At 36.4% G+C, this 288,358-nt stretch overlaps 3 protein-coding genes across 3 annotated transcripts; 2 read left to right on the top strand and 1 right to left on the bottom strand.

The window, feature by feature from the left end:
* Positions 1–161,947: 161,947 nt before the first annotated feature.
* LOC145679352 (uncharacterized) lies at positions 161,948–162,562 on the bottom strand. Its single transcript, XM_081749936.1, has one exon. It carries the CDS (start codon positions 162,560–162,562, stop codon positions 161,948–161,950), a length of 615 nt encoding a protein of 204 aa, XP_081606062.1.
* Positions 162,563–255,979: 93,417 nt separating this feature from the next.
* On the top strand, positions 255,980–257,629 carry LOC145679351 (uncharacterized). The gene has a single exon (XM_081749935.1). It carries the CDS (start codon positions 255,980–255,982, stop codon positions 257,627–257,629), a length of 1,650 nt encoding a protein of 549 aa, XP_081606061.1.
* A 244-nt stretch (positions 257,630–257,873) lies between these two features.
* On the top strand, positions 257,874–262,380 carry LOC145679350 (uncharacterized). Its single transcript, XM_081749934.1, has 4 exons — positions 257,874–259,595; positions 259,800–260,326; positions 260,415–261,127; positions 261,824–262,380. Exons 1-4 carry the CDS (start codon positions 257,874–257,876, stop codon positions 262,378–262,380), a joined length of 3,519 nt encoding a protein of 1,172 aa, XP_081606060.1.
* The last annotated feature ends 25,978 nt before the right edge of the window (positions 262,381–288,358 follow it).

Below are 288,358 nucleotides of genomic sequence, written 5' to 3'. Positions count from 1 at the left end.
AAGTGAGGGGCAATTTGAATAACGAGTGGGGTAATATGAATAACCAACGAAATAAACAAGTCTTATAGAAATAATGTGTAAACTATTTAATAGTTAGATTGCAATTTCTACGGTAGTTGAAATATGCTAGTTTTGAATGAAAAGAAGTAGGCCTACATAAATTGTAAATATGCGTCACCTATAGCTATCTTTTTGAATGTAGGCATACACTAAAAAAAATGTTCAGAACACTGTCTAAGGCAAAGAGCCGTAATTGGTTAATTCATCTTCCATCGTTCGTATTTAACGACAACGACAACAGATAAACTGTTTTCGACCTTCTGCACCGACACAGACTTCGTAGAACTATGTCTTACAACGCTGGCAACGAATACAGTCTCCCTTTCTAGCAGAACGTTCTGAATAGTAATTAAGAAGGCAAGAACAGCAATTCCTTGTTTGACTTTCATTGCCTGCAGCCATCTTTAGACTTAGGCCTACATTTTTGTCACTGGAAGGGGTAGAGGATATCAGTTTCTTTCGAGCATTCATTTGTTTTTTTCTTGGAAGGTTCTGTATTAGCACTCTGTTTTCTTGTAGTGTCATTGGATATTGTTGCACCCGATGCTTGCGTCTTTCCTCGGAGGTGTTTTATTCTCATTGCCCTAATATTTTCAGAAGTTGAGTGGCATGATTTTCCTGCGACACGACGTCTCTTCTGCACACAAACTTTTTCTGGGCTGGGAAGCACTTGTTGTATGGATTGGTCTAATTTCACTGCTATTCAAATTGCCCCGTTTTGAATTATCCAAATTGCCCCGCAGTCGACGAATACTCCATTCAGAACGTGGTATGAAAACTGCTGATTAGTTGACGCCAATATACAGTATATCAATGCCCCACATGCTACTGATACTATTATAATCCAGAGCGGTTTCATTTTATCTAGTTAATAAGAAGGAAAACTTAAGGAAACAACGTTGAAAATTATAACGACCTAAAAATACACACATTCGTACTTACCTTGCAGCAAACAAAAAATCGTATAAGCCTTCAGAACCGAAGGAATAGTTTGTATTTCTGAGAGCGACTTCTACAAACCACCACCTACAAATCCACCGCAGATTCACTAACATGGCGAGCCGCGTTTCCACTCCAGCTGGCAAAATGCTTAACATTATTCAAATTCCCCGCCTATTCGAATTACCCCGCTGTACCCTATATATATATATATATATATATATATATATATATCTGGGTCATGCTATTTGAAAAGGTGTTTTTGAGGGTTTGAAAAACGAAATTTTCACAGTGTTCAAAATCATGTAAAAAAGTAAATCTCTACTTTTTTATGCTCATGTAAAAAGTCAATCAGCAACAGGCCTCAACGATCGATAAAAAATGGTTGAAAGAACCTTGCCGGCTGACAGTCGAGTCTTGGTTTTCACTAGTGCTGTTTCCCCTTTCCTCCGCCACTCCTTATTAGCTTATTTGAATTCAGGAGTGTAGTTGTGAACCCATGATTCGTCGCAGGTGAGATCCGACTCAAAAATGAATCACCTTCTTTCGCAAACCTTGCTTTAAGCCTCTGATAGACCTCCAAACGTCTCAACTTCAGATTTTCGGTCAAAAGGTCCATCTGTAACACACTTTACGTAACTGTAGGTCGTTGTTGATGATTGCTTGACAGCTCCCATAGCTGATTCCGATTTGTTCTGCAATTGCTAATACTGTTACTCGTCGATCGTCATCAATAATGACTTTAACGTCACGAATGTTTTCATCCGTAATGCTGGTCCGAGGATGGCGATCGTGTTGCTGATTTTTCACACGTTCTCGTCCTTCCTTGAACTTTTTATGCCAGGCATACACACGCGTCCTTGACAATGTTTGATCCCCGAACTGTGCAGTCAATCTCTGGCAAATTTCTGCCGCTGTAACTCCTTCACGAGCAAGAAATTTTATAATTATGCGTTGCAGAGTGGAGGGGTGCACCTATTGCTCCGACATCATGAGCGGTAACGACGAAATGGCGGGAAATATCTAACAGCACGCTCTCTCTACTCCCAGCGGTCTTGCCTAAACATAACAGAAGCGACCGGCCAGTGTGGAAGGCCGAGTGCCCTCACCTTCATCTGCATATCAAAATGCAGATGAGTGCACATTTCCCTATCAATATGTTAATTTAGGATAATCTGTGAATATATTAATTGCTGATTAATTAGCATTCATTTAGCATATCATGTAACTATTATGAATATTATTGGGTAAACACAGAGCGTAATACGATATTATTAACATGCTTTTGATTATATATTTTATTCATGTATGTACTTTTATTCCTTCATAGTTTATGAATATCATTAAATTTTTCGTGCATCTCATTAATGGGAAATTGAATGTATATAATTACATGCGTTATTGGATTTACATATCCTGCATACATATTCTGCATAAAGAATATAGAAGAAATCATATTATATTTAGTTACTTCAAATATAGAAGTTTGAACTTCGTGTTACAGAGAGAGCTGATCTATCTTTTTCTCCCAAGATGCACTGCGTATTTGAAAACTTGTACTTTATTTTGACTATTTTTATGTGTAAATTATTAATATTACCGTATTACGCTCATAAGTTCTTGGAAAGACCGTTAAAATTCATGACTTTATTTGTCATCGTGTTTCCCGACGTACAAGACATTTAGATCTTGTGGTATTGTCAAAATTTACCTATAACAACAGATGTTTCCATCTCTCTCTTTCTTGGCATGATGGCTGCCGGATCTTAGCAGACGTATATAGGGAGGCCAATGGAAAAAAGATTCCCTACGCGTACTATGAGTGATCATCTGTAAATATTGATATAATTACATTCTGTATATATTATGTTACCTTTTTGTGTGTATAATAATGTGTTGCTATTCTTTGTGTAATTATTACAAGTGAAATAAGTTTGTGTATCATATTCCTGCCATAGACTGTTGTTTTGGACATTAGTTTTCGAAGTTGCCGCTTGTCTCTATGAGGGCAGCACCTATCAGGACTGAGTAGCTCTTCACAAGAGAGCTTTGGCGGTCCCAAGTGTTCCTTGTAGTCAGACCACCCACAGTTTAGCCTCCAGCTATCAAAACTCTTTGTGGCTATTCTGGGAAGAGCGAGTCCCTGAATTTCCTGGAATTCGCGGAGGTTACTAGGTTTTGGTGGACATTGTGATGTTAAGTTGATTCTAAAGTTCGAAAGTGTTTGGATGTCAGAACCCAGAGCGGTGAGACGTTTCGTTCTCCCAGGAGCTCTGATGTTTTAAGTACATGGTCACCCATGTATCGCGAAGTCGGGTGTGATAGTATACTTATTATGTGATAGTGGTTCTCACAAGCCAGTGTGTGAGATGTATCTTGCAGTGAAATAGAAACAGTGAAATTTATTTCAATTATCAAACACTTCATTGTTCAAGTATTTAATTTACCAATTTTACTATCAGACACCTGAACTGTGGTTATGTTGGCCATGCCTGTGCAAGCAATTTCAGTTTAACAGTATAGCTGTGAACTTACTTTCAATAGTGCAGTGGCACTAAAGTAACATTCCTGTCATGGAATACTGTAGTATATATCAACGGATCTCAGCCGAGATCTAGTGGCCTGTCTCAGTAAACGACACGGCCCCTCCTGAACTTTTAACAAGGAGAATACCAAATAAAGTGGTAATAACTTTTATACTAACGAATTTCTGTGTCAGTTGTGACATGTTTTTAACGTCTCCAGTTGATTACATCATCACCGTCAAGGGACATTCAGATTCCCAGTAACATAAATGTCAGAACTAAGTGTATCCTGCTTGTGATTACCATCACAACACCTTTTCAAGTCCCTTCCAGTAAGCAGAGACTATCGAAGAAGTGGACATTAAGTCATCAGATTACCAACATGGAATTGTGTCAAAACTTCTAAATTGAGTTTAAATTTGTATTATTTTTATTTATTTTTTTTATTTATCCTCTCTACTCCTCCTCTCTGTATAGAGACAGTGAGAGACTATAAACTCATAACAATGAGGAGAATTTTTCTGTATGCTTAACAGCTTATTATTTTAAGAGGTCAGCCAGATCTCCAGTGTGTACAAAATAATCTGTGTCCAAGTATAATGATATATATATATATATATATATATATATATATATATATATATATATATCAGTGTGAATGGTGCACCAGTGAAAGTAATTTTCAAGTAAGTGAGCGTTATGTAAAATGATATATGTGTGTGTATACTTCAGTCATCTGGCTATTCAAGCTGGAGAATAAATCTCTATCTTTAACCAGTAGCAAGAGGGTGTCTATTTTCCTGAATGGTGAGTACCCTATTGCTAATCCAAATGTTTTTATTCCAGGATTGAGAGTTAACTGAACATTTTCCCCTTTCTCTAGTACTACTGACCACTTTCCTGAATGGGGCCCAGGAAAGCTTCATGCCCAGTGAACCAAAGAGACACAGCTATGAGTGTAAAGGGTACATAACAGGCTGCTACCTGTTGGTTTGAAATCTTTTCTTTTTTTATTTTTTTACCTCATTAAATGTTTGAGAACCCTTTACAAGTAGCTGCTGAGACCATAGCTGTCGTCAGAAATCCCTGAGATATATTTTGTAATTAAAACCCTGAGATGTGGCGGCTCCAGCAGGAGATCACCTTAAACACTCCTAGTAGGGATTTACATATGTAAGAGCAGTTCATTAGTATTTTCATTTATATTTACATAAAATTTGAATATCCCTCGTCACTCCACCACCTTTTTATTGTATTGTGTATTGGTGCTTTTGCCTTGTGTGCATAGTTTATATCTATTGCTCTTTGCACCTCACACCAGTCCTAGCAACTGTTGATGTTCAGGAACAAAAATCCCGTTTTTATCCCCCCCCTCGTAATTGTTTATTATAAGGAGAAGAAATACGATTGCGCATTCAAAATATAGTTAGTTAAGAGGCCTCATTGTGACGAAATTAAACTTCCGCTAATTTTACAGATTTTGTGTAATATCTTGAAAATGGATAAAATTAATAAAAAGGTGGAAGCTCATTGTACTAGACAATATTATTTTGCATGAAATACCGTTATCATGACTCACCTATGTACTTTAGTTTTGCAGCCATTATTTATCGTGAAAATAAATGTCGTAACTATAAAATGTTCGCAAAGCGAAAGCAGATAGGTGAGTCGTGATAACGGTATCTCATTTAAAATACTCTTGTCTAATATACTGCTTTTCCACTTTTCGATTAATTTTATCTATTTTGAAGATAATACAGATCACATTCCCTCCGTGCACGCAGTAATGAACGGAGGTGACATTACTTTATTAGCACGGAGGTGACAAATTCAGCCATTATGGCACGATTAAGATATACACCTAAGGTTAGATTCTGTTTACCCTTATTTTCAGCATTAATTCTTAAAGAGTAACATTATTATTCAACTAAATTAAATCATCATCTATAAATACCTTCTTATAATTTCGAACGGAGTTGACAGCTTGTGTTGAACCAAATTATAACAAGTGCGATTTCAGACTAATGAAAAGGAACAATCACCACCAACAAACTTACCTCGCTTAACTGGCGCCTTCCTTGGAAAGTTCCATAAACTAGCAAGTCCTGAGACTATGACAAAAATGAAGTTGAGAAATATGGCGGACATATATGTTTTTTAAAATACATTAGCACGGAGGTGACAAAAAAAAACTGGATACAGAAAAGAATGCTACTTTTAATAGCATAAAAAAAGCTTTAGCTTATAAATTTATTTCCATCTATTCATTGATATTCATAGGTTAAATAAGTCGTCTAATACTTGGCGAATAAAAGATAGTACTTTAATAATTTCGAATCATTCAAGTAAAACTGTAAATGGTTACAGCGCACGGAGGTGACATATCACCTATTTTGACATCAATATTTTTAAATGAAATTATAAAAATATTACTGAGTTCATTATTAATTTCAAGTTACCTTTGCAATGTATGTACTTATACAATTTCAACGTGTTTTGATTTCTACCTGCCCCTGAGCATATCAATTACATTAAAAATCCCATTTCAAATAGAATGACCCATATATATATATATATGTAAATGATCGAAAATGGTCACTATCAGTGTCGAATTTATAGTTTTCTGGATCCCTTAGATGAACAGTGGTACTTTCGATCCCGTTTAAATCCAAATTCAAACCCACAACTTGGGGAGGGGGAAGAAGAGATATTTAAAAGTCATCGAAAATAACCTATATTCGTGCTGAATCCACATTTTTTCAGGTCGCTGAGATGAACGGTGGCACTTCCGATGCCATAGCCCGGAACATGGTGGTGGGGGAAATATATATATGTATATATATAAATGGTCAAAAATGACAGATACTACTGTTGAATCTATAGTTCTTGCGGTCGCCGAAATGAACAGTGACACTTCTGATTCTGTTTAAGTAAATTTTCAGCCTTGACACTTGGGGGATGAGGAGGGATGACATAACATTAAAATGATCCAAAATGAGCAATATCAGTGTGCATTTAAATTATTTATTTCAACCCAGCGAAGAGGGTAATATATGCTAGTATGAACTAAGTCTGAAATAGCAAAACTATTCATGGCTTTGGATTGAATATTGTAACAAAAGAAACACTGATCAAAGATTCAACACACACTTTATTTTAAACTATAATATGTTACAGTTTCGGATATCTAACATATCCTTCATCAGACACTACATAGACACTATTAGACACTATATAGTATCTATATAAATGTATAGTGTTATTAGAGTCTATATAGTGTCTGATGAAGGATATGTTAAATATCTGAAACTGCAACACATTATAGTTTAAAATACAGTGTGTGTGTTGAAGCTTTGGTAAGTGTTTCTTTTGTTATAAGTCTGAAATGACCAAAATTGGACTTGGATCCCTGGTGCACCAAATGCCCCAAATTATATGTAACAACAACGCAGACAAGAACATCGTTTGACAGATTACCTATTATGATGCATTTTCTCATTGATTTTGGCCAGTTTAGGCCCTATTTTAGTTTAAAGCTGGAAATGAATTTTATCCTACTTACTGTAAAACTAATAAGAAATTTAACCTTATGATGCCCACCTAGGGTCCGTGCGGACCCCGGGCTTCAATATGTTCATGTATCTTCTCTGTTTGTGTCACATCCTTGTCTACGACTCAGGACATCTCCGTTTAGGATGTTTTCAATTCACTTACAAAATTTACTTCTTGTACGCTTTTGTATTTAGAAATTATTAGAACATTTAAGAATCAAAACGTATCTAGCACACCAGGGGTCCGTGCGGACCCCACGGTTTTCCATGCTCTGATAACCCGCAGAGAGATAAATATATGGAGAAATATATGTTTTCAACAAGTAGATCATGAACGAGGCAGTAAAAGATCTTGTAAAACCATGGTTAAATAAAGGAAGAAGTACGAAGAGTGATCAGAAAGTAAGGTTACAAATCCTGCAGTGAAACGTGTATAAATCATATCATACAACTAATACATCCAACAGTTAGTACATACATTAGATTACTTTTAGACAAAGTCTCCATATTGGATAAGGCACTTGTCGCTTTATGGGATGAGTATGAAGATTCTCTCCGGGTAAAAATTCTGTCCTTGCGTGTTCAGCCACGTTGCTAGGAAGTGTTGCATGTTCTACTCCGAAGCAAAGTAAAGTCCTCCTAGATGCTGCTGCCGGCATTAGATGCCGTAGCATAATCCTTCTCTTGTCCTGAATCAGATACAACACTGAGCTGTGTTGAAATCTGTTGACGCAGTGCTGGGTCGGCCACTGCGCTCCTCATCGGTGACATTTCCTCTACCAGCCGCAAACTTTCTACAACATTCTTCGACATGCTGACGAGACATTACCGTTTCTCCGTAAACGCGTACTAGCTGTCGGTGAATTTCAGCCGCGGTTACATGCTTCGCACACGGAAATCGAATATCTGATAACTAGGGCTTGGAATTTGAAGACCTAAAAAATGTCTAAAACGGACCTATAAAAAGACCTAAAAATATCTAGAAAAGGACCAAAAAACTGGAAAAAAGGACGTAAAAATGAGACCCAACTTAATTAGAACTACATATTTAATGAATACAATGCTCAAGAAATACAAGCTTCTGGTAGGTTAACAGTCTGTCCTTCTTCCACAAACTGAAGTACAAACTAAAATAAGAAAACTTCCCCACCGTCACCCTTCCTTTCTGGAGGACATTGTTTTTCCTCCTTATTTGACTTATGATTGTTGTAGATCTGGTCTTATCAGTCCAGTCGTTAAAGAATGTCTTATCTTTAAATTTTTGTTACTAAAGAAAAGATGTTTAAGAGGTGGTGGTGATTCGAGTTAATGGCCAGGAAATTTATTGTGGAAAGATGAAGTGCAAAAAAAAGACGTTAAGACCTATGAAAAGCTCAAAAAAGAAGAATAAATTTTTAAAAAAGCCGAAAAGGGACAAATAAAATCCAACAGTTTCTGGCCTACAATGACCCAAAATGAACATATATTATGTCAAGCTTCGTCTTCGGGCACTCTTTAAAAAAAAATAATTAAAAAGGATTTTTCCTCAACTTCCGGGCGCTACTGATAACACTTTTTCGGGAGACCAGGTTTCCAAACGAGTTGTCGTTTCTGTTTAGCTGCAACTAGCGCTGTAGGTGGCGAGTGGCTGGTACTCTTCTCATTTGTCAACTCCATGACTTTTGAGGAAAACGTCATTTCCACTTCCTGTTCAGCTAGCTGGTTACAAACAAACCAGCTTTGAGCGGGTTATATGAAGTTTACATGGTACTCGCCTCTGAAAATGATTTATTTCGTTTCAGGATATAACTATAACAGTTTCAGAGGTACATGGAGAGGAGTTTTTTTTTGGGGGGGGGGGTCGCAAGAATGAAATTAGAAACATGGTACTATATAATATATTAAAGAGAAATAATAACAAAGCCGCATTGTACAACAAGCGATATAATGATTAATTATTTATTAGGCGAACAGATATATATCAATCTTTTTGAAGGACACTATATCTCCTTGCATATTCTAAATTAAAATACACATATTTTTAGCTAAAGCTCCCTTGTTCTCTCTTTTTGGTTTGTTTGTTTGTTTGTTTGTGACATTTTTAGGCTAATATATATTAATACTCAGAACATTGTAAAATCGTTTCTAAGTAAACTAATAATTGAATCACACATTTAAAGGCATACTATAATCTTCGAACAGTGCCTGACCCAGCATGGAGTATGATTCTCGCCTACCTCCGCTCTTTCCGATCCTCACCAGCGTAAGTTCGATAACAATATTTTACCCTTGTAGTTACATATATGTCATATGTGTAAAAATTTGAAACTCTTGATACAATTGAGATTTGTATGCAATGGATGATTTTAAAATTGGCAAATCGGCGTTACACATATATGTAAGACAACCGCATTTAAGTGAACACAAGCTAACCTAACCGTACCTTTACCGCATATGTATGTTGGTAAGAGTATAGTACAAGCAATATATTAAGTTTAAACCAGACTTGTTAATTTGTCTTATCTTGTTTGACATAAACTATAATTGCTCCATCCTATCGATCCACACTAAGTACGCATAAAAAATACAGGATTTTTTTTTTATATTTATGTCTAATCTACGAAAACAGTTCTGTGCAAGAAAATTATTTATGTAGAGGGAGAACATAGAAACAGCGTTAAAAATGTATCATGGTTACTAAGAAATTGAAATGCAAACGCTTTTCGTACCTTTCTTTCCACGCATACCCACCTTCTCTGATCAGCCTGCTCCCTCCAGATGAATCTTTACATGCGCTCGAGCTTCAAGCTGACCTTAATCACCATAGATGTATTATTAACGTGAAGTGACCACCGAGCGTAATTTGGTACGTGTTTTCGTTATGAGTTTTAATACATGTATATTCTGGCATGTTACAAATCTGTACGCTGTTTGTGGCAGACGCAAAGAAAACATAACATTAGAATATTAAATAGGATAGTTAGAGAGTTATACTTTTTAAATAATTATTTCTGGTGACGCATTTCAATTTTACCAGTGCCAAGCCTGTTATGGACCCCCTTAACGAAAGAATGAACAATAAATTAAGAAATTATTTCAACGAAGAGTTATAAGTTTTTAAGATCAAGTATTTTTTTTTAAAAAAATCAAGTTTTTCTTCCATAATAAACAATTTCACTGAAGCTAAAAAAAACAATTTATCAAAAGTATATAGCATAACAATTTTCAATAATTTTCATTAAACTCAATCTAAAATTATTACTAAGGGACGCTCATGTACTTGCTTGGGATTCTCACTTACTTGTGTCCAGTAAGTTATTGGAGATTGCAGTAATTAAAATGTAGAGTAATTTTGTTTCATACTGAAATAAATATAGGCTTCCTATACGCATAGAGTAAATATATTTACTGCTATTCGTGAAAAATGTTGCCTTTTTTCCCATAATTTTAAGTTCCTCTTTCACAAGACTCACAGGTGCTACATACAACGCCATTGAAACTGCCTTAGCAACCACCGTAGAACCAATATGGCTGCGCCCAGTAAATTTTACAGCAGACGATTTCATCAGCGTATTTCTTTACACCTCTCATTTCTCTATAACACACAAAACTCCAGAAATATAGGTCTTTTATGCTTAGTTTCTGATCCTAACTGGTATAACCATGGACAACTATTTGACAGGCACCGAGCTCACCGAAGACTTGCTTTTTCAGAGAACAAGAGTTGGTAAAATGAGAAAGTGCAAAAGGGTCATCCCTAGTAAAATGGTTAAAACTCAGAAAAAGGTCACTCTTGTCCTTTGATGGAGAGTTGACCCTTTCGAGCTATATTCCAAAGAATAATAGATCGGTCCTGCTATTGTCTTGAGTGCATCATGATAAGACGGTAGTTGCCAGAAAGAAAAAAACGAATTTCATAATAACGTATGATGAAACTAAGTCGGGTGTGAATACACTCGACCGTCTCTACAATTATGCATGCAAAAGAAATGTGAGGCATCGGTTTATGGTTCTCTTTCTCTCAGTAATTCATTGTATCATAAAAGGCTTTGATGATGTTTTTGCAGCCGAAGTTCCCACAATATCATGCTGCCAGAACTCAAAAGAGAAGAATATTTTTGAAGAAACATTGTCAGCAATTGGTGAATAAGGAAAGCCAGAGGTATTTTGAAAATCCTCAGGAGTTACAAAGTAATGTCCAAGAAGCTATTACTGCGACTGATCAGTGAAGTATATAAAATGGCGATCTGGAACGACCCAGGACAAGAAGCATTAATGCATATGTACTAATTGTGGTTATCCAGCTTTTCGGGAACATTTGAAAAATGTGAGTAACATATATCCTGCTGAACTCTGAAGTAAAGTATGTTACAGTGCAGTCCATGTTAAGAAAAGTGAAAGGGCAGTACGTAAATATGTCACTAGAATATATTGTAGTACAGAAATGTTTCACTATATATATATATATATATATATATATATATATATATATATATATATATATATATATATAGTGTGACTATTTTAACCGTAAATAAAAGTAAGCAACTGTATTTAACAATATAATAAAACGAAAGATAATGAAAAATGTGTTTACTAATAATATTATTGGTTGGGGCCCAGGTTGCTATTAATGTAAACTTTGAAAGGTTGTCATCACAAGGTTGATTTTAGCATATCACAAAAGTCCCGATGAAACTGATCAATCGATTTATTTTCGTGAACTATTAAAAACAATATTGTACCATTTAGAGATACGGTGTTAAAGGTCACTGATTAATTTGTACAAAGTATTTTAGTTATTCCGATTAACACCTTGACTGCCACCATATCTATTGACCGTTATCACCTGTGCACCGTGGGCAAGCAACAATCCGCCAGAAATACTATGTTTACGCCTTTCTTTTGGCCCCATAAATGTATAAATTTCTTTGTGTATGGTTTTGCATATATGCAGTGTGGGCATTAAATTTTGACTTCTACGAAATATGTATTGCATACACACATTTAATGCAATATATTGTTTGTTTATGGAACTCCATACACATTGCAGTCAACGTGTTAAGCGCCAAACCACTTTGTTGAATATTGATATACAAACTATTTAAAGATATTTCGAAGGATAACAATGTTTTTAAAATGTGATGTCTGTGGTACAACGCTTGTGTGGGACTGGGAAAGAGGTCCCATGGATTTGTAACTCTATCACAAAGATAACTATTCCTCAGTAGTGGTAGTTCGACGTTCTCGGGACAAAAACTCTGTACGGGATCTGGACAATGAGTATTGTGTTTGAGTACACACAGATGTACGTGTAGGAACAATGTATGTGTAATAAATTATGATAATTCACATGTCGGCTTTCTTGAAGAAAATCGTATGATTGTTTAGGAAAGCCCAGATGTGTGTGGTTTTTCTTTTAATGTGTTCAAAATTCTCGGATAATAGGTGTATGAACTTGAGGAAATGCCAGTGTTCATGTGGGAACAATGTATGGAATTTAACACAGATGTTTGTATGAGTAATAAATTAGGGTCATTGACATGGCGGTTTCATTTATTCTTTGTTCGCAGAGAAGTAACTGGAATGATTACGTGAATGGATGCACTACACAGGAGAAACTTATTTAGGGAGCGCAGGTGTATCTTAATTTTTCTATTGTTGACAGGAATTTTGTTGGAATGATTACGTGACTGGATGCACGTACAAAGGAATTGAATGTTTTCATTATATTCAAGAAAGTAGCTGGAATGACTGGCCACATAAAAAAATTCCAGGAACTTCTGATAATAGGGTGGATGTCAACAAAGAAGATAAAATATTTAAAAAAAATTGTAGGCAATGCAATTATATGTAGTGAGTGAGTGGGGATTGCTCCTAACTGCTAGTTGGAAGAACAACGTGTTTTTGAAGTATTGTAGTATTGGTTATTGATATTTTTATTGATAGCTGAATAAAATATGCAGATTATGTCTAGAGAACAAATTGATAGAATAGATGATTAAAATCAAATAAATTATATTAATTTGTATACATTTATGTTTAAATTTGCATGAATAATAAGCACTTTTTGGTTGTTAGGAGATAGGAAAATATACCATGATAAAAGGTAGCTATTTCTGTTGTAGCTTGTTTGAGCTTCACGGCAGGAGGTGGAGTTTGTTAACTTGAATAGCAAGACTCCAGAAATGAAAGACGAGAGACAGAGATTTTTTTTATAATATTTTATTCCGCCCAGAAACTTGTAGGAACCAATAATAAAAGGAAAGAGGATTGCTTAGGTTAGAACGAGGAGCGAATGATAATTTGTTTCCCATTGCGTGAAGGAGGTCCTTTTGGGGTAAAGGAACCCTTTTCAATTGGCCTGTCCCCTGTCAACCAGCTTGTTTTAAGGCCCTGCTACCTAAGGTTAGGAATCCTTACAAGGTGGTAGACCTTTCTTTACCTGGGGTTTATTTTTATTTGCAGGGGTAATAAATCTTTACCTGAGGTGAGTGTTATTTTCTTCTTTGCAGGTACAAGATTTCTTTAACATATTTTTGCATAAATTAGTTTAATTTTTAATAATTAGAATAATGAATTAATTATTCATGAATGTTAATTAATTGGTAATGATGACTTTTCGTGTTTAACGTTTATTTCAGGGGTGTATCATGATATGTACAGTATAGACTAGTATATATTGTACATACATATATTAAATATTGTGGGAGGAAACGGATACAACTCTAAGAAAAGTATTTCAAGTCTTTATATGGTGATTTCAGTGGATGATACGGAATTTTAGAGTAGACTGTCACCTTTTCATTGATGATTGGGTATAATCGTGTGCGAAACTCTGTCTAATCACAACATAGATGTGTATATGAGTACATCTTCTCAATGGATGTATGTATGCATGTTCTTCTTAATATGTGGACAGGAATATATATACAACGTTGCATGCATAATATTTTCCGTATGCTTTGAGTGATGCATATTATAACTTTGAATGTAATGTTGGGTTGCATAACTTCTATGGTGTAATGTTGGGTTGCATAACTTTCGCTTTTCTGTTTGCATTGTAGAATTATATACTGTGACTTTTTATACATGTAAGTGTTCTAACCTTGCCTTGAATGTAATGCTGAGCATAATCCTTGCATAACCTTTTTGATGTAATGCTGGGTTGCATAACCTCTCCTTTGTTGTAATATTGAGCTCCATAACCTGTACCTTTACTTTGTATTGAAGACTTGTATATTGTAATTTTTATACATGTAAGTGTTTGAAAAATTGACTTTTTATACATGTAAGTGGTTTAACCATGTCTTGATTGTATTGTTGGGGTTCTATAAACTCTATTTTGCTTGTAATGTTAGGTGATAACCTTAAATTTCTTGTTTGTAATGTACGCTTATATATTGTGATTCTTTACCTATGTAAGTGTTTTCACCATACGTTGTTTGTATTATTGGGATGTGTGTTGTGAGTTTTACATATGTAAGTGTTTGATAGACATGTTTTAGTTGTATCATAAACGTATATAATATCAGTGTACTATAAATCGTTTGCTTTTTTATATCTTTTTAACTGAAGTCTTTCATTTCCGCGTTCCTGTAGAAGACATTATGACGTTATTGATTATAACAGGGTTTGCAGCTCATGTTGGTTTACCGTAAGAAAATTTTGTGTATAACATAAATAACCTTTGTGAAGCATACATATTCCTTTTTTATCCTATATAGAATACACATACTTATTGATAAGACACCAATATTTTGAATAAAGATTTTGAGCGCCACATAAAGTATTATTAAACCAGGTACCTAAATTTAATTGTATGATTGGTAAATACATTATATAACGCAGTATATGTATTCTTCCTTTATCTTATACAGAATACACATACTTATTGATATGATACCTATAATTGTTCACATAGATGGTCATCATTTTAAATAAAACATGTAATTGAAATTTGTGTCAATTGTTTATCAGCATTAATTCTTGTTGTTTAGTGATACACATGGCACGGTATGTTATTGATTACAGAGATTATTTACATATATTTAGATTATTCATAAAATTTTGGGTATTCACTCTAATAAAATAATTATATATTTACAGTGTTCTTTAAATAAGGCATTCACAATATTAACATACTTACATTATTTACAAATTTACAATACCAATATTTAAAACATACTATTTACATATTCATATTTTCAATATTTACATATTTTACATATATACACGTGGGGAAGTGCCAATTGTCGGGTGTTGTGAAAATATTTATGATATTTGGCACTGTAACATATCCGAGAATATTATGACTATGTCAGTATGTTAGGATCACGAGGACACGCTGTTTCCTTTTGCATTCACACATTTGTTATTTACATAAGATTATCCAAATATTTACAACACAATCATACGACACGCCTAATTCTTTGATAACCATAAGGCAATGTTCTAAAGTCAGTCAAACTGTTAGGATCAAGTCGTTGTCTTTTATTGTCTGCCTTTTGGTGTCTCTTAGTTTCGGGCCTGAACAAACCCCGGTTTTCTAACAATTCTCCCTAGATTGTTTAACTGCTTTTTGTTAACTTTATCGCGAACTAGATTAAAAAAATTATCAAAATTAATTTCTTAGCACGTGCGATGCTATAAAGTTATTCCGACAATTTTAAATACATAATCTACTTTTCCCGTCCCAATGTCTTTCAAACGGTACGCGCAATTTTTCGGGCCTAATCCTATAAATGCATTTACTTCCCACACTTCTGGAACTTCGTTAGTTAATTCATCCAGATAGGAACCCAAAGAAAACGTAGGTTCCTTATTACGCGGCTGTCCAAAATAATACTATCGGTGTCGCAGTACAGCACGCAGTCAGTCCCTTCTGTTGTCAATAATTCATTAAATTTTAGACGTGCCCACGAGGTGATAAACGCGGCAAGAACAACATTTGAGAACTTCCACTGTTTGTTTTTGTTCTACGTTACAATAAGGTGGCGCTCACCAATAAGTAATACAGTTCGCACCTCGTATTGCGGTGCCCATAGATAAGTCAAAAAATTTTTCGGAGTATCAACAATCACAGATTGCGATAAATCCATTCGCTGTCACCATTTACCAACAATAAATTGAGGAATATTTTGGAAATATACCTCAATCCCAGGTTCAATTCAATGTTTTTTCGTTTAACTGAATACCTTCATAGGCATAATGTATTTTTGTCTTCTTTTCTTTTGAAAGAAGCAGGGAATCCTTAAGATTTCTGCTTCAATTGAAGAAAGGAATTCACATAGTTTTTCAACAGACCATCTGAATCCCCTTTTTCAGGATCCATGAGTTCGAATTCCCAAATTTCACTTACTTGCAGATTTTTGTATCCGTGCTGTAAACCTACATGGAGGTCAGGGGTACAGTACGTGTCGGTTAAGTCACGCTCGGAATGGCTATGCACGTAATTATCAATTCTTTTTTCATACACGTACAGCACAACCCAAACAAAAGCCAACCGTTAGGCGAATATGGTAAAATTGAAAAATATAAGTCATTTGGAGGCAAGATAATGCATTTTACTCATCCATTAATATTTTCCACTTTTGGAAAGTCCGGCCCCTTGTATATTTTTGGCTTACCTACAGGCATCGGTTTACGTGCCATCACCCAAGGGTATAACGATGTTACATCATAATACGCCACGGTCTCTTCGCTGGCATATTCGTACAAAGCATTAAAACATTCGGTACGTCCGCCATGAAAACTATGCTTGGCTATCAGGTAGTCAACAAAATCCTTACACTGAGTTTGAATCAACTCTTGTAAGGTTTTATCGGAATTCATCCAAAGGTCCCAATCGCATTCCGACATTTGAACAACATTAAGATTTAATTGTTTCAGAAATGTTATTTTCGTTCCGGTTCGAAAAGTGTATTTGTTCGGGGTTCAAATTCATCGAAATTATACCTCCGAAATCGTTTTTCCAAACAATTTCCGGAATGGTGAATATCATTACCCCTGGTACGTTCTAAGTACCGTAACCAGTACATTACCTTCAAGCTTTGCCGGTCACAGTGATCAAGCCCATAAGGTGGAATAATTCGAATAATTTCTTTAGGTAAATATAAGGTACGATAGGTCAGTGTGGCCAAACTAGCGATAGTGGGTGCAGCGATAAAACATTGAATGCCATTCGTTTTTCCCTCAATTAAGTTTGAAAATTTAATTACAGCCTCTGCTAAAATTTTGACATTTCAACAATATGCCACCATCTCGTTTTGGAGATCATACTGCTCGTCACTTGCAGCACATTCTTCGTGCCAAACGATAAGTTGTTATCTCTCTTCCGTGCTCCGTGAATCAAGGTCAAAATATTCCAAAGCGTGAACAGGATCTACATAATTTTGATTTTTTAAAGTGTTAAATAAATATGAGAAATCTACCTGCAGGAACTTGTGTCTGCAGGGAAAACTGTCGGTTTAATTGCTAATTTGATCAATGAGTTTGTTAGTATTCTTCCGTATCCTAGCACTAGTTCTTCACCAGAATGTCTAAGGTATGGTGCTGGAACAAATGAATATTTTCGTCTTGTTAATAGTACATCGAAACATTATACTTATTTTGGACTATCAGGGAAGGAAGTTACCATTGAATATATGCGCACCAATGGAATTGATGACCCTGAAAAATATATTCATTCATTATTTGAATTTGTAAGGGAGCATGCGTTAAATGACGTCGATGATTACATGTATATTGGCATAACAATAGAAAGTTCTGGTTCCAAGCTCAAGAAAGCAATATACATGTCGTGGCGTCAAAAGTCGCAATTGAGCCCTGAGGTTCTGTTTCAGACTATTGAAAATGTTTTAAATAGTAATGGAAACTTTATATGGTGAAAAAGTAACTTTCAAAATTTATATTGATTCGTGTAAAGGTAGGGGTCGAACCAGGGGCTCGGCAAAATATACTAATCTTGTAACACACAAGAAACAGTGTACTATCAGAACGGAGAGAATGTGTATTGTCTTCCCAAGAGGATGCATCAAAGAAAATTTTGATTTTGTCCAGCGAAGGACGCTATGAATTAATTGCTAACATTAGAATTCTTTTCGACAAACAAGGATATTGTCAGTATTGTTTGGAAGGATATCATCATGCAGAATATCATAAGTGTAACTTCAAATGCACAATGTGCGAGAAGTATCATAAGGATTCTGATTATGATTATATTAAACGCGAGGGTGATAATTGTAATAGACTGTATCTTCAGAAGAATGTTTTGACAAAACGGTAATTGCTCCCGGTAAAATTTTATGCGAAACAAAGAGAATCTGTGCCCAATCCGGTAATATGGTTGGGATGCGAAGTCGTAAGTCTGAACATGAATGTGCTGAACGTTATTATAAAACGTGTTATAAACATGTGAACGATGACCGTATTTGTTTTGTTCAGGCTGCTACTTTCCAGCACGTAGCCACCTTTCTGTACATCATCTCTAACGTAGAAACGATTATGCCTCCTAAAAATGAACAGGGAGAACAAGAACACCACGTGAATTTCGTAAATTGTATTCATGCCTGTTACAAGTGTAAGGATACAAAGCTGACAGTCTCTGCTTTGTATGCGGAGATAAAAATGGGTACCGTTAGTATGATTTCCAGCACATTGATGGATTTGTTAATCATGTATTAATAAGTCGACCAATGTTTAAAAAAATATTGTACTTTCCCATAATGTGAGTAATTATGATATACAGTTCTGTGCTAAAACTTTCATAATGACCCATTATCATACATCTGAAATAATAATGTCAGGGCAAAAAATTGTTCAAATGCGTTTAGGAAAAATATATTGACTTCCGTGATATGTATTTGTAGATGGGAGTTGAGTTGTCAAAACTAACTAAAACTTTAGATCTATAGGAAAATTTAAAGAAGAGAGATTTCTCACATTTATTTAACACTTTGGAAAATCAAACTTAGGTAGGTCCGGTTCACGCTTTGGAATATTTTGACTTTGATTCGTAGAGCAAAGAAGTGAGAAAACAACTTATCGCCAGGCACGAAGAATGTGCTGCAAGTGGCGAGCAGTATGATCTGCAAAACGAGATGGTGGCATATTGTTGAAATGTCAAAATTTTAACAGTGGCTGTAATTAAATTTTCAAACTTAATTGAGGGGAAAACGAATGGCATTCAATGTTTTATCGTTGCACCCACTATCGCTAGTTTGGCTATACTGAGCTATCGTACCTTATATTTACCTAAAGAAATTATTCCAATTATTCCACCTTATGGGTTTGATCACTGTGACCTGCAAAGCTTGAAGGTAATGTACTGGTTACGGCACTTAAGACGTACGAGTGGTAATGAAATTCACCATTCCGGAAATGGATTCGAAAAGCGATTTCGGAGGTGTAATTTCGATGAATTTGAACCCCGAACAAATACACTTTTCGAACCGGAACGAAAATAACATTTCTGAAACAATTAAATCTTAATGTTGTTCCAATGTCTAAATGCGATTGGGACCTTTGGATGAATTCCGATAAAACCTTACAAGAGTTGATTCAAACTCAGTGTAAGGATTTTGTTGACTACCTGATACCCAAGCATAGTTTTCATGGCAGACGTACCGAATGGTTTAATGCTTTGTACGAATGTGCCAGCGAAGAGACCGTGGCGTATTATGATGTAACATCGTTATACTCTTGGATGATGGCACGTAAACCGATGCCTGTAGGTAAGCCAAAAATATACAAGGGGCCGGACTTTCCAAAAGTGGAAAATATTAATGGATGAGTAAAATGCATTATCTTGCCTCCAAATGACTTATATTTTTCAATTTTACCATATTCGCCTAACGGTTGGCTTTTGTTTGGGATGTGCTGTACGTGTATGAAAAAAGAATTGATAATTACGTGCATAGCCATTCCGAGAGTGACTTAACGGACACGTACTGTACCCCTGACCTCCATGTAGGTTTACAGCACGGATACAAACATCTGTAAGTAATTCAAATTTGGGAATTCAAACTCATGGATCCTGAAGAAAAGAATTCAAATGGTCTGTTTAGAAAGTATGTGAAACCTTTCTTCAAATGAAGCAGGAATCTTCAGGATTCCCTGCTTCTTGTAAAAGCAAAGAAGAAAATGAAATACATTACAGAATATTATGCCTATGAAGGTATTCACCTAAGAAAATATTTAATTGAACCCGGGATTGAGGTATATATCTAAAATATTCCTCAATTCATTACATGGTAAATGGTGACAGCAAACGAATTTATCGCAATCGGTGATTGTTGATACTCCGAAAAAATTTTTGACTTATCTATGGGCACGGCAATACGAGGTGCGAACTGTATTGCGTATTGGAGAGAGGCATCTCATTGTAACGTATAAAACATTGAGAACAAAAACAAACTGTGCAAGTTCTCAAATGTTGCCCTTGCCGCGTTTATCACTTTATATGCACGTCTTAAACTTTATGAACTATTGACAACAGTAGGACCTGACTGCGTGCTGTACTGCGACACCTATAGTATTATGTTTGTACAGCCGCGTAATGAGAAAAAATCATATCACAAATATACTCAAATGAAATATATATTAAGATTAAATTATTATTAAACGCAAAAACAAAATTCAACATTAGGAAATGAAATCGACATAGATAGGTACATTATCGAGTTAAATATAAGTTTAGAGATAAAATAAGAAAAAATTACGACGCAATAAGTTGGAATATATATAAATAAGATTCTTCGTTTTCTTATTGAGATTACATACCATCTATCAAACGTTGTTCACATTTACATTAGTTATAACTTCAGAAGGAACGAAGATCTTGACTAACTCCATCCAACGATTCTTAGTATATTTCGAGGGTCACCATAACTTAATTTCATCAATATGGCGTAGTCCCAAAATTTTTCCGGTTCTTACATCCATCAGTTCAAAAACTTTAGTGTTAACTTGTTTCGTACATAATTAGGGTCCAGCAAACAAATCACAAAATTTATAGATCTTCTCTAATGATGCATCACTTTGTGGTGAAGTTTTACCAAAACCAAATCATTAGGTCGAATCTTAATTTTCCCCAATTGTCGTTCTTCTATTTTCTGATTTCTGGAATTAAATTTTTATGCTCTTTGAAAATGTATCATGCTTCCAAGATGGGAATAATCTCCTTCACTATTTCCACTGAGTTGAATACGAAAATGTTGTTCAATTGGCTTCACATAATCAGTACCATTATCAATATTAGCAGGCGCTACTCCCAATGTGTCAGACACAGAATAATTTAAAAAGTAGGTAATCTCCGTAACATATTTGATCCAATCTGAATGTTTATTACGGCAATAATGTCGGAATAGCATCACAAAATTTCTATGTACATTTTCCACAACTGAGCTACTATGATGATAAGATGTGACGAAATGTACCTTAATACCAGCAGCAGTATTCATAGCACGAAGAAACAAATTACTTCAAAATTTTCCACCATTATCGCATAATATATGTTCTACAGGGCCACAATGTGGTATATATATTCAAAATGCGATTAACAATTGCTGAAAAAGTTGCTTTACGTAAAGGATAAGCTACTATATATCTAGTAAAGACGTCCATTACAGTAAGAAGGAAACTTTCAAAGTGCAAGCTCTCGGTATAGGTCCATACAAATCTATAGAGATGAACGAATGGGGTCGTTCAGACATTATTGGTATCATTGGTTTATATATAGATCGATAATTGTGTTTAATCTTCATGCATTCCTCGCAATCGTTGATATAGTTTTTAATTTGTGATCTAATTGACTTCCAATAAAAGGATATGCTAATTAAAGAATACACCTTTAAATATCCAGTGTCCGAAATCATCATGATAAGCCTTCAAGATATGAGGAACCAATTGTGGAGGAACACAAATTTTAGTCCTATTTTCATATTTAAAATCCTTAATTACCAACACATCATTTGACATTAGATAAAGAGAATTCCAGGAACGAGGACACGCACAATTTCTTGAACATGATGTCAAATGTATGATTTTTGCATATTGCTAATAATTTCTTTGGGATTTTCGCAATTCATCCACAGAGATATTAGATATTTCTTCTTGTAAGATTTTAGAAACATTTATTGATAATGTACGGTGATTTTCACTGGGAAGCAACCTGGGTAGAGTGTCCACTGGAACGTTATCAACTCCTTTTATATGCCGAATTTCAAAATCAAAGTACTGTAATTCCAAAGACCATCTTAACAGACGACTATTATATGACATACAGAACTCTGATCAGTAATGACAGTAAAATGGCATCCACTAAGGTATGGAGCACATTTTTGCAAAGAGAAACGTACTGCAAGCAATTCGATTTCTGTAATAGTGTACCCTTTCTCAGCGTTCTTTAGTGACCGGCTTACATAATGTATTACATTTGGTTCATTAGTGGAAACGTCTGGCTGCCAAAGTATTCTAGAAATTCCAGAAAGTGCACCATCACATTGAACAAAAAAGGGCGATCATAATCGGGATGATTCAACCGAATATTTTTCATAATACATCCTTTCAGTCGTTGAAAATTTTGTTCCTGTGAGTTTCCCCATCGCCATAATACTCCTTTCTTTGTAATTAAAAATAAAGGTTCTGCCATTTTTGCAAATTTAGGAATAGATCTTCTGAACCAATTGAATAGACCTAGAACTTGTGGTCTTTCTTTTACATTAGCGGGAGTAGGTAGATCTCTAATAGCTTGCATCTTCTGGTCATTGTAACATATTCCAGTTGCATCAATAGAATATCCTAAGAACTGAATTGATTTTCTGAAAAATATTGATTTTTCTATATTCACAGTTAGACCTGCATTTTCTAATCGTCCAAGGACCATATCTAAACTTTTCAAATAATCCTTTGGAGTCTTCCCCATGATCAAAATATCTTCAGCATAATAAATGACATTACTTCGCAAGTCTTGTCCTAGTACCCGATTCAAACATGAGGCCAAAGCGGCACACCCATTAATTAACCCAAAACAACACGATTGTATTCGCACAGTTTTCCTTCTAATAAAAACGCAGTATAGGGTTTTGAACTTTCCTCTAGTTCGATTTGATTGTAAGCCATGACAAGATCTAAATTCCCAAACATGTATTGCCTTGAAGACAACTAAGGATTTCATTTATAGGGGGTAACTCACTTACTGTAATTTAATATGTGAATTTAGCTTTCGGAGATCCATAACTATTCTCAGCTTGCCGTCCTTTTTCGGAACTACATGGACACGGAAGGATTTAAATGGACTCTCTGTGAAGGTCGTATTATGACCTGTGCTAGCATATCTGATATTTGTTTACGTATGTTCTCTCGGAACGATACGGTATAATATACGGTTTTGTTACAATGGGGTCTGTGGAATCCACTTCAATTTTATACACGAAATCTTTACAACATCCAGGTTTAAATGAGAAAGCTTTCCTATGTTTATAGAGAATATTCCTAAATAATTCTCCAATACCAATTCTCTATCAACAAAATTTAATAAATTTATAATGCCATCCACACATTTGTAACATAAATGATCCTCATTTTCTCCTAAAAGTGGTTCCTGTACAATTTTGTTAACAATTTACTTCCAAACTATTAGATTTAATATCGATAACATTATTCACAAAAGGTTGACACTGGCAAGCTATGCTGTTGCTTGCAGGGATGAGTTACGGAATTATCACGTCATCTAAGGTACGTATAGCGAACGTTTTATTTTCAAAATCTAAAAGAACACGTAGTTATGTTAAGAAATCTAAAACAATTAACACCTTTTCATTTAATTCATTAATAACTAATATTGGTGTTATAATTTTGTAATCTTGTATACTGATTCAATTTGTGTTTTTCCCATCACCCTCTTTTTATGCTTGGCGGTATAGTCAACTAATATCAGATTGTCTACCCTTTGCACTCTCAGATTAGAATAGTCTTTAGTAATTTCACGCCAAAACGAATAAGATAAAAGTGACACTGTAGCTCCAGTATCAATAAATGCTTTAAAGGAACACCATTAATTTTAATAGGTATTCTGGCCGTACAAAAAGTTTTTAGAAAAACAAAATCACTTTCGATAGCATTATTCCCTCTACTTCATCATCAAACATCCAAAAACAGTTGGCGATAAAAATATATTGATACATAGTATTCGTATCTATATTTTTTAAATTAGTCTCACAATCTGAAAAAGATTCAGGTACATTTAACGCTGACGTGGTTTTGACCCCCTCCGCGCCAGCCAAATCTAGTTTAAATTCCGATGTTCCATAGCTTCAATTAAATCTTGCGTGCTTTGTTGTCTATTAAATGTTGTTGGCACACTTTGATCTCTATTACCATAATTTCTGCCACCTACGAATTGATTCTGAAAAGTCATACGAGTATTATTATTTTTGTTGTGATTCCGACTATTTCTGAAATTCCAATTACCATTTCTACGATTAGATTGTATCATATTATCGGTAGCATTTCTACTATTTGTTCTATTGTTCGAATGATTGTTATTATTACTATTTCCATGTTGTACGTTAAGATTGTGAATAGAGGCATAATCAAAATGACTACGGCCAAAACTACCCTGTCCTCTGTCTTGCCCTCTGTTGCTATTTTGAATTAAAAACTGACTTTCAAAATTTTGTACAAGCATAATTAAATGATTAAAGTTAATACACTGTGCTGATATTAACATTTGCTGTAATCTAAAAGGCAATAGAATACGTATTGAAGCAATTATTCTGGTCTCAGGATGATTAGGATTGAGATATTTTAATTCGTTATAGGTTGAAATTACAAATTCGGTGATACTTTTATGCAACTTAGGATTAAAAGGTCTGGTACGAAGTAATGCGTCCCTATTGGCTAATATGAAATAGTTTTCATAATTGGACAACAGTGTTTCCTTAAAATCTAAATATTTATTAATCTTATTCCTAATAGTTTCAAACTACGTTAGGCACGGAGGCCATAAGATGTGTGGTAAAATTTTCAAAAACTGAATCACGCTTACACTCATTAATTCGCATTCGTCTTCCAACTTCTCAAGAAATACTCTAGCAAACCTCTGGCAAACCACTGAATTTTGTTAAAGATTTGATCCCACTAAATTTTATGGATTTACCTGTTTTGTGGTACTAAAAGTTTACAGGACTTCCTGACACACCTTTACTTCTATGTTATAAACACTTTGATCTGCTTTCCCTCTCCGTACTGTCTTCATGGTAGTCTGAAGTATCACTATCTTCTAAAATCCTTCTAGGAGGGTGTACATTTTCCACTCTCATAAAAACGGGATGACCATCATTCCTGGGCCCACCATCACGTTCTTCATTCATGCGTATATACACTTCCTTCACGTTCTTCATTAATGCGTATATACACTTCCTTAAGGGAATTGATTTCACCGTTTATCTCACGAATATAATTAGCATGTTCATTCGTGATCATTTCAATGGCTTCGATCGAATCCTGGCTCTCGGTGAACCTCCGAGACATTTGTCCCATTTTATTATCGTACTGCTCAAACTTCGCATCTATTTGATGATTCATCTGGATCAACTGCTCCTGTATTCCGACTAACTTAGTATCAAATTGCTGCTGTTGTTTGTCCAACTTGCTATCAAGAAGTTGATGTAACTGTTTATTTTGTTGAGACAATTCATCCTTAAGTTGTTGTAACTGTATATTTTGTTGAGATATTTGTTGCGATAGTTCTTTGAATAGATCAACCATACTTTCAGTATGATTTTTTCCGGTCTCACTCATACTGTTATCAACCACTTCGTTTTCGATATCACTCATCTTGACACGTCTATCTTTTTTTGTGCCACTTCTTAGAATAGTATAATTAATATTTGGCTCAATTGTGGTCGTTTTACTAAAACTTCTGAACGATACACAAGGTTTCTCGGCGTTTCGGCACCATAAAATATAATATACTTTTGTTATTTTTGTTTTAGTCCTGATTCTAACATTATATTATCTTATAGCCACAATGAATAAACTAAATTGACATAATGCAAAATGTCATTTATTTTATACTTTCTTATTATAAACTTTGTGATCCTTAAAAAGTAGATATTATGTCTAACCTTGCTTCTGTTTCTATTGTAACATATGTGTACGTTGTCTTGGTGTTTTTTTAGGAAAATATAAACAAAACATACATCGACTTATAACAAGAAATATTTCCTTTTCTTCTGCTTTTTAACCTAGCTGGCTAGTGAATATTTATAGAAAAGGTCACATAATTTGCATAATTTGAAAAACAACTTATCGTTGTACTACCTGGGTGAACTAACTAACGATGTTCCAGAAGGGATGGAAATTAATCCATTTATAGGATTAGGTCTGAAAAATTGCGCGTACCGTTTGAAAGAAATTCGGACGGGAAAAGTACATTATATACTTAAAATTGGGGGAATAACTTTAAATCATCGTACCCGCCAAGAAATTAATTTTGATCATTTCTATAATCAAGTTCGGGATAAAGTTAACAAAAAGCAGTTAAACAATCCAGGGAGAATTGTTAGAAAACCGGGGTTTGTTCAGGCCCGAAACTAAGACACACCAAAAGGCTGACAATAAAAGACAACGAATTGATCCTAACAGTTTGACTGACCTTAGAACATTGCCATATGGTTATTAAAGAATTAGGCGTGTCGAATGTTTGGCATTACTTGTATGATTGTGTTGTAAATATTTGTATAATCTTATGTAAATAACAAATGTGTGAATGCAAAAGGAAACAGCGTGTCCTCGTGATCCTAACATACTGACATAGTCATAATATTCTCGGATATGTTACAGTGCCAAATTTCATAAATATTTTCACAACACCCGACAATTGGCACTTCCCCATGTGTATATATGTAAATATTGTAAATATGAATATGTAATAAATATACTCCATAGTTCTGGATAATCACAATTACATTTTAAAACATTTTTCTGACCAGAACAAAATGAATTATTTAATAACTATACGATTTTTGTTACAGTTTCAAGGACCTAACGTCCTCTTCATCAGACATTGAGAAAAGACAGAAGACAGCAAATCTTATATCTTCCTCAGCCGTTAGTTAGCATTTTCGTTTATATAATTTTATTTTATTTTATTTTATTTTTTTTGTTAAAATAAAAACGTTTTATTGTTAAGAAAAAATTTTACATATGCTATATTACATTTTTCAGTAGGGTTTCATATAATCTCAAAAATATTGTACATAGATGATTATTAGAAAACAAATTTTGTTTTAATTCTAACAGTCAAATTTAATTTTTTTCCTAATCATTGTATTATAAACAATGTGTATTTAATTTTCTAACGGTGCATGTTGAACATCTTGTACACGTGTACTATTCTGAGCTTCTCATGTATAATTGTTGACAATTCTCAACCAAACTTACAATACGGTAATTTTTTTTTTATTTCAAAACATTTTAGGATTTATTTTAAATAAAAAATTTCATCCATTTTGTGTGTGAATGGGAATGAATTTAAAACACTTATTGCATTGCCTCTTTGAATGGCAAGGCTTACCCGTTGGAACAAGAAATGTTTGCTTCTAGGGTCTCCTGATTTATTAATTAAAGCTGACCCCAAATTTGTCAAAAATTTACTTGTTTCTTTACTAAAAACACCCATGGTTTCAGCAGCAAAAGCAATGAAAAAATGATCTTCTTTTAATTTTGAATATTTCGAATGCTTTCGTTTACTAGCTGCCTCGGCTGCACTTCCTGCTTCCTCACTGGTTAATGTTATGTATGAGGGTGCGAAAGTGTCTACGCATGTAACATCCCACACTAGACTTTGGCCTCTTTTCCAGGGAATTAAAGTAGTTCCGTCTGGTCTTTTGCCATCATCCCGTAACATTCCTGTTGGTTCCAAAATGCTAGGAATGTCTATGCTGGCGAGAGCTCGCTTTACTATTTGGTTTAATTCTCCGTGGCGTGAAAATCTCCCACTGCTTCTAATGCAACTCAATGCATGAAGACCTTTAGCATCCATTTGATTTTGACATACACACGTGAATTCATGACAAATATTTATGCCAAGGCGTAAGGCTACACTTATTTGAAAGATATTATTTTCCATAAATGTTCCTATGTTTTTTGAGGGTGTAGCTTGCAACCATGCTCCGGACTCTTTCTTGTGAAGCGCTTTAAGACGGGCAGTATCAATAGGATTTTCTGAAACTATTTCCCTTTCTCTTATCTGATTTAATAGTATGTCATCCCATTTCCTTTGTACTCCTTTTGTCTCTGGGATTTCGTTATAAGTGTCTTTCCATATCTCTAGTGCCTCGGTCAAATGGGCAATTTTCACTTCATCAACTGTGTTATGTAAAATGTTGGAGACGAGTGAAACTGCTCCATGGCACGAAGACAAAAAAGCAGGAAAACTCAAATCAGATACTTTTCGTATGCTTAAACCACCTAATCGTATGGGTAAACTTGCTTGCCTCCACTGACTTTCGTTTAATGTATAATTAATAATTGATTCTAAACCCCTTTTCAGTAAGTTGTCTAGCTGAAGGACAACATATGGCATGGTCCACGTTGGAGTGGTGCGTAGAAAATATGTCAGTTTTGGAATGCCTAAACAGTTTTTTAGAAGAAAATAAGCTATATGTGCAGGCAACTGTTTCAATTTGTCCATTATTATTTTCATACTATTTAAATGTTCTTCAAATTTTTGAACATAGCCATCCTCGTGGAGTGGTGTCCCTAGTAATGACAGCTCATGGGTTTGTATTGTCCGTATTCCAGGCAACAATGTCTGAAACTTGGCTTCAGTGACAGGATCAACTTTTCCCGATACGAAAAATAATTCACACTTGCATGGATTTACTCGTAAACCTATCTTTTCAGATTCACTGATTAAAATATTTAGGTCCTGTATTACTGTTTCTGGTGAACCTCCCAAAGTTCCATCATCTAGGTAAAACAAGTTTAATTCTGAAGAAAAACTGCGCACTATTGGATGGATGGCCAAACTAAAAATCATCGGACCTGTAGGATCACCTTGTTGACATCCTACCTGCGACGTAATTGTTTTGTCTCCATAAAATAATAGGGATGGATTAGCATAGCTTTCCCACAAATATGGATATAATTCAGGTACAACCATCTTCACTTCTTTCAATATAGAATCCCTTTCGACCGAGTTAAAAGCGTTTTTGTAATCTATTTTTAAGATCACCTTGTTTGTACTTTCGTTGGTTTTGATATATGTCCTAGTAGCATGTATGATTGCCTCATTTCCTTTTTTGGTTGCGAAGCCGAGCTGATGAGGTTGTAAATGAATATTGCATTTGCTATAAACTAATGATACAGCTAACTTAGAAGACAATCTTCTGAGAACACATCCTACTGCAATGGGCCTAATTCCACCATCTTTTTTTCTTAGTGCACACAAATTAGCTCCAAAAAGAAATTTGCATACATCCTGATCCACTTTTCCATTTAAAATTAGATTTACCAGTTTCGTGATCGAATTAAGTAAAATATATGCTGAATCACCAGCGGATTTAGAAGTTAAGTCCTTTAGATGTTGTGGTGTCAGTCCATCTATTCCTGACGCAGAACCACTAGGGAAACTACGAATTGCCTTTAAAACCATCTCAGAATTAACATTTATGCATGAGTCTATTTCTTCAGGAGGGTCCGGCATTTCAAGCATCCTGGATGGAGTGGGATGTTTGGTTTCGAGAATGCTGTACGTTTCTTCGTTTATAGGAGCTAAACTATCGTCTGAAGCTAACAATCTTAGCGCCCCTCTTGTATCGAACTCAAATATTTTGGATATTATTCTATTCGTTACATCTGTGTTTTTATTTTTCTTCCCTGGAAGAGACAAGGGGTCTGTAGAGGTGACTTCGTTTAAATTTTGTTTAATAATTTTTGTTACTGACACTGAGCTTCTATTTTTGGGGAGACATAAATTACAAAATGCGAAAGTGAATAAGTTTTTCCATGAGGAAAAATCATTCTTGTTAATACAATCATCTATTTTAGATGCCAGTTTGCCTGAGACAACATTACGCGCTCCTTTTGGGATTCTTTTTATCACCCACGTGCTTGATTTTAACCTTGTGAGTTCTTGTACAAAATCTTCGGTATTTGTTTGGTGCTCCTGTGTAGCATGTTTTCTTGCCCTGTGTATATTTAGCCCTTTTTTGGTTGGAAATGCTTTTCCGCACTCCAAACATATTTGATGCTCGGTATTACTTAAAGGAATGTGTTGGAAAAAGTCTATTTGATTCAAATTGTTCTCCATTTATAATACTAACGTATAAAAAATATCCGTTACTTTTTCTCCCATTGTTGAGAGATTATAAAGAAAAACTCGTAACGTTCACTAATGAAACAGAGATCACATTTTTGTTTTTTACACTAAAACCACTGAACCAAATTAAAAACGCATTTTTCTTTTCTATCACTTCTAATAATTTCTCCCATTGCTCATGTATATTTATACCACTTGTCCAGTTCATTAAGTTCTCCTCTTGTTATTTCTTTATTCTTCTCGCTTCCTAGATTATTAGGATTATTAGTGATTACCGTGCCACGTATATCACTAAACAACAAGAATAAATGCTAATAAACAATTGACACAAATTTCAATTACATGTTTTATTTAAAATGAGGACCATCTATGTAAACAATTATAGGTATCTTATCAATAAGTATGTGTATTCTGTATACGATAAAAGAAGAATACATATACTGCGTCATACAAGGTATTTACCAATCATACAATTAAATTTAGTTACCTGGTTTAATAATACTTTATGTGGCTCTCAAACCTTTATACAAAATATTGGTATCTGATCAATAAGTATGTTTATTCTATATAGGATAAAAGAGGAATACGAATGCTTCACATAAGGTTATTTATGTTACACACAAAATTTTTCTACGATAAATCAGCATGAGCTGCAAACCCTGTTAAAATCAATGACGTCACAATGTCTTCTACAGGAACAAAGAAATAAATTATTTACAAAAATTAAAGACTTCAATTAAAAATATATAAATTAGCAAATGAATTATACTATATTGATATTATATGTGTTTAAAATACAACTAAGACATGTCTAACAAACACTTACATATGTAAAACTCACAATATACATCCCAACAATACAAACAAGGCATGATTAAATAACTTACATACATAAAGAAACACAATATATAAGCGTACATTACAAACAAAAGATTTAAGGTTATCACCTAACATTACAACCAAAATAGAGGTTATGCAACCCCAAAAAATACAATCAAGACATGGTTAAAACACTTGCATGTAGGAAAAGGCCAGAATATACAAGTCTACAATACAAACCAAAAGGTACAGGTTATGCAACCCAATATTACAGCAAAAGAGAGATTATGCAACCCAGCATTACATCAAAGAGGTTATGCAATTATTATGCCCAGCATTACATTGAAGGCAAGGTTAAAATTTCTAAGTAGACAAACTATTTTTCGTCTATTTATCAATTTTATACTATAGTACAGACGTGTTCAAATTACACTGTTCTACAAAAAAAAATTAAAATATCTATTTCTGGGTAACAAATAGTGATTCTGAAAGGATTTTCACTCCTGAATTCAAAACTGGTTTTAGTTTTTCTGCATCAGGGATAGTTTTGTAGTAATCAGCACGTAATGTTTGTGTTTGTAAAGCATTACTATATATTGTTGACAATATATATATTACATAGAATTGTAGGTATGCGAAACAGCTGTCGACCGTACATAATATTTTACTTTTTTCTTTTGTACTGAGTGTCTTTCTTATCTCTAATGATACACCAGCAATAGTCTGGCAGCATGGTGGGCATTCACTTCCCTTCATAGCGTTTTTCAATGGTGGATATATCTTTATGAAATCTTTCTTCGTGTTCATCGGAAATGTCACAGCAATTACTTGGGAAGTAATCCAGATGTGAGTCCGTGATATGCACCTTCAAGGACAATTTGCACCCTAAATCCAGATAAGCTGCAAGCATTTCATCCACCATCTCCTTGTATTTAGGGTCCTGTCTTCTCCCAAGGAGGTTTTGGGTTACTTTCGTAAAACTCATCCATGCGCGCTTTTCTTTCTCTGTGAGACATGCCTCAAAACCTCTATCTTTCTGCAGTTCTCGTATCTGCGGACCTACAAACACGCCCTCTCTTATTTTTGCAGCTGGCAGTCGAGGAAATTTGTCAGCAAGATATGCAAAAGCTGGCCCATTGGGATCCATTGCCTTCACAAGCTGTTTAATAAGTCCAAGTTTTATATGTAGGGGTGAAACAAGAACATTTCTAGGATCTACAAGACTATCCCGTTGCACATTCCTTTCCCCAACTGTCCAATTGCGTTTAGGCCACTCCTTTTTCACATAGTAGGAAGATCGTTCCCGACTATCCCATTCACAGAAAAATCATGCATACTTCGTGTAACCTTGTTGCATCCCTAATAATAATGCTATTACCTTGAAGTCACAAAACAACTTCCACTTAAGTTCACTGTACTTAATTAAGGTCAATATCTTTCTGAAAATTTCATAACTCTCTTTGGTAAAAGTGGCATATGCAACTGGGATAGAAGGCAGTTTATTCCCGATATGCAGCAATACACCTTTTAAGCTATTCTTCGAAGCGTCCAAAAATAATCTCCATTCACCAGGTTCGTATGTTATATGCAAGGCTGTCATTAATCCATGAACATCATTGCAGAATGTCACAGAACTATCACTGGCAAAATAAGACACAAAAACACGTTCTCTGTTCCTGAAGGTCATGTTGGTTGTTTCGTGGAGAAGGTTATATTCCTGTAACCTGGAGCCTAACAATTCTGCTTTCTGTTTACTGAGTCATAAATCTCGCACTAAATCATTTAAATCATCCTGCTGTAATACACGTGGCGTGGGCGTACTCATGCCATGATACGGGGGATCCCTTCGATCCCTTCTTTTACCCGGAGAAGATGTAAGTTCTGTAGTGCTACTTTTTTCACTATCACTCATCTCTTCTATATCTGTGGGCTTTAAAAGAACTGGTAAAGCTTCAGAATGTGCCACAGGTCGTCTTGCTGACGGCAGATCCGGATAAACAATATGTTCCTTTGATTTGCTTTCGCGAATCCCTGAATTTTGGTTAAGCAGAAATAACAGTCTGTCCCTTGGTTCCCTCCAGACCATCGGTACAGCAAATAATGAAACATTTTTTCCTTGCCCCCACTTAATTAATTTACAATAACATGTAGCACAACAAATATTAGGTGACCACTTCTTATCAAAATCACCAGCTCCGACGCCAAAATACTGCTTATATGCTCTCTTGATGATGGGTATGATTTTCTTCCTGTTCCTCACGAAGGTGAACTTGCCACAAACATAATAGAAGTTGTTAGCTGCATACTTACAACTATGAGTGCGAGGCATTTTTTTTTACTTCACTTAAACACAAACAAAATGAATCCACAGCATTCAGTTTACACACAGTAAGTAGTACTAACGCCCGATAAAATACCAGATTCACACGCTCAGTTTAACTCACAAACTACTCCCAACATCACATTGCAACAACAAAACACTGTCGAGTAAGTTTTGCCAACCTCTGAAAAATTAAAGCTGTCAATGTTGCAAGGTCTTACTTTCCAAATTCCCTTTTGTCACCATATACTGTGTTTGGCATTTGTATGAATATATATGTAGTACATGAATGCTTGAATTACTCGCAAACTATCTCTGACGGATCAAATCGGATGTCTCATTTGAACTTCCATGTCACATTCCTTTCATAGTACAAAATTTCATTTCAGAAATACAACTCTTGTAAAACAGTGTTATTAGACTCACGCTCGAAAAATGCAAAATTGATGTAGTAGTCCTAATTTCAGAGTTCTAGAACATTTAATTTAATTGTTAAACCACCAATATAGGATCCTTCATTTGCTTACTGTACAGTTGAAGTGGTGATATCACCGTTGAACAGCAGATGGTATTAGTGAGAGGGGGATTCTGAAAGTGGTGTTTCAGTTTTAAATAGTTATTGTGGTTCCTATCAACAAGTTACAGCCTGAAGTGTTGTGGTTGCTGTCGCAAGAAGTTAACGACACTCAAAGCGTTCAACAGTTCGAATGGGCCACTTTAAAATGATCGCGACGTGTTTCGTGTACCAATTTTTTATTGAGTGTAATCCTGTAATTGCAGCATAATGGGAAAAACAAAAGATCTTTCTCCGCGTAAAATGGAAGTTAACAAAATACTTCTGGTGGAAATAAGATATACACGGCAATACATTGCTAGTACAGTTGGGATAGAACAAAAATCTGTGAGTAGAATTTCTGTTGAAATGAACAAGAACCAAAATAGGGTTGGGAAGTGTGGGCGAAAACCAAAGCTATCGCTAAGAGGTATCAGAAAACTAAAAAGATTGGCTCTGGGAAACAGAAGTGCAACTTCTAATAGACTTAAGCATAAAAATGGCTGAGTATGGCGCAGACATTTGGACTGAAAGTGTTCGAAGGATTCTTTGTGCCGAGGGAATAAAAGCACACTGCCAAGAAAGAAAATAAAAATTAGAATCTACTCCAATCATGGCAAAGACATGCCTCGAATGGGCATGAGACCTAGAATATTGGACTGCTGACGATTGGAGAATAGTTTGTTTCAGTGATGAATCATGTGTCTTTGTGTCTGATGAATGTTCACAATATGTACGACGTTGATCTGGTAGGAATTCAAGTTGGAATGTCTTTAATAAACCCTGAAGCATTCTACTTCAGTCATGGTCTGAGGTGTGATCTCTGTCTTCGGGCCTAGAAGAATGTATAGGTATATAGTAGAGAGGACAGTGAAGCACGACCAATACCTACAAGTTCATCAAGAAGAACTGCTTTCCCAGTCAGCACTCTGGTTTGATAACGTACAATTCATCTTTATGCATGATGGAGCCCATGCTACCGGGCCAAAGCTGTGACAAAATTCTTCGAGGACAACGAAATTAATATTCTTCCGTGGCTAGGCACTAGTCCAGATATGAACCCGATTGAAAACTTTTGGAGCTTCATGGAAGAAAAGCTAGAGAAGCACATTAGAACCAAACTTCAATTGATCAAGGAGATCAACAATTTGTGGTATCACGATGCTGAATTGAAGGCAAAATGTGCTAAACTCGTACATAGGATGCCACAAAGGATAAAAGACTTAATAAAGAATAAGGGATTTCATAAGAAATAGTAATCTTTGTGTGGGAGATCATTTTCTTGTTTGTTTTCCATTTCATTTTTTTGTTTCCAATTTGGATATACACACTTTATACTAAGAGAAGTAATTGAAGTAATTGAAAAGAAAAGCAAGTTTCTACATATTAAAACTTGTACAAAAATGGATTTTTCCTGATAGTTATTAAATTATTTTGAATATTTACATCAACACCTAGAGATTAGGATCTACTGTAGTTGCTGAGAAGTTATAGGTGTATTTTCAGGAAGGATTACTATACGAACTGCAAAGACTAATGAAAGACAGCAATTTAAAAATCATTTCCATTAGATAATTGTAATATTCAAACAAGACAGTACTGGAAAAATATTACTGAGTTTCATCCCCTTCCAGCAGCTCCAGAATATGAAAAAATACCACCTTTTCCTATTAACCTGCCACTAGAAGATTATTTCAGAAAATATATCCCCGAAACCATACTTGAACCAATGTGGTTATGTACTAATCAGAGAAACTTATCTGGCACCGGAAGCTACTGAATTGTACAGTGTAAGAAGTCAAAACTTTTTTTCCCATTAGTATTATTATTTCCTACCAGAAATATCCGAGAATTCGAATGTATGAGGAAACGAAATCAATGGTTCATGTTGTTGCTGGCAACATGCAAAGGGATAACTATTTCATACTTATTAAACAGTTCAAATTACGTGACAGCAAGTACGGTATGTTTTGATAAGCTATTCGCTTTTCTTACAAACATTCAGTTTATTTACATAGAAAAACGGTACCTTAAAGAAAAATGATAAATTAACGTATTTAAAAAAAAGTCTTGAAAGTGAATTAAAATTTAATTTTGTTCTGTGTTAACTTAAGAATCTCTGGGGAAGGATCCTAAATATCTCATTCCCCTCGGTACGACCTCAGAAATTCGTAATTTTATTTGTCCCATTAGTTTATTTCATTACAAGAAATTGAGATAAAAAGAAATGTAGACGACATTGAAAGAATGAGTTATATGCTACTATATTCCTGTATGTTCAATTGCAGTTCATTCCTTGATTCTGTTTCAAGCGCAGGGGTGTAGCCAGCAGGTTTGTGTAGGGGGGCCGTCGTTTTTGAGGGGGGGCAGCTACAATGTATAAAGCCAGAAAAAAAATGTTGCTGCTAGTGTTTTTGAGGCCTGAAAGAAAGGAAAATTTTGGTTTTCTTAAGGAAAACTAAAAACACTATTTTAGCTTATTATTATTATTATTATTATTATTATTATTATTATTATTATTATTATTATTATTATTATTATTATTATTATTATTATTATTATCCATAAATTATATTCAAGATAGTTTTTATTATGCTTAATCAAGAACTACTGCCCGGGACCAAACGCTATACTTTTGTGCATAACTATAAAGGTAACCAAGAAAGTTCTGTCCCTTTTCGTGGAAGTCTGTGTTCAATTGGACCTCACACCGTGAGTTGGATGCGAGTGGAGATAAGGCGAACGTCACTTGTTGGTGTGGGTATATCCAACATACTACCTGGTTGTGGCAATTCAGACACACCGTGAACTTGCGTAAAGACAGAGGGAACATGGGACATCCACAGAGCGTCATAAGAGCATATATGCTGAACGAGTTCAAATGGAGGTCAAACGCCGCCGTAGCGGGACAGAAGATATGCCAGGCCTTTGGTGAGGGTGTCGTGACAACGCGGACATTGCAGCGATGGTTTAACAAGTTTAAGAACGATGACGAAACTCCCGAAAACACCACGTGCCAGAAGACCAACACATGTACAAAGAGGAACTGGGACTACAATTCAGTGTGTGGAGAAACCACTCGGCAGCACATCCATCAACTTGTGAAGCACTACAAGTTGGGTCAATGGGTCTCACATATTTTAACTCCGGGCCAGAAGGCAACGCGGCAGTCGCCTGTGTTTATTTACTGTTTCGGAGCCATTTCTGGACAGGGCGTTGACATGTGATAAAAAGTGTGTCCTATACGAAGCTCCACGGCGCCGTCATCATTAGTTAGCATCCTATGAACCGATTTCAAAACAGCCGAAACCAGCACTGTGCCAGAATAAGGTCCTTCTCTGTTTGGTGCATCGTGCATCGGGAACTGCTACCAGCTGGTCAGAGTATCAATGCAACTGTGTAATGTCAGCAGTTGAGCTGTGCTCAACAAAAACTCAAAACTCTGGAGCCATCGCTTCTGAATTGCAAATGGGTCTTCGTTTACGGGACTATGCTAAGTCCCACGTGGCTAAGATGACTCAGGACACCATTTTCCGCCTTGGATGGGAAACAATATTGCAACCACTATATTCCCCGGGTATTGCACCGTCCGATTATCACCTGTTCCATTCTTTGAACAATCGCCTTAGAGGACGCCAGTTCAAATCCCTAGTAAAAGTCCAAAATGCACCTGATACCTTCTTCGTTTCACGGCCCACCAAGTTCTACCGCGATGGATTCCATGGCCTTCCAGAACGTTTTCAGAAGGTCGTCGGTGCTGATGGGGACTATTTTTGATCTTCCAGGTTAGGTGACATATGAATGTTCGAAGGTGGTGGGTGAAAAAGCAACAAAACTTTTCTTGGTTACCTTTATATTTATAAATTTAAGACCTTGTATACAGAACCTATCTACACAAGATTGATTTTCTTTGAAATTTCACTTAATTTCTTTACGGTTTCCTGACAAAAATATTTATTATTCGTGACTAAAAAAAAAAAAAAACAATTATTTTATTACACTGAGTAGAAATAAAAGAGAGAGCGAATGAAATTCAAATTGAATAAAAGTATTGTTTCTCACCAAATTTTCCATCCTCTATGTATTTTAAAACACTTGTTAAAGCATATAAAAATATACTGTACTTACAAATCAGTTTAGTACCTTTGTTTTATGGCTGTATTTGTAGCACCTTGTTAAAACGTTTATCTTCATACTGTTAAATATAAATCGCAGAAAATTGTGTAATCTGCTGTCACAAAAAAAGTAGTATATTTTTCGATCGGTATAAGGAAGAGCTACTATACCATTTTTCGATCGGTATGGAAAAAAACAATATTTCTCCTTACTATTTTACCATAAATTATTAATTGTCAATAAACTTTGTTACTTTTAAAATAATGAAGCGAGATAATTTTACTATGATGTTTTAAAAGCTGATCATTTGGGGGGGGCAGGAAACCATTTGGGGGGTCCCCCCTTGGCTACACCCCTGTTCAAGCGTCACATTACTGGAAATTAGTCAACTACAGCTGTCAACGCTGTATGTTCAAATCTTCATTTAAACGTCAGGAGACCACAGTTCCTGCGCTCCGCTGCTCGCGCATCCCTTCTGTAATATACACATAGCAGCCTATCACGCTTATAGCTCTGTTATGAACTTTTTGTGATGATGAAATGCATATACGCAAGGGGCGAGTAGAAACGAAACGACACTATAATAGTATTCTAAATATTATTAAATACCTTAAGGAGCAAAAAACAGCGCACGATATTTGGTAGTTCATGTGCTCTTGTGAACTGCATAAAAAGACACCACTGTATTAGTCATCAGAAACATGTGCAACATTAATAGGGCGCAGATTCAGAAAGATATCACCACTCAGTGATCTAAATGACTATTCTATCAGGCCTTACTTCCATATTGTGATCTCCGGGAAGTATATCAGATGTGGCCAACTGCCAAGCAGACCGGAATGGAATTCTGATGAAGGCACAGTTATTGTGTTGAAACCGTTACGTGATTGTGTTATATATATGGGGGTTGGTGGGTTGTTATCTGTATGTATCTGTAAGTAGCAATAAGACAAAGAAAGATAAAGCGTATTTTAACATAACGTAATATTCTGAAATTTCAAATTATGTTCCTGTTGAATGAGAATTGATTACAATTATCTGAAGCGAGCGCACATAGGCATTTGTTTATATATGAGATCGTAGGTCAGCTTTAGAGCTACGAAAGTATTTCTCTGTTTACATTGTGGAAGTCTCGTTTGTGTTTTATAGTTTGTTGTTAAATCTGGACATTGCCTGTTACTCCCAGCCTGCGCCATATGGGACTTTGTGGTGGACAAACACCGTTTCCTGTTTTCTTTTCTTTTAGTTCTCCCGTTTCTTCCCACTTACTTCATTCTACCATCTCATCTCACTGCCCTTCTTAGTCTCGGTGCATAATCATGGAACGTTATTTAAAAAAAAAAAAAAAAAAGTGACGTGTCGTTTTGAGTCCAAGATAAGTCTTCCACTTCCAAAGCGGTAACCGTAGCCATTACTTACAATCGAGGAATATCATCTTCTGGCAAATGCAGTGGAAGCTCCTAAGGCAAGGCCAGCGCGAGGGGGGGTCGAGCCGTGCCACCGCCGAGGGCGGCACGTCTAATGGGCGGCAAAATTTGAAAAAGAAAATAATACTATTAAAATATAATGCTTCGTAATAGGCCCACATGGAACATAAAATTGTGTTCCCTGAGAATGTAATTAAACTTACTTCACTCACATTCAGGAAATTACTCAATCAGGAAATTCAGAGCACTCCCCTCCATTTTCATTTATCAAACTACTAGCCACAGGTATCTTGTTCAAGATTTCCCTTGCAGCAGCGTAGATAAGATTTTCAGCTAGGGCGGATAAGATTGTCAAGTGTCTTTTATATTTTTTCTATTCAGCAATATTCTAACGCTCGACTCCAAGTACCCAAAAGGTACACTCCCACTTGAGACATGCCGTTCTAGCCTACAGCACCTAGAGACATTTAGGTTCTAGCAGCGAGTTTTTAACCAATTTACATATTGTTCATTATCATGTCTTATCAACAATATATATAAATTGTTTTTATATTTAAGCAATACAAATCATGGCCGAACACATTAGAGTTGACTTGAGTTGATTTTGAGTTTAACGTCCCGTTCAGCAGCGAGGCTATATGAGACGTGGACCTACTGATTAACGTGGAATCCGAACCACATGAGCTCCCGCCGGGAATCGAACCCGCGACCCCCACGCCAAAGGCGCGTACGCTAACCGCTTAGCCACGGAGGAGCTCCCGAACACATTAGAAGAAACATGGGAGGGCAAAATAAATACCACCATTACTAAGGAAAAGATGTCCAAAAAAATTTTATTCCTATTCTTAGTGAGTAAATTGAAAGTAAAATACTGGTTTTGTTGAGAGCTGCAACATATTATACTATAGTGCTAGACTGTACACCAGATATTTCTGGTACAGAGCAAATGATCGTTCGTTTTGTACAAATTACATACAGTAATGGAAAATGGCTTATAAAAATTTGCGAACACTTTCTTCGTTTCGTACCAGTAAAAGACATCGCTCGTCTAGCTAGAACTGACAGAAGTAATAATTAAACAGCTAAAAGAAATGAACTTCTATCGAAGGTATGAAGGGCCAAAGATATGACAATAGTTCCAATATGAAAAGCAAAAATAAATTCCCAAGCCTTCTATGTTCCTTTACTAAACTTTGTCGTTAACGATGCAGCCACAACATCTCAGTCCACCGTTTTATTTTATTTATTTTATTTTATTATTATTATTATTATTATTATTATTATTATTATTATTATTATTATTATTATTATTATTATTATTATTTGTATAGTTTAAAAAGAAGTTTATGACTTCATTTCTGCATCAGTTCAACGTTGGGCCATACTAAAGGAACATATTAGCAGCCTCATTTTAAAACTATTCAGTACCAGAAGATGGGAGAGTCGAACAGTGTTGAATTCAGACATTTTCACCCGGGAAGGGGGGGGGGAAATGTCAACTCCTCGGGAGGGAGAGTTGTTTTTCTGTATTTTTGAAAGAAAGCAGCATATTTAACAATTCCATTCACATGCACATCTTACCTAATATTGAGACTAATTGCTGATAAATATTAATGCGAGATTACAATTTAAAAAAACAATCGTTTAGTTTTATCTAAAACATTAAATAAAGACTGGCAAAAATATTTTACACTAAAGTTTAACTGCTATTTACAGTAGCTATTTTTGTTATTATTTCCTATATTCAGTAGTTACTGTTTGTTACTAATGTAGAAGTTTTTAAAAAGATTTAAATTGACTCAAATATTTTTTTTCCTAAAACAAACATACATAGGAATATCTTAACAAAAGGTTACCATTCTTTCTCACACTTCTGATTCTAAATCAAGCATATTAGTCTTGGTTTCTTCACTGCATACACATCAACAGTTTAGTTTACGAAATCTTCAGTAGGATTAGTACCCGTGTCATGGAAAATCAGCGCTAGGGGCGAGAGTATACGACGGCACCCCCGTACATATGACTGAGGTAAAAAGACCATCCGCGAAAGGTGAGAAAATTTTAAAAAGTAAACCCTGCTTTTCCTTGATTTTGAGCACTTTTCATTACTTTTTTCCTTTTATTTTATATATGTGCACATGTGTTTCATTCCTCTGTTTATCTTTCCTTTTCTTTTCTTTTTCCCTCCCGAATTTTGCGCCCCTTACTTCAGCGCCCGGGGCCGTTGCCCCGCTTGCCCCTCCCCCCGTACGGCACTGAGCAGGATCTTCATCACCTTCAATAGCAATCTTTCACTTATATACTACTGTCATATTGACAAATTCTATATAAATCTCTAACCCAGGAGGGATAGCTGTTCCCCCCTCATCCCTCTAAATAACGCTCTCTGAATCTCACACTTTAACTGACTTATTTTTAATTAAAGACAGGTGTGTTTACTTTAACAAACGTAAATCACATTTACGTCTGTTACTTCCGATGCGAGAAATAGGATTTAGGTGTTCTATTTCAAATAATGCAAGAACTGTACATTTTCAAGAATTTAAGTCTGTTGACATCAGAGATCATATGGAATGATCGAAAGATCTTCCCTATCTTTCCTTTCCTATCTCAATCTGTGCTAGTGCTACCTACTAATATATAATATAGGGCGAGAGTACCTATACAACATATAGTACCTACTAAAATACAAACCTTTCTTCAACAGTTAACAATTTCATGTGCTGCCAAACTCGGTCATAGCGTTAAGAAATACAGGTTTTATTGACTATTTGGTATTCTATCTTAGATGTTACATGTTTAATATTTATATAGAATGGGTCTGCGTCATTTATATGTATATTGAGAGATCAGATTTCGTCTGCTCTACATTTTGTGACTGAAATATTTTGTTTCTCCGGGGGGGAATGAATTTTCTTCGGGGGGACATTCCCCCCGGGCTACCCCCTGAATTCAACCCTGGAGTCGAATTGATGCTCTGACTTCACTTAGATATCAAATAGAGGTTTATGATACCTTACTTCAAATAAGTAACGACAATATAATAGATAGAATGATCGCCCATGATGCTCTCTGTATAGCATACCAGCTGCGTGGCTTTACTTTCTTTACTCACTCGTTATGTGGTATGACTTTTCACTCCACATGAACGTAGTAAACAAAAGTATCCAAAGCATTGATTCTCATGTGTTTGATGCAGTAATGTTTCTTTGAAACAAATCTGAGAACTTTCAGAGGAGCAGAAATAATGCAAAGTTTCAATCTTACTTAGTTGATGCAATTGAGTTGGCATCAGCATTAGATATGGATGATCCATGGATAGATAATACAGTGCAAACTCGAATCGAAAGAAGAGACAGTTTCAATAGAAGGCAGAAGATGAAGCTATTTAAGATCCACAAACAAGATACAAGATCGATTTTTATTACAAACTTCTAGACGTGATTATGTTAAGCCTGTTATAGACGAACAAATATTCCATCATATATTGTATCAAATATTTCATCAAAGTGGAATTTGAACGTGTATGATACCAAGTTGTATGCAACTTTTGGGTTGGATACATTTGATACAACTGTTCTAAATTAGAACTTGTTCTATTTCTATCCAACATTGTATCAAAGAAAACAAACGAAAATCGCTATGCGATGGCACTAAAATCGAGTATAACGTGGACACAGAAAGCAGTTGACATGCTTTTGATGCATACTAGCAGTAATCTGTTTTGTATATCTATAAAATTAAAGAATATTAGGGCTAAGTACCACAGGTGACTTCCCAAAATTGGCGTAGATTGAGAATATTCCGTGATTTTTTTTTAAACTAACATTTTCTTTCACTTTTCTTGATTTAAATTATTTCTTAAGACGTTCTGGCATGTTACTACTTTGGCGAATGCCTGATTATTGCGTACAGATTGACAATATGCTTGCATATTATGTGTCTGGAATGATCATGTGCTATCTTATTATATGTAGTTATTTCTTCACTAAATTAATTCGTAATGTCTTAAAAATTGTTTCTCAGGGTAGGAGTTGCATTCATGAGTGCAGATTCACTTTACTAGGACTTTCTTTAAGGGTCTCCACTACAGCGAAATTAAGCTATCGCTAATTTTAGAGTTTTTCTGTGATATCTTCAAAACTAATAAAAATATTTGAAAAGCAGAAACATAGTGAACTAGACAATACGATTCTGCATGTGATACCTTTACCACAATTCACCTATCTGCTTTTGGTATTAGGCTATTTACAGAACCCGCAAAAACTGTTAAATCTATCTACAGTTGCAAATCGAAAGCAGATAGATGAGTTGGGACAACGGTATCACACGCAAAATTGTATTGTTTAGTTCACTACATTTCTGATTTCGAATATTTTTATTTGTTTTGAGGATATTACAGAAAAACTCTAAAATTAGCGATAGTTTAATTTCGCAGTATTGCAGTCCTAGTAAAGAAAGTCCCGCATCGGACGAATACCATTTAAATAGAGACTACAGAAAAAGCAACTTACAATAGGTGGCCATTAAAAGCGAGGATGATATTTAACCGATTCAGAGGAGGAGCACAACATGGGATTGTGTAAACCGAGTTAGCACAGGGTTGGGTTCGCAAGAGGCAGAGGCATCAGTGACTGAAGGTGAGAGGGGAAAACCCTTGATGTTGCATAAAATTACATAGGTTAGAGTGCGTAATATTTTCGCATTTCTAAATATAAATTAGTAGTTTCCTATACTGAAAAATTCCTCCGCAATTTAATATCCTACAGAACCCTCTTTAATATGTACTCTCTCATTTTAACTGTAAAACCTAACATTTAGTAATTGCTTAGTAATGGGGGGCCAACACTAACGAAGACAGAAAACAACGTGCCCTGCGGGACTCTAACCCGCCTACACTCGCTCCGCAATACTGTCTCAATTAAATGTTATGAATCTAACTTAGCTGGATGTGAATAGAATATCGCAAAAAAGTCAATTAAAAACCTGCCCCCCCCCAAAAAAAAAACTAAACAATAGCCTAGCTTTTTAATGACGGACTATTTATTCTTAATCAGTGCCCCAAAGTTACAAAAGTTACTCGAAGATTAACTGAATTAGACAAAATTTAAGCATCGGACCAATAAGTAAAATGTAGATTCATACGTATTTACTGAACAAGAAAGGAGCCATGAAAATAAGATTTATTTGGGAATAGCAATAAAGGAGGGAAATGAGACAGAAGTAACTGTGAATAGTCATTCCATTCATTTCTACAACCTTATTCATTATGGTTACACCAGCAGGTGCTACCATAAAACTACACCGATACGTTTAAGTAACCTAACAATTGAATCAAGAAATGTAAACAAATGAGCAAGTATAGTCATCCCTATATTTGATCGTCTATAATGGATGCGAACAGGGTCGGCCTTAGGTGGTGCGGGGCGCGATTGGGAACATTTTGGGGGCCCCAGGTTTACAACTAACTTGCACCAAGGTCTATAGAGCCAATATTATATATATATATATATATATATATATATATATATATATAGCGCTCTCCCTGGTGGTCTAGTGATTAGCGCGTGCGCCTGTGGCGTTCCTAGTCTCGAGCCCGATTCCCGGTGGGAGAGCACACAAAATTTAATTTCATAATCACTCCCTATCATTAATCATCCATCTGCTAAGGACAAATTCTGGGACGTCAAATAAAAAAATATATAATTTTCATTTCATTTCAAAAGTTTAATAGAGATTTTGCAGTCAGAATGGATGACAATCCAAATGTGTGCTTAAATAGTGCGTGAACGTTAATAGACTTAACATATATAAGGTACGTTTCAATACAAAATTATATATATGTAAATCTACAACTAGCAATATTAGTATATCATATCTGAAAAGGACATAGTCATAATACTACTTGTTTTAGTGACCGCCCCCGAAATTTTGAAAACTTGTTAGAATATAACCTAAAATTACGTTTTCAGTCCCCACCAAACAATGAAGGCCCCCGAGGCCCCCGGAAATTTTAAAGAAACACTAAAATTAAGTTTTAGTTTCCCCATTGCCGAAAACAGCGACCCACGGACCAATCCCGTAATGAAATCCTGGTTACGCCACTGTGTATATATTAAATTTAGTAAATATCTATAGTACTATAGAATTTCATACTAATCTATTAAATACAACAGTGTATCAGTAAACCAATTTAACAAGTTTTTACATGTACACATATTTCGAAGAATTGAACACAATTCGAAAATATAGGTAATGTAACTGACTCCCTTGCACCACCCTGCGGGCGGCCATGCATACAACAGTAATTATACTTTAAGACGTGTTTTAAAAACTTTACAAAAGCTACCAACAATCCTTATATTGTGGAAAATAAAAGAGTTGGGTTGATTTTGAGTTTAACGTCCCTTTCAGCAGCGAGGCTATATGAAACGGGACCTACTGATTAACGTGGATTCCGAACCACATGAGCTCCAGCCGGGAATCAAAGCCGGGTCTCCCACGTCAAAGGCGCGTACGCCAACCACTTACACACGAAGGAGCTTTGGAAATATAACAGAATGACGTCTTAAACGCGTCATAACTATACATACCATAGTTTCTTTGTCAATTTGGCCTTACACGAATTGACTTTCGAAAGTTATTTTGCAATTTAAGGTTAAAATAATAGGCCCTAGTTGCACTGTGTGTTAATATGACTGAATAAAACAACACCTGCGTATAACTCCTTATGAAAAGCTTACATTTGTAAGACAATGAAATGCACAGTGATATGAATTCGTTGATTCAAAGATTTCTTAACATCTGTATCTTTCTGAAAAGAATTCAAATTAGGAAGACCTAATGTACGCTAGTGAGAACATTGTAGGTAGCTACTTATGAAAGGTATAATCAGCTTGAACTTGTTATCGATTGCAGACAAAATGAAATGGTGATGAGACAATCACAAACCTTAAGGAATTGATGGAAAATGGATGACATATTTTCCATTGGAATATTCGGTGTCTTCCCACTTGCGACAGTCCTATTAGCGACAGGAACTGTTAACTGTCCTATGAGCGACCGATTCGATCTGTTAACTGCCCTATGAGTCACCGATTCGTTCATACTAAGATAATGGAAGAAGATAAGGTTCTCTCTTCTTTAACTTGTTTCATGTTAATGTGATTTAGAACCTAACAAAATGTATTATGAAAAATTTCGCTCTACCTGAATTTAATACGTGAGAATGCTCTCATTATATTAACAATTTTTCATACGTTTTTCCTAATATTATATTTTTGAATTAATTTCTATGAATACACTGACTATATCAAGGGGAAAACTAACTAAATATTTAGATTATCTCCGCCTTTGTCTACGATTCTATAATTAAAAATTTCATGTTAAAATGATACGGAGCATAAGTTTAGAGTGAATATGTTAATGGCCTAAGAAAGAAATCAGAAAGAGGTAGGGGCGCCCGAAGAAAATTTTCTAGGGAAGGGCATACCCATGGTTGCTGCATCATGTCTGGTATATCTGATATTTAATATATGTGATTTGCTATATTACGTATACATTTTTGTGAGCCAGGGGGCTGACCCCTGCCTTCCGATCGGGCGCCCATGGAAAGAGGGTGTTCACCACTTGAGAATATCAACAAAATCTAAAAACACGGTGTATTGGAAGAAATTATTACACAAGTTACAAATCTCCCGCAGGACTTAACAGTTCGTGTATAGTTATAAGGTAATATTTCAGATTGCTACTCGACAAGCTTTTATGTATAAGTCAATACAAGGGAGGAAGGCAAATTAAGCAATTAGTTTACGTTTTAGTAGCTTACAATAGGGAAGAAGGTAGTTTAAAGAGTTTGTTTATCTTTTGGATTGTTTAGAGTGAACTGCATTGTAATTGGTGGGATTGGTTGAGAATAGCCAATCAGATGTAAGGATCTCAAAAGCTGTCTTTTGTCATTGACATTTTTTTGTTCATTTTATTCACGGCGAAATTGTTATATGTTTAAGTTTTTCAAACAAAAATATATTACTGGGCTTAGTGAGTAATTAGATTTAAATCAAATTGAGTACCGGTACAAAAAACAGAGCTTTTGAAGAAAGGGGTATTACAACTGGATTTTCAATAATTACATAGGAATATACTTTTCATGGAAATATCCCTGTTGTCTCGTTAAGTTATTTGATATGTTTTATGTCAAATCTAACTCAAAATAAGTTTTATTTGCACTCACAGTAGAGGAAAAAATTTATATGAGCAAAAAGTATCACTGGCACGTACATATTTCATACCAAGGTTGTTCGGGCAGTAGTAACGCCAGAGGCAAACATATTTTACGAGATGGAATCATATCATCTTCCATCATCTCAATGTAAATGAATCGGTCGTTCATAGGACAGATAACAGTTCCTGTCGCTAATAGGACTGTCGCTTCTGGGACTAATTCGAATATTCGAGTTAGAAGACCATCTGACCTTGAAACCTTCATAACCAGCTACCTATTCAGTACGCAATAGTACACATTCGATTTTCCTGACTTGATTTTAAAAAATCCACGGGATTTTTCACAGGAGAGGGCAGAGTTTATCCTCTGATTTTGTATTTTTAATATAGCTATAATAAGAGAAGGGATCTGCAAAGAAGTAGCACTGAGGCTGATTTATTTAATACCTTCTCGCTATTCACGGTAGTATCACATGACATAATCAGTAAGAACGCCAGGAACTTTTACTTAGTGGGATGTTCAAAATAAAAGGTGTGCACACAGAATAATGATATACATTTTTACACAAACTTAAAAAAATTTTACTTCCACGGGCGTGTGTAAGGAAATTTGGGGCAGTGTTGGAGGTGTGCAGAATAGGCCTACTCCCTGGACATAATATATATTTTTACAATAGAAGTTGTAAACGTAATAATAATAATAATAATAATAATAATAATAATAATAATAATAATAATAATAATAATAATAATAATAATACCGCAGCATTAAATTCAGAAAATATTTGCTTATGCCGGAAAACTTAATACAAACTATTCATTTACTTATTAGGGAGAGGCCACACCCTCCCTTCTGGATTCCATGGATGTACCTGTATTGCAATATGTTGTTGTGTGTACTTGACAACCGAGAGTAGCAGAGCCATCTTTGACTGTACAATAGCCACTTGACCGGAGGTCTCGCGAGCATAATGGCATGTATTAATTGCATGTATTATAAGCAAAATTTAGTGATAGGGACCACAACACACTTGTTTGCCCTGGGACCTAACCTGCTGTTAAAACGGCAGGAGAGCAGACTAAACTAGAGAATAGATTATATGGCATTAGCGCGGGGCCCCCTTAGGCGCGGGGCCCGATTGGTAGCAATCGGTCCAATCGGCTTAAGGCCGGCCCTGGGTGCGAAAGTTTTATAGTAAACTTATTTGACCAAATTACCATCAAAGAAGAGTTTGATACAATATTTGATGGAAAAGTATGACGATGTATAATGGGCATAAGAGAGGTTTGAGCAACTTAAATATCACAGAGAGTATTTCGATTTTCTTTACGATATAAGTAATCTGAACGATATGCCACCTGAACTTTTGTTTGAAAAGTGCCTGCATTTTAATACGAGAAGAAGCGAAAGATATTAACCCCAGTGATTTGAAAGACGAACTGAAACTATTAACCGCTATAATTAAGCCTAAAAGTTCACCAAAAGAGATTAACATTAATTAAGGAATATTACTTTGCTCCCTATGTCAGTGTTGCATTTATGATTTTGTTTACCTTACCAGTAACCGCGGCAAGTAGAGAAAGAAATTTTTCGAAATTACTCTAAGCTTACTAAAAACTATCTACGTTCTTCCATATCTCAAACACGTTTAAGTGGTCTAGTGATGATATCAATGAAACATTAATTGGCTGAAACATTGGACTAAGGGGAAGGATAAATGAATTTGCTCATATCAAAACAAGAAAAGTTTTTTCAATTAAAGCATGTTAAATTTGTGTATTTCTATTGTGTTTTAGTACATAATAAGTCTTAAGCTAATTACTTACTTTTGCCGTAATATTTGATTCACTATATTATGTTTTTGCTCTATAGTCTACTGGAAACACCTTTTGATATAAAATAAGCTTAAAAATTAAAATTCTTAGTCGGACTAAAGCATATATTAAAAAAAAAAAACTGTATGCCCTGCTGTATATCACGTACAGCGAAATCGAGCATATTGAATATTCTGTCATGTATGGAGTCGTTTAAATATTACGTAAGCATTCGCGAGAAGTAGTTCAATTTTTTGTTTACTTTTCCTTTTCATACATGTTTTTAAATATGGTATCTTACTTTTTCTTAATACCATATTTAGTCTTATGTCAAAATAAGGCTTGTGGATTAAAGGGAGGGCATTTGAAAGTACCACCCATGGCGGCAAAGCTGCTAGCGCCGGCCCTGTCCTAAGGACAGATTTTATTTCTGTATGTATATTTCCTGGACATAGCGAAAAGGAAAATAAAAGCATACATTCTTTTTTTTATCATATAATGATTAACTAACTTATTTTGGATAATCTCATTATTCGCTTTATGTGGCTAAGAAAGGGAGAAAATTTATAGGAAAGTATATCAAACTTCTCAACGAGGATCGCTTCCAGAATTATCAAAATACGAATCTCGAAAACATCCCTGTGTTTAATTATAGGAAAAAAAAAGCACTTTCATTGCTTTATATCATTCCTTAACTAGATGCATTTTCTTGTGTTCACTCACATACTTTATAACCATTTGACGAAGGTAGGTCTTTGGTAATACAATGCAACAAGTCCAGTGCAAAACATGGAAAACAAACATTTTCGGCAACACAGCGAGAGACAGAGAAGAATGGATACAGAAGGCAAAACAGCTCATTGTATAGCCTGGAAGGCCAATACACAAAACCAGAACCAAACCAATACACCACACCTATCTTGCAGTACCTTATAAAGCTCTTACCCTTGAAAATCTTTCAGTTTAATTTCCCACGATTATGCCCGTTAGCATAAGGAACACCATGGTGAAATAATTCGTGGAATAAGAGTGTGGGAAGAAATGAGAGTACTCCAGGAAAACCCATGGACACAATGTTCTTATTCTTGAGAGAGTCTAATGTTGCCAGGCGTATATCGGGATAGAAAACTCCTATTTCTTCAAGTGTACGTGCAAAGTTTCCTCGATTCTTTTCATTACGTTAGCGTAAATAGCTTTCTCATAGTAAATAGAACTACAATTATTTTGCGTAGGATAACCGCGACCAGTGGCGTACGCAAGGGACATGTTTCGGGATTTCAAATCTCCTTGAGCAAGATATTTTGTGTGTGTGTGTGTGTTTTCATAGAACATAAGATTGAGTACTTAAATCTTCCTTATGAAATTTTGCGTACGTCACTGTCTGATATTCTTGCACAAAGATTTTTCAAGGGAAAGAACACGTTGAAGTATGGCTACTTAATTTTAATTTTCAGCGTCCTCGTTTTAATTCTATTATTTAACTATGTATTTATTTAAAAATAGAGTATATAGCTATATTTTCCCAACCTCCTGATGACTGAAAACTTTTTTGTGCAACTGAAATATGGCTCCAGTATTCCCTTTACACCTCCTGAAGCAATCCTTTCCTGCTTTTTCTCTTCCTTCTGTTATTCCTCACGATTTGGGGCTGCAATCTATGAAGCCCACATCTTCGCTTAAGGGTAAAGTACGCGGCAGACTTTCGGCGCCCAAGCACGTTCCATTTTCGCTTCAGGGAAGACAGCGAGAGGAATTTCATATTGAAGGTTACATAAGTAGACGGAAGACCATTTTTAAAACTCATCCCAAAGAGAGGGAGACACTTCTTTTTCTATTCTGCAAAATTAACAGAAAGGGGATAGAGAAACATGAAAAGAACAATTATCCAAGATTTTTGTAGCACGTAATATATATATTCATTTATGGAAACAGACTTCTTTTCATCATCTTCCCTTCGGTTACTTTGCCTGGTGATAAAAAGAAAAAAATATAAAAGAACTCACACAAGTGTATTGATTTATATTTCTATTCAGAGGTATGAAAGAAATTTCTTTTCTATATAAATTAGTGAAATTTGTTCTCTACACAGATACTCCCTCTTTCAAAATGGAAAAGAAATGTCGTATGAAAATGTATTCTGTTTCTATAGATCGAAAAGATACAAATAATCTTATTAATTTTTCTTATGCCAAACGGAATCAGGAAGGTTTTAGGAAAAAACTGTAAAAATTAAATAATAATTTTACTTCATTTAAGTATAGTATTATTAGTAACAATATATTGAGATATTTTGCATAGTATCATGCAGTATTATATTAGATTCTACTTGAACAGTATTTATTGTGTCATGTGAGCACTTATACACATATGCTAAGTGAAAGTTAACCTGCCATTAGTTAAATTTATAAGTCTATAATATACATTTACACAGGATTTTCGTGATAAACATATTATAAGGAAGAATATATTGTCTATATGCATTGAAGTTCATATCCTATTAAAAGAAAAAAACTCATCACGTCATATAAATCGTTGCTATCTCATGTTAGTTCTTGTTGTCATCCTTTAGATATACAGCTATCATTGCAAAATAAAATGGCGCTCCTACCAACAAACTTTCTTTTTAGCCTTAAATTACTTACAACGTCAAAATATTCGTCCAAACTCACAGTTTGGAACTGCAGTCAGTCGTCACCGGTCCTCTAGGTTGAGGGTTGTGCCTTTCCGAGGATTGTGCCTGTCGGACGTGGACTGCTTCCTCTGGATGGCAACCTCTCTACGACCTACCTATTCTGTTAATTATAAATCAGATTTGCTTTTAGCAACAAACATATAGAGTTACGATAGCACATTGCTAGAGAGCTTACATTTGGTTTCAAGAGTCGAAGGTTTGATCTCAAGCCATATGAGTTCCTGGACGACATTGAGAGAGAGGGAGATTCAAGTATGGAGATAGAGAGGAATGATTTATATACACAAATTTAGAATTAGGGAAAAATGATCGGACAGCATACGTATTATGACGAAAATTGTGATTTTGTGAAACAGAAGAAGAAAAGGTATCGAACAGCGAGGAACACATTAGGTAGTGGTCGAATTAAGGTGGAGAACACTTTTTAGAGCATCAGATGATTACAAATGGAGAGAAAGATCTTGAGAACTGAGGAATTAAGAATTTTAAAGAATCTGCAGCTTCCGAGACGGGTTTCGAACCGCGAACCTTGAATTTATCGAAGCATGACCTTATCCATTCTGCTACGGAGAACTTTGTATGCATTCACATACGTTTCCTTTAGCTACGTTGAAAGCTAACTTAATGGGATATTCCGAAAGTTGACTTGGTGGATGCGCTGTTCTGTTAGGATATAAACCTCTTGTAACTTAGTTACAACGTGCATAATGAACGTCTCCTTGTTCAGAACACCTTATAGGACAATAAAATTTGTTACTATTGTGTTAATTCGGTTACATTTGATAGAACCATCTGATAAAATAGTGCCAAACCCTGTGCGTCATTGTCTGTTAGGTGAATGGTTAATATAAGTTACTCCTACGTGTATGGTCCGAGCTTCGAATCAAGACCATTCTTATTGATTATTTTCTTTGAGCTACGCTCTTACTGTGCATTCCACAAGTTCAATTTTGAATTAATGTAGTCACAGCTACTTTAATTCGAAATTATTTTCAAATATGATATTTGTTATTAAATGCGTTTCTTTAACTTGCGATGTTTCGAACTTGATATTAAATCTTACAACCTTAATGTAACTTCCCTACGGCATATCATCATGAATGTTTGCACAACGACGACAGTCAGGCGTTAATACAAAATTCAGTTCTTACTGGAATGTATATATATATATATATATATATATATATATATATATATTTAGAAAGTTTGACTGAGAGAAAAACGTACAGTGCAACATTGACTCTTGGAGGAATTTCAAAAGAATTTATTATACGTATAAATTACCATCTCAACAATCTACTGTAGGGGCTAAGACACTGAAACCATTCCAGGGAAGAAAAGGGTTATAAGTTTAAAAAAAAAAAAAAAAAAAAAAAAAAGTAGGGTCTAATAGAATACAAAAAATATTGGTGTCAAATTCATAGTTTTCTGGTTCGAAGAGATGAATAGTGGCTACCAGATGGCATTTCTCACTTGTTTGTAGCCTTGCATAAATGGAAAATTGTTTTAGAAGTATATTTTACATTCAAGTATGATTATTTAAAAAATCTTGTTCTTCAACATTATGTTTTATAATTATTTTCTACTGTATTTCTTATTTATAATAACATATTATATATATATATATATATATATATATATATATATATATATATATATATATATTGTATTCTATGTTATACGTTTCTTATTTACATTTTACGTCTTACATTTGAAGATGAGCTTATGACAATTCAGAGCAGCAGGGACATACACAGAATGCAGACCTTAGCAATCCAGAGCTCCTGCCCCACGGAATCACTGCTTTTCTGCAAATTATATCTAATTTTAGAGATAATGATAGACATTTTAAGAAAAGATGCCCTCAAAAAGCCTTGTCTACGCCCCTGCAAAGCAGTGAAAATTTTATAGAGTGAGCAGTTAGTAATGTTTCCCCAGAAGTTATATCTCCGATAATTCTGAGTGTGATATCAGCATTTGTTCATTATCACTTTTCACCCGTAGTGTATTAAAACGTACTAAAAAGGAAGTGTTCTGAAGTCTTCACTGGTTCCCCCTATGACCTCATGCTAATAGGGTCAACCTTGGACATATCCACATCTGAAATATCACCTTTTATGTCAGTGATCCCGAAAACTATCCATTCGACACAAATATAGGATATTTTCGATTCTTTTTTCCTATCAGTCTCCCATTGTCAACTCCATGCCAACCAAGGCTTAATTTGGACTTACGCAGCATCCACAGTGTCACTATTCATCTTTTCACATGAATTCGACACTAATATCGTTCGTATTTGACGTCTTTTACATGTCATCTTCACCTCTCGGTAGGGGTGGTTTCAGTGTCTCGCCCCATAACTATGGAGAAATTTCAACCAACGTAAGTATAATTATAAATTATCATTTCAAAAATAACTGTACAAGTGATCTTTTTCGGAGAGGAATTCGTTAACTACATTTTCGATATCGATGTATTGCCTTTTTTGCTGTCCATGCTAAAAATTTCCAAAGAACTCAACTTCATCTGCACAATTGTGCTATGAGTATAGGTTTTAACGGTTTAATCCACTAAATGCTTGCTTAGATGTTGCTCTCGTCACAGGAAAAATGAGATACAATTATAAAAGAAAAATGAAATGAAATATTTAAGTTTTACGTCCCACGTTTATACCGATTACGCTAATGGAGACATTGATGCGGAGAAATGAATGCAATCGTGGAAAGAAGAAGTGGGAGAAAACGGGAGAAACTCCAGAAAACTCATGCACATGGTGTTTGTCCATAATAAAGTTCATTCGGCGCGAGCGGGGAACGAACCAAGGACCCCATGCACCATAGGTAAAGTTATAAAAGAATAGGCGTCTAAACAAATACGGAACACTACTATCAATGATAGTTATATAAGATTAGATCTTTAGTTATTTCATTCTAAGTTAAACTTTCAATCAATCTCGTTCTTCATTACTGTCCGAAAACTTAAAGTTGTTGCTGCAAGGACGTGATAAATCTTTTCAGTAGACTTCACAGTCTATAGCTTCTTCACAACTTCTGTTTCATCTAAGGCTAAAGTAGTTGCATTTTGGACATTGAGGAAAAAGTGTGAAATTATATAAAAACCTCCAAAGTGGAATTACGAAACTTCAGTGGGCTCTTTTTTGCTGTAGGCCTCCCTCACCACACTCCCGTTAGTTACGCCGGGTGCATGATACAGTTTCGCCCTTTTAGGAATATTTTCTAACGCAGTACGAGTTTTTTTTTTTTTTTTTTTTTTTACTGCTATGTGAATTGAGCTGTATTTGCTAAAACTGTTTTTTAAAGGAGACGAGAAATCTTATACTGAAACACAAATCATGTCTTTCAAAGCTATAATGGAAAACGAAACGAATCTTCGTATACATGTTATGTTTTTGAAGAGAAAAAGAGCAAAACATTGATTGCACAAACGTATAATGGAATCATTTGAATGCAAATGTATAACTTATAAAAGGTGTTGGCTTGATAGATGAGGGGTTAGTGTACGAGTTTTCTGCTGGTGGTCCTACATTCGAATCTCGTCCATTCTTGTTGCGTTTGTCTTTTAGCTACACTGAGTTTGTGCATTCCAGATCTACAAGCTTGAATCAAATTTAATACCAGTTAGTGAATTAAAAGGAGCTGACATTATTTTCAAATTCCAGAAGTTATTACATACTTTTCATTAGCTCACAGTACTCAACTTTGATATCAACTCTTCCATCCTTCATTTAACTCATTTCTTGACGTGTTTTGTTACAAATTTCATGAATCGTGACGGAAAAAATTGCTTTACCAGTCAATGGTGACTGCTTTGAAAGCAAGTGCGAAGTATGAGAATTAAATTTGTCATATCTGTAGTTTCGTGTGGAGAAGAAACAAACTTGTGAACCAAAGGTTTGAGAACAGTTCAACTTATTCATATAAACTTAGCCGAAGATTATTCACTTATATCATCATAAAAGGAATACGAAAAACGTTCTGAAACGAAGAAATATAACATACAACTTTGCAAGCGGAGGCAAAGAAACCTAACGTAACAAGACTAAAGACGAATCGTTTACGGTGGATTGATCGTGGTTGAGTGACCAAGGAGCTCCACTAGCAATCTGGAGGTTCGTGGTTCGAATGCGCTTCGGGCATTTTTCCTACTTTAGGATTATTGATGGTGATTGATCGACGATGACACACGTTTTATTATATTAAGATATTGGAATACTCGGATGTTTCAATCCTTGAACTATCAAATCTTCAGGAATAATAATATTAATAATAATAATTATTATTATTATCTCGTAGAAGATTAAAAGCTAGTAGCTAGTTGTCGCTCCGGTCATACCGTTACGATCAGAAACGTGACATTTGGCAAGAATATTTCGGTTTAGTTTAATTTTACCCACGAGAAGAGAGCTTTCTCATCTTGTTTCTAAAACAAACAAAATAACATGAGAATTAACATTTTACATTCGAGACGGGACAAGGGCAACTAAAATTATCATGTCGCTTTGGAGATGAGAATCGAGACGAGACGAAAAGTATCGTAATAATTTCTCGTCTTGCTACGATTCTCGAAATAGTGTATTTCCGTTCTTTAAGTAACAATTTCCCTGTAGACTGAACCTTATATCCTTTTTATTACTTTGTATTTTACAGCTCATTGAGTTATGGTGTGTATGGTATTTTTTAAAGCAAAGCTTTTATAATTACCTCTGCATAGCCTAAAAATTAGTTTATTATATTCCTTACTGTTGAGTGATATTCAATTATTTTTATTACAGTTATTTTTCTTAAAACATACAGTAGAACACTTTCTACATAAAACATTAGTGGAAAGCTTTTGTTTAAAATGTGGGTAGTTGCAGAGGTATATCTTGAAGGTACGGAACCCCTTCTCCTAAAGCCCTACGTTTAAGTAAGCTTTCTAAATTTTAGGGCAACTTTTAATCCTATTTTTATTTTTATTATTATTATTATTATTATTATTATTATTATTATTATTATTATTATTATTATTATTATTATTATTATTATTATTATTATTACTGAATATTTTAGATCTAAATATTACGTTTTATTCCAATGCAAATAAGCATACTGAAGTTAAGAAAAATCAAAATAAATTTTTTGGACCCTCTATAAAGATGAATTGCCTTATAAGAGATACTCTGGAAGGAAAAGAGGGGGGAAAGAAGGCGTCAGCTACTGGACAGTATGAAAATCGAACCTTCAAACGCCTTAACAGAAACAAAGTAGGATTTGTCTTCATCAGGATACATAGTACCGCCCTTTCTTTGGGTAAAATACATTGGATTATGCTTGCGTTATATTCATATTTTAACAAAATATATATACAAAAAAAGAATAGTTCGTATTTACCAATTTTGGTTAAACGAATATATGAAACGTATTGAAAATGACGAACGGAAATATTATTTTTATTTCTAGTAAGAGTGGAAGAACTAAGAAACAATTCCACAATTTCATTTCAGACAAATTTATGACTCATGCTAGACCTTAAAGATGACAGTTTTGTATTCATGAATTGTTTGTGAAACACGCGAAGTTTTCAAGGAATCGAGAGTATAGACTGTGACGTCATGTTAGTTTTCCCCCTGTGAAGGAAGTCGTTTCAACTCTAACTTGTAAGAACGAGAGAAATTGACTACGTTTAATGTTATTATACATCAGAAATATCAACTTTGTAAATTTTAAAATATTTCCTAATTTCGTCGGAAGTACATTAAGGGACACTTCTGGATGGTATACTCCGCATCAAAAAAATTGCGACAACTAACGCCGTGCAGTTAGGCCACCTTATATACACTCTCTTATCCCATAATCGTGTCATGTAAAGAGACCCCTCTCTCTCTCTCTCTTCCTTTCTTCTCTTCCATACTAAAATTAACTAACAACATGGGCGCAATTCTATTTCAAATTACACATGTATTAGTTTCGATAAAACGAAATAACAAAACCGAGAAAAAAGAAGATTCATAAGTTGATGTAAGGAGAAACTGAAACACACACAATGAAAAATTGATACCAATGGATGTCCATTACACAGACATTCAGAAATGAGACAGAGAGAGAGAGAGAGAGAAAGAGAGATTCAGAGAAGAGGAGAAAAGAGGGAAACGAAAAGAGAGAACAGATAAAAATGTGGAATTCAAATATAGTAAGAAAAGAACCTAACAATCTAAATTTCCATTTCCAGAAATTCAACAGTAATATAGAAATAACTTTTGCTTTTACATATTTCTCAGAACTATTCGAATATATAGAGGATGCTTTAAACATTCATTACGTCACTTTCATAAATGATAGCATATTCAACTTCCAGGAGAACTGTAGATCTCCGAGACACATCTAGGATAATGTCAAAAGTTTAACACACATACTTTGTTTACGCGTGGTTCGATTGCAAATTTGGTAGTGTTAATTGAAAATACTGATTCAAAATACATTCTAATAAACGCAGTAGGTAGCGTTGGTCATATCCTCCATTTCAGACTACTAATGCAAACTGAACAAAAAAAACGAAAAGAAAAGAAAAGAAAAAGAAAGAAGAAGAGAAAATTGAATGAGTGTTATTTTACCGCTAAATTTCTATATTACCCTATATTAAAGCCCTATATTAAAAGTCCAAACTGTATCGTAATGAAAAGTTACAAATGTTCGAAAGGAAAAGCTTATGTTCCTCTTAGATGTAGCATGTTTCAAATTTCAACGTGAATAAAACACATTGAATTATAGGATGGAAACAAATTTTGTGTCGAACTAGTATAAATAAAATTTTGTTTTCAAATAACCTTAGAGGTTACCATTTTCTAGTGTTTTCCGAAGATTCATCTCTTCCGAACATTCAGCATTGATTTCCTCTCTTGCGGTTATAACGTACTTTGCACAGATAGAATGAACACGCTAGAGCTCAAACGGTCATCGTGTTAGTCGGATTATGTTGGTTAGCTTATAGACCACCACTGGATCGACGATTCAAACAAGTAGTGACCCGGTAATTCCACCGAAACTCGGTAACCCAAAGGATGAAAAACAGATTTTACTTATTCCTTTGCGTTTAAACAGTATTTCTGTCACAGATGAACAGGACTGGAGATGTTATCACCAGAGCACGAAACACACGACGCCGAAGTTCCTTGTTAATTAGATTTTCTGCTTCGTTTTAACTTTGGAACACGGAGAGAGAGAAAGAGAGAGGAGGGGAGAAGTGAAAGACAGGGTAGGGAAACGTCAAGAAAGAGAGAGGGGGATGAATATAAATATGAAACATACTTATCGTTACAGTGTATGATGTAGAACACACACAATGTTTACTCGAATTCGCCACTGATGCCTTGTAAGTTCTCTAACAGAAGATGAATCTCTGTTTGCAGCCATTATTTTATGCGAAAAAACATAATACCTGATAGGGAATCGAACCAAGATATTCGGTTTGGAAGTCTAGCACTTTACCGCTACACAACCGATTGCTTTACCCACAGTTTGTTCAACAAATGGTGTAGGGTTTCTTTCTGAGAACGATAACACGTAAAGTATATACTGCAGATCAATGCTGTGATTGGAATGTCCTGGTAATTCCCTTGCCCTTTCCCGACCAACATTTGTAAATCGTCTCTATCATGTTACACGTGTTTCCTTCCACATTCTTACATATTGCTTGTCCAGTATGATAAGTCGATTCTTCTCAATCACATTGTATAAAGAGCAACTTTGGCGTAAACAGGATTAGAACCTATATTAGACAGCTGCATTATTTATAAGGCCACTACGTTACCGATGCACTATCATGACACCTTAAATTATCAGCGAAATCTTACTTACTTACGCCCTGATCTTTGGAACGAACCGGCTTCTTCTTGTAAGGTTATTTGCACAACGAATAGGGATGCGCACGAGTCGAGACATGTCTCGAATCTCGACTCGAATCCGAGTCGAGACACACTTTGTAAAATTCGAGACGACTCGAGACAAACGTATTTCTCGACTCGAATTTTCGAGTCGAGACAGCTGGCAAAAATCTCGACTCGACTCGAATGTCTCGAAATTTTTTCTATAATTTTTAATATTATTTTGAAGAAAGTGCTCGCTCAGTAACACTCGGCACGAGAATTTCGGAAACTGCAGGACTTGTCAGGTGTTCGAGAAGTGCTGTGGTGATTGCCTTCAGCAAGTGGCGAAACCAAGCGGAAAATACGTCAAAATGTCGAGGGGTTGGGTGCCCCCACCTCATTACAGATGTCGAACGTCGTAGGCTGGGCAGACTGGTAAAACAGAACAGGCGGCGAACTACGTCGGAACTAAGATCAGAGTTTAATGCTGGGCAAAGTACAAGTGTGTCTGAACTAGTGTTGTCAAATTTCCGGAAATTTTAAACCTGTTTTTTAAAAAAAACGTTTTTTCGATTTTCCGGAAAAAATGAAAAAATAAATATGGTTGTATTAGGTTAATTTTACTAGTAACGATATCTCTTTTTTTTCAAACACGCGAAAAATGTAAGTTCGAAAATTTCAATATTACGAATATTAAAAAATTGCACTCGAAAATAAAACTATTCCAATTATTACCTATATATTAAAATACTAGATTTACGTGTATATGTTTCTCCTCACAGAAAAGTTTATATGTTTGTCTCCAATCCTTTCAACAATGAGATCTTGAACCCACAAATGTTAGAAACGTGCCGTTTTGATTTGTTCATTCCAAATTTTATGGAAATTGTCCAGTTCTAATTGAATATTTTTATTTAAAAACATGGCCATTAGTTCTTTATTACATTTATAGGGCTACACAAGAAGTACTGTGGAGGCGCGGTGTCTCAGTGGTAGGGCGTTCACCTCCGGTGCTTGGGGTCCCTGGTTCGATCCCAGATCGCGCCGTGTGGACTTTGTGGTGGACAAACACCATGCTCATGGGTTTTCTCGGGGTTCCCCCGTTTCCTCCCACTTTCTTCATTCCACCATTTCATTCATTTCTCATCATCACCGTCTCCTTTAGCCTAACCGGCATAAACGTGGGACGTAAAACTAAAGATTTCATTTCACTAGAAGTACTGACATTTTTGAAAAAGTAAAGCATCATACCCTACGAGTTTTATATTCCAACATCACATAGTTATATAGGGGTTGTATATCTGTCAGGCGTTTGTTTCATGGCCAAATTATAATAAAAACTAAGGATAACCATTTCTCCAGTCTAAGATTAATCTTCATTGTTTGGAGAGGTTTTTTTTTTTCAATAAACACCGTTTCTCACTGACATAATTAATTGTGTGTGTACTTTATTTACTTATTAAATAATGCATGCATACACGATATGTGCATTCAGTAAATGGATACTTGAATATTTGAATTCAATTATCTATACAAGCCGGCCACGAACAATTTTTTTGTTTTGGCCACGAACCCTTTCCTCCTACCAATTTTACAGTTAGAATTGAGCCTTTTACCGGATGTGTAGCCTACCGAAGGACCACACAGATGCTATGGAAACTATTGTGCTATTGTTTCTTTGTATGCTTTGGCAGAAATTCTGTAGATATCGAAACCCGCCAGTGAAGCCATATCTAGCATCTTGGTGCTAGATCTAGCATAATTCACTCCCATTTAGCATCTAGCATCTTGACTTTATCATCTTGGCAAAATTTCATTCTTTCCTCTGGAGAACAGAAAAATAACGAAAATTTAGATGGCTCACTGACCGTTGGGAATTATCCCTTAGTTGAAGGGATGGTTGGAGTAATAAAACCAGTTAGTATTTCCGCTGTTGTATTGTTGAATTCACAGAAATGTTCAAAAATAAGCAAAACGTGACTCTGTACAAGATGTTTACTTACCCATAGTTTTATTATTGTCAGAGTGTCTGGGATGTTTCTGTCCCTTCTCACTTTACAACTTGAGAGGGAGGGGGTATGACCGCTAAAAGAAATGCTTCAGTGCTGCGTCGGAAGCGGCATGTTTTGTATATATTTCTTAAAATGTTAACCATTCATAAAGTATAAATTCCCCCTTTCCTCCCCTGATTCTCTTTCCAATACAGAGAACCGACTCTTTAAATGAAGAAGGAACCCTGAACCCTCCCGAAAATGCAAAAATGAATTATGCGTACAAATAACAAATCTGTGGATGAATCAAATAATGCAGATACATGAGAAGATGATGATGAAGATAGCAGTGCTTGATGCAGCGCAGTCCACCACATGTAAATAGATTTGAAGTGTTCATATTTGTGTATGTGTAAGTGTGTATGTGCTTGTTTCTGAGCATTTATATGTGCGTGTGTCTTGTAATTGTTATATTAATATCCACTGGATTAAGTGAAAATATAAATGGATTTGATGACTGCCAAATTGACCTTCCATTGGTAAGTCATTTTCTTTTAATATTTAGTAATATTAAATTAGATTATAGTTTAGCGTCGTTTTCAGGAGCAAAGCTCTACAAGACGTGAACGTACAGTTTAACGTCGTATTTGAAACACATGAGCTCCTACCATGAATCAAACCACGTTCGAGAAAGGTGCATACACTAACCACATAGCAACGGGGAGCTCAACATCTAGTAATATGTATATTAAGTTGTAAAATTATATTCGTTTAATTTTCACTAATATAATCTTCACAATGTAAAGCATTCGCTAGGCACGTTATCTTGTTTAAAAACAAAAAGCCTATCTCTTATGTTTCCGTCTCGGGGTTGGACTGCGGGATGATAGAAATCCGAAAGAGATGTTTTATTATATTTTGGACAGTAAATCTGCTCCTTCATAATCTCCGTGTTTGATAAGAATAAACCTCCCTGGCTCACGAAACTGTATACGTAATATAACAAACCATGCACATTAAATGCCAGACTAATAAAGCAAACATTGAAGATGCCCCCTAGAAAATTTTCTTCGGCCGCCCATGTCTGGAGGTACTCAATTTCGCAACTCAGTGGATACGATGTGGATGTATTCAAAGTCTACTGATTTACCCATAAAATTTAAATTTTATAACAATATTCTCAGTGAATACTAATCTGAGGAGAACTATTGAACTATTTTTTTTAATTCGATCGCTAAAGGATTTTTTTTGTTCACCAGGTCTCGGTAATCGTCAGGCACGAAAACTGAAGTATCTACAAGTGTTTCCCCAGCAATTTCTTTCAGAAAGGGGTCCTCCAGGAGTTATTTAGGGGGTAATTCCTGCGTTTGTTATATACATATATAGATATAGAAAGATATAAATATAGATATACTGTATATATATATAAAGATAAGTAGGAGCGGGTCTTTAAAATTAGTTCGGAAAGATAATATGAAAATCTGGCATAATTTGCAAGAATCTATCTAGTCTAATATAAATAAAATATATAGTTTGTTTGTCTGTCTGTATGCGGCCTAGGGACCAGACGAGTGGACCGAGAGTTACCAAATTTTGATCAGGGGTACCTTGGCCCAGGCACCAGATCAAGACGAATCTTTTTTTTTTTAATTCGAACCAGGGGGTCTCAGGGGGCGCTTACAGAGACATGTAAAAGTGGTAGAAAATGGCCGATATTACTGTCGAATTCATAGTTTTCGCAGTCGCTGAAATCAATGGTGAAACTCTGATCACATTAACTTACAAATTCACCCTATTCGGGCCAGGGGTCACCCGGGGGATACTGAACTAACTAACTAACTCTATGGCCTATGGAACCCGGAGGTTCAATGCCGCGTTCACAAAAGCTCTCCACTGACTTCTATCCTTAGCTAATTGCATCTAGTTTCTACTTTGTATTCCTATCTCTGCGAGATCCATCTTAATATTGTCCTCCCATCTGCGCCTAGGTCTTCCTAATGGTCGTTTTCCGATTGGTCTTCCAGTCAAGACTTTGAAAGCGTTTCTACTTTCTTCCATTCTAGCTACATGACCCGCCCACCTAAGCCTCCTAGACTTGACGACCCTAACAATGTTGGGTAAACCGTATAAACTATGTAGTTCCTCGTTATGAAGCTTCCGCCATTCCCCATTCTCGTTCCTCTTGGGTCCGAATATTCTTCTCAGGATCCTGTTCTCAAATACTTTCAGTCTATGTTCTTCCCTCAGAGTAAGCGACCATGTTTCACAACCATACAGAACAACAGGCATGATTATCGTTTTATATATTTTAAGCTTCAAATTCCTCGACAGAATTCGCGACGACAAGAGATTTTGAACCGAATAGTAACACGAATTCCCTGCTTTTAGTCGACATTTAATTTCTTCGTGAATATGATTTTCGTCTGTTAAAATTGATCCTAAATATTTGAAAGTATCCACTTTATCAAAAGCATTATTTAATATTTTAACGCCTCCACAATTTGCCGTATTACGGTCCCGACGCACTTCCATGTATTTAGTTTTCTCTGCATTTACTTCTAAACCCATGTCCCTGCAAGCGTTTAATAATATCTCTGCATTTATTTCTACTGTTCTCCTATCATCCCCTATTAAATTTACATCATCAGCATATGCCATGACCTGGTGAATGCCGTTCAACTCTAGGCCCTGGTTGCTATCTTTGATTTTCCTTATGGCGTATTCCAGCACAAAGTTAAATAATAATGGCGACAACGCATCTCCTTGTTTCAGGCCATTTTCGACGTGGAAGCTCGTGGACAAAAATTTTCCTACCCGGACTTTACTTTGGGATTCACACTTAAACATATCTTAATTAATCTAATTAGCTTTCTCGGTATTCCAAGTTCTCTAAGAACGTTGTATAATGTTTCTCTCCTAACCGAGTCGTAAGCCTTTCTAAAATCAATAAATAGTTGATGTACCGGGGTATTGTATTCCCACTTCTTTTCGAGTATTTGGCGAATGGTAAATATTTGGTCGATAGTTGATCGATTTCGTCTAAATCCGCACTGATAATCTCCAATAATTTCATCTGCGTATGGGGTCAATCTTGCTAACAGAATATTTGAAAGGATTTTATAGGATGTTGACAGAAGAGAAATGCCTCGATAATTATTACAGTCAGTTTTGTCGCCTTTCTTGTGAATTGGAACAATGATTGATTCTTTCCACTCTTGTGGCAATTCTTCCTTGTTCCAGATAAGGAGAATGAGTTTGTGTATCTTGTTCCACAATTTTTCGCCTCCAGCTAAAATTAACTCAGCCGGAATTTCATCTACACCCGGAGATTTGTGTTTCTTCAATTTCTTTATAGCGGCTTCCACTTCTATTCGATTGGGTTCTGGAATATACGGTTCTGCGGTGTGTATCTCCTTTTCTCCACGCACATTAGTTTTTGGCTGCGTGTTCAGCAAATCGTCAAAGAAATCTTTCCATCTATTTAAGAGGCTATCCGTATCGGTGAGAACTGTTCCGTCAGATTTCTTTAATATATAAGCACGAGGTTGATAGCCTTTCTTAAATTCGCTGATCCCCTTATACATGTCCCGAATATTTTTATTTTTACTATTATCTTCAAGTTCCTTAATTTTAGCTTTCAAAAAATCCCGTTTCTTTGTTCTAAAAGTTTTGGAAGTTTCCCGCCTGATATCTGCGAAATTTTGTGTAGTTGTTTCATTCGGATTTTGTAGCCACCGTAATTTTGCCTGTTTTCTCTTCTCTGCTAGTTTAATGCATTCTTGGTCGAACCATGGTTTGTTCCTACGTATTTCCGCGTGTCCCAATTTTTCTATTGCTGAACTTTTAATGCTATCTCTAATTTCAATCCAAGTATCCTCAACACTAGTGCACTCCGAGTCTTCTAAAACCGCGAATCTATTCGAAACTTCAGTCTGGTATTCCTCTCTTACCTGGCTCTCTTCTAATTTCTTTAAATTAAATCTCTCCGTTTTCGGACATTGAATATTACCTTTATTCAACGATAATCTTTCCCGTATTATCGCTACTACCAGGTAGTGATCAGTGTCACAATCAGCCCCTCTAAACGACCGGACGTCAATTATGCTAGATTGTCTTCTTCTATCTACTAAAACGTGATCAATTTGATTATGTGTTTTTCCGTCTGGTGATGTCCAAGTGTATTTATGAACGTCGCGATGTGGGAATTTTGTACTCTTCACGATTAGGTTTTTGGATGTTGCAAAGTTCACGAGTCTAGACATGTAAAAATAATACAAAATGACCGATATTAGTGTCAATTCCATAGTTTTCGACGTCGTTGAGATCAATGGTGACACTTTCATTAGCGAAGACTTGCAAATTCAGCTACAATTGTATGCGGGCCGGAAGTTAGCGGGGTCTCAGGGGGACGGTATCCGCCCCCCAGTGACCTCCGGCCCGAATAGGATGAATTTGGAAGTTAATGCGATGAGAGTTTCACCATTGATTTCAGCGACCGCGAAAACTATGAATTCGATAGTAATATCGGCCATTTCCTACCACCTTTACATGTCCCTGTAAACGCCCCCCTGAGACCCCCTGGTTGGATTCCGAGACATATAAAAGTAATCCAAAATTATCGATATTAGTGTCAGATTCATAGTTTTTGCGGTCGCAGAAATGAATGGTAATACCTCAACAGGCGTTGTCTTCCAAATACTGCCCCCATGCGAAGAATGGGTATAGGCCTATTCAGCTGTCTAATATAAATAAATTAAAAGAGTTTGTTTGTGTGTTTTTCTACCTGTGTGCGGCCTGGGGACCAGACGAGTGGACCGAGAGTTACCAAATTTTGGTCAGGGGTATCTTGGCCTAGGTCCCAATCAAGACGAAAAGTTGTTTTCAAATTTCGAAAAAGGGAAGTCTCAGGGGGACGTTTATCGGAACCGGCTTGGGAACCAGACAAATTGACCGAGAGTTAACAAATTTTAGTCACGAATATGTTGGTCCAGGCTCCAGACCAGAGTTAAACGATTTTGTCAAAATTCGAACCAGGGGGGTCTCAGGTATAACTAAATACTTTGGCTTGAGTAATATTTACCTGTACCTTGGGCAGAAAGTACTCATACATATGCACTATACTTAGTAGAATGTTAATTTCCTATTAACAAAAGAAGAATGTTTTTAATATATGTAAGATTATTATGGGATAGTTGTTGATATGGACATGTTTTATGGTTACCTAGTCAGTGAGTAAAGGATATTATAAGTTATATCAAATAATAAACCAGTTTAACATCGGTTATAGACGTTGTCAGTTTTATTAAAAAGGTGAGATTAATGGTATTTAAATATCGAAGCTAATATTTTTAATGTCAAAGAAATTCTACCACTTCGAATTTTTACCTCAGCAAACGAACCAGGTTTACGACTATCTTTTTGATAAGTCGTTGTAAAAATTTGGTTTACCTCACCCGGGACTTTGTAAATTCAGTTCCCGAAGAAGAAGAGTAAGGTTGAATTTACTTTTATACTATAGTTAATGAATAAGAACTTAACCATATTGCGAAGTGGTAAGGTAATCATAAGAAAAATGGACAACGAAGCAATGCAGCAGGAATCAAATACTAGTGACCAAGGTGAAACTAGTGTAACACCAGGTTTGTCATCAGAGGATCGACTCTTGTTAGCTTTACAGCGACAATTCAGGCAGATGTCTACCGAGATAAACAAGCAAAATGAAGAATTAAGTAGACGAATGGAACAGAAGTTTGACGAAGCTAACAAGACCATGGAACAGAAGATAGAACTGAAGTTTGACGAAGCTAACAAGCAAAATGAAGAATTAAGCAGACGAATGGAACAGAAGTTTGACGAAATGGAACAGAAGTTTGACCAAGCTAACAAGCAAAATGAAGAATTAAGTAGACGAATGGACCAAAAGTTCGACGAATCTAATAAGCAATATGAAGAATTAAGTAGACGGATAGAACAGAAATCAGATGAAACGAAACAGACAATTGTCCAGGTGGTGAACGACATATCCTCACAGTTCGAGGAAAAGTTAAAAAGGATATCCGATGATTGTCAAGAAAAGCACAATCACCAAAATCAAGAAATCTGTGCTGTAAAAAAAGATTTAGAAGTAATAGAATCTTCCATTAAACAGCAAAAGATCCAGGTCAGCAACAACTCTAATAACATACGTGTAAATACACAGTTGTTAGCTACTATTCAGGAAGAGATTAGAACGTTACAGGCTAAAGACAACATTTACCGTAATAACCTGGGTAGTGATCGCTTTGAGTTTCCCCACTCACCAGAGATGAACTCGCCTTCGCCGGGGTCTGATGAAGATATTATACTAGAAGAAAGTTGTCCGAAGAGTACTGATGAGCGAAACATAGATGGTGTGACGACACAGCATGTCACGGATAGGAACTATCACTCAACAAGAACAAGGAATGAGAAAAAGAAGGTAAAATTAAGTGTTAAGATGAGTGAAATTCGAGCTATGAGCAAATTCAGTGGTAAGTGTAATGAGAATGCTACTTCTTTCTTAGAGAAATTCCAAGACGAATGCAATATAATGTCTATCGATCGATCACAATATATGAAATTAATACCCCATGTATTACTCCCACCTTGTTCCTTATGGTTTAAGGCAATACGTGATCACATTAGTACATATGAGGAATTCAAAGCGGCATTGATCGCAAATTATGAAAATGACTTTTTGCTGGCAAATAGAGATGCCACCCTTAGAAATCAACACTTCAATCCTCGATTGCACAAATCTCTTGTAGAATTTGTTGTAAATGTCTACAACGAATTAAAGGTTGTTAATCCTTTGCAATCGGAATCGAGAATAATAGCATCGATTCGAAATTTGCTTCCATTTAAATTGCAACAGATCTTATTTTCCACACAGTGTATGAGTTTCAGCCATTTATTGATGCTTGTCCAATGCTACGAAACTCAATACCATGCCATGAATCCACAATCAGGAATAGGTAAAAATAAGAATAATTCAGATCATTTGGTGCCTGTTCGTAATTTAGATATCAGAAGTGTGAATAATACAGAACCTAACCTAAGCCGAGTATACTCTAGCAATCAAAATGAGCAAAATAGACAAAGTTATGTAGGGACTCCGCCTAACCTAACTAATCATGGTAATTATGATGTCAGATCACTCAACCGCAGTAGATATAAAAATAGTCGAAGTACTGAGCGAAATTCCAGAAACACAGCGAACTATGTGTATAGACGTAATTGGAGATCAAGAGATGGGACTTCATACCAAAATCAAAATCACGATGAAAGACGTGTACGACATGATGTAGAATCTAATCATGATAGCACAGTACAGTGTACGTTATTAGAACCGTATGCAAGTTCGAATGTAACCTGATTACCGTTACTGAAATTAGGTTAAATTCATGTTAGTTATAGATTCTTGTAAATTTTCATTTTTAAGTTTATGTGTTAATATCAATAATGAAAACGATTCTTATAAATACTTGAAAGTGCTTAAATAGAGTTTTAGGTAGACTGGAAAATTAATTTTCAAATGATTTTTATTCTTTCTTGTTAATATGAAGAATCATAATTCGATTTATAATTAATTAAAAGCAAAGATTATTTATATTAGATTGATTTTGTGTTGAAAACTTAATTGTCAAAGATTATGTTAAAAGGAAGCTCTATTCTATAAAATCAATTATTCAACGACTAACTTGAACGAGATTCTTCTTTATTATAACATCTTAGTGCTACTATGTATGTCTTTAAATGCAACATCTAACTTGTTTGTTATTTAATGCGCCCGTAAAGATTAATATTATTTGTAACCCACGTTTGTCCTTTACATTTTTTTTGAAATCGCAACCTTCGACGACTAATTAAATAAGCGACGATATTTTAATAAGAAAATGTAATAATAATATAATGAAATAAATATAATTAATGTAATTAAAGATAAATATTGATGAAATGAAAGATTTGTTATGAATGTATTTATATATATATGTATATGTGAAATATAATGAATAGATATACAAGGTGCGATCAAAATATGATGGACATATACAATGTAAAAACACTAATGTAAACGGACCAGTGGTTCTTGAAGATAAAAGCCAAGCCAACTCATGACTTTTATATTCAGTCCCTTTGTCGAGCGACATTTTTATATAACAAAATATTTTGGCTTGAGTAATATTTACCTGTACCTTGGGCAGAAAGTACTCATACATATGCACTATACTTAGTAGAATGTTAATTTCCTATTAACAAAAGAAGAATGTTTTTAATATATGTAAGATTATTATGGGATAGTTGTTGATATGGACATGTTTTATGGTTACCTAGTCAGTGAGTAAAGGATATTATAAGTTATATCAAATAATAAACCAGTTTAACATCGGTTATAGACGTTGTCAGTTTTATTAAAAAGGTGAGATTAATGGTATTTAAATATCGAAGCTAATATTTTTAATGTCAAAGAAATTCTACCACTTCGAATTTTTACCTCAGCAAACGAACCAGGTTTACGACTATCTTTTTGATAAGTCGTTGTACAGGGGTCGTTTACTGGGACATGTAAAAGTAGTAGGAAATAACCGATATTAGTGTTGTTCATAGTTTTCGCGGTCACTGAAATCAATGGTGAAACTACGATCGCATTAACTTCCAAATTCATGCTATGCGGCACCGGGCCGGGGGTCACCGGGGGGGGGGGGAGTTGAGATATCGAAACATCTAAAAGTAATCCACAATGACCGATATTAGTGTCAAATCCATAGTTTTCGCGGTCGCTCCGATCAATAGTGGCACTTCTATTAGCGATGATTTGCAAATTCAGCTACAATGAATGCGGGCCATGAGTCAGCGGGAAGGGGGGATACCGAAACATGTAAAAGCAATACAAAATGACCGATATTAGTGTCAAATCCATAATTTTCGCGGTCGCTGAGATGAATGGTGACACTTTCATTAGCGATCACTTGCAAATTCAGCTACCATTGTATGCGGTCCGGGAGTCAGCGGGGGGGGGGAGGATACCGAGACATCTAAAAGTAATCCAAAATGATCGATTTAGTCTCAGATCCATAGTTTTCGCGGTCGCGGAAAACTTCTTTACACATGTAAAACTTCTTACGAATAATGTGAGAACACTGTATCTTGTCCAGTTCAGATTAAAATCATGAAGGCCCAACGTGCAAACGAACCGTTTGGAACATCTGTGCACGTGATCAGTGACGTGTCGCTACCAGATATCATTTTGTAGTGTGGCGCTGCCAACACATTCCAGCTCCAGGATACCTTTGTTCTCATTGTGTTTAGTGCGTCACAAATCTACATAGTAAAATTGCGCAACAACGTGATTTGCCAGAATCGTTGGCATGGCAAGCTGTCGGTAGGTTGGAAGCTGGTCAGTCATGGCGGGAGGTGGCACATGCCATAGGAGTGGCACAGAGTGTGATTTCCCGATTGTGGAATCGATTTCAAACAACTGGAAGTGCTCGAAGAATACAAGGACGGGGCCGTCCACTATAGTACTGCGGATTAGCTAACCTATTGTGCACTTTTTGATAAAAGCACCAAATTTGGCACAGAGGTAGACAAATATAATATGAACAAATTTGGATGTGGAGCCATCGGGCAACTGACCCCTGGCGGCCGTGGTGACAATTTTCCAAAATGGCCGCCAGTGGACACCCGAAAGACAAGAGAAGTTAGATAAAGTTTGTTGCTGAACGTATTAGTGAATGTTTATTGAATATTTTGAATAAAAACATGCCGTCTTGTAAGATATATACAGGCATATATATATATATATATATATATATATATATATATATATATATATATATATATATATATATATGAAATAAAAGATGAAAATGGTGAATTTTGAGATTCACTGTACTGACTAATTTTATGGGCCATGATTAAATGCCGCGTTCACAAAAGCTCTCCACTGACTTCTATCCTTAGCCAACTGGATCCCGTTTCTACTTTGTATTACTATTTCTACGAGATGGTTTAGCCCCTCCCTTGATCATATCCTGGATCCGCCCCTGTATATATATATATATATACAGTAGCGTATTAAAGGGGGCTTCCGGGCTTAAGCCCCCCCGAAATTTTACTTACTATAGTAAAGTATATGAAATATCTTGCAGAATTTCCACATTTTCAGGCAATTCCCCCCGAAAGTTAGCAAAGCCCCTCCCGAAACAAAATCGTAAATACGCCACTGTGTATATATATATATATATATATATATATATATATATATATATATATATATATATATATATATATATATATATATAGTAATACATAACCCTTTTATTCCCGTTGCATAACTACAGATACAACCACAAATTTGGGAAAATTATAAAAACTTTCCCAGAGTGTCACTTGAGATACGATATTACCGAAGTGTAAATTTTGACGTTTTTACAAGATAGTGCACAATAAGTTGAAATATCCTAGCTACACTGCCTTTCTAGTAATAAACAATCACTAATTTGAGCAGCCTTGAAATTTCGAAAGATGCTACCTTTTAATACTAATGCAGTCTGTCAGGTCAATCAAGTACTGAGCCTAAACAACGAGAGGCGAAATGTTTCTTTTGCAGAGAAACTGCTGGTCGTGCTCTTATTCATGAAGCTGCGACAATCCAACTGGACTCGCGTGTCAGGTCGTACGCAATGATTCTGGGCGATATGGACCTACAGACAAAGCTCAGTGCTTGGGACATGATTGCAAAGATTGCACAGGATGCGAAGTACCACCGCAATCGTCTCGTGAATTTGTACAATAACGTTCTGAAGAGTAAAGGAATATCTCGTAAAAGTTCAAATGATGAACAAGCAAGAGAAGGACTTGCCTTTGGACAACTGGTCGTGTTTATTGAAGAAGCTTTAGCGGGAGGCGAGACGGCTCCGGTTTTTAAACTTGCAGACCTGGCACAGTTATATGCTTCGCGGATGGAACAAATGTTGAGAATCAAGTATGAAGTAAGTGCACACGACCTTTTTTAAACAGAGACTGCTTGCTTACTTTTCTAACATGTGTGTACAGCATAAGTTGCGCGATGTCTTGCTTGCATTTAATGAAGACCTCTGTGATGCCTTGGCAAAGGTTTGTTAATTGGATACAGATACTGATGGTGTCCATCTGGCGCGCGCTGATCAAATTGTGCGACGTCACATCTTCGGAGATGACAATGTATTCAACAGATTTCCTCCAGACTGTCAACAGAATTCCGTACCATCCATGTTGCTTGCCCTAGTCACTATGATCTTGGAAGGATCAAGTATCAAAGACCTTAGAGAAGGCACTACACAAGCGGCACTGTCTATCAGCTAACTCCTCAAATTAAATTGTTGAAGCACTAAAGAGCCGACACGGGCAGTACGTCTCGACCAGTTAGGCACGCCACCACACAGGAACGCCATTTCAAATTTATATCGGACTCATGTTACATGCATACACTCGTGAAAGGCAGCTAGTCGATAAGCTGTCACCCATAGGAATTTATATTTCCTAGATTGAGTCCTGTCCCTCTCCGCACAATTGGGGAACAGTGCCTGCCGCCTCTACCATCAGAAGCAAGTAGTCTGTCCTCCCAAGATGAGAGGCAAAGTCTTCACCACCGCCGCTGTAGACAAAATCGACCATAATCCAAGTTCTACGACCTCAAAACTGTCATATCATGGGACTGCTATTTTGCTGGTGCAATATCCTACCTTCAATGGAGCCGGGGTTGCCAGCAGAATTGGTCGAACGAGAAAGGCCTCAAATCAGTTGACCGTTTGCCACAATTCTATACAGATGTTCCATCTGTCAACAGCTGCATCAAGAACACAGAGGTACCGGTTACCAATGTGACATCCCTGAGAGGCAACAGCGGCCTCAAGAAAAACATTAAAACAGATTATCTTTGGCTACAACACAACCAATTAGTCGTAAAAAAAAGTTCTCCATTAGAAAACACTTCATGGGTTGTATACCACGCAAGTATGCAGACCAGTAACACAAGTTGGGCTATCTGCCCACCGCACTACTCCCACTCTTATTGGAGAGTGCCCATATTGTCGCTATGTTTAAGCACTACATGGATGTCGTCAGGAACGCAGGGGAACATTTTAACCCTGGCCAGATTACAATGCTCACATTCGACCAACCGCTTTTTGCACTGGCGAAGCAAATCCAATGGAAGTGGCCACAGGTGTACGATGAAGAGAAGTTCGTCATTCTCTTCGGAGGTCTTCATATCGAGATGGCAGTGCTGAAGATCATTGGTGACTTGTTGCGAGAGAGCGGATGGGTGCAAGCACTGGTTAAGGCAGATATCACCAGTGCCGCATTCCTTCCTGAGGGCATCACATGTTACTCGAACCAGGAGAGCGCATCAAGTAACAGCAGCAGCCTTTCACCCTGCAGCAGAACGCATACAACCATTACATTCACCAGTTGCGTGACGCCAGTACCGAGCAGCTTGGGTTTGCAGAGTGGTGCAACTGTACTGAAATTGGAATTGATGATATTGGTATAGTGCGCTCTCCGCGCCAAGCGTCGTTTGCGATGTACGCCGATGCCCTCAAAGAACTAACAGTGTGGTTCCATGCCCTGGATGTCTCAACTACAAGCGCTGTATTCCTGTGCATCTGCGAGACATGGTGGTAGAACTGCCAACTAAGCACTGAAATCGCCGATTAATTCTTCGCAGGGAATTTCACAGTCCACAAAACGACCAGGACGTTCTCCGCCGTCCCTACTGGTGAAGCCCACGAACAGAACATTGCGGTCATAAAAGGAGACGGAGGTGCAGTAGGTCTGACTGACAATCCCAGAGCACTGAGATGGTGGATGGTGGCAGGATCAGAGGTTGCCAGGTTCATCGAAGAGTTTCAGAACTCTAACCAAGAACGACTACAAGACACAAAGCATCGTACCCAGACATCGAGTGTGCAAACTACTTTCCAAAAAAAGTACAGTCAATGATAAAAGTGATGGAAAACTTTGGGAATTCATTTGAGGAAGATAGTCAAGAGTCTGCTAATACTCGACACCAAGGAGATCGCGCCATCTCGAGCTGTAGACGACCTTCGTCGTACATATATAGTGGGACATGCGCAGTTTGACAAATTTGTCAGAGAAAGCCTGGTGGGGAGAACAAAACCCATACAAGATCTTATCAAAAGAAACTATCTCAAAATATTTGGTCAACCTACTACAAAACCTCAAGCAAAGAGCAAGCAGCAAATGAACCCCTTAGAAATAACGTGAATCTCTTCTCTTGTCTGTATATCGGATGCCATAACCAGGATTGAAATCTAGACGATTTCTTCAAACATGAAAACCAAGCTTTCTCCTCAGAACTATCAGACGGCGGTGGTATTCGGTTTGGTACAAGGTGATTTCCTCAGTTGTCCAGAAGACTTCAGTCAGCCTAGATCTGAGGTTCCTCCAACAAGCTGCATTCTCCTAGATGGAGCAGTTATCATCAGGTTGTTGAAGCCTGCTACGGCAAAAACCTTCAAAGAATATGTTTAGCTAGTTTTTGTCCCTCACATACTCTCAAAAGCCACGCGACAGGACCTGGTGTGGGACCGCTACATAAGAAACTCGTTGAAAGATGCAGCAAGAGCCAATCTGGAAAAGGGATGAGAAAACGAGTGGTGGGTAATTCAATTATACCCGGGAACTCTGCCAGCTTCATCAGAGTCGAAGAAAATCAGACAGAGCTGTTCATCTTCCTATCTGACATCCTGCATGACTTATTCAAGCTTGCAGACAAGGAGCTGCTCATCACTAAAGGCAGTGATGTCGTGAGAAAGCCACCTCTTCTGGATACTTCAGCCCTGGCACCTTGCAACCACGAGGAGGCCGATACCCGTATTATGTTGCACGTCGCCCACGCTGCTCACAATGGCCACAAGAAGATCCTCATCTGCACACTAGACACTGATGTTGTTGTCTTGGCGGTTGCTCTGATACACACCTTGAATGAGGGAATTGTAATGTGGGTATCCTTCCATTGTTTGGTACCCCATGAGATTGCTCGCTCTCTGGGTCCTCAAAATGCTCAGGCACTACCGATGTTTCATATTTTGACGGGCTGCGACACGGTCTTCTGCTTCGCCAGACCTGGAAAAGAGTACAGCATAGACAGTGTGGACAGTGTTACCTAAGCTCACGCAAACGCTCACTCTTCCATCCACTGCACCAGATCGTATTAATGAAGACGCCATGCATATAATTAAAAGGTTCATCATACTGCTTTATGACAGAACAAGCACAGAAACGGACATTGACAAGGCACGTCGCAAACTGTTTCCAAAGAAAAGCAACGTCCAGCTGATACCACCGACAAGAGCATCCTTGGAGAAGCACTTCCGAAGAGCAGTATAGCAGGGCGGACATGTCTGGGGTCAGACCCTGGTTCCTGCACCAACACTGCCATCACCAACCGAATGAAGTTGGATCAAGGCCAGCGGCCTGTATGGACCCTTATGAATAACGCTACCCGAAACATCCAAGATCTGCTGGGAACTCATCTCTTTCAAATGCAAAGACTACATGAAAAAGTGCAAGAGCAGGAAGGCCAGAATGGAATGCACACCACTGTGTGTTTCTTACGGGAAATGCTCTGAATTGTAAAATCATTAACTAAATATATATAACTTACAAATTATCTGGCATACATCTCTTCAAAGCATTCACTAAAACATTCAGCAACAAAATTTATCTAACTTCTATACTCTTTCGGGTGTCCACTGGCAGCCATTTTGGAAAATGGCCACCACGGTCGCCAGGAGTCAGTTGGCCGATGGCTCCACATCCAAATTTGTTCATCTTACATCTGTATACCTCTGTGCCAAATTTGGTGCTTTTATCAAAAAGTGCACAATATGTTGAAATATTCTAGCTAAACTGCCGCACTACTAGCAACCAAAGCCAGAGACGATCGTTATCTCTTGTTAACAGCCCGTCGAAACCGGCGTCAGAATACAACTCTGCTCCCGCGAGCCTTCCGAACAACAACAGGACGCACAATATCTACTCAAACGGTCCGCAATCGCCTTCGAGAAGGTGGTCTCTACGCACGTAGGCCTATGGTGTGTGTCCCATTAAATGCACGACACCGTGTTGATCGAAGAGCGTAGGCGGAGGAACATCGTGGGTGGGGACGCAATGAATGGGGTAATGTTTTGTTCTCTGACGAGTCTCGATTCAGTGTAGAGCCTGATAATCGACGTGTTTTCATCTGGAGAGAGTGTGGAACACGACACAATCCCATGTTTGTGCGAGAAAGATCCCAGTATGATGGTGGTGGACTGATGGTGTAGGCAGGAATCAGCATTGGTTGGCGTACTGAGCTCCACATCATCCGAAATGGCTCTTTGACGGCTCTCAGATATAGGGATGAGATCATAAAACTCTTGTTCTTCCTTATGCTGGTGCCATTGGCGATTCGTTCCTTTTTATGGATGACAATACTCGTCCTCACAGAGCTCGGTTAGTGGATGAGATGCTGGATGTTGAGGGTATCGCTCGGATGAAGTGGTCAGCTTGCTCTCCGGATCTCGTCCAGTTGAGCATGTCTGGGATATGCTTGGCAGACGAATTGCCGCTACGCCAGTAAATCCAACAACCATTCCAGAGCTGGAAGTCGCTCTTCTGGATGAGTGGCACAACATCCCCCAAGAACTCATCGATAATCTGATTGAGTCCATGCCACGCATGTGCGAGGTTCTGTTGGCTATTGCCTTGCCTGTTTGTGAGCAGTTCGAGAGGTGCATACATAACCGTCTTGTGTCATGAGCCATGCGAACAAGGTTTTCCGTGCCCCAACACCAGTATGTACCCCATTTTTCTAGACCTTAAAGCATTCCTTCTGGTATGATATATATGAGTCAAACACAAGCTTATTCATACGCTATTTTAAGGTCTTGTGTGATATTTCAGCTGAACTATTTTTTTAGCATTATATACAGTATCTATCTATCTATCTATCTATCTATCTATCTATATATATATATATATATATATATATATATATATATATATATATATATATATATATATATATATAAAGTGGCGGATCCAGGATATGATCAAGGGAGGGACTAAACCATAGTTTCCAGTTTTATCCAGTGTAAAGCAGCATTGAAGCCCATTTTATGCAGTGTATACTTGAGTGTGAAGGGGGGAAGCTATAGCACCCTTGGATCCGCCTATATATATATATATATATATATATATATATATATATATATATATACATGATCAAAAATGGCCTTGAATCCATACTCGCTGAGATGAACAGAAGATGCCGTTTAAATCCACAAATTCAGTCCCATTAGTACTCTAAGGAGGATGGTGACATGTAAAAATAATTGAAAATGATCGATATTAATGTCAAATTCATAGTTTTGGGGCTCCACAAGTTCATTGGTGACAGTTTTGGTGCCCTTTGTGTCCAAAATGAAACGTATTCTCCCCGTGCGAAGAACGGATATTCTGCTAGTCTGTAATAATTACTAACGGAAGTTTCACTTAATATATTTCTCGCTGCTCAAATTTACTCACTTGCGCGGTATATGTGTGTAAAGTAGAATTAAAACCTGTTGCTATAAGTATTTTTCCGTTAGCGAAATACATTCTATATACAGTAGGACGTCGATAATCCTAACGTCAAAATCCGAACGCAGTCCCTAGAAGCTTTTTACATTTTGTCTTAACGCTAGCGATAAACAAACAATAGCGTGTCTGTCGACGTTATGTGAAGTCAGTGCTTTTACAAAAGTTCATTTATATGTAATTGTTTGCCATGTATTTTTATTTTCTCTTAGGCCTATAAGTTTTAAGTGTGACTTACAAGAACAGTGTTATTTAGAGTACAAGCAAGTTCTTCAGAAACATTAAATGTAAGAACCCTTACGTAAGGTATTGTAATTACTGTACGTACTGAATAACCAATGTATCGATAGAAGAACATACCGTACAGTATATGTAAGCCTAAATGGTATTTTCTTGGTCATTTTCGAAAATCCGAAAAATTTGAAAATCCAAATACCTGTGGTCCCAATTAGTTCGGATATTCGACTTCCCACTGTATATGTTGCAGACATGTTACAGCAAGTAAGATTACTAGTATCAGGCCAACAAGTAGTTTTTAAACTACATTTTCCTGTTTTTGCCAATATTTCCGAACAAATGATTTTTTCTAATGGTTTCAAAATTTCCTGAATTTTACATAGAACAATGAAGATATCTCTATGAAACATATGTTTGATTTAACATATTAACTAAAATGATTCTGTGATTAACAACAATGATGATTCTGATAATACCCAAATTTTCCGTTTTTTCCCCAGCTCGGGAAAACAGTAAAAAAACATTTTTCGACAAGATAATGCACCATGTCACAAGGCCAGGAGTGTGATGGAGTGGTTCGAGGAACACAGTAGCGAGTTCCAAGTGATGTGCTGGCCCCCATACTCTCCGGATCTGAACCCAATCGATCACATCTGGGATATGATTGAACGTGACGTGAGGGCGCATCACCCCCTCCCCGGAATTTACGGGAATTAGATGACCTGTGTGTGCATATGTGGTGCCAACTCTCTCCAGCGACCCACCGAGGAACATTGCGACCATGCCAAGACGCGTCGCCGTTGTTATTCGTGCCAAAATGTGTACATACTAACAATTAGGTAGATAACCATAACGGTCTGGCTGATGTGTGTGTATATTTTAAGTCGTATATTTTGTCTCTACTCGAATTTCGAGACAGTAACATATTTTCGAGTCGAGACACGAGTCGACACAACATTTTCTCGAGACGAGTCGAGACAGGCTTAAATCTCGACTCGACTCAACTCGTGCGCATCCCTAAGAACGAAATTCATTTATTCGACGGTCTAGAAATAAATTAGTGCCCACTAAGAAAGGAAAAGCATGCGATCTAGGAGACATTACAGAAATATAACATATTTTGTTGAAATTTCCCGTGCAAGTTCAAAAGTGCGAAAATAATAATAATAATAATAATAATAATAATAATAATAATAATAATAATAATAATAATAATAATAATAATAAATATTTGCATTCACAGTATAATTGTCAATTATTATTATTATTATTATTATTATTATTATTATTATTATTATTATTATTATTATTATTATTATTATTATTATTATTGAACATGCACGGCAAAATTTCTGCAAAATATGTTATATTTCTGTGATGTCTCCTGAATTGCATGCTTTTCCTTTATTAGTGGGCACTAATTTCTTTCTAGGCCGTCGAATAAATGAATTTCGTTGTGAACTTTGATACAAATAACCTTACAGGAGGAAGCCGGTTCGTTCCAAAGATCCGGGCGTAAGTAAGTAAGATTTGGCTGATAATTTAAGATGTCATGATAGTGTATCGGTAACGTAATGGACTTATGAATAATACAGCTGTCCAATATAGGTTCTAATCCTGTTTACGCCAAAGTTGCTCTTTATACAATGTGATTGAGAAGAATCGACTTATCATACTGGACAAGCAATATGTAAGAATGTGGAAGGAAACACGTGTAACATGATAGAGACGATTTACAAATGTTGGTCGGGAAAGGGCAAGGGAATTACCAGGACATTCCAATCACAGCATTGATTTGCAGTATATACTTTACGTGTTATCGTTCTCAGAAAGAAACCCTACACCATTTGTTAAACAAACTTTGGGTAAAGCAATCGGTGGTGTAGTGGTAAAGTGCTAGACTTCCAAACCGAATATCTTGGCTCGATTCCCCATCAGGTAGTATGATTTTTCGCATAAAATAATGGCTGCAAACAGAGATTCATCTTCTGTTAGAGAACTTACAAGGCATCAGTGGCGAATTCGAGTAAACATTGTGTGTGTTCTACATACACTGTAATGATGTGTTCTATATCATGTCCATTATTGAACAAGATTGGTGACATATGTAGGACATAAGTTGCCAAATCTGCAGAAAGGCGGATTCCTTGGTTGAGAGTATTCGGGCCAGAAACATTCGATCCACAGCCGTGTATAGTCCCTGTGGGGATCAACGTCTTGATATACATCTAGCATTTATAATACTTGACTTTTAAGACGAATGTTTACGAGTCCAAGGCCCCCTTCGCTGAGAGGAAGATAAATACTGTTGTGGCGGAGGCGGAAGAAATAGCCCCGCCAAATAAACCACACAAATACAGATTCAATTTGGCGAGCGTAAACAGAAGGGAGTTGAAAGGTGCGCGCGTAGTACCAAAGTTTAGCAGCAATATACTGGTTGAGATATTGAATCTTATGTATTATATGCAGACCGCGGAAACGTTGTAAGTATAGAATCTGCTTAATCTGATTAACGATAGGACGCCAGACAGCATCCATTTGTTTGCGTGCATCGCTATGAAAAGTTATGCCAAGTACTGTTAAAGCATCAACTATTGGGATGTGAGAGCGTGAATCAGGTAAGGAGGGTAGGTAGAATCCGTGAAATGACAGGAGTTTGGTCTTGTGTTTATTGTATGCCAAGCCGGAGCACTGGGTGAACTCATCAGTTATGCGGATGGCGGTTAGCATATCCTCGGGCTTAGTTCCAATTAAGTTGACGTCATTCGCAAATCCGAAGACGTGTAATTGATGGTATTCCGGTATACCGGGAGAGGTAATCTGAGCCAGAGCCCGGAGATAGGTATCTATTTATAGAACTATCACAAAGAGGCTCGTCGAGATGCTATCGCCTTGCGTTAATCCACGTTGCAGAGCAAATGGTTCGGAAAGCTGACCATTGATCTGAACTCGACATTGGGCCGATTGATAGAGTTGCCTTAAGACTTGTTGAAATGCAGGAGGAAATCCCCAGGCGTCTAAAGTCTGAAGAAGAAACCCGTGATCAACGCAGTCATATGCGGAAGAATAATCTATGCCAAGGACCCCCGCTTTAATGCGCCGAGTTTGCGCGTACTATAAAATCCCGTAACGAACGTAACACATAATAGATGTTATATTTATGGTGGGTGGCTGCCTGGTATGGACTAATATACTTTTGTAATATGGGTTTTAAACGTGCCGTCAGAATTTTTGTGAACAATTTCAAATCGGTAGGCAGTAACGTGATGGTCTGTACTCCTGTACAGTCTGAGAATTGGCGGATTTCGGGATGAATATTGTGATTCCGACGTTACCGCGGATGGGACCTCCCGTTAAATTTGTATTAAACAACCTGACTAGGGTATCTGAAAGAAAGGTCCAGTAATTTTTATAGAACGCGTATGACAGACCTTAATATCCTGGCGCGCCCTGTCCTTTTGTTGCCTGGAGGGCCATCCATATTTCCTGAGAAGTTATGGGGCGCATGAGATCACGACCCTCTTCCTGCGTAATCAGTTTGGGAATAAGCGACAAAAACTTGGTGTCAAAAGGTCGGGGTTGAACAAATTTATAGTAATACTCTCGAAAAACGTTTAGGATCTGAACCGAATCACTAGTGATATCACCAGTCGGGAGACGGAAAGATACTACTGTAGCTTGTTTCCGTCGGTGCAACCGACGTGCAACTTTGTAAATAGTGACAGTTTGCTGGGCAAGCCTATAATATGTGGTCTCATTAATAAAAGAAGGCATGAGTGTGGGAGCCTGGAGATTTTGTAGTCGTAGTTTGAGCTGTTGCACGGTGCGTTTATTCTGTAGTGATGGGGCCGCGCACCATGCCTGACGCAATGCCTGATAGAGGAATTCAAACATCAACTGCCGATCTTGTCGTGTTTCGCGTCCTTTGCCTTGGAAGAACCGAGCAATCTTAGGTTTAAGAAATGTCCACCAAGAGGCGAGATCTGGAAAATATTGTTGCATCCATTCCCAATAGGAATATTGTTGTGCCAGTTCCTCCCGATAACCGTCGTGTTGAAGTAAGGATGTATTTAACTTCCAGTATCCTCGCCTGCTAAGCGCAGGCAGGAATTGATCTGTTTTTATGTGGAGCTAGATCGCTGCATGATCGGTGAAAGAAGGTATAATAGTCTGTACGTCAATAATAGTGTGAAACAAGTCAGAAGTGACATATATTCTGTCAATCCTACTTTTCGAATGTGAAGTACAATGAGTATAGATCTTCGGTGAATTGGAAACAATGACTACATCCCTTAAGCGATAAGCCCGCAAAAATTCCAAAAATGCGGGACAAGGGGGGTGGGCGGAATTGAATCTGCGCTGGTTTCATTGGTATTCCAATCAGCCATGATTACCATGCAAGGAATATGAGGAGGCAGGAATTGTGGCAAACTTTGGCCATAAAATTCAGCCCGTTCCTTCTTCGCTGTATAGCCAGAAGGAGAATAGAGTCCGACGACCAGGTGCCCCTGTACGACACTATGAATAATACGTCCATCAGGGGAGAGAGTAAGATTGGTATGACCCAAACCTTTTCTGATAAACATCCCTACTACAATGGTGGATACTAAATTAGCAAACACATCATAGTCCAGCATATTGTTAAATGAATCATGTATAAGTTCTTGCACACAAACTATATCCGGTTTATGGCATGTGAGAAATTGTTTTAAATATGCTTTTTTTATCGTCACTACTTGCGCGATTTAAATTTATCGTGAGAAAGGATAAAGAGTTTATCACAGTCATATAGAAGAAAAGTTCGTAGTATAACACTTCTGTGCAATGTCGATATCTACGTAAGTTTGTTCTACTAAAATTTAATATGAGTCTTAAAACTAAGAATGGAAGCAAAAAATAACCTACAAAATCCATGATAGATGTTAATGAATAGGCTAAGCACTGCAGTTAAAATAAACACATACGTCGATGGTAAATTTAAACACAACTAACACTCAAGGATTTCCTGTTTGTAGGAGAAGTAATAGCTAGCGCTATTCCATTCTGCACACTTGCACTATTAGAATCGGAGGGCACTTGTATTGTACACACTCGACGTAGAGAAAGAATAAAAACAAAACAAAAGGAAGCACACACCACACTACTTGGGGTGGTTTCGTATCCATTGACCTTGAAGACCTATACCTCATGTATCTGTGTCGAACACCTGTTTTGGGCGAGTACGTGGATCTCGTTCGCAAGACAGAGAGACTTGGCTGCCTTCCAAGGGAGAATTCAGTTCTTCCTTCCGGGTTAATTTTCGTCTTTTTTGTATGGAAATAACATTGCTAAATATAATCCCTTGTGTCTCATGCTGGAGAAAATCGCTTTCAAGTGGTTCAAGATTCTCTTTCTGTGTCTCTTGCGGGATCTTACTATCCTCAACTGGTAATGGTTTAGTTTCAACCTCCATGGTGTGGGAGGTGATATGCTGCTCAACTCGTATGCCGGAGGCCTCCGATGTAGTCGATACAGGCACTCGTTTACTGGGAAGTTGGGTATCTTTCTTCGCTTTCTCAATCGACTTCATTGTAAGTGCATTGAACTCCTTTGGGTCTTGTACCGAGGGTCGATGCACAAGATCATCTTGGTCACCAGATTTCGTAGAAATGACCGGTGGAGCTAATTTGTAGGATGTCATAGGAGTCAGTTTTCCGAGTTCCGTCATGCGAGGAATTGACAGGGAAAGTGGTCGGGATTACACTTGCTCCCCCACGGGGTTGGGCCCCCCGTTTCAGTACACAGTTCGCTACTGTGTGCGTAGAGCTCTGGCAGCGAAAACATGTAATCGGTTGTCCACTGTATGATACTCCTACTTTATAACCATGGACTAGAAGTCGGGATGGCACATGAGATGTCAGTTTAATATGTACATGGCGAGTTCCAGTTTTAATACCAGGTGGAGAAGGAGGAGCCCATTCCTGATCTTCTATTTTAATCACTGAACCATATGCACTAAGAGCCTCACTCAATAAGTTATTTGGTGCTTCGACAGGGAACTCAACCACACGAAGGAGGGTAATCGGATTTGCGGCGGAAATGATTCGAACTAAACTCACTTCCTTATTTGAATGAGTGAATGGGACCTCACTAGGGGCCTGAGCTGCAAAGTCATCGTATTCTTGTTGCGTTTTGAATTTTAGAAAAATACAAAAATTTTCACTATTTAACTGCATGGCACTGATGTGATCAAAAATACCTGAGAAAGTGGAGTTCATCCAATGGTAGATTTCCAGGGGGACTGGTCGGACTGGGACTCGTCCAGGGGGAAACTTCTTGTCAAATTCCAGTTTAAATTGAAGATCTTTTTATATTCCATATTCAATTTTGCACTGATACACCGACACTACGCCGAAACGGCAATAATTTAAAGTACGGAGTATAACTCCTAATTGAGTAGAATTGCTTCGATATAGAAATGAAAAAATGAAATATACCTAACATATATATGGTCCACTATACTATAGGCTATAGTACACTGTGTAAGCACCAGAGCACCCGTGTTGTCTCGACGGCGGCTTGATGCGAACTGACTCACTCATCCACGGAACCACATAGAACGATAGGCACTCATACTTCAGACACAGAACGTTTGTTACGTACAAAACGTTTTTGTAAGAAGGAAAGCTAAGGAAATTCCCCGTCTCTAGTTTTTCTTTTCCTGGCACTAACTTAATTACTGTCTCAGCCTGGGAAGAATATTTTCCACCCCTGAATAAACTTTCCTCATAATTTTCATAAATTATATAATTTCCATTTATATATATCAGCAGAAAACATTTATCCATGGCTGTTCTGCACAATTATACTTACACAAAACAATTACTTCCAATTCTATTATATCCAGTACCAAGTAAACAGAAACACTGGACATGAAATTCTCTATCTCGCCAACAGTCTTGCAGAAAATATCCAAATTCATTTTTTCTATTTGGAACAGAGGGGACCATACACGCAAGTTGCGCCCATGAGATTTGTTTTGCGGACGAGGGGACAGAAATTTAGATTGAAAATGGCAAAATCGCACGTTTAATTATAACGTAAATTTACTTTTTTAAGAACGCAAAGTGCGAAGGAGAACGAATGTATTCGCTTTGACTTGAAATAATAAAATTATGGCTGAAGGTGGAAGTGAACAGAGACCTGAAGGTGGAAGTGAACAGAGACTGATGATGTTTAGGAAGAATGTATGCTGCCGAGCAGTGGCGTAGTCAGGAAGTCTGGAACCTCTGACATTTGCTTAAGTTGTTTAAATAAGGCCTAAGGGTAGAAACATGGATACTGAAGAGACCTCATGATCGAAGTCGAGGTTTAAGTCGCGGTCGCACCCTCGATACTGGCACAAACACATGAATTTAAATGGGTATGCTCATGCCGAACATGTACGCTACATCGCGACCTAGAGGTCGACCGCGAGGGTGAATTAGTGGTCACGGTGGTAAACTACCGAGTATTTTTTTACATCGATGTTCAGCGGAGCGTCGCTGTGTGTCATGTTCTCTTTAGTTCTCCCTGAAGCGCTACACGGAATAAAGTATTCATTTGTTTAAAAATTCGTCTGCAGAGGATTCTGCATGTGTATAATCGAGAGATCTTATACTCTCACTAATTAATAGAACTAGTGAGGAATGCTCCAGCAATATTGGATATGAAACACAAACAGCATCATAATAGACACGTTTTAAATAGAGAATGAAAGAAAATAGTAACTGAAATTTGAATGTCAGGTAAGTTATTCATATTTATTTGAGAAATATACTGTAGCTTATTATTACATAAGGCAGTGGCGTTTACAGGAAGGGGGCTTTTGGGCTGAAGTCCGTAAGTTGTGAGATTTCTAAAGAAAAAAAGCTACTTTTAATTATATCTGTTTAAAAACTCCACTCCTCTCTCCCAATTCCGAGATTAATAAAAAATGGTTTCTTCTAAATTCGTTACTGATATAAGGCAAAGAAATACCCGTAAAGACAGGAACATATCCATAGGTAGAAAATGTCGAATAATGGAATTGCAGTGACGAAACTTCATTTGTTACAGTTAATACCGCCTCCAAACCGAAACCTGAAGACATACCTGTTTTCTAAAAATTTATTTTACTGGGAAATGATTTCCCACCTGAGTGCTGAATGAGGGCATTTCTTCACAGAAAATTGAAAAAATGTAAAAGTCTTTGATTTATTGATAGTGATGGACAAGAGATGAGACTCAAATATTTTTTGCGAAACAAGAGAGGAGATTTTAGCATTTTACATGTCTCGTCTCACGTGAATCCCTATCTATAAACTGCTTGGTCCTTTCAATTTCAAACTGTTGTTACAATAATGTTTCTCCTCAAACTGAAGACTTACAGTGGGGGTGCGACCTCCTCGTTATGTTTGCCCTACATCCATTTTACACCTAAACATCGAGGTAGCGACCACTACTTAAAACTCGACCTCGATCCCGAAGTCTCTTAAGTATGTTTTTACCATAAGATTGTGGTTTTATTCAAAATTTATCCGGGGGTGAACCACGGACTCCCCCAAATGAACGTTTAGCCAGCAACCCCCCAAAATCAAATTTTTCTATGTATGAGACATGCAAATCAGTGTGGAATTCATTAGAGGAGGAGAGAAATCTTGCTAACAATTTAGGCACTGTTTTTCAGGTGGAGAAAAGGAAAATGATAAATGTGGGATTAATTTCGCCCAAGCATCTGGAGGGATGGTCACCCCTAGGCCAGGAGGGGAGCCGCAATTTTTAAGTTGCCAAGAGCTCCACTCAAACTTTGTAAAAAAAAATATTTATAAGAATTGAGGTAAGGTTTTGTTGCACTTTCTATCCTGAGAATATTTCCGAGACAAATGGTTTAAAAATCCACAAGTCCCGAGGGGGCACGTTTATAAAAAATACCTCAAAGTGCCCCAAATTGGTGTTGAGTTAATATGATAATCAATAATAATAATCTGTGAAGCAACAACACTTGAATAGCTTAGGCCTGCCTACTATCAGACTGCACGAAACACTGGTTGGGAAACTCTTCCGTAATGCACAGCATATGTATTTGCTTGGAATATCAGCGTCATTTGAATACGTTGATATTGTTAATATTTTCTGACTGTTAATGATGTAATTATTTGTGTTACAGTAATTATTACCTAAGCATCAATAACAGTAATACTATGTATCGTTAGTAAGGGAAAGCTGGAACTTTTTATCGGAACTTTTAGATTGAGTTACATTTAAAGTAAGTTTATATGGCAATTCAGAGTGGCCGGGCCTCCGCTGAAGGATTGACAGCAGAAGTTACACAAATATAGATACTAGACCAGGCGTTTAATTAATTCTAATAATGGATTTCTCACCTAGCTTTGGGTAGGTAAAAGCTCATCAAAACTGCTTTGTTGGCATTGTCTTTTGTTTTCAAGGAATATTCAGGAATATCTAAAAAAAAGATTTAATCCATATATTTAGGAAATGATTGAAACATTTATTAGAGAAATTGGAAGATCAAATTTTGATGACATTAACATTACGCCAACATGATGTTAGACGTAGGCCATTTTGATCTATGTGCACAAAAGAAAAATATTTTTCTTAATGAGAGATTTATCGCTTTTATTGATTTAGATTTAAAATTAGGGTGACCCTGTGGCTCAGTGTAGAGCCCTCACTTCTTGTAGGCGCTCAATTTCAGGCCATGAAACTTTGTTGTGAACAATATTATTTCCATGTGTTATCTTGGGGTATTCTCAAAGATTCTCATTCCATTAATTCTTTCATAATTATTAAATTCCATCAATCATCTATCTTTTGAGCTGAAACGGCAAAATCATGGGACTTTAAATTAAAAGATGGCATTTCAGTACTTTAACTTGGTCTGTATTTCTTGTAAATCAGATAAACCACTTTATGAAATTTACTTACAGAATGTATACAAATTAGACAGATTCGCCACGTCTCGTCGTATTTAACAATAACCACGGTGATAAAGCCCATACTAACTCCGTACCAATATGTTTTTGTCTTGTACTCTTAAGGTTTATGGTATATCATTTATTTTTTTTAGTTACCAGAATAACCTCTTGCTACTTATCACAGAGAGATATTACTGTGCAGGCGCCCCTTGTCTGTCTGAGACCTCAGATAATGCGCTAATAAACAACGTAATTGGGGATATCAGAACTGACAAGTTGCGCCCAGGATTTTGTATACATTGAATTCGGTAAACGTAAGGCACGGGATCTGACCTGGGTTGCATGTAAATAAAATCGAACATATGCAAAAAGAGATAGATCGTGATGCTAAGGGGGTTGAAAGGGGTGAGAAGGAAGCAACTTTTAGGAGAGGTTAACCTACTTGCACTTACTTGTAAATCTTGGTGTTGCCTTCTTGATGGTTCTTCCAGTGGATTGACGTCCGTCCATCCCTCTATTTGCTTGGCTGGTCGTTCAAGTAGTTGAGAGTTAAGGGTTAGCGAAACCTGGGCAGAAAACCCCACGTTGCGAATATAGTAAATCTAATCAAGGTTGAAGTGACTTTCCATCGCAACTGATAATTACAACGCTAACTAAGGCGAAGTGCTCTCTCTGAATTAGAGCAAGATAAAACTTCTTGCAAAATGAAATCGTGGTTCGTGTCCCTACATGTTGATCCGTTGCTCTTGCGATCTGGCTTAACTCTCCACAAGTGTTCCAAATGTTTTAGTTCGATCTTTCTTCCGGGTTGATATCCTCGGTCGTTAACTGTGTCTTCCGTCTTGATGAAAAAGTGCGTGCTCATAGATTAACCAAGGTGAGGTGATGGTAGGAATGCGGACGGGGAAGCAATCTGTTGTTTTTATTAATTAAGAAATTACAAGTGTAAGAAAGAAATGACAGACAGCAAGAAGACTTCCTAGTAGGAAAGGGAAATGAACTTAGAAAAAATCGAAAAGTGATTTAACATTAAATGAATGATTATGCTTTTCACTGTAATGAGTTTTAAAATACAATGTCCCATAGTTCAAAATAAAATGTTTTGTTATATGTCTAAATATACTTATCTTCACATTAAAATTCCATATTGCCCCATTGAAAGACAGGGAATGCAATTTGATGATTTTGAGGTGACTAGACAGAAATACTACGCTTTACCACTGTCTTATTCTATCATTGTGTTGTATTGGTGAGATGAGTTTCCGAACAGACATCAAAGCGGACGTGCTATTTGCACCGTTCTTATAATGTTTTAAATGCAATAGAACTATACTGTATTACATTTAGAGAAGTTTATAATTTGGTTGGTTAATTAGAATAGAATTTAATGTTGAAGATATCTGAAACGTAGACCTACAGCTTACCGTAGGATCCCAACAACATGAGGAATTGAACCCGTGTCTCCTGCTTCGAAAGCGTGTACACTAACTGTACAACCACGAGACTCTAAGTGTAGTACATAAAGTTACATATTGTGCGTAAATAATTGTCGTTTTATATTGAATATTGTACGCACACATGCATTAAGGTGAATATGTGCTCGCAACTGTACATGTTTGTCGATTTTTTGACCCCCCCCCCCTATTGGAAAAACTTCTGCTCCGATTTAACACGTAAATGCTTTGTTTCAGAGCTGCAGTTGTTTTAAACAATCTCTTTTAGGGATTTACACAATGCAAACTTGGGATTCGATGGTTCTCCGGTAAAGTTCTCATCTTTGGTGCAAAGGTCCCTGGTTTGATCCAACGCTATGTGAGTTGTGATGGACAACACATGTCATTGTTAGTAGATATCCAGGTTTTAGTGGTCAGACGCTTTGCCGACAAAGCGTTTCACTAATGGGTTTGAGATGTGTTACAAGGTAGAGAAAGTAATGTACCGTTAATTGCTACATCAGTAAAATTAGGTAAGGATTTTCCTGTGAAATGAATAACCTGTATTACGTCACTCGTGGTCAATTTGACAGCGTTCGCAAAATTATTCTGTCGTAATTTTCTTTTACGGATTGCTTCCTTAGGAGGCTCAGAGGAATTGCCAAAATACTAAAAAGTCGTGATGTAATAAAAATTGGCGGGAAATTTGATCCCTATGGTCCCTATAGCGCATTACCACTCTTTTCTATTTCATTCGTATTATTTATATTAATACTCGTTGTTAAAGTGGTCCCTGATACCCCGACCCTGTAGAAAAACTTTTTATTCTTTCATATTATTTTTAATTGATCGCTTTCATAGCAAGTTCTGCTTATGTATTATTTAATATCTTGTAATTTATTTGATAAACAATCCTTGATTGTGATGTAATAAAATTAATCTCTTACGCAGATTATTTATCGGAGCGATTTTTATTTATTTAATTACATAATATTGTTTATAATAATATTCATTGTTAGAATATGCAAGGCATACTCCGTAGAACAGCTATGCTGTGATCATATTAATTATTTGTTTTTTCGCTTTGATACGAAGCTTATTTACGTAATGTAGAACAGCTACGCTGTGATCATATTAATTATTTGTTCTTTCGTATTATTTATAATAATACTCGTTAGGTGAATGGCTAATGTAAGTTACTCCTACCTGTATGGTCCAAACTTCGAATCAAGATCATTCATATTAATTATTTCCTTTGAACTACGCTCATACTGTGCATTCCACAAGTTCAATTTTGAAGTAATGTAGTCACAGTTAGTTTAATTCGTAGTTATTTTCAAATATGATATTTGTTATTACGTGGCACTCCTCACCTCTTTGTAGCCCTGCATAAATGCAAGATTGTTTTAAAAGTATATTTTACTTTTAATTATGGTTGTTTAGAAAACTTGTCCTTCAACTTTATTTTATAATTATTTTCTATTTCTTAGTTATAATAACATATTTTCTATTTATATTGAATTCTATGTTATACGATTATTATTTACAATTTATGTCTTACATTTGAAAGAGGAGCTTATGGCAATTCAGAGCCGCAGGAAGATACACAGGATGCAGGCGTTGGCAATCCAGAGCTCCTGTCCCCACGAAATCACTACTTTTCTGTAAATTATATCTAATTTTAGAGATGATAGACATTTTAGTAAAATATGCAATCAATCGCTGAAATAAATTCCTGTCAAACTTTCGATCACTGAAATAAATTTTTGTCTACGCCCCTGCTAACCAGTGACGATTTTAGGGATTAATCAGTTAGTAATGCCTCCCTGGTGCAACGACACTTCCTCAGAAGTCATATCTCCGATAATTGCGAATGTGATATCAGTACTTGTGCATTATCACTTTTCACTCTCAATATATTGAAACTCACGAAAAAGAAACTGCTCTGAGGTCTTCACTGGTTCTCCCTATGACCCCATGCCAATAGGGCCAACTTGGACATATCAACATCTGAAATATCACATTTTATGTCAGTTGTCCCAAGAACTATCCATACGAAACAAATATAGGATATTTTCGATTCTTTTTTCCTGTCATCTCCCATTCTCAACTCCATGTCAACCAAGGCTTAATTTGTACTTACGTAACATCCACAGTATCACTATTCATCTTTCCACATGAATTCGACACAAATATTCTCCATACTTGACTACTTTTACTGTCAGCTTCACCTCTTGGTAGGGATGGTTTCAGTGTCTCGCCCCCACAACTATGGAGGAATTTTAAACCAATGTAAGTATAATTATAAATTACCATCTGAGCAACAACTGTACAGGTGATGTTTTTCGGAGAGGAATTCCTTTACTATTTTTCAATACCAATGTATTGCCTTTCCTGCTTTCCATGCTGAAGATTGCCACAGGGCTAAACTTCATCTGCACAACTGTGCTATGAATATATATTTCAGTGGCTTGATTCACTGAATACTGCCTTAGATGTTGCTCTCTTTACAGGAAAAATGAGATACAGTTATTAACAAAAATAAACTGAAACATTCAAGTTTTTCGTCCCACATTTATGCCGACTACGCTAATGAAGAGAGTGATGGTGAGAAACGAATGAAATCGTGGAATGAAGAAAGTGGGAGGAAACGGGAGAAACCCTAGAAATCTCATGAACACGGTGTCTGTCCATAATAAATTTCATTCGGTGCGAGCTGGGATCAAACCAAGGACCCCATGCACCATACGTAAAGTTATAAAAGAATAGGCGTTTAAACAAATACGGAACACTACTATCAATGAGAGTTAGATAAGGTTAGATTTTTAGTTATTTCATTCTACGTTAAGATTTCAATCAATCTTTTTCTTCATTACTGTTCGAAAACTTAAAAGTTATGCTCTCTTTCGGCGTTCACATTCTAATAACCTGTTATGGAAACTCGGTGTAGCATATCTCTGGGAATTGCAGTGATTTCGTCTTCTATCTTCTGTTCCAGTTTATGGATATTTGCAGAACGTGTGCAGTACGTCTTGATTTTAAGATGTCTCTACAGGAAGTAATTGCACACTAAGATCAGGAGACCTCGCAGGCCATGAAATATTACCGTTACGTGAAATAATGCGGATTCCAAACAATTGGCGAACGGCTTCTATCGATTGTCGTAGGTCCGTCCTGTTGAAACCATATGTTTTCGATGTTAAGATTCAGATCGTGTAGTCTCGATGTAAAGAATGTTTCAAGCATATCAACATAACAAGCAGATAGTAAGACTATTCATGGCTTTGGATTAATTGTTTTAACAAAGGATATGCTAGATATCCGAAACAGTTACAAATTATAATTTAAAATAAAGTAAAGTTTTAAGCTTTGGTCAGTGTCTCTTTTGTTAAAACAAGCAGATGTTACGTTGTTGCTACGCCATCCTCACATTCGAAAAAGTAAGAGCCAATAACACCAAGGCATGATACTGTACACCATATTATAACACTGGCGCTATGTAATGGACGCTCGTGAAGCTCAAAGGATTTTCCTGTGCCTAGTTACGTAAATTCTGTTTGTTAACGTATCCGTTTAGTTTAAAATGAACTTCGTATGACATCCATATGGTGACTAAAAACATGATGGAAAAAATATCTTGGAGAGGCGAAGAATATTAGGGCCTAAGAAGAATCTAGACTTTGCCAATAACAATATTGATTTATATTGGTGTATACAAAATAGAATTAACAGTTTTTTTTAATAACGACGACTTTTTGATTTTAATATATAGACTAACAATTATTTGTATAGGATTGAAGGGAATATCTTCAACAATTTAAAGAATATATTTGTCGAATTTATACGTTTAATGATTTAAATTGCTATTATTCAAGTGTTTTTATTTATGTAGGAACTATAGTTCGACTGCTAATAAAAAACGTATATTTACACAAAGGAGAAATACAAAAAAAACGATAAAATGTTCCCGTTTGAATGAAGTTGTGGAAACTAGATGGGATATTAGCTGAAAATATTAGAAAGGAAATTAACACATTGCAAATATTGCAAAATGGACGAAAGTATCAGTAGCACTCAGGAAAACAGCAAGATAAATTTCGAAGTAACAAAAAGAAAGAAGAGGCCTCAGGTAAAGAACCATAGTAGTGGAATGAAGTAGTTCAAACAGCTGTGAAGGAGAAAAAGAAACGATACAAGAACTCTCGCAATCAAGACCTGAAGGAATACAAGGAAGAGAAGAAGAACGTAAAGAAGGGAGTTAATGTAGCAGAAGGCGAAGCTCATAATAAATTGTACAACGACCTGGAAACAGAATAGAAAGGAAAGATTATTTACAAGCTTTCGAAAATAAGACAGAGGCCAAAATAGAAAAGAAAGAAAAAGAAAAGATTTGCGCTGCAAGGATGAAAATAACGAGATTCTGAGAAATGAGGAGAAGACAAAGAAGTGGTGGCCGTGGAAGAAATATTTCCAGAAACTTCTCGGTAAAGAAAACAGAGGGATACTTGCAAAAATTTACCCATGAATCAGGGACTTGTTTCGCTTGCGACGATGGTAGACGCCATGAAAAAGATAAAAAGCAGTAAAGCCCCAGGACCAGATAATATCCATATCAAACCATGTAAACTTAAGTAAAGCAGTCGGGTAGTTTACTTAACTTTTAAATAGAATATTAAAAACACAAAGTATACCAAAAAATGGAAAAGCAGCTACTGTGTGCTGCTTTTCAGAAACAAAGGATATGTTCAAGAATGTGGCAACTGCAGAGAATAAAATTCATGATCAATGCAATGAAGCCTTGAGAGAGAGTGATAGATGCACTATTGGGTAGAGAGACTAAAATAACAGAAAACCAATTTCGTTTTATGCCATTCCAGTCGGCAACTTATGTAATATTCGCACTTAAGATATTAATAAAACAGTACAGAGAATACCAGGAGATCCATATAGTTCTCAGTGGATAGTGATAGAGTGCCTCGAGATCTCATTTGGTGGACACTGAAGAAAAAGTGTGCACCTAACTTGTATGTACGTTTAATTCAAAATATGTATCATGAACAGGAGAGAGGAACGCGTGAGTAATAACAGGAGGGTTCGTAGTCAAAGTTGGACTTCACCGGGTCTTCATGCAGTTATGACGGACGAGCTTATATAAGAATATTAAAGAATTAGCAACTTGGAATATGGTATTCGCGTACGACATCGTGCTGGTGAGGAAGGCCAAATGAACACAACAAGAGAAATTGGATGCAGATGCGTGAAATTGTACTGTATTAGTTATGGAGATATGAGCAAGGGAAGTGAAGTTCACGCTGACCTTCAACATTAAGTACTAATGATGAAAATAACGTCATTTAATTGTGTTCCGTTTGTGCTCATATGTGCATGAAACTACATGTTTGTGCTTCAATAGTTCTGGAGATATAAGCAAAGAAATAGTAGAGGTCCAAGTTCACCCTGGTCCTCCCGGCTTTCGCCCGGCTTCAAGCACTAACGATGAAAATAATGTTATTTGTTATAGAATCGTTTGTGTTCGTTTGTGCATGGATCCCGTCGTTTGCGCTTTGAATAGTTTCGGAAATATAGGCCTAAGTCGAAAACTGAAGGCAGAATTGGAAACTTCATACAAATAAACGTTATTTCTTTTGAGAAACACTTTACACTGTCCCCTACACCACACACTTGAAACACTAATGACATGATTAGTGTCGTTGTTTAATAGATCATTTGTGTTTATTTTAGCTCCAAATGTCATCATTTATGTTTTATTAGTTCCAGAGATGTAAACAAAAGATTAGTAGAGACATCAAGTTTACGCTGATCTCTTGACTTCAGGCACTAGCGATGAAATTATTATTTTTATTATTATTATTATTATTATTGTTGTTGTTGTTGATGTTTGATTAAAAATTTGAAATGCCCCTTTTCCCTACACTCATACTTAAAGTACTTGGAATTAGTGTCACTCATTACTGCATCGTTTCTGCATGGAGTCCGTATGTTTGTGCTTCACAAATTTAGTTCCAGTGAAGTAGACGGAAAGGTAATAGGATGCTAGACTCCCTACCTTAAGCTTATTACTTCCTGACTTGTGAGACATAAAATGAAAGTAAAAATAAACTGTTAAATTAATTTGATTTCAAGTTGTTTCTTTCCATCTAGAATAGCAAGACCATTAACGCATCGCTCGTTGACTCGTAGCCACGAAAGGGATTGAATGAACGAACAGATTTCCTCCTCGTCCTAAATAGGGTTAGTGATTAAATTGTTTAAAAAAGTTGTTAATACTGGCAGTACGAGAGCAATTTATAATCTCACTACAGAAAAAGAGAATTCCTGACTGAATGGCTAATCAACTCCTAGAACAAACTGATAGAAACTTGAAATTTGAACAGTACATAGGATTTATTATAAATTCGATGAGGGAGGAGGGAAATTGGATGACAGACATTATCATAAACAGTTTATATTTCGGAATCCCTTAAGTTTACAGAGATGGGATTTACTTAGAAAGAGAAAAGCTTTAAAAGAAAAGGAGTGAAAACTTCAGTTATTCTAATAACACTAGCAGAAATGCTCGTTTTAGCACGAGAAAGTTGATGGAAAATATTTGAAGGGAAATTTGAATTACCTGTCCTCCCCGTACAATGCACATTTGAGGTGAGGTGATTTTAGTTTAGCGTCCCGTTCAGCAGCGAGGCTATATGAGACGTGGACCTACTGATTAACATGGAATCCGAACCACATGAGCTCCCGCCGGGGTACAATGCATATTTGAATCAAAGCGAAACGTAGACATCTCATTTCGACCCAAGTATTAATTCAGTAATGCATTTCATATTGTGCAACCATTATTCTTTGCTAAAAATTTACTCTTTTCTTCTCTTAGCATAATTTTTTAACAAAAATAAATTGAAAGAGTCTGATCAACCTTTGCTAATTGTGTTCAAGATTTCATTTTAAACGGTTGAAACGTTTCCTCATTTCGGTTATTTTATAAATATAAAATGAAAAATTAAAATAATTTAGAAACTGACCCCATACCCTTCTTTAGAAGCGGAATTTTCGAAAACACTAGGGCACCTGATCATTTATTTTCAATACGGAGTATATAAACTGAGTTTCATCTCCCTAACATGAGAGGCTAGTAATGTGCTCAACTTTTGGAATTTCCTCCTCTCTTAGGATAAATATTTTAATGAAAATAATATGGTAAAAACTCGACTCGAACCAAGTGCTGTTTCCCGACAATCTTTTCAATTGGCTCAGCCTTTACCCGTAATGATGAGACAGGCAAGTTCGAAAAATTATAGAAATGTCCCCCTTCCGCCTTCGAACATGAATTTTTGAAAGCGCTGAAATATGTGTTCATTACTTTTACTTAATAGTTCAAATACCAGATTTCACCCTTCCAACACCAATCTCCCTCTTAGAATACTCATATTAATTAAAGTGACTTCATTTTTAAACTCTGGTTCTAGAATAGTAATATAGTCACTAATTCATTTCGACCAGCTATTTCCCAAGATAATAAGACTGCCCAAGATAATAAGACTGTCAATTCGAAAGCATCGAGAAAAGATTAAAGAAATTCTCCCCCTCTTTCCCCTTGTAAGAGGAATTTTTGAAAACGCTGAAACACGTATTTTATTATTTTTAGTAAAGTGCTCAAATGGCGAATTTCACACTCTCATTTCATACTACAATAAACGCAGGGTTAGGAATGACAAAGGATGCCTTTAGAAGGAACAAAAATCTATTTTGTGGGACCTTGATTAAAGAGTTGAGGAAAAACACTCATGTTTCATGTGGAGTATTGTATTGCATGGGGCAGAAACATGGGCATTACGGAAAAGTGAAGGAAAACGACTGGAAACTTTCGAAATGTGAGTGTGGAAAAGAATGGAGAGAACTAGCTGCGTCGAGCGGGAAATGAATGTAGAAATGGTGGGAGAGAAAGGACAATTTTAGATATTGTTGAAAAGAGAAACAGAAACTGTTTGGGATACTGACTAAGAAGGAAGTGTATCATGAAGGACGTGTTAGAGGATATAGTAGAAGGAAGAGAGGGAGAAGGTGAAGAATGCTATAATTAATGTACAGTATGAGAACAGAACAACTTTACGTGAAGGCGAAAAAGTTAGGCGAAGACAGCGGAGCATTTCAGCTTCTCAGTTGCTCCAAGTGACCTGCCAATAATTAAACACATATTATGATGATAATGATACGATTATAAAAGAACTTATCGCACTTCGTATTATTACTTACCTATTTTCATAAAAACGGAGTTGCAACAGTGCTGACCACCATTTGGGGAGAAGCCCTACAGAAATTTCAGAGATCTTTTCAGAAAATTTGTCTAGGGACCCATGAAATATATAGCGACCTTGTTAGCACATATATCATAAGCATATTCATTTTATAACTATACATACCTATATATACGAGATATATGTATATCACGAACTTAAACGCTATATTAGTACTGGCCTTTCTTTGGATACTTCGTTAGCAAAAATAAAGAGATACCTTGAATCCAGTGGCGTATTTTATGGGCAATTGAGGCTACCGACAGCAGCCCTGCAACAGTAATAAAGGAAGTTAATATAACACGTATTAATTAATTTAAAATAATACGTTTACAGTTTATTATCTTCTTTTCATGATAATAGTTTCTCTATATTTTCGCAAACGTGAAGAATGTACTAAGGCAGCCGTTAACGCTTACAACACAATCCCTCCCGCTTTCGTAGACACTGATGATTTTGCAACCTCTGGGATACCACAGTCATCTGCCAGCAGAGAAAAGGAAATGTGTAACTGCTTGCGCGCCCACGTAGGGTCTTCCGTAACAGTATGATAGCGAGCCACGGGCTGGCAACCAAGCAGGTTTCTTCTCTGTGGATCGGTTTCCGTAGGCGGAGCGAGTAAATCGAACTTAAGAACAATGACATAGCAGCCATTTGGGGGCTATCTGAGAATTTCGGGGCATCATTTCGTAGCGCTTTGCGTCAACGCAATTCAAAATTTGTGTTTTAGTTTGCGATTCTTGTTATTGTAGTTACAATAACTTATTGCGTTATTTGCATGGAGTTGAATCCGCTGATTTTTGCGCCAACCGTTATGAAATGAGGCCCGCAGACTGTATTGTAGATTGGAAAATGTGTTAACTTCTATTACTCTGGTGAGCATTGTGAGTAATGTCTATCGGGAAAATAAAATGCTACGAAGAAAATTATCAATTTTTATTATTGTTACAAAGTAAGTTGATTATAGAACGTTTTCGTGTAAGACTAAAATCAATACACTAATGGATTTAGGACAAAATAGCAAATCACTATACATATTTCGTGAAGCAAATTGATGAAGGACAAATATTGTTTGGGAGAAAAGGGCACATTCCGTAACCGTTTGCGTTAACACAAAGCAAAATTTGCTATTTAGGTAGCGATAATGAACATAACAATTATAACGACTGTCTGCATTTTTGCGTTACGTTGCTATACTCAGAATTTTTGCCAAGACGTACGGAATGACAAACAACATCAGTAACAGAGGCAACTCGTGAGGGAAGTTACATTGGTAAAAATTAGCATTCTACAAATGGAATCCACGAGAAGTTAACTGCAAAAATATATGATGGAATTTCATTTACGATGGAAAGCATTAATAGTGTCAAAGCAAAAGTTCAAACAAAACACACCAGTCACTTTTTGTTCATTGTTATGCATATTTTATTATTATTATTATTATTATTATTATTATTATTATTATTATTATTATTATTATTATTATTATTATTATTATTACTAATAATAATATACAAGTCAGTGGTAGCCCATGCCTTCAAACCAGTATACGCCACTGCTTGAATCGGGTCAATGTACTCCTACCCCTCAAATATTTGGGAATTAAGCACACCCGATGAAATACATATTTTCGTTTAGCTCAGAAATATATACTCATATTGTGAGAACAGTAAATGTATATACTATTGACAACACTGTGTGACCTTTTCCCTCTCGCTCTTGCCCAACACAAATACCATACACAAGCTTCAAAAGAAGACACACAGAAGGCCAGGGAGTAAAAATTGTTTTAATTTTAAAGCACAAATATTTTTTTAAGTATGTTTAAAGACATTTTCTGCCTGAGAACATAATATAAAGTGGTATTCAAGCTGAAGTGCGAAGGGAGGAAATGATAATTTTGTTATTTTAAAAAATGATTTGTCAGTAAATTGCTATAAACACACTTTTCTTTTCTGCAATGTAAAGGGTAGCAAGTAACACTTCTTTGAGTTTTCCAAGATATAATATTACCAACACTTATTTCTGCAATTCTATTGCAGTGCAATCATTAAATTCCAATAATACAAAAGAGGAAATTGAAACTAATATTTTGTTAACACGTAGTGAAAGTGTGAACTCCAAGTATATTTCACCACGAGAAAACAGTTTGAAAGTGAAAAAGCAAAAGAAAACTATTGTATATCTGTTGTGTCCTTAACTTACGGACCAAGAAGGAAAATGTGATAAAATGAACGTTATACGGTACATCCTACACAGGAACCGATGTGTGAATTTATATACAGATATAAAAAAGACATGCTATTTGAAGAAGATAAAACTATAATCACTGAAATTCTTACATTTAAGGAAATGAGCTAAAATTGTAATGTTAATGATGTGAATAAATTTTGTATAAAACAATTATTTCAAGATTATAAACTTGATAAACCCAAACTTTGTGAAGGATGTGCAATATGTTCTCAAAATGAAAGTATACACAAGTATTCACTGAAATTGATGAATCTTTAAATACTCTTGTATGAGATTTCTTAATTAAGAAAACAATCTGTAAACAAATATTTTTAAAAAAGACGTTTAAAAATATAAATATGAATATAATTCCATGTCTTATAAATAAACTTAATTTAGCATACCAACACATTAGATATTTGTCGTAGCGTGCAATAAGTTTGACGAAATCAGTCTGCTAAAACTTGGTGCCCTGCAATGCAAGGAGTTGTCGCACAGCGAGCTAAACCTCAGCATTGTTTTGGAATTAACGTCCCAAGAGTACGGTTTTCAATGCAGGGAACAGGTGAAAGTTCGATATGGCAAGACCAGAGCTATCCAATCTCTTCCATCCGAAGCGACGAATCTGATCTTGTGTGAGCCTTGCTCTGTGTACTTTTGTGTTGTCGTCCAAGAGCAGAATATCTTCACTCAAGAGCTCTGGTCTCTTTCGTTAAATGGTGGACCTGAGTTTGGTGAGGGTGTCGCAGTAGCGTGCTGCATTGATAGTCCCTCGCATCCCAGAACACTGTGGCCATAACCTTTCCTATGGAGGGTTAAAGTGATTTTTTTCCTCATTGGTGAACAAGGGTGATTCCACGTAATTGAGGTGGCCTTGATTTCTGGGGTAAAATAGTGCACCCATGTCTCATTGTCTGTGATGATTCTGAACAGGAGCTCATTTCTCCCGCGCGCGTATCGCATCAAGTGATCGAGGCTGATTCTCATTCTTGTGCTCGTGTGATCCGGAGTCAGGTTTCTCGGCACCCATCTTGCAGACACCTTTCGGTAACCAAACACATCATGGAGCATGTGATAGGCACCCATGCTCCTGCCCACAAGGCCAATACGCAGTGTGAACGCCACATCTGACACCGTTATGAGTCTGTCCGCTAACACCATGTTCTGTACTCTAGCAATGTTATTTTTATTTGTGGATGTGAAGGAACGCCCACTTCAACCTTCATACTCCACACTCTGCCTTCCTCATTGAACATGCAACACCAGCGAACAACCATTTGACGAGACATGATCTTCACCATACACGGCCTGTAGGCGTTCATAGATTACGGACACACTAGTCCAACGTGCCCATTCATATGGGATCAGCACGCACTTCCAATGGCGTCGGAGCTCTGGGTATGCATCATTTCACCTCCGCTGACGTTCCTACCGTCGTACAACCAGCAAAGGGTGAGGTTTCTTATGGCGATTGTTTGTTTCAAATGGTGTACCATCTTCTTATTCAAAACAAATGACGAGACACTTTCGGAATGTCCCTCGTATATCTGATTTGACAAGTATTTCTGGAAAAAGATAAATAACAGAAATATATCATCAATGTGAACATTTGGTGCAATTTCCTCAATGTAGTAATCATCGTGAATTTTAGTATACTTTTTTCTGTGAGTGAACAATATGTGTTGCTAGTATTGCAAAATGGAAACCGCAATACTATAAACTATTGCGAACAGCATGTTTTCAAAATCAAAATAATGTTAGTGCACATGAATGTATTAACATGTCATATGATATAATGTGTTACACGGCATATAATGACAAGTGTGCAAATTATGATTTTTTATATAACGAACTTTTAATACTTCATAATGTTAATGGATCTTTACTTACATATGCACTATATAATATACTGTTAAATAAAGAAAGCACAGAATTATTAATTCTTACAAAATATTACTGTATTATTCCTAATAATATAAACTATTTATATTTCTCATAATAAGTTATTCCTCAATAATTAAATTTGATTCACTAAAAACTGAGGACCAATAAATATTTATCACGTCTTTTGAGAAAGCTCTGTTTACGAATATATTAAAATTTAATTTTCCTATTTTTTTCAGTAGTTTCATTTCAGAAGCAAAACTCAATATTTCGTAAACGAAGTTTTGGAAAATATCAATATTTTGAGCCAATAAATAGTCATTGTTTAAATTTCCTAGTAATAAAAATAATCTGTACATAACAAAATATATAAGATGACACTTGTATGTATTAATGTGTATAGGTTTTTTATTTTATTTTATTTTAACACAACAATAGAAACGTAAAACAGAAAATTAATTTTGTTTTATTTTTTATACTTTAACGACTCGTTTCGTAATTATTTATTCCCTCGTTAAGAAATTATTCGTAAGACAAAACGAAGTTTTGAAATACTTGTAATATTTCTGAAGTAATAAAAATATATGTGAAAACTGATTAGAATAATCCAGGATTGCTAGTTATTAATAGAAAATCAATCACGAATAGCATAAGTTATAATTCTTACTATGTTCGGATTATTAAAGAAAACAATAAAATTATTATCATCAGAAAATAAAAGAAATTAATTTCTTTTTTTATATGTATATTCGTGTATTTTTTTCCAAAACTAGAAAGCATGGATACAAATTTACAGAGTAATCAAAATTTCCTAATGTAAGTAGTTACAATTTCATATTATCCACCATTTTGATTACCTCAAAAGTACATAGTTTTAAATCGCTATACATATATGTTTAAAATATGACACATAAATTCATAAACAATATACTCGAAACTATCATAAATAATTAGAAATAACTCAATTGAACAGAAATAAATATATAAAAGTAGAATTAGCAACAAGAAATTAAAAGAAACACTGACCAAAGCTTAAAACACACTTTATTTTAAATTATAATAACGGTTTCGGATACCTAACATATCCTTCTTCAGACTATATCGAAAATGAATCTCTAGAAATAACATAATGAAATCTCTAGAAATATAAATAAAATTGAGTATATTTGTTTTGGATTATGTTACAAGAATTTTCTGAAATCACTTTTACATTAAAAGTGTACTTAACACTTGTAGTTATTCCCTGTTCGATTGTTTCTGTTGTACTAGAGAAGAAACACCTCCTCCAGTTCCCTTCCAGGCGGCAACGTACCAAGAACTGACGAAACGTTGCCACGTTAGACCGCAATGGATATACGTTGGATTAAGAAGGATGCTGAACGAACATCTTCAGAAACGATAGATATGCGTCTGCCTACCTCTTTGATAAAATCAAGGTTTCTAGAACCCCATGCCCCACTGGTCCCGATGGCTATTGGAGCAAAAATAAATTTCTCGAGGAGGTTTTTGTATTTCGTTTCCTTTTCTGTCTCTCTACGTCTAGCAACTTCTCTAGCATTCACAACAGACAATGGGAGGCTACAATAGGCAAGTGTCCGAACATGTAAAATCCCATACTACTGATTTGCCTCTCATTCAAGGTATTAATGTCATGCCGTCAGGTCGTTTACCATCGAAATGACAACAGCCTGACGGTTCACGAATCGCAGGAATTCCTGCGGTCGTGAGTGCTCGCAAAATGATGTCATTAACAGATGAATGCCTGGTGTTTCTGCCAATGCTCTTCATACATGAGAGACCATGCAGGCCGCGTTGGATAATTTGATCCCCGCAAGCTGGATAGCAATATGGCTCACAAACAGATGAACCTAGTCTTAAGGCTACTGCAATTCGAAAGGTTTCATTAGGCATGTGAAGACCTAATTGGGGGAGGGTAACGCATTTAACCATGCCCCAGCAGGGGGGGGGATGATGCAGCAAGAAGTCTGGCTTTATCTTCTGGAACAGCAACGGGTTGTAAAAGAAGTTCATGGAAATGTGCTGCTATTGGTGTGTACCAAGATGCCTGAGAACCTCTTTTGCTGATTTCTGAAAGGTCCGTATCTGTTATCCATTTGCTAGAGCCTTCTTGAACTATCCCAACTGGGTAACCTTGAGGAAGGAGAGCCTCGATTAAACGAAGAGATCCGTGGTAGGACGCCAGAAAGGTAGGAATCGCTATATCAACGATTCATCAAATACCAAGGCCTCCTAATCCAACAGGTAAGGATGCTTGCATCCAAGAGTCGTCACTCAAGGAGCAGTTCAAAATTGACTTCAGACCCATTTTGAGGATATGATCATATTTCTTCAGCAGTGGAGTCTCATTCCAAGATGGAAAGCACCGTAGAAAGTAGTTTAGGCGAGGGATTGACAATAAAGCACGTAGAAGACAAAAAGCTGCGTGTGCTGAAATCGAGTCAAGCCGAGACAGAAAATATTCTAAGTTGAATATTTTGTTGGATAGCACAGTTGTAAATGCTTCTTTTGTGAGAGCAGCACCTAGAAGACAAGCATCCTGTTTAGTTACAGAACGTATTCCTGGGGCAACTTCTCCAAAAATCTTCTGAATAATTGCTCGGATGTGACTTCATCTGATCCAAGAAAACCAACTTCGCATTTTGAGAAATTCAAATGTAAGCCAAGAGCTGATGCTTTCTCATTTATATGAGTTAACGTTGAAAGGACTGCCTCAGGTTTGTCAGCAATAGTCCCATCATCCAAATACCAAATGTTTAGTTCAGTATTAATTGAATGTATTGTTATGGCAAAAAGTGCTGGGCCCAAGGGATCACCTTGTTGTACTCCTCTCTGGGATGAAATAGTGTCTTGGTCTAAGAATAGATTGCTGAGTTGAGCGTAACACTAGTGAACATATAGGTATATTACGGGAAAATAGTTCAACAATGCAGTAAGCATGGACTCGCGGCGAAGTTCATTAAAAGCGTTTCGAAAATCCAGCTTTACGATAGCCTTTGGAGCGTTGTGTGTGGAGGAAAAATATAACCTGGTTGCATGAACGGTTGCTTCGACTCCATTGCGAATACAAACTCAAAGTTGACGTGAAGACAAAAAGTTCTTAACAGGCTCTCGTATTCTGAAGCATATAATTTTGGCTGATATTCTGCGCCAAATATTCCCTATGGCGATAGGTCTGATTCCACCACATTTCTTTTTAAGAGTAATAAGTCTGGCTCCGAAAAACAACGGGCGAACTTCTAATGGTATTTTTCTCGAAATAATTAGATTGAATACATCGCAAAATGACTTTAACAGCTTTTCCTTCGATTCAAGTGTTTGGCAAGATAAAAGATCTTTGAGAATCGAAGGGCGAAGACCATCTAGACCTCCCGAGCTGCCAGATGGAAAATAATTTATAGCATTTTAAATTTTGTTTACTGAAACTCCTTGAACCCTGGTTTGATCTTCTGGAAGATTCGCTGAAGTAAATGCACCAGGGTGGGCTGGATGTTTCTCCAACAACGTCTCAAACACTGAAGCGTCAGCCGCTGCTACTGTATTATCTGACATTACTAAAGGAGCTGCTCCTCGGATATCACCATCGGCTAGTTTCTTTTCAATATTTTTCAGATTTGACACATTCTGTTTAGATATAGATTTCTTGATCTTTGGCGATTGTAAGGTTAAGGCGTCAATGCGTCAGTATCTATATTATCCCAAACACGAACTCTTTGTTTTACGGGGCCGCGGTGGCTCAGTGGAGTTGCTGTGCTAACGTTAGGACGTTTTGTCCGGTGCAGTGTTTGTTCGCAGTTTGACATGTTTAGCTTTACCACTACGTGTGGTTTATTTGTGTAAGTTACTATATATTGTAGAATATTACGATGTCTCAGGTCGTTAGAAAAAATACCACCAAATGTGTATTTGACAAGGACAAACATAATAATAATCGCATCATCCATAGCTATTCATAAATGGATCGAAAGTTTATTTAAAGAGGACTGCCATGACATTGTTGCGCTCCAACTTCACTCTGATGAATATGCTGTGTTTGTGACTTTTAATACTGATGCCATTTTTGAAAAAGTAGCTCGAATCTAAGGCACCATTTAAACATAGTGACGGTAGTACCTCCTTTGTCCAACTCGTCAACGCAATGGAAAATATTACCAGGGTAAGAGTCTTTAATTTACCTATTCAATTAGATTATAACGTTATTGTGCAAATTCTGACTGAATATGAAACAGTGAAAAGTATAACCAATGACACATGGTCTCAAAATTATCCTCTTGCAGTGTCCAATGGAATACGAACTGTAAACATTGTCCTTTAAAAACCGATCTCTTCACGTTTACTTTTTAACGGCTTTCGTGGCTTCATATCATATGAAAGCCAGTCTGTAATGTCTTTTTTCAGTCGATCATTAACTCACCGACTTAGTGACTGTGATAAGAAAAGAAGACAAGAACTGAATGGTCCTCATGCATCTGACGTTCGATTTACCGAGTGTTTCTCCCCACTCCGCCCTGCATCTAGCGCACCGCCACTGCCTTTAAAAATGCCATTCCTCAGCACTGTTCCAAAACACCTTGTGAACAACGTGCGCAATTACACCCAAACGGTTCAGAACCAGCAACTGACACGTCTACTACGATTGCTGTTCCTACGGATGACAACTCGGATTCCACCTCTGGACTTATCACCAATGCAGCTGAAGAAACACATACACCTAATGTTAATGTTAATGACCTTGCCAGTGTTCATAATATCGATACTCCGTCCTGTCCCCGTGGTAAACAGCCTGTTGATACTGAGTTCTCCCTCCAAACTGTGAAACAAAAAACTGCTATGGAATTCATTGCACCTATTTCAGACACAGACGGTAGTGACCTTGACCTGGAAAGTGAAATAACAGACATTCCTGATACAACAAGGGAATTACGTTCACGAAAGAAACGTGGCTCGCGTGACTCTTATTCACAACCTGTAAATGTCACAACAACTCGAAAGAAGAAGAGGCGTGGTACAGTCCGCGGCTTAGAAATTGTTACAAAAATTCTAAGTCCAAATTAATAACAAACTCTTGCCACGTTTTCTTATGCAATCCAGAAATACATATCTCGAACGATTAGTTATTTCTTGTCTTCAATCCAACTCCTTCCCTCTCCTTGTCTAAAGCACCGTGTGCGACGTAATACACTTTTTCCATTCAGACGAAAAAGAAAAAAACAGGAATCAAGGTTACAATGTTATAGCTCTAAAACAGTCTTTTTCATTCGTTTGTTCTGAAATATCTTTTAAGAGTCTATTTTAAAAAAGTCTCACAATCTTCCCATAGCTTCATTAATACCTTTAGTTTCATTCTTTCCCTTCTTTAAAGACTGCAAGCTAGTAAGATGCTCCCTAAGAAATCTATGGAAATTGCCAATAACGGCAATAAGTTTTGTGCTTCCTAAAGTCTGTACTGCACGCACAGAGCTCGAGAATATCTACTGGCAGAAATGAATGTTATTCAATGATTCATTTAATTTATTTTCAGTAATTGCAAGCAAATGTTCCAAGAGCGTCATTTGGGCAGGACAGGAGGGTGTAATTTCCCCTCCCTTGAGCTTCATAAATACATATTGTTTGAGCAAATGTATAGTAATACACTAATAAAAAAGTGAAAAATGTTTGTCGGCGGATACTCCCCCCCCAATAAAATCTAAAATGACGCTGCGTTTAACAACAAACATATAGAGTTACGATAGCACATTGCTAGAGAGCTTACATTTGCTTCCAATAGGCGAAGATCTCAAGCCATATGAGTTCCTGGGCGACATTGAGAGAGACAGAGACAGAGAGAGATTGAAATATGGAAACTGTAACGATCTCGTTACGATGAGCATTGGAGAGAGGACAAAAAGGAAGGAAAAGGATTAAAATAATCTTTATTATTGTAAATTATGCACTCTTCATGAAAGATAATGCTTATAACTATGTATCTTTTTCCGTCTTATTATTACTTTAAAAAAAAAGAGAGAATAAGAAAGAATGTGATAATGCAAGCTGTTACTATCAGCTGAGTTTGTAGTTAAGGAGAGAGAGGGGAGGTATTCTGTCGTATTACCTCAAGGCTGATGACGTGTTACGCGTTTCTCACCTGACGCGATGGTAGCGCCAAGTGCTTTGGTGGGTTCGCTCGCTCCTTGTGACGGGGAACTGACCATGAAGTGCCTGGTGCGGGTAGATGTCTGGAATTTGTTGTCCAAAGGAGGAGAATGGCTATTTCCTGTTCGCGTTCGATACGGTTGAAAGTGGACTTCAGTTAATGGGACGTTTGATTCAAATTTCGATTCATACCAAGTCTTAGTTGAATTTCATCACTGTGTGGAAGAGTAAAAGGAATGAGAATAGTAAGTTGTTGCTGTGAATTAGTTTTGTGTAATTTTCAAAAAAGAAGTGCTGTGAAAGAACAGTTTTACTTCATGTTCGAAGTGTTAGTGCTTTGCAGATTGCGCCCAATTGTGATTTCCATTGAGTGGAGTTTCTTTCTTTTCCGCTCTTTGTGTTAATTTCATTATTTTTTGTTCCTCGTTTTTCTGCCGTGTTTCTGACGCACGAAAAACACATAAAATACATTTGCCTAAGTCTGGTCAAATCGCCGAGTTTCCCTGTTCAAGGAAAACCCTTGCTGGAATTATTATATAGCAGTTCTCTATTTGGTGGAATCGGAACGATGGAAACTCGCGCTTGAACTGGCAGAAATATCCCACTTCAGACTGTATTAGCATTCCGAAGAGTTGGAAGTTGAATGCAATTCACGAAGTACTTGTTTCTATGAGCTACTGTAGAAATTTGCTGAATGGTGGAATGGGAATGTAGACAACGTAACTGCGTGTGGCATTTAAACCTTTAGTTTGTACTAATAAGGTTTGTTCCCACCACCTTAAGAAAGTTCCTTATCTTCTTTCTCATGAATTCGCTGTTTAGTCAAATAGTGGAATGCGGATGTGGAAAGTCGCGAGGCAGAAATTTAGTCAATTGATTAGAAAGAGAAATATCTGTACTGGAAATATCCTTGTTGGGCCTAATTACAGAATTGTTCAGAATTCTGAAAGTTTGGAACTCAATTGCAATTTGTTGCAAGGGAGTGTTGTAAAGTGCAGCAGTTTGCATGCTGACTGAAAAGGTGTGTATTTCCATCTGATTGACTAAGGATAGTCAAAACTTCAATACAGCCTGATCAGATTACACAGCAACGACCAAATTATTCTGGATTCCCTCATTCACTTGTAAGACGACATGCAGTCCCAGGACCAAATGTACAATGAGGTAACTATAGAACTGAATAATGTGTGAGGTAAGTGTTAAACTATTTAATTATTATTTTGGTTGTCCGTTGTGTGTGTTGTTTGTTTGTTGGTCGTGTATTCGCCTCCATTATTGCTCGTTATAGTCTAGTTCGTTACCGATTCTTCTATAGTTATCAAGACACGTGATAATTCAGCATTTAACATTTTGGCTGGGAGCCTATGTTATTATTCTTTAGTCATTTTTCATATTGGTATGAGTATTTGGTATTGCATTGATTTATTTCGTCTTCTGAATGTTGCATATAGTGTATATTTAGAATTTTGGATTAATATTGAAGATTATGAACGAAATTTAAATGCGTAAGAATTACGGGGTGAGATACTGCGTTATCGTATTCGATATTTGAATTCTAGTTAATGTTTTCCCTTGCTATAACTTTAAATATTTTAGAATTTTTGATTTTTGAAATTGCATTTAGAATTCATTTCCGCCCCAGAATTTTGGCTACTTTGAAATTACTTTTTATGAATTGCTTATCGTTAATAATTCTGAGGCATTATGAAGAATTAATCTCTCTCCTTAATAGAATATTGAATATAAGTAAATACTTAAATCTTTGAATACTTTTTGTAAATTTCGAGAATAGAATAATTTGCCGATTATTGACCTTTCTCTAAGATTGAAGGTATTTAAAATTGGAACTGAAATTTTGAAACTACGACGTACTATTTATCGACGAAGAATTCATTGTTGCCATCGGATATCTGAAGGATCAGATATCGCTCTGTAAATAATTTGTTAATAAATATTTGTTAAGCTGAATTGTGTTTGTTGTCACTTATTAGATTTAAGTATATCTGGTTATTTGTGTGGTATTATTTTGGTTTATTGGTGAATGCTGAATTATCTATTATTTCCCGAATCCTGCTTTGGATACAAGTTGATGACGTCCTCTCGCGTAGATCCCTCTGTAGTTGGTTGAGGGTGTTGCTGACTGGTCAACATATCTTGCGACTTTTTATCCATGTGTGTTGGACACTTGGCAATTGCTCTGGCTTTGACGGCGGATGGGAACGCTACAAAACAAGGAGGAATGATTTATATACACAGATTTAGAACTGGGGAAAAATGATCGGACAGCATTCGTATTATAACGAAAATTGTGATTTTGTGAAACAGAGGAAGGGAAGGTTTCGAACTGCGAGGAGCACATTACTCAGTTGTCGAAATAAGATGGAGAACACTTTTTACAGCATCAGATGATTACGAATGGAGAGAAAGATCTTGAGAACTGAGGAATTAAGAATTTTAAAAATCTGAAGCTTCCGAGACGGGTTTCGAACCGCGAACGTTGTAGTTGTCGAACCATGACTTTATCCACTCTGCTACGGAGAACTCTGTACTCATGCATATACGTTTCCTTTAGCTACGTTGAAAGCTAACTTAATGGAATATTCCAAAAGTTGACTTGGTGGATGCGCCGTTCTGATAGGATATAAACCTCTTGTAACTTAGTTACAATGTGCCTAATGAACTTCTCCTTGTTCAGAACACTTTTTAGGGCAGTAAAATTTGTTACTATTGTGTTAATTAGGTTACATTTGATAGAACCATCTGATAAAGTAGTACCAAACCCTGTGCGTCATCGTCTGTTAGGTGAATGGTTAATGTAAGTTACTTCTACTTGTATGGTCCGAGCTTCGAATCAAGACTATTCTTATTGATTATTTTCTTTGAGCTACGCTCACACTGTGCATTCCACAAGTTCAATTTTTCAGTAATGTAGCCACAGCTAGTTTGATTCGAAATTATTTTCAAACATGATATTTGTTATTACATGCATTTCTTTAACTTGCGATGTTTCAAACTTGATATTAAATTTTACAACCTTAATGTAAGTCATTTCCCTACGGCATATCATCATGAATGTTTCCAAAACAGCGATAGGCAGGCGTTAATACAAAATTCAGTTCTTACTGGAATGTATGCATATATATATATTTAGAAAGTTTGACTGAGAAAAAAACGTAGAGTGCAACATTGACTCTTGGAGGAATTTCAAACAAATTTACTATACGTATAAATTACCATCTCAACAATCTACTGTAGGGGCTAAGACACTGAAACCATTCCAGGGAGAAAAAAGGGTTATAAGTAAAAAAAAAAATAAATAAATAAATAAAAGAATACAAAAAATATTGGTGTCAAATTCATAGTTTTCTGGTTCGAAGAGATGAATAGTTGCTACCAGATGGCACTTCTCACTTGTTTGTAGCCTTACAGAAATGGAAAATTGTTTTGAAAGTATATTTTACATTCAAGTATGATTGTTTAAAAAAAACCTTGTCCCTCAACATTATGTTTTAAAATTATTTTCTACTGTATTTCTTATTTATAATAACATATTTTCTATATATGTTGTATTCTATGTTATACGTTTGTTAACTACATTTTTCGTCTTACATTTGAAGAGGAGCTTATGGCAATTCAGAGCAGCAGGGACATACACAGAATGCAGGCCTTGGCAATCCAGAGCTCCTGCCTCACGAAATCACTACTTTTCTGTAAATTATATCTAAGTTTAGAGATGATGATAGACATTTTCGTAAAACATGCCCTCAAAAAGCCTTGTCTACGCCCCTGCAAAGCAGTGAAAATTTTAGAAAGTGAACAGTTAGTAAGGTTTCCCCAGAAGTTATATCTCCGATAATTCCGAGTGTGATATCAGTATTTGTGCATTATCACTTTTCACCCGCAGTGTATTGAAACGTACTAAAAAGAAACTGTTCTGAATTCTTCACTGGTTATGATGATATAAGTGAATAGTGAATAGTGATAAGTGGATAATCTCCGGCAAAGTTTATATTAATAACTTGACTTGTTCTTAAACCTTTGGTTCACAAGTTTGTTTCTTCTCCACACGAAACTACAGATATGACATTTAATTCTCATATTTTGCACTTGCTTTCAAAGCAGTCTCCATTAACTTGTTAAGCAATTTTTCCGTCAGAATTCATGAATTTTGTAACAAAACACATCAAGAAATGAGCTAAATGAAGGATGGAAGAGTTGATATCAAAGTTGAGTACTGTAAGCTAATGAAAAGTATGTAATAACGTTTTGTGTTTGAAAATAATGTCAGCTACTTTTAATTCACTAACTGGTATTAAATTTGGTTCAAGCTTGAAGATCTGGAATGCACAAACTCAGTGTAGCTAAAAGAAAAACGCAACAAGAATGGACGAGATTTGAAGGTAGGAACACCAGCAGAAAAACAACGTTTACTAACCCCTCATCTAACAAGCCAACACGTTTTATATGTTATAAATTTGCATGCTAATGATACCATTATACGTTTGTGCAATCAATGTTTTGCTCTTTTTCTCTTCAAAAACGTAACATGTATACGACGATTCGTTTAGTTTTCTATTAGAGCTTTGAAAGACATGATTTGTGTTTGAGTATAGGATCTTTCGTCTCCTTTAAAACATAGTTCTAACAAATACAACTCAATTCTGACAGCAGTAAAAAAAAAAAATAAAAAAATAAAAAAAAAACCTCGTACTACCTTAGAAAATATTCCTAAAAGTGCAAAACTGTATCATGCACCCGGGGAACTAACGGGAGTGTGGTGAGGGAGTCCTAAAGCGAAAGGGGGCTCACTGAAGTTTCGTAATTCCACTTTGGAGGTTTTTATATAATTTCACACTTTTTCCTCAATGTCTAAAATGCAACTACTTTAGCCTTAGATGAAAAAGAAGTTGTGAACGACCTATAGACTGTGAAGTCTACTGAAAAGGTTTATCACGTCCTTGCTGCAACAACTTTACGTTTTCGAACAGTAATGAAGAACAAGATTGATTGAAAGTTACTTAGAATGAAATAGCTAAAGATCTAATCTTATATAACTCTCATTGATAGTAATGTTCCGTATTTGTTTAGACGCCTATTCTTTTATAACTTTACCTATGGTGCATAGGGTCCTTGGTTCGATCCCCGCTAGCGACGAATGAACTTTATTATGGACAAACACTGTGTGCATGAGTTTTCTCGAGTTTCTCCCGTTTTTCCCACCTCTTCATTCAACGATTTCATTCATTTCTCAGCATCAAAGTCACCATTAGCTTAATCGGTATAAACGTGGGACGTAAAACTTAAATATTTTATTTAATTTTTTCTTTTATAACTGTATCTCACTTTTCCTGTGACGAGAGCAACATCTAAGCAGGCATTCAGTGAATTAAATAGCTAAAACCTATATTCATAGCACAATTGTGCAGATGAAGTTGACCCCATTGCCAATTTTTACCATGGAAAGCAAAAAGAGGCAATACAATGATATCGAAAAAGTACCGTAGTTAACGAATTCCTCTCCGAAAAAGATCACCTGTACACTTATTTTTCAAATGGTAATTTATAATTATACTTACGTTGGTTGAAATTTCTCCATAGTTATGGCGGCGAGACACTGAAACCACCCCTACCAAGAGGTGAAGATGACATGTAAAAGACGTCAAATACGAACGATATTAGTGTCGAATTGATGTGCAAAGATGAATAGTGACACTGTGGATGCTGCGTAAGTCCAAATCAAGCCTTGGTTGGCATAGAGTTGACAATGGGAGAGTGAAAGGAAAAAAGAATCGAAAATATCCTATATTTGTGTCGAATGGATAGTTTTCGGAATCACTGAAATAAAACGTGATATTTCAGATGTGGATATGTCCAAGGTTGACCCTATTAGCATGAGGTCATAGGGGGAACCAGTGAAGACTTCAGAACAGTTTCTTCTTAGTGCGTTTCAATACTCTGCGGGTGAAAAATGATAATGCACAAATACTGGTATCACACTCGGAATTATCGGAGATATAACTTCTGGGGAAACCTTACTAACTGCTCACTTTCTAAAATTTTCACTGCTTTGCAGGGGCGTAGACAAGGCTTTTTGAGGGCATGTTTTACTAAAATGTTTATCATCATCTTTAAAATTAGATGTAGCAAGAGTCTCTTGGCAGAAACAAAAGGAAATCGTTTAACTACAATGATAAGGGTTGAGGAAACAGGAGAACACCTGTGATTTTTTCTAACCCTTCAACTTTCATTCCAAAATAAATTCTTATGATTCCGGGACCCGTGTCACTTTGATTTTTCTTTCTCGGTAATTAAAACATATTTTACAGTATATATAGTTGCACGTAAGAAGATACATAATATGAATTTTGTAATTTAAAATTTAAAAATACAATATGATATTTAATTATAAAGTACTAATTTTATTTCATCACTTTCAGCCCAACAAATGAAATTCAAACAATTCGCTCCCTTGGTCTTGGTCATCAATACTGCGTCTTATAATTTGTCTTGCAGTCAAGTCTTGGCCCTGCATTTCGTAGTCTTGGTGGTCTTTCATGCTATACAAGAGCCAAGAATGCTCGCCTCATCGGTACAAATGAAGACCACGTGTGATTTTGATTACACTGAGAAAAAAAAATGTAGGTGGCATACTTAAAAACGTAGGTTACATTCGTAATTCCTGTAGTTTCTGGACTTAACGTACAAACGTATATAACATCCTGCAGCAAACGTATAGCTGAAAAAGTATGTATTATACGTACTGTCTGCACAAGTGCAATGACGTCATTCGTGTGACGTTATCTGCAGTAACAAGTATATACGGAGGTAATATTTAGCTTTGTGACGTCAGGGTCGTATGTAGCATGTGGGTTAATAATGACGACATACACTGACTATCAGGACGGAGCATGATTTCAAGAAGTATGCAATATACGTTCTGTACGTATGTTTCTTGCGTTCAACCCCGAGACAGCATCTATATTGTACTTGTGCCCCATACGTACGACTAGATACAGTATACGTATTGTACGTATGTATTATACAGATTTTCCTTATGTCGCACACAGCTTGTCCAGATACAGCATACAGAATATCCATATGCACCATACAGAGTGCATATATGTAGCTTACAGACTGTCTGCATGCAGCATATAGATTATACGTATGTCGCGTACAGGTTGGCCATATGTAATGTATAGATTGGATGTATATAGCTAATAGGTTGCCCATATGAAATATATAGATTTTACCTGTATCGAATACGTATTGCCTTCTTGTAATGTATGGATCGGACATATGCAGGATCTAGAGTGTACGTATAGTGCACCATTATTAAAGTGCTGCAACATACTGCAAAGTGCATGATACATTCTTACTGTAATGTTGTCAAATATTGTTTTACTCTGTATGAAAACAAAAATAGCTTAAAATATGGTTGATCTCCTTTGTGCCAATAATAATAAAATTAACAATACTACACTTTTCAAATCTTAGTTTGGAGCAGTGAAACTGTCCAAAGAAATGTATTTACCTGCAGGGTGTCCTATAAGTTTGGGCTTCCTGCTAATTCGTTGGAAAGCTACTGCAAAGTCAAGTGTTGAAAAGTGACACAAGCGTTAATTTTAAAATTATGGGCACAAAGCAGGGGCGGATCCAGGACGGACTTCTGGGGGGGGGCCGGTCGGCGGTAATACTGCTACTTTTAAGAGCTCCAAACTTGTTATGGATGGGTTTATTTATATATAAAATAAGAAAGTTTCCTCTTGTGGGGGGGGCGATCGCCCCGATCGCCCCCCTCTGGATCCGCCCCTGGCACAAAGGAGGTTAACCATATATTAAACTATTTTCGTTTCCATACAGAGTAAATCAATATGTGATATATTACTGTAAGAATTTATCATATGGTTTGCAGTTAGTTAGTTGCAGCACCTCAATAATAATGCAAAATGCACAGCCTTATACAATCCTATATTCAAACTCAAACAAGATTTACGTACAATCATTTATTAAGCTGTTATCATCCATTGCTTGTACGATATAAAGATTATTTTACCTCATTCTTTTCCTTAATAGTATCTTCTACTAAAGTGCAGTTGTTACCACAAGAGGCCTGAATAGAATTTTCCAGAAATAACTTCTCTGTACATTTTAATTAACAGGTATGTCTTTTTTTTTTTTTAAATGTCGCAATAATTAAAAGTGTGGTGTCAGCCGGAAACGTATTCGCTTACAATATGATTCCTACTCAGTACTCGCCATTAAAAATGAAACACCAAGGAGGAGACTGGGTAGATGCGCCAAAGTTCCCAGGCCGATACCTAATAGTAAGTGCAGAATACTCTTAAACGTTCGCTGTATTCGCTGTGTGACAACGTGGTGACAGCGGAGGCGTTGTGCAGCCATCGACTAAACATATTTATTCTTCCCTGCTATAGACATTCTGCAAATTTGGACTTTCCTGGATGCATCCTTCTTAGTGCAACATTTTAAGGAAAGAGCAATTTAACAGTCTCATACATTGCTTAAAGAAAGAGCAATGATTCTCAGAATTACTCGGAAGATATATATACACAATAATTTAAAACGGTTATTTCAAACTTTGCAATTCAAAGCACGAAAAGAACTATAGATAAAGGAACACTGATTTTAGCCAAATAGTAATTAGTAAACTTAATCACACTCAGTACCATTAGTTGCTTGGTGTTATCCGTAAGTCAGAGATCACGGTATCTCATTTCGTGTAGATTTTTGCATTTGTTTAACGCTAAAAATGTATTTTATCGCTAATTGAACCCAGTACCATATATATACCGACAGGACGTACCTTAGTCACAAGGTGACATGAGTGAAACACTAAACTATTCGATTGACACCTGCGGCCTTGTCAACACTAGAGAAAGTTACAAAGTGATTAAGTAAATACGGAACATAGTTCATACAAAGTATAGCGATGTATGAAGTCTCCGTTTCATACGACTTGGATAAAGGATACATCTGAAATAGCAACAAAGAAATATATAATGATTTCTCTGGATAATTTGGATTAGTCCAGAATTCGAACACACACACGCTTGTAAGTCCAACATTTTTTTTAACTTCTTTCTTCGGATTCCCAATAAAGTTGACTACTGAAAAGCTGAGTTATAGATTCTGTATTAAAACAACACCTTCGCTAGACATGTTCAGTATACACATTGTCTTACATACAGAACAATACATTAGTTATTAATGCATGTCTGAAATAATAGTGCTTCGTATAGAATTTTACTTCATCCAATCGCAATAGCACAAAGATAAAAAATATTGCTAGGGATAATGTTCTTATTACAGAGAAAAAGAATTAAAATGACTTAACATTAACAATCATTTTCTTTAAACAGAGATAATATTTTATTATAATTTATGGAAGAAAGAAATAATTTGTAGTACAGTATCTTTATTAGGGTTATATATTCGTACAAAATAATGTAAGTACAACTGAGTCTGTCTTCAGAAAGGACGTACTTTTAGCCACAACCTACACTGCTTCTTTTGACTGTCTTTCAAGCAGAATCCTGGTTTGATGCACGAAATACCTGCAACAAAAATCAGAAAATATTTAAAATGTTATATTCAGTGTGCTTAATTTGGTTGTACTTAACAATACAAAGTATCTTAACATTTTTGAGATTAAATGGACAAAATCTGTTCGGTCAGGTATGGACTTTTGGGTTGCACGTAGAAAAACTATGAAGTGTTTATTGATGCTGAACAACAACTCAAAATGTATTACCATTCAAAAGTAAGTGGGTACCTCAATGGTGTTCGGGCTACCATGGGGTACCTAATGTCTGTATTTTTTAGATATATGAAAATATATGTCTCTAAAATGTAAGGAACTGACATCTGTTTACCGAAAACCTCAACTCGGTAAGCCTTATGGATATCGAGATATGGGAAAATAAAGAGCGACACTACAGAACTGTGGAGTTTGCGTACTAGATGGTGCAGTTTCGGAAACGTAATTACGAGGGCTTACAACAACCTCAAAAGTAGTTTCAATTAAATACACTACACACACGCCCTGATGGGGGTTTTCGGGTACCATGATATTCCCAGAACTCTCATTTCTAAATATTCTAAAATATGTCTTAATAACGTTTTAAAGAACGTTAGAGGTGTGTGTTTACCGAAACCGCAAGTCGGTACGCCTAACAGTTACCGAAATATGGTGAAGTAAAAAGCGACACCATAGGTACGTGGAGCTTGCATATTAGACAGTACAATTTAGAAAATTAATTAAAATATGACTATCAAGATATTGTCAAATAAAGGGAGGATCCATATAGTTATGGGGTTTTCGTGTTAGGTGGTAAAATTTCCGAAACCGGTCATGTAAAGTTAATAAGCATCAGTAGCAATTTCATCTTAAAATAATTAGGTATTTCCATGGAGTTTAAGAACATCATGGGGTCTACCAAGATTAAATTTTAAAAGTTTTGTAAAATATATTTTGACATTTGTAAAGAGTATTAGAAATATGTATTTACCTAAAAGTTCCAGCTAGTACATCTAGCAGCTAGAGAGACACCATACAATAAAAGCGTATTAGATCTTGAAATTTCAGAAAACAATTATTGATCCTAACAAAAGTTAAATAAGATGGTACTTATATGGATTAAGTGAGTACCTCAGACTCGTCAGTACAATTTCGATCGAAAGATTAATTCAGCTCTAAATTTTCTTTGGACAATTCCAAGCGTTCATCGGGCTCTGAAATAAAGTGAACATTTTTTGTCAATATCTAATATAGCAAGCGAGATATAAGGAATTATGCATTTTATGACGTCGTAAAAATAGAGACCCACATGGATTTGTACTTTTGAGTATTTGCTGTAAGAAGAAGAAATTTCAGAAAACAACCGTATATACCTTAATAGACAATTAAATGGGCGAGGGCACGATGGCTTAGGGGTAGAGTGCTTACCTCTAGTGTATTGGGTTCTTGGTTCGATCCACGGTCAAGTCAGTTTGTAGTGCACATCGTATTCGTGGGTTTTCTCGGGGTACTCTCTTTCCTCCCACCTTTGCATTCCATCAATTCTGTCAACAACATTCACTTGCTTTAATCATAATCTCCCTGAGACTAAAATGCATAATCGTGGGTCGCTACACTGAAATATTTCCTTTTATTTAATTTTAAAATTAAATAGGGAGTTAAGTATGATCGTATCCCTACAGGTTAAGTGAATACTCCAATAGTTTCTGCAAAAAAAGATTAGTTAAATACCCTACCACTAAGCTACTGTGTCCCCGCCCACTGAATTGTCTATTAAGGTATATACAGTAGTTTTCTGAATTTTTTTTCTTATAGGAAAGAGCCAAAAGTACAAATCCGTAAAGATGTCTATTTTTACGTCATAAAATATATAATTCCTTATATCTTGGTTACTATCTTAGATATTGACAGCGAATTTTCATTCTTTTGCACAGCTCGATGAACCCTTGGAATTGCCTGAAGAAAACCTAGGACTGAACTAATCTTTCGATCGAAATTGTACTGAGGTACTCATTTAACCCATAGAAGTACCATCTTATTTAATTTTGTTGCCACCAATAATTGTTTCCGAAATTTCAAGATCTCGTACGCTTTTATTTCACAGTGTTTCTCCAGATGTTAGATGTACTAGCTGGAAGTTTTGGGTAAACACATATTTCAAATACTGTTTACAAATGTCAGATTATATTTTCAAAAGCTTTTAAAATTTAATTTTGGTAGACTCCATGATGTTCTAACACTCCATGAAGATATCTAATTACTTTAAAATGAAATTGCTACTGGTGTTTATTAACTTTCCATGACCAATTTCGGAAATTTTAGCATCTAACACGAAAACCCCTTAACTGTGTTGGTCCTCCCTTTATTTGACAACATCTTGATAGCCGTTAGTCATATTTTAATTCAATTTCCGAATTGTAGCGTCAAGTATGCAAGCCCCACATACCTATAGTTTATTTTCCCATACCTCGGTATCCATAAGGCTTACCGAGTTGCAGTTTTCAGTAAAAAAAAAAAAAATCAGTTCTTTACATTTTAGAGACATGTATTTCCATATATCTAAAATGCAGAAATTAAGTACCGCATTGGAACTCCATTGGAGTACTCACTTACTTTTGCATAGCAGGGTAAAAACGCCAGTGGTTCTCACTTTAAGGTTGAAAACATACTAATTTGTCTCTTCTCTGAGCATCGTGAATCTGTCGGAGCTGTACCATAGTTGGAAACACTAGCGGATCCAGAAGGATCGTTTGGGGGGGGGCGGTTTGCTTCCTGAAAGATGATCGTACCCTCATGGTGATCAGAATTTTTCTTTTGCAAGAATCGGACGCTTATGAATGCGCGACTGGAGGAGGGGTGCAAACCTGATTCCCAGTTTCCATTTTGGTACCCGAATTTGTAAGTTTTCTTAAATGAAAGTATATTCTGTCTCTAGATTTAAATTAAATACGCACTTTCGTTTCGGAGGCATGGCGGTGTCATGATTCACTAGTCACCGAACTGTATCAATGCGCTGTCTTGCACAGTACTTGCACAAAAGAAAATACTGTATTGACGAAGGCATTCATTTTAACGAAAGAGTGTACAATTTGCTCTAATCATTTATATTTTGAATAACAATTGTGGGACAACAGATGAAAAAAAAAACAGACTCGGTCTGTGCAAATATAGATAACAAAAATATACATGAATAAAGAATAATACAAAATGTCAACAAATAACAAAAGACATGGTGATATTTCTATGTAAATTTCTTGGTATAATAAAATACTACAATAATTAATTATAAAGTGATGTTTAAAAGTATATGGCACACATTGTTCCAACTGGGCCAAAATATAGGGGAGCAATCTTTACATATTGCTTTCATTTATGTTTATGTCAGATATAATTCAGCAAATTAAAAATTGAAAAAAAAAATCAAACTGAACTCCAAGGATGCTTAGTGGTTCCGTGATTATTACCCATGGTAGTGATTGCCGAAACATGAATTTCGTGGCTTTCTCCGGAAATAAGAATGTTATGGGTTTTGCCTTAAAAGAACTAGCCTGCATACTTAAGGGCACAAATCGAGTACAGGAGAATGAAATGGATACACTTCCTAATACATAATACTAATCCTCAATGCATTTAAACCTTGTACTGTACTACTAACAGTAACCCAGAGCGACGGTTTGAAGTTAAACTACAGCAGTAACATATAAAGAAATGAATTTTGGATATAATCCTATATAAATATAATATATTGCAGGTACTCCTTAACCATATAAATCACTACGAAGGGAAATGTACAATTTATTCAATAAAATATTGCAAATAATGTAATAACAAAAATATCAATGCTAAACTTTCTCTTACATAAACTCAACAGAAATTTTGTCAGATCATCTAGCACGAAATGTGTATAAATTTTACATGAATTAAAATATGAATTACAATTATATAGAATCACAATATAAGCCATTATAATGATAAATAGTAAAAAACAAAATGAACGAAACGAGATCTGAAATGTAAAACCAAAGTGATGTTTTCGTTCATTACTGCACACAAACTATATTTCCTTTAACATTCCGACTGGCGATATTATTTGACAATATCAGATATTTGAAAAAATTCAAATTCAAATTTAATTTTGAAAAATTCTCATCTTTAAACGAAATTATTAATGGAGAATAAAGTACAAAAACAAACTTGTTTTTCTTTAATCTCAGATATAATAAGGTTTGATCTAATGGCTAACTTGCTTGCCTTTGGTGCGAGTGATCCCGGGTTCGATTCCCGGTGAGTTTACAGTTGAACGAAAAAAGTGGTTCAGATTCCACTATAATCAGTAGGTCCACGTCTCCTTTAGCCATCCTGGCGCAACCATGGGACGTTAAACAAACAAATATCATATGTATTGTTTATTAAAAATATATATTCTATATACCGGTACACATTTTTTACGATTGTTGTTGTGCCCTTTTGTTTCAGTTAAATATTTTAAAAAATACAATTTCAAAAAATTTTTCGAGTTCGTTCATCTTTCTTGCTTTTGTTTGCGATTCAGATACATAGAAGGAGTTCAACGTTATAGATTCATACTCATGATTTTTGGGGAATACCCACGAATTGAAAATAATTACGGGCCAAAACCACAGCCTTAGTCACCTTGCAGTCCATCTCTGTGAAAGTTACAACATAAACTCAAATCTACGTCCTTTCTTGTTCCTGGCAAATCTGTCGATGACACGAAAATAATCTACGTTTGTCTCGGTGCGTATATAGTAGTGCCAGGCCGCTAAGTCGATCTGCATCCATCCGGGATCGTAGCCATGTCTTTAGCCTTTTTAGTGTTGAAAATGTTCTTTCGAATGATGCTCTGTATACGGTATTTTGTCCGAATACACCACTATTGCAGTAGTATTATTGAGTATGTAAAGGAAAAAAGTATTAGACCAAGCTAGGACTAGGAAATTTGCTCTATTAGGTAATTTCTTAAATGCAGTTCTTAGAATCATAGTATAACTATAGCTATGCTTACAACAACAATAAAATTATATTATACTAACCTTCGCCTAGGTAGAGCTTCGCTCACAGATAATTTGCTCTACATACGACCTCGCACGATATATATAGCAAATGCCCCTGCGTGCTATTGTGACACAATATTGCGTTGTTCCTTTCGTCTCATTTAGAATATAGAATTGAGCTATCATATAGAATATAGAATTCAGCTATCATTTCAATAATGTAGAATTGGATTGAGCTCTCTTACGAAATCCAAACACCTCGAAAGGCATTTTAGTGAATTACCCGCACCTCTTTTTCTTCCCTTCTACGTTAAGTGGCAAAAACGCTCAAATACATGTTAATTATTTTAAATGAAAAATTAAACTACCTACTTTCATGTCTCTAACTGTAAGGGATCACGAGATATGGGCATTTAATAATAATACCTGTAATAATAATAATAATAATAATAATAATAATAATAATAATAATAATAATAATAATAATAATTTTCATCCCTTTACTTTCCTTCTAGGTAAAATATCAAAAACGCTGAAATACTTATTGGATTATTTTGAGTGAGAAGTCCATACACCTAATTTCATGTTTCTAAATTTTAAAGATTCTTAGATATTGATATATTATTATTATAATAATTGCAATCCCCCTAACCTTTTCTTTTCACCTCTTTTTCTCCAATTTTACTAAAATATTAAAAAAACGTTGAAACGGGTGTCAAATTATTTAAATTGTGAAATCCAAATACCAAATTTCAAGTCTCCATCCTTAAGGGATTCGGAGATGGCCACTCCCTTCCTTTCTTCGAATTTCCAAGAAATCCTTCCTTAGTAATACTCTACATCACAAATCTTATCTACTGTCCGAATTTCAAGTTTCTAGCTTGAGCGGTGTTATTTCCCAAGGAAAGAAGAAATGCCATTAAAAGTCACAATTAATCCCAGGTTCCTTCCGAATGTTTTCGTGTTGAACCTCAAAAATCACGGCTCTCTTTGTTGATCTAGTAGCTAGCGAACGTATCTTTGATCTTTGATGCATGAGGTTGTGTGGTTTGATTCCCGGTGAATAAGCATCGAACGTACTACAGTGGTTAAGATCCAACTTTAACTGTAGTTCTCGTTCTGTAAAGCATCGCATTTGACAAACAACGTAAATATATATCAATAAATCAACCAACCGAAAAGTCTTAGATTCAGAGAGCTTTTCGGTAAGGAGCGCTGAAGATTCTATATTTCTCTTTATTCAAGGTAAAGATACTTGAAATTTCAGGGCCCGAATTCCATTTACATATCATTTTTCTAGGACACAATTTTAAAATGTAGCTTTATAGTTCAAAGAGTGAGCCGTCACCGTCTTTCCTAAAGCTGTTCGTCCAATGAATGAATCATATTCTCGCTCCTTTGGGGCTTATAGTGACCACCTCAAGGAACTAGGGACAGAATTATTGACACTTCAAATACCACACATTTTGATTAGACTCTGCTAGGCTTGTCACACAGATTGAATCTGTCGGGAAAAGACCATATTTGTATTTTACAACGATAAATGCTGGAATAAAAACTAGACCTTTTGGGGGGGCGGTCGCCCCCTTCGCCCCCCCCCCTTGGATCCGCCAATGGTTGGAAAGACTCACTGATCCTTCCTATAATGACCATGTAGTTAGAATTAAAAAAGGAGTAGCCGTTGGAGGAAAAACAATATTTTAAAATCCTTGCACCAGTAGTCGTCACCTTAAAATCAAAATGTTCCAGTAGTAGTCAGGATTTTCTACCAGTGTTCGTCACTCAAATAACTTGACATAATTTATTCAAAAACGCACTGTGTATCAGTTTAGGGTTAAGAATACAATATAAAGTAGTAAGCTTAATAACTTTGCATCACTTTTAGCACTCAAGAAATAAAATAAAAACGTTTTTACATACTTTTTAAAGCAATTTCAGAGAGAAAAATGTTAACTGAATTCAAAAGTTAACTGTATATCACTTCCACGTTAAGAGTACAATATTAAATACTATGTTTAATAACTATACGTCACTTTAAACTCTCAAGAATGAAAATAAACGTTTGTACATACATTTTAAAAACAATCTGAGAAACAAAATAAGTTAACTGAATTCAAAATTTAATTATACATCACCTTAAGCTTGAGAATACACTATAAAATACAGAGATTAATAAAAAATGAAATCTTTAAGTTTAACGTCCCACGATTATGCCGGTTAGGCTACAGGAGACGGAGATAATGAGAAATGAGTGAAATGGTGGAATGAAGAAAGTGGGAGGAAACGGGAGAACCCCGAGAAAACCCACGAGCACGGTGTTTGTCCACTACAAAGTCCACACGGCGCGAGTTGGGATCGAACCAGGGACCCCAAACACCGGAGGTTAACACTCTACCACTGAGCCACCGCGCCCCCCTGAGATTAATAATAATGCATTACTGAAGAATGAAAACAAAAATGTTTTAGCTACCTATATTGTATTTACATGTTACCGGTATTTCTCATTAACTTTTTTTTTTTTTTTTTTGATACCTCATGATCAAGTGTAGGGATGCGCAAGAGAAAAGATTTGAGATTGTCTCCTCTCGAAAAGGTGCCGCGAAAGTTATGTCTCGTCTCGAAAACTGGATCCGTTTCTATTGGAAGAGCTCTATCTCGTCTCCAATTTCGTAACAAAAATTCTGTCTCGTCTTGTCTCGTGCGCATCCCTAATCAGGTCCATAGCCAAAAACTTCATTTCGGAGGGGGTTCGATAGGGCTTTGGGATATCCGAATTTAGATATAGATAATCGATATTGACAAACTATCGAAACTTGTTCGAAATATCGAAAAATACAGCAATATCGAAATATAAACAATATCAAAAATCGAAAATATAGAAATATGAAAGAGATCAAAAATATGGATATATCGATCAAAAATGGATATATGATCTTGGAATACGATTTGGTGGAATAATGAGGGAGAAAAATAATCATTGATTAAATATTAAATTGAAAAGAAATAAGAGCCTGACGCTCAAATACTTATCTATCCGGCACCCATCTTGATCCCCATAAAATATCATGAAGTGCTTGATTGATTCTAAACCCAATAATAGTAATAGTAATTTAACAAGAAACACAGAATATATAATTTACGCACCTTGAAATGTAGAAATTAATGATTGTAATCCCCAGCTTTCCAATAGACGTTTGATTTCTCCAAATGAAGATTCGGATATCTTGTTTCTTCTCAAGCAATAATGGGTTACAATAATCAGTTGCAGTCCAAAGCCAAGTCACTAAGTTAAGCATGAAAATAAAGAATTCATTAGTTAGATGCATACAAAATCCTACGCATATAAATCCGAATCTACTTGTATTAAATTGTAAATTTAAACAAACTAAATTATACTACTTTGGAAAGCGTCTCCAAATATAATGTTTTCATTCTAAAGTGAAGGAATTTTTAAAATCGGATGACCCGTTTGCGCTGTACACTCGCTATGCGTCCAATGTGAAATGAAAATGCAACATTGCCATTTACCTGGACCCACAACGTAAGTGAGTGAAGTTACTGTCTTTTACGCTAACATGTCGATGGCCAGCCCCCGTTTCAAACAGTAACTTCATTCACTTATGTTGTGGGTCCAGGTAAATGACAACGTTGCATTTTCATTTAAAATTGGGTGCATAAAGAGTATACAGCACAAACATCTCGTCCGATTTTTTTTAAAAAGTGTTCACTTTAGATTGAAAACGTCATATTTCGAGATGTTTTTCCTCTTACATTTTGTTGTAACTCTGATAATAACAGAGTTATCCTATGTCAGGGAACGTTTGAGACATCCTGTATACATCATAAGAAGTTCCTTTCTAAATTCTACACGGATGTGGTTTCATTGAATGTGAGGTGGGTGATACACATTAGGCCTTTTGGGAGTACGTCACACGGACGACCGTAATTTTGTGTTCAAAATTTTTATGAATTGATGGGATATGTGATACATATGGCCACGGACTAGAATTTTCTCAGTATGTCAAATATGCAATCAGATTTCATGCAGCTTAATTTGGTGAAAAGCTATTGCCAATTGAACGTTACATTTACCTCTTTCTTGCAGATGTTGAACCATGCCGTTAGCACGTGAGGAATGGATCGAAATAATCAAACTGTGGGGCGGGAGGAGTATATGTGCAGTGGTTGCCGATTGCAGTCATCCACAATGTGACTCTGTGTCACATGTTTCAGTGTCACAGTAATTAACTAAATTTGAGAAGACGGGGACATTCGTGAACATACATCGTAGCGGTTCAAACTCGCGGAACCTTTTTCCTTCCCCATTTTGAACCGGTACATGAAAATGCCATTTTCTCCATGTTTGCCTGCGCCGATTTTGAAAATTCCTTCACTAATCGATTTCTCTCGTCGAGTACTACAAGAAACAGTTAAAATCTCGCGGGCCCTTTTTTCTTCCCCATTTTGAACTGATACATGAAAATGCGATTTTCTTCATGCTTGCCTGCGCCGATTTTGACAATTCTTCACTAGTCGATTTCTCTCGTCGAGTACTACAAGAATCAGTTAAAATCTCGCGGTCCTTTTTTCTTCCCATTTTGAACGGGTACATGAAAATGCCATTTTCTCCATGTTTGCCTGCGCCGATTTTGAAACTTCCTTCACTAATCGATTTCTCTCGTCGTGTACAAGAATCAATTAAAATCTCGCGGTCGTCTTTTCTTCCCCATTTTGAACCGGTACATGAAAATGCGATTTTCTGCATGTTTACCTGCGCCGATTTTGAAAATTCTTTCAGTAATTTATTTCTGTTGTCGAGTACTATAAGAATCAGTTAAAATCTCGCGGGCCCTTTTTTCTTCCCCAAGCCAATATTTTTGTATATTTTGAATGTATTCAAGTATGGAACAAAAGTATTATATAATTCCCTTAGTAGGTTTCCCAACTTCATATTTTTCAACTTAAATTTTATTTATTTTAATTATTTATTTTCTTGTGACTCAATATTTAATTGCAATCGTTCATTGGGGAGAAGGGTGGCCATTCTCAAATATATAAATATAGTATTCTTAAAATTTATGTGTTCTCGTACTATTAGTTTCTTCCACTAGACCTGGAAATTGAAAAATTAATACCTGGAAAACCTGGAAAATTCAGGGAAATTGAGTTCCATATTTATATATGAACACTGCTATTTACAATTTTTTTTTCGAATAGGGAGAACTCTACAAAAGGGTGTTTTGGGAATGGTATAACAATAGGTTTCTGGGAGTGTTGTTCGAAATGAAATCTTTAAGTTTTACGTCCCACTATTATGCTGGCTAGGCTAAAGATAACGGGGTGTTGTTCGCAGTGTTGAATTCAGACATTTACACCCGCGGGGGAATGTCAACTGCTCGGGGGAGGGTTATTTTTCTGTATTTTTTTCAAGAAAGCAGCATATTTAACAATTCCATTCACATACACATCTTACCTAATATTGAGACTAATTGCTGATAAATATTCAATGAGATTATAATTTTAAGAAAACAATCGTTTGATTTCATCTAAAACATTAAATAAAGACTGGCAAAAATAGTTTACACTAAACTTTAACTGCTATTTACAGTAACTATTTTTATTATTTCCTATATTCAGTAATTACTGTTTGTTACTAATGTAAAAATTTTTAAAAAGATTTAAATTAACTGAAATATTTTTTCTCCTAAAACAAACATACTTAGGAATATCTTAATAAAAAGTTATCATTCTTTCTCACACTTCTGATTCTAAATCAAACATATTAGCCTTGGTTTCTTCACTGCATATACATCAATAGTTTAGTTGACGAAATCTTCAGTAGGATTAGTGCCGTGTCGTGGAAAATCAGCGCTTGGCGCGAGAGTATACGACGGCATCCCCGTATATATGAGTGAGGTCGACAGACCAGCCGCCAAAGGTGGGAAAATTTTAAAAAGTAAACCCTGCTTTTCCTTGATTTTGAGCACTTTTCATTACTTTTTTCCTTTCATTTTATATATGTCCACATGTATTTCATTCCTCTGTTTTTCTTTCCTTCTTTTTTCTTTTTCCCTCCCGAATTTTTCACCCCTTACTTCGGCGCCCGGGGCCGTCGCCCCGCTTGCCCCTCCCCCATGGAACGGCACTGAGCAGGATCTTGGCCACCTTCAATAGCAATCTTTCACTTATATACTATTATCATATTGATAAATTCTATATAAGTCTCTAATCAAGAAGGGATAACTGTTCCTCCCTGATCCCTCTAAATGACGCCCACTGAATCTCACCCTTTAACTGAATTATTTTTAATTAAAGAAAGATGTGTTTACTTTAACAATCGTAAAACACATTTACGTCTGTTACTTCCGATGCAAGAAATGGGATTTAGGCGCCCTATTTCAAATAATGTAGGAACTGTATATTTTCAAGAACTGAAGTCTGCTGACATGAGAGATTATATGGAATGATCGAAAGATCTTCCCTATCTTTCCTTTCGTATCTCAACCTGTGCTAGTGCTACCTACTAATATATAATATAGGGCGAGAGTATAGTACCTACTAAAATACAAACCTTTCTTCAACAGTTAACAATTTCATGTTCTGCCAAACTCAGTCATAGCGTTAAGAAATACAAGTTTTATTCACTATTTGGTATTCTATCTTAGATGTTACATGTTAACATTTATATAGAATGGGTCTGCGTCATTTATATGTATATTGAGAGATCGGATTTCGTCTGCACGTACACGGACAGAAAAGCAAATAATTGGGTGAAGTAATTTCTACATTTTGTGACTGAAATTTTGGGAGTTTCTCCGGGGGGGAATGAATTTTCTTCGGGGGGGAGATTCCCCCCGGGCTACCCCCTGAATTCAACCCTGGTTGTTCGGTGGGGGTCAATGTTGCCAATTTTGGGTAAAGTCGCTAAATAAGGGGAATTCGACCTCAACGATAGCGTAGGTTGACCATAAAATTTTCAGTTAAAAACGGGACAGGTTCTTGCAACCCTAGACTTTTAGATCTACCTTTGTTCTTATCAGTGCCTTGATATCAGATTTCCTCCTCTCTCTCTTTGTTACAGAACGGGTACTTATGAAAAAGGAAAGACACGTTGAAATTTGTTCAACACACAACCAACTGCTAAAACCTCTGCTGCCTTTCGAGCAGTACTGCGAACTATAGAGTATGTTTAATATAGGGAATTTCAGTTCAATTTTTGCCTCTTTGTTATTATTAATTATTAATACTTTTAAAAGGAGTAAAGATACTGGGTTTGTTATTTACTTCTTTCATTTACATAGAACGGGACGAATACTACTTTTTCCATCTACTGACGGGACGGCCGGGACACGCCACTAAAACGGGACTGTCCCGGTCAAAACGGGACGTATGGTCGCCCTACGATAGCGACAAAAAATATTTTTTTCCGATTGGAGACTTTTTTGGGTGATTTTTAAATGACGATTTACCTACTTACACATTTAGCGACTTTCTGCTCCAAACAAAATGTTCATCTGTAGAGAAGCATTATTAGTTCAAAACAGTTTTTACGTTCTTTTTTTCTGTTTGTTTGTTTTAATCAGCGCAACTGATGAAGAGTTTGGAAATACAGCATACTCACTGCCCCACAATCCTGCATTGTTATGTTACCCTTGCCCTCTAACGAAGAACAACTACAAACTTGATGTCCTTTAGTTCGCAGAGTTTCCGTTGAGAAACACACGTAATACATCATTACCGATAGCAACAAGATTAGCTATAGATTGCGTGAATACAGGCGAAGAAGATGTTTGTTATATTTGTCCTTTGGGGTCTTTTAATTATTCTGCACTTTTTCTTTTACAAAAAAATGATCCCTGAATTAAAGGATTGGTTGCGCCCTATTTACAAAGATGTGAGTAGAACCAGCGGCGCAAATCTGTCTTCAACATTGGGAGGGGGGGGGGGTAAGACCGTTACCATACTTTTTTTGACGATGTCCAAAATACTTATGAAGTTGAAAAACAATGTTGTGGAGGATCAGAGTTGTCTTCAGCGTTGGGAGGCTGCAGATTTGAGGCTTATTCTGGGGGACATCTATTTTATCTCACGTTCCTTTGTAGCAATCGGACAAAAATAATCAAATTTCTCCCAAAAAACACATTTCAAATCGGATTATTGGGGAGAAGTCCCCCTCAGTTCCAAGATTGGAGGGGACATGTATCCGTCATCCCCCCCCCCACGGATTTGCGCCAGTGAGTAGAACATATTGTTTAGTTTACATCTACAACTTTAAAACAATGCTTATAGACAATGAATTTCTCTATTATTTTTTATAGCGACTTTTCACCCAAAATTGGAGTCGTCATATCCCGTTTCGCAAACTTATTGCCAACATTTTGGAAACTGGTTGCGAAGAGAGCTACAATGGATGAGTCGAGTTATTTCGTCGCTTCCGCTGTGAACCTAAGTACAAGATTCCAAAGAGATTAAGAAAAAATGAAATGAAACCTTTGAGTTTTACGTTCCACAGTTATGCCGGTTAGGCTAAAGGAGACGCTGATGATAAGCAATGAATGAAAGGTGGAATGAAGAAAGTGGAAGGAAACGGGAGAACCCCGAGGAAACCCACGCACAAGGTGTTTGTCCATCACAAAGTTCATTTGACGGGGGCTGGGATCGAACCCGGGACCCCAAGTACCGGAGGTGAACGCTCTACCACTGAGCCACCGCAGCTCTTAAGAGATTAAGAGTCACAAACATAGTTACTTTCAATTTTGTAATATATATAGGTCTATATATTGCATCACTGACTAATAACTAAAATCCTTGGATTGTATATATAAAAGTCGCCCCCTGCCCGTAAAAAGCTTCATTCGAACTCGGAATCGAACAATTGCATCTGTAAAACAGTGCTGATTTGATTTTAACGTTCCTTTCAGCAGCAAGGCTGTATGAGACGTGGACCTACAGATTAACGTGGAATCCGAACCACATAAGCTCCGGCCGGGAATCGAAAAAATGAAATGAAATCTTTGAGTTTTATGTCCTACGGTTATGATGGTTAGGCTAATGGAGACGGTGATGAGTAATGAATTAAATAGTGGAATGAAGAAAGTGGGAGGAAACGGGAGAACCCCGAGAAAACCCACGCACACGGTGTTTGTCCACCACAAGGTTCACTTGGCGGGGCTGGGATCGAACCCGGGACCCCAAGCACCAGAGGTGAACCTTCTACCACTGAGCCACCGCGGCCCCCGGCCGGGAATCGAACCCGGGTGTCCCACGCCAAAGGCGTGTTCACTAACCACTTAGCCACGAGGGAGCTCATCTATAAGGCAGTGTAAGCAAACAAAAAAACGCACACTGGATGTTTGCGCAACTGAGGATCAAAACATTCTCAATGGAGTATGAGAAATAGTTAACGCCAATCAAAGTGTGCTTTTGCTTATTTATTACTTCGTTAATACTTAATTCCTTCTAGAAATAGTGAAACTATACTATGAAGAAACACTAATAAACTAATAACAATTACGTTGTATTTCTTACCACACCACGACCATTTTTACCACCCATAGAATTTGAACCTAGTACTATACTGCATTAGTCACGCCGTAACGAAAGATGAACATCTGGCACTCGTAGCTGTTGAAGCTACCTGTATATCACGCGGCCTGCGTTGGTACTCCTCAACATAAATACCTCACAGCCCAAAGCCAGGAAACATCACAGACAGAAGACAGGGGCACAAGCAGTGCCTGACACTTCACGAACTCTAAACCCGCCAAGACTCAACTCAACATGACCTTCAATTACGTTCTAGAAACCAAACCAATGCTAAGGCACAAACTTACCAACTTCCTATATGAAAACACAAGAAAAAAAATCTAACTTTTTTGGTTCCAAAGTGATGACATAACAATAATACTAAAAAGGTTTTAATTTTCAGTAACCCAAACATTAATTAACTAGGGAACATAACAAAGCAAAAATAAATAAAAATAAAAATAAATTAAATTAAAAAATAAAAATCTGACAAGTAAACTCTCCCTGACTACTTTTTTTTTTTTTTTTAATTTCAGTGAGGCTGTAAAATATGTTAGTATCTTCGTAAAATATATATATTTCAATGTAAACAAGTTCTTTAAACAAAAGAAAGCTTTGTAGTAGAGCGCTTACCTCTGACGCGTTAGGTCCCTGGTTCGATTCCTGCTCCCGACAAATAGCCTTTTGGTGAACACTGTAGGTGTGGTTATTCTTAAGACTTTCCAGTTTCCTTACATTTTCTTGATTCCACCATTATCATGTATCTCATTGTCACCTTCTCTCTTACATTGATGTACAATCATGGGGCGTTAAACTAAAAGCAAAAAAAAAAAAAAAAATTTTTTTGCAAATATCCTAGTAAAAATGAGTTTTCTAGACTACACAAGTGGCCCCGCGTAGGGTAGTCGCTAGCGCTCTCGCCTTCGGTGCGAACGGTTCCGGGTTCGATCCCGGGGGAGAACTCGGTCGAAAATGTATCAAAAGATTTTAAGTCCAGCCATCCTGAATGAGGTTTCCTTGGGTTTTCCTCATTCACAGCAGGCAAATGCCGGAGTGGTACCTAACATATAGGTCCCAGGCCGTTTTCTTCCTTCCCCAATCCTTTCTTCCCTTCCTTTCCCCGGATAGTGTACTCGCCGAGGAAAGTCATCCCTCATATGGGGTAACAAGGCCATTGATGCCGAAAGCCCAGAAATCTAAATCCTAAATCTTCACTACACAAGGAAATTTCCGCGCTGAAAACGGTTTATTAGCAATTATGTTAAGCAGTCCTGTAGTAAATCTGCACCAAGTAATAAATCGTCACATATAAAATGGAATGAATAAACACATAACATTCATTTTGCTACCTTGAAACATAATATGTTAAAAACATTAATATTCAAAGTTTTTTCAAAATTCAGATTCACCCATTCCATTCTCCTCAATCATTTACGAGTTACAATAGTAAGAATTGTAGTCATAAACTACATTACTTACTTAGTACTATATTAAAGCAAGTTACACTAAAAGAATATATAATTAATGGGAATATTTAACTAAAGTAATAGTTAACTATTGTACTTACCCAGGCTTCCCAGGTTTCCTTCCTCTCTTCTGTTCCGTTTGTAAACAACCTCGTTTCGCAAGCAAAAGACGGTAGTTCAATGACGTCAGCCATGGCGAAAGAAAGAGTGTCTATAGGCGGTCTGGATCTTACACACAGATGGACGTATATAACGTATAGCTGAAGTATTTAACATACGTATACGTATGTAAAATACAGAAGATTGTTAGATATCAGACATCCTGCAGAGACATGATGTAATATCTAAGCGGGTAAAAGGCAGTACCTATGTAGTATATGGATAAAGTACGCTCCGTACAGATTTCCTTAGTAAACATAACGAATCCTTGTATTTGTACAATATACCGCTGTCCGGATAATGGATTTTTCTCAGTGTATGATATTTCATACTATACGGAAAGCAAGAAAATACGCTCATCGCTACTTGGTGATAACCAAAACAAGGCCAAGAGCAAGATTACTATGCAATTCGTCTTGCATATCCAATCTTTATCTTGTTCTTGTATCGATGTCCTTGGGCTTGGTGAAATAAAATGAAATATTCAGTTTAAGGTCCCTCGATTCTGCACCGAGGCTAAGGGATATGGTGACCATGAGAAATGAATGAAATGGTGGAATGAAGAAAGTGGGAGGAAACAGGAGAACCCCGAGAAAACCCACTACACGGCGTTTCTCCACCACAAAGCCTACTTAGCACAAGCTGGGATCGAACCATGGACACCATGCACCAGAGATGAATTCTCTACCACTGAGCCACCGCAGCCCTGCTTGGGCTTGGTCGTCCATATCCAATCTTTCATTTGGCCTTACTTAAACAACTTCTAGTTTTGTTCTAAATCCAGACTCCATATTGGCGTAGATATTAATATTACAGTCGATTGGTAAAGTCAATCTTCCACATTTAAAAATTAAAGTACACACAAGTAAAAAATTAGCATTTACCATTAAAAAAAAACACTAGCTGAAAGTGTTCAAAATGGATTTATGGTTTCTATAAAATCTATTGAAAATTGCTATTTTTAATTAGGCAGCTAGTGAAAAACAGCAGTTTTCGACTTCAGCCGAGTTTAAGCTCAACATACTCAGTTGACCAAAGTAAACTGACCCGACTGACCCAACCAGACAACCCGACCCGAGCTGACCCGACCCGACCCGATAACCCGACCCGAATAACCGGACCCGACAACCCGACCCCAGTAGTCTGACCCGACAACCCGACCCGAGTAGTCTGACCCGACAACCCGACCCGAGCTGACCCGACTGACTCGACCTGTTTGAGAGCACTACGTATAACATATAATACAATATATGTAGAAAATATGTTATTATAAATAAGAAATAGAGTAGAAAGTAGTTATAAAACATAATGTTGAAGAACAAGCTTTTTTTTTAACAATCATACTTAAATGTAGAATATGCTTTTAAAACAATTTTCCATTTATGCAAGGCTACAAACAAGTGAGGAGTGCCATCTGGTAGCCACTATTCTTCTCTTCGAATCAGAAAACTATGAATTTGACACCAATATTTGTCGTATTCTATTACTTTTTTTTTTTTTTACTTATAACCCCTTTCCCTCCTGGAATGGTGTCAGTGTCTTAGCCCCTACAGTAGATTGTTGTGATGGTAATTTATACGTATAGTAAATTCGTTTGAAATTCCTCCAAGAGTCAATGTTGCACTGTACGTTTTTTTTTCTGAGTCAAACTCTCTAAATATATATACATACGTTACAGTAAGAACTGAATTTTATATTAACGCCTGACTGTCGTCGTTGTGCAAACATTCATGATGATATGCCGTAGGGAAATGAGTTGCATTAAGGTTGTAAAATTTAATATCAAGTTTGAAACATCGCAAGTTAAAGAAAAGGATGTAATAACAAGTATCATATTTGAAAATAATTACGAATTAAACTAGCTGTGACTACATTACTTCAAAATTGAACTTGTGGAATGCACAGTGTGAGCGTAGCTCAAAGAAAATAAGCAATAAGAATGGTCTTGATTCGAAGCTCGGACCATACACGTAGGAGTAACTTATATTAACCATTCACCTAACAGACAATGACACACAGGGTTTGGCACTACTTTATCAGATGGTTCTATCAAATGTAACCTTATTAACACAATAGTAACAAATTTTACTGCCCTAAAAAGTGTAATGAACAAGGAGAAGTTCCTTATGCACATTGTAACCAAGTTACAAGAGGTTTATATCCTATCAGAACGGCGCATCCACCAAGTCAATTTTTGGAATATTCCATTAAGTTAGCTTTCAATGTTGCTAAAGGAAACGTATGTGCATGAGTACAGAGTTCTCCGTAGCAGAATGAGTAAAGTCATGGTTCGATAACTACAACGTTCGCGGTTCGAAACCCGTCTCGGAAGCTTCAGATTTTTAAAATTCTTAATTAATCAGTTCTCAAGATCTTTCTCTCCATTCGTAATCATCTGATGCTGTAAAAAGTGTTCTCCACCTTAATTCGACAACTGAGTAATGTGCTCCTCGCAGTTCGAAACCTTCCCTTCCTCTGTTTCACAAAATCACAATTTTCGTCATAATACGAATGCTGTCCGATCATTTTTCCCCAGTTCTAAATCTGTGTATATAAATCATTCCTCTCTGTTTCCATATTTCAATCTCTCTCTGTCTCTGTCTCTCTCAATGTCGCCCAGGAACTCATATGGCTTGAGATCAAACCTTCGACTATTGAAAGCAAATGTAAGCTCCTTAGCAATGTGCTATCGTAACTCTATATGTTTGTTCCTAAAAGCAGCGACATTTTAGACTTTATTCGGGGGGGGGGGGAGTCTCCGCTGACAAAAAAATTTCACTTTTTTATTAGTGTATTACTATATATTTGCTCAAACAATATGTATTTATGAAGCTCAAGGGAGGGGAAATTACACCCTCCTGTCCTGCCCAAATGACGCTCTTGGAACATTTGCTTGCAATTACTGAAAAGAAATTAAATGAATCATTGAATAACACTCATTTCTGTCAGTAGATATTCTCGAGCTCTGTGCGTGCATTACAGACTTTAGGAAGCACAAAACTTACTGCCGTTATTGGCCATTTCCATAGATTTCTTAGGGAGCATCGTACTAGCTTGCAGTCTTTAAAGAAGGGAAAGAATGAAACTAAAGGTATTAATGAAGCTATGGGAAGATTATATGACTTTTTTTAAAAAAATAGACTCTTTAAAGATATTTCAGAACAAACGAATGAAAAAGGCTATTTTAGAGCTATAACATTGTAAACTTGATTCCTGTTTTTTTTTTCTGAAAGGAAAGAGTGTACTACGTCACGCACACTGTTTTAGACAAGGAGAGGTGGAGGAGGGAGAGAGTTGGATTGAAGACAAGAAACAACTAATCGATCGAGACATGTATTTCTGGATTGCATAAGAAAACGTGACAAGAGTTTGTTATTAATTTGGACTTAGAATTTTTGTAACAATTTCTAAGCCGCGGACTGTACTTTAATAACTGAATGTTTACGCCACGACGATACTGTATCAGGTGTGCTGACTGACCTGCAAGATTTGTAAACACTATTTTCGCTTTTTTGTTGTGAGTGTGACTATATTGACGTTCTCGTCTTCTGTTTATAGTAATACGTTGATATGTTCCAATCTTACATTTGCTTTTCTGTTGTCTTACTTATAACACTGTACATTACACGTATTATTTCCCTCAATGTAAACCGTATGCAAAATAGTGTTAAAAAATAATTGTTTAAAAAATTGTTTATGATTATGACGCAGATTTTACATGTCTTCAGGAAATAACCTCTGATGAACACTGTTTCATTTCTGGTTATAAGAGTCATGTTAATATTGGTGTACATAGTTTTGGTACTGCTGTATTAGTGAAAGAATGTATAGAAATTGATTCCCTTAAAATGTTGGTGGATGGCAGAGGGATATCGTTGTATTGGAACAATATTACAATTATCAATATATAAGGGAATTCGGAGCATCAAGGAAAAACGGGTAGAGAGACATTATATTCTGAAGATTTGTTGTATTTGCTTTCCGAGCCCTTTAATAACATTATGCTCATGGGTGATTTTGTGTACTTCGAGCTAATGATTGTGTCGGGACTCCATCTTATAGTTCTGCTCTACAATTTTCTGTTTCTTAATATAGTCTGGTTGACACTACTATCTACTGTAAAAAGGACCATATCTTTACTTACGTGCGCAGTAATGCAGCCTCCAGGCTTGATCGTTGTTATTGTAATCCAGACTTGGTTAAATTGATTGTTAAATATGATGTCTGTCTAGCCGCATTTGCTGGTCGTCTGGGTATAGTTCTTGAATTTAATATTGGCTCGGCGTACTGTGTGTGGGTAGGATCCTACTGGAAAATGTCCTGCCGGTCTAAATTATCCTTATTTTCTTAGCCACTTTCGTCGGCACTGGTCAGTCTGGCTTCATTATCGACACATTTATACCACAAGCCTTAAATGGTGGGAGCAATATGTAAAACACAAAATAAAATGGCTATATCTCGATCATTTTCGAGATAGGAATGCCAACAGTAACCATATGATGCAATTTGATATGAAATGTTTACAATCTGCTAGTGGTTTATCGGCTCCTTCCCCAATATCGTGCCGAGATATGCAGTATTATAAAAGTAAAATTTTAAATTTGCAGAGAGTGTACTGAAAAATTTCGTTACTATTGTAAAGATAACACTGTGGTAGAAAACGAGCGTATGACGTTATACCATCTTATTCATACTACGAAACGTAAAAATGGAGCTTTGATTTCAAAATTAACCTCTAATAATCAGCAAGTGCTAACTAATCCGAGTGAAATTAGAGCTCACATTCATAATACATACCAAGAGTTGTACAATGTATCACAAAACAAAACTCCTGTTTTGCAATTTACGCCTCTGCCAGGTTATACAGTGACATCTGATTATAATGAAATGTTAATGCAACCATATACCAAAAATGAGATACAAGAGGTAATACTCAGTTTTTAGCGTTATAAAACTCCTGGCATTGATGGATTAGTAGCAGAATTTTATCAAAAGTTTTGTATTATAGCAGATGAGTTTGCTTCTATTGTCAATGAAATATTGCATCATGGTGTAATTAGTGAATCCTTTGCTACAGGTGTCATTATATTAGTACCAAAGTTACCAACTCCTACTTGTCTTCAGCATTATAAAGCGTTAACTATGTTAAATGTTGACTATAAAATAGTACCAAAATGCTTTTTCAATAGGTTATAAACAGTGCTCTCAAGTATCCTGCACCTGATGCCATCAGGATTTCTAGAAAGTAATAAACTTCTTGATGTATTGATGGATCTTCGCGATGCAGTGGCGTATTTTGATTACTACAACTGTAAAGGTAGCCTTCTATCTATAGATTTAAGGACAGCATTTGATTTGGTTAACCATGGGTATTCATATCAAGTAATGGAAAAATTTGGATTTCATCCTGCTGTAATTAACCAAGTGAAAATTTTGTATATCTTTGCGAGATCTAAAATTCAGGTGAATGGTTATTTAACACCGTTTGTAACAATCAAGAGATCTATTAGACAAGGGTGCCCGCTTTGTATGCCTCTTTTTAATATTTACATTTCACCATTGATTTGTGAATTACATGCTATGCAAATAGGTATTTCCTTTGCTGATCTCCACCTTACAGTGTGTTCTTATGCTGATGATCTTTCTGTTTTAGTACGAGATGAAGCTCAACTTAATCAAGTTATTCATGTCATACAAAATATTGGGCAATCTAGTGGAGCATGCATAAATTTTCAGAAAACAAAATTGTTTGCATTTGGTACTTGGGATTTTCAGATGATTACTTTTCCTATCTCCATGTTGATAGGATAAAGATTTTAGGTGTCTATTTTTATTGCATGGTACAATCCGCGGCAAAAAACCTGCAACATGAGGATGTAAGTTTATTGTGAAACTAAGCCTAACAACACAGGGAATGAACATAACGTCTAAGTGGAACGAATCACGCCAGGATAAACCTCGGCCTCCTCCCGTGCACACTTATTTTGGAGCAAAAGACTTCGTCATTTCACAATAAACATATATGCTCATGTTGCAGTTTTTTTGCCGCGGATTGTACAACAAATGATTTTAGAAAATTGGGCTCTAGCCCTCCAGAAGGTGAAAGGTTTACGTCAATCGTGGAAATTTCGTGGCTACTGTCTTGAACAAAGAATTTGGATTGTTAATACATATGTTACATCTCACCTTTGGTATTTATTTCTGTTTTACCGTTGCCAAGTCGCATTGCCTGCTCTATGCAAGCTGCAGTTTACTGGTTTGTTTGGAGAGGTAACATTTTTAAAACACTCATGTATGTTTTTACTCAATCTAAAAATGCTGGAGTTCTCAACATGGTGGATATATATTGCAAAAGCACTGTTTTATTTTTGATTAATTGGATGTACAAGTTACAATTAAGTTACAATTAAATTGCTAAAATCTGCTGTCTCTATTGGGTACAGGCCACGACTGTCACCCTTCCTCTTAATATGTCGATCTTTTCAAATACTGTAAAATATTTGTATGATGTACTCTTGAATTCTAGTTATATGGTTCTAGACTTAGATATTCCCAAACGTCAGAATATCAAGATCTTGTACGGCTCGTATCAGTGTAAACAAAATGTTACTATTAAACGAAAAGACAACTTTCCTAACTATAATTGGGATATGATCTGGTAAAATATCAATAACACAGTCCTAAATGTCAATCAGCGCTCTGTATGGTGCCGAATTGTACATGACGTCATACCAACTAATATGAAGTTACAGAAAATTAAGCTGATGTCTATCGGGACAGGTTCGCATTGTAATAGAGACGGTACTTTACAACATCTGCTTTCAAGTTGTGATTTGGTGCACGACATATGGTTGACGTTAGCACGTATCATGTGTATTGTAGTTCGTTGTGGGATCCAAGATATTTCCTCGCTAATGATTTTATTTCCTGCTTTTTCATATTATCCTCATTACAACCAAAATAGTGTAATCTGGTTGTGTTGTGGTGTAACTGTGGAATATTTGATTTAAATTCAAACGCTAACCCTTGCAGACTACTATTTTCACCTGTTGAAAGAACGATGGAAGATAATTGAAAATAACAAACGGAAACAGTTCTCGAATTATTTAGCTGTTGTCGATGAAAAATTAACAATGATGTATTCATAAGGTTTAGATTACTAATAAGTGTTTTTTTTAATTTTTTAATGTTTCTGCTGTTTATTATCTGATTTCTTGTTATTTGTTCATAATACAGACTGCATCTAAATAAAAAAAGTGAAAAAAGTGGTAGAGCGTTCACTTCTGGTGCTTGGGATCCCGGGTTCGATCCCAGCCCCGGCGAGTGAACTTTGTGGTGGACAAACACCATGTTTGTGGGTTTCCTCGGGGTTATCCCGTTTCCTCCCACTTTCTCCATTCCACCATTTCATTCATTACTCATCATCACTGTTTCCTTTAGCCTGCCGGCATAACCGTGGGACGTAAAACTCAAAGATTTCATTTCATTTTCTTTCTTTTACCCATGATGTAAGATTTTTTTATATTTTCGGATTGTTTGGAAGCAGTTAGTGCTAAAACTGGATATATAAATAGGTTGATCCATTCTTTTTCTCCATTTGAAATAGCTACTTGCTGTAATAACTTGGAAAGTGCCTCGGCAACCTCAGTTCGGGCACCACGAGGGACACGTCTTAGGGTGTGTGTAGAGGCCCTTAATAACGTCAAAAGTTTACCCAAGTTAGATAACGTTAAATCCTGTGTGCTACCATTGCAGTTAGTGATGCTTACATTTGTGGCTCTACAGTCAGGAAAGCTATTATTATTGATATGAAGACAATCCTCTTCTGCGTTTATGATCGGATGCTTTTTACCTATACGAATGGCTAATCCTCTTGCATTCACATAAAACTTTCCACAGTGGAGACAAGGTATCACCTTCGCAGATCTAAGTGGCTGAAAAGTGGCCTCTGCAGGCCTGCCAGTGCTGGCGTCCAAGTCATTGCCGGGGTTATCGGTTTCACCTGATTCCGCTGAATTAACTGATGGAGACTGAACACTGGGAACGCTGTTTGAAGATTCCATTAGTTCATATTGTATATCTATGTGTAACAAGGTGCGCAATAAAATAAAATAATTTTTAAGTAACAGTGATAAAGAAGTATTGATAATATTAATATTTGAAAAATTCTAAATATTCGTTTTAATGTATTTCCGTTGCTGTTTTGTTTCTATATATATTATTTTAGATTAATTCTACAGTATTTATACAATATTTGATGTATACAGCAAATATATAAACATACTATGTAATATAAACCCACAAAATTATATACACCAGTAGAAAATTTCTATTACATTACATCCATTGTTTCTTTTTGTTTTTTCTAGTATTAACTGTACAAGCGCTGGAAGATATTTCATATTTTTCACTAAATTTTATTATAAAATAATAAACTTATAAATGTAACAGTTTTGGATATCTAATATATCCTTCTTGAGACACTATCTAAAATAAACGCTAAATTATAACACACATCAAAAAACTTCACCTTTAAATATAGCACCACTGGATTTATGTGGATTTTAGTATATTTATCAAACAATTGTTAGTTTACACCGTCCTTCACTATTGCTTACCAAGTTTCGATCTCTAAACTTAATTCGTTCATAAACAGACAGCCATGTACCCACTAATTAAAATAGAGACACAATCTTCAAACAATAATATTTTCTTGATGTTCCATTGGGGTACCTATTCTTCACACACTTTCCATCAATACGGAAGCTGAACTGTCATATATGTTTATCACACTATCTAATAATGATGGTGATTGTAGAGGGGATAGTAATGTTAGGAAAATAAAAATAGTGGAACTAGCGTTTCTAGTCTAGTGGAATCTAACTCGTCATAAAGGATGTGTTCTTTTCCTTCTACAGTATGTGGCAAAATAAACAGTACTGATATTTACATGCGGGCGCAACGTGGTATGAGCTGTGAGCGCCACGTATATACTTAGCTGTGAGTGGACTAGCGTAGTATGCACTTGGAGCGAGGATAATGTTACACAACAGAGGAGAAGGTGTTTATTTTAGAGCCGTTCCTACGGTGTGGGCCAGCATCTCACTGCAGGAGATGAGTGCGCACGCCTACTGTATTGCTCTCGAGCTATGGCATAAGGTGAAGATTTCATCACCAACATATGGTTCAGTGATGAAAGCCATGTACCTTGATCGCTGCATCAATCGACAGTTCAAACTGACCCATTCTTGCATGATTTGCACGGTTTTTGCCGCACCAAAAATCTGTCGTTACAACAACAATGGCTGTAGCAAGACGAAACTACTGCTCATACTGCAAGTGAGTCACTTGACCTTCTTAAAACCAGAATTTGAACATCGCCTGATTTTCCGTTTAACGGATTTTTTATATCTTTCTCACTCCCCTGACTTTACTGCTCCAGATGCCTCCATGAGTGGGGTATACAAAGGAAGCAATTTTCCAAACAGGTAACACCCTATCACTGTACCGGAGTTAAGAGGAAGATTCGATCATTTGTTTTGCTGTTCCAGCAACCCGTGTTCACTAATATGTTCATCGATCTACAGAATGGCTATAAAGAATGTTCGACGTAATGGTCAACATTTTGAACACGTGATGTACAGGCTCGATTCCTCTTAAATTTACAATTTCTGTTGAGTAACAATTAGTTTACATCCTTTTAACATTTCTTATGTTTCATTACATTATACAATAAATAAATAAATAAATGTCAACGATATGATTTCAGTACTGTTTGTAAGTAGTATTGTTTCTCGCATACGCATACTGTAGTATTGTTTCTCGTGCTAGTGTTACTAATACTACTTCTACTGTAGCTGCTTATGCTACTGCTAATGCTGCAGGTACTGCTACTACTGGTGCTACTGCTCTACTGATGTTTCTGTTGGTGTTATGCTCCGGTTCCCTCGTTAAATCTATTGTCTCCTGTTCTATAAACAAATCTTGAGATTGTGGCAAAAAATATATCGTTTCCTATGCGAATTTAAACTTCTTCCGCGGTGATTTGATAAACTCGAAGCTAGAATGCCAGTCAATTGCATTGCAAATATGTATTTCAGTTTAAATATCACTCTCGAAAGACTCCACGATTACTACATACTAATCTTTTCTTAATGTCCGTTTATTAACATTTTTCATCGACGTCATAACACCTTTTTTATGTTGACGCGATACTTTTAAAAATATATTTTAAACATATTTTATGATCTTATAGTATGCCAATTTAAATACAGAGTCTTCCAAAAGTCTTGCAAAAAAGTAAAAAGCTGTAACTTTGCAAGTACTACTTACAATTTTGTATTTTGTTTGTAATGTTTAGTGGAAATGTTAAAATTTTTGTTGGCAACAATGAGCGGATGTGAACGTTGACGTCATAACCGCAAATCACGTGACAAAGATGGCGTCTACTCAAGAGAAAGCGCAGTGTGTGGCGTGGTTTTGTGAGTTGAAATCAAGTGTTTTGGTGAGAAGAAAATTCCGACAAAAATATCAGAAACAATCACCTGCAGGTTCACAATTGTAGAATCTGGGGAATTGAGAATCCACACGAATCCACATGAATCACGAATGTTCGTGATTCTCCAAAGTTAAATGTATGCTGTGCCGTTTCAATGAAACACTGCATTGGACCTTTCTTATTTGATGAAGACACGGTGAATGGCGCCAACTAACTTACCTCGATATGCCAACAAACTTTCTTGTTCCTGAGCTTCGGAAGTTAGGCATCATCAATGAGGTCCACCTACAACAGGATGAAGTCCCTCCGCATTTTTTCCGAGACGTGCGAGAATTCCTTCATAAGCAATTTCCCAACAAATGGACCAGCCGAAGAGGAGTAATCAATTGGCCTGCGAGATCGCCTTGTGACTACTGGCTTTGGGGACATGTGAAGACAGAAGTTTACTAACAAAAACCGAAAGATGTTCAGGACCTCCGGAAGAAGATACGTGATGTGATTGGGAGTATTAAGGATGAAGCACGTCGAAATGCCATTTTTGGATTCCCGAAAAGACTTCAGCAATGTTTGGACGTAAATGGTGCTCAGCTGGAGGTTTGGCGTTGAAAAATGCTTGGAAACAAAATTTCAGAATTTCTTACAAGTCCACTAAAAGTTTTGTACAAATACAATAAATGGTTACAACGTTACAGCTTTTTACTTTTTTGAAGGACTTTTGGAAGACCCTGTATTTTCATAACAAGATTATCATTTTCTCTTATATATAAAGGTAACGATGAAAATTCTGTCGCTTTTACACCCACCACCTTCGAACATCGATATGTCACCTAAGAGGTAGGCTACTGAAAGATCAAAAATAGTCCCCATCGATATCGATGACCGTCTGCCAACATTCTGGAAGGCCATGGAAAGAACATCGCGGTAGAACTTGATGGGTCGTGAAGCGAAGAAGGTATCAAGTGCATTTTGCACCTCTACTAGGGTTTTGAACTGGCGTCCTCTAAGGTTATTATCCAAGGAATGGAACAGGTGATAATCGGATGGTACAATGTCCGGAGAGTATGGCAGATGCAATAGTGTTTCCCATCCAAGGCGTAGATGGTGTCCTGGATCATCCTAGCCACGTGGGGCTTAGTGTTGTCCTATATCCCTTTGCGATTCAGAAGTGCTGGCTCCAGAACTTTGAGTTTTCTTGAACATGGCTTAAGTGTTGACAGTACACAGTTGCATTGATGCTCTGACCAACTGGTAGCAGTTTCCGATGCACAATGATGCGAACAGTCCACAAAACACAGAATTACCTTCTTCTGGTGCAGTCCTGGTTTCTGCTATTTGGAACAGGTTCATGGGATGCTAACCAATGATGACAGCGTCGTGGAGCTTCGTACAGAACCGACTCTCATCACATGTCAACAACCTGTCACATGTCGTCACGATACAGCAAAGAAACATAAGTGTCTGCTCAAGTTATTGCCTTCTGGCCTGGAGTCAAATCAAGTGGGACCCATCGACCCAAATTGTAGTGCTTCCCAAGTTGATGGAGGTGTTACCGAATGGTTTCTCCACTCACATCGAATTGTGGTCCAAGTTCCTCACATGTCTGGCCACTGTTCGCCTCAATTGCTGCCTGAAGATCTTCATTTTGTACATGTGTTGGTCTTCCTGCACGTGGTGCGTCTTCGAGTGTTTCGTCACCATCCTTAAACTTGTTCAACCACCACTGCGCTGTTCGCGTAGTCACGACACCCTCCCAAAGGCCTGGCATATCTTCCGCCCCGCTGCAGCAGCGTTTGAACACAGTTTGCACTCGTGCATTCACGTGAAAGGTTTTCATCATCGCAACAACAAACCAGGTTATTGTCATATACAGGTTATAACAAGTTTCACCATCGCAGGCTGTTGCATCCGTTTCCTACTTATTCTATCCACATCAAGGTTATTGTCCTATTCAGATTATAACAAGCAGGCACGTAGCCAAGGGGGGGGGCGGGGGGCGGACTCCCCCTTCGAGACCAGAAATGAAAAATTAAGGAAGGATGAAACAAAATGAAATGAGCAAAAGAAGGATCAGCGTTAAAAATAAACTACAGGAAGCTTTTGGTTACTCTTTCTTATGAAGAGATTTGTATCACTTGCAATAAATGGTGACGTGGTGAGCGAGATATCCTGGAAGAGTCAGGGAATTTGAAATTTCTGGAAAAGTTGCGGAATTCTCAGAATTTCTGCTACTAGTCAGGAAGATTTCAAGCTTCCGAAAGCATAGTGCCGTTGCGTAACAGCGTGGACATATTTTATCATAATTTTTCGTCATCGCATTCTTGCAGTATCAAACATGTTATTTCAAAAACAATTTTCTACTGCTCCTTTAACCTGTCATTTGACGGAATAATAATAAAAAAAAAAAAGTTTATGTGGAAAGAAAGTTCTGTTAACATTTGATTCAACAGAGAAAGGAACGCAGATATTGTAAAATATTTTACAAGACATTATTGAGTATGTACTTTTTATAATAGTGGATATGCACTTTTTATAATAATTGAGGTCATAATGAAAGGAAAATTGTTATATTTGAAGAAACAGAGGAAGGACGTAAGTATTGTATAATCTTTTTCAGTACCGGTACGTTTTTTTATTATTTTACTCGAGATTTCTTCGTAGTTTGTTATTAAAATTGTTATCAACATATCCTCATTTTATTGCCCTAACAAGCCAATATATGTTGATTGTAAAATAGTTTAGATTGATTCCTAAACTGAATTCCTGGGCCTTCAGACTTTCATCCCCCCCCCCCCCCCGTTGGGAAATCCTGGCTAAACGAACCAATGTATGTTCCAGTAAAATAGTTTAGAATGATCGAGCCCCTGGTGCGATGACCACAGTATATCATATCACGGACCCCTCCCTTCACGAAATCCTGGCTACGTGCCTGTAACAAGTTTCAATACTGCTGCATATTTGTATCTGTGTTCTGGTTATTACGTCCACGTCAAAGTTATTGTCCTATGCTGATTTTAACAAGTTTCATCACCACAGGGTAATATCGTCTAACCTTATTCCAAGTGCGCGAAAACTCAGTCAGTTCAACGAGTCCTTAGAAGCAGATGCTATTACATCGCTCCTATTTGTCCACAATATGTGTACGTAGTACTAAAGATTACAGAGACTCTACGCTAGGAGAGCGAATTAAAGCTAAGTCCAACATGAATAAATATTTTCCCGCCATTTTTACAACGATGTCATATTAGCAAAATAAATAAAAATGAACTATTAAAAATCTTTGCAATGCAGCCATGTTGAGCGAACGAATTAAGAGATGTGTACATACCAGTAAAAATATGACGTTATTAACTCCGGTTAAAACATTATGTGATATAAAAATAAAATTAAACATAAAAAGGTCATTAACCCTTACAATACTTCATCTAAAATAACAAGAAAGGAAGATGCCCTCAAGGCAAAGAGAAAGTAGGACACACTCAGCCATATTGATAACGTGTGACCATTTATGAATCTTCCCCTACTGTATAAAACATCTCACAACGTTCATAATCTTTATGTGTTTCCTTCATGAGCCAAATTCTATTTTAAGTTAATAATTATCGTATCTTTCAAAGGATTGTAAAGGAAGAAAAGCTAAACGTTGAAAGGACGGTTTAAATTATCGACTTCTTTTCCTTTCAAGGAATGAGGAACGGAATGCATTAGTTTTAAGGAAACAAACATGTACGGAATGAAGTTCCTTTCTGAAAAGTTCAGAGCACTGCTAACTTTAATTATGTTTCCGACTGCATTTTCTGCAAGTTGTTAAGGTACAGGTTGTAAATTGCTTCTTGAATCTTGTGTTTACTTTCCTTATTAAAACTTGTCATTGTTTGTAATACAATAATAGAAATTTATTTTATTGCCTTGGTATTCTGATGTAAATAAACTCGACACATCTACGTAGAAAGAAAGCAAAACCGTCGGTTAACATTATACTCGTATTTTAGATCGAATTGCTTAGTTGTTCGAGATAAAACAGTTATCGAAGATGATGAAGTTTCATGATTTAGCTAAGACAACTGAAATGACTGTCATGCAAATGTCAAATGTCAAACAAGAACTTATTAGAAATATTCCAGTTCTTGAGGAAGAAAGCCGAGATGTAAAACAACGAAGAAAAAGGAAACGAACATTATGTGAGAAACTCCGTCTTACATGTGCTGTCATAGTTTTAATTCCGGCTCTTATCATTATGCTTATTCCAGCGTTACTTTGTTTCAGTGGTTTATTTTGTATATTTTGTTTTATCAGACTAGCATTTACCACACGAGATGATGAAGAAGAAACTGAAGATTAAAGATAATTGCAATCAAGAAGCTAATTTCGTTATACAGTTTTTATGAATACTTATTATTCTCGAACCGTATCTCTTTCATGCTAATATTCACGTAACATGAAAAACGACTCTTCACGTCCTCCTCCAGTATTTACTCCTCTGAAGTTACTTTGAATTCCTGTATCTTTGTGATCTTCTGTATCAAAGTGTTTAAGTTCCATACAAGAAAAATAAAATTATAACTTTAATGATAATGAATGTTTAGTGAGATTTAAGAAATAGTCTGCTTCCTGTGTGATCAATACAAGTTCTCAAACACAACTATTTACCCGAGTATCATGGTTAGGCCTAATATGTCATTATCATTAGGATGGAAGAAGCATCCAAATTCCATCATGAGTGTGTGTTCATAATACACGAAAAACGGGAAATTTTGGGATATATAGGGAAATTTTCCTTTTTTGTAAATCTGCCGCTCTGGGGCGGTCCCGGCCACTAGTATCCGAATATAATTTATGTTGAAAAATACTATGGTCTATATGTAATGTGTATACTAAATTTCTTTACAATATCTAGAATAGTTAAGAGAGGAAATTTTTTCTCAATCCTATTTGACAATACGTTCTTCTTCTAATATATCACTCATTACACTCAAATTACACCGCTCTAATAAAAATGCAATAAATCAATATAAATAGCAGTAGAACGATATTGATTTCCCTTGCTGGCTCAGAACTAAATCATATAACATTTTCTGGGTGTAAGGTGGAGAATGGGGAGAGAGAAAAAGGTAAAATGTTATAATCTTCATTTCTTAATATACATGCATGAACTGTTTACTGGAAGTACCGTAAAGTAAGTGATAAACTTCCTTATCCTTCCATATTTCTACGCCGGAAACATGTGGCTTAGTTTCAAGCCCAAACTTCAAGGGACATCAATCACCCTCTATCATCAAACCCAAAGAGCGGGAAATGTGTTTTGTTATAACATTATTCTCTCGGGGGATAAGAGAAAAAATCACTTTGAAGCAAGCATACAGCTTGTAGTAGACGACATTTTTTTATATGTGTACGTGACACAGCATTTGTGCCAAAAGAGTAAATAAAGCCGCTTTCTTTCATCTCTGCTTCCTGACTTGAGGTACTATCATAGTATTTGCCTCGTATGTTTTGAGAAAAGTTAAAAAATCTTCTGTCGGAATCTCTGATCCTTGAATCTTGAGCATCAGATTCCTACGTCCTCCATTCGAGAAATTGAAATATAAGTGAGTGCAAAGTGTGTCCCACGAAACGCAGATGAGTATCCACGGATTTCCTTGGTACGATAAAGGAATTCACAGTTTCGTTCGAAATGTGTACAATAGAACATGGATGCTTAAGTGGTATTTTAGGTAGGAACATGGTTTTAAATGCACGTACAAAATTTAATAAAATCCAATTTACAAAATAAAACACACTGGGCTGGGTTCTTTTTAAAAAAGATACTTTTTTCACAACCCTGGTTTCTTAAGATATTTTTGAAAAATCCATTGATCGTAGTGGGTGGGGCTGGCTTAAAGATAAGTGGCAACATTTTTTTTTCGTAGAAATGATAGAGCACAGTTTGGTTTAGTAGTAGAACTGAAAACACAGTTTGAGCACAGTTTTTAGAGATATCTTTAAACGTGGTAAGTTCACTTGTAGTGAACTGGGCTGGGTTCACGATAGCTTTCAACACTGTTTCTGGTAGAAATATTAGAATACAGTTTTTGTTCAGTAAGGGAATTGAGAGCATGGTTTTTTAAGATTAGTTTGAACGTGATCGGTAAAATCGGCCTTACTGTCCTCTAAATTTCGCAACAGTGTTTCTACTTGAAAGTGTTTTATCTTAATAGTGTAATTGAAAACACAATTTTACCAGAGTTATCCAAGATTAGTTTGAGCATGATTGGTTAAGTGGGCTAGACTGACCCCTACAGTTGGCAACACTGTTTGTCTAAGAAATAATAGAGCACAGTTTTTGTTTAGTATTGGAATCGATTTTTGAGATAATCTTGAACGTGATCTATTGAGTGGGCGGGGCTAGTGTGAAGGTTGCCGTTGAAATTGATATTCATTTTTCTCACTAAATTGAAAAGTATAGTTTTTAGAAATATTTATATCGTGAAGCACAGTTTTAGTACATTTTTTGGTTACTCTCCCGAAAATATGCTCAATGGTTCGGGGCTAGCTTCTCGCATGTTCAGTATGGTTTTGCGACAACCACACGCTGTTTTCATTCCTTAATTTAAAGTAAAACACTCCTACGAGTAAAAATTCATTAAATTCGAGTCCAGACTTACCCTCTGGTAAGAAGTCCAAGTAAGATTGACGTGATTGAGACCGAAATAGTACCTAGTGTAGATAGTGTGGAAAAGACAAATATCGTGATTTCCATAGTCCGATATCTTATAATTAAAGAAAAGAATGAGGAAAGTACAAAAATTTACTCCAAATGTTGAGTAGTATTAACCCTTTGGGGATTCAATGGTACAATTTGTACCATACGGATGTTTCATGGTACATTGCGTTATAACTCACTTATTTGAGCTTTTTCGTCCAGGTTTTTTCTTTTTGTTTGTTTGTTTGTTGTTTAAGTCCAGAGGTATTGTAGAAGACCTTACGTATGGTTTCACACCTTCCTACGTCGAGACATAGGAGGTGATGACGTCATAATTCTAAAATATATATATTTTCTTTTATTAAGCCTATGTTCATTATTTTTTGCCGGGCTTATTTTTGCACGTAGAAGATTGAAATTTTGCACAAACATTCAGTCCACCCAGTAGTATTTACCAGATTTTTTCCCAGATTTCTGCGTTAAAACAGGGGGGATCCAGAGGGGCAAAAGGTTGAATAAAGGGATATTTTTTTTTACCAAAAAATCAATTTCTTCGGGATTTTCCCGCCTTAGATACATGATGGAGACATGTGAATGGTACCGCCTAAAAGGCAGTTCTATTCTGAAGAGAATGATGGGCGAAATATGACCCTAGGGTAATTAGGGATGTCTCAGCTAATTTTTACAAAATATCCTTCTGTATACGGGAATATGGGACATTGTCGGTATATATTTCTTTTGCGAGCTTAGTTTTGCACCTGGAAGATTGAAATTGTGCATAAACATTCAGCCCACCTAATAGTATTTATCAGATTTTTCAGATCTGTGTGTTTAAACAGGGGGGGCCAGAGGGGCTAAAATTTGAAAAAAGGGATATTTAGACCAAAAAATCCCTTTTTTCGGGATTTTCCCGCCTTAGATACATGATGGAGACACGTGAGTCATACCGTCTGAAAGGCAGTTCTATTCTAAAGAGAATGATGGGCGAAACATGACCCTAGGGTAATTAGGGAAGTGTCATGGAATTTTTATCAAAATATACTTCTGTATAGGAAAATATTGGACATTTTCGGTATTTTTGCGGGCTTATTTTTGCACCTAGAAGATTGAAATTGTGCACATTTAGTCCACCAAGTAGTATTTAACAGATTTTTTTCATATTTCTGCGTTAAAACAGGGAGTCCAGAGGGGCTAAAATTTGAAAAAAGGGATATTTAGACCAAAAATTCCCTTTTTTCGCGATTTTCCCGCCTTAGATACATGATGGAGACATGTAAATGGTACCGCCTGAAAAGCAGTTCTATTCTGAAGAGAATGATTGGCTGATTATAGTTCTAGGGTAAATAGAGATGTCTCAAGAATTTTTTTACCTGAGATCATGGTGTTTGGGGCATTGTGGGGATTCTTGATAAAATTTCTCCCGCCCTAAGTATTCAAGATAGAAACTTGAAATTTAGCACACACATTCAGTCTACCAAGTACTATTTATCAGATTTTTTTAAGATCTCTACGTTCACACAGGGCCGTTCCGGAGGGTCCCAAAGTGTGAAAAAAATTTCCCCCGAAATTTTTCCTTTGACATTACTTTTCCCTCTCCTGGTATATAGAATGAGCATGCAAGTGGTACCATTTGAAAGCCACCTCCATTCTGAAGAGAATGAGGTATGAGCCATGATCCTGGGATAAATAGTGACGATGCAGTAGCTGTTTGTCTGAAAGTCTAAAAAATACCCCAAAAACCCCGTTTCCCTAAAGGGTTAAGCGCCTGTCTCCTTCTGTTATAAACAAATTTCTCATATATACAGCCAGACAAGTTATAACATTAAAAAATTGTGAAATGACACATTGTTGGTGGAAACGAATTATCAGAAACAAACAACGGAGCAGTTGGACAAAATTGGAACACTCCGTTTCAGTGGAATCTCATCGATTACTAAGTATTAGTTGCGGAGTAATATCATGTTCAAATATATTTTTTGAACTCGAAAGACAAAGAGATTAAATCTGAGTTAGCAGACCAACATGTAGTTTAAGTAGCTTGAATGAAATGTAAAAAGTCTGGTGAACTACTCCCAACACAATCCCACGTTCTTACTTTGAGTTTGCCAACACTTCTGGAATTTTTAAAGGCTCGATATTATCTATTAAAAGTTTGTCAGCATTTCTGATATAACAGCACGTCCTATAATGCAATGTCTGTTATTTGTGCCAAGTGTAGCCAAAGAAGTCATGGTGCGGAACCCTGGCATCGACTAAGCCTTACTGTGTTAACTGTAAAGGTGATCATTCTGCGTGGTCAGGGACTGTTCAGCCTTTGAGAAGGAGAGAGAAACCAAGAACTAACGGCAGTTGTAAATGTTTCGGCCAATGATGCGAAACGTCGTAAAAAGGAAAGCCTTCCAACCCCACTCCCTGTTAATTTTGCATTGGTACTATTATTTCTAGGAGGTCAGTTTCAACCCAGACGAAAGTCATTTTCACCTAAACATCGTAGAAAGTAGGAGTGTAGAACCAGAAACCGCAGTCACTATGTCATGTATCTCACAACCAGTCACCTTACGCTGTCCTCAGCAGTGCTCTAAAACTGCCAACTTATCGTCACTTAATATAAACTGCAATAATAAAGTTAAAGCAGCACATACGTCGTCATCTCAATGATCCTGTTAGCTCTGAGGGGAAACCGAAGGCTACATGGGTTCCAAAGTCACCTTCGATTTCACTGAAACAGCACGTAGTATAGGACAAACTGATGGATAGTGAATGGACTGTGATTACGTTTCAAACGTCAATCTTTACAACTATGGCGCTTCTTCAATGTAATTGTAAAAGCTTCAGTATCATCTTGTGGTAGTGAAGCAAGTGATCTCCGGCAACTCACCAGCTGTTGTCTGTTTGCCAGAAACTCATTTTCGATCTAAACATCATCATCATCATAGGTATTCTGCCTTTATTGGCAGGTCACTTGCCGCAGCTGAGAAGCTTCCATGCTCCACGGTCCACCGCTAACTTCTTCGTCTTCGCGTATGATCTTTCTGTTTTTATATCATCCATTAATTGTAGTCTCCTTCGCCCCCTCCCTCTCTTTCCCGACACCATACCCTCTAGGACGTCCCTCATGATACAATCTTTTCTTAGGCAATGTCCCAACCAGTTTCTCTCCCTAATAATATCTAAAAGTGTTCTTTTCTCACCCACCATTTCTAACACTCTCTCATTCGTTTTGCGTTCGACCTAACTAATTCTTTCCATTTTTCTCCACACCCACATTTCGAAGGCTTCCAGTCGATTTTCATCACCTTTACGTAATGTCCACGTTTCCGCCCCATACAGTACAATTCGACCTGAACAGTCATCACTATTAACTTGTTACACGATATGTAGATGTGGTAAGCACACTTATGGTCGCACCGCTGGCGGCGTAACCACCAATGTACTCAGCGACTTTCATTCCCGGTATATTAACATATATTCACAGACGCAAGCAGTTTCAGTGCTAGCTTCTCTCCCAGGTCCAGTTACCATCTGTTCATTGTATCCCTCGTACTGAAGTCTTTTTAGCAGCTGATCTGATTCAAACTTACAATTAATTTGAGTCATCCGTATTGATTGTTGAAGACCTGAATAGTACCAGCGCTTATGGGGCTCTACTTGAACTGAAGATGGGTGGTCGCCGGGCGACGGAATTCCTTTATGTGAGTGGAAGATCATCAACGGTAACCCTACTAATTTTTATTCTAAACGATACCTGCTTATGTATTGACATATCTGTGTATTTTCCTTGCGGCTCCCTTCACCTGGAGAGTGTATTCAGATTCCTGTGGGAGTGATCATTTTCCAATTATTACATAGGGTCTTCCTGTCATTAATTCATGCCATTTTCGTCGCTTTAGCTCGAAGCATGTTGATTGGCTAATCTTTCGAGAGCTGAGTGAGTTCTATCCTCCTGACGATTTACCCGTATGTGTACTGTAGACCTATGTGAGAATACTGTGATGGACGTTGCCTATGGATCCATACCAGAATGCAGATGCGATGGTAGACAACAGCAAGTTCCATGGTGGTCTGCGGAAATCCATGAGGTTGCCTGCCTCGTCGACGTGCTCTTATAACTTTAGTAGGTATCCAACTAACGAGAAACTTAAAAAAATTCTTATTATTTGTGCACAGTCTAGATGCCTTCGAAGCAAATAGTTGGAAAGATTATTTTAGGTCTCTCAGTAGTCAAACTCGTATGACCATTGAATTGGCTCTGTAAATGGCCACTATTTTTCTAGTGAGCCTGCTCTATCAGTAATGGTATTCTGGAGACTAACCCTACAGAAATAGCCAAAGTATTTCAGCAACACTTTTCTCCTATCTCTGACTCCTCACACTATTCAGTCGAATTTAATGTCTTCCGCACTCATACAATGAATGTCCGTAGCACCAGTACTAAAGATTATAATGTTTTCTTCATGACTCACTAATTCAACTCTGTCTTAAATGAGTCTTCCAACTCTGCTTCAAACAGTGATCTACCTTAAGATATGTTTCGTAACTACTCGATTGCAACTGTTTAATCGCGTCTGGTAGGAGCAAACGTTCACCTCTCCATAGGCCCTTCCTATCGAGACACTGGTTCTTCCAATCTTAAAACCAGAGTCAAGTGCAACAACAGTCACTAGCTACAGACCCATTGCTCTTGTGAGCTATCTGTAAGCTTTTTTAGCACATGGTGAATAAGCGTCTCGTTTTGTAATTAGAATGAAGCTGTCTCTCGAGCAAGTTGTTGTGTGATTATTGCTCCTTCTGATACACTACAAATAATCTCACTAACCTCGAAAATCAGATTCAGGAAGCCTTCTTTCATTGTCAGTATCTTGTTGCTATATATTTATTTATTTAGAAAAGGTTCATAATACAGCTTGGCAGTACGAAATTTTAAAAGAACTATATGACTAGGATCTTCGTGGCCAAATGGTGGCACTGATATACAACTTTCTAGATGAACTTTTTTAAAAAAATGTGGGAGCGCTAGTTTCACAGAGACATTTCTGCAGAAAAACGATGTGTTTCCAAGGTTGTGTTTTCAGCATCACACTGTTTACTTTTGCCGTCAACAGTGTTACGTCGCAGACACTGTCTTCTATGTGTAGTCTGCTCAAAGTTGACGATTTTGATATTTATTGCCGATCCAGACACCTTCACGGTGCTACTCGACACATTCAAATCACATTAAATTGTAATGTTTGCTGACTAAATGAAGAGACTTTCGGCTTTCTGGTCAAAACTTCAATGGGCAAACTTTTGCCACGAATAAACTTGCTTTGTTAATCTAGACTTGTACCTTTCTGGCATTCGTGTCTCACTTGTTGACACAGTCCGATATTTAGATTTGATTTTTGATCGCCACTTAACGTGGACATCACACGTTGGGCCTCTTAGGTACTCTTGTATCCAAGCTCTCAATTTGATATGTGAACTTCCGCTCCTCACTTAGGATACTGATCTTATTGTTCTATTACGATTATACCGCAGTTTAATCTGGTCCAAGGTAGATTTTGGTTATATTGTATATTCGTCTGCTCGCTTCACTCTGCTGGAAACAACTTCACACTATTCACCATCTAGGTATTACGCTAGCTGTAGGTGCATTCCGTACTAGTCCTCTTAAACTTTATACAGAAGCAAACGAACCACCTTTAGCCTATCATCGTGAGAGGTTTATCAGAAATCATACAGTCTATGTGCATTGTATTTCTGACCACCTCTGCGACTTAAAGTTGCCTGGAGGCCGGATTTACAACCTGTATGCAGCCCGTTCTGGGGGTACACGTCCGTGGTAAGTTCATGCTTAGAAAAGTCTCACCGAAGACGAATTTGCACGGTCATCTCCTTTGCTAAATGTTTGTGCCCTTCCATAGCTAATCACTCAACCAAGGCTCGACCTTTGTCAACATACACTAAACAGCACACACGAACCCAGAGATACGAGGTAGTTTTAAGCATTGCTAGAAGAGTGCCCTGGTTTCAATGTGTTTTATTGTGACGGACGGTTCGAAAAGTGAGAATTCTATTTGTTGAATTCGTCACAAGGGTCAATAGTTCGAAATTTAGTATGTTTCGCCTGTGTTCATACTTATTACGCGCTTCAGCATTAAGAGCAGTTAAGCTTGGTCTCGATTACGCGCTTCATCTTTCGTTGGGTGGTGTACTTATCTGCTCTGATTCACAAAACGTTATAATAACCCTGCAGAATGTGTTTAGTAAACACCCGCTAGTGCAAGACATGTTTTAGAGATGTCAGCAGCTACAGCAATAAAAGTATGTTGTCGCTGTCTGCTAGGTGTCGCCACTTATCAACATTAGGAGAAACGAACGTGCTAACACACCAGCCGAGAATGTTACTTAAGAGATTGCACTCGATCATTCTCTTCCATATTCTAATATCCGTTGCTATTTAGTCCATCGCATGCGCTTTCTCTGGCAAGCAGAATGGAAGCAGACCAACTAAAATAGCCTTCGGTCAATAAAACTTATTTTGGGCAATTTGCAGACATGTCACGTACTAATCGCTGAGATGAAGTAATCCTTATACACTTACATATCAACATCCTCATCTTACTCATTCCTTATTATTACGCGGCATTAACCATCCGTATTGTGAAGATTGTATCATCCTATTGAGTATTCAGCAAATTATTGTAGAATGTTCAGAATTCTCGGGGAATGTTTGGGGCTACCTAAGATTTTTAGTTAGGTTTTAGAGGATAATGTGGTCTCTACTGATCGTATTATCATTTTATTTGAAATGTTGAAATACGCTCTGAAGTTCCCTTTTTATTTTTTCTGTCCTGTGTTATTATTATTGATTTTTATATAATTGATAGTTTACCAATTATTTGATCATACAGGACACAGTTGTAGATAAGGTTTTGTGAAGTATTGGATTCACAGGGGGACAAACACTGTCACCTCTGATTGGAGTGCTGTCTTCTAGTGGCTATGTCCATAAAGTTATTTTTCATCCGTGTGGTGTGAGGAAAGACTTTACTGGTTACTGCATACCAACTCAAATTAAAAGGAAGATATAGTTTTAAAGTTCCTTCTAATTTTACAAGCGTTGTTTCGGTCTTTTTACATGTGCTGATTGTCAATATAACAGAAGAGGTTCTTAAACTGACAGGGACAAAGTGCCTCTCTTGTATAACCATTCACTGCACCAAATTCTTGTTATCCATCGCATTGTCCTGGTAGATGAATTACCCTGGAGTTAATACATATATGATGTTCCCGCATTCGTATTCTTCAGGCGTGATTCCATGTGGGAGAATGATGTTACGGAGCTAATGTCTTCCAACGAATGTACTCTCATTTCACACAATTTTGTCAATCTGGATGTTATTAGGTTAGAAAGGTTTGACTTTTAGGATAGAAGTTCGTTGATTTGTTTTGATTTATTACAGCTCTTTGTAATGTCCTTTGCTACTCAGGGGTCAGAGGATATTCTATTTAATGAAAGTAAAATAAATAAACTTCCCTCAAATGTTTAAATTATTTTTTTAAATACTTTTTAAATTATAAGCCCTTCTTTGTAATAACTTTTCAAGGTGCATATAAGATTAGCCAACCTGAAGATACAACTATCTTACCGGAGCTCTGCGGTTCTTGTCTGTGATCAATTATCAAGTACTTTTATTCTAAAAGTATATCTTACGTTCGAGTTAAAATCATATGTGACTATAAACACAACATATATAAGCTATTCAAAGCAACTTCTATACATATAATTCGTGTTGCACCCTCGCGAAGTTAGTGCCGCCACTGTATCTTGCCCTAATAATATCGGTACCACTGCTCTATGGGGACCTCCCAATACCTATCACCGCTCTTTTACTAGTGGCAGAAGTGGCACCCCATTTCTTTTGAAGTACTTCCCAAAATGTATTCAATAACAAAGATAAACAAGTTCCTCTGAAACATTTACTTTGCGGAGGTAGATAAATAGAGAAAATAATTCAAGAATCTTGTGAAGTTTTGTTGGTTTCAAGATGCGTGTAAGATTGACCAACCTGATGTTTTAACAGTATTGTCGAGGCTGATGTATGTAATAAAATATCAAGTAACTTTATTTCAAAATTGTGCATTATAGTTAAAATCATATGAGGTTACAAATCATATCAAGTTAATATAAGATGACTACACCAACAGACATTTATTAATTATATAATAATAATAACACAGGTCTGGAAAAAAGACAATGCTAACACGGAAGGTTCCCACAAGTCGCTCAAATCTGATTGCCATAGAGCATCATGAGAAATGAAAATGAGCTAAATTTAAGGTGCTATGGACCAGAAGGATAGGAGCTACGGGGCTTCAAAATTTGAATATCCAAAAAATTATATCATGGAATTATGTACGTTTAAAGTAAATATCTTAAAAACCGTTAAAGCAATCAAAACAAAAGTTGCACAATGTAAAGACAACAAAATGCCCTATCGAAAACCATAAACAGTATTGCCATAGGTGAAGCAGTGTTGTCAACTCAGCATAAAAATATTTTGTTTCAAATAATACCATATACAAGTGTTCACATATTTAAAACGCACTATTATCACTAAACATAACAGTGAAGTGTAGTGGTACAGTGTTACACACTGTTAGAGCTACGTGTGCTGAAAATATACAATGGACAAGTCTGATATGTGACAACAGATGGTAATTATGGAGTCTGGGTCTCATCCTATGAATTTAGTTCAAATGCATAACACCGATAGTATAACATAGCAAACTATCCGCAGTGTCACAAAATAAGGATGCATTTGAAAAACGAAATTGAATGATGCCATTTTAACGTCTGTATCCGCTCCGAAGCTATATAGGAGGGGCCTATAGTTTAAAATAGGATCCGATCCAACATGACAAAGAAAGATGGAACGGTTCTTTTAAATTATTGAGCCATTAAAATGCCAACTCCGTTGAATAAAAATCCATTTGTTTATATTTTGTTGTCCTGACAACGACATTCCAAAATCATATTATTTAAAACATTTGAAACATATGAATATCTTTTTATATCGATATTATAATTAACATATTTCTTTTTCTTCTTCGAATTACATAATCAGCTTAGTACATATTTTAAAATATCTTACGCCCTAATAAAATAAGGATTTACAAGTAGTAAAAATATACAAATATACAACGTACTGTTGTATATTATGGCGCTCTACGGACTTTTCCTTTTTTGAAAAAAAAAAAAAGAAAAAAAGAACTCTGGACCGTTAACATTAAATACTTCTTAAATACCCCTTGTAAATTCTTTGAACAACGCATAAACTTGATTTTCATTACTCCTACATCTTTCCATAATATACATGACATTAATTTTATATAATAGTCATTACCTTCATACGTTTACATTAAAAATATCTCTTTTTTATCCTTTAACATTTATATTATTTACATAAATTCGAATATAATAAGAACACAAAAGTAAAAATTGCTTGGATATGAATTTCTTAGGAAAATTATAAATTATTAACTTCAATATATATTTTCGCATTACAAAGATGCTTTTAAATATACTTCAATAACATGGAACACGAATAATGTGATTGATATTGCGTTCTGCTATCTTAGGAAAACGCATGAATATTAGGAAATACGAATATTAAAGAAAACACATAGCATTAAGACATTTGTTGACATAAATTGAGTAACTACGATTATAGACATGAACTCAAAGATTAAATAACATAAAATAAAATACATTAAACAAACTTACATATCCATGAAATACTTTGTTTTCCTCCTATTTGAAAACTAAATTCCCTCTGTTAAGTATTCTTTATATTAACTTTCCTTATAATCTCTGGATGAACTAAAGTTTTGACTAAATCCATCCACCGTTTTCTAGTGTTTTCATTAGGTTGCCATAATTTAATTTCATCAATATTTCGTAATCCTAAAATATTCCCCGTTCTTATATCCTAAGTTCAAATACTTTAGGATTAATTTGTTTCGTACATAAATAAGGTCCAGCAAACAAATCACAAAATTTATGTATCCTTCTTCAATGATGCATCACTCTGGGGATGTAATCTTAAGAATACCAAATCATTCGTCTGAATTTTAATTTTACCCATTTGCTGTTCTTCAACATTCAAGTTTCGAGACTTGAATTTCTGCATTCTGCAAAAATGAATCATACTCACAAGATGTGAATAATCAGTTTCATTGTTTCCATTAATTTGAACTCCAAAATGTTGTTCAATCGGTGCGACATAATCTGTTCCATTATGAATATTGGCAGGTGCAACTCCTAACGTATCACACACCGAATAATTTAGAAAATATGTAATTTCAGTTACATATTTATCCCAATCACTATGTTTATCACGACAACAATATCGGAATAACATTCCAAGATTTCGATGAATATTTTCAACAACTGAACTGCTGGGATGATACGGCGTTACGAAATGTATTTTAATGCCAACAGTATTCATGGCACGCATGAATATATCACTACGGAATTGTCCTTCATTATCACATAATATATGTTCGACAGGACCACAATGCGGGATATATAAGTTCAAAATACGGTTAACTATCGCTGAAGAAGTTGCTCTACGTAGAGGATACGCTACTATGTAGCTTGTAAAAATGTCCATTACGGTAAGCAGAAAAGTTTCGCCAGTAGGAGCTCTTGGAAGTGGTCCATATAAATCTATAGAAATGAACGAATGTGAGCGTTCAGGTATTACGGACAACATAGGTTTATATATAGACCGATAATTATGCTTAATCTTCATACATTCCTCACAGTCATTGATATAATTTTTGATTTGAGATCTAAGCGATTTCCAGTAAAAAGATTTATTAATCAAGGAATACACTTTTAAATATCCAAAATGTCCAAAGTCATCATGATAAGCTTTTAATATGCATGGAACCAATTTTGGAGGAACACAGATTTTGGTCCTATGTTCATATTTGAAGTCCTTATTTATCAAAACGTTATTCGACATTTGATACAGGGTGTTTCAAGAACGAAGACAGTCACATTTATCTACACATTACGTCAAATGGTGAATGATTTTAGACTATGGCTCATATTCTCTTTGGGATTTTTGTAATTCGTCCATAGAAATATTAGAAATTTCTTCCTGTAAAATTTTGAAAACATTTATCGATAATACGTGATGATTTTCACTAGGAAACAATCTGGATAACGTATCCACTGGAACGTTCTCCACTCCTTTTATATGTTTGACTTCAAAATCAAAAGATTGCAATTCTAACGACCATCTTAATAAACGACTATTGTATCCTTGTATTTTCTTTAAATGACATAATGAACTGTGGTCCGTGATGACAGAGAAATGACATCCACTAAGGTAAGGAGCAAATTTTTGTAACGAAAAACGTACCGCAAGCAGTTTAATTTCAGTAATAGTATACCCTTTTTCTGCATTTTTCAAAGTTCGACTGACACAATGTATTACAGACGGTTCATTAATAGAAACTCCAGGTTGCCAGAGTATGCCAGAAATTTCTGTAAGTGCACCATCACATTGAACAAAAAAGGACGATTATAGTCAGGGTGATTTAGACGAATATTTTTTATAATACATGTTTTCAAATGTTCAAAGCTTTGTTCTTGGGCATCTCCCCATTGCCATGGTACTCCTTTCTAAGTTATCGAGAATAAAGGTTCGGCGATTTCAGCGAATTTTGGAATTGATCTCCAAAGCCAATTAAAAAGACCTAATATTTGCCGAGTTTCCTTTAAATTAGTGGGAACGGGTAAATCTCTAATTGCTTGAACTTTGGAATCACCGTAACACATTCCACTTGCATCGATTGAGTACCCCAAGAATTCAATGGACTTTTGAAAGAATTTAGATTTTTCAATATTTACTGTTAAGCCAAAATTTTCTAATCGTTCAAGAACTAAGTCCAAGCTTTTCAAATCTTCTGGTGTTTTACCCATGATCAAAATATCATCGGCATAATATACTACATTGCTACGTAAATCTTGCTTTTAACACTTGATTCAAGCAAGATGCTAATGTTGCCCTACCATTTATCAAACCAAACACCACAAGATTATATTCGTATAGCTGACCTTCAAACAAAAAGGCAGTAAGGGGTTTCGAACTTTCATCCAACATAATTTGATTATAAACCATGACCAAATCTAAATTCCCAAACACGGTGTTACCCTGTGATGAACTGAGGATTTCATCTACAGGAGGATATCTTACTTGTAGCTTGACATGTGAATTTAATTTTCTGAGGTCCATCACTATTCTCAGTTTTCCGTCTTTCTTTGGTACTACGTGCAATGGGTTTAGATGTATACTTTGAGAAGGTCTTATTATTCCTTGCTCTAACATCTCCGATATCTGTTTACGCTCATTTTCTCTAAAACGATATGGAATAATATATGGTTTCGTCACAATGGGATCTTTAGTATCAACTTCAATAGTATATACAAAATCCTTACAACAACCTGGTTTACGTGAAAACACTCTCTTATGTTTATAAATTGTTCTTAAATAATGAAATTACTCTGTTATCAACAGAATCCAATGAATTTAGAATATCATCTACACATTTATAAAAAGAAAGATCCTCATTTTCTACCATAGACGATTCTTTTAGCATTTTACTAGCATTAGTTTTCTCCAAATCATTAGTTTTAATATCCAAAACATTATTTATGAAAGGCAGGCATTGGGGCGCAATGTTATCCTTAGCGGGAATTAACTTTTGAATTATCACATCATCTAAGGTATGTAGAGCAAACGTTTTGTTTTCAAAGTACAAAACGGTACGTAGTTGCGTTAAAAATTCCAATCCAATTAGCACTTTTTCATTCAATTCGCTAATAACTAAAATAGGAATTGTGATTTTATAATTTTGTATTCCAATTTCTATTTGCGTTTTACCCATCACTCTCTTTTTATGCTTCCCTGTGTAATCAATCAATATCAAATTATCTACCTTTTGTAATCTAGGATTTGAGTAATTCTTAGTAATCTCGCGCCAAAAAGCGTAAGATAAAAGGTATACAGTAGCTCCCCTATCAATTAATGCATGAATAGGAATATCGTTAAATTTTATATTAACTCTTGCTGTGCAAAAAGTTTTTAAAAAGACAAAGTCCTTTTCAGTGTTGTCTATATCTACTTCCATATCATCGTCGAATCTCCAAAAACAGTTAACAATTTACAGGTCTCATTCTGTTTACTTAGCTCGTTTTATTCCACCATAATGTAGAGATCTGCTCACGCTAATTCTGTAGCGGATGTCACAAAGAAAATATAATCAAATTACACCATGATTTTCATGAGAAAAAGTGGTTTAATCTAGGGGAATGACAACATAATTTCTAATTAGTTAAGTTTATTACATAACTAAAATTGTATTATACAACAGCATTTAATTTAGTGATTTGACAAAAGTAATGGAATATCTGATAGTTCATTGACAGTTAGGTACATTAATATATTTTGATTAACAGGTTAGATATTCAAATATTTAAGTTATAAGAGATGGAAGATGAAATACGAATATGCGACTTCAGTTCTCAATCTTGAAAGTTTTACGATAGGCTAACAAATCATTTTATAGTACTGCATGACATCTCTTAACTTGAAGTTAAATAATGCAACGAGTGCTCGTACATACCTTGTAGTAGAAGTCTTTTAACACTTAGCAACTTGATAACCGACGTCCCGAATTGCTGGATCTCGAAGCTACGTATCTCCGAATCTCTGCCTCTCTGAGTGTCCGAATCAATCATTGAGACCTTGAGGTCCCTTTTTATTATTTTACGAGGGACACGCCCAATCCTCATATCAGTCAGCATATCCTTTTCGTCAGATCTACAAATATGGAAACTTGTTTCTCTTTTGCATTCTGATTGGCTATTAGCAAGGAACCGCACCCAGAATACATGGCGTGATTCTGTACACACGTGGACAGCGTGACTGTTACCGCCGGAAGATTTCAATGACAGGATTTCTATAGACTTATCCACATCTATCTATGACTTGTCCATAGATTCTTAACTATTAACCAAATTTCCGCATTTAATGCGGGGTCACGTTGTCAAAATCGTGATGGTGTATCCTGTTAGTAACCAAACATAACCTTCAACAAGTAAACATCCTACGAAATTTGCGCAGTAGAAACAACCACAGTCACCTTCGAGGTTTTGCGTATTTCCTTTCTCTGTTGCTAGCTTGTGACAAGCTAAAAGAGAAAACTGTCTTGTAAAATGCACATTAATCCAAAATAGCCTTTTCAATTCCTTTAATAAAGAGCAATGTAACCATATTTTGGACCCAGCGTCACATTCCCACTGCTTCAGAATTTTCGTCCTCGAAAATTATCAAGAAGCGAGCGCTGAAGCCAGAACATGGGTAACCTTACTTTCCGAGTGGCCCTCGCATTGAAGTATAGAGAATAAAGATTTTTTTGCAAAAAGAGAAGTATATCAGAGATGGGCACCCTCACTCATTTTTGCCCTCAAGAGGGCCGCCCTCACCCTCACTCACCCTCATTTCGGTAGATGAGGGTGAGGGTGTCTGAGGGTGAGGGTGAAAGAGTCTATTGAGGGTGAGGGTGGCTGAGGGTGAGGGTGAGGGGGTCAACTGAGGGTGAGGGTGTCTGAGGGTGAGGGTGAAGGTGTCGATTGAGGGTGAGGGTGGCTGAGGGTGAGGGTGAAAGTGTCGATTGAGGGTGAGGGTGTCTGAGGGCGAGTATGAGGGAATCAACTGAGGGTGAGGGTGATTGAGGATGAGGGTGAGGGAGTCGATTGAGGGTGAGGGCGTCTGAGGGCGAGGGTGAAAATGTTGATTGAGGGTGAGGGTGCCTGAGGGTGAGGGTGAAGGAGTCGACTGAGGGTGAGGGTGGCTGAGGGCGAATATGAGGGAATCAACTGAGGGTGAGGGTGGCTGAGGGTGAGGGTGAGGTAGTCAACTGAGGGTGAGGGTAGATGAGGGTGAGGGTGAGGAAGTCGATTGAGGGTGAGGGTGAATGAGGGTAAGAATGAGGGAATTGATTGAGGGTGAGGGTGAGTGAGGGGTAGCAAAAATGCCCATCACCAGAATGAATTCCTGAAGGATGTTTGCTTGAAAGTTATTTGTTTGGGAAATGGTTCAAATAGCACTTCCCTGCGACTCCAAATAAAGCAGCAACCTAGTTGGCACAAAGTGACGTAATTAGGTCATAAAACATTAGCTGGTACAGTGTACGAATTAATGGGGATGGTGAATGGGATATTCCGTGTGACAAAAATGTAATTCCCTCCCTGAAGAACATTTTCATTTTTTCTTCTCTCTAGTATTTTTTTCGAGTGGTCATATAGATAGAAAAGATAATAATGTATTTTATGTAACGAAACAAAAAACAGGCATTTATATCTGACTTGAAACATATCAAAAACATTTTTGCAGTCGCTAGAATCACATAGTTTGTTTCTTGGAATAGTTACTTATTGATGCAGAAAACTTTCCTTTTGTCAGAAGCAAACTATAGAGGCTCGAGAGGGGTGCAAAGATAACAAAAATTCTGCAATTCTTGGAAAAGCATACATTGTAAGACGTGTCAATCTCACAAGTCCTCATAACATTCGTTGCAACGGATGATCTATACTTTAATAGAATGAAGTATTAGCTTCTATATGCCTGCTTAGCAGTATATATATATATATATATATATATATATATATATATATATATATATATATATATATATATATATATATATATATATATATATATATATTTCGTTTTCACCACTGAACTTGAACTATTTTAAATTTAATTGATAAGTTTGAGATTTGGTTTCCTGCTTAAACGTACAGTACACATCATGTTTTCCCACTCCCATATAGAAACATAATTAGTGGTTAGTCCAATTTTAAATAATCCAAATTTAAACTACTCTTACTTATTTTCTAACCCTCGTCATCGCTAGTCGGTTGCCTATCTTTTCACAAGCAGTGACGCAACTAAGTCACGTCACTCAGTGACTGAATGAGAAGGGACAGTTTCATGGGAGGGATAATTCAACAAGTGCTTCCAGTTGAGGGTGGCCTTCCAGTTGACCTGCTGAAAAAGAAAGTGATGTTGCAATTTTCACCGTCTTGCTTACTGATTTTTCAGTAGTCTTCGCAGAAAGACAGATTTATCTAGATTTTCCTTACTTTTGTTTTCGTTGCATCCTCCTTTCGTCTCCCTTACCTTGAAGGGCATAGTTCTGGAATGTTAAACTGAAATATTTCATTTAATTTGAATTCAATTTGGATAGGTTTTAATGAAAAGAAAAAAGAAATCAATCATTAGTTTCATGATATGTGCTTATTTTAGTATTAAATATATCATATTGTTGATATTATGTAACTTCCACAACTATAACGCTTGTACGAACCAAACATGTTAAGTGGTTCGCCCCTTTCCTTCCCCCTCCACGTAAGGCATCAGTGCCGCAAAAGCCCGATGAGAAAAAAAAATACAATCCTCCTTTGCCACTTCCAGAAATCCGTCCTTGACCGCCCCTGTCCATACTATTATATTGATTTCCTTTAATGATTGTATTATTATAATATTATTATTATTATTACATAATGTATCTATTGATAATATAATTATAGTGATGGCAACAACGTATCACTTCGACACAAAACATGTGCCATTTGGAGTGTTATTTACGAGGGCGGTTAGAGTAAATTTTCTGCTTGAGTACAAATTAAGCCAGTTGGGGACCAATAGAACGTCTCTTACTATTATTTGTAATGTGTGATATTTATCCACTTGAAGAGTGTGTGACATTTCAGGCTGGTTTTGGAGATAGAAATGTTTTTACCATAGATTTTCATGAGTGGTGTTTGAGACTGGCATTTGTATTTGTTGTTTCAGTAACAAATTCCATGGCATCTTTTTTTAAAACATAAACATCATAGAGTAAGGAAACCTCTTGAATTTACAAGGTAGGAAATTTATATAAAGTCTTCTTTCGAAAGTTACTCTCAAACAACGGTGTGTCGTTTGCCACAACTCGATTTTGTTGTTGTTTGTCAAAATATTTTTATTGAGGATATATCAGTTCCTATTCCAGTAAAGATTAGCACATATCTGACGAAACAGCTAAATGTTGCGGGAACTTATATTTGTATTGATCCCTTGCAAAAAAGTGGTGAGTGTTCTCGCCTTCGGGATGAGATAAGTCTCATACAATCTCGCTGCTGAAAAAACATTTAGCTCCAAATGAACACGAAACATCCTAAATTTCACGATAGCTTCGTAAATTGAGAATTGCATTTCTCTTTTAACGGAGTCCTTTATATTAACTCATTTTATATAAAGTACTATTTTTCCGTTATTACCTGACCAGCGAACGAGTGCAGGCGGCCGGCTTTGGAATTAAAATGCAAGCAGCAGTGTTTCTAAGCGGATTATCTGTAATTAATCTATCACAGTTCTTTTTGTCGTGTTCGTAATAAACCACTTCACGCATATGCTCAAGTAAAGACAAACAGTTTCAAAAGTTATTGAAGTTATTTGCAGAACATTTTAAGTAACAAGCAAAGAAAAAGGAAAAATACATACATCCTCCATATTAACTTGCCAATAAACTGACCTCAGTATTGTACAAAGGATCAGATGCTCTCTGTGGGAAAAAAAACGAATTAAAATTGGTCGATTCGACTCGTTCCGAAAATTTTTGACGAGAGGATGTGTAAGATGTGTACTCATTATTTTCTGGTGACTGCCTCTAGTATTTTTAAGTCTATAAAATATGCATAGGGACAAATTCAAGCAAAGATCGGGACAAAAAATCATCGGAGGAAACAAATTGTAGAGTACTCACAAGAAACACTAGAACTTTCGGTAGACATATGATCTCCCGTTTTCAAAAATATAGGGTATGCTTATCCATGTATATGCTCCTTCTTTCGTACATATAAAGTGAGAAGTGAATCGAGGAGAGTCAAGAAAATTGTCGAGTTTTGTAGGTATGACTAGTTCACCCAAATGTTACATCTCAATTTCAAACACTGTTTAGTGTTAAATGATTAATAATTAGTATATATATATATATATATATATATATATATATATATATATATATATATATATATATATATATATATATATATATATATATATATATATATAGTATGGCACTAAATTCGTTCTACAAAAGTAGAGGAGTGATTCCTGAGAATAAAACAAACAAAAAAAAGTTCCAATAAACATAGGGGGAAAACCCCATCGTTTACATGTTATAGGCTGCCAAAAACAGGAAAAAATTAATTTTAAAGGTCCATAGCTCCAAAACTATGGGACCTACCGTAGTCGGATCAAGACTTCACTTAGGAACTAGTATGTGCCCTATCCAAAAATGCGTGTTTCAGAATCTTGAGGCACTTCCACAACAATTTTTATAGAGGGAGTTTGACTACGGGCTTATGGTATAAAGTACTCTCCAACTACCTTCATAAAAATTGTTGGGTGGGTACCTTAGGATTCTAAAATATGTATATTTGGATAGAACACATACTAGTTCCTAAGTGAAGTCTTGACCCGACTACAGTAGATCCCATAGTTTTAAAGCTATGGACCCTATGTTTATTGGAACTTGTTTTTTGTTTGTTTTACTCTCAGGAATCACTCATCTGCTTTTGTACAACGAATTTAACGCCATACTATATATATATATAACTTGATAAAGTAATTGTATGAACCCAATAAAGATCATTTATCAACGTTTAAAGATACGCAAGTCATTACACAATTTACTTCAATAATAAATATGATTTAATTGTTGTTATATCAATCTTTCGTGGACTCGTCGTAACCTGGAAGAATTCTGATAAATTTTACATGAAACTAAGAAGGAAATTAGGACACATTTTTTTTTACAAAAATTTACAAAACGAGACGAGGAAATTTTTATTCGAGACGAGACTTTTAAAAACATTTACGACACGAGACGAAAAAACCTGAATTCTCATCTCGTCTCGAGATCAACGCTATGAGCAATAGAGTAAGAAATCGAATATATACGTTCATGTTCCTTTAAGCTGTACTAAGCTGCAAATGTTCCCAATGTTGCATTGGGGCGGAGGGTGAGCGATTAAAGTGGGGTTCCCGATAATTGAAGGTTCCTTATAACTCCAGTGAAATTCAGAAAAAATCTCTGAATTACGTAAAAAAAGAAAAATAAAACATACAAAATACATTTTCAAGGTAACTCTTACAGTCATTGCGTTATTATAAGATTAATTCTACTTCTGAAACTGATTAGAATGAATATGTATTTGAATAACGAAACCCCTCTCATAAGTTTTTTCAAAGTATCAAGTTTGAGAAGAACGAAGTTTCTTCCACTGTTGTTATCTCATTGCTCATGATACCAGTGATGAAGCAATTGGCCAGAAATTACGCGGCCGCTTCTTACATCAATTCATGAAAAACATGAGTCCCAATATTAGGTACCTAAGTTCAGTATTAACAGAAAAAAAAAGTCACCCAACCTCTTGCAACCATGTGTAGCACATTTTAATACTTACACTTTAAATAAAAATACAACTGGATAAAGACGACTGCCTTTGTCTTTGGATTTCATATGTGAATAACAATATAGGGCTTTTCAGATAGAAGAGGAGGGGGGGCAGGTTTTATTAAACAAGACCGTACATCTGATATGTTTTAACTATAAACAGCTTGTGTTTATAGGCTAAACTCAGTCCTCTGAAGTCAATCGACAAACGCCATTAAAATGTTAAAGAAAACAACGTATCAGTATTATTATGTACTACAGACACAAAGATACCACTAGGCTCCCAATTTTTAAATTTATATTGTGTGTGAAAGCAGTTAGTAGATTTAATTCTTTGTCACATGATAACTAGAACCTGAGGGAAATTCATAGGGAGTCCAGGGGAAATTTCTTTTCTTATAAATAAAAGTTGTAAATTTATTATGTACTGAAGCAGTTATACTTACGCTTACACTACCCATACGCTGATGTTTTATCAATACTTTTATTCAAACTACGAAGGCCTGGGTTTCTATAATGATCTTAAATTAAGGATGTACTGAATCAAATTTTACAAATCAATCCCGAAAGGCAAGCTATCCAATCCCATAAATCTTTAAAAATCGAAGGGAAAATTTCTTCACCTCCTTTTCCCTCAAATGATTCATTTCTCTAAAGAAAATGAAATTTCTTTATTTTAACGCCCATGATTATGTTGTTTATGCTAGAGGACACAGGTGATTAATGAAAGTGAAAGATTGTAAAATTAAATTTTGGTCTCTCACTGGGAATCAAACCCAGAACCACGTCCAGTAAAAGCACATGCACTAGCCAATAGACCAACGGAGAGGACTTTCACAGTTCTAGAGTGGAAACATATATCGGAATTCTTCCCTGGCCAAAACTCGAGAAAATAATTTATTTGTCAACCGACAAAATACACTTAAAACAAGCACAAACATCGTGAGCCTTAAGCTTAATTTGATTTCAACTTACAGTTACAAGGCATTTCGCAAAACTCTAAGCTATCAACCTTAAATTAACCTTTTAGTCATTGACATTGTCATTCCTTCGTTTTACAGGTTGATCCTGTTTTATAATGAAATCAAATAAAACGTAATCAATTTTTATACAATCTGCTTAATACACGGTAGAAGCTCACTGAATTGTCAATTGTGCTATGTTGTTCTTAAATTGGTAATTTCCATTCATATATCACTATTCACAATACATCTGTATTACTGCAGGTATGGTTCACTACAACTACATAACTTATGGCTTTCTTTATTAAGCGTAAACAGATTAGGCTATGTATAACATCTAAACTGAAACTTTTGAAAACCGTTGAATACACTACAGGGTGAAACTCTCCGCTCCTCAGTCCCACCGCGATTGCCATGGAACTGATGTAAACACAACATCAGCGCCATCCCTTCAAAACAACACTGCTATCCTGGTCAGGTAATATATTATGCAACTTAAGAACCGGCTTTTATATACTTATAGTAATGAGTAGATGGATCGAAAAGTAGAACCACATTATGCTTACCATTCTCAAATGTATTACACATAACTTCTAGACTCAATGTGGTGCTATGAGGTAAATTTCATACTCTTAAACATCTTACTTAAGCTTTCATTAACTTTAATTTTTGTTCTTTTGGCAAAATACAGGCTATAATCAACTCGCCCTTTCAAATTTTCTACTCTTATATTCGGAGGCTGCTTTTGAAGGAACACCGTTAAAGAATCAAAGTTTTCTTGCCTCAAAGTAAGAGAAAGAAGATAATCTGATCCAGTCAGAAGGTGCGGGGCACAATTCGGAACAATATTGTGGAGTCTTAGGTTCCCAAATCACTTGCATTTATACACTTGTATAAGGAAAGCTTGGTGCAATATAGTGCGAAGGCACGTATTGTTCCCAGGGGCCTCATTTGGGGGGAGCAGGGAGGGGCATTTGCCCCCCTGAGTTTGAGATGTATATAGATTTTATCAATAGAACAGCAATAAATCAGTGAAAAACGCGAAATTTTGCTTATATCAAGGGGTCTTGCCCTCCCCCCCCAAAGCAAAATCTGAAATGCTCCTGATTGTTCCCAGAAGAAAAGAAAAATTCCAACTGTACTACCATACCAATTAATGAAGGCAAGAACAGCACTTATGATATTTATTGGCATCTGTCTCCTTTTTTAAAAAATTTGTCAGCAGCAACGGGTCATAAGATATCCAAGAATACTAAAAATAGTTTTTTTTTTTTTTTTTTTTTTACAAATTTGGCTTAGCAAATAGGTGTCCAAACTCTCGAGCTCGACACTCGCACTCAACTGAGCTCGCGCTCAATAATTAAGAGCGAGCCCGAATCCTAATAAAATAAGTCAGAGCAAACCGGAATGAATGCGATCCCAACTGAGGGAAGTGAACCGGAGCAGGAGCCCAACTGAGGGAACTGAGCTCGAGCGAGCCCAGTGCAAAATGGCTATCTATTTAATTTATATATATGAAATATAAATAATAATATACCGTAGATATAATGTATACCTATGCATATTATTATATATAAATTTCAATCACTTGAATGAGAATGATATTTACCCTTACTTATTGTTTATTAAGTACATGAAGATAACTGTGAGTGTAAGGGAGTCTATTGATGGTGAAGGTGGCTGAGGGTGACCAGGGTGAACTTAGGTAATTTCGTCACCGGAAATTTCGCCACCGGAATTTTCGTCACGGTAATTTCGTCACCGGTAAATTCGTCACCAAAATATTAGCATGTAGGTTATTTCGTCACCGGAAATTTTGACATAGTAATATCGTCACCTGTAATTTTGTTACCAAAATATTTGAATGTACAAAATTTTGTCATGGTCATTTTTTCACCTTTGTTGAACTAAGTAGAGACAAAGTAAAAGACCAAAACAGCTAATCTTATCTTACTCAAACTTGGAAAACAATTCAGTTGGTGTTCGACTCTGGAATCGAAGTTTCGGATACTCGACGCAAGAACAAACAATAATAAAAGAACATGATGTCAGCTTCAGCAAATCTTAAAAACACAGGCAAAATGGGCCGCTAATGGATTTATATATCACTATTTACAAATATTAAGTTTTCAAAATTTCAGAACAGAAAACAGAAAAAAAATATAACTTTTTATAATGCAATAAGTGTTTTACATGTTGATTTTCTACTATTCATAACATGATAGGAAACAACAAGCAAAAAATTTCTCAAACATTTAGTTCCAGTGTTGTACGTTATGCACAAAGACTGGAGCCGTTTCTGCAAAATCTGAAATCTAGTTTTCTTTTTTGGTGGTTGACCCACAGCATTTTGATGTAGCACAGTTAAAACTATTTCTTCAACTTGTTGAATTAAGTGCTATCAAAATAGTCCAGAAGTTCCAGCTCTTCCTCCGAAACCTCTTGTTTCCTGATGCACATCTGCTGCGGGAGAAATGTCAATCCTTTCATTTTCTCGCATAATAGACGAAAATTTTCATTGGTCTTGTACCGTACCGTGAATCCAATCTCTTGGACCTTTCTCAAAGTTGAGTGAGTCAGGTGGAAAAAAGTAATGCTGTACACGAGTTAAGTTTCCGAAAGTTGCTTTTACAGTCTGCATTTCCGCTATCTCGAAATCCATAACCACAGTTCCAGGGTCCGTGTATTCACTAAGTTAACTGCACTGATGCACCACCGTACGAAACAGTTTTTCATATGAATTTTGTGTCTTGCTCTGCATTAGGGCATACACCTAGTAAAGGAAGTCTCATCTCAAATAACATATAGGGCTTACGTGATTTTTTTTTAAAGGAGCCATTGAAAAGTTCCCGTCCACCATCCATGTTTCACTTCTCAATAGCTCCATAAGGCTATATTTAAAGGAAATTGTTAGAAATATTTATATGTTTTAATTCCTTTATATAAATTTGTTTTCTTCACATATATATCCAATAACAATTTGCCAATGTTTAATCAGGGTTGAAATATAACATTCTTCTTTCAATAGCTCCTAAAAAAGATCACTCTTTTCCCATGACTCAGTTAACGTGGAGGAAGGTCCAAGAGTTTGGGCTCGGAGAATGATACAAGAGCGATTAAATTTTCGTCTAGTTTTCGGGAAAATGAACGAATTGGCATGTCTTTCCATATTTATTTGCAATTTTATGTTAATTGCAAGCTTAATATTTGTAAATAGTGTATTGTTTTCCAAGTTTGATTAAAATAACGTAAGCTCATTTACTTTGCTCCTACTTAGTTCAAGAAAAGTGAAAAAATAACCGTGACAAAATTTCCTATACGATATTATTTCTGATAGAATTACTGGAAATTATTATTATTATTATTATTATTATTATTATTATTATTATTATTATTATTATTATTATTATTATTATTATTATTATTATTATTATATATTTTGATTTGCTTCAGTTGAAGATTAAAGAAAGCAATTTCAAAAACTTTTTCGATTCATTCATTCATTCATTATGTTCTAAAAGACACTGGTGATGAAATTATCATGACAAAATTTTTGGTGACGAAATTACCTATATGGTAATATTTTGGTGACGAAATTACCGTGATGAACTTTCCGGTGACGAAGTTTCCGGTGACAAAATTACAGCCGCCCGACCAGGGTGAGGGTGGTTGAGGGTGAGTGTGATTGAGTTGATTGAGGGTAAGGGTGAGTGAGGGTTAGCAAAAATGCCCATCTCTGGTATGAACCATAATCCTGCGATAAATAGTCTCGACGAAATAGCTGCTTGACTGAAAGTCTAAATTTACCTAAAAAGTAAGTCTCAAACAGGTTAATAAAAAATATGTATTATGCAGTACTTCGACAATGCTGCTGCAATTGAGTATTTTAATATATTTAATAGAAATAATGTATTTTGAACTGTGCACAATACAAAATCATGTATACCCATGTTGTGGAGTGTGTACTCTCTATCATTTCATAATAAATAAACTAACTAACTAACTAACTCTATGGCCTATGGAACCCGGAGGTTCAGTGCCGCGTTCACAAAAGCTCTCCACTGACTTCTATCCTTAGCTAATTGGATCCAGTTTCTACTTTGTATTCCTATCTCTGCGAGATCCATCTTAATATTATCCTCCCATCTGCGCCTAGGTCTTCCTAATGGTCGTTTTCCTATGGGTCTACCAGTCAAGACTTTGAAAGCGTTTCTACTTTCTTCCATTCTAGCTACATGACCTGCCCACCTAAGCCTCCTAGACTTGACGACCCTAACAATGTTGGGTAAACCGTATAAACTATGTAGTTCCTCGTTATGAAGCTTCCGCCATTCCCCATTCTCGTTCCTCTTGGGTCCGAATATTCTTCTCAGGATCCTGTTCTCAAATACTTTCAGTCTATGTTCTTCCCTCAGAGTAAGCGACCATGTTTCGCAACCATACAGAACAACAGGCAAGCTTCAAATTCCTCGACAGAATTCGCGACGACAAGAGATTTTGAACCGAATAGTAACACGAATTCCCTGCTTTTAGTCGACATTTAATTTCTTCGTGAATATGATTTTCGTCTGTTAATATTGATCCTAAATATTTGAAAGTATCCACTTTATCAAAAGTATTATTTAATATTTTAACGCCTCCACAATTTGCCGTATTACGGTCCCGACGCACTTCCATGTATTTAGTTTTCTCTTTCATAATAGATAATAATAATAATATTAAAACATTAGTGCCTTTGTTTGACATGCTGTTTTCTATGACATAGTGAGATTTGCCACCACGATAGATTTTTTTTTAGGGAGTTTAGAGGTTCAGACCCTCTGTAGCAACGGCGCTGATTATTATTAGGTTATTACAAACATAATTTTTATCGTTGTTATGACATAGTTTGTAGTAACATAATTGTATTATTTACGTTGAATTAATGTCCGGTTAGCTTTTGTCCGCTTCTGCATCAATATAGGTGAGCTTATGTCCACGATCCGCCACTACGCGCAAGAACCACGTAAGGATGGAAAACTTCAAATATCTATATGTTAGTGGTAAAAGGTTCACTTTGGAAGAACTGGAAAAGAACGGGTCCCTATCAACTCTCCCTTCCAGATGTTGGTGTGCAACAAACAAGTTTAAATAATTCGCCTGGGGCGTATTCCAAGTAGCAGGGGTCTCTTTAGGGAAAAGCGAACTTTTCTGAATGCGCAGGTGGCGACTTGCCAGAGGAGCAAAAACAGAGCCTCATAGTTTCCCTCCCGAAGTCTTCTAATCTTCCTCGTAGTGTTCATAGAACAACAGCGAAAGACAAGATTCGATCCCTCCCCCGCCACTCAACCATGCGTCAATCTGCGAGAAATTTTTGGTAACAGATTTCCAAGAAAAAGTGATGTACTTGACAAAAGGAAACATCCCATGCTAGTAGAAATGTTGATGACAAATGCAAGCGGAAACAAATAAAGACGATGGTCACGGTATTGAGGACAATACAAAGATTGGAAGCGGAAAAAACTTGTAGGTTGCCTTCAACTGATCCAAGTGATTTATTCAAAACAACTGGGCATTCACAAAAGCATTTGCACACGATACTGGTAATGCCGGCGCCAGCTGCGGTAATGTCGGTGACGGCCATGATTTCAATGTAATGAAATCTTAGCTTGCACACGCACCGGCATTCACTGGCGCAAATCCCGGGGGGATGAGGGAACATGTCCCCTCCAATCTTGGAACTGGGGGGACTGTCCCCCCAATAATCCGATTTGAAATGTGTATTTTAGAAAAAATGTGATGATTTGTGTCGATTCGCACAAAGGAAAGTGAGATGAAATTGATGTCCCCCCCCCCCAGAATAAGCCTTAAATCTGCCCGCCTCCCAATGTTGAAGATGAAGACAGTTCTGCTCCCTGATCCTCCACAGGATTGTTTTTCAATGCAGCCGGCGTTATTACCAAAACCGGCTTTGTCGAAGGCAATGCTTCCTTCTGGGTGGTTGTACACACGGCCGGCAATGTCGCCTGGCTATCTAATACATTTCTACAGTTTAGGTAAAGTGAATGATTGACAAGGCGCTGCGTATTCTTGTTTCGTTTCTTGTGTTTTGGAGTTTTGTTGTTTCCATTTCTTTTACTACAATTGTATATTATTATTATTATTATTATTATTATTATTATTATTATTATTATTATTATTATTATTATTATTATTATTATTTTACAGACTGTGTTGGAGTAGATAATTCCCTTTCTTAAATAAAATATAACACGTGGGAAACCTGGAGAGTGTCGATTTTTAAAATTAATTTTCGTCAGAGAAAATGTGCGATATCTAGAAGATATCGATTTCCGCCTAAATAGTTATCATCAAATACAATATACGAAATTTGGATATCCAATTTTCGTTGATTATTTTTCGACTCTTTTTTTATTTTTGTTCTATCTCTCTTTTTGATTATATCTTATTCTATCGTACTAATGCATTTAAATTTTATTATATTACAGCATTTTGCGTTTCTGCAGTCTTTGAATGAATGTTATGGAAATTGGAATTTCAGACCAATAATGTAGGCTGTTGTGTATTCCATCCTTGGATAGTTTTTAGAAAGAAAGACTACTAACTTTAAAATAATTGTTGTCTATATACAGTAATATATCTACGAACTGCGTTATGAACCCCTGTCCATTGCCATAAATATGTACAGTAGATATTACTTGTCCCACTCAACCAGATGCGGCTCTTAACCTATGTGCAGAATCTATCTTGTAACCTACTTTTACGCTCTCTTTATAGTGACGTCACCACCTAGACGCTTGAGCTTGTCGTCCGCTTTTCGCGTGAGGAATTACTAATAAGACAAACAACCCCTTATTTACTTTGGACTTCTTGTGTGTTCGATTTGTGTTTGCTTTCCTATGTAGAACAGATTTTTGTGGGAAAATCTTTCTGTCGTATGTGTTTGACTACTTGGTAGAAGTTAGGGGAGTGCGACCCAATCATATTATACTTCATCACCATATTATAGCAAGGTGACCAGACGTCCCGTTTTAGCCGGGACAGTCCCTTATTTTCAACCGTTGTCCCGTTTTTTTTTCTGATTCTCAAACGGGACGCCCAAATGTCCCGTTTTTAAGCAAACATGACCCAGGTACCCAGTAATTATTATTCAAAATATAAATGGTCAATGCTAATTCTACACTCTTCTGTACCAACACTCATTGGGAAGGTTCAGCCGTGTCTAGAACTTCTGAATATTCAAATGAGAATTGAGTGCTCTGTGGTTCAAGTGGGAATTGAGTAGGAATTCTGAGTGTTGAAGTAGTTAAAAGTATTGCTGGGTGGTACTTAAGTTAGAAACGCTGTGTTATGGCTCTTACTTGTGTATTTTGTAAATTGAAAACACTGCTGAGTCCCAAAATGCAATGTGGAAGTCTCCCCCCCCCCCCGTCGCCGATTCGTATGCGTCCCGTTTTTGAAAGTAAAAGTTCTGGTCACCTTGTATTATAGTTCATTTGCAAGCCTACCGTGAAACTTTTAGGGGACCAGCCAAAGTTTAGGGTTTCCCGGCCCCCCTAGCCCCCCTAGCCCCCCGTCGATACGGGCCTGTTTCACAGAAGAACATTATTTGCGAGACCTGAAATCTGAATTTACTTCAAGACTTGGCGACAAAGATAATTCTCAAATCAAATACGGTTTCCTCAATTCCCTCAATATTCGTTCCTTTTACGTGTGCTATAGTGATGTTTTAATCGTTCGTTTAGAATGTAATTCATTGTAATATACTCATCTGACTTCTTTTTCTTTGCATATATTTCCTCATGACTTTCAGTAACGGTGGAACGTTGTTGAGGACGGCGTCTTCCTGAAATTCCACTAGGTCCAGGTTGCTCTTCATGATTACATGGTTGCATTTTATTGTCAGACATATTTCTTCTGTATTGTCCCATAGAAGTTCACGTTCAACGAATTTACAAAAAGCAATTGAAAAGTAAAAACAAAAAGAAAATTCGCAAAGCATAAAACAGTTCGTCACTACTATTCGAAGGCAATGAACGATCTAGTGATCATTATATGTTCTTCGTGGCACTATCTCACTTGAGTTTCGCGGGATCAAACGAGAGTGACACTTCCTAGGCTCCGAATGAGACTTATCGTTTCCAAAATACTCCCATCATTCCTAAAGATGAAGAGATCATGTGATGCTTGTATTTTACGGTTGAAAGCACACTGCTTAGAGGGGAGTGAGACAATTCTTGGAAATTGCTACCTATTGTCACAGAGCAGCAACATTTTTCCATATGCTTTTGTTCCTTTGTTGTCCATACCGAAGGATAGTATGAATTAACGTATGTAGCTTGAGTTCAGTGGATTTTTTTTTCTAATTTGAAACAATGCTATAAGCAATGAATGAAACTACAACAGCATACAACCTTTCTTTTCTTCTTCTTAGCCAAAAACTATATGAATACTCCAAATAATTTACTTTTAAATTACGGAAAAAATATTTACAATTATCCACGTGCGCCTTGCTTACACCGTATCCTGGGTTCAATTCCTTATTAGAAGAGTCTTAAAATTTGATCTATTACGTTGCTTACGATTCCACCTTAAATTGAAGGTCGCCGTGTCATGACCTTGATACTCAAAGGGATGCTCAGCACGATTGCAATAAGCAGTCCTATCTGCTGGTGTAGTGGCTAGCTCGTATTTCCTTCTTTGTACGTGGTTCCAGGTTTAAATCCCGGTAGGAGAGCACACAGTTTAAATTTTCATCATCATTCACTTTCATTAACCATTTATCTCCTTCAGCCGAAAGACCATAATGGTGCTACGTTAAATTAAGATTTTTTTTTTTAATTTTGTATTTATTTAATGAGCATTCGAATATGGTTTAGTCTTTGAACTGTACACACGGAAGAATAAGAGATTTATTCAAAATATTCTAAATGTATATTTGAAGAGATATTTGTTTGTTTTCACAATCTTCTGGTAGGTTCAATATTTCTATTCATCTCTAAAAGTTATCATAAGGTTCTACGGAGATCTTTTGTTCTATTAGACTAAACCTGAGCTTGAATGTCATCTGGACTCTCCCAATCAGCTTAGCGACTCTTAAAAATGTGGATTCGGCATGAATATAGTTCGTTCTCGATTAATTTTACATGTCACTCCTTCTTTCCATCGCTAGGGGGACTGAAGATGTCTTATTCCTACAATATTGTTTTCTGATTTTATGTCATATGTGTATCAAACTTGATTTAAATTGCTCCTACCGTCCCAGAATTATGCTTGACCATACACAACATACTCTAGGAATGATACCGAAACCGAGACTGCTTTAAGTATCTTGTTTCTCGTCTTGAAATTTCGAGACGACAATGAGTTCGTGACAGAGTTTAGATTCAACATATCGAGCCTTAGTCGGGAGTCTGAAACAGAATCGTGAACAAGGTCGACAGTTGTATTTCGAGATATGCCGAGACAAGATCAGTTCAATCTCGAAATTCTTGATCTCGTGGCGAATATTAACAGAAATTACTGAAATTACATGCCTTACCCTTTTTCTTTCTTTTTCTTTTCTTTTTCTTTCTTTTTTTACTATTATGTTATATGTTAGTTGGTGGAACAATTGCCCTTTGACGGTCTAAGTCATAGGCGTGTGCATGGGAGAGAGGGAGAAAATATCACCTCTAATAGCTAGGTACTCAGGTATAACGAAAATGTTTTAAACAACACATAATTTAAATTGGGATTCAATATATCTTATTCTCTTTCCAATCTTTGAAATAACCGAAAAACTACATTGCCAAAATATTACGAAATTTAGTTTTGTAAAACAAACATATAATTTTTCAGTTTTCAAAAAAAATTTTCTCGCAGCTTAGAAATTTTCCTTCGAAAGATATGCTTATTTTATTTTATTTATTACTGGAACTGCTCGTGTTGTACTAACTTTGTTCTGAAACTAAGAATAAAATGCTAAGATTGGTAGAGAGTAGGAATTTCAGAATAAGGCAAGATCAAGGGAAGAGGAACATTATCTGGTTAAACAAGAGAATCGATTAAAAATATCAAGATGTAAAATGCATAGTTGGTTGGCTTGGAATTTAGCGTTCCTTTCAGCACCGAAGCTATACGAGATGTCGACCTACGGTTTAAGGTGGAATCTAAGCTACCGTTATGCGTTGAAACTTTTCAATGACCTTCCACCAAGATTCGAACCCGGAACCCTATGCTCCAAAGGCACATGCTCTGGCTAGTAGTATAATGTATGTCTGTCTGCTAGTCAAGAATAATGTAATGAAAAGTGTTGGAATTAATTGATTTTGGTTCAATGTTGGTTTTCGATACCGATGATATCTCAAGCAAAATGTCTGTTGCTCCGTCACTTTCGACTATATCAGCGAGGCTACATCAGATGTGAACTACAACTTAACTTGGGATTCTAACCACATCACCTGCCGGGAATCGAATCCGGGTCTACCACGCCAAAGGCACGTACGCTAACCGCTTAGTTACGAAGGAGCTTCATACATTGATCGAAACGACACCGAGACTGATACAATGCTTTTTGGCTCGAGACGAGATCGAGAATGTGTTGAGTTCCATCTCGTCTCTATACCGTTTCAAACATACACATCTTTTTTATACAGATACATAGATTAATATGGATGTAGGAATAGATTGAAAAAAGTTACAATATAACACCAACTGAATTGTTTTCCACATTTGATTAAGATAAAGTGGTCGTTTACTTTGTCTTTACTTAGTTTAACAAAGTGGAAAATATAACCGTGACAAAGTTTACTATGTGCTAATACTATGGTGATAAATTTACCGATGACGAAATTACTGTGTAAAAATTTCCGATGACGGAATTACCTACATGTTAATATTTTGGTGGCAAAATTACCAGTGACAAAATTACCCAAGCTTGGCAAATTGCCCAGAATGGAGGTGGGAAATTGAATCTAGGACAAAATCTCTCCGGACGAAATCCCTCCAAAAGACATACCGTAGGACATAATCCTTCCATGAAAAAATGTGCCTAGGACAAAATCTTCCCGGACAAAATCCCCCGGACGAAATCCCCCCAAAAGACATAGCGTAGGACATAATTCCCCATGAAAAATGCGCCAAGGACAAATTCCTTCGGAAAAGTAACTTTTAATAATAATGTAATGAGGATAGTGAACGCATTGGTCGTGAAACATCCTCCGAAATATTTGTAGAGATAAATACATATGCTGATTCCTCTCGTGATGTGGGATTAAAGTGCTGCAAGCTAACAGGGATTAAAGTGCTGCAAGCGAAAGTCGATGCTGATACATTAATTGTGGTGACTGTAATTGAAATCGCACATACCGAAAAGAGACTGGTTTATAATCGGAGATTATAGAGACCTCTTAGTTTTACTAATTACGCATGCTCCATCTCAGCATGATATTTACATCCTTATCCCTAGCAAAGAGAAATGTCCTCAGAAAATATACAGTAGCAAAGCATTTCAATAATCTTTGGATGAAGTGAAGAACTTAATGCTGGTTCTTCATGCTACAACAGGATGCCACATTATACTTCGGCTCTGCATGGAAGAGGGAAAGCCAAGAACACTCCTCACCAGATAATATTGGAGAGGCTGGAGAAAAATTTCTTTGTGCAATATACGGTGAAAAAGTTATTGATAATCTGAACCAGATGCGGTGCAAACCTACTTGAAAAAGAGCGTTGCTGAAAATTTCAATATATCTACTCTTTCTTCTACCTCAGGTGCAGCGAGACAACATTCATTAAGAATTTTTCTACAAATTCAAAATTGGAACAGAGTGAATCTAGATCCCACTCGAAAGGACAATGAAAATTTAATTCCACTTCCAGCTGCTGAAGAACCTGATCCACGAAACCATCATCGCCTATTATTTTGTAACTGTAAAATAGAATATGATAATAATAATTGTCTAATAAAAATGTGTCTCGGACTGGTCGCCATATTGAATTCAATATGACGGATTTTCCCAAAGTGAGAAAAGATGGGAATATTTCAGGATTTGTTCTGGAAAGCATACTGATCATAACCCAAGTGGTTTCGCTTTATTATTATTTTTGTCCAGGTTCAAGCCTAAATGCACAGGACTACAGGAGCAACCTGAAATGTCTCATCCCTGTAACATCTGTCTTGTTCCTAGAATAAAGTGAGAGAAGCTTCATTAAAAGTTACTTTTCCGGGGGAATTTGCCCGGGGAGATTTTGTCCTAGGCGCATATTTTCCCGGGGGGTTATGTTCTACCTGATGTGTTTTGGGGAGAGCTCCCTTGTGGCTAAGCGGTTAGCGTACGCGCCTGTGGCGTGGGAGACCCGGGTTCGATTCCCGGCGGGAGTTCATGTGGTTCGGATTCCACGTTAATCAGTAGGTCCACGTCTCACATAGCCTCGCTGCTGAAAGGGACGCTAAACTAAAAAAAAATCAAATCAATGTGTTTTGGGGAGATTTCGTCCGGGGGGGATTTGTCCGAACCGGCAAATTTCCCGGTTTAAGCAAATTTGGTGTAAATTGTTCGGTGTCAAATTGACATACCCCTTAAATGGTACTTGTATCTAGGGGGGCAAACTACTAAACATTTTTGAAAAGCTAACAATTTTTCTTTTGCCTGTTTTTCATAAATGAAAAGAGATAATGAAATGTAACTTAACACAATAATAGATAATGTTATTCTACACCCGAGAATACGAATTGGAAGAATTATCAGTGTTGCTATCCATAGAAATTACAGTGTGTCCAAAATTTGAATTACAAAAAAAAAAAAAAAAAAAAATCTAGGTTAAGGCAGCGACTAGAAAAATGAACTCAATGGTAGTTGATTACTTATCATGTTGTCTTGTTTTCATGTTGTTAACTACTTTTTAAATAATATTTGTATTTATTTTGTGATAACTTATTTATTTTGCAATAACTTGTGTCAGTTATTTCAAAATAAATACAAATATTATTTAAAAAGTAGTTAACAAAGAACCAAGACAACATGATAAGTAATCAACTACCATTGAGTTCATTATTCTAGTCGCAGTCTTAACCTAGATTTTTTGCGTAATTCAAATTCCGGACACATTGTAATTTCTATGGATGGCAACACTGATAATTCTTCCAATCCATGTTCTCGGGTGTAGAATAACATTATCTATTATTGTGGTAAGTGGCATTTAATGATAAATAGAACATATTTCTGCTTTCCGAGAAAGAGAATGCTCGAAAATAATATTTTTCAGTACAAAAAAGGAGATATGGCTTCATACCAGTAACTTTATCGAGTTTTGTGTAGTAGGCACGATGGAAGTCAGAATCTAATCAGTATTTAGGAAATTTGAAGAAAATAACCATGTTTAATACCAGTTGCCTTCTTTGAGATTTCCCCTCATGTGATGAGGAATAACTTTTAAAAACACCTAATTTTCAGTCTGCTGTTGATTAGAAATCTCAAAGCCTAATCTGCCGTAAACAAGTTAACTTCGAGGAATAAAATAATTCAAACTTTTGGATAAAAGTGAGCGTGCAAATGTGAAATATCTAATTTATCTGTGGATCTACGAGACATTGAGTATGATACAAATATCCTATTTTAGTAGGATCAGTCTTTCTTCAAGAGAATTTGGAGAAGGCAACATCAAAATGTTAAGGGCTACACTGGGACACTATTTCCTAAAACAACGTTCACAAAAGTAACATATGTTCGCAATTTATAATTTATCTTAGTTCCGGGGAGTTTGTCCCAACCCCACCCGCGAAGTGTATCTCGAAGCATAGGCGCCGGTGGCTCAGTCCCCTTCAGCCCCCCAATCTTACCGATGAGGGGGATGAGCCCCCCAATGTTTCAGTTCAGTTTTCGTCGTTTCTCATCTTTGTTGAATTAAATAAAGACAAAGTAAACGACCAAAACAGCTAATCTTATCTTAATCAAAGTTGGAAAACACTTCAGTTGGTGTTCGACTCTGGAAAATCGAAGTTTCGGATACTCGACGCAAGAACAAACAATAATAAGAACATAACGCCAGCTTCAGCAAATGTTAAAAGCACAGGCAAAATGAGCCGCTAATGGATTTATATATCACAATTTACAAATTTTAAATTTTTCAAAATTTCAGAACAGAAAATAGAAAAAAATATAAATTGTTATAATGCAATAAGTGCTTTACATGTTCATTTTCTACTATTCATAACATGATAGGAAACAACAAGCAAAAAATTTTTCAAACATTTAATTCCAGTGTTATACATTATGCACGAAGACTGGAGCCGTTTCTGCAAAATCTGAAATCTAGTTTTCTTTTTTGGTGGTTGACCCACAGCATCATGATGTAGCAAAGTTGAAACTATTTCTTCAACTTGTTGAATTAAGTGCTATCAAAATAGTCCAGAAGTTCCAGCTCTTCCTCCGAAGCCTCTTTTATTCCTGATGCACATCTGCTGTGGAAAGAAATGCCAATCCGTTCATTTTCTCGCATAATAGACGAAAATTTTCATTGCTCTTGTACCGTACTGTGAATCCAATCTCTTGGACCTTTCTCCATGTTGAGTGAGTCAGGTGAAAAAAGCAATGCTGTACACGAGTTGAGTTTCCGAAAGTTGCTTTTACAGTCTGCATTTCCGCTATCTCGAAATCCATAACCACAGTTACGGGGTCCGGCTATTCACTAAATTTGCTGCACTGATGCACCACCGCACGAAATAGTCCTTCATTTTATAACGACTCACCAAGGGTAGTCGTCAACCTGGTTCGATCGATGATATATGAATCTTGAGTGGTAGTAATAGTTTGCATGTAAAAATATCTTTAATAATTAGATATACTATTATTCTCACCTTTTCTATCAGAATTATAAAGTCGATGAACGGTATCAAATGGTTTATTAGTTGATACACTTTTATGTATTTTCATTCAAACTATCATGCACACATATAAGATGATTAGGTATCCATAAACAATTACATAGCCACTAATTACATAACACTATCCCATAATATATATTTTTACATATATTAAAGACATTCTTCTTTTGTTATTATTAAATTAGCATTCTATTAAGTATATTGCTTATGTATGAGCACTTTCTGCCCAAGGTGCAGGTAATTAATAATCTATCCAAAGTATTTCGTTATAATTTGAATTTTGTGTCTTGCTCTGCATTAGGGCATACACCTAGTAAAGGAAGTCTCATCTTAAATAACATATAGGGCCTGCGTGATTTTTTTTTTTTTTTTTTTTTGTTTTGTTTTGTTTAAGGAGCCATTGAAAAGTTTCCGTCCACCATCCATGTTTCACTTCTCAATAGTTCCATAAGGCTATATTTAAAGGAAACGTTAGAAATATTTATATGTTTTCTTCCTTTATATAAATTTGTTTTCTTCACATATATATCCAATAACAATTTGCCAATGTTTAATCAGAGTTGAAATATAACATTCTTCTTTCAATAGCTCCTAAAAAAGATCACTCTTTTCACATGTCTCAGTTAACGTGGAGGAAGGTCCAAGAGTTTGGGCTCGGAGAACGGTACAAGAACGATGCAAATTTTCGTCTAGTTTGCGGGAAAATGAACGGATTGGCATATCTTCCCATATTTGTTTGCAATTTTCTGTTCAGAAATTTTGATATTGACGAAACTTAATATTTGTAAATAGTGATATATAAACCAATTAGTTCCCCACGCTTTTTGCTTTTAACATTTGCTGAAACTGGCTCTATTTTCTTGTACTGGTGCTTGCTCCTGAGTCGAATACCCGAAACTTAAATTTTGCAGAGTTCAACATCAACTGAATTGTTTTCCAAGTTTGATTAAAATAACGTAAGCTGTTTAGGTCATTTACTTTGCCTCTACTTAGATCAAGAAAGGTGAAAAAATAACCGTGACAAAATTTCCTATATGATATGTATTTCTGTGATAGAATTACTGGAAACTTTTATCTCTTATCTCAAATACAATATCTAAAATATGTAACTATTTATTTAATAATAATAATAATAATAATAATAATAATAATAATAATAATAATAATAATAATAATAATGATAATAATAATAATGAAATATTTCGATTTGCTTCAGTTGAAGATTAAAGAAAGCAATTTCAAAAGCTTTTTCGATTCATTCATTGTACTTCTATTATGTTCTCAAAGACACTGGTGATGAAATTATTGTGACAAAATTTTCGGTGACGAAATTACCTATATGGTAATATTTTGGTGACAAAATTACCGGTGACGAACTTTCCGATGACAAAATTACCGCCGCCCGTCGGATATAAGCTCACCGGCAAAAAGCTCACCGGACATTACCTCACCGGTAGTCTTATATTACAGGGGCGGACAAAAGCTCATCGATAGCATACATAAGCTCCCTTCAGGGACTTTTAATAAAATTCACCAAGTATTGAAATTTAGGCGTTGGCTACTTCCTAAGCGGAAAATGGAGCTAGTATCTTATATCACTTATCAGGTGTTAAAAAAACAAAAAAAAGTTGGGGAGTTGAGTTGTATTAAACTTGGACAGACCTTGGGGAACTTGTGACAAAATACCCTGGATATTAAAATCTTGACATTGACCACAATTACAAATAGGCCTAATAATTCAGTAGAAAGCAGAGCTACTAATGTTGTACAGCAGTTATCAGATATCGGAATAAAATAGGGATGTTGCAAGTTTAATGTGTTAAGCATGGTCGACAGTAGGCGTAATTTTTGCCCTAGAAATTTTGGAACCATTTTTTTCTTATAGGTCGGACAATTCATCACTGCATTAAAATATTTTCATGATTAGGCATGCATACTTACATAATAGAAACTGGTTACTTGACGGGATTCATGACTCTGGTTTGTGATTTTTTTTATATACGAATTCATCATACTCAGATGTATTTAGGCCTTGCTTCTTAGTGCTGCCGTCGTGTTTGCAGCCTAACACTAAAAGAAATCTCTTTCTTATTTACTAACACAAAGGTTTTTCTTTTGGTTAATAAGTTGTTGTTTTGTTCTTAATAAATAAAATAAGAAAGAGATTCATTTGATGAGCATTGGTCTGCAAGTATAATAACAGCCTTGAACTCTGCAACATTCTTAATATTTTATTCTGATGTCTAATAACTCCTATGTGACGTTAGTTATATAGCCTACTTTCTATTGAGAAGGTAGGCCTACAAGTAGTCAAAGCCCAGATTTAAATATCTGGAGCGTTTTATTACAAGTTCCTCAAAGTCAACTCACGTTTAACACATTAAAGCCTGCAACATCCTTATTATTTTATTCTATCTGATAACTGATATATAGCATTAGTAGCTCTATTTTCTACTGAATTAGACCTACTACTAGTCAAAGTCTAGATTTTAATACCTCTTCATACCCATTATACGTTTTGCTAAAAAGGGGGAGAGCGGTAGCACAGTGGAAGATTTTTCACCTCTGGTGCTTGGGTCCCGGGTTCCATCCCAGTCCCCGCCAAGTAAACCTTGTGGTGGACAACTACCTTGTGCGTGGGTATCCTCGGGGTTCTCCCACTTTCGTCATTCCACCATTTCATTCGTTATTCATCCGTCTTCTTTAGCCTAACCGGCATAATCGTGGGACGTAAAACTTAAAAGATTTTATTTCATTTCTTTCTAAAGAAAAATGAAATATTTCTGAGTTGATTTCAGCCATAGTAAAAAAAAAAAAAAAAACAAGGAGACACCCTTTCACCAAAATTTCGTTTACCAATATTCCTGTGCTGCAAAATTTCCTGCACCGAAAGTTTCAGCATAGAGGAGGGGGTTGGATTACTTTCTTCAGTAAAAGGAATTAGTACTCTTTTGTTTGTCCAAATCCGTTTTCAATTTATTTTTTAATATTCAAAATCTACTTCATATTAACATTCAAAATCTGGTTTTCATTTTTGTCATACTTTCTGTTTGCCACTTTTGAGTTGTTTTTTTAAATATTTTATTTTTCAGTTTTATTTTCCTTTGCAATTAAATTAGTTAATCTATAAATGTATTTAGTTATCATTATTGTATTCTTTATTGCATGAATTATCTTATAATATAATTATATTATTAATAGTGAGTTTATATCCAGTGAGCTTATGTCCGTGACCCTTTGATATTCTTTCTTGTCTTGGTGAATCCGAGTGCGAGCGATCCCAGTGCAAAGTATATGAAATATAAATAATATTATACCGTAGATATAATGTATATCTACGTATATTACAATATATAAATTTCAATCACTTGAATCAGAATCATATTAACCCTTACTTATTGTTTATTTAGTACATGAAAGAACTGTGTGAGGGAGTTGATAGAGGGTGGCTGAGGGTGAGGAAGTCGAGTGAGGGTGAGGGAATCGATTGAGGGTGAGGGAGTCGATTGAGGGTGAGGGTGCCTGAGGGTGAGGAAGTCGATTGAGGGTGAGGGTGGCTGAGGGTGTGTGTGAGGGAGACGATTGAGGGTGAGGGTGGCTGAGGGTGAGGGAGTCGATTGAGGGTGAGGGTGTCTGAGGGTGAGGGTGAGAGATTCGATTGAGGGTGAGGGTGTCTGAGGGCGAGTATGAGGGAATCAACTGAGGGTGAGGGTGGCTGAGGGTGAGGGTGAGGGAGTCGATTGAGGGTGAGGGTGGCTGAGGGTGAGGGTGAAGGTGTCGATTGAGGGTGAGGGTGGCTGAGGGTGAGGGTGAAAGTGTCGATTGAGGGTGAGGGTGGCTGAGGGTGAGGGTGAAGGAGTGGACTGAGGGTGAGGGTGGCTGAGGGCGAATATGAGGGAATCAAATTAGGGTGAGGGTGGCTGAGGGTGAGGGTGGGGTAGTCAACTGAGGGTGAGGGTGGCTGAGGGTGAGGGTGAAGGAGTCAACTGAGGGTGAGGGTGGATGAGGGTGACTGTGAGGGAGTCAACTGAGGGTGAGGGTGGCTGAGGGTGAGGGTCAGGGAGTGAATTGAGGGTGAGGGTGAGTGAGGGTTATCAAAAATGCCCATCTCTGAAGTATATTGTATGTCATGCACATAATATGAGCTTGTTGTGGGCATAGTCGCATTTCACCTTTTCTGTACAATAATATAAAGAACATTTTCAACAAGAATGGTATCTCCGTCTCTTCAATAACATAACTAAATAGAAGGACACGTGTTATGAGGAACATCAAGTTAATAAGCATCGTAATTGGTATAACATATGGCGTATTGAGTTTACATATTAATATAACATATTGCTGAAATAGTGAGTTAAGGAAGTACGATATTAACGATAAAGGTCAACAACTTGTTGAACATGCTACAACTGCAAATAATTACCTGAATGAAATGTTGCATTAATGACGAAGAGTTGATAATAATCTGAACATGCTACATTTACAAGAAGTATGTGAATGAATTACTACATTAAAGTTTAAAAGGCAATAATATTTCGAACATGCTACATTTGCGAAAAGTTACTTAAATGAATTACCACATTGAAGTTGAAAGGTTAATAATAGATCGAACATGCAACCTTTGAAACAAGTTACGTAACTGAAATACTACATTAAGATTGAAAGTCAATAATATTTTGAATCATGCTATATTAGCAAAAAGTTAACATTATAACAATCTATTAATGCCCTGGAAGTTTAGTATAGTTAACAGGTCTCATTTCTTTCAAAATTCATTACAAGAGACTCGAGCATAAAACATTGAATCGACAAACATCCACATTTTATTTGAATTGTTTTATGCATGGAGAGGGCATAGAGCAAAATAACATATAGAGCAATATAGTAAACTAGACTACTTGACACTAACAAGGAACTGTTAAATTTATCGTTCTAACGATAACTTTGTAACGCTATGTTAGATTCGAACTCAGTTCTGTTAGTACAGTTGAGTCTCAAACTTGTTAAGAATAAGTACTGATATACGGTTGTGTACGTTAAATGCTTATAACCTAGTGAGATGTGTATCATTCCATATTCAACGAAATAGGGTCCCATTAGAAGTGAACAATACACAATAAGGAAGAATTTATATTGTTATAATTTGTAACGAATATTGTATACTCAGGAACTCAATTAGTTAACATTATTCTAACATTATTCCATTATATTTCATAGATTTTAATATCAACATCATGCTTATGAAGTGATTGACTAATAATCAACAATTGGTTAGAGATTTATGGTTAAGAGATCGATGCATTAGCAATTTGAATGACATTAACAATTTCAAGAACAAAATAGTCCTTTTTTACATAGAATAGACAAGACGAATGGAGATTTAAAATTGAGTTGGCCCTTTAGTAACGCCTTGAGTCTTCAAGATTTGTATCTAAAGCTTGTTTGGAACCTTGTTTCGTTTTTAGAATCTTTCAATTAATGAGTAATCGTCTCTCCTTTCTCCTATTATTTACCTTGTGTAGCAATGGAGCGAAGAGAGGATTTCAGATTGTCGATCTGTAATGAAGGGGGATCGAACCTACAATATTCGTATTCAAGAACTAGACCGTATTCTTTAATACAATTATGAATCAACGTTCGCAGTGGGCTATTTCATTAAGATCATGATGACTGAACAGATACATAGAATCTTGATTTTTTTTAAAAAATGCAATGTTAATTGTGCATCTCATTCATAGACAATTTACAGCAGAGGAAAAATTAGCTAACAAGTATTATGAGTTACGTCGTGGACAGACCTCAGAGCGCTGATATGGGCTTCCTGTTTACGCATTAAAATGATATTACAGGAAACTTGTGCGAATACAACGAAGAAACAAAACAGTGTTTCCATGTTTGATCGTGAACTTTTAACCAAATGAGGGAGTTAGGAATGCTACTACTTATTTTTGGTCAATTCTTAATCGTGCTATCGATATACTAGGGAAATAGTACCGAGATGGACCATCTAAAGTTTGACTAATGCTAGGAAGTGAATCCAATCCACCAAACATGGTCCGAAAATGGGGAACTTGTCATTCTATTGGTCGTATAAATTTATTAGTGGAACCACATTTGGGCGTTAACCGGAAAGGCGTTGGATTTGTATCGAAATATCATATAGTTCTTCCATTAGTCGCTCTTAAATGAACAGGAGGTGCGCCACGAATACTATGTACTGCGTATGATTCGAACAGTGTTATATAAAAAGGATATAGTACAATAAGTTAGGAGTATAAATATACTAGTTTGTTTCGTACAAAAGGATATCATAATAATAATAATCAAGTGCGACAAAAAGGAGAATTTCACTAATTAGGTAAGTATATAACCATTATCTAAAATCTTTTCCAAAACATCACATATAACAATACATTAATATTACTGGAGAAGCTCCAGATTTTTTTTATGATTTTTGAAGGGTGAACTTATCCAGAAAAGAAACAGTCGTCCATTTTTCCTTCCAATATTTGTTCTAAGTGTCTGAAGGTTTAACCAAATTTTTTTAGAAGTATTTTCTTGCAGTGTAATCTGACATGACTCACATGCGACGCACATGCCTTAGTCAAAAATTACTCATGAAAAAAATAAATATCATTTATATTAATAATTAAACATAATAAAAATAACAAAAATTATAATAAAAATAACAATTAAATAACTCTAATTAACAAATCCTAATCATTAATATATTTTAATAATTATTAATCGCCATTAACGAATTTTAATAATATAATAATAAACAAATTTCTGTAACAGAAATAGAATTAATAGGTTGGATAGATAATAAAGAAGGATGATTAATTTATTCTAATTTATATTCTTATTTTATTCGTTTCTTGTATTTTATTTTATTTTTGCATGAATAAGAGAACGTTTGGTATTGTAATCTAATAATGGCATGCGTAGCTGTATAGAAATGCATGTGTCTGTTCATTCATTTGTGTGTCCTTGCTCTACCGATAACAACTTGGTTGAAACTTGTGATGATAATTTCTTCCGGTCTTTCAACTTTACGTAATGATTCGTGATATATTATTACATAAAGTTTAAGTTAATGAGAATAAAATGGTTGCATGCAATTTAGCATAGAGGCACAGTGATGTTCTAAAGTTTTGTGTTGAAGAGTTTTGTTTTCTTAGGCATAATAATATACCCTTTTTTTGCTTTCCTTATGCATGTTTTATGCATGCATATTTTTGCATGGATGGTTCGCAACCAGAGTGTCGTGAGTCTTCTTTAGTTCTAAGGTGTATTTAGAAAAAAAGTTGAATTAAGATTAAACAGTGGATTGTCTTCTGCTGGAAGTGGAAACAATTTAGAGACATTTGACGTACAACTATGGCAAAGAAATGCTATTATCTGTAAAGAAGAGAATTAGGTTAGGACAAAATCATTTTATTTCATTGTGCCTAATACCTTTTTCGAACAAGAAAGATTAGTATGATAACATTATTACGATAAGAGCACTAATGAGTAAGATCTTAATATACAAGGTTAGAATGCATGTTGAAGAGGAAGAAGGCACTTATCAACATTCAATGACATTCAAGAGGACACACTCACTGGCCACTAAAAGTACTTCCGGAACAATTTGGGAGAAATTACGCCACTTTTCGGGAGCGCCGGTAGCAGAAAGTGAAACTATACCATAGATGTTTGCATGATGTAACGCCCTGCCTGGTGTGTGGAAGGACCCTGACAGTCTGCAATGGGGGTTGATGGCACTATGTTGTTTACTTATAACTTCCGTTAGGGGCAACCCTGACTCTAACGTGATTTCAATTCAACTCCGTTAGGCAGGGGTGTCCCTGGGGGAATGTTGTTAATTCATCTCGCATGTTCTTATCAAATGGATGTGGATGTAGAGAGGACTGAAGAATTTCACCAATTAACACCTACACAATGGAGCAAGACTTAAATGCATGAAGCCTGGATATATGTAGAATTAGTAATTAGAGGGATGTATCATGAGTAATGACATGTAATGCATGTAGTAGTGTAATATGTAGTATTAACATAACTTGACTGATTTCCTTTCACTGTTTTTATCACCATATATATATATTTGTAATCTCAGTTGCATATAACGCAAAAGTTTTATGCATGTTCCATGTACATGGTATGTGGTGTTCAGTGTTTTTGTTTATTTTTTTGAATTCATAATTAGTAGTGTACTCAAGGAAGTTATATCTATATGTGTGCTAACTGTATCCATATGTAATATACTATTGGGATATATGAGTAAGATACTAATTAATAAGTTAGCCTATAAGTTACTAAACATAGTGTTCTTATATAAAATATGTGAACGAAGCCAACTCTCTCTCTCTCTCTCTATATATATATATATTACATATAAGGAATGATAATGACTCGACATTTGCTTAAAATCATCATAACTAATAGCATCTTGTGCAAGAATACGTATCGACAATGTGCAAAATATATAATAATCTAACAATATCACTAAATAACTACTATATATATATGCAAATAAATCTAGCAATTATATAACGTTACTTCTAAACTTCTAATGATAAAACAACGGTAAATTAATATTAAATCAACATCGCATCACATCAACACAAAATCAACATTAAATTAACATTAACCTGAAAGATAATTTGCGCAACTAATCTCTCCTTTTTTTGTAAATCAAGAGTAATACACATATATTTATGTACTAATAATAACATCATAACTACATTATCATCTGTAAACAAAGCAACATAACGTTCATAATAGTACATTAATAAGGAGTAGTAGAGCGCATAACTCAATAACATTTGATAGATTCAGATAGTCAGCACAGATAAGAGTCAAGCTGTCTGGGAAATGGAAGTCACTCTTACGAATGACGCTTCATCCAACCTAAAGCGGTCAGAGTAAGAGCACTCGTACGCAGAAGGGCCTTCCTGGAAGAGGCTACTGTGGAGCACATATTCCTTATTAGCCAGTGGAACAATAATGTTTTTTTGCAATTTTTTTAAGGTAACGACAATAGCTAACTTAAGGATAACAATTAGATAACAATTTAAAGGTCATGATTAAAGACAAACGTCTAAACAGAGTTCGAAATGGAGCAGTGGGCGAACAAGGATCAGCCTCCAATATCAAAGAGCAATTCCGTGCTCACTCGAGAACGGAAGGCTTCCTATCCGAGGGCATCCTAAATTTTCTAAATTTTCAGCTTTGATTAAATAACTTTAGAATTCATTTAATGTTATTATTTCCCTTGCAGTATAAGTTGCTGTTTGGTATGATTAAAGTGGAAAGCAGTTCTTTAACTGCTGAAATAGAGATTCCATCAGGATAGGACCATTCCAAACCATGAATATGAATGGTCTGAAAGTGAATACGTTTTCATAATATGCATCCTTGAGAAAATAAAAGGTACTTATAGTAACTACTGCCTTATACTTAGCAATGCTGAATGAACTATGCCAATTATTGGATGTTAATTAATTATTAATTTTATTATTGTTTCCAGATTATAGAATGCTCATGACTATTCATTTATTTTTAATGTATGGTACAATTTAGTTACCCTATTATTATTATTATTATTATTATTATTATTATTATTATTATTATTATTATTATTATTATTATTATTATTATTATTAGCCCTAAGATGATCTGATCAGTATAGACCCTATTACAAGAATCCCATCTACAAAGAACCGAGTTAGATGCCAATTAAAAATTTTTATTCCATGTTATTTTTCGTGACACTACTAATAATATCATTTGTTGAGAGTTTAATCTGTCTATATTTTATTTTGAACTTTAAATTGAAAGCAATTTCATATTTTTTCTTTCGGTTTACAAATTACAGAAACTCATTGTCGTTTGTTTTATACAGCTAAATTCTAAGTAACATCCAAAACACAAGTGTGCATATTTTAGATAAGCTTCAGTGGCTAACTACAGCTGAAAATTCAAGGGTGTTATGAGTTTAACATACCCTTCAAGGAAATTTTTAAAACATAGTCTTAAGATTTCCTTTACCCAATGCTCGACTAATGATCTTACGGAATATGGATACGAACGCAATTCTGCTATACGAGGATGAAGCATACAGCGATTCATGATTGGTTATCTTCTGATATAAAGGAATATAAATTATTATATCAGTCCCTTTTATACACTTTTATTTCCTTAGCTATCTCTTCTAACTACTAGTTACCTGCGCAGAAATTTAAACAGTAAAAGGAAAGAAAATAAAATTTAAGGAAATGTAATGAATAAGATAATAAAAAAATACCAATGCTCGCTTATTTTTGAGTTTTATCTATAGATCTTACATTTTGAGAGTTATATCCTTATTGTTAATCTGTCTATCACGGGTGGCCTCTATTATTATAATGACCTCTTATACCACGGCCTCTATTATTATAGAATCATTGTCCTCCATGATTTATCAGTACACTCTGTCGATTGATTTTAACTTGGGTTGACTACATTTCACATTATGGAGCTCCAAGGGAGCATCAAAGAGGGCACGTAAACCTACTTAATCCTTAGCAGATCCATTCGACTTTAGTCAATCAACTTTATTTACACACGACCTGGCTAACGAGTAAAATATTTTCCAACGCGCGGGGTCCAAACCTTTTTAAGATGTACCATTTCCACTCATATTAAAATCTAGTTTGTTACATACTCTTAGAATTACATAAATAATAATTAACTCGAAAAACTTTCATGAGATGTTTTCTTCCATCTTGCCAATAAGGCAAGTGGTTCACTAAGCTCAGCTGAGGCTGCGAAGGCAAAAGCCTATCTGGACCTACAAAATACAAAGGCGTATCCTATTTTTAATTATTATTCTTTCTTTGTAATGATATTCTCATTAATGCGATTTTCAATCCTTCTAACGGAAGTTTTACCTTTAGCAAATAAAAATAACATTTGTTTTTCTAACCACTTCTCTCTTTTTCTTTTCTTTTGGTGTTTTTCTTTTGTCTGTCTGTCTGTCAACACCAGGAAGGTAATACCTACTTAAGGAATCAATTTGTTTCCTTAGTTGTATATATATTCTTTTTATTCTCTTTTCCTTTTTTGTAGCAGGGTTTCCGACCATATATGGATTTCAAACTAATCACGTACTCTTCTAAACATCTCTTTTCTCTATTTATTCTTCATATACACATAGATATATTTACTTAATTGGTTAGGTACCTATTTACTTCTTTATTTATTTATATATATATTAACATAACATTTCTTTCAGAAACCCTGCATCATCATTGAATTTCACGTTAGAAGTTGAATTTCACGTTGAATTTCACGCCTCTCAGGATAACTTATTAATTTAACATATTTTAATTAAACCTTACGGTGTAAGATGATCGAACAAAATCGATCAGGTTTGGAACTCGAGAGCCTGGATAATACAACTTCATTCGTTCAACATTATCTTTCTTCATGCTGCACGTTGCATACATTTAGGAAATAACCCCGGCTTAATTACCAAATTTCTAATGAGGACTAAATCATTACGTATAGCCTTTCCTATGTCAATTTTGGCTTTTTGTTTTTACTGCTGACTAGTTAAGGCCTTTGAGCTAATTTCCTTATACGACCAAGATTCTTTTTCACGAGTTTTCCATACGGGGTTCGGCATGGAGTCTCGAGTTCGATACCTAATTCAGCCTTTCTACCAAACACCAATTCAAAAGGAGAACAAGGATGGTGTTCATGTTTCGTAGTATTATAAGAGTAACAAGCAGTTCTAACAAATAGAGACCAATCTTTTTGAGAAGTAGACACATATTTCTTCAAATAGTTTACCAAAGCTTGATCATATTTCTCCATTCGTGAATTTATTCTAGGATGGTAATTAATACTAAACTTTTGATGTATACCTAATACAGTCATAATTTCACTAGTTACTTCGCTAGTGCGTGGAATATAGAACCAAGGTCTGACAATATATGGCGGGGTGGACCAAAATAACAAATAATATCCTCTAATAAAAACTTTGCAACATTCTTGGCTGTTATGGTTTTTAATAGTCGTGCCACTACATAGTTTGAAAACATATCGACAGTGGTGATGACATACTTATAACCATTAGAGGGGGGCAGTGGGCCAAATACTTCCAAATTTAAGGTATGAAAAGGACTAATTACTTTAATTGGTTCATGCAACCCTAATGGTGTAGTGGTTGGGTCCCTGCGCTCTTGACATTCGCGGCAAGTTTAGATAAAATTTTTGATATCAGTTCCCATCCGAGGCCAATAAAATCGCTCATTGTCACGAGAAAACACTTTGCTGTCTCCAAGATGTCCGCCTTCTAGACATGATGTATGGATAGCATATAAAGTGTCAGGGATCATACATCGTGGAACACATTGTTTTAAATCGTTATTGGCTTTACGATATAACACCTCGTCTACTAATACATAAGGACGAGCCTCATTATTAGTAGGATCAGACTTTACTAATTCGCGTATTCTACCAAAATATTCGTCTTCTTTCTGTGCTTTGATTACATCAGTCGCGTCAATCTTCATTTTATTTATACAAAGTCCTTCTTCTCGATTTGCGTTCTCTTCCTCACTTAGAGTCTGCGTAGGAAATCTAGACATGCAGTCACTGTCTATTAGAAGGGTAGTCTCTTATCGCCTTAATCGAAAAGTTGTAAGATTGTAACCTTATCATCCAAAGAAGATATTTTCCTCTTAGATTTTTCATGTTTCTCAGATAGCAAAGGCAACAACTGTCGGTAAATGCAGTGAAGTGAGGCACTCCTATTAAGTATGCATGGGAATGTACCACGGCTTGTACCAAAGCCATGGTCTCATTTTCTGGGATCGTTAAGGACTTAGCTTCATGGTCTGAGATTTTTCTGCTATAATAAGCAATCGGTTTCTTCTCTCCGTTCTTGATTTGCATCAATACGGCCCCAATTCCGTATTCACATGCATCTACATACAATTCGGTAGCATCTACTTCAGTATCAAAGATGGTTAATACAGGGGTAGTAACGAGCTTCTCCTTTAAGATATTAAAGGCTTGACGTTCTTTATCTCCAAATTGAAAGATCACATGGTCATCACATGGACATCAGACTTAGTCAAATCTATTAAAGGCTTCGCGATAACTGGAAAGTTCTTAACACATCTTTGATTATAACTAGCTAGTACAACTAAACTACGTACATCACGAACTGTTTTTGGTTCGGGAAAGTTAGTGATAGCCTCGATTCGTTTAGGATCTATTCTAACCCCATCGCGTCCTACGATGAATCCTAGAATTGGTAGTTCAGCATACATGAAGTGGGACTTTGAGGGATTTAATTTTAGATTGGCTTCTTGCAAACGAGTGAATACTTTCCGAAGTCTATCCAACTTTTCGTCCATAGATTTTCCAAAAACAATCAAATCATCCACAAAGCATGACATAATATTGAATTTTAACCCTACAAACACTTTATGGATCATTCTTTGAAATGCTGCGGTGAACTTGAAAAGACCTTTTGGGGCCACATTAAAATTAAATAGACCAGCACTACAAATGAATGCAGTTTTCAATTTATCCTCTTCCCTTAAGGGAATTTGTAGAAACCCAGATCTGAGGTCTATTGAGCTTATAAATTGAATATTTGTAAATAAATTATCAAATCGTTTAGTGATTGAAGAGCGTAACTGTCAGGAGATATGACGGAGCTCAATTTTCTATAGTCCCCTACGAGTCTCTTAGAATTATCTCTCTTATTAACTAAAATAACTGAAGACGCGTATGCAGACTGACAAGGAGAAATAATGTTTTGCTTAAGCAATCTGTCAATCTTTTCTTTCATGGCTCTCTTAGTCTCTAAAGTCTCTCTATAGGGTGATGAAGATACAGGAATGTTTGAAATTAATTCTATGCTATGCTCATATTCGTGTGTTACAGTTATATCATTTATTGTCCACGCAATAATATCTTGAAATTCATTCAATAGACCTACTACCCTTTTTCGATCTTCAGACGAAAGGACAGGGGAAATGTCATCCTTGCCAACATCGTGTTGTAGTTTAGTTTCGATTCTTCAACTTTCTCAGCGGGGAGTGAGCTGGCTTTAACCGTGTTCACTCTTACCTCTGGTGTAGGAACACATTTCTCTAAATGTCCTACGATTTCAGAGTCAGGTATAGTCACATCTCGTTTACTCAGATTGAACACAGGCAGTTTGGCAAACACATTTTCTTCCACAAAATTTGTGGGCGGTATTAAACATGAATAAGATCGATGTAAAACGTCATTCGGTTCCACGTAATAATTTCCAACTATAGCATAACTTGGCTTAATTTTTACTAAACCAACTTTTCCAGCAGGTATTTGCATGCACTCGACTGTTTTGATTAAATTACGCAATGAATGAGTTTCAATACAATTGACCTTCAAGATAGGACATTCATTCTCCGGTTTGAAAGCACGAAGAGCGTCTTCAGAAAAGGAACTTGAATCATTAAGTTCTAAACTATTTTGAGTCACTTCAGCTTTCGTACGCGGTACCGATGTTGAGCTAACATTTCTATTTGTCCGAGGGTTACCATTTTTGCTGTAAAACTGAACATGTGACACATTTAATACTGTTTGTTCCTTGCGGCTTGGCAAATACTGAACATGAAACTTCATGTTCGGCTGTCTTTGATTGTCGTTAATAGTTATAGACTGTAACCCTATACCGTACGTGTAACGCTGAATGAAATCTATTCCTAGAACCATTTTCTTGTCTAATTGAGACTGTTGAACTAATGACACATTTAACCATAAACGACGCGATTTTCGACCATAGGTTCCAACTTGGAAACTTAACCTAACCACTGGGAGTGGTTGAGTTAACTTATCCCCTAATGTGCGCAAACGAATTGTGGCACGCATTCGCTTAGCAATTGGAAAAATTTGAGGAATCATTTCTTCAGCCAACACAGAGATCTGAGAACCAGTGTCTAACAATGCATCTATTTTTCTATTAAAAATTCGAATGGGAATCGTGGGCAATCTTTGATCACACAATTTCGTTCGACCTCTTTTCACTTCAATTGGCCTACCATCTCTCCCGATTTCACGCTTATATGTCCATATTCTCTTAACAAACGAATTGTTTTTAGACCCATATAAGGTTTTACATGATGTGGTCTTAATTCTCTACATTTTCTCTTCATTTCCCGATGAGATTCAGTATAAATGTCAGCTAAATACAATAATCGCAACACATGGATGGCTTGATCTATTGTTGATACTTCTTTTAATACTAATGCCTGGACATAATTTGAAGGCAACGCCTTATACAATAGGCGTAACAACTCTCTCTCTCCCATTTCAGGTCTTACGAACTTCCAGTCTCGTATTAAAGTATACGTGAAATTATCAGGAAGGAAACGAGGAGGGAGTCGTTTTCTCATTAATTTCTGTTTAAGCTGGCCTTTATATAAATCGTCAGGAAATGCTCGAGAAATCATTTGCTTTAATTCCCGAAACTGCAACTGTTGAATGGCTGCCTTACGACATAAGAACCAATCAAGAGCCGAATTTTCGAGACAGGCCGCTAAATAAACACATTGCTCCTGGTCGAGCCAATTTAGAGCACGAGCTATGGTCTGATATTCATCAAGGAATCTAGTAACAGATTCTTTAGGACTTCCTTTAAATTTCGGCAATTTCAATACCGGTACACTGGCTACTCGATCGTCAGTTTCTTCGTTTGATTCATCACGATTTTGCCTATTTTCTATTTGGGGTTCTTTCGGAGGGGGTGAATTAACATCTATTGACTTATTCTCGTCCAAGTGTAATGAATCCTCTGAGGGAGTCTTTACTTCGTGATTATTTAAAATTTCTTGCCTAATGTTATTATATAACAAAAGTGCAAGTGCGTTATCGGCAGTGGGGGAATATTTCACTTGAGGAGGGTGAGAAGCAATTTGTGGATATTTAGGAAAACTTAGATTTTCAATACAAGGCTCTTCATTTATAAACTCTTTAAGTTCTTCGCCTGCGTCATATGAGAAAGGACTTGGTGGTAGTACGTCACGTGCAGTCTTTTCTTGATAAATCTCCCTCTTTGCCAATTGTTTAATTTCGTCTTCGGAATCATATTTACTTGATTCATGTGGTGAATTTTCTGGGAGTTTGCCCTCCAAAGGTTTTTTCACGTGAGGTGGTATATCAAATGGAAAATAAACTTCATCTTTTACCACTTCTGAAGCAACTATTTGCTGCTGTTCTTCTTTCTTTAAAGGTGTTGACGCTAATTTAGGATCAAACTCAAAATCACTTGTCATAATGCCAGAAGACTCTTCGGATGAACTATCTGCACCTTCATTAGAAGGGTTAGTCAGTTTTTCTGGCTTAAGGAAAATTGTTCGTTTCGCGACCACTGGTTTATATTGTGTACTGTCCAAAGGAGTCAAGGATGACTTTTATTACAAGTTTCTTCAAACTTAGCTAAATTTTCTTTATAACGCTTCGTTTGCGTTATCGGTTGCCTATCCACAGGATCCGGTAAACTATACTGCTGAGGATGGTCTATTCTCGGTTCAAGTGAAAGAGACGAACTGGCTACTGGCAAACTGGCTTGCTGCACGAGCAGATCTGTTGCTTCTTTTGCCAGGGGACAATTCTGAGCGCAAGGCCTGCGTGAGCGCGGCTTTCTGAGCAAGAGTTTTTCTACAATATTTACAACTTGCTTCACCCGATTTTCCAATATACCAAGCATGAAACTTTGGTGGAGATTTCTTAGGTTTGAAAAGGGGGAACCAATGGAAAGACATTTCGAATTACTTCATTAAATTTTTATTTTCACTAATCAGAAAAAAATAATGGGGGGTATTTCACTATCAGCAATATAATCAGATCACTAATTGCCATTAGATTCCACAATAACACAATTGCAGTAATGCGACAACTTACATAATTCACTTAAATTATCATGAACATAACTATGAACATAATACCAAAACATAAACATAAGACACAAAATAGAAAAGGAAAGATGTCATAGCAGCACCACAAAATTTTTCGTCCCGAAAAATGAAAAGAGAAAAGGAAGAAAAGCTTTGGACGAGCCCCCATTTCTGACGATGTGCAGGTCTTTTTCTGTTTACTTAGCTCGTTTTATTCCACCATAATGTAGAGATCTGCTCACGCTAATTCTGTAGCGGATGTCACAAAGAAAATATAATCAAATTACACCATGATTTTCATGGGAAAAAGTGGTTTAATCTAGGGGAATGACAACATAATTTCTAATTAGTTAAGTTTATTACATAACTAAAATTGTATTATACAACAGCATTTAATTTAGTGATTTGACAAAAGTAATGGAATATCTGATAGTTCATTGACAGTTAGGTACATTAATATATTTTGATTAACAGGTTAGATATTCAAATATTTAAGTTATAAGAGATGGAAGATGAAATACGAATATGCGACTTTCAGTTCAGTTCTCACTCTTGAAAGTTTTACGATAGGCTGACAAATCATTTTATAGTACTGCATGACATCTCTTAACTTGAAGTTAAATAATGCAACGAGTGCTCGTACATACCTTGTAGTAGAAGTCTTTTAACACTTAGCAACTTGATAACCGACGTCCCGAATTGCTGGATCTCGAAGCTACGTATCTCCGAATCTCTGCCTCTCTGAGTGTCCGAATCAATCATTGAGACCTTGAGGTCCCTTTTTATTATTTTACGAGGGACACGCCCAATCCTCATATCAGTCAGCATATCCTTTTCGTCAGATCTACAAATATGGAAACTTGTTTCTCTTTTGCATTCTGATTGGCTATTAGCAAGGAACCGCACCCAGAATACATGGCGTGATTCTGTACACACGCGGATAGCGTGACTGTTACCGCCGGAAGATTTCAATGACAGGATTTCTAGACTTATCCACATCTATCTATGACTTGTCCATAGATTCTTAACTATTAACCAAATTTCCGCATTTAATGCGGGGTCACGTTGTCAAAATCGTGATGGTGTATCCTGTTAGTAACCAAACATAACCTTCAACAAGTAAACATCCTACGAAATTTGCGCAGTAGAAACAACCACAGTCACCTTCGAGGTTTTGCGTATTTCCTTTCTCTGTTGCTAGCTTGTGACAAGCTAAAAGAGAAAACTGTCTTGTAAAATGCACATTAATCCAAAATAGCCTTTTCAATTCCTTTAATAAAGAGCAATGTAACCATATTTTTGGACCCAGCGTCACAGTATTGATAAACGGTATTTGTATCTAAGTTTTTTAAATCAGTTTAATCAGAAAATCGATTAGAAACATTTAACACTGATTGATTAGAGTATTTAACGCTGACGTGGATTCAACCCCTGCCACATCAACACAAGCTAGTTTAAATTACGTTGACTCATGACTTCGGTTAGATTACATTGTATTCCATAATCTTGAGTACTATCTTGGCGATTACGCACTGTTGTAACATTCGGGTTTCTATTAACGTAATGTTTGCCCTCTGTAAATCGATTTTGTGTAAAAATGCGATGATTATTGTTCCTATTGAAGTTCCGATTACTACTTCTAAAATTCCTGTTTTCATTTCTGCGATTGAGTTGTGTCTAATTACTGATAACATTGTGATCATTTATTCTGTTATTAAAACAATACGAATTAGATGTATTTTCTGGTTGTATATTCAAGTTGCGAACTCGAGCATATTGTATATGATTACGACCAGAATTGCCTTGACCTCTGTCCTGCCGTCTATTACCATTTTGCATTACAGATTGACTTTCATAATTTTGGACAAGCATAGTCAGATGGTTAAAGGTAATAATATCCGGATAGAAGCAATGATTCGTGATTCTGGATGACTCGGATTTAATGCTCTTAACTCGTTAAATGTAGAAACCACAAATTCAGTGACTCTTTTATGTACCTTGGGATTGAATTGTTTCGTTCTTAGCAATGCATCCCTATTTGCTATCATGAAATCGTTCTCATGGTTAGATAGCAATGCGTTCTTAAAGTCGGAATAAGTACCGAGACTACTCCTAACGGCCTTGAACCAAGTCAGACAAGGTGGCAATAATATATGTGGTAATAATTTTAAAATTTGAGATTCGTCTACGCTCATTAGTTCACATTCGTCCTCAAATTTTTCGAGATACTCCCTCGCTGTTATATCTTCCGGAATACCACCAAATTTTGTAAGTGATTTCACATCACTAAACCGTAGCGATTTACCTGTGTTTGTCCTCAAATACCTGTATTGGCTTCGTTTCTGATGGGATGATCGCCTCACTCTTCTTTCTCCTTCGATGCTATCTTCATTACAGCTCGAGGATTCATTATGTTCATAAGCTGTTCGGTATTGACGTGTAGATTCCCGAGTGATAGATGTGGGATGTGCAGTATTCGAGTGCCCATCAGTCTGCATTGCACTTTCGTGGATGCGTCTTTCTTTAATGAAGTTTACTTAATCTTGTAACTGCTTGATTTGGTTAGCGTGCTCATTTACCGTTGTCTCTATAATGTCTACAGAGTCTTGAACTTCGTTGAATCTCTGTACTATCTTGCCTATTTCTTAATCGTAACGCTCGAATCTAACTGTAATTTGCTGATTCATTTGACTTAACTGTCTTTGTATTTGGTCCCATTTGCCATCGTTACATTGCTGCAATTTCTCTAACGTTTCGTCAAAATGTTGCGCTTGATCCCGAGCTTGATTCATAATTTGTTCCGATATTCCCTTTAAAACATCTATTACGTTTTCTGGAAAATTCATGTCAGTTTTGGCTATCCGTAGCACTCATGATATTTCGAGATATTATCTTGCCACTTCTTAAGATGGTACAATTAATATCAGGCTCAATGTTGCTCGTTTTTACTTTACTTCTAAACGATACAACCTATTCTCGGGTTTCCGGCACCAATTTTGGAACGGTTCTATTAATTTATTGAGCCATTAAAATGCCAACTCCGTTGAATAAAAATCCATTTATTTATATATTGTTGTCCTGACAACGACATTCCAAAATACTATTATTTAAAACATTTGAAACATATAAATATCTTTTTATATCGATATTATAATTAACATATTTCTTTTTCTTTTTCTTCTTCGAATTACATAATCAGCCTAGTACATATTTTAAAATATCTTACGCCCTAATAAAATAAGGATTTACAAGTAGTAAAAATATACAAATATACAACGTACTGTTGTAAAGATAGCTATGAAATGTAGGGTGAAAAGTACAACAAAAACATGTTTGAGGCAGAATTGGAACCCGCATCCCTAATAGGTTGGTTGTCTAGCCTTCTAGACCACATGGCCACTAAAAACGAAATGAGATAGTAATAAAATAATTATATTTCCAATGTGAATATGATAATATTACAGTTTACAAACTTAATCATATGGTATGTTGGAAAGGAAGTAAAAGAATATATCACTTAACACAAAAGACATACAACAAGAAACTACTATTCCAAATATTAATAAGATAATCTGGAGAATCATTTTACAGAATTAGAAAACACGTGTTTCTTTCCAAGCTGTATCACTTTGTTTTCGCGAGTTGTCTGCTTATTCACCGAGGTTATGGAAGTGTAATGCAGATCCGTCACTTTTTTCCAATGCATTCCTTTATTACCCTCTGTTGCCACATATCAGACTTCCCTATTGCACATTTTTAGCATACGTAGCTCCAACGGTGTCCAACACTGTACCACTACACTTAACTGTTATGCTTAGTGATAATAGTGCGTTTTAAATATGTGCACACTTGTATATGATACTATTTGAAACAAAATATTTTATGCAGAGTTGGCAACACTGCTTCACCTATGGCAACACTGTTTATGGTTTTCGATAGGGCATTTTGTTCTCATTACATTGTGTAACTTTTGTTTTGATTGCTTTAACGGTTTTCAAGATATTTACTTTAAACGCACATAATTCCATGATATAATTTTTTGGATATTCAAATTTTGAAGCCCCGTAGCTCCTATCCTTCTGGTCCATAGCATCTTAAATTTTGCTCATTTTCATTTCTCATGATGCTCTATCAGATGTGCTATATGGCAATCAGATTTGAGCAACAACTTGTGGGACCCTCCCGTGTAAGCTGTTTCGGTATAGTTAACTGATTCGTATGTGTTGGGGTGCGCTGAATCCAGGAATGACAAGCGTTTTGTCTTGGGACGTCTGGGTTTCGAACAAACGGGTGGTCATTGTTGAACAAAATATGAACACAAATATGCAATTTACAGACACTCCATTAACAGTGTTACAAAAATACGCACACACGTGAAGACAAAAAAAGTAATACCACCCTCAATCAGTTGAGTTGATTTTAGTTTAGCGTCCCTTTCAGCAGCGAGGCTATATGAGACGTGGACCTACTGATTAACGTGGAATCCGAACCACATGAGCTCCCGCCGGGAATCGAACCCGGGTCTTCCACACCAAAGGCGCGTGCGCTAACCGCTTAGCCACGGAGGAGCTCCCACCCTCAATCAGATTGCTTGTGAAATCGTCTTTTTTTAAAGGTCAAACTTCGTTTTTTGGAGCTTGTCCTTTTATAGGTGGCTGCCTGCTCATGGAGCAACCAAGCTTTCGGAACGCGTGCAACATTTTTTCCACCATTTCCTTGTACCAGGCACGTAGCCAAGGGGTGGGTCCGGGGGGTCCGGACCCCCCCCCCCCTTCGGATCCAGAAATTAAAAAATTTTAAGGAAGTATGAAACAAAAAGAAACGAGAAAAAGATGAATCATCGTCAAAAATATAAAGCTACACCAAGCGTTTGGTTACTCTTTCTTATGAGGAGCTTTGTGTGGAAGAAACGGAGGAGTCAAGTTAAAAATGAATATTATTGTAATAGAACATTCCGAATTCCATCATCTCCATGCTAATCCTATGAACTACAAATGACGATCGACAAACCGGTTAGATAAGATAGACTCTCAGGTAGAACTTAAGAAATACCCAGAATCACCAATAATATGATCCATTTTGAATTTCGCAGCAACACTAATCCATTTTATTGGGTGTCTTTACTCCCGAAAGAGATTTCGTTCCTATCCTTGACGGGATTAAACGAAGATAAGAAAAAGAAGAAGAAAGAAGACAAGAAGAACCGAGTTCGAATGACCTCGGTAGACTATCTTTTTCGACGTTTTTTTGTATTCTCTTACTCAAGATTTCTTCATAGTTTTTTATTAAAATAATTACTAACATATTCTCATTTTATTATCCTAACAAACCAATATGGATATGTTGCCAGTAAAATAGTATAGATTGATTAATCTCCTGGTGTGTAACCACAATATTTCATGACAGCCCCCCCCCCCCAATTACGGAATCCTGCTAAACGAACGAATATATGTTGCCAGTAAAATAGTTTAAAATGATCGGGCCCCTGGTGTGATAACCACAGTATTTCGTCCGGACCCCCCCTATTGCGAAATCCTGGCTACGTGCCTGCTTGTACTATGGGTCCTTTCAGTTTCCCGAAAACTTTTTGATGACCACAGTAAAGGCAACCCAAGCCTCTTTTTGAGTTGGAGTCATTGAACTGATGAAGTCTTTGTCGGATATGAGTATTCTAATATCAAGGCCAAGCAAAAAAAAAAAAAAAAAAAAAAAAAAAAAACTCTTTCAGTTTTGCCTCCGATAAACTTGGATACCAAGTACTTCAAGCATTCGCTATCTTTGGAAAGTGTCTTAATAAATTGCTTCATTAAGCCTAATTTTATATGTAACGGTGATAATAAAACATTTTCCGGGGCACCAAGGTTTCTCTGATGACATTCTTTTCACCAACGACTAGATTTCTTGGTGGCCAATGTTTTACCTTAAAGTGATTTTCGCGGTCTCGACTGTCCCATAAACAGAGGAAACAAGGGTATCTGCTGTACCCAGCCTGTTGTCCCAGCACCATACACAATACTTTTAAATCCCTGCATACCAACCAGTTGTGGTTTTGGTAACGCACTTTCGTGAGTACCAAGGCTAAATTTTCATACGTCTCCTTCAAGCACACCGAATAAGCAACAAGAATAGACGCATAACGGCTACCATTCATTTTTATTTTCGTGTGATGCATTTTCATTTTAGCGATTTCCAGCTACCTGTTTGACCACGTTACATTTTGATTGTGCAACACCTTGACGTCCCAGGAAGAAACGGGGTCATTTTCGACTTCGGTGCACCCAGAAGCGTAAAAATTAGCTAAACTTATGCAAACAGCTTTTTGGTTGCAGCCTGTGTGATTGGTATGATGTCCTCTTTGACCAATTGCTATGGCGCTTTCGTATCATCGCTCTTTTCACGGAACTAATCCACATCTGACCATGATCGTTAATTAGGGAGCCAGACATGATCCTTCAATATACAGTACATGGTTTTCTTGAAAAAATTGAGGTATTCAATGATTTTAAAACAGTTAAAAAATAATGAAAAGATTTATTTTCGTATTTGTACGCTGTCGATTTATTTATCTCTAGATTAGATTAGTGACATGTTTAATTATTTGTCTCAATCGACTAGTTTACTTTCATAGATTACATGATTAATGTTCTTTAATTCATTTTACGTAACTAAGCAAAACAACAGTGTATATATGAATTTTCACCTCTACACATAGTGGGAAATTTTCTTATGTAATTTACCTCCAGTTTTATTTCCGCGGGAACTTCTATATTACCCGTCATTTTAGGCGGAACGAAACTTAGACAAAGGAATAATCTAACTGTTGCCTAAAATGGCAGATACAAATATCATTTCTTATCACATCTGTCATAACTTGATTATTGAAGTTTAGTGTACCTTCTCTACAGCGAAGCTATACAAGAACTGTACCTAAAGTTTGAGATGGAATCCAAATCACCATAGTGTGTATAAATTTATATGCTCTTCCACCGCGAATCGAACAAGGGACCACATGCACCGAAAGCGTGTGTGCTAGTCACTAGACCAGCGAGTAGGACACCTATCATAACTGTATGAGATAATTAGGGGAGAAGAGACCGAGGAGAAACGATGGGACACGCATGACAATTGACGTTCGTCAAATAGAAAGCGTTTTGGTTTCTTATGTGTCAAAAAGGTCGATCACATAGGAAATCACTGGAATATAAATCATAAAATAAACAGAACAATATGCCATTGGCTTATTTACGTTGAAATAAAACTAATTAAATCACTGGGCTATCTACAATATGTAGGCTACTCATATAATCAAAAGAAAGGGTGCTCTAGATTTTAAAATTAGACTCGCCGACTACATAACGGTTAGTGCACTCAATTCGGTACGTGAGGTCTCGAGTACAATGTCAGATAAGAACATACACTTTTCTTTAATATATTTATTGGTAAGCGCATCTTTAAACGGACTTCCCCGACGCACATGAGTCGGGATTTCAACTATAGACCTAATAAAATGAGATTGCTTTTCTTGGTAAATCTGTATATGGATGCAAGGCTTTTTGATTCGTCTTTGACATGATTCTGTTGTCTAGTGTGATATCAAGAAAAATACTAATAGAGGTGATTACTGAGAGAAAGAGGCTCCATTAAAGATATTAATACATCAAGGCAATGGTTAATAAAATTAATTGAGTGGTCGAACAGCAATTGAATGCATATATAGGAAATAAGCAGGTATGCAATCGTAAAAAAAAATGTATAATTATGGAAAGTAGTCATTAAAATTGAGTAAAATTCACAAATAGAATGCAGAAGATACGCGAATATATGTGAATGTGGTTACGGTGGCTTAGTGGTTGGGTGCTGATTACCACAGTCAATTTTCGGTGCTAACTGGCACGTTTTTGAGCCATGGTTTTCCTTATTTACGTCGTGACTCTCACGCAAATTGTCCTCACTGCCTCAAGTGGTGACTCGAAAGCAATGACGTAACATGACTAGGAACCAAGAAGTATAAAAGAAAATGATGAATAGAATATATATGTTTTCATTTTTTCATATAAATTTTCATATTTATCTTTAATGATGCAAAATTCCTAGAGTAGTTCATCCTCTCTTCTGTATATTTGAAGCCCTAGTACAAGTACCTTTGTGCAACCTTTGATCATCACTAAATGTGTTTCTTTCTGAAACTAAAAAAATAGTATTTTCCGATCACACAATATGAAAGGATTTTGAACCTTGAATACAATTGATTGATTGATTAGGTTCGTTTTTCTGGTGAACTAACCCGCAAATCATAAGACTGATGAACCATTATGAGTTAAAAAGTTCAATTTAACTTTATCAAACAAATTAAGTACAATCATACAAAAGCAATGGAGCAAAAAAGAGGGATGCTTTATGGATTCAATCAATCATTAAAAATATTTTGAACAGTCCAAAAATTATAAGTTTCAGTTCATGAAGATTCTGGAACTGTGAGAAAAAAACACTTAGAATAAGAGATGTACTACGCCAGGTCTTGTCAAAAGTTGCATGATGTATAACATCGCAAAGATATTATGCGTCACAGCATGAGTGCAAAAATAAAAGCATGTATGGAGATATCTGTTTGCGGAATTTTTCGTTACCACAGTGAGAGGAGAAAAGGCAAAACTGTTCTTTAGGAAGAAATGTGCGAATACAAGTAGGAAAATCGCACGAATGCACGTCCTCGTACGAGTGCAGAATTTTCTAGCCAGGCGACAAGCGACATTTGTTCCAGCAAATATGAACTACTCTAGAGAATGCAACACAGTACAAGTTATTCTACCATTTCGTTTGTTGTAGAGAGTATTTTTTATCGTAAAAACAATTCTAATTAACGAAACATTTAGATCACTGCCAGAGTTGCGCCGAAATTTGTCATTTACTGAAAGAGGGTAAGGTACAGAATGCATCAATTAATTTATCCAATCCATTTAATTTAATATTTCAACATGAAAAGAATGTTAATTAAAAATAAATTATTTTTCTTAATTTTTATTTATTTTTTTATATTTTAGCACTTCAGCGTTCATATTTTTAACAAATTTTCCTCATTAAGAACATTATTTGTTTATTAACTTTCTTTCAAGCTTCTTGGTGCCCGGTTGTCTTGTCATTACATTTGAGTCACCACCTCCTGCGGCAATTCAGGAACATGTGATCATGTGCGTGGAAATTAGCACCCAAATACAACGAGAAAACTATTTGGTATAAAAATGTGATAGCCAGCACTACACGGACTATGGGGGTAGAACACTCACCTCTAGAGTGGAAGGTCCCTGTTTCAATTCCAGCTCATCCCAAGTTGATTTCGTGGTGAATGAACATCATGTGCGTGGCTCTTCTCGGGTTCTCCCTTTCCTTACATTTTCTTTATTCCACCAACTCTTTGATTATCATTCATTTCTTTCAACCCAAAATATTGTGTATAAGTTAGTCCAAGGGGGTTGAGAAGGGGCAATCGTTCACTTTTTATTCTAGAATTTCCTTTCTTACCTAAAAAAAAGTTAAATCTTAAAATACATAACGAAAATTATCTTTATTGTTTTACTTGTATTAAGTGAAAAACAGTAATGTAGAAATGTTTGATTTGTAGTGTATGAATCTATAGGTATAAAGTGAGGCACATTTGGTCAGTATTTTGCTGTTTCTCAATGTGGAACCCACTTCGTTGGCAAAAAGTACTCATTAAAATAGATTTTTTTAAAAAAAACTAATAACGATAAGCCGGAAAGCACTTCATTCAGGAGATATGGACGGTTGAATATGGATTGGTTTACTAGCATTTCATGCTAACGAATACGAAAGTTTATAAATTTATGAGTCTTGCCCCATCTTCTAAGATATTATTATTTATTGACACTTTTATTAACATGAATTACTTGACCCCCACGCTCTCTGCCCCTAAATTCTGAATGACAATTTTTCCGACCTATGCTTATTGGGGCTTTTTTATTACTAGTATTATTTTACTAAATGCGATCTGCTCACAAAGCTGTTCATAGGTATTCAGAAACACATTGTCGCTTCCCTGTTGACCGAAGTCGCACCAATTCTTAGCTTTCATATGCATGTTAATGAACGTGATTTATCCAATTATCCATATATGGCAATTACTCTAGGTCTCGGTATTGCTGTGGATCATCTCATGTATTATCTTGTTAAATTAAAAGCTTTTATAAAAGTCTCCTTACAGAGGTATTTTTGCCCAAGATATAAAGTAGCATAGTTTGGAATATTATATTTAGCATATTTCATTTCATCTGTTATAATAATAATAATAATAATAATAATAATAATAATAATAATAATAATAATAATAATAATAATTCTGAAGCCTCAATTTTCATTACAGAAAGACCACATTCTCAAAAAACAAAACAAAAAATTCCTTTGAAACAGTGAAATGCAAAGGATGATTACATGTTGCTTTATTATTATTATTAATTATTTATTATTATTATTATTATTATTATTATTATTATTATTATTATTATTATTATTATTATTATTATTATTAAGTCATACAGCACTTCATTAAGTTTAAATTTAGAAAAGATTTCTGCAAGTTTGTGTAAGAAACTGAAAAAAAAAATAGTTTAAAGCGAATATATCGAGAGTGCTTAACCCTTTCGGGACCTTATCATTTTTGGCATTTTCGTAGACTTTCAGTTAATGAATGGTTAAGACCTTGCTTTATAGAAGAAGAATGTGGCAATTTTTGGCAATTTTATGGCGTAAGTTTGGTTGCAGTGTTGCCAACGGTAGGGAAATGTAGGGATGAAAATTCACAAATATTCCCTAACTGAAATTTAAGACATTTTGAAGCTGGCACCACTGTTGCCACAATGGGCCCAGGTCACCTCAAAAAATTATTTGTTGTATCAACAACTCACAGTAAAAACGCGAAGTCGTTAGATGTTATACAAAAACAAAAAAAAAAAATCTCTGTCATCGTACATACGAAATTTTTACTCTTTTTCCGCCTCAGAAGCAAAAATCAACAGATATGAAGGTGCTGCAGCTTCCCTAATTATTCTATTGAAACTTTCTAAGATGCGTTGTGTAGGCCAGAGATGAGGCTTTCAGATAATGCTATATTTGTTCCAATGTAGGCAACAAGAGGGAAATTATAGATGGATAAGTATGATGGGTGGAACTTTTTGCCTACAATCGGGAATTAACATTTTCTGTGGTTGGAAACACTGCTGTCAGACAGACGCAAACTACTTTAAAATAAACTTTGGTATCACGCTGATATATCGCACAAAATATTATGACGATATCTAATAAACTAAGCATGTAAATAAAAAATCTCATCCTACCTTAAAAAATCACAAATAGGCGTAATCATTTGCCATAGAATTAGAGAACCTCTAACACATTTTCTATCCCCACACCAACTGGGAGTTTGCGTCCACATGGAGCACAAGCAGCAGTCCACGCTGCTTGTATGTACTACTCTTTTCCACACCAGCAGGAGAAAGTGTTTCTGAAAATAGACTTCAGAAACGCATTTAACGAGTTGACTCTATGCTCATACAGGTAAAAAACAGTTTTCCATCAATTTATCGATACGTCCATCAGTGCTACTCGCAACCGAGCAACTTATACTTAGGAGATGAAATAATCCTCTCTCAGCGTGGCGTACAACAAGGCGACCCTCTTGGCCCTGGTTTGTTCGCACTAACTTTATAATCCATCGTTAACAGTATCAATACGGAACTGAACATATGGTATTTGGATGACGGGACTATAGCTGGAGACAAGGATACAGTACTAGAGACATTAGAAATGATCCGTAGACGGGCTAAGGAGATCGTATTGCAAATGAATTTCTCCAAATGTGAGGTCAGCTTTCTCGGAGTCTCCAATGAGCAGTCTGTTTGACAAAGCTGTTCATGCTGTTCAAGCTGTTTAACGAAGCCGCGCCTGGAATTCAAAGAATTTCGACAGATGACGCCAGCTTATTAGGAGCAGCATTATCTAATGAGGCAAGACGAACAATATTAAAAGACAAAATTTCTAAATTAGAATTCTTCTTTACACGTCTTTCCTTGATTTCAGCTTACTCTGCCTTTTCCCTACTACGGGCCTCATTGTCCATGCTAAGGCTGCTATACTTTCTTCGCTGTGCTCCTTCTTGGCGGGATGCTATCTACTGGAATGCTATGACAACACCTTGAAAACCGGTCTAGAATCTATGCTGAATTGTTCACTCAACAATAACTCTTGGTTGCAGGCGTCCCCCCTGTTAACCACGGAGGTTTCGGCATTCACCGCGCCATGGATTTGGCTATTTCATCCTTTCTGTCTTCATTCTATGGCGCTAAGCCATTGATCGAGACCATTCTACAACAAGATCTTAGCCTAGTATCGGATTCGGATGTCAACGATAGCATTGCTAAGTGGTCATCTATAGTGGGATCAGATCCCCCTGATCTTGATAAGAGAGGACTACAATCCTCTTGGGACGATCCTCTTACAAATCATCACTTTTCAGCTCTACTTCAATCATCCGATAACCCAGAAGACTCCTAGCTACATCATCTTCAGAAGCAGGTGCTTGGCTCCATGCTATCCCGTCACCTTCTTTAGGATTACATCTTCCTAATGACAGTTTTCGAATTGCCAGTGCACTGCGTTTGGGAGCAGATGTTTGCGAGCAACACAGATGTCCTGCTTGTAGAAGTGTCGTAAACAAGAAGGGCCTTCATGGACTCTCCTGTGTCAATAGTGCGGGCAGACATTCACACCACTCCAACGTCAAAGACATTATCATGAGGGCATTAATTTCAGCAGGCGTTCCTTCTATATGTGAACCGTTGGGATGCAGTCGTGCAGACGACAAGAGGCCAGATGGTATGACCCTAATACCGTGGAAGAAAGGAAAAGCACTTCTAGGAATTTTACTTATCTCGACATCTTCGCTCCTTCAAATCTACATTCTTCTTCAGCACAAGCTGGCAACGTGGCTGCTCGCCGGGAAACACAAAAACAATTTACTCAACAATTATTCGTCGCAATTTACTCGACAAATATTCTATCATTTTGTCGCTATAGCTATCGAATCAGGTAGTTCATGGGGTCCCGAAGGTCTTAACTTTATAAAAGAAGTCGGTCACCGAATTTATTTATCGTCACGAGACGCTAGAGCAACCTCTTTTCTACTACAACGCATTAGTATATCAGTACAAAGAGGGAACGTTGCACCAGTTTTGGGAACGGTACCCTCTGGTAAGGAACTGGAGGAGATCTTTTCTGTGTAATCTCGGCGAAGGTTTGAAAATGCTGTTGCAAAGCTTATCACAATAATGTATATTAGTAAATAATTATATTTTAATATTCTGTAAAAATATAAATTTTACACTGTTCAAAAAAAATAAGCTTTTGTAGTTTTACCAGCAGACTTAATACAAAATAAGTTCTAAATAACAAAAAAAAAATATATATCTTTCCACTTAGAGAACAGGTCTACTGTAAACCTGTAAACCTCTACTGTACTTCCCCTAATTATCCAAGTGAAACTTTCTATGGTGTGTTGTGTAGACAAAGAAGAAGAGGCTTTCAAACAGTGTACATTTGTTCCAGTGCAGATAACAAGAGGGAAAAATGGGATATTTTCCCCCTAAAATAGGGAATTGAAATTTTCTATGGTTGGAAACACTGCTACCACACAGACGTGAACTATCTTAAAACAAACTTTGGTATCCCACTAATACATTACAGATGTATCATGTCGATATCTAAGAAACGAAGCTTGTAATTTAAATATTGATTATGGTAAATAGAAAAGTAAAAAAATCAAGGTTTAGAACCTAAATTCGAATTTTTCGTGCGTCCCCTAATCACCCAATTGTAACGATATATACTTTGTTTTGTTTAGTAAGGACCGATATTCGACTGGCGTAAGTTAACTTGCGTTCGTGTTTATAGGCACGAATTTATAATCAAATTTTGAAAATTACGATTTTAAGTTCGCTAGTAGCAACACTGATTGTGAGTTGGTCAAATTGGTCTAGAAACATTAGGCATCCATATGAGGTAGGCCTGTGTACCTGTCTCTCTAAAACAAAGGAAGTTATAATAAACTAAAAAAAAAAAAAGAAAAAAGAAAATTTGAAATTCGAAAATTCACAATTTTCTTTTCTTTGAACTTAAATTTCTGAAGGAAATTCGACATTCAGAAAAAATTACCATCAGGATAAACTATTGTCCAACAATATTTGGCATAGAGAAAATTATGCCGATATCGTAATTAGCGTTCTCCTGGTAAATATATACCTTACCAACAATATATTTTATTAACGTGTGTGAAATAATATTTGCACGATGTACCCCCATTGTTGGTGTCCAATTGGACTGGGAAACTTTTATCTTCTAGAGTAAAACTTTGCTAGCGGTATTATTTGACCGTTACACTGACGCCATCTTAAAATCAATTTTACATTCAGAGTAAAATTGTGATTGGGAAAGTAGGCGTGTAATTCCCTAATTTTTCCCACACCGGCCTTACAGAATGCTACCCCTTCATTATCAATTTCTGCCTTCTAATTATTTCTATCAATATATTGCTTTATAATTTCTGTAATTATCAGAATTGGAGTATTAAGAAAAAGTAGTACGAGAACATTTAAATTTGCAAGCCCGGCATATAGACCATGTTATTTCATGGGTATATATGGGTCTGACATTGTTCCTTATTTTAAAGTTAGAATGAGTTAAATGTATTAACTTATCAGTGGTTACGAGAACAATACAGAAGGTCGGTCCACATTTATGGAAACGAAGTGGAACCTCCAGGCAGAGCCGTAGCTAAGGGGAGCGAGCGGGGCGGTTGCCCCGGGCGCTGATAGCAATGGGGCGCCGAACGAGCAAGAAGAAAGAAAAAAGGTGTCGGAAATGAGTAAACGATGCGGCGCCCTGTAAAAGAATTGGCGCCCTATAAAATCAATATTCTTGTCAGTTTGTAAAGAAATGCATTTGTTAAAAATTTGTCTGCTCGCTCCGCTCACAACTCAAAATTTTCAATAAGAATCACAAGTTTTTACTTACTACTTAAAGAAGGTTATTATATACGATTTGTTAATGACGATGTAATATACAGGGTGTCGAGTAATGGCTTGTAGTGTACGCAGAAGCATTGCTTAGCGTAATTTGCTTAGTTAATCACTCTTTTTTATCCAATCGGATTAATCACGATGGTGAAAATGAAGGTATGAAAATCAGAGGAGTGGACAGACACACGCAAGCTGCTGTTTGTGTGGGAATATTAAAAGTGAAGGTAAACAAGGGGAATAATAAAATATTCGAAATCGTAGAGTAGGGGCTAAAAAGGACAAAACTTAATCCAACGAATTTCGTCTTTTTTAAAGACTAATCACTACCAGTGATTTTTTTTATTTCACTGACATATGAAATGCTTCCAATTCAAAGGAATTTATTGGGATCATTTTTTCCATCAACTAGTTGTATCGCCAGGCTATGTTTTCTGTGCATACGGATCAGTTGTGCTCTATTTTATCTATATACATACAGACAAAACATAAACCTGAATTTCCGTCATATTTCACAAAATATTTTTTACCGTAAAAGAACTAACTCTATGGCCTATAGAACCCGGAAGTTCAATGCCGCGTTCATAAAATCTCTCCAATGACTTCTTGTCCTTGCCCAACTGAATCCAGTTTCTACTTTGTATTCCTATTTCTGCCAGATTCGTCTTAATATTGTCCTTCCATCTGCGTCTAGGTCTTCCTAATGGATGTTTTCCGATTGGATTTCCAGTCAAAACTGTGAAACCATTCCTACTTTCTTCCATCCTAGCTACATGACCTGCCCGCTTGATCCTCCTAGATTTGATGACTAACAATGTGTGGTAAAGGGTGTAAACTATGCAGTTCCTCGCTACGAAGTTTCCTCAATTCCCGATTGCTGTTCCTCTTGGGTCCGAATATTCGTCTCAGGATTTTATTCTCAAATACTTCCAATCTGCGTTCTTCCCTTAAAGTAAGAGACTGTTTCGCAACAATACAGAACAACAGGCATGATTATCGTTCTATATATTTTGAGCCTCAAATTCCTCGACAGTATTCGCGACGGCAAAAGATTTTGAACTGAATAATAACACGAATTCCCAGCTTTCAGTCATTTAATTTCTCCGTGGATATGAATTTGGTCTGTTAATATTGATCCTAGATATTTGAAAGTATCCACTTCATCGATACTTTAATGCATCCATAATTTGCAGTATTACTATCCCAGTAAATTTCCATGTATTTAGTTTTTTTCTGCATTTACTTCCAAGTCTGCAAGCATTTAATAATGTCTCTACATTTCTTTCTATTGTTCTATCAGATTTACATCATTAGATACGCCATAACCTGGTGAATACCATTCAGCTCTAGGCACTGCTTGCTATCTTTGATTTTCCTTATAGCGTACTCCAGAATGAAATTGAATAATAATGTCGGTAACGCATCCCCTTGTTTCAGGCCATTCTCGACGAGGATGCTCGTGGACAAAAATTTTCATACTCGGACTTTACTTTGAGATTCGTTTAAACACATCTTAATTAATCTAACTAGCTTTTTCGGTATTCCATATTCTGCAAGGATGCTGTATAATATTTATCTCTTAATAGAAACGTAAGAGTTTCGAAAATCAATAAATAATTTATGTACCGGGGTATTGAATTCCCATTTCTTTTCGAGTATTTGTCGAATGGTAAATATTTGGTCCATAGATGATTGATTTCGTCCAAATCCACACTGATAATCTCCAATAATTTCATCCGCGCATGGAATCAATCTTGCTAATAAAATGTTTGAGAGAATTTTATAGGCTGTTGACACGAGAAAAATGCCTCGATAATTATTACAATCCGCTTTGTCGCCTTTCTTGTGAACTGCAACAATGATTCATTCTTTCCACTCTTGTGGTAATTCCTTCTTGTTCCAGATAAGGAGATGAATATGTGTATCTTGTTCCACAATTTTCCCCTCTAGCTAAAATTAACTCAGCCGGAATTTCGTCTATACGTGGAGATTTGTGTTTCTTTAATTTCTTTATAGCAATTTCTACTTTTGTTCGGTAGGATCTGAAATTTATGGTTCTGTTCTGCATTTCCCTTTTCCCACGAAGATTAGTTTTTGCCTGGGTGTTAAACAAATCGTCAAAGATATCTTTCCATCAATTCAAGATGCTATCTGTATAAGTAAGAATTGTTCCGTCGTCTCTCTTTAATATATACGCGCGAGGTTGATAACCTTTCTTAAATTCGTTGATGCCCTTGAATATGTCTGAATTTTTTCTTTTACTATTATCTTCAAGTTCATTAATTTAAGCTTTTAAAAAAATCGCGTTTCCCTCCTCTAAACATTTTGGAAGTTTTCCGTTTGATGTCAATGAAATTTAGTGTAGTTATATCGTTCGGATTTTGTAGCCAACACAGTTTCGCGTATTTTCTCTTCTCCGTTAGTTGTTCCTATGTATTTCCGCGTGTCCCAATTTTTCTCTTGCTGAAATTTTAATGCTCTTCCTAATTTGAACCCAAGTATCCTCAACACTACTGCACTTCGAATCTTCTAAAACCGGGAATCTATTCGAAACTTCAATCTGGTATTCCTTTCTTACCTGGCTCTCTTCTAATTCATTTAAATTAAATCTCTCCGTTTTCATACATTGAATATTTCCTTTATTCAACGATAATCTCTCTTTTATTATCGCTGCTACCAAGTAGTGATCCGTGTCACAATCAACCCCTCTAAACGACCGAACATCAATTTTGCTAGATTGTCTTCTTCTACCTTCCCTTCTTCTACCTACTAGTGTTTCTCCATCTGGCAAGGCCATGTGTATTTATGAACGTCGCGAAGGTTTCTGGATGTTCGAAAGTTCACGAAACTAACATCGTTGTCATTACTTTCCTTATGCAGACTTCGTTCCCTATAATCGGTTTGAAAATATTCTCTCGTAATACCTTAGCATTGAAATCCCCTAATAGAATTTTCAAATGGTATCGCGGGACTTGGTCGAATGCCCTACTACCAATTATTCGTAAAAACTGTCTTTTATATCGTCATCCTTGTTTTCTGTTGGGACGTGTACATTTAAAACAATAATGTCACACCACCGGCACTTAAAAGTAATAAAAGAAAGTATATCATTAACAAATTCAACCCGGTTAATTGCTGATATTAAAAGAATCGAAATTAAAATGGTATTTGTGTGGTCACATACAGAATAAAATTACAAAAGTTTACGATTATTACTGGAAATTAATGCTGTCACCAATTTCGAACATTTTAAAAGCACATAGTGTTTCTAATGTATTGAAATTTCATTTCTTACCGATAGTATGAAACGTTACCAATAGTTGTATTGTAAATTTCCGTAACTGATCTCCAAGTGGATCTGTATACCAAACAAAAGTAGTTTTGTCAAGTTTAACAAAAAGTCCAAAATACGCCTCTTGGAAACATCTCTTATTTGTAATAGAATGATCGCTTTTGGCTGTTACATTGGTCTGTTCAAGCAGCTTGATTAAAAAAAAAATCAACATAGTATAACAACAAAAGCTGCTTCTCTTATATGAAAAAAGGCAAAGTTTGGTGTGGTGAGTGTAGGAGGCGCTGAATTCTACTTCACCCCGGGCGCGGAAATCTCTGGCTACGGCTCTGCCGCCAGGGGCGCTAGAATCGCACAGACAGTAAGCACAGCAGAGCAATCAGAAACCAGTTGTATGGAGAATTCAGTAGCAGGAAGTGTAGTGCTCCGAGTATAAAACGCCTCCAAAAGTGACCCAATCCTGGGAGAGGCACATCTTTCCGACATCGGATACAGCTACAGTGCAATTGTGAAACAGTGTTCGTCCAAGGGTTTCACCATTTCCAAGAACGGTATTGCCAATGTACTCAAACCCAACAAAAATGCACAGTCAGAGGAAGCGGGTGTGCGCACAGTGGCACGAAACAACACCCCCGTCCCAAAAGTACAATGGATGTGGTTCGACAAGTGCAGAAGTTGGTGACCCAGGAGAATCCGCCGCCAAAAAAGAGACATTGCAAGGAGTGTTAGAAGATCCAAATCTACTGTGCAGACGATAATAATCAGCCAGGATTTACGCCTGCAAGTGAAGCATAGACCACGTGCTCACACACTTACAAGCCGAACACATCCTGGAACGCAGTGTCTATTGCAAACGGCTTTACGAACGGTATTTAGCGGGTGACAAGTTGAAATATGTGGTCACGTTAGACAAGGCTTGGATCTATTTATCAAACTCCAAGCGGGTTCGAATCATTTATTATCATCCAAAGGATGCCAAGGACCATACCAATTGCGTCCACACGTGCCGCGAAAGTTTTCCCCGTGGCTTCATGGTGGTTGCAGGTTTTTGCCATAAAGGGAACTTTCCCTACATAGAGTTGCACGAAATATGGAAATTGGCGGAGCATACTATCAACAACACGTTCTGGGGCCATTATACCGGCAGCATATACCGTCGTTGTACAGTGCTGAGGTGTCGAAAGTCTTCATTCATCAAGACAAAGCAGCCAGCCACACAGCTCGAATAACTGTGGCATACATGGCCCGCAAAGCGCGTGCAACTGAAATCCATGCTATTCCATATTCAGACATCCCTGTCAAGTCTCCCGACGCTGCACCAATGGACTTTTGTGCTTTCGGGTGTTTGAAGCGAGCGATTTCCTTACGTCGCCCCGCACATTTACTGGCTTGTGGAAAGTTTGCAAGGAAGAGTGGTCCAAACTTGATCAGATTTCTCTGAACAGAAGCCTACACCAATGGAAACTTCGATGTCGGGCTATAGTTTAGTCAGGATCGTCCTATCAAGCACAACCGCTGGCGGAAATACAGCTTTACGCCCTAGCGTAGGGGACACAAAATCGTTTCCATAAATGTGGATCAACCTTCTGTACTATGTGATGTGGTAGCGTAATACTGGAGAACATTGTCTTGGTGGACGAAACTTGTTAATACGAGTATTCTTACACGTAGTGTGTCCTCTATGTCTGGGGATTGTTGGTATAACGTATTTTTCTAGTGATTCTTCTTTTTATTGAGCAAGTCTTGTTACACATTGTGTACATTGTGTGGCAAGATAGGGTGACCTATGAGCTCAATACAATAAGTAGGGTATAAGTGACAACATGTAATGTAAAAAAAAAAAAAAAAAAAAAAAAACACTGTCAGAAAAATGTCAAATGAATTCTGGAAAGAGATGTGTACAGGCAAGGCACAAAGTATTCTGCCTTCCAAATCGGTGCAAGCGAGTGAGTAGATAGTCATTAAAGTAAAGCTTCTATCGCATCTTGAAGAGAAAGAGAGCTTTCTCATTACTAAGCAGTTAGAATGCAAGTCTTTGGCGTAGGAGACCTAGGTTCGATTCCCAGCGGGACTCATGGGTTCGGATTGAACGTTAAGCTGTAGACCCACATGTCATATAGCCTCGCTGCTGAAAGGGGCGTTAAACTCAAAATCAAGTCCTATATCATCGTCAAGGGAAAGAGAGGAAAGAAAGTATATGGCAAATATTTTACGTAGATAACACAATAAAATATTTATTTGCTCCTTGGTGTTCAGCTTTTAAAAACCCAATAATGTTTCGGAAACTCTTATATGGCTCAATGAGGAGTAACATCAGTGACCAACTTAGGTTCAGGCAAGTGTGCGCGCTCTTTGTGCCAAAACATCTGAATGATGACCAAAAACTTCTTCAAACGGACATTTCCCTGATCCACCTCACGCCAAAGATGATACGGTTTCAGATCTTTATCTCAGCATGTTTTTCAGTAGTATGAAAATTCACCTTACTTTTTGATATGTCTCTAAAATTTAAAAATACAAGATTTAACAATTTACTTTTAATATAAAAATTAATAAATATTAATTCATGACTGAGTTTTAGCATGTTAAAATATTAAGTTACAATATGGTATTGCATATAATTTTATTTGTGTTTCTGTAAGAAGTAAGAGTAAACTGAGATCGACCTAATTGTGTTTACAAATATGCTCGCTTTCTCTCACGTATCAGTATTGCACAAATATATTGTGTGCAAAACTGTAATAGAAAATTATGAGGTTTCACAATCAGAAGAGATTTGCAGATAGTTATATAGTAGCAATAGAACACAGTAAATATATAATTTAAAACAAATTTCTAATGTAATAAATTTCCATTGATTTATGCATGAAAGTGTCGAGTGAAAACACATAAAATTTGTATTTTTGAAAATAAAGAGGGAATAATGGAACTAAAAGAATCAGTGGAGAAGGAACATTATGTAAAAGACCACAAAAGTAAAGGAGAGAGAGAGAAAGAAAGAACGAACTAAATAATTTGAAAAAAAAAAACGACAATGAGGGTGGGAAAGGGGGCTTCAGAAGATAATACAAACATTATTATAACAAGGTATTCTAAGATATTCTTGCAATTTTCAGAAGTAAGGGGCCAGGGCCCTCCGAGCAAAATATCCTAGTTAGGCTATGCCAAATGACCCAAATATGCATTTTACTATTTAAACATTTAAACTTCCTTTCACATTAATCTTTTGTACAAAATAAACTTCATGGTTTTTAATTGTATAGCTGAGTACAAAATTATCTCTTAACGTTAATTCATTAGTTAAACTGTAAAAACCATCCCCAAGGAAATAATGAGCCTTTCAGCTTCACAGCACGTGCCGACAATGAAGTCATTTCGTGTCAGTGATTGAACATCACAAGAATCGTGTTCGTGAGTAAAGAGTTGAGGATTATCATCAGTGACTGTGATTCATGCGCACCATGAAATCTACAATCTGATCCGACTCATCATGCATGTTTTTTTTTTCTTTCTTTTTGTTCTTGTACAGGTATTGCTTTCGGTCTGTTTACTCCATAACGCAAGTCACGTGTCTATACCATTAACTTAAAAGTCTCTTAATCCAATATAGACTGTAACGTGGGAAAGTGCGGGAATTATTCTCCACCATTTTATATGTAATTAACAAAATGCTTTACTTTCTGAAATAAAAAGAATCGAGAGAGACTTGGATTAGTATTGGTTCAATAAATAATTCGAATGATACTCAGAATTTGCAAATGATTAAGATTATAAATACTTCAAAAACCGAGGTAATTATAGAAATTAGGCCTAAAATGGCATACCACCTTTTATTATTGATTTTCCTGAAAAGAGTCCGAATCCAAAGTAAATTAATTGTTGCACATATATATATCTACCGACAGTCTCAGCGCTTCAGAAGAAATATCAAAAATAATTTGCATCAAAAAATACATTTGAACTCAGTGTGCCATTTTAGGCCTATACGTGATTAAAATGGCATACTAATAATTGTTGCAGCCAAAGATATGAAATATCAGGCCCGAAATCAGCCATAGAGTTTGGGGGGGGACATGAATATGTTAGGGAGGGCCAAGTTATCAACAATTCTCTTACAAATATCTAAATTGTGTTTTTTGTATTGAGGTCTGGAGGGGCCACAAAAAGTTTTGGGGGGACAGCCCCCCTTTAGTTGCGGGCCTGTGAAATATACAATTAAAACATTTGCATTTGAATTCTAAACTACTCTACACAATATTAACTTTTCTAAATAATGTGCTGCAACTCAATAAACTATATGAGCTGTAAAAGTTTCATATTAAGATATAGTGGAAATCATTTTACGATCGATATAAGAATAAGCAAAATTAGATATTTAAAACAATGGCTAAATTGAATACAATTTATTTTAAACGAATTACATCAGCTTTACCCAACATTACACAGTTCACAAAGGTAAACTTTTGTCTTTTTTGACAATCCAGCACAGTCTGCGTGAGTCCACTTTCGACAGGTAATGCACTGAAACCGTCTTCCCCTGGCCAAGACAATGAATACAGTTCATTACAAACAATATAGACAAGGAGAATCATCATCATCATCGCTTAATACCAGCCCTTCACACTCATCCTCACATTAAAAGTGAGTTTTCTTAACTTTATCATGTTTTTCGGAGATTCATTTTCTTTTCCTCAGCTTTTTCTTTTATATCATTTAAATAGGGGCTCGCGGCAAGAAGAGTAAATTATTCTGTTCCCCTTCTTCTGTTTCTTTGTCTGGTAAGGAACACTTGGAATTGAAGAGATCTGCTCTATAGTAACGCGCTGAGGAGGTAGGGAGATAGATGTTTCTGAAGAGGACCGTGTCCACTATGTACACTTTCTTGAGCTGCTGGAGGTAATGCTTGAAAAGAGGCTTCCCGTAGTTCTTATATCAGAGGCCATAATATTACCACAGTTTGATTTTAAATAGATGTGTTTAAGCAGTTACAGATTAAATCTTTCTAATCAGATAAACGACATCTTAGCATGCATTTTACACTGACAATGTAAACTACAAGTTCGATTCTTGTCACGATTCTCGTGTCTAATTTAGATTTCAAATATGTACGTAGTTAGAAGATAGATTATTCTATTCAAATGTTAAACGTAAATCACCTTGTTATATCAATAGATAAACGTATTCTTAACGATTGCATTCTTTATTCTGAAGTACAAACATGATGTATAAGGCTTTGCGAATTTTTAAAGTATATGCCATTTTGCCCGGGAGGAAGGTATGCCATTTTACCCTTGGCACAATATTTACGTTTTATTCATTTTCACTTGTTACTCAAGATGTATTTATCGGTTTCTGCTTTAATATGTTTTTCTGTAAATATGTCGTTATCTCCAGCAGTTAGTGACTATTTATAGGAGCGCTATCGGGCTCAAGCCCCCCCGAAATAAAATTGTTATATGCACAACGTCATTATAATTTGTCGGCACCCAAAAGGAAAAATACATTATAAGTGCTTATTTACGTGTTGTGCATAGCCTCCCGAAACAAATTCCTAAATACGCCACTGGTAGCAGTAGCTTGCATATTGCTACAACACGATCTCTTAAAGAAATACACTTTCATCAACAATAAAAAAAAGATTCAACCACTTACCTTTCAAAATCATTTTCCCTTTATGCAGTGGAGAGCTCTATCGCGTCGCCATTACACAGTTTCAGTGCTAACACTGTAGTAGCTTTCAGCATAGGTGTTCTCAGCGTTGCCAAATGTACAATTCCGCTAGAATCCATCCTATGCCATTTTAGGCACAATTACTCTACAAGTACAGTAGTATGTGTTTAAAGAGAATGTGTGTCATAGTTTGGAAAAGGCAAACAACATTCTACTGGTTAACCGTGTATTTTGCTACGTATATATGTAGTACATAAATAAATGACAATTTCATTCAGCAAACTAAAAACTGTAAATTATTACTGGCTACCAACGACCAAGCCTATCCACGGGGGGCTAGGGTACCCCCCTAAAATTTTCACGGTAGGCTTGCAAATGAACTATAATATGGTGATTAACTATAATATGGTTGGGTCGGGACCCCCTAACTTCTACTGCCCCCCCTATATTTTTGGGCTGGCTACCGGCCTGCCAACGACATTTTAGTGCTACAAAAGTTCGTTGTATATAGGGTGTGGGGGGACAGATGGCGTGGGTACAGAGCGCATCACGTGACTAACATAGAAGGAATAGTCTGTTGGCCCAATCTTTCACAGTGAGAGAGAAGACGTGGTAGTAGGAAGAGTGAGAAGATATCGTCCCGGTACAACAGACACTGAAGGTACAGCACACCTTTAAAGTTGAAAATAAGTGTCAGGTAGGGGAACGTGGGGCATAACGGGGTAGGGGGGCATAACGGGGTATCGGTATTTTTCGAACTGTAATTTACTGTAATCTAGCGATAAGTACCTAAACAAGATTCTCAAGGACGAAGGGCTGTCGCGCTTGAGTAGCGTTCTTATCAGTCAAAAAGGAACAGTGCTGTGTGTCAGTTCTTTGTTTTCGTGCTGTGGCATATAAGTATTGGGATTTTTCTTTTGTCAAGATAAGGCAAGTTACTTATTGCATACTTTTAAACTATTGATATGTTGAAAGAATATTTCTTCTGTGTTTATGTGTGTTTTTGAGGTTTACGGATTGTAGATTATAACAGAGATACTCGTTGATTTAACACTACAGCTCATCTGGGGCAAAACGGGGTGGGGCAAAACGGTATTGTAACCTCCCCATTTTGCCCCATTACCCCATTATGCCCCGTAAGAGTATCGATTGTGTAGTTTACTGTCCAGCTTGAAACATGTCTTGTTAATACTGGGATTGCATAAGGTCTTGTTTGCTGTCATTTTAGGATGGTTCGCACATATAAAAGGAAATCAACGATGGAAAGTTGGGAGGAAGAAAAGATGAAGGCGGCCATCGAGAGTGTAATACGTGGTGAAATGGGATATTATAAAGTTTCCCGACAGTTCAACGTTTCCCAGACTATGCTGGAGCGGCTTTGTAACAAGGAACGAGAAAACCTTGGATCTTTCCAGAAACAAATGGGATATTTCAAGCCTGTGTTTACCTATGAACAGGAGTGCGAGTTAGTAGATTATTTAGTGAAAATGGAGAGGCGACTTTTTGGTCTAACTGGCAATGAACTGAGAGAATTAGCGTTTCAATTGGCAGAAAGAAACAAAATTCAACAATTCCCTTTCAACAAAGAAGAAAAAGGCTGGAATTGACTGGTTAAGAGGATTTATTAAGCGTCACCCTGAAATAGCACTTCGTAAACCAGAATCTACATCAGGAGCTCGCGCGATGGGGTTCAACAAGGTAGCTGTTTCCAACTTTTTTGAGTTTTTGGCTGGAGTCATTGATGAACATCATCTCTCTGCAGAAAATATTTATAGTGTAGATGAAACCGGAATAACCGTGAATCCTAAAGGACATACAAGGGTTGTCGCTGAGAAAGGGAAACGTTAAGTTGGAGTTGTAACTTCAACAGAGAGAGAGGAGAAACGGTTACTGCAGTAATTTGCTATTCAGCTGCTGGAACTTACATGCCACCTATGATGATTTACCCTAGAGCAAGGATACAGCAGGAATTTGAGATGGGCCTTTCACCTGGATCATGGGCAGAAGTTAGTGCTACTGGATGCATTACAAAAGAACTCTTTCTCAAATGGTTCAAGAAATTCCTAATGTTTTCAGGAGTGTCTACAAGTAAACCTGTTCTTCGTCTTCTGGATGGTCATAGCGCACACACTAAAAACTTGGACTTAATTGACATGGAAAGAGAAAATGAAGTAGTTTTGCTTTGTCTGCCTCCTCATTACTTTCACCGACTTCAACCCCTTGACGTCGGCTTTATGAGGCCACTCAGCAAGTTCTATGAAGATGAGGTTAGAAAATGGATTAGAACCAATTACCCAAAAGTTGTTATATATAAGGTTCGAATACGCAGTTTTGTTTAAGTTTTTCATGCTCAACTTCAAAATCTGTTTATGTTGATTTGATGTCAGGAAATATTAAGATTTAACTGACAATAATTCGATGTAATCTGCATAAACTTTGTAGTACAATTCCTAATGATCACATTTTTTATATTTTTCTTAATAATGCCTAATTCAGAATGTACCTTATACTTTTTGAAGTAATTATCAGCATTTTTTTTAAAAAAAGAGTACTCATCTTCTGTTATATTTGATTATTGACTCTAATAAATATTTCATAAAATTCAAGTTGTGTTGTATAATAGTAATCATATATTGTTGTTTTATAATGATAAGTCTATATTAGAGCTGGATATTATAGATGTAATAGTGTACGGGGCAGTATGGGGTAGGGGCATAATGGGGTTGACTGAAATCCCATGTTCCATTATGCCCCACGTAGGGGGCATAATGGGGATAAGAGCCATTTTTAGAATAAGCTAAGCAAAAAGGTCCAAAACAATATTTTTGAAAGGATTTGCTGGTTGAAATATTACAAGAAATGTCCAATGTGTCTACCACAAAAAAATTACTGCAATTGAGATATTGGTTACCAATTTAGAAAAGCAAATATCTTAGCTTCCCCATTATGCCCCACGTTCCCCTACGTGAAATATTTTTATCGCTACTATTTTCTGTACCGTATGAATCTTATTTCCTCAACAATTAAGACAATTTCAAGTATGTGTTTAGGAACTTGTTGACTATTCTTTTGTAGTTGCTGTGTACGATCAAGTAGGTTCATCCTATTGGCGAGCTTTCATTGCCACGTAGTGGAGTAAGATGATGCAGTTTAGGGTGGGACAGATGACGCACATTTATGTTTTTTAATCGTCATAACTTCGCGTATACCTTGCCACGCTCTGATATTCACTATTTCAGTTCTAAAACTATATTCTCTAGCTGCTCTACGCTCCTATCACCTACGAAATTATGTATTCAAAAATGCATTAGGGCTATGTAGATACATGTGAATGATGTATGAAAAAATACACACTGTAACCAATAACCGTGAAAATAAGTGCCTCCTACCATGAAAAATATACGGTTTACCGTTTTTTCTAAAATAATGATAGGAGACCGTTTTCCTATCAGATACTTGTGTCGGGCATGCGCATTGGAGAGAAAAAGCACATGTTCGAAGCGAGGATTCATGGCGCGTAGGTTCGGATGTGTTGTGCTTTGTTTTGTTTCGTTCCATTCTTTTGTTTGTTTGTTTGTTTGTTTAGTGTGTGGTTTTCTGGTGTGATATATGCTGTTGAAGATATCCTGGAAATTCAACATTAAGCAAGGTAATGTATGGGAAAGCACCATGTTAATATTTGAACTTTGTTCGGTGACAAACAAAACTTTAGTTGGCTATTGTGGCAAGCAGGTCGCTCCAAAGTGCAACGATTCGAAACCAAGAAGCTGCTGGATGTATAAACTAAAGTCTTATGATAATGTAGCCAACTACGAGTGGTAGTGAAGCTAGAATTAGAATCACAATGTTGAAATACTTAAAAAAAAGAAAAAGAAAAAAAGAAAGAAAGAAAGAAAAAAGAAAGAAAAAATTAGAAAAAGTGCTTCATAGTTTACCGTACTTAGTACAACATTACATAAATTGTGTTGGATCAACTGGAATTTTTCATGTTACAGAAATAAAAGTATACTGTCACTCCTGTGTGCCCGAAGGAGGGGCAGGGGGTCGCTTCCCTAGTTAATGAAAACGTATTAAATTTCTCAATACAAATAAAAAATATCAAATGTAATAGGGTATATAGTAACCAGGAGATGAGTCCCCTAGAAAATTTTCATCGGGCGCCCATGCTGTCATTATTTTTTCTGGATAAATGAATTGTTAGATTTGAAAAATATTTCTGTAAATGTTTTTATCTTTAATTTTGTTCTGAGTACCTATAATCTGTTCTGGAGTCTTGTTAATACGTTTGAGCGTTTAATAAATATGCAAAAGTTCGATACTCTGTAAGTTTGGTGACTTTTTTTTTTTTTTTTTTTTTTTTGAGCATTGATGCCACTGTTACATAATTATGAAAACACGTATTTATTAATTTGGGATAGCGGATACTGGATACTGTAGGCAGTGTTGTGAGAAGTCATATGGTTTTACACTTGTTTAGTCGTAGTTCTGGTCATTCTAAGCTATGTTGTCGGGTGCCTGCTTGGTTATCTGAAACCGTAATAATGCGACTAATTGAATAAATCGCTGATTAGAATATTTGAGGTCTATTAGTCTACTGGTACTCATAGCGAAAATACATGCATGAATATCTTAAAAGGACATGGATGTTTGTTCCAACTACATTTTCAAAGCGTGCGAAAACTCAGCTACAAAATTCAAGTAGTAGTTTATTATTATTATTATTATTATTTGTATGTAATACCGAATCCTCTTCTGGTGTTTTGTTCAATACATGACAAAATTGGTAATTTTGAAAAGAAAAAGCAATGTATGTTCAAGATGATATCAGAACAATTTTATTCTTATGGATATTATGCACGTCGTAGGTGCAACGCTTCTTTCGTTCACTTTTGTGTTTTCTTTAGTTAAGTAGTCTTTAACACCAGTAAACCAGCGTGCACTCTAGTTGCATCCATGCAGGAAAAAAATATTGCTAGCTAGTGTGTGTACTGATACAGTTTCCAGCAATTGGATGAAACTTGGGTCAATGTATATTGCCCAGCAAGAATTCTTACTGGATCTAGCAAGAGGATACGCTGGACCGGCAAGGACCTCTAGATAGGGAATCGGTGTGATAATTACCGTAAATCTTGTACGGTAATAACTAGGGCCCGGATAAATATTTAATTACATATTTTTGTAGGGGCTATATTTTTATACCAAATCAGTGTAATAATGTCATTTGTGACCCATAGTGCCTAAAAACACCCATTTGAAAGTACATATATTTACATATTTTACACTTATGTACATATAATTACATATTTTACTCATGAGCACATAATTTTACATATTTCTTGATATTTTCATGTTTTATAGAAATTTTTCATACAAAAACTGTTCAACAATAGAGTGAAAAGAAGAAAACACTCTCCTCTCTTTGAATTTAAAGTGCTTTCTTTATTTTTAATTTTTAGTTTTTATTTATTTATTTATTTATTTATTTATTTATTTATTTATTTATTTATTTATTGTTTCACTGCGTTACACCCTTTTAAAATAGTATTGAAGCATAGTTTGGCGGATTGATAGGGAGAGTTGTACACAACCTGATTTGATTAGCAATCTTACACTCTCGGTCGCGGTAGTAGCGCTCACATCCTTACGTGAGATTAATAATTCAATCGAATTACTATCGCAACGCAGTTTTACGATTGCCTATCGTGTTGTTATCGCAAACTCGCCCCACTAATATTTTCCTTCGGCGAAAAATATTAAATCAGATGGGGAAGTTTGCATTCACGCAATTCGTAACACTGAACTCTTGATTGACAAAAGTGAAGCGCCTGCCGCCACAACGCATGCCGTAGGGAAAGTGTGAGTTATTTTATCGAATATTTAATCTCCTGTGCTGTCAGCAAATCCTGTTTCCAAGATGCCAAAGGACAAAACCCCGTTGTCAATAAGATTTAAGTATTTCACGGAAGAGTTTGAGCATTTTTTTCACCGATGGAAAAGTGCTTTATTGCCAAGTTTGTGAGAAGGGTGTCTCATGCGCTCAACGTTCCCAAGTTGTGCAACACATATCCACATCACGCCATCAGACCCGAGCTTCAAAACCTAAACCACAAAGGCAGTTGCTAGTAACTGAATCTCAAACTCAAAGTAGTTCAGGGCCACGGAAGTCTCAGTTTTCAAGTGATCTGTGCCGTGCTATGGTATGTGCTGATATCCCTATTTGGAAACTAAACAATACAGAACTTCGTGAATTTCTGCAACAATGCACACACGAAATAGTTCCAGATGAATCTAGAAGCAGAAAGCATTACGTGCCTGATTTATATGTGGATACAATGAACTCTATTCCTGGGGAAATCGGTGATGGTTTTACTTGGGTCGCAATTTATGAAACAACTGATGTAGAGGGTCGACATGTTGGTAATGTTGTAATAGGTTTGTTGAAAGATATGAAGTCAGCAAGCCTATCCTGTTAACTAGTAATTTGTTGCCGCGATGCAACCATCAAGCCATTGCAAAACTCTTTAATGATGCTATGGGACTTTTGTGGCCTGATGGTATCAAGCATAACAATGTCTTCCCTCTAGTGACTGATGCAGCACCGTACCTATGCAGAGTTGCAGAAGCGTTGCAAGTATTGTATCCGAAGCTGTTACATCTAACTTGTCTTGCTATTTTATCGTGTTGCAGAATGTGTGCGTTCTAGATTTCCACATGTAGATGCATTAATTTCAAATACAAAGAAGGCATTTTTGAAGGCTCCCAGTAGAGTTGAGAAATTTAAAGAACTGTTCCCTGAACTACCTCCTCCTCCTCAGCCGGTACTAACGAGGTGGGGAAGCTGGATTGATGCTGTGTGTTACTATGCTACGAACTTTGATGCAGTGAAACAAGCGTTACAATATTTTGATTCTGAAGATGCATCTTCCATAGAAATAGCGAAACAAATGTTTGATGACGGGTGATGACGGGAAGCTGAAGCATGGTATTGCCTACATTCAGAGCAATTTTTCGTGTCTCAGTAATACTATTGAATCCTTGGTGAAATCATCATCTAGCCTTTCAGACAATCTTGAAATTGTTAGCTCAACAGTTGTTTCTCTGGTAGGTGCGAAAGGATCAGTAGGGGATGCAGTGAATAAGAAGATAGCTTTCGTTTTGGAGAAAAGTCCAGGGTATAACACAATAAAGTGCTATTAGTGGAGTGTCAAATGAAGCTAAATCCGATGTCGTGGCTATTGAATACACACCTTCTGATTTGTACAAGTTTAAGTATGCACCAATTACTTCATGTGATGTTGAACGATCGTTTAGTCAATACAAAGCTCTGTTGCGTGATAACAGGAGAGGTTTTGTGTTTGAAAATTTGAAACACATTTTCGTTCCTTACTGTTACAGAGATTGTCTGTTGAAATAGTGAAAAGACTAATTAAGAATGTTTTGTTCTTCACGATATTTTTTACTAAAATGTTTTGAGTGTGTAATGTACGGCAAGGTTCTATAACGCTGCATGCCCATTAGAAGTACAATGGCATAAACAAAGTTTTCGTAAAAATTCCTTCCTAAATAAGGTTAATTAAGGTTAATTAGAGATTACAGAGGTTAGGCTATGTTAGGTTAGGTTAGTATCTATTGTACAGGTAGGCGGGCCAGTGTTCTAGAATTCTCCCGTAATGTATAGTTGAACGATCTTTGGATGATTTCTGAAAGTATAAATATGCAACAAGACTTTGTGTGAAGTGAAACAACCATTTAGTGCATAGAAACTCTTTTATACGCGATAACAAGATAAGTTTTCTGACTGAAAATTTGAAACTCATTCTGTTTCTTAGTGTTGCGGAGATCATGCTGGAAAAGTAACAGGTAGTAAACATTGTAATTGAATAAATAGTGTATTTACCACATTAAATGTAGAAAACGTAATAGAAATTGCTGGTATTTTCATTTTACATATTTTGCTCTTTTGGAAGGGTTTTATTACATATTTTTGAGATTTTATGTGCATATATATGTACATATTTTCATTGTTTTTAGTACATAATTATCCGGGCCCTAGTAATAACATACCTGTGCTTTTTTTTAAAAAAAAAAACGATCCCTAAATTTTACGGTAAATTACCGTAAAATATACGGTACCAAATTTGCTTCTAAACACGGTCAATATTATTTTGCTTCTAAATATACGGTCTGCCGTTTTTATGAAAAAACGGTGGTCCGTAAAATTTAGGGTAATCGGATGGCAGCGAAAGTTGACGGTAATCGGTCAGTAAATTTAAGGCGAAATTTTTTACAGTGCAGAAGATAATGTAAAAATATGTATTGACAATAAGAGTAACTATCTGTCTTGTTCTTTAACTCTAGAAAGTCTAGTGAGCTATTTTGCAACCCGTGCTCTCAATCGGGTCGGGTCAATTTGAGTTGAAAGTCGGCTCCAACCTTGGTTTTTCAGCAACTATTTAACATTGGCAATGTTTTAAATTGAATTTCTAGAAACCGAAAATCGATTTCGAAAACTTTCTGGTGGTGTGCTTTTTCCCCTTTTTTCGTAAGTTGTAATAGCACTGTTCAACACACTATGTAGCTCCTGTCTTTCGAAATAAGTAGTATTGCGCAACGGAAAACTTCTATTTGACAGGGATCGTAAGAACACGCATCTGTAGATTATTTCATTCCGGATTCGTTGATATCGAGTGTGACACGTTGGATTGGGACTTAAAGACGACATACTGGAGCCATCATCCAGAGGGCAGCATGATACGTTATTAGCAAATTATTAACAATAATCTTAATAGAAAATAACCAGAATTTAGAATATGATTGATATTATATTATTAACAAACTAATAGTAACACAAGTAGCAGATACAAAAGGAAAAGAACATGAAAATAAAGACTTCTGATAATTTTCTTGGTTATCAACGTCTTCGATAGATATCTTCTATGATGAATCTCAGTTTTGTATAAAATTCCCATACTTCTTATTTAATTTGTGAATACTAATAGGAAAAAAAATTAAAAGGAAGATTATGTGAGGTTAGATTTCATAACATGATACATAACAACATCAGCAGCAGTAGTTGAAGTAGGATGGTAGATATTATTCTTAGTAACAGAAGTGCGATGATGAGTGATTATAAGTTTATCGTTGTTGATCCAAGTGGGCTATTAAAGTCGATAGCGAACAAAAAATACGATGGCAGAACAATAATATACACATAGTTAGTAAATCAGTTCCTATTCTCCCTAAGTTAATAGGCGTGACTATCTCCACGAAACACAAAATACAATAAATATCTACTATTCATACAATATGCGATATGCCTCTGCGGTCATATCAAAGTAATTCATTTGTATTTCATATTTACTATGTAATATTTAACTTCACCTTTAATACATTTTTAAAATTCGAAGAAGACATATTTGTGTTCTATCTAGATAGCCTTAAAATCTGGAGAATAACTATGAAATTCCTCGATAGATATATATTCGCTTCGATACCCATGAATCACCGCAGCACATCCAATATTCTTGACCTGATATACATCGCAAAAATCCAGGTAAAAGAAAGATGTATTTAATGATAATCAGAAAACTTACCATCATTTCAAAATACATACTGCAATAATTATCGAAATACGGAAATTTTGTCAACTATTATTGCATATTTAGTACTGATAATTTTGACAGACTTGTTCATATGAAGATTAAATCATATCTGAAGGCTTCGGTGGTGTTGAGGGAATAGGACCCTCAAGCCTAAAACAAATTAAGCCATCATTTTGTTTGTCATATCTTTCTATTACAAAAAATACTTAATTCTTACTCAGGCAATGTTATCTGGTTCACTTCACACTGAAGATAGAATTTCTCCAATAATAGAATTCTCCTTTGTCTGAACAAATTTTATAAATTATGTTGAAGTTTGATAATTCCAAACTACAATACGTATTTAATTTATAACAGAATAATATTTTCTTTTTTTTCACTTCCGAGAATAAGTTTCTTCAAGAGTGTTCATGGTCTATTTACAATGATGTTTTCAAATTAACTTAAGTACAGATATATAATCTGGGTACTACTGATAAAATTAATTAAACAATATAAATTTCTCAACTGTTTTACAACAAACTTTCATAACATTAAAATGAACTGCGGATTGCACATCAAGCCATAGAATTAACTGTTGTATCGCACATAGTGGAGCACTACAAAGTGTTTATTTTCGTACTTAATGCACTTTAGTCGCTGAAAGAAACCCTCGTAGCCACACAGTAAAAAATGGTTGTGTTAATTCAACTCAATTTTAACACAGGGCAGTGGTTCCAGCGTGACTACCACTATGCAGTGTTAATTCAGCACAGACCTAGAGGTGTTGACGCTTAACACAGGGGGTGTGTTACGTTTTTAACACATAACGGTGTTGAGCGGTGTTAAATTTGGATCTGTGTTAGTATTTTCGGTGTTGATTCGACACAATGTCAGGGTCGATAGTGTGGGGAAAAGTGTTGAGTGTTACTTGTGACGGTGTTGCACCAACACGAAAATGTAACACAGTGTGCAGTGTGTTAATTATTTTGTGTTAATTTTACACCATGTCAAGTATCAATATAACACAGTCCCTGTGCTATTTCAACATCATTTTATTATTATTTCAACACACAATCTGTCATAATTCAAGGTCAAAACCGTATAAATAATACCGTTTTGGTGTTAACCAACACTCTCTGTGTTAAAATTCAAGCTCAGACCACCAGATTAACACTGTTTTTGGTGTTAATGCGACTCCACTTCTGTGTTACTACGACATCTATTTATGTGTTGAAATAACTCCGTGTGCGGTGTTGATGTAACTATTTTTCTGTGTTGGAAAAGCTTGTGGTGTGCATGCTTACATTCTACGATGAATACTAAACTACAGAACACTTCATTCCGAAAATCTTCATAAACTTTTTTGTCATTCTCTCCAACATTTATTGTGAAGTATTGCTTGATGGTGCGAAACACAACCTTCACCAACTTGTTCAAGTATGATAGGAAATTCTTACCTATATCTTTATAGTATGTTTGTCTCTTAATGGTGTTTCTAGTTGTTTTCCGTCATGTTTGAAACACAGTCCCTGATTGACTGGTGTGCTCTAGAGCAGTGCAGAAGTGACACAGTAATACGGTGTTGTTTCTCGCTGTTGACATATTTCTTCAGAAACATTATGTAAAACAATTTAGAACATATTGCGCAGTTTACACATTAAAATGTTGTGAAACCTGGATTTGCTTAAGTTTCTTTCTACTGTGTTTGTCTGTAGCTTCAGTACTTAAGCCTTTATAGAAACATATTTGGCAATCACGCAATAAACAACACCAAATATTCTACACTTGTGTTAATTTAACACACAAGCTGCGTCATTTCAACTACCAGCATTTGACACACAACTCCAAATGGAGAGTGAGATGTTCTAACCATCTGTTTGTGTTATATTTTAACATAATTGTGTTAACACATAGGCATGTCGTTGAAATAACACAACGATTTTTTACAATTAGGGATGCGCATGAAACAAGATTTGTGGCTGTCTCGTCTCGAAAATGTGCTGTAAAAGTGATGTCTCGACTCGAAAAATGTATATTTCTTTATTGGAAGAGCCGTGTCTCGATTCGAATTTTGTCAGGAAAATCCTGTCTCGACTTGTCTCGTGCGCATCCCTATTTACAATGCACTTTCTTTTGTAAAATGAGGGGAGCATACAAGTGATTAAACAAATAAATTTTTAAAAATGCATGTAAGAGAATCGAAATATAAGCGTTAGGGGGGAAATATAAGCGAAAAGATAGCTAATGTAAGAGAATCATTATTATAGAAACAAACTTTCCCGACAAAGAGAGACATTATTAGGCCTTTTCTTTCACTCTCTAATTTTAGGAGTGGACTTTGGCCAAACAAAGATATTATCATCTTTTGTATTCCAAGTCTTACAACCCATTACCTTCAACCCTTGGACCGCTCTTTCTTTAACTCTTTGAAGATGTATATCTATCAGGCTTGTCAATCTCGAATGTTAACCAGTAGCGTAGCTAGAATATTTTTTAGCGGGGGCCGACAAAGGTCCCAAGAAAATTTTGAGGGGGCCATTTCCAATGAATTAAAAACTTGATTCACATAAATTATACAGTGAAACCTGTCTATGTTGGCCACCATCGGTTCCATTGAAAAGTAGCCAACTTAGACAGGTGGCCAACTTACAGAAGTGTGATTGGTGTATTTTTAGAATAGAACTTCTAACATTACTTGATTGTAAAATTTTAATAAGCACGATAGCTACTTTTAAATAATGTATATCGAGTAACCATAACAATACACAGTACTAGAAAAAATACTAGAGTATATTTAACATAGTATTTTATGGTTGTTCGTGTGATTGTGTTTTCCATCCGAATAATTCAGTAAAAACTAGTCTGGTACACTGAATTATGAGGATGGAAAACACACACAAACAACCATAAAATTGAAACATATGTATGCAGCAGAGCCCTGCAAACCCAGGCCCGACCCGAATGGATCTTAATTCTGTGCCCGGCTCGACCCGGCCCGGCCCGGCCCGGCCCGAATCTCGAGCGGGCTCTAACCGGGCCGGGCACATTTCGGGCCGAGCCGGGCCGGGCACAAATCGGGCCGAAACGGGCCGAGCACAAATCGGGCCGAAACGGGCCGAGCCGGGCCGGCCCGACTCGGCCCGAACACTGTGAAAGACGGATCGGAAACTAATGTTGGCAGCCTGTGTTAATCGTAATGTGTTTGGCATGGGCGGCGATTAGGGGGGGCAAAGGGGGGCAGTTGCCCCCGCACTTTTTTGAAGTAACCAATTAATGTATATAGTTTCATTTGAAAATGTAACGATTTTGTATGTGTTACTGATTAATAGGAAAAAATGCTGCCATATAATATTTGCTGTTGCGTGAATACGTATTGGTTGTCTTCCCGTGGAGTAAAGAAAGCTACAGTAATTGCGTTTTAATCGCCACAGAAAATAACCCCAAAAAATAACCTATTGGAGCACAATTTCAGCATACTTTCATTTCTTCTTACAAGGGCTCGATATGTTAGTGAGCCGCTTTGAAGCTAATCGAAAGAACATTATGCAAAAAAGTAGGGCCTATTTCACAAGTTATTCTTTAATTGCACAAAAATTGACAGTTCCTAAAATGTCTTTTCTTCTTTCTAAAGTAAGGAATATCGATTAAAAAGAGCGTGATAAGAAACAACTTCTACCTTTTCCATTGTTTTGTAGTGTAATATACGAGTGAAATGTTGTGTTTAAGGATGTTCAAGTGTATATACAATAAAATTTAGTAAATTGAACATAATTCTAGGTTTTAAGTTTATTTTGTATAACTGAAGTGTGGATTGATTCTAAGTATTGTTGTGTTTTGATGTGTTCCAAGAAAGTGAAAACTGCACCTAATGGCAACGAACATATTTCAAGAAGTTGCAAAAGCAAATATTTCTTTAAATGTCTTTAAATGCTTGTAGTATTTACTGCCTTTCATTTTCTAAGAGTAATAACATACATTTAATAGCATGTGTGGAATTAAATATTAAGGTTTTCATTAATCCTCAGTTTCAATATAACTTTTGCAAAACAAGCATCATTATTCATTACTATGATTAATATTATCCTTTCTATTTATTTGTTTTGCAAATTTATTAAATAATCTGATCACACAATTTTCCAGACAGAATTTTAAGATGTTCATGAGCAAGGAATCAAATCTCTTCTTACACTTTCGTTGTTTAAGAATACAAAGGGCTAGTATCTACTTGCGTTGTTCTTCTCAATTTACTTAATAAACTATTATATACAATATACGGTATTTTAACTGAAAATATAGTATCCTATTAGTTATACAACCTTTCGTCAAACAAAATGTTAGAAACAACCAGGAAAACTGACATTTATATACAAATATTCAGATCATGTCTTGCCCCCTCACTTTTAACGTCCACCCGCCGCCACTATTATTATTATTATTATTATTATTATTATTATTATTATTATTATTATTATTATTATTATTATTATTATTATTATTACTTCTACTACTACAACTGCTACGAGCGTCAGAGTTGACATGTCTGGTGGTACATACTTTACAATCTAAGTACAGAAAAAATCGAAGAAATACTAGTTATTATGGCCAGTCTGCGTAGTCTGGCCAGTAGAATGCATTCACATCTGGTGCTAGAGGTCGTCGGATCGATCCCTCCTCGTGTTATGTGAGCTTTGTGGTGGACAAACATCGTGAGCGTGGGAGTTTTTGGATTAGCCCGTTTTCGTCCACTGTCTTCATTCCACCAATTCATCCATCAACATCCATACGTCTTGAGCCGTAATTGCCTAAAGAACATATGAGAAAGTCAAGTCCTTGACCTACTAATTAGAATTTGTTCCGCTACCATTAGACCACGGAGACCGAAACCATGAACTGGCGTGTTCATAAGATTAGCGCAATTTGTAGTAATGTTCAATTAGCACGGCAGATTCCATATCATATTACATGTTCCTGTATTCTTTATAATTCGATGCTACAATAATAATAACAAAAAACAATGATCAAACAAATCACCCAGACCCCAGGATCGATGAAGTGTTCCTGGAACGGTGCGTAACAAGTAAATAACAGAGCTATATGACGGAATGCGAGGCAGTAAATCAAAACAAAATCCACACATATCATTGTTGATCAAAAAATACCTCAAAAGTCCCCTGAATGAAAAATGTATAGATATCAGCTATCAAAAATGTCTCTTAACATCACATATAATAGAAGGGATAGTTGATATTAAGAAAATGAAAATATAAGGTTTCCTAAGAAACCAATAGTGCAAAATGAACATCGCTTTAATGTATGTCCTTGTACGCATCGAATAGCACGGAAACAGATTCAACAGTTTCAGGCTTTAGAGCATTTCTCCGTTCCTGAGTACTAAAATCTCTTTCAGTAGACGCACTAGAAGCAGGGATGACGAGATACTGACGCGTTAATTTATACAATTTTGGTAATGTTTGTTCTTGTTGCTTCCACCACTGCAGTATATCTAGTTCTCTTACACATGATGACATGTTGAGGTAGATGTCTACTTCATCATCAAATTCACCAGAGACTGAATGTCTATCTTCCCAATCCATTAGTTTATTCTTCTTGGTAGGTGGTTCCAAGTTATGCCAACTAGCCTAAAGGAGACGATGATGAGAAATAAATGAAATAGTGGAGTAAATAAAGTGGAAGGAAACAGGAGAACGCCGCGAACCCCCCACACGGTGTTTGTCCACCACAAAGTTCATTTGGCGAGAGCTCGGATCAAACCAGGGACCCCATACACCAGAGATGAACGCTCAACCACTGAGCCACCGTTCCAGGAACACCTAATCGACCCTGGCGATTTGGTTATTTATTTGATCATTATATTTTGTTATATTTGTAGCATCATACTATAAACAATACATGAACATGTAACACCATTCGATATTTGCCTTGCTAATTGAACATTACTACAAATTGCACTAATCTTATGAGCACGCCAGTTTATGGTTTTGCCCTCCGTGGTCCAATGGTAGCGTACCAAATTCTACTTACTAGGTCAAGTACTTGACTTTATCATACGTTCTTTAGGTAACTACGGCTCAGGCTGAATGGATGATGATAGGATGAATTGGTGGAAAGAAAACAGTGGGGGGAAGCGGGACCACCCCAGAAACTCCCATGCACACGATGTTTGTCCACAACAAAGCTCACATAGCATGAGCAGGGATTGATCCGACGACCTCTAGCACCAGATGTGAGTGTTTTTTTTATTGAGCCACTATTCTCCCTCGTAGATCAAGCATCGGTTCACATTCTACGCAGACCGGCCATAATAACTAGCATTTCTCAATTTTATTCTGTACTTAGAAGGTAAATTCGGTACCACCAGACATGTCAACTCTGACGCGAAGTCGTAGCACTTGTAGTAGTATTAGCAGTGGTCGTAGTAGTAATAGTAGAAGTAGTAATAGTAGTAGTAGAAGTAGTAATAGTAATAGTATTACCAGTACATCACAGTCTTGAATAAAGAGTCAGTTTCCCAAACACATTACGATTAACATAGGCTGACAGTAAGACCGTACAAACACGGCAAAAATAGAGGTAGTGGAGGACATTTAAAAAACAAATAGGCTGACAACATTAGTTTCCGAACCGTCTTTCAGAGCATCGGGCCGAGCCGGGCCGGCCCGGCTCGGCCCGATTCGGCCCGAAATGTGCCCGGCCCGGTTAGGGCCCGGTCCAGTTTGATATTACTTGAAACGGGTCGGGCCGGGCCGGGCCGGGCACCGGGCCGAACCGGGCGCGCCCGGCCCGTGCAGGGCTCTGGTATGCAGTTTAGAAATTGGTATTGTAGCACACTGAGTTATTCAGATTGAAAACAAGAAAAGCAAAATTATAAATTCGATAATTTATATGCAGTTTATATAATTTTTTGGGGCAGGGACAAGTATTTTCTGTAGATACCTTTCGAAAAGTAACAAATAAGTTATTAATAACAAATTTATTCATTTATTCATGGTGGTTCATTCTAGACGTATGTCTTTTATTCTTTTTTTTTTTTTTTTTTTTTTTGCACATATGCACATTCTAATTTTATAGTAACTACCTCTTGTTATTGAGCTACAAGTGTTTCCCTTGGAACGAATGATGTTTCGAGAAAATCTTAAGGGAATTCATATCTCAAAACCTCCGCCACTTTTCGACAAGCAGTCAGATACCAATAAATGACAATTAGATAGTTAGCTTTAACCTTGAGAATTTTTCGGAATTACTAAAGCTCCCCACTGATGAAAGGAGCCGATATAGCTAATGGTTTTACCAAAACAGTTACGTACAACCATTTCCTGAATTCCTGTACTTGATTTTTCTTATTCGCATCTTCCTTCACCACCCCTTTGTAGTTTTCTGGTCATTGACCTCCAAGTACAAATCGTGGGAGTCTATGCTTCTCTGTCTCCAGTAACAAACACATCACATTTTGCTCTCATACGGGAATACGAAAGAGTTAAGAAAAATAACAAAACGATATCTTGCGTAGCCAAGATATGCAGATAAATTTATCATTATCAACATAGGATAAACATTGTTTCAATGAGGCCAACTTCCAAGATAGACAGGTGGCCAGCTTACAGAGTAATAAGTAGCGAATGCCTTCTGGAAAAATGCAGGTTCAAGACGAACCAGGCCAAGATAAGCAGGTGGTCAACTTAGAGAGATGGCCAAGTTGACAGGTTTTACTGTATATATATATACAGGGTGCGGCAGCGTTCATAGTAGGATATTAAAAACACACCATCAGGCAGTAACTGTAATTTATTTATTACCTCTTATGTCAATTAATAGTTAAAGGCAGTGCTGGGTAAGTTACTTGTAAAAATGTAACGCGTTACAAGTTACTTTATTTTCTCTTAAAATGTAACGCGTTAGTAACGCGTTACTTGCCCCCAAAAAGTAACTGTTACTTTACTTCGAAAGTAACGCGTTACTTTTAGGTCCGAAACTTTAAAAATGTGAAAAAAATAAATAAATAAATAAATAAATAAATAAATAATAATAATAATAATAATAATAATAATAATAATAATAATAATAATACACGTTCTGAATCGCTTTATGTAAATGCAAGAACAAATTTTTACTTGATATATGAACATTTTCATGTAATGTAACCTTGATAAAATGCCATACTGCGTTACTCGTAGAGATGGACACGAGCAAGTTCGAGCGAGTTTTCTTTGACACTCGATTCGACTGGAAACAGACATCTTTGAGCTCGCCCGAGAACTCGACTCTAAAAATTTCCTCCAACTCGACTCGAGCCAAATCCGATGTGTAGTTTCGAGTACATTTTTCAAGTATATTACATAGACAGTATAATTATTATCAATGACACTACTACTACTACAACTTTTATTATTATTATTATTATTATTATTATTATTATTATTATTATTATTATTATTATTATTATTATTATTATTATTATTATTTATAACAACACTTTATATAAAAAGAAAGATAGGCGGTTTGTATTTGAATACTAAAAAACTAGTTGATTGCCAACCTCGGTAGTCGTGAAGTCTAGGAGTCAAGGACATTGTTCACGAGCTTCTGAATTTGGGTTGAGGGTCTAGGGTACTGGCCAAATATCTTCAAAACTGCTCGGCTCGGGTTTAGAATTGTCAACGACTCGAGCAGCTCGACTCACAGCTCATTCACTATCGACCCGAACCAAGAAGTAAGTCGAGCTAACAGCTCACCCAACCGACTCGGCTAGAGCCCTTAGCTCAGTTGAGCCGAACCGAGCAAATGGCTCATCCCTACCAAGCAAGCTCCAGCCGATGGTTCACCCCAAGTGAGCCGGCTCGAGCCATCTTCTCAGTTGATCCAAGCCGAACTGAGCTTGTTATAAAAAATCTCTTGTGGTCTCGTTATCGAGACGAGAAAGATGCGAGCAGTGTCCCCTCTCGTGAGCAACATTAAAAGTATTCCATGGCTTTCGTTTTCCAGTGTAATCAGGCCATGAAAACGAACGTGCAATTTATCAAACTCGACTGGACTCGAAACTCGACGCGAAAAACTGAATCGACTCGAGGATATTACCCTTGACCTGACTCGAAACTCGACTTGAATTCGAGTCGAGTCGAGTTTTAGCTTGACTCGTGTTCATCCCTATGCGTTAGAAAAAACGGTTGCTTATTCTTATTCTGCTAAACTAATTATATAATAATAGCAATGTTGTTATGTAAAATTAAAAATAAAGAATATAGAGAAACATTACACTACTCTATAACCAACGGGACTCTAGGATAAGCAAACTGATCTGAAAGAACTCCAATATTACGTACCATCAGCAAACTATTTTCTAGTAATAAAGTAGGCCTGCTCATCAAAACACAGTTTATTCATATTAACCCCTTACTGTAAATCGTTAATTATGGCACCCTAGTTGTTGATAAATATTTTCTGCCGGGGCGCTTCAGACACTTTACTTTTAAATTCTGTCCACCATCATCCTCAGCTCTTAAGAAAAAAGTATTTTTTCAAATGTTCGAACGGTAAAATATTTTCGTTTCCCATCTTTATAAAAACAACACCAATCAAAGTAAAATAGACTACCGGTATCATTGCACTCCTAGTTCACTCACTGAATGTATAGATTTGGAACTGTGAAAATCTACGGCAAAATCTTCCAGGTGTTTGCAATCAGTACACGTGATTTCCCTAAGGCTGTCCTCATCTTCAAAAAACAGCAAGTGGCACTACGAACTTATCTGTTTCTCTGTTTGTCTGTGACTGTCGGTCACTGACGTACGTAGTTCATGCTCGATTGTTTCATTCTGAGAAATTCACTTACAGGAAAGAAACATTTGTTTCCGAAAAAAAAAATGCATATATTGTAGTTACTCATCCAAAATGTAACGCGGAAAAAGTAACGCAAACTAGGTACGTTACTTAAAAATTTGTAACGCGTTACCGTTACAGTTACTTTAAATAAATGTAACGCGTTCCTAGGAAACGTTACTTAAAAGTAACGCGTTACAAGTAACGCGTTACTTGCGTTACGTTACTTCCCAACACTGGTTAAAGGTATGCCATTTACTAATGTGTAAGTCATTGTCCATTGCGTGGATTACTTTTTAAATATGACTCCTGTCAAATGATGCCCCCTCGGCACAACACATTCATCTAGGCGGCGTTGGAAGCTTTCCATAACTCGGCGAAACTTATTCTTTGGGACATTGCCGACGGCAGTTCTAATGCGATACTTCGACTCAGGAATGATGGCACAACGTGTTCGTAACACTTCTTGCTTCAGGTAACCCCAAAGGAAAAAGTCTGCACATGAAAGATCAGGTGAGCTAGGCGACCAGGAAATGTCACCAAAACGGGAAATTACTCTACTGGAAGTATCTGTCGCAAGAAATCCATGCAAATTCTGCCTGTATGCGAGGTCGCTCCGTCTTGTTGAAACCATAATTGTTCTACATCCACATCGACCATACCTAATTGGGGAAGAACGAAGTCTTGCACCATCTTTAGGTAGCGTTCACTGGTGACAGTTACAGCCACACCGCTGTCATCCTCAAAGAAGTAAGGGCCAATAATCCCAAAGGAAGTAACTCCACACCACACTGTGACACGACAACTGTGCAAGGGTTTGATGTGCAGTTCACGCGGGCTTATATCACTCCAATAACGCATATTCTGTTTATTCACTGAACCACATAACTCAAAATGAGCTTCATCTGACATCAGGATGGTGTGCAACATTTGTGGATTTTGGCGAAGGAGATCATGCATGGTTAAGCAGAATGTTTCTCGTGAAACCCAATCGCGAGGCCTAATTTCCTGAACAATCTGCAGCTTATATGGGTGAAAATGGAGATCTTCGTGCAATATTCTCCTGAATGAGCGATCGGACATATGCACAATTTGCGAATGACGACGAGCAGATCATTTTGGGCTACGCAATATTGCAGCACTAACATTTTCCACGGCTTCTGGTGTCCGCAAAGTTCTTTCACTTCTTCCCGGTTTGCCATTGCAAACACAACCTGTTGTTCGAAATGCACGTAACCCCCTGACAATGTTCCGTCCATCTGAAACTTTCCCATGACGTCCCATGTTGAAATATTGCCGAAATAGACGCTGGGTAGCAATAACAGAGTCGTTATTCTTGAATTAACTTTCAACAGCAAAGGCACGATGCTGTGCATTCCACCGCTCCATATCACTGTCACAATCGAAATGGCAGCTCATTAGTACACGAATACGGCACGAGCTGGCGCGCATTCATGCAGTACGTCATTGTACTACGCAAGTCAAATTACAAAATACTATGAACGCTGCCGCACCCTGTATATATTAGGGTGGTCCGTACTTGTATGGGAAAAATAAATTTAGGAATTTCCTTGGATGAACCCCCTAAAATGGTTCCATGTGGAATCAAATTAAGCCAGGAGAAAAATTAAATCGATTGAATAATTTTAAATGGTGCCTCAACCGACCTAAAGTTTTGAATTCAGTTACAATGCATAGTATATGGGGAAAATCTGGAATAAACCCTTGGAATTTAGAAACGGCTTAAGGGAATGGGAAGATACCCTGGATAATAAATAAAACTAGAGGAAGAAACCAACCTAATCATGTATAGCATTATTATGGCGGCCACCTTGAAGTCCGCCATCTTGAATTCAGGTCAAAATTTTCAAATAGGAAGAGGGTCATGTGACATATCGTTTTGAGGTAGCGTTTTCCCAGAAGCACAAACTGGCATTATTTTTACGCTACAAATAATCATGTAAGAGTTATTACGTGTGAGAAACGAAATGCTTCGATGTAATGTTATTTTATTGTAGTTATGGACTACAGATTTGTAAGAATTTTGGAAGTATTTTACATAAATTGGAAACAAACTGCTAGGGAAAGTTAAATCTTTGTTTCCCCATGAACTTCAAGTAAGGCTTCCCATCAAGATGATTCATAGACTATTTTGAGGAAAAAGAAAAATTATAACTTGTAAGAAATTGAAATATCCCTTATTTATGTAGTAGCTTTAAGGTAAGTTTTCAATAAGTTTTCAATATTATTTGCTACACAGTTCACTTTTGTCACATCTAGGGAAAGATTTTCTATGGGCCTTCACTATATGCAAAAGAAACTGTTTATGCTCCTCATTTTTCATAAGAACGTTGTTGTAATCTATTAGTTTCACTCGCCTTTCTGTTGCATCGTTTGTTACGTGGATGAATTTAACTATTGTGTTTCCTTGAAGATAGTCATTGTTATTTGACCATGAAATCGGATCGCACTCAAGGAACCCTTTGAGTATTTTAAATTTCTGGGGAAAAATTTGTTTGTTGTAACAAAATGACTGATTTCTCTTTTCACAATAATTTTTACGGTGTCACCTCTTGCGTCAAGCCTCTTTGCTGCTTCACGGTTTCCCCTTACAGTCTTTAATTCTTTCAACCAATTTTTGTTTGTCCATTATGCTAACTTCATCAAAAAACCCCAATGGTAAGTATTTCTCCGTCAAGTACCAGAGATGCCGAGAAAATTTAGAAAGAGCCACTTCAGATAATTCAGTATCTATTTGTCTATAACTGTACAAACCTTTCTAAAATTGCAGGTCTTGTAATGGTGAATGGGAGGCTTGATCACATTTAAATCAAGCTTGCACATACAGTTATAGTCGTATCAGAAAAATGCATACTCTCCGAAGATCCGTTTCTGTTTGCTTCCTTAAACGAAATTGTTGGCGAAAGTGAAGTATTTTTAAATAATAGATAGCTTTTCCCATCCACCTTCCATTGTGAATTGTTCCAGGTAAACAAAAGAAAACGCCTCGGGGAGGTACGCCACCCAAGAATATGATGGTCAGTTCTAAAAATTCCCTGTAATCTTCTATGTAGTGTCTATTTTAAACCATTCGTTCTGAAAACGTTTAAATAGGGTACATCCAGTCCAGATGCAAACGAAACACAACACTTGTCAAATACACATTTTAAAACCAATTGATAAATGTAGTGTCTTCAAGGAAGGTATAGAAGATTGTTCTGGAGATTCTGCTCGAGCAGAATGCAGGCACCGTTGACATGACACATATTGCAGGAAGTAGTGTTACAATAAACTGCCTGCACGAACTTTACTAAATTCCATTCTTCAAGCTAATGAACTGTATAGAAGCAATATGTTCTCATCTTGATAATGACAAACTGAGAACATCAATTAGCCTCTCATGACCATCTCCTGTAATAATTATTGATAAACTGTTGAGTCTTTCTGCCAGTCAAATTCGGCAGTAGGTTTCCGTCCCATTGCACAGATAACGCACTTGATGCACTCCGAAATTATTTTGGTGGTCCTGTGCAACTTCGCTACGGATTTTCTCTCAGCATCGGTGAATGGAAGACCTATTTATTACTAGTTCCTCTACATTATGGCCTAATGCATCTACCATCGGTGTCAGAATATGTATTGTTGCTCTATCAGTGGCCTTGTGTAGATCAAGAACAGCAACCTTTCTTGGAGTGGGCCTAATAAAATTAGTTTTTTCCCCTTTTACATCTCTTGCAGGGTCCGGACACATAAACGCATCCATATTTACATTTTATCTAACATACTCAACTGGTTTTCCTTTTCATTTCTTGAAATGCTTACCTCTATGTCTTTTGGTGTATAAAATTCTAACAAATCATTTTCAGAAGTGCATTTTTCTTTTGCGTTCCTCTTTCTTGTAAAACCGTGCACATCTCTTTAGTTCTTTTCGCGCCAAACTCATGTCTTTACTTTTAGTCGTGTAAGAATTATTGCCTCTAAAAAAAAAAGTGAAATCTTTTCACAGTTAATAATTCTTAGACGATTAAAGCTATCTTCAAAATATTGTTAGATTTGTGCTTCTGGTGAAACGCTACCTCAAAACGATATGTCACATGACCCTCTTCCGATTTAAAAATTTTGATCTGAATAAAAGATGGCGGACTTTAAGATGGCCGCTATGACAATACTATACAACGATAGGTGTGTTTGTTCCTCTAGTTCCATTATCAAGGATATCTTTGCATTCCCTTAAGCCGTTTCTAAATTACAAGAGTTTATTCCAGATTTTTTCCATATGCTATGTATTGTAATCGGCTTCAAAACTAGGTCTCTTGAGGCACCATTTAATATTATTCAATGGAGCTAATTTTTCTCCTGGCTTAATTTGGTCCCATATGGAACCATTTTAAGGGGTTCGTCCAAAACGAAATTCAGAAATCAAAAATTAAGGACTACCCTAATATATATATATATATATATACCTGTATGTATGTGTGTGTGTGTGTGTGTTCAAGATGAATGTTTCCATCTTTGTTGTTCATGATTTTACTGTTTTCAAAACAGCGAAAATATAAGAATTTACTACCTCAAACAACTAGGGCACATTTATACAATTGATTTCCATTCTAATATAAGTACGTAGTTACTTAATCACGGCGTTTAAAATATGTGTGGCTGATTGATTTGGGTTGAACGTAGAAGCAGAGAAATATATACACAAACACTCAAAATCAAAAGGGAACAAAGTGCCTCGTTGAAATTTGCACTCATATCATGATGCTCATATTTTAGGAATTTGCTTATTATATACGAAGGCAGAGCTACCAGAACTTTAGCTGTACTTTCGAATCAAGCTGGTATGCATACTGCTATGTTAGGTTTTCACAAATAGACTAGTGGAAACTCCATTTAAAGTAAACTGAACACATTCTATTATTGTAATGATTTTCCTCACTCTCACAACAAAGAAAAACATTAAATATAACACTTCAAACACTTGTATAAACTATACACCTTCGTTACCTTTCTTAAACTTTTAATAAACAAGTATTATTACGTGACAAGGCAAATTATTTTATTTTATTTATTCAGCGCTCCGTCTATATTCTCTTGTTAAAATGGCCAATTTCACTTGTGTGCTTGACAGCTTGACAACACATAGAAGCATTGATCAATACAAGTTTGTAACAGTTCACATTACAAAAAAGTATGTAGTTTACTTAGGTAGTTAATAAAACTGCATATGAATACAAAACATAAGTATGATCAATCATGTGCATTTGAGCTTAGCGGTATTACAATGACTTCAGATTCGGAAGATGATGTGATCGATCCCTCGTGGGTAAATATTTCGACTTAGGAGTTTACCAAGATTCTTCCTTAGTTCACTAGCGAAATGTTTATGGCCCAATTGATTCATTTCCCTCATTTCTATTCTCTGAGCCTTGGATAATTCAAAACCTTAAAATAAATTCAAGTGTAGTTGAAGTAACTTAACGCTACTATCCTGTAGTCGATACTAAATTAATATTGTTAGTTTTGAGGTTGGATATGAAGGCACAGCATTAACTAATAGGCTTATATCCTGTTCAAAAGTCACGTCACCACTGATTTACTCTTCTGCATAATTCCTACAATGTAATTTTCTCGGAAATGGTTAAGCATATTTTGACGAAGAATAAATATAAACCTGCGATAAAATTTGGTATTCAGTGACTGAACTCACTGAATGAAGTCTTTATAGACCAGTTCCATAAACTCCTGATATCTCTATGATTACTAAATATCAGATAAGATAACGAGATGACACAACCAGGTCACGGGAGTAACTATCACTTTTACACAAAATAACATTACTGTCGCGACCAACTTGTATCATCTCGGTATTTTACCTGATGATTAGTAATCAGGAGATTGTAACACTGGCTCTGTGATAAACTTTGGAATTTCCCTATGAAGTAGCATTTTAGGGATTAAATTACCCCATGCCGTAGGCGTCGGAGGACCACCGATAGGTAACTAGAGATATCTCGCCAAAAATTGGCGGCCCCGCACCGACGATCCGCGGTGGCCCTACTTCCGTTTTGAAAATTATACCACCAGCGGCAGAGACGCGACGAAATGCCAATGAACAACAAAATTACTCCACCAAAATATGTTAAATCGCCTATATGAGCAATTTGTTACATTAAGGAGAGTCTAAAAAACACTTTTAAAAGAGTAAAAAAAAACGTGCCCCAGGAGAGGCGCGAACTACCAACCTTTGGATTACTAGGCGTGTGCTCTTCCGACTTAGCCACGAAGGCAATGTAGAAAGTGTCGCTTGTAGAGGCATAAATCGTTGAACTATTTCTAATTTAGCTAATCAGAGTGCTCCTGTAACCCTGGATATTCGACGATAGCCGTTTGAGATTAAATAAAATCCGTTCGCCATGTAAGTTTATAACAAAATGATGCGCGTCTATTTACTTTATTTCGTGGTTCTCCCATATTCACTTTCAAATGATTGGCTACAGTTGTCATCTAAATTCATACAATTATACGCACTCATCTCAAGATTTTTCACTTCATGATGTAGAGGCCGGGGTTATTCTTGGCCCCCGTAGCTCACTTTAGGAACAATTCGTGAGGAAAAATAATATATAACAATTACCGCATGCACATGTCTGGTAAATAGTTCGTGTTGATCCCTTCGCGATTCTCCGCGACGAATCGAAGAAGCGTGGACCAAAATGAAGTCCTCGCTGCTACGCGGTGGTAACTTCAATACTCCGACTCTAGATATCTCTTTCGACTCGACGAAACCCTGCCGCCAGTGGCACACTAGCGGCAGTCCTTCGACGCGTCGCTATAGCGACGATCGACATTTACCGGCAAGTGGGCCACTAGGTGTTGGCGACGTTTACGGCATGGGGTACAGTTGAAATTTTTAAAGGAAAATACTTCTGAACGATTTATTTACAAAGAATCACTGAATTTTATTACATTTCCCCAGGTTTGTAGTTTCGGTCCATCAAGCGCTGAGTCCGTTTTCCTGGAGGCCGCTAGTATCGCTTGTTAACATTGTACCAGAAGGATTCTACAGAATTGCTAATGGCCAAGAGTGTTAGGAAACTAGACGTACTAAAGACAAGACCAGAAGGTAATCGAGCGGGAGAACCAGTATCGGTAGCAAATAGTACTTGCTTGTAGTATTCAGCATCTAATTTTTCTCAAACGATCGGGATGCGAAAAACAGAGGGAATGATTATTTCATAAGTAATAAAAACTTCTGCTCTCTTCTTTTATTGTTAATTAAACAAGACGGCTCGATATTAAGACGCTTTGAAAATAATAATAATGCCAAATTATTTAATGGATGCTATGCATTTGTTCTATGTCGCCATAATCAATGGGAATTGGTGTATAAATTATAATAAGTAATGTACGAAAACTTCTTTCGTCCAACGCAAGTGTAATGTTGTTCTGTAGTGTGTTATTTGTAAGTATTATTATAATTAAGTATTCTACCTTTCGGCAGGTTCTGGGACTAATGAGGATTTTTTCTTTTTCAATTTTAGATTTTGGCCTGGAAATGAGCATCTCATATTTTAGTATGACTTTCAACAGTGAAGCGAATGACAATGCCGACTGATTTGATTTTTCTTTTTGGTTCTTTGTCCAAAACAAAGGAGATAACTAGATAAGGGACACAGGTTAAAAGGAATGTTCAGGTGGTGAGGTCAATGCATATGCACCCCACAGATTTCAGTGTGTTAGATCTTGCTGAACTACAAGCAAAAACGAATAAATATATTGTAAAGACTTTTATAGTGAGTTTCTATCATTGCCATTACATTTTCATAACGTTTCTCTTTTGTTTTAAAAACAGTTTTTGTGTGTGAGTGTTAGCAAGTTGAGCACCAAGAGATCCATGCAAGACGGTCCTCCGGAATTCGTACAAAAAAGACAATATAACAGTAAGTTGTAAGTGTTTCAGTTGTTGTGTAGTTAGTGCAAATAAACATTTATTCATTTATCACAATTAAGCAGTTTTGTGAACATTTATTCATCAAAAGACAGAACATTGGTCAGCTCCGACAGGATCACAGTGAGCTAGAGTTTGATACAAACTGTGAATGTGTATGTGAACAATTGTTACATTGCTCTTTGTTTAGTGCTGTTCATGTGCGCAGTGACATTTATTAATTCTTCTGGAAACTATGTGAATAGACATAAGTGAGAACACGTTCATCAGTGTGGACTTGTGTGTGGACTTGTGTTTATTAGTTAGTGTGGACTTACAATATTTTTCAAGATGAAGGACTCAGAAAGAAGCAAGTTAGTGAAACAACGTGGTGTGTGCAAAAGTCAGCTGACAAGAATTCAAAACTACGTAAGTAATATTAATTCAACAACTACAATTAGTCAGGTGAAAGTACGTAAGACTGCAATGATTGAGTTGTACAAAAAGTTCGATGAAGTACAATCACAGTTAGAAATAAATTACGAACAAGTAGAGGACGATGCATATAGGGAGGAGTTTGAAACCAATTACTATGATGTATTAGCGCAACTAGAGGATTTTATTATTCAGCGTAGCCAAGAATCTCATTCAAACAATTCCTCAAAAAATGAGAATCAGGTGTCAAATGATCAATTAAAATTGCCTCGTGTTGAATTGCCATCATTTGAAGGACGATACGAAAATTGGCTTTCATTTTCAGACAATTTTAAAGTTATGATTCATAATAACGATAACCTGTCAGTGTTGCAAAAGTTCCATTACCTTAGGAGTGCATTGAGAGGGGAGGCGTATGATTTAATAGCGAATCTGCAAGTTACAGAAGCTAATTATAAAATTGCATGGCAATTATTGAAAGACAGGTATGAAAATAAGCGTTTGATTGCAGCTACTCATGTCCGTAATTTGTTACATATTAAATGTATCACAAAGGAAACTACATCAGAATTCAGAGAATTTATTAATACAGCTACTAGTAACTTGAATGCATTACGAGCTTTAGATTTGCAGACACCACTATTTTTAGAAGAGGTTTTGTTAGTTCAACATTTCGTTTCACAATTAGACAGTAACACTAGGCGTGCGTGGGAGTTACAAATCACAGATCATTCTTTCCCTCCCTTATCAGAGTTCTTTGCTTTCTTGGAACGTAGGTGTCAAGCATTTGAAACTATAAAAAATACACCATCGCAGGAAGTAGTGTCAAGGTCAAGGGGCGATAAAAATAGACAGAGTGCTGAACCAAAACAAAAAGAAAAAACAACCAAATCATACGTGACAACAACTCAGTCTTTCTGTAACTTTTGTAAACAAAACCTAATACATCAGTTGTTTAAATGTCCTGCATTTTTAAACGCTGAAGCAAAAGAAAGACAAGACTATGTTCGAGATAATTTATTGTGTTTCAACTGTCTCAAAAAAGAATGTAAAGTAAAGACGTGCAGATCAGGTGACTGTAAAAAGCATAATACCTTGCTGCATTATGATGTAATGTCAAAAGCAGATGAGAAAACCAGTGTTGCTAATTCACAATCAAGAAATTTTTCGAGTCATTCTAATACGAATAGAGAAAATATAACACAAGGTTCTTATTGCAATTTCAAGGGAAAACCAAATGTTACTGTTATGTTATCTACTGCTATAGTAAATGTACGAGATGCAAATGGTAAATTACATCCATGTAGAGTATTATTAGATTCTGCCAGTCAAAGTAATTTTGTAACTGAAGATTTGGTTCAAAGGTTGCGTCTACCTAAAAATAAACACCGAGTTCCAATTCAAGGTATTAATAGTGTGATTAGTGAAACAACGCATTGTGTAGATGTACATGTAAACTGTTTAGTTTTGCTCAAAATAACAAATAACATTCCAAGTAGGCCAATAGATCATACTGATTGGAACTTGCCGACAGACATAGTGTATGCAGATCCTAATTTTCACTAACCAGATACTATTGACATTTTGTTAGGCGCGGAAGTGTTTTTGGACATTTTGCGATCACATAAACTGACTAGACCAGGGAATTATCCAGTAGTACAAGAGACTGAATTTGGGTACATTTTGGCGGGTAAAGTCCCTACAACAAGAGATTCTAGTATACCACAAGTGTCATTTTTTTGTGCAAGAAAGTAACCTTGATAGACAGTTACAGACATTTTGGGAGCTCGAAACTATACATTCAACAGTCATGACTCAAGAAGAAAGGCAATGTGAACGACGCTTTGAGGAAAACACTACCAGAGATAGCAGTGGTCGATTCGTTGTACGTCTGCCAATTAAGCAAAACCATAAACCATTAGGAGAATCATATAATTTAGCTCATCGTAGATTTTACCAGCTAGAAAGACGGTTGCAGCAGTGTCCAGAAATTAACGAGCAGTACTGTAACTTTATGAGGGAATATGAAGAATTAGATCATATGAAACCAGTGAAAGAAGAACATGAAAATAATGGTATGAAATGTTATCTGCCACATCATGCAGTATTGAAACCATCCAGTACCACAACAAAGCTAAGAGTGGTTTTCGACGCTTCTGCAAAGACTTCAATGGGGGTTTCATTAAACGACATACTTATGACAGGACCAACAATCCAGCAAGATTTACATTCAATTGTCACGAGATTTCGAACCTTTCCTATTGCTTTTACGGCGGATATTCAGTCAATGTATCGAATGATTAAAGTTCATGAAGATGACATTGGACTTCAAAGAATTCTGTGGAGATATTCATCAGTAGAACCAGTCAAGATTTATGAGTTGCAGCGGGTCACATATGGTGAAGCATCATCACCATATTTGGCGACTGCGTGTCTTCGAAGGTTAGCGGAAGAAGAAAGAAGTAAATATCCTCAAGCAGCGACAGTATTGGAACGTGATTTTTATATGGATGATGTAAGCTCAGGATGCCATAACGTTGAACAGGCGTTAAAGCTCCAGAAAGAACTTATTCAATTATTGCAAAGCGGTGGGTTTACTTTAAGAAAATGGTGTTCGAACGAGCCAGCATTGTTGGAAGCAGTGCCAGAAGAACATAGGGAAATTCACTTACCGTTTGAATTTGAGTCCGAGTCAGGTGTTTCAACATTGGGTTTATCGTGGAATCCTGCATCAGATAAGCTTCTCATCACCAACAAGTCAGTTAAAGAATGTCTCACGTCCAACATACCAACCAAACGTCAAGTGACTTCGACCATAGCAAAAATATTTGATCCTTTAGGACTGATAAGCCCAGTAGTTATTCCGTTCAAGATTTTCTTACAACAACTGTGGATCCATAAGATCAATTGGGATGATCAAATACCATCAGAGCTCTATCAACAATGGTTAGATCTGTGTCATCATCTTCCAAGTGTTAATGAAATACAAATTGATAGATGTGTAGTATTGAAGAATTATGTTCATGTCGAGATACATGGGTTTGCTGACAGCAGTCAACTTGCTTACGGCTGTTGCATATATGTTAAAACTGTGGACATTTCAGGCAAAACTACTGTTAAACTTTTGGGTTCTAAATCGAGAATAGCTCCTATTAAAAAGGTAACGTTACCAAGACTTAAACTTTGTGCGGCAGTACTTTTGAGCAGGTTGTATCACAAAATAATTCAGGTATTAAACATTTCAGTGGATAGTACTTACTTCTGGACCGATTCAAAAATAGTGCTTGCATGGATATCATCTCCAGCTGCCAGATGGAAGGAGATCGTGGCAAACAGGGTTGCAGAGATACAGGAGATCACATCAGTCAACCAGTGGCATCATGTGTCGTCAATGGACAATCCAGCCGACATTATTACACGGGGAATGGATCCGAAACAGTTGAAGGAAGCAGATATTTGGTGGCATGGACCCGCATGGCTTGAATCATCGGCATGGCCCGAACAATCAGAAGTGGTAGACGAAGAAAGGAAAGTAACGAGCATATCTTTAGTCAGTTATGAAGGTGACATAAGCTTTCTGGAAAAATTTTCATCATTGTGGAAACTATTGCGAGTTATTTGTTTGTGTCGTCGTTTTATTTACAATTGTAAAAATCACAACGAGAAGAAAGTAGGAACTATTTCCACTACTGAAATTAGTGATACTTTACAACAATGCATTAAGCTAATTCAGCAGGTTAGTTATTCGCAAGAATTCAAGAACTTAGCTTCATCAGACCAAGTTTCATCCGAAAGTGAACTTAAATCTTTGTATCCATTTATAGATAATGAACAGTTGCTACGAGTGGGAGGACGGCTAAAAAATTCCGACTTACCGTATGATAGCCGACATCAGATCATCTTACCACCTAAAGAGCATCTCACCAAATTGATAATTGAAGCGGAACATAGAAGATTGTTACATGCTGGACCGCAGTTATTGATTTCATCATTGAGGCAAAAATATTGGATCCCACGAGCTAAACAAGTCGTTCGATCTATCACTCATCAGTGTCTAGTTTGTTTTAAATTGAAAGCGTCAGCCTCAGAACAACTCATGGGTCAATTACCATCAGCACGAGTACAGCCAGCTCGAGCTTTTATTCACGTAGGGGTGGATTTCGCCGGTCCCCTAATGATTAAGCAAGGAACTAGATCTCGTAAAGTGACAAAGGCGTATGTTGCAATATTCGTGTGCTTAGCAACCAAAGCGATTCATATGGAGTTAGTGAGTGATTTGAGTAGCCAAGCATTTTTTAGCAGCTCTTCGAAGATTTGTATCAAGAAGAGGCAAATTTTCGAACATCTATAGTGACAACGGAACCAATTTCGTTGGAGCGCAGCGAGAACTTAAGGAGCTTCAACAACTACTCAGTTCACAACAATTTCAAAACTCAATTCAAGATGTTGCAGTGCAAGAAAGATTTACATGGCATTTCATTCCACCCAGAGCAAGTCATTTTGCAGGCATTTGGGAAAGTGCAGTGAAGTCATTTAAGTTTCATTTAAGAAGGATAGTAGGTTGCACGATTTTGACATTTGAAGAACTCAACACAGTTATAACACAAATAGAAGCCTGTTTGAATTCAAGACCAATCACCGTTCTATCCAATGATTCCGATGATCCTTCATTTTTGTCGCCAGGACATTTTCTTATTGGTGAACCTTTGATGAGCATTCCGGAACCAAATCTAGTGGACATTCCGACCAACCGATTATCAAGATGGAATCACCTTCAGAAGATGAAGCAGCATTTTTGGAAACGATGGTCTCAGGATTATTTACATGAACTCCAGCAGAGAAGAAAATGGACAACAAAACAACCTAATATTTCTATTGGAGATGTGGTTCTAATCAAAGAAGACAATTCTCCTCCATTGTCATGGAAATTGGGTGTCATTCAACAAGTGTTTCCGGGTAAAGATGGACTAGTGAGAGTAGTGAGTGTAAAGTGTAAGACAGGGACTGTTAAGAGACCAATTACTAAAATTGTACCTTTACCTAAAAGGATAATGTGGATTATGTGTAAGTTGATTGACTTAGTTCAATCAAGAGAGGGGAGAATGTAGAGACTTTTATAGTGAGTTTGTATCATTGCCATTACATTTTCATAACGTTTCTCTTTTGTTTTAAAAACAGTTTTTGTGTGTGAGTGTCAGCAAGTTGAGCACCAAGAGATCCATGCAAGACGGTCCTCCGGAATTCGTACAAAAAGACAATATAACAGTAAGTTGTAAGTGTTTCAGTTGTTGTGTAGTTAGTGCAAATAAACATTTATTCATTTATCACAATTAAGCAGTTTTGTGAACATTTATTCATCAAAAGACAGAACAATATTTTATTCGGAACGCAGACTATTGCAACATACGGTATTCTGCAGTTGGTAATTCTGTTGTCGAGAGACGTTTTGGTAGTAGTTTCACTTGTAGCAACGACCCACTCACCGTTTGTCAACCTATAGCAATATCACTGTGTAGGGGGGCCACTAGGGGGGCCAAGAATTTGAGCAAGGGGCCTTCCCCCCTTGGCCCTTCCTTAGCTTCGCCACTGATGTTAACGAATCCTAACCGGAAAATAACGCCATCAGTTTGATGGACTACTTTTTCGCTCATGGGAACGCAGCAACTACAGTCAATGGACTTATTAAATTTGCTGAAATATTTCCTCTAAACAGGTTCGCTATTCCCGACCATATGTTTTAAATTTCCGTCATATCACAAGTCGAGACTCAACAGATACAATATCCAAGCCACGCTCCAACATCACATACTAGCATATTTCCAGTTACTACAAAATTCACAGGCCACTCTCCAACTCCACAACCGAACACATCCCGTGATACTACCGAAACCCCTAGTCATCCTTCAACAAAACATGGCACTTCCAGCGATGCCGCAGGGGAAAACAACATAGCTCCAACGACTCCCAACAAGGCGATTAAGCTAATTTTTCCAACTCCTAGTGTATCTAGACCAAAGACATCGAAAAGAAAACAAACAGCTGATATTCTCACCCAACAAGATTTCATTGTGAAGAAATTAAAGTATGATGCTCTGAAGAAGAACCTACAACGTCCCAAGCAGATGACGTTACAAGACGCCAAAAAATCTCTTCTTCATCATCGTTCGCATCTTCGCTTGTCATGTATGACAGTGACAGTTCTATTGGTGACAAAGAAAATGTATGTGTTGAGTATGCAGAAACAATATCTATTGCAGACTGAATACAGTGTGCTATGTGCGCAAGGTGGCTACACGAAAATGCTCAGTGTACTCTGATAAGTGTTCTGCTTGTGGATGAACACAAAACAAGAAACTAGGGGCTACCAGAAAGAATGTGTAAGGTAATAAACATTTTCTTTGTTTGACATTCTCTCTGCGCCATCTTACCCACCCAAGTGCGCCATCTTTCCCACCTGGGTGGGGCAGATGCCTAAAATCTTCACTTTTTGGATGCATAATGATGTTAGGGACTGTCAATAACGTAGTTCATGTGCGTTTCGATGACTGAAATTATTCATTAATGACTGAAATTACATGTAATCTGTTTTTGAAGTACATAAAAAGATAAATATTCATTTTTTCCCCTTTGTTTTAGAAAGTGCGCCAACTGTCTCACCTTTACCATATATCTCCGAGTCTAGGACAAATCTGCCAATGACCAAATGCGCCAATCGTGAAAATGGACAAATCTACCAATGGACAAATCCGCCAATTACCAAATCTGCCAATGGACAAATCCGCCAATGGAGAAATCTGCCAATGGATAAGTCACCGAACCATCATTTTATTTTAGATGTATTCTTCAATCATCATCACACAGTATTACAAAAAAGAAGAAGAATTATTTATGAAAGAAAGCGGAAAAGGGTTTTTTAATTTTAATGTGTGTTACTTTCATAAATTCGCAATTATGTTTCAAAATAAATGTTTACTGATGTTGGTTGTTGGAGTTTAGTATCCCATTGCTGTACTTAGGTTATATGAGACGTGACGTAACGCGTTTGAATTTTAATGCCTCTCACTGGGAATCGAACCCGAAAAGATTAATGTTTGTTTTAATTATTGGATAGCCAACAAATAATTTCACGGGACAACAAATTTTAACTTTTTTAATGCTTCGGAATAGAAAAGTACATTTTCTTACGCAAATGCGGATGCTGAATACGAAAATAAAAATTAAAATGATGAATTGGTTCGAGTTCAAGTGTAGTCGATAGAAATGTATGGTATGTAGTGTTTGCACTTAGATTCTTGAATTTTCTATTTGGTCTTTCACTGAAGTAGCTATTGCTTCAATTCTGTTCATCCGATTATCTTGGTTCATATGCCATTCACTTCAGAATAAAACACGCTTGCAAATAGTACTATGTGCATGTGTACATGAGGTATAAGAAGAAGGAAATTCATGGTAAGATTGGGAATTTACCGTCCAAAAGTCCCTTTTTTCAAATGTAGCACCCCCTGGTACGGCCCCGACTAAAGGCACCCAAATATAATATACCTTTAAAAACTACTGTAGTTTATAAGTAATACATGTGTCAAGTTTCATTGTAATACCTACAATAGTTGTGACGGAAAAAATATTTCTCAGTTCTGCTAGACAATACCAAATTTCATATAGGAAGAAAGTGAGATACCTATAAAATCAAATGAATCCGAACAGCATTATTTATTTGAAATGAAATGAAATCTTTGAGTTTTACGTCCCACGATTATGCCGGTAAGGCTAAAGGAGACGGTGATTATGAGTAATGAATAGTGATGAGCGCAAGAGTCTTGGTCTTGCAGTTTTTGCAAGAGTCTTGCATGCAAGACCAAGACCAAGACTAGGAATCCCGATGCAAGACCTAGACCAAGACCAAGGGGTGCAAGACCAAGACCATACCTGCAAGACCAAGACCAAGACCAAGACTCTTGCGCAAGAGTCTTGCACAAGTACCGGCACTACTTGAATAATTTTATAGAATGTCAAAGAAGATGAATTTCTTGGCTTCAGTAAAACTGCTGCTGGAGTGGATATGTTCCCAGTAGGTTATGCAATCCGTGTGAGTCGATCTGCCCCTGTAGCATATAGCTACAGTATGTCGTTTTCTGAATTTGTTGTTCGCGTTTTCTGTAGATATTGCTCGTTTTCAAGCCACAGCGCCATGTGAGCTTTTTTGGTGGACAAACACTGTGTACGTGGATTTTCTAGGAGTTTTTTCCGTTTCCTCCCACTTTCTTCATTCCACCATTTCAGTCATTTTTCATCATTACCGTCTCCCTTAGCCTTGGTGCATAACGTGGAACGTTAAAGTAAATACTTCATTTCATTTCAAAGCATATTAGTGGTGTTCTTCCAAAACTAAAGAGAAATGTAGTAATGAACATCGGTAATACCGTACACCACAGGTGACGACTACATGGGTATGGTCTTGGCTCCGAGACTCAAGCATCCGTTGGAAATTTTTAATGTGTGCTCATAAAATTAATATCAAAATAACATTTTCAAGACATTGACAATAACTTAGTGCATGTGACCGCAAGTTTGATTTCATGGGAGGATGCTTATACGTTGAATAGTTGTTTATTAATATAACTTTAGCCTCCTTAGGTATACGGCACATCGAGGATTGAACGATATAACCAGACCCGCAACCAGAGGGCAAGGGCGCCGATTTCTCTGTAAATTTGGGGGACCCATTCAGATGCAGAAGGCATATATGAGGATTTTAAGACAAATTGCATTCAAATTATGCCAAATATTGTATATTCTTAAATAAAAAAGGGACCCACATCAGCTTTGGAGGTCCTTGCCCCATCAGGCCCCATGATCGGCGCCCTTGCCAGAGGTGTCTAGGGAGGCCTGGCCCCCCTAAACTTTTCGTGACCTCTCCAAACATCAGTACAAAAATCACAATTAAGATATTTTTAAGGAAAATTTTAATGACTTGCCTCCCTAACATATTCGTGCCCCCCCCCCTTACAAACCTCTGTGGTCTCGGGCCTGGGTATAACATTATACTATTCTATCTATATTATAAAATTGAAAGTGACTATTTTTGTGACTCCTAATCTTTTGAACCTCCCGACCGTTCTCGAATAAATTTTCAACATAGATGAGGTTTGGGCCTGGGAGTGTTTTCATCATTTCACTTTGACGGTAAAACTTAAAGGAGGGGATAAGGGAGAGTTATAAAATAATAAATAAAACTTAATAACTCTTGAACCAAATGACCAATCTCAACCAAATTTTTAACATAGATAAGGTTCAGGCCTGGAATGTTATCTGTCAGTTCAATTTGACGGAGCAACGTAGGGGAGAAAGAGGAGGGGTAGATGTACAAAAATGAATATAAATAAAAATAAAAGTGACTAAGTTTGTAACAATAACTGTTGAACCGATCTTAATCAAATTTTTAACATGTATGATGTTCGTTCCTGGAAAGTGTTTTAGAGTTTGTTTCAATTTGATGGTAGAATGTAGGGTGGGGGAGGGGAGGGGGAGGTATATAAAAATAAATAAAACTTAATAACTTTTCAAACACTCGACCGATCTTAATCAAATTTTCAACATAGATGAAGTTCAGCCCTGGAGCGATTTTTATCATTTTACTTTGACGGTACAATTTAGGGGAGGAAAAGGGGGAATATATATATATATATATATATATATATATATATATATATATATATATATATAAGACTGTCTTTGTGACTTCATCACTCTTGAACCAGCTGATCGATCTTAATCATATTTTCAACATAGATGAGGATCGGACCTGAGATGCTTTCTGTCATATCACTTTGACGGTGCAGTTTAGGGGAGGGGGAGGGGAAATATATTTTAAAATGATCGAAAATGACCAATATTAAAATGGAATCTATAGTTTTGCGGATCGCTGAGATAAACAGTGACACTTCTGATTCTCTTTAAATCCAAATTCAGCCCCGGAGCTTGGCGGAGGGAAGGGAAGAGATATAAAAGTAATCGAAAATGACACATAATACCCAGGTAATGATCAGAAATGACCAAATATTAGTGTCGAATCCATAGTTTTCGGCGACGCTAAGGTGAACACTGATACTTCCCCCTGTTTAAATGCAAATTCAATACCACAACTTGGGGGAGGAACGAGATATATATATATATAAAAATGATCAAAAGTGACTATTATCAATGTCGAACTTACGATTTTCAAGGTCATTGAGATGAACAATGACATTTCCAATGCCGTGCCTCACAACATGGGAGGGGAGGAAATACATAAGTTTATTGAAAATGACCAATATTAGTGACGAATCCATAGTTTTGAGGGTCTCTGAGACGAAGAGTGAAATTCTGATGCCGTTTAAATCCAAATTCAGAGCCGCAACTTGGAGAGGAGGGGGCAGAGAGAAATATAAAAATAATCGAAAATGACAGATATCAGACAGCGCTTTACTAATAGTAAAAAGTGACTGACTACGAAATATTATATTATTATTATTATTATTATTATTATTATTATTATTATTATTATTATTATTATTAGTTTAACCCAACGAAGTGGGTAATTGATGCTAGTAATCCATATTCACAAGTAAGATTTCAAATAACTTGGAATTTGATGTTGTTATTTTGTATTTCTCATACAGGTCAAAAGCATTTGTATAAATTGAGTTTGCACAAAAGACATAGACAATTGAGTCGTTTTCAGTTTTCACTAAAATTATTCTAAAATATTAAGAGTTTTTATTATAATCATTATTATTTTAATTTTCTCTCTCTTTTTTGGTCAATATTGTTAAACATATGATCACCATTATAATAAATATTCTGTCATTATTGGCAGGTTACTTGCTGCAACTGAGAAGCTTCGACCTTCGGTGGTCCTCAGCTAGTCTTTTCGTCTTGACGTAGCAATTTTCTGTTTTAATACCTTCCTTCAACTAGTCTTTTTCACTCCCTCCCCCTCTTTCCTTCCACAATATCCTCTAGCACATCCCTCATAATACAGTTCCTCCTCAGTCAATATCCTAATAAGTTCCTCCTCAGCCAATATCCTAATCAGTTCCTCTTCCTCCTCTTAACAATATCTAAAATTCTTTTTTCCCCTACTGCTAATATTTCTAACACCTTTTCATTCGTTTTCCGTTCAACACAGCTAATTCTCTCCCTTTTTTTCTCCATGCCCATGTTTCGAAAGCCTGCAATTTTTCATAGCTGTCGCGTAATGTCAATGTTTCTGCTCCATAGAGTAGATATTGGAATCAGTAAAACGAAATCTCAATATTTAATTGCAAGTTTATTTAATACAAGGATTAGCTCATCGTGGTTGAAAAGAAAGACCTGACGCCTTTAGAGTGTAAAAATAATTTTGCAATTCATGGTATTTCAATAATGTGTGCCGTCTTTTTTTTCTTTTATGCGTCTCAGGTGTAGCCTCTCCAGTTTGGGAACCAGTGGGGTGTTGGCTCTATTAAAAATATTGAAAGATTTCGAAACTTTGTGATTTAGACATATCTTATAAGTAGTGAAGCGTGGGCACCCATTAAAACAAATAAAGTCATCACCTATGTTGTACACTATCATCATACCTATACGAAGTTAAACTATATTGCATTTAGAAACATACATTGTATTTCCATTACTATTAGCGGATTGTAAAGTTTATTATCCCTCATATCCAGAGTAAAATTTACGTATGAAAAGCATAAGATTTCTTAAATGCAAGACTTGCAAGACCAAGACCAAGACCAAGACTGGGTGTGCAAGACCAAGACCAAGACCAAGACCAAGTGTTCCAGTGCAAGACCAAGACCAAGACTCGATGTGCAAGACCAAGACCAAGACCAAGACCACCCCGGTCTTGGTCTTGGTCTTGCATTTGCTCATCACTAGTAATGAATGAAATGGTGGAATGAAGAAAGTGGGAAGAAACGGGAGAACCCCGAGGAAACCCACGCACACGGTGTTTGTCCACCACAAAGTTCACTTGGCGGGGATGGAACGAACCCGGGACCCCAAGCACCAGAGGTGAACGCTCTACCACTGAGCCACCGCGGCCCCTATTATTTACTTGAGTATAAAGACTTATACGTCATTCTCTTCAGAATGAAACAGGCTTTCAAATGGTATCATGATAATATGAGTTTGTGTGGGTGTGTGTTGTACGAGAAAAGGGGAAATTGGGGTAAAATTGGGAATTTTCCGTCCAACAACAATCCAAGAGCAGAGTTGCTCCAGTAGCCCTGATATCGTTTCTCCATCATAGATATAACTTGGTAGAAATGTTTCCCACGTTCATCAATGACTGCTCCGCAATTTTCTGGGAAGAAATCTATGTGGGATTGCAATATATATATTTTTAGTGATACATTACACCTTATTGCTTGGTAGAAGGTTTTAGGTGCACCTCTACTTCCTTATAGTTCTGAGACCGCTCGTTTTCCAAAACATTCGTCACCACTTTTCGGAAAGAATATCATTCAATCCTCTCCTCATTTTCTAACACTGCATCAAATTCAGGATCATTGAGGAGTTAGCGAATTTGAGTGCCAATAAGGATTCTTACTTGATTTTAGTTTCAGCAATTTGTGGAAGTTTACGCAGAATATATTTGAAGAATGTTTTGATGCGTCTATGAATACCCGCTATTCATCGAGATTATCGTCTATTAAGTTTACTCATAAGACCAGTTAGGCCTACATTGTTACAACGTAATATGTCACTTTCCACTGAAAATAGTGTTTAGGGTTTCTGATGTGTTCAAAACACGAACACTTTTGGATCTGCAGAATAAGCTCCCCATTTCTTGAGTTTGGATGCCAGCAGTTCTGCGCCACTTTTTGACAACCCCAGGTAATTTGATTCAGGTTGAGTATCATATGGTGAAAAGATAATGATATTTTGGTTTTGTGAGGTTAGGATCGGTGGAAGACGATGAATCTGCAGCAGAATTTGAAAATATGGGTCGACATTGTTCGCCTTTTGCTCTTCATCGGGTGAAACACCGGAGTAAGGTAAAGGAAGTTGTGTAATAGTCCTTGAGCCAGACCCCGAAAAATGGGGTGTCTGGTTTCATTTAGAGGGAGTAAATGCCACTTGCATTTCTGGGTAGCTAATATTCTGAACTTTCAGATTTGGCATGATACTTCTCTTAAAGCGGTAGCTTTCAGGGGGTAAACCCCCCCAATTTAAAATCTTACTGACATTTTTTACTTAGCTCAGTGGTCTTTTGAAATACCTATATATCTGTCCACTTTAGTCATAGAACAATGAGTTATACCTCTTTCGATTCGGAATTAAATAGGCTTTAAAGTGATGTAACACACTTACCTATAGTACTGACGAAAGGGAAGTAATGAGGGAAAAATTAAGAAAAATTCCCTAAAAATTCCCTTTTTACCATTTTCTTCTCTTATTACGTGGCAACACTGCATGAAGAGTAAAGGACACCTATATTTCAGAGTAACGAATACTATAAGCTTTCATATATGGTATAATACTTCACTGTTGGTGGTAGCTTTCAGTTGCTAAAACCCCCTTTTTAGATTTCTAATGAAAATGGTAACGAAATCCCGTGGTCTTTCGAAATTCCTCTAACTATGTTCGTTATGATCACAGAAGTAAAAATTACGTCTCTTTAGTTTTAGAATTATATAGGCTTTTAGATGATTAATACAGTTTTCAATAGTACTGACGAAAGGGAAGTAATAAGGGAAAATGTAAGAAAAATTCCCTTTTTACAATTTTCTTCTTTTATTACGTGGCAACACTGCATGAGGAGTGAAAAACTTCTATATTTCAGAGTAGCCAATACTGTAAGCTTTCAGATATGGTATGATACTTCACTCTGGGTGGTACCTTTCAGTTGCTAAAACTCCCTTTTTAGATTCTTAAAGTAAATGGTAACGAAGTTCCGTGGGCTTTCGAAAGAGAAAGATGATCGTGTAGCCCTACCTGGAAATGTTGTGCCTGGTAAATTTACTCAACTTGCTTGCGATAACATTGATAGGTTGGAGGAGACCCTGTCTGGAGCGGGAACCACTCATCGTGTGAATGGAATAGCAATACAGTTAGAATCAAAGTCACAAATTAGTAATCTGGTTACAACAAAAATAGCAGTAAAGACAAGACAACGAACTTTTGTTGGTGCCACGAAAGAGCTAACGCCTTACATTCCTGGGAAAAGAGTTGGTCCAGTTATAATTGGGTATGATGATCCTATTTGTGAAGAGTTCGTTGCAGCGTCAAGGTCTAAGAATTTATTTTGGAATATCTTGCGATGTATAGATCCCCAGAATCAGCTAATTCCAAGTTGGATTGGATTCAACATCAATCTACTGAGGGATCGTGAAATTCAACCAACAAGCATTAGCTACCTACCAACAATAAATTCGCCAGCAAGCAGTATGACTACAATACATGAGATACTAAATCGTTCACTCATCATAAAGAAGCAACTACAACTTCAGTCTTTAGTTCTAACTGCAGATCAAGCTATTTACTCAAAAGCAAATGAAATTGTATGCAAGAAAACTGAAAAGTACCGGACAATAGTTTTAAATCTTGGAGGATTGCATACTATTTGTAACTTCATGGGCATAATCGGTAAACCATTTCAAGATTCTGGCTTGCCGGAGCTCTTATCCGAATCAGGAACTGTTGCTGAGAGGGATCCATATTTCGAAGTTTACAAGGGAAGCACTATAACCGTGCTATTCGTATGCACAAGCTAGCATTTGAGTCACTGATGAGAATAATCCTCAATGAATTCCGGTTATGGTTACAGTCCGAGTACATAGATATCTTTCCTGTGCTGAGTCTAACATATCTCAATTGTTCGAGGAAATAGGAGACGCCACTACTGAGCAGTTATCTCAAATTTTGTCAGAACAGTCTTTTGTAACCATTTGGAAAATGTTTGAAGCATATCTGGACCATCTAAGGCACGAAAATGGTGACCTATCTTCCTTTTGGATATCCTACGTCGATATGGTAGATGTTCTTTTAATGACAGTTCGCGCAACAAGAGAAGGTAACTGGCCGCTTTATCTGGTAAGTATTCGAAAGATGATCCCGTGGTGTTTTGCATATGACCATCTAAATTATGCACGCTATCTTTCGGTATATTACAATGAAATGTTAGGTCTTGAGAAAAATCATCCAACTGTGTATGAAGCATTTCAGAGAGGCGAGTTCTCCGTCCAAATGGGGACAGTCAATCCATTTGGGAAAATTCCTACAGACCAAGTAATTGAAGAGACTGTCAACAAAGATACCCAAGGGCCTGCTGGAATAATCAAATTTAGCACCAGGCAAGCTGCTGTTGAAAGGTACTATTTAGTTTCAGATGTAAGGGCAGAATTTCTACGCATCCTTAGAGAAGCCACAAATTCTTCGCTAAAAAGCAAAATCACTCATCATGACCTTTCACCATCGAGAATCAAGAAGGATGAAAAAAATGTTTCGTCGATGGTTGAGATATTGACGAAGGAATGGACAAATCTTTTCAAGGAATCTAATCTGCTAAATATATCTTCTGGTATGGTAGCTTCTGTAGACACCACAAACAACTTACTTAATGCTTATGAGAAAGGTGAGAAAGCATATAAGAACTTTAAAGAGCAACGCCTCCAGAAAGGTGTGCAGCCAGGGGCATTCCACGCTCCCATGCGTAAGCAAGGATTAAAGACGTTTGCCCATTCAAAGAAAAGTAAAACTATTAAAGTTAAAGGGAGGAACGTTATTCTAAAAGCAGGCAGGGGTATTTTTGCCCAGATGGCTATAATAGCTCAAAAAAGGAATCTGAACATGAGGGAAGTGCTTGTTTATCCTCTTGGACCATTACCTTGGTCTCTGGCAACGCCACAGGGAACCATTAGGAAAACCGTCAAGACAAAGCTGATGCATATGTTAAATAGAAACTGCGAGTCAGAAACAATACCGGAAGAGACTTCAGCATACATTGTTGACGCAATGAGCCAGGTGCACAAATTAATGGAAGTACCTAAAACATTTGGCCTCCTAGCAGAAAAGTTACTTCCAAAATATTACTTGATTCTGGTCGTTGTCCTCGTGTTGATATCATATTTGATACCTATGAAAGTAGGTCTATAAATAATGCAGAAAGAATGTGGAGGGTCTCTGAGGACAGTATGTATATTCAAAACATCATGGCTGGACATCCAGTCAGAAACTGGAGAAAATTCTTGAGCAACACTAATAACAGATGTGAGCTCATTCACTTTCTGTGGAAAGAATGGCAGCTTTCAAAGTATACTCAAAAACTGGGTAACAAAATTGTGTTTTTAACATGCGAGAAGGAGTGCTGTCAAGTGTCTTCAACATTACCAGTGACAAACATTCCAGAATTATGGTCTTCACGGGAGGAAGAAGACACAAGACTTGTGCTTCATGCGTTTCATGCTCTTAGATCAGGCTGCTCTACCATTATAATCAACAGTGAAGGTACAGTGTTGCAGTCAAAGTACTGAGCACCTTTGACGAACTAACAAAGCATGGAGGATATTTTCCTGAAGAGTGGAACATCTAACCGTCTTTGTTACCACGATATGAACAAGATATATCACGCAAATGGGGAAAACATTTGTGCAGCCTTAGCAGGATTTCATGCTATCACAGGCTGTGATACAGTGAGTGCTTTTGCTGGTAAGGGAAAGTGTAAAGCATTTACACTTTTTAAAAAGGGAGAGTTTGTACAGGCACTGAAGGAACTGTCAGAAAGTTTTGAATCCAAGAAAGAGACGATGGATATAGTAGAAAAGTTCGTTTGTAGGTTGTATGGTCTCAATGTGAACTCTGTAAATGAATTAAGGTACTCGCTGTTCTGTGCAAAGAAAGGTTTAGTTGAATTCCATCTGCTACCACCATGCAAGAAGGCTCTTGAGAAACATACCCAGAGAGCTAACTACCAAGCAACCATTTGGAAGAAAGCACTGGAAGCGAATCCTGATATACCAAGTCCCAATCTTCATGGCTGGAGGACAAACGCATCGGGTGAGCTTGACATCGATTGGATGGATTGTCGGCCTGCACCAGAAGAAGTGATGGAGCTGTTGTCGTGTACGTGTGCTAAGAACTGTGTGCCATCCGATTGTGAGTGCATGAAACATGAATTAAAGTGTACTGACATGTGAAAAATCCAAACATGTGCCAATTATCAAGATGAAGAAATATCTGAATTGTTAGACGAAGTTGTAGACTTAGATGAAGATAAATGAATCAAAATAAAGGATATAAGTATTCAACAAATACTGTGAATATGCAATTGGCTACAAACTATATCATAAGACACGCCTATTTTTCCATGTGATTATTATTTTCATGGCATATTTGAATGATGATCAACATAACTAATGTAATGTAAATAGAATGTTATTTAGATCTTGATATATGAAGAATATTTCTAATTATGCTGTAAACATTACCATACTGAGTTACGAACTTCTCTTTAACTTACATACCGCCATGATATTTTACAATCAAAATATTTTCAAAGTTAAAATATTATGTTTTCGAAATGATTATAAAGCATATAGATCTATTCTCTTCCACCATTCAGTTCACTTCAAACATCAAGCAATTTACGAACGGTCTGTGAAAAAAAAAAAAAAAAACTGAAACTGAAAAACATAACCCCCCTTCCTGCCTCCGCTTCTCTTTCCCTACAGAAACTTTAGAATTTTATGAGCTTTCATGGTCAGTTATTCAATTATATAAAACCAGGATCAGAAAACTTATTACAGTTTTTTTTACATCAACTTTTCTCGAAATCATTACTAAATTTTCTGCCTCTCAAGGACTAAAGAATCTGAAAAGGGAGTTTTATTCCTTGAAAGTTACCGCCCACAGGCAAGTATCATACCATATCTGAAAGCTTGTAGTGTTGGCTACTCTGAAATATAGGAGTTTTTCACTCCTCATGCAGTGTTGCAACGTAATAAAAGAAGAAAATTGTAAAAAGGGAATTTTTAGGGAATTTTTCTTACATTTTCCCTTATTACTTCCCTTTCGTCAGTACTATTGAAAACTGTATTAATCATCTAAAAGCCTATATAATTCTAAAACTAAAGAGACGTAATTTTTACTTCTGTGATCATAACGAACATAGTTAGAGGAATTTCGAAAGACCACGGGATTTCGTTACCATTTTCATTAGAAATCTAAAAAGGGGGTTTTAGCAACTGAAAGCTACCACCCACAGTGAAGTATCATACCATATATGAAAGCTTATAGTATTCGTTACTCTGAAATATAGGTGTCCTTTACTCTTCATGCAGTGTTGCCACGTAATAAGAGAAGAAAATGGTAAAAAGGGAATTTTTAGGGAATTTTTCTTAATTTTTCCCTCATTACTTCCCTTTCGTCAGTACTATAGGTAAGTGTGTTACATCACTTTAAAGCCTATTTAATTCCGAATCGAAAGAGGTATAACTCATTGTTCTATGACTAAAGTGGACAGATATATAGGTATTTCAAAAGACCACTGAGCTAAGTAAAAAATGTCAGTAAGATTCTAAATTGGGGGGGTTTATCCCCTGAAAGCTACCGCTTTCAGAAAAGTATCATGCCAAATCTGAAAGTTCAGAATATTAGCTACTCAGAAATGCAGGTGGCATTTACTCCCTCGAGATGAAACCAGACACCCCCTCTGGCTCAAGGACTATAACCTTTAGTTCTTCAGAGTGTGGCACAGTGACGAACGTTTCAAGGAATATTTGAATAAGTAGCAGCCCACTTTTTTCTTTTTTGGATAGACCTTTAATTGTAAGAACTATGCAAAAATAGCAGTTCGAAGTATGATCTGTCGGTTCTCTCCATATCATTGGAACTGGAAATGGCACACATGGCTTTTTTCCGTGTAGCCAGTCCCGCAACTTTGTAGAACAAGTATTACAACATATATGTGGTGCTCACTTCTACATCTCCCACTTTACAGCCAAAGTACAAGTGATAGGAGCGAAATTCCACTTTTCGCTTCACTTCGTTAAAAGCAACAATTTGTTCTGCACTGCAAACACATTTACGCGACACGTTTCTGCTTAATATAGTCATAGAAATATTATTATTATTATTATTATTATTATTATTATTATTAATAATAATAATAATAATAATAATAATAATAATAATAATAATAATAATAATAATAATAATAATAATAATAACAGCACCCACCCAATATCTCACCAATACGTCCGAGACGGCAAATTGTAACTACAAAAGAACGTTATACAACATGGTTTCTCTGGCAAACTCTTCAATACAAGCTAAACCGTGAAGTGGTTGACATTTCTTTGTTGGCGATGAAGTGCGAGTAATATGGATACCCAGAGACTACGCAGGAATTTATTTCGGGAGGGGCCCTAAGCTTTTCGGGGTTCCAAATACAATTTGAAGCTAAATTATATTAAAATTTGTAAAATTTAACCTGAAATTAGACTAAATTTACAAACAAGTCGGGGTGTCAAGACCTTCAGGACCCACCTCTGCGTATGTCCCTGAGGATAGCAATGAAACTAACCGTCAAACAATGGAAGTTTATTGAAATAAGTAAACAGCTCCTGTTGCCACGAACCCTTAATTTGCCCAGCATAGCACATCGGGTGATAACGTATTTCTTTGAAACCCGAACCAATCTTCAAAAACTAATTTCATATTCGTTATCAACACCCTAAAATTAGTAAGAATTGGTTAGTTTTATCTCCGAAGCATTTTCACTGTTGACTAGTGTTTTCAGAGCAAGTTTCTCTTTATGTAGTTAATACGTTTAATGTGGATTAAATATGATCCAAGATTAGTTGATATAAAAGGAAAATTAGTATAATTGAGTTCACTTTTCATCTATTAGTAAATACACATTAGTAACTAGTGTTTTGTAACTTGTATGCTTAGTGCATAAAATAATTTTGTGATCCTGATAGATTCCTCAAGTGAAAAATATTCTGTTAACAATCGGATTGTACCTTTTGTTGCTTGATTTCTCTTAACACTGACACACATATTTCCAAGAATGACACGCGTAGTCCTAACAGTCTTCCAATGACGAGAGATATATCATTCCATTGATAATATTGAGGTAAACAAAATGTCAAACGTGCGTGTAAAAACCCGTGTAAACTTTTCTAGAACATGTAGTAAAATATCCTATTCGTAGATATGAAAATTGATGCTTTGTTACAGCTACTTACTGATATAAAAGTAAAACTGAATTATATCGTCATTAACCCTGCGCGCTGATCTTGGGGATTGGCCTCACTGGATGTAGATATCCTTATTCGAATTTGTGACAAGGAACTGCACATATTTCAATGCCTCCCCAAAGTTATACAGAAGTCGTCGTCGTTGTCATTAAGATCTTTATTACACCAATTCTAAGACTACATTACTCAGTTAATGAGATATAGTCCAGAATGTTGATTGATTTTCTTTCTTTAAGAACAACATTGTCAAACACATTATATAAATCGATAAATCACATCGAACCAAATAAAATGAGATGCTCGAGTACAAGTTTACATGTTTAGTTTATTAAAAAAATATGCTGCACTAACAACTAAATCTTTCGTTGCCAATAATCAGTGACAGCTTTCGTTCATTGTCCTGGCAGTAGCGAACTAGCAGCTTACTTGTCTTTTCGTAAGGTGACACACATACACTTTTCCGAACATGCTAGTTGTAATCGTAGGCAATAACAATCAAGTTAATTAAAAAGTCTTGGTAATAAGTATTTTCAAATTAGTTAAAATGAATCCGAACCTGTTTTCGGGACGGGTAATTTGAATAGGGACATCAAAAAATAAGCCGTCACTTTAGAATCTTTTTAAAGAAAATTACAAAAGTGTTTACTTAAAATATTAACTTTATTTATTATTTACAAGGCTATGAAAAAAATTTCTTCACATTCTTTCAAATATTCACAACTTTCACAATTACAAATTAGAATTTCTCACTAACTATAAGATTGTACAAAAAATAAATACCAAAATTTATAGTTGTAAACAATTTCTTCTGTTATAACTTTCGGTTTTAAATTTCATGACTGTAAATCAGGTCAAGAGGACAAAAGTTACTTGTAATATAAGCGAAGTTCCTACAATCTAAGAACCCAACAAAGCTGACTCTCAGTGAACTATATAAAAAAAAACTAAATATTCTAAACTTTCTAAATAGAGTACTCAAAAAAGATCTCAAGATACGTGTTTGTAAACAAGTGATGATTATACTAACTACTGCTTACTTATTAACGATGTTATTATTGCTATAATAATTGCGTTTCTTCTTACTTTCCTTATCCATTTTCTGTTAAAGATTATAGCTTCTTATTGAAGACTTTTTATTATTAACTTATTACCAACTGCATTCTTCTACTTATAATAAGGAATACATATATTGGTTTATTTCGAAAATATAAAAAAGATGCTGACATCCGCTTAATGAGTTGAGTTGATTTTAGTTTAGCGTCCCTTTCAGCAGCGAGGCTATATGAGACGTGGACCTACTGATTAACGTGGAATCCGAATCACAGCTCCCGCCGGGAGTTGAACCCGAGTCTCCCACGCCAAAGGCGCGTACGCTAACCGCTTAGCCACGAGGAAGCTCTATCCGCTTAATAAATTAGGTCAGCCATAGACAGGGCTGCTCGTAGATTCCATGGTCTTTCACACAAATTCTATGCGAGGTCCAACCAAACTTGTGAAATCTCCATCCCCGTAAAGGTCGTCAGCACAGTTGTAACTTCGTTTTTGTTGAAATAGTAAAGTAGCAATATTTATATGGTTCAAGTTCGTTTTCATTATTTCTTCCACTACTTTTAAAGGGCCTGTGACACATCCATAAGGTGTCTGGGCCACAATCCTCGATTTTGATGAAACTTGGTAGATTAATAGGACACTTTGCAAAACTAATGTAACTAGCAGGAATTTGTCGAAAAAGCTGTAGTTTCTGAGATTCGATTTAGAGCCAGTCGATTCATTAAAAATGACATTTGTCGTGATATCTCGGGAACGGCTTCACCGAGAAAAAAGCAAACTTTGAAAGCCATAGTAGATACATGATAGCTTTGAAACGAAATTAAAACGAATTGTCTGCACCTGCGCAGAGCGTAAGGATATACTATCAGGTCTATGATCGCGGTCTATTGGAACACATCAGTGTGATGCAGGCATCTATGCATCAAAGAAACATGCCAAAATCATAGCCCATAGGTTACCTATATATAGTTAGTGTTGCCACGCTCGTCGCGATAACGAGCAAACACTTCGAGTCGAGACCTGCCTATTATTTGCAAGACGAGACACGCGACCGTGTTGTAAGGAGACGAGATGCGACAGCCCCAATATCCCGATTCGTCTCGTAGCAATACTACCCAGTTGTATAAAGCAAAGGCTAACGTAAGAGATCCACGACGGTAGTTCGCAGGCTTGTTCGGGTCACGACTAGCATATAGTCGGTTTTCCCTTCATTTTTATCACGAGTTTTCTCGTAATGTTCTACGAGACGACACGACACCAGGCACAGGCTTCGAGACAAAGACACGAGACGACACCAGCATCTCATGTTTGCGACGAGACTGTTTCACGCGACGAAATGAGACAACACCAAAGGTTTCGTCTCATGGCCACACTAACTATATATAAGTAAACCCTATGACCTATGATTTTGGCACGTTTCTTTGAAGCATAGATGCCTGCATCACACTGATGTGTTCGAATAGACCGCGACTATAGGCCTGATAGTGTTTCCTTACGCTCTCTTAATACTGTGTTACTGTTGTGTAACATTGATGACTTACAGTACTTGATATCACTACGCCCCGAATATGGCGACTATTAACGTTAACTATATGACTTCTACACAGGTGTAATGGAAATGTATGACTGAGAAGCCAGACAAAGTTCGTAACTAGAGGCGGGTGTCCGGGGGCAGACCACCCCAATATCTTCTCACCTCAGTTGCTTGAAAACGCTCACCTTTGAGTCTAGTTTTTTCTTGTATTATGTTATACTTGACATGTAGTTCAAACTTAGCAAGAGGAAAAATATATCGCAGTTTTCACGTTTTCGAGATATGCGCATGCGTACAATTATTTGCGCACTATGCGCAGTTCTGCGCAGGTGCAAAAAATTCGTTTTAATTCATTTTAAGGTTCCTGTGCACACCCCCTTGTCCAAGCACTTCGCCTTTTCGCCACCAGATGCTCACTTTTTCATTTAGCAATCACTGCTGGCACCTCTACTGGGAAGAATTGAAAGATCGTACCGTTCAGTTTGAATGTGTCCAGGATATCCACACTTCAAGTGGGCGGGGAGAGGAATCCAACAGTTTTTTTTTTCGTGCACCTGCAGTCAGTCAGAGTTTATTTTTACAAGCCGTGTTGTTCAGCCGCAGGGCAAAACCTCAACCATTGGTGGGTAACATAAACCTTTTCTTTTTGCAGGTAGGAATGGAGTTTTTGTACGAAAAACAGGAATTAGGTTGCAGAGAACGTCATTCGCATAGCGTTGACAAATTTTCTTTCGTCCGTTTATCACATGACACTCTTTTCTTTTTTTTTCGATTATTATCAGAATATGAGATAGAAAAACCTAAATGGTTCTTTGTATACAGAAAACAAACAAACAATACTAATATTTTCTTACATATCAGTATTATATGATTTTTTTTTCTGAAGTGTATGATGCATGAAAACCGGACAGAATGAATTATGACTTTTCTATTTGTCCCTATCCTTCTGAGTAGAGAGAACAGTGTCGCGACTAAAGGGCCTGCAGGGCCCGCAACATTGAGAGGCCCAGAACAGAAAGAGGCCCATTTCAGTTTCAAAGTTAAACTTTATAATGTTAGGATGTTAAAAATTATGTGTTGTTCCAACTCTATCTCATTTTTACCTATGAAGACGGTAACACCTGAGCGATTATTTAGTAAATTAAATGCCAACAAAACTTATACTAATCATCGAAAACATTATGACCACTCGCTACTTTTTGAACGAAATCATCGGGCTGAGATAAGAGCTGCAAGGCATAACACAACCGCGCGCCAAACACGACAAGAAGCTCACTCGATTAGTCAGTGTGGTGCTTGTGCCTTGCATGGGGAAGGACGACTATATATCAGGGTGACTAAATGGCTGGGAGCTTCATTTCGGAAACAGTGCGACTTGTCGAGTTTTCGCGATCTGCCGTGCTTATGTATTTCAAAGATGGGAAAAGGACAGTGAAATCAGCATCGAACCAAACAACAAAAAGTGGGACGACTACACCTCATTAAAAATGTCGGGTGCCGTAGACTCTCGAAGTTGGTACAGCAGAATAGACGAAAACCTTAGCACAATATAATAATAATAATAATAATAATAATAATAATAATAATAATAATAATAATAATAATAATAATAATAATAATAATAATAATATGCATTTTTTGCATATGAGCAAGCTGTGACTTACTAGATAGAACATAGAAAGTCAAAACTGTTCTCTGTAAATTTTATGTGACTCATGAATGTGGAAAGAGGGGGCCCGTTTAACATTTTTGCGGAGAGGCCCATTCGTCCTTACTTACGCTACTGAGAGAATGTAAGGTAAAATAATAACACCAATATATATATATATATATATATATATAAACTCCTGGCGCAACAGTCCCTTGTGATCTGAGTCTGCAGCGGGCTTATGTTAGTGGTCAGCACAACTACACCCAACGTCGCCAGCTGTCTAGATTGAAGTCCTCTATCTTTTAGTTTCCCAATTTTTCTCTCGATATTTGGTCAACACAGCAATGTTTGAGTACCACACCGGGAATTAAACCCTGGACGACGCACACCGTATCACTTTCGCTAATCATTTGGTAAAATTCAGGTTAGGGTGGTACTGAATTATTTTTGGAATATGCCATTTCTCATAAGGTAAAGTTCAAAAGTATTGTGACATAATTAAAAAGCTCATTATCAACCACGTATTATTGCCTCTAATATCTCTAAAAGTTTTCGAGATATGTGTCAAAAATGGTTGAAACACTTGAAGTTAGTTTAGTAACTTGAAGAAGATAGTGGACTTATACACACATGATTAGAATTGCTTCAATTTTTATTTTTATCCTTCTTTCTCGTAAAGAAATACAAAATCATAATTTCAACCATTTTGGTACATTTTTCATAATTTGAAGCGCGAACAGCCGGTTTCTTTCCTTACGTTTTGAACTTGGGATTTATATTCTCCTTGTCACTTATCGTGAAAGTCATATAATGACATGGGTCCCAAAGCTAGAATATATTATGCGACAGAGGTAATGACAATTTTTGTCATTTCATCTCTCACGATCTGTTTAGTTTGACATTTATCGAATGATATCGGTTTTATAATACGAATAAATTTTTCGCAATAAGGTGCATATAGTGGTCGTAAGAAATGACAAAAGCTACCATTGACCTTTATAGTTTGACTCATGCTTTTTCGATCATGGTATTCCCCTTAAATTTTGTAAAGGACAGTATCATTTTAATTATCTTAACCTAATTTCCTAAAGCATTTCTCATTCGTACGCTAAAAGAAAGATTTCTATTTTTTATGTATAAGAATTCAGGGAATGCAAATCTATTCAAAATTCCTTTACAATTAAAGTCGCCTAAACAAATATTCCTTTGAGATTTCTGTATTTTGAAAACAAATTCACGATTTCAGTTCTTTGTATTTACTTGTTTCCATGTTTTTTTATATCAATACTGTATGATCAGTTCCCAGAATTATTTTAGTTCCTCGGTAAATCCATTTATAACAAGCTCCAAATACTGCTACAATTTTAATGTGGTTTCAGGAGAATCTGCATATCTCATTCTTTTGTTACTTTCTATATATTCATCTACTACGTAAACAAACATCAATGAAAGAAAGAGGCTGAGAGCTAACATGTGCTCCGTGAGGAACGTTGTCATTCCTTTCACTGATATATCTAGAGAGTCTAGTGTTGCCACGAGACGAAACGAGACAAGACGAGACTTCTGGCTGTGTCGTCTCGTCTAGAAAAGATGTGCCCGTCTCGTCTCGTATCGAACGGTTCTGTCTCGTCTCGTGGCAACACCAGAAAGGCTGAGGCCCACAAAAAGAGCTGTTATACCAAGTGGTTAAAATTACAACTTTTAACCAAGTTTGGTTTGGTTAACAGAGCACAACACACAACACACTACTGCAATCTTCCAGCAACGACTGCTTAGTTTCGACTGAACCCGTAATTACTTCGATAGGAACATTTGTCAATACCGTCAGTACAGTCGAAAGGCAAGATTTCCCCATTTATTTTGATATCCTTTTTTCAGAACCCCTGACGCCACTTCAACAAATAAGGAAGCCTGTGTAACTTTCCCATTTAAAAAATGGTTTATCTTCGAATAACATCATAAAAGGATAAAAAAGATAAATTTTATTGTCAAATCAGAATCTTTTCAAAACTCAGTATCGAAAAGGCTGACACGTTTCTGTCTTGGTTCGGAACGAGAAAGACCATGAAACAATTGTTAGTTACTGATAAAATTGCCACTTCTACGCGTACTTGTACTTCTATAACAGGATTTTTATACGTAGATATCTCCACCAGCCCCCGGAATAAAATCTTCTGAAACACTGATCTCAATGAACGCTTTACATTGTATTTGAATCTGGAGCACTCTCACAAAATAATTAAACTTGAATCGATTGAAAAATGGAAGTGAAAGCTGTTTGTATGAATCATTTTTCAAAAAATGCTTTAGGTATTCCCTGTTCTTTGTAGGATTTGAAACATTGAATCATTTGGATCATTTGAAATAATAAAAGATGGTATATATTTCGACGGCAAATAATTTATTCCGAGTTAATAAATTTTTAAGCAAATTCAGAAACTGTGTTTGTATTTTTCGAGACACGAGACGAGATATTTCACGAAACGGTTCGTATTGTATCGTGTATCGCTTCAAAGAGTCCTGTCTCGTCTCATTGCAACACTAAGAGAGTCTTACGCATTCTCTTTCCAAGAAAATGAGCTAGAAACTTGAAAAGCACATTCAGTCAATTGTTATCATAGACTATACTATGGGCATAGCCACTGATGTGTAGAAGGTGACACAGGCGTAATTTGTTTTTATGGAGCCCTTGGCGAGTTGGAGCTGTAGGGCTCTATTATTTGGATTGGAAACATTGGTTCAAAAATATTTTACATTTAGCATACATACATATACACAGATATATATATATATATGTACACACACACACACACACGTACATGTGTGTTACATATACTTTAATTAATGTGTGGACCTAAGGACAAGGTCCGGTTCGCCCGCCCAAAAACCGCTTCTGGGAGGTGGGTTGGAAGCTCACCCCTGAAACATAGAATTATGCTAATCGTAATATTCTGAGATAGACTAACCCCCGAGGAATAAATAAATAAATAAATAAATAAAAATAATTTCATAATGTTTATCTTCCGTATACGAGTAATTGAAAAATTTTAGTGTCTCAAAAATGAGAGCCGTATATAGATGATCCTGCGTTCTGGCGGAACTTCCCTAGTTGCGGACAAAATTTCACACTATACCCTCTTTCGGCTCTCTCTCCCACGGTAGTTTTAAGAATTTTTTACCTATTATCTACTCCCTTGGAGTAACTGTTGCTCTGTATTTTCACGGGCTTGCAACCGTCGAATAAATATCTTGGCTGCTTTCCCAGCTACCCATTCAGCATGCAATACATACATCCAATAACAATCAAATCCCACACAAACTACTCTACCCATAAAATATTTTAACATGGAAAGTTCTTTTACGCAACGTATTTCGTATTTCGTTTGTTTAAAATGGAATAGACCTAAATACAACTTTTTAAAATGTTCTTCTGGAGATTCGATAGCGAGATCGCTCACATCAAAAAATGAGAGAATTAGTGCTCTGACAATCTGGTAGAAATACAACATGCCATATATACATTACTGTGATTACATTGCTATTTATTCAATGATTATTTTGCTTAGAGTTTTCTTACTCTCCAGGGTACTCTTCAAGGGTATACAATTACTCTTCACTTATGTCGCGAAAAAATATTCAGCTTGCAAATTTATTTCGAGAACTTCTCATTCCCTAATACATGTTTATTCTCTCAATTTGTACGTACAGCCGACAAACTTACACAGAATCTCAACAGAGTTCAAATGTGAGGTGTCTGCTGTGAAACACAGGTCAGGTATATGGGAGGGGCTTTTAGAGTGCAATTCTAGGAACACTGTGAGCTTTTAGAGTGTAATTCTAGGAACGCTGTAGGGGGCCATCCCGCTCCACCTGAGACACAAAAGAAAAAAGAAATCTGGCGGCACACAACTAATTCACACTGGTTACAAAGCAGGCACAACGAAGTTCTGAATGAAATATGTTTATTTTTTGCACTATTCCATTTTCCGAACAATAACATTTACCGATGACCTGTTAGCCCCTCCACCACAGCCACCATGACAACAAATTCAATCGGAATTTGGCCAGCTCGTTTGATCACGAATAATTATCGTTCGATCCCAACGCATAATGACGTATTACACACAATTTGGTTAGGATTTTTTAGCCCTAGATAATCGACATGTACCATTCCATAGATATTTCAATCGTAAATAGGTAAGCAAAGTTTCGTTAGTTTCTGGTAGAAAGTATGGCAGATAAAGTTGATTGTTTATTTAACAATGGTGGCCTCTAACAATGAAACTAACAACAACAACTGAAATCGACAAGTACCATTTCATAGATATCTCAGTGGTAATCCGATGAGTGTGCCAAGTTTGGTCAGTTTCTGGTACAAAATATAGCAAATAAAGTTGATTCTTTATTTAACAATGGTGGCCTCCAACAATGAAACTAAGAACAATATGTGAAATCGACAGGCACCATTCCCTAGATATCTCAGTGGTAATCCGATGGGTGTGCCAAGTTTGGTCAGTTTCTGGTACAAAATATAGCAAAGTTGATTCTTTGTTTAACGATGGTGGCCTTCAACAATGAAACTAACAACAATATGTGAAATCAACACGTACTATACCCTACATATTTCAATCTTAAACGGGTATGCAAAGTTTGGTTAGTTTGTGGTAGAAAGTATGTAAGATAAAGTTGATTATTTAACAAAGGAGAAATCCAATGATTGTTTATTTAACAATGGTGATCTTCAACAATGAAACAAAAACAATATATGAAATCGACACGTACCATTCCCTAGATATTTCAATCTTAAATGGGTGTGCCAAGTTTGGCCAGTTTCTGGTAAAAAGTATGGCTGATAAAGATGATTGTTTATTTAATAATGGTTTCCTCTAACAATAAAACTAACAACAATATGTGAAATCGACACATACCATTCCATAGACATCTTAATCGTAAATGAGTGTGCCAAGTTTGGTTAGTTTGTGGTAGAAAGTATGGCAGATAAAGTTGTTTGTTTATTTAACAATTTAGAAATCTATCGATTGTGTATTTAACAATGGTGGTCTTCAGCAACGAAACTAACAACAATACATGAAATCGACACGTAGCATTCCCTAGATATTTAAAACTTAAATTTGTGTGCAAAATTTGTCAGTTTCTGGTAGAACGTATGGCAGACAAAGTTGATTGTTTATTTAACAATGGTAGCCTATAACAATGAAACAACAACAATATGTGAAATCGGCAGGTACCATTCCCTAGTTATCTCAGTTGTAATCCGATGGGTGTGCCAAGTTTGGTCAGTTGGTGGTAGAAAGTTGGCAGATAAAGTTGATTTTATATTTAACGATGGTGGCCTTCAACAATGAAACTAACAACAATATGTGGATTCCACACGTACCTTTCCCTAGATATCTCAATCTTAAAAGGCTGTGCAAAGTTTCTTCACTTTCTGGTACAAAAGTACGGCAGATAAAGTTGATTGTTTACCTAACAACGGTGGCCTCTAACAATGAAACTAACAATACGTGAAATCAGCACGTACCGTTCCATAGATATCTCAATCGTAAATGAGTGCACCAAATTTGGTTAGTTTGTGGTAGAAAGAGTGTAAGATAAAGTTGATTGTTTACGTAACAATTTAGAAATCCAACGATTGTTTATTTAACAATGGTGGCCTTCAATAATGAAACTAACAACAATATGTGAAATCGACACACAGCATTCTCTAGATATTTCAACTTTAAATGGGTGTGAAAAGTTTGGTCAGTTTGTGGTAGAACGTAGGGTCGTTAAAATTGATTGTTTATTTAACAATGGTGGCCTCTAACAATGAAACTAACAACAATATATGAAATCGACCCATATCGTTCCATAGATATCTTAATCTTAAATGAGTCTGCAAATTTTGGTTAGATTGTTGTAGAAAGTGTGGCAGAAAAACTTTATTGTTTATTTAACAATGGTGGCCTTCAACAATGAAACTAACTTGACACGTACCATTCCCTAGATATTTCAATCTTAAATGGGTGTGCAAAGTTTGGTCAGTTTCTGGTAGAAAGTGTGGCACATAACGTTGATTTTTTATTTAACAATGGTGGCTTCTAACAATGAAACTATCAACAATAAGTGAAATCGACACGTACCGTTCCATAGATATCTCAATTGTAAATGAGTGCACCAAATTTGGTTAGTTTGTGGTAGAAAGTATGGCAGATAAAGTTGATTGTTTACGTAACAATTTAGAAATCCAACGATTGTTTATTTAACAATGGTGGCCTTCAACAATGAAAGAACAACAATATGTGAAATCGACACATACCATTCCATAGATATCTCATTCGGTTATGAGTGTGCAAAGTTTGCTTAGTTTTTGGTAGAAAGTATGGCAGATAAAGTTGATCGTTTATTTGACAATGGAGAAATCAACGAATGTTTATTTAACAATGGTGATCTTCAACAATGAAACTAACAACAATGTGAGAAAACAGCACATATCTTTCCCTAGATACTTCAATCTTAAATGTGTGTGCAAGGTTTGGCCAGCTTCTGGTAGGAAGTATGGCAGATAAAGTTGATTGTTCATTTAACAATGGCAGCCTCTAACAATGAAAGTAACAACAATAGGTGAAATCGACACGTACTATTCCATAGATATCTCAATCGTAAATGAGTGTGCCACGCTTGGTTTGTTTGTGATAGAAAGTATGGAAGATGAAGTTGATTGTTTATTTAACAATGGAGAAATCCAACGATTGTTTATTTAACAATGGTGGCCTCGAACAATGAATCTAACAACAATATGTGAAATCGACTGATACCATTCAATATATATCTCTGTGCTAATCCGATGGGTGTGCCAAGTTAGGTCAGTTTGTGGTAGAAAGTGTGGCAGATAAAGTTGATTGTTTATTTAACAATGGTGGCCTTCAACAATGAAACTAACAACAATATGTGGAATCCACACGTACCATTCCCTAGATATTTCAATCTTAAATGGGTGTGCAAAGTTTGGTCAGTTTCTGGTAGAAAGTACGGCAGATAAAGCTGATTGTTTACTTAACAATGGTGGCCTCTAACAATGAAACTAATAACAATATGTGAAATCGACACGTACCATTCCTTAGATTTTGTAACGTCTATTAACCAGATTATATCCGGTTTTGCTTAATTTTTGAATTGTTTATTTTATTTTTGATTGTTTTAATTTTATTAGTTGTATATGTTAACATTGGTGACGGTGGCGCCATCTATTGTTTTAGACACAAACTATTTGGACGTTATGAATAACCTTAAAGCTATCATGTATCTACTATGGCTTGCAAAGTTTGCTTGTTTTCCGTGGAGTCGTTCCCGAGATATCACGACAAATGTCGTCTTATATCAATCGACTGTATCGCAGAAACTACATTTTTTTCGACAAATTCCTCCTAGTTACATTAGTTTTGCAAAGTGTCCTATTAGTCTACCAAGTTTCATCAAAATCGATTGTGGGCCAAACACCTTATGGATGTGCCACAGGCCCTTTGAAAATTGAAAGAGCTTTTGTGTAAAGTGTATCCCTCTAATAGTGGGCTACTTACATGATGGTGCACACAGGAACTTCGTCGATAACTTCAAACTTGAAATTCTCATAACTGAATAAACAAAATAAATAAAGAAAGGAAATAAACTGGCTCCCAAAAGACCCGTTTTCCAACAATATTTACTACGGTTACCCCCTTTGCGGTCATATTAGTAAAGAAACGCAGTTTGTCCTTTACAAGATAATCTCGACATATATTTACATTCTTTTTAAGATTAAATAATATACAATAAGCCAATACATCACT

Source organism: Thermobia domestica, chromosome 2, assembly GCF_964235325.1.
Source record: "Thermobia domestica chromosome 2, izTheDome1.hap1.1, whole genome shotgun sequence".
Lineage (NCBI taxonomy): Eukaryota > Metazoa > Arthropoda > Insecta > Zygentoma > Lepismatidae > Thermobia > Thermobia domestica.
Note: the sequence above shows the minus strand (reverse complement) of the source record. Positions and strands in the feature narration are given on the sequence as shown.

Bases quoted from the DNA above. Each gene is read 5' to 3' on its own strand.
- LOC145679352 (XM_081749936.1), bottom strand. From the start codon at position 162,562: ATGGACATTTTTACAAGCTACATAGTAGCGTATCCTCTACGTAGAGCA.
- LOC145679351 (XM_081749935.1), top strand. From the start codon at position 255,980: ATGAAGGACTCAGAAAGAAGCAAGTTAGTGAAACAACGTGGTGTGTGC.
- LOC145679350 (XM_081749934.1), top strand. From the start codon at position 257,874: ATGACTCAAGAAGAAAGGCAATGTGAACGACGCTTTGAGGAAAACACT. The intron at 260,327-260,414 runs GTTAGTGAGTGA...GAACATCTATAG, and splicing joins ACCAAAGCGATTCATATGGA to TGACAACGGAACCAATTTCG. The intron at 261,128-261,823 runs GTAAGTTGATTG...TCATATCACAAG, and splicing joins AAGGATAATGTGGATTATGT to TCGAGACTCAACAGATACAA.